The sequence below is a fragment of the Hemiscyllium ocellatum genome, chromosome 22, assembly GCF_020745735.1.
Source record: "Hemiscyllium ocellatum isolate sHemOce1 chromosome 22, sHemOce1.pat.X.cur, whole genome shotgun sequence".
Classification (NCBI taxonomy): Eukaryota; Metazoa; Chordata; class Chondrichthyes; order Orectolobiformes; family Hemiscylliidae; genus Hemiscyllium; species Hemiscyllium ocellatum.
The window spans coordinates 31852781-32141138 of NC_083422.1; the positions used below are offsets into that span (position 1 = coordinate 31852781).

Genomic DNA, 288358 nt, shown 5'->3' on the forward strand with positions numbered 1-288358 from the left:
GACAAAAGTGTCCGTGGATGTGATCTAGTTGGATTTCCAGAAGGCCTTTAACAAGGCACCACAAAGGAACTGCTAAATAAGATAAGGAGCAAGGTATAGGGGACTCCGAGATTATGTCTAGAAGGCAAGAGATGAGTTGAGAAATGTATCAACAATGATTAAATGCTGGAACAACCTCAATGTGTTGAATAGCCTAATTGTGCTCCTATATTTAATTTTGGCCTCTCTCAATTAATCGAGCGATCATACAGAGTAAATGGGACAGTGGAGTTAAATCGCAGGATTAGCAATGATCGTCCTGAATGGCACATCATGCCCAATATGCTGTATGGTCTACTTTATTCTTAATTCTTGACATGCTCAGTTGGTATTTTAGAGAATAAGTTGCCACGTTGAAGTAAGCATATACATGGGACTTGCCCAGGTTCAAGTCCCACCTACTTCAGAGGTGTGTCGTAGCGTGTCTGAATAGCTTGATTTAAAACAAAATCTAAAACTAATAAACCAGTTCCTGGTTACACAGAGCAACCAATTCATGCATAATCAGAAAGTGTGCATAAATAAATGAGCAGTGCTTTTGTTCCTGACATATGGACACTTGCTAATCTTTGTACTTCATGTGTAACTGGTATTATCATTTTGGCATCTACACTGCAGTGAAGAGATAACTAATTTTTTTTATATAGATATTCTTATTAGAAATTTAACATTTTAACAAATTTACAAAAATAAACAAAACTCTCAAGTACAAACATTGATATATAAATAAATCTTAAATTTTGATTATTGTATATTTAACAAAAGAAAAATACCGAGAGAGAAAAAACAAAACTCAATTAACTACTAATCTAACCTACAATTAGCCAGAGTGTATAATTGAGTCACTTACATCTTTCAAGTAAGAGAAAATGAGAGAAAAGAAAAAAAAGAAGTGGGGGAGAAAAAAAAACCCCAACGGTTAACATAGAAGTTGGATATTGAAATACTTGCTCGGAATGTGTTAACATCATATATAACAAAACCCGTATTCGTGCGGGATTCCTCTCCCAAGGGGCCCCGGACCAGCCATGTTTGTAAACTCCATTAAATAAAAGCCGTTGTTAGGATAGCCAAAATATCTATGTAAAAGGGCTGCCACATTTTATAAAATAATTCGGTCTTTTGGTGCACCATATTTATAAGGAAGTCAAGGGGAATACATTCCATGATTAATCTGTGCCAATTTGAAAATCCAGGGGAACCTTCAGCCACCCAGTTTACCAAAATATTTTTCCTTATATGGAAAGAGAGAACAGAAAATAATCTCTTCCTATTTGACATTCCAGGTGCACCACTTAACCGACTGATCAACCATAATCATCCGAGTAAATCCAAGACCCCTTGGGAGGGGAAACCCTATCTAAAACATCCTGAGCATAGAGCATATAGAATTTACAAAAATAAAGCTTCTCTAATACACTCATAACAGTATAATAAAAAGAAAACTATTTCTAAAGAATAAAAAAAATTTGAATGGAGATTATCCCCCTTGTTCCCAGGGGGTATCACTTCTTTTCCAACAGTCCATCATATCCTCTCCCAACCAGTGCCCCACCCTTGACCCAGGCGCTCCTTAATAGGATGAGGAGAATTCAGATATAATACAGAACTAGAGTTAACAGTGAGCACCCTACCCCAACCCCCCCCCCCCCCCCCCCCCACCCACACCCACACCCACACCCACACCTGAGTATATTTGGTAGTATTAATACCATGTATAAACTTATATAACTATAAAATTACAACTTCAACAAATTATAATTAAATATAATAATATAAAATAGCAAGGGAAAATAACCCCGCTCCTAGAGACAAAAGTAAAATAGAATAAGGTAACTACCTCTTCCCACCAACATTAACTAAACCCCCCGGCTTATATATATACATATATACACATACATGCATACATACATATATGTACATACACACATACATACGTATAATAATAAAAGAACCCTAAGGGGGGTGGGGGAGGAGAAAATCGTTAAATGGAGAGCAAATAAATAATTCCCTCTTTCCCCCCCCCCCCCCCAAGATGATAATAAACAGTAAGATAAGAAAAAGAAAAAGTAGGGGGGGGGATATAAATCGGAGTGGGGAAAAGGCAAGCCAACATACATTGTCTCTTATGATTTATTTAAGAGAGTCCAAAAATTCCTTAGCCTTTTCTGGAGATCTGAAATTATACCTGGATCCTTCGTGGATAAAACATAGCGTCGCTGGGTAGCGTAAGGAATATTGAACATTTAAGTCCCTTAAACACTTCTTCACCTCATCGAACGCCTTCCTCCTTCGAGCCAGAGCCGGGGAGAAGTCCTGAAATAACATGATCTTGGATCCTTTATAGATCATGGCTTTGGAATCTTTTCCAAGATTTCTAGAGGCATCTAGGAGTATCTGCCTCTCCCTATAGCTCTGCAGCCGGAACAGGACCGGGCGTGGGCGTTGGTTCGAGCCAGGCCCGCGTATTGCGACCCGGTAGGCCCATTCTACCCACACCTGGCCTGATCCAGCCTCCGGATCCAAAGGTTGTGGCAACCGCTGTTCCAGGAATGCTGTGAGCTGGCCTTTCTCTTCCCATTCGGGAAGGCCCAGCAAACGAATATTTTTTCGGTGACCTCGATTATCGAGGTCGTCAATGTAATTCTCTAAGGTCCGGACTCGCTGTTCGAGAGTCCGGACCTGATCCGCGGCCGATTGAGCTGCAGTCTCGGAGGTCGCGGCCTTTAACTCCGCCCCTCTGACTCGGCGCTCGAGTTCCTGGATGTCTCGGCCGTGCTTTTGCAGCTCGGCCGAGAGTGATTCCCAGTGATTTCGGGACTCCTCGATAAATGCGTCGATTTTCGCGTCCAGCTTGGTGATCATCTCCACAAAGCTTGTTATTGTCGGTAAGTCCCCTGGGGCGGCTATGGACGCCTCAGCTGCAGCTGGAGAGGGTGGGGGAGGGGTTCCTGCTTGCTGAGAGCTGTGGGCTCTCCTCCCTTTAGTCATTTTTCCTAAGAGATTAGATTATTTAAATTTAATACTAACACTACCAAACAACTAATTATATTAAATAAAAGCTATTTTAGATGATTTGGTGAGTGTGGTGGGGGGTGGGTGATCCACTTTGCCCAAGTCTTGGGAGGAGCACTGTAGACTCAGACTTGCTGGGTCGCCGCCATCTTGAATCCCCATTAATATTTTAAAATCATGACACAATTGAAGGAGAGCAAATATGCATCATAAGTATTTTAGAAATATATTTGAGGTAGATTTAAACATGCAAAATATATCAAGCTCATGCAATGTTAACAACATTTTAAATACATCCATAAAAGTGTTAGTTATTATTGTCTTTTTCTTTAGGCCCCACATACATTAGATTATTTCTTAGCTCACGAGTATGCAGATATCTTGTTGGAAGGTATTTCTCAATGCTCCTTTATCATGTAGATACCACTGTTAGAATATTTTCGTGGCCACTTCTGTGTTCTGATCCCATTTGAGCCAGTCGTTGATCCTCTGTTGCCAACTGAAATGGGGTGAGCACTGAGGGAGGGCAGGCAGATTCCTAAAGTGGAATGAAAGCACAACAAGAAGACTTGAGATTTGGTGCGGTGGGTGTAGCTATGGTTAATTTTGAGAAAACGAGCCTTCATATTAGATTAGATTAGACTTACAGTGTGGAAACAGGCCCTTCGGCCCAACAAGTCCACACCGACCCGCCGAAGCGCAACCCACCCATACCCCTACATTTACCCCTTACCTAACACTACGGGCAATTTAGCATGGCCAATTCACCTGACCCACACATCTTTGTGACTGTGGGAGGAAACCGGAGCACCCGGAGGAAACCCACGCAGACACGGGGAGAACGTGCAAACTCCACACAGTCAGTCGCCTGAGTCGGGAATTGAACCCAGGTCTACAGGTGCTGTGAGGCAGCAGTGCTAACCACTGTGCCACCATGCCGCCCACCAGCTTGTGCCCCTCAGCTGCATTATTATAATTTTGAAGATGCAGAGGCTTGGAACTAATAGGGCTATCTGAGTGGAAGGGGCAATCCCTCCAGAGAATGTGGCCTTTCACTTTTGGTCTTGTCATCACAGCATGAAGCCTGAAACTCCAATTATTCCCTACAATCCTGACTCTGAGGTTCACCCAGTTTGCCATGCAGAAGGAGAAATGGTCAAACTGGTGAATGGGGAATACTTGTGTTGTGTACTTCAAATCGAAGGGCCAGTCCGTTCATCTTGGAGTATCACTGTTTTTTCCCTCTGGGCAATGTGAGCAAATTCCCAGTAGTATCTACAATGGGTCTTTCCCCTATTAGACCTTTAATTGGTCTAGGTGGCTAACCACTGTTGACTAGGGAGCACCTGCTACTGTTCTTCCCTTAGTGACCAACTCTTTTATGGAAAAAAAGGGGTCACGTAGGCCGTCAAAATTGAAGGGGGTCATGCTGGTGACTAATTGAGCAGGGGTTTAAGGGGGATTTCTGATGGCTCTAAGAGTGTGGGGTTGCAGTGGGCCAAAGGAAGGTATATGGAGTTAGGTCACAGATCAGCCATGATCTCATTGAAGGGTGAAACAGGCTCGATGGGCTGATTGGCCTACTCCTATTCCTAAGTTTGTATGTTCCCATGTGAATTTTAAGCTACCATTCTATGTCATATGTCTCACAACTGGCCACCCATACAGATTTGCAGTCCTGCTCAAAACATTCGACTAAGACTCGCAGGCTATGTCGTTCACAGGCTGTTCTAGAAATAAACCAAATTTTAAAAAAAGGAAGATTAGAAAAACATATTTAAAGGGACAAAACTGTGTTGCAGAAGGTGTCTTGGTACATGAATCACATAAAGTATTGGTGTGCAGTTACAGCTGGTGATTGGGAAGACAATGGGACTGTTGTTCATTGCGAGGGAAATGGAACATAAAAGTCAAAGAGGCCTACAAGCACAGAAGATGGCCCCAGTAGCCTATTGAGTCTTCAATAGTCAAAAACAACCATCTAACTATTCTAATTCCAGCACTCGGTCTGCAACATTGCAAGTGTGCATCCATATACTACTTAAATGTTATGAACGTCTCTGCCTCTACCACCTTACAGGCAGTGAGTTCCAGATTCCCACTACCCTCTGGGTGAAAAGAAATTTCCTCTCATTCCTCTAAACATTGTTCCCTTTCTATCTATCCCTGCTAGTCATTTAACCCTACACCAAAGCTTTATCCTGTCTGTGCCTCTCATAGCTTTGTATATCTCAATCATGTCCCCACTCAATCTCCTCTGCTCCAAGGAAAACAACCCCAGTCAATCCAATCTTTCTTTATACCTTAAGCTCTGCAGCCAAGGCGATATCCTGGTAAATCACCTCTGCACCTTTTCCACTGCAAGCACTTCCCTCCGGGCGGCACGGTGGCACAGTGGTTAGCACTGCTGCCTCACAGCGCCAGGGACCTGGGTTCAATTCCCGCCTCAGGCGACTGACTGTGTGGAGTTTGCACGTTCTCCCCGTGTCTGCGTGGGTTTCCTCCGGGTGCTCCGGTTTCCTCCCACAGTCCAAAGATGTGCGGGTCAGGTGAATTGGCCATGCTAAATTGCCCGTAGTGTTAGGTAAGGGGTATATGTAGGGGTACGGGTGGGTTGCGCTTCGGCGGGTCGGTGTGGACTTGTTGGGCCGAAGGGCCTGTTTCCACACTGTAAGTAATCTAATCTAATCCTATAATGTGGATTCCAGAACTGTACACTACACTCTAACTGTGGCCTAATCAACTGCTACCAAAATCCTCTGGACTGATTCCAAAGCATTTATATCCTGTTAGACCAGAGTTGGAAAATGTGAGGACTGCAGATGCTAGAGATTAAAGTTGAGAGTGTGGTGCTGGAAAAGCACAGCAGGTTAGGCAGCATCCAATGAATAGGAGATTCCTGATGAAGTGGTTATGCCAAAACATCAGTTCTCTTGCTCCTCGGATGCTGCCTGACCTGTTGTGCTTTTTCAGCACCACAGTTGGAGTATTGTATACAGTTGTGGGTGCCAATTTAAAATAAAGATGCAAACTCATTGGAGAGAGTGCTGAAGTTATTTATTAGATTAGTTCCAGATTATCCTCAGCTATGAGGAAATCTTAAAGATGTTGAGAATGTTCTCCTTGGAGAGAAAAAGGCTAAGAGGAGATCTGGTTGTGGTTTTCAAAATAATGAATGGGCCAAGTAGAGTAGACATAGTCAATTCATTTCGGCTTGTAAAAGAAACAAAAATGTAATGCATAGATTTAAAGGATTGTGAGAAAAATCTTTTACACATGGTGATTATTAGGCCATGGATTACACTGCCTGGAAATACAGTGGAGGCAGGTTCTATTGAGGAATTCAGGAGAACATTAGATTTTTTTAAATAGAAATAGTGTGCAGGGAAATGGGGAAAAGGCAGGAGATTGGCACTACATAATAGGGCTGGGGCAGGCATGATGGGCTAAATGGCCTCCTGTTGCATCATTAGTAATTCTGGGGTCTTTCCTTAAATAAGGAGACTCAAACTGCACACAGTATTTGAGATGGGGAATAGAATATGAGAACAAAGAGGTGATTCTGAACCAACTCTTGGATGTCACTTGGGCCTTTGACCCAAAATGGCGGAGGAGGACATGGAGGAGAACGCTTCAGACAGAGCTCATTTGCTCCATCTATTTCCTTTTCATTCTTTCTCTTTTTCACTTCTCTTTTTTTAACCATCTCTTTTATTTCTTCTCCCAGCCTCTGACTCCTAGCTCCCGACTCCCAATATCGGACTCGGCGGAGACCCAGAGAGATGATCTCTTGGTCTGGTGTGGTGGTCTCTCAGTAGCTCAACATGATTGTCTCTTTGCCCCCACATGGTGGTCTTTCATTGGTACATGCAATCTTTCAGTCTGGTATGGCCATCTCTGTGTCTCAGTATGGTGGTCTCTTGGCCCCGCATGGCAGTCTTTCAGTGGTACGTGGTGGACTCTCGGCCCTGTGTGGCCTCCGTATGGAGTCCCAGCCTCGAGGCAATTCCTCAAAGTGTTGTCTCATTGTGGGTAAGCATTTAAGAAAGACTGTAATGTTTGACCATTTCAGTTTTATTCGTTTATTACTGACTTAAAACTAAGAAGATCTGCAACATGTAACTTTTAAACATTATTTTGTACATTTTATAGAACATAAGAAATAGGAGCTGGAGTTGACCATCTGGCCTGTTGACCTGCTCTGCCATTCGATAAGGTCACAGCTGATCTTTTGTGGACTCAACTCCACTTACCTGCTCGCTCACCATAACCCTTAACTCCTTTATTGTTCAAAAATCCATCTTTGTCTTAAAAACATTCAGTGAGGAAACCTCGACTGCTTCACTGGGCAGGGAATTCCACAGATTCACAACCCTTTGGTGAAGAGGTTCCTCCTCAACTCAAGCCTAATTCTGCTCCTGCTTATTTTGAGGCTACGCCCCCTAGTTCTAGTTTCACCCACCATGGAAACAACCTCCCTGCTTCTATCTTATCTCTTCCATTCATAATTTTCTACGCTTTTACAAGATCCTCCCTCATTCTTCTGAATTCGAATGAGTATATTCTGTCTGCTTGCTGTCTCCCCATTGAATCCCTACAGTGTACAGGCCACTTGGCCCAACAAGTCCACACCGACCATTCGAAGATTATCCTACACATCCCTGAACACAGTGGGCAATTTAGCGTGGCCAATTCACCTAACCTGCTGTGGGAGGAAACTGGTGCACCCGGAGAAAACCCAAGCAGACACTGGGAGGATGTACAAACTCCATACAGTTGCCAGAGACTGGAATCAAACCTGGGCCCCTGGGCCCGTGTGAGGCAGCAGCGCTAACCACTGAGCCACCGTGCTGTTCCTCATGCCAACTCGCTATTACTGCAATGTTTAACTTTTAATTTTGTTTGCTCTTTGCAACTTGTTTTTAAGATTCTGTACCTAGGCACTTGTACTTAAGATGGCACCTTGCAAGGCAAAATTGTACACTTTTCACTATATGCCTATACTTTTGTACTTGAGTACATGTGACAATATAATCAAAATTATAGGAAGGATGTGAACACATGTGGAGGAATTGCACATTGGAGGGAGTACAAAAATATTTTACAAGAACTGCGCCAAGCATGTGAAACTTTAGTTAGGGATAGATTGGAGAGATTGGCACTATTCTCCTTGAAATGAAATAGTGTAATGTTGTTGGAAGGTTTTAAACCACGGAGGGATTGGATACAATAGATAGGGAGAAGATGTTTCCAGTCATAACAGGAACGAGAATGAGACAGTACAGAACGAGACAGCATGGTGAGGCAGCACAGAGAGGCAGTACAGAGTGAGACAAAACAGCGAGGGAGCACGGAGTGAGACAGCACAAGTTTGAAATGATTTGCAAAAGAAAATCCAGTATGAGGAGGAAAGTATGAGATTTTTCGCAGTTACTCAGGAGTTAGACTACATCCTTTTAATAGTCTAACCTTACTTGAGTAAGTATTTCACTTAATTCCATAGGAACTAATTAAAGTATCCAAGTTTCATTGATTTTCAGAAAGTTCCCGGTGTGCAGGAATTGCCTACAGGAAAATTCATTTCCCAGACAATTTCTTTAGAGAAAGCTACGAAAGGGATTCTGCATGTTCTCCATGTGCATCGCTGATCTACGCTCACAAAACAACTGTGTGGCCAGTGAAAAATCTGACCCAAGATGTCCCCCATTTAAGATGGAGATAAGAATTTTTTTCTCTCCAAGTTTCTCACCTGCAGAATTTGTGTTCCCAGCCAGCAGTGGAGGCTAGGTCCTTGAATATTTTAAATAGATTCTTGATTGTCAAATGATGGGAGTAGATAGAAAATGGAATTGAGGCTACAATCAGCTTTAGTTTTATTCACTTCTGGGATGTGAGTGTTGCTGGCTAGGCCAGCATTTGTTGCCCATCCTTATTGCCCAGAAGGCAATTAAGAGTCAGCCACATTGTGGGTCTGGAGTTAGCCATGATCTTATCAAATAGTGGAGGAGCTCATTAAGCTGAATGGTCTACTCCTGCTAATTTATGTATTCATATACACAGGAAAAACTCAAAATAAGAGAAAATAGCATAAAATACAGATGGGAATGTTTGCCTCACACTCTAACTCTGCTCCTGCTATCACCTTCAATGAGGCTTCCAAGGGACAAGAACGATTCCAACCATTTTGCCTTTGAGCTGACTTATCTCCAGTTCTCTCTCAAAACCTTCATCCAAAAGAGTGTCTTTGCTCTGCTTTATGATTAGCTTGAGTAACGTGTCTGAGCTTGAGCATATGTGTTTCAGGTCTTCTGAGTGAAGCAGCAACAGAGAGTTTCAATGTCTGGAGTAGACAGCCAGTGTGATTGTAAAGTGCAAGCATCCATGTTATAAATAATTCCACTTCTATTAGGTATTTAGACAGTCACTGTTTGAGTGCTGCAGCGTTTTGTTTTGTGTCAAGTATAATGACAGGAGCCCCACACTGAAATTACAAGGTTCTTTCTTTGACAAAGATGTATTACAATCTCTGTCGACATGATGAGGAGGTGCAGTTGTTAGACTGGGGTGGTCAAAGTTAAAAATCACACAACACCAGGTTATAGTCCAACAGGTTTCAGAGTTCTGCTGATAGTACTTCCCAATAAGCTTGTTGAACTATAACTTGGTGTTGTGTGATTTTAATCTCTGTAGACACCAATAGTTCTTTAAAAGCATAAAACTTACAGTTAACATGGCTGCAATAGATACATGTTGTTGAAAATTTTCATCTTCACCGGATCTGATTCAAGAATACAAATTCCAAAAAGAGCAACAATATACACTGCATGAGTAAAGGGTGTTAATTGGTTGACAAGAGAACTCAGACCAACACAATTTGGACTTTAACCTGACAAAAGAACTCTGCTTCATGAGGTGTCGAATGCACCGGGGAAAGTCACCCCCCAAACTTTTATTAAACTTCAAAAAATGGCCAGTCGTTTAGACATTGCCATGAGGAATGCACCAGGCAGCAGGTGTCTACCATCCTTTTATTTAATTGAAAAAGGCACAATGCTGGACATGAGTTGTACTTAACTCTCCATTTACTGTAAATGGAACAACATTTCTAGTCTAGGACGTGCTTCTAGACTAACCCACATGTGAAAAGCTCTTCAGCAAACCTTCTGATAGTAATGCCACCAGACCCCTATCCTTTAAAAAAGTGTCAAATTCAGACAGGATCAAGAGAATTTTCCAGATCGTGAGGATCTCAGCAAGTTGTCAAACACACACAATGCTATTACAGAATGTGGAATAAACTAACCAATCCAGCAGGAGTTCAAGCCTGACACAATTCACATGTATAAAGGAGAAGGATAAAAATCTGTTGCGACACCCACTGAGAAATTTTGTTGTTTGTGTTAGCAGATTCTAGCAACCCTCCTACTCAACAGATTTGGTAAACCACATAGTAGAACATGTATTGCCAGAAAGTCAAATCGGGTTCAGGAAACACAAAGGCACTTGTGATGTGACTATCACCCTTTGGCAAATACAAGTGAAAATCAGCAAACAACAACTGGAACTCTTCTGTGCCCTTGTTGGCTGGTGAAGGTCTCATGGAAAGGCTTGGCTAAACTTGGATATCCTGATAAAACTGTAAATTTAATATTGCAGTTCATGATGGATTGATGACCAGAATCATTGACTGGTAAATACGTTGGTACCTTTAGTATAACAAGTGGTGTGAAGCCAGTGTATATCATGGCCCCTCTGCTCTCCAGTCTATTCTTTGCTGTCATATATTCATATGGAAACAATGATGCAATATATATTTCAATTCCTAAACAGGTATCAATCCGTTCAATCTGAATGACTACAATCCTTGGCTAAGATATAAGAAATGATGATAACATGAATTACAGTTGGCTGATGACTGTGCCTCTGCATCACTCTCTAATTAGAGTCTTCAATGGATTATGGACTGTATTTCAAAAGCCTCAGCTTAGGGAAGACAAAGATCCTCCACCAACTAAACCCCACTTGCTAGACCTATGAACAACACAACCCTGATGGCCGTAAATAACTTGCCCTATCAAGAAGCACAATCTTCGTGTGTTTGCCTTGAAAGTAAGGTGGTGAATAGAATCCAGAGCAAGATCTGTATTTTCTGCACCATTTCTAAATCCATGTTCCTAAAAGTTTGATGCATTTACTGCTCTGTAAATAAAGTTCAAAGGGAGCTGAAAATGATAAATTCTATTCATGGAAATTGAACATAAAACAAAACTACCTGCAATATGCTATAAAAAGTCCAAAGTCAAATTATAGCAATTCCTCATTTTCCTTCTAAATTGATATTTTCTTTCTTATTAATTATTTTCTTTTCATTGTTTCTACTTTCATTTCTACTGTTTCAGTATTAGTTTCTTCCTCTTTTTATTATCCTGTTTTGCTTCCTCTTTCAGTCAATAATATTTACTCTGACCTCACTGTTTATGGTTTTTTTTCTCTAATACCTGACATTTTAGGAACAAAATCTATTTTATATCTGTATTCTCTACCTAATAGTAACTTCCCCCTATTGTTCTCCCTCCCTTTCTACTCACTCTGCTGACCGAGTACAACATGTGGAAAAGATGGTTTTCAACATGTAATCCATGTAACATGTAGCACAAGGAGTTGAGTTCTTATTGAGTCATGTATCTGAAGGTTTATCCACAACTAACTGAACACACAAATATGCATACATTTACATATATGGTCTGGGCTATATGCTTACTTAGAGTATGATTACATTATATATGTGGTTGTCAGGCTGATAAACGCATTGATTAATTGGCTGCCTAGCTGTCTGTCTTAAATGATGCTGCTTGTTTAAGTGTACAGAGAGTAGGATGGAGACCTTTTTTATGCTAGAGCATCACATCATGATTTCACTGTCTTAAAGGTGTAGTGCCTTTCTGAGATAGGTTTTTAAAAAATGGAAAAAAATAACCTTTTGCTTGATCTTATTCTTCTGTATACATCCTTTTTCAATGCTGCCTGAAATAAATAATAAGGTCATTCATTCGGGATGCATCAGTATACATACTAAGTTCATTGTTGGTAAGATGAAGAAGGAAGTTAAAGCTTTGCACATTTTGAACACTGGCAGTCCAGTAACATGTGGGAATGACAGGGCCTGTGCTCCTTGTCACCTTCCCTTCCTAATACTAAGCCACACCTTGCCTCTGCCTTGACTCTGGACAGGCAAATGAGCCTCAGAATACTGCAGAAGACTAGAACTGCATAAAGAGGACAAAGACCTTGTGTAACTAGTCCCTATTCTCTTCTTCCTCAGCTTTTCACCCAGTGGATTAATGGCCACTGAGGATAAAGACCATGGAAACAGGCCCCACAGATTTATGCATCTGAAATGGACATCTATATGATGGCACATTGTGGCCACTATTCCAAATCTCTGAATCTGGAGTGTCAGTCGTTAGATTGAAGATTGTGATTTATGAGATGAAGGAATGGAAGGTGCCTTTGTAGTCCAAAATATTCAGAGGCCCAGCTGGAAGCACTGTACCCTATGTAAATGAAGAGGAAGTATTGGTTTCAAATGTACGGTTAAGTTGATGATTTCTTCATGAATATTTTTCAGACCTATTTAAGATCAGTTTGAACTGACATATACTGATAAATTTAGTTACCCAAAAAATCCAATAAGTTATTAAAAGTAATTCGCAACTGAATATCAGGTTCAGTAATTGTTTTCAATTTTCTGCTTTTTTGGGGCTGTAATTTCTTCTACTTTCCTTCAGTTTTTTAATGCACAAACAAGTCTTGAAAAACATCTGAAAAAGGCTGTGATGTTAACATGGTTTAAAGCTGACTTTAAAGGTCCCTAAATATGCTTTTCTTTGTGGCAAATATTTTGGGCAGCTCGGTGACACAGTGGTTAGCACTGCTGCCTCACAGCACCAGAATCCAGGGTTCAATTCCCGTCTCAGGCGACTGAATGTATGGAGTTTGCACATTCTCCCTGTGTCTGCGTGGGTTTCCTCCCACAGTCCAAAAAATGTGCAGGTTAGGTGAATTGGCTATGCTAAATTGCCCGTAGTGTTAGGTGAAGGGGTAAATGTAGGGGAATGGGTCTGGGTTGTACTTTGGAGGGTCGGTGTGGACTTGTTAGGCCGAAGGGCCTGTTTCCACACTGTAAACAATCTAAAAAAAATTTACTTTGAGGGTAACATAATAGAATAAGTGACACAACTGTTTTTGTTTGGAAATTCATCAATGTTGTCACAAAAGCCAATGACAAATGTAGTTAAGTGAATTATTCTGAGTTCTGATTTGTTGAAACAATAGTGGTATTTGGGGTTAGTAAGACACAGTTTCTGATTTAAGCGAGTGGCCTATGGTCCTGCAAAGGGTCAGCTTGATATCAGCAGTTGCACACAAACAGAAAAAAATGCCTTCTAATTACATAAATTATTCCCAATAATTTTAGTTACTTTTTCTCTCTGATCAGGTTGCTCTTCCCCTGAAATTATGTCTGATTTTGTGCGAGAATGAGCAGGGCACCTTCTTCCAGCTTTCAGTTTCTGCTCTGTGACCAGGTGGAAATGTTTTGGCTCCATTCAACACTTGGCCAGCAGGCCAGGTGAGCAATAAACTAACTCTGTGGGGAATTATAAGTGCACTTCTATTTTGCCATTTAACAGTACAGCATATAGTAACATACAGAGATACAGCACCTTGAGACTACTGATGAACCTAAACTGCCATGTTTACAAATATTGAGATTTATTTCGAAAGAAGCAAAAAAGATCCCTGATCATTTTTTATTTTTAAAATTGCCACTGATGCTAAGTAAAGGTCAGATTACTTCTGTAAGGCAGACTGGACAATGATTGATGTGCTTTGGTAAAAGTCTGCTTTTTCTCAATGTGCATTATCCTGTTTCAGACCAATGGGGGCACTTTCTGAGATGTGTGAGCTAATTAGTTACCTGATTATGATATCATTAGTTTGAAAGAAACTGCCTTATTACTTCAGATTGCCATGGGGATGAACAACCATGAAGCAATGGGTAAATACAAAGTTAGTTACAGTGAGAGGATCTATGTTTCTGTTTGACAGTTGAGAGCACACTGAGAATTTGTAAGGGAGGTAACAAGCAAGATTCTTTAATCATGGGACAGTCTTTTGTATGGTAGTTCAGACTGGATCCTTGTGTTGCAGGAGGTGCTGAAAGTTGGCCATAGACTGTGTTTGTGTGTCTGATAAATAATTGGAAAAGATAAAGAATTAACAACAGGAAAGGCAAGGAACTATAATTGGACATGACACGTTATTGCCATTTCAATGTTGCTAGAGTTCACCATACTATTTAAAGGGATCAGAGAAGGATGACTTTAGGGATTATGTGCCATCTAGACTATTGTGACCTAAGTGAAAGAGGGTTCATAGATTTGCATCTTGTTGCAGTTAACCATGTTTGGAGACTTTGTATGGAAACACATTCTAATTAAAGTGATTCAGGGTTGAAACAATTCAGTGGGAAGTGAGATACAGATTGTTGTATTGACAATATAAAGTTACATTTAGCTCTTTATTCAAAATATTATGTTACTTAATGATTGATGTTGATTCATTTGTTACAATAAAAATTCTTAAAAGTGAAATCTTGTCCAGTGGTTTTCTTTCTTTCGATGTCATAGGATTTCATCCTATTAAAGAAGTTTGCAATCTCTGAGCATCATAACAATTGTTAATATGAGCTAAAAGTATTAGAAGAAAAGTTTTAAGTCATATACTGGTTAGGTGGTCTTTGATACAAATAGGTTTCATTTAATTGTATTCAACAGTACAGTTTCTAAATGTCAGCTAATACTTAACTTTTAAGTTGACTTGAGAGCAACCTCTGTCCTTCCATGCAAAGAAAGCAGTTAGAGATAAAATATTTATTTCACACTAACTGCAGGATTTAATCTTGATCTTTCCATCATTAAATGGATATCATAGATAGAGAACATGGTATTACACATTTTTCAGTTAACCAAAGGAAAACTCTAGTTTGCAGTATCACCCTCAATTATCCAAAAAAATAGACAAACAGATAACTTTGGAATATATTGTAGGCATAACTTTTTTTTGTTTCTAGTGTCTGGTTCAGAGGTCTGCAGCTTTAAGTCTTTTCTGTATGAATTCATTAGACAAAATCTTACCTGATGCATCATCATTCTTTAACCTCAGTTAATCATTTCGCAATTGTGTAACCCCATAAGTTAATGAAATGTCATTGTATATTGCTTCTTCTGGAAATACGCTGTAATCTAGATCAATTTTTGGAGGAAAATGGAAAGGGAAAGTTGGAATTTTTATCCAAAGTCCAGCAATCAAATACTGCATGCTTAAAAAATTTCAGTCTTTCTGAGGTTTGTAATCTTTTTGCTAACTATGCCTCAAAAATCCTTATTTATAGGGATCACACAATGAGTGGTTGAGGTGCACAGAATAGAAGGATAACATATTTGACTCCTGGTTTGTGCTGAGTTAGCTGATCTTAGCCAGCATGTGGCTGCAGGCCTCAGCACCCCAAGTTGAACTAGTCAGAGTTTCTGTTCATGATAGTATGCAGTGATTCCATTTGTAGGTGAATCTTGATTGGACAAAGAGGTTGATGTGCGATACCTTTTGCAGTTGCTCAGCTTGCCAATGCTCCCCAGTCACAGAATCAGGATCTTCAGCAGCAGAAAGACAGGCAGTATAGAAAACTTGTGAGCAGAACTGAAAAGCAAACAGCTGTTCATTTGTGAAAACAACAGATGACGTTTTAACACTGGATGCTGTCTAAAGATAGAAGTTGCTCACTGTACCCAGCTTAGATTGCGATCACTTGACATTTCCAACCCAACACATGGTTCTGTGGTTACAACTAACCCACAACCTCTCACTTACATAGGAAAATAAGCTTCTGTTATAACACAGAGTTTCCGCTCGTTTACATCAGGATTATTGGTTCAAATGGGACAGAAACTGTTAAACCAGAGCACAACCTCATGAATTTGAAACATAAGTGACATAGCTTAAAAATGTTGCTGGAAAAGTGCAGCAGATGAGGCAGCATCAAAGGAACAGGAGAATTGACGTTTCGGGCATAAGCCCTTCCTCAGGAATGAGGAAGGTGTGCCAAGCAGGCTAAGATAAAAGGTAGGGAGGAGGGACTTGGGGGAGGGGCATTTGGAATATGATAGGTGGAAGGAGGTTAAGGTGAGGGTGATAGGCCGGAGAGAGGGTGGGGCGGAGAGGTCGGGAAGAAGATTGCAGCTCAAGAAGGCAGTGCTGAGTCTGAGGGTTGGGACTGAGAAAAGTTGGGGGGAGGGGAAATGGAGAAATCTGCACTCATCCCTTGTGGTTGGAGGGTTCCTAGGCGGAAGGTGAGGCGCTCTTCCTCCAGGCGTCGTGTTGCCATGGTCTGGCGATGGAGGAGGCCAAGGTCCTTGGCGGAGTGGGAGGGGGAGTTAAAGTGTTCAGCCACAGGGCGGTTGGGTTGGTTGGTGCGGGTATCCCAAAAGTGTTCTCTGAAACGTTCGCAAGTAGGCAGCCTGTCTCCCCAATGTGTAGGAGGCCACATCGGGTGCAGCGGATGCAGTAAATGATGTGGGTGGAGGCGCAGGTGAATATCTGACGGATATGGAAGGATCTCTTGGGGCCTTGGAGGGAAGTGAGGGGGGAGGTGTGGGCGCAAGTTTTGCATTTCTTGCGGTTGCAGAGGAAGGTGCTGGGAGTGGAGGTTGGGTGGGGGGGGGGGTGAATTTGATGATGGAGTCGCAGAGGGAGTGGTCTTTCCTGAACGCTGACAAGGGTGCAGAGGGAAATATATCCTTGGTGGTGGGGTCTGTTCGGAGGTGGTGGAAATGACGAAGGATGAGTTTGGAGGTGGTGGCCCCCTCTCCAGCCATCACTCTCACCTTAACCTCCTTCCACCTATTGTATTCCCAACGCCCCTCCCCCAAGTCCCTCCTCCCTACCTTTTATCTTAGCCTGCTTGGTACACCCTCCTCATTCCTGAAGAAGGGCTTATGTCCGAAACGTCGATTCTCCTGTTCCTTTGATGCTGCCTGACCTGCTGCGCATTTCCAGCAACACATTTTTCAGCTCTGATCTCCAGCATCTGCAATCCTCACTTTCTCCTACATAAGTGACGTATCCAAAATCACTTAATGTTTGTGTTTCCCATGATGTTTTATGCTGGTTAAATATTCAATTTGCCCAAATCAGGCCCCAAACAGAACTGTCCCAGTTCAAAACACCCAGTTAACAAAAGAAATGAAATATTTAATCTAATAATGAACTTATTAATGCACAAGAATGAAACTACATACATTTTTGTATAAATCAATCTATATTAGTACAACTGCATGTGGTGATCTCTCAAGCCATCAAAATACATCATTATACATAAAGAATAAAAAGGATGCCTTCTATTATTCTGTTTGACCATTCTCGGCCATTGAAGACAGTACATTTGTAGTTGTACCAATGAGTATTAAGAGAAATTTGAACTGTAACTTAACCAGCTCAATTTTCCAGGGTATTTTGAGCGCAAATTGTCAACTGCACTGTAAGCAGCAACTGCTACCTCTATTTGTTTCCCAGTCACAATGAGTGGTCTTGTTGTGTGACACAGTTTCAAAGCAGACAAAGAGAAGAAAAAATAGTTTTTGGATGGTGAGAGGCAGATTTGTTTCCGAGCTAAGCCCATATATTCATCAACACACAGAGAAATTGCTGGAAAAACTCAGCAGGTCAGGCAGCATTTCTGGAGAGAAATCAGAGTGAACGTTTCAGGTCGAGTGACCCTTCCACAGAACTGTAGATTCTTCACATTGTTTTAAGATTGAAATTAAGCTCCATCAATCTTACAATTAATTTCATCTCTTATTTATAAAACATCGATATTGTTGTGTAAATGGAAGAATTGTAGTGATCAGCCAGCTTTACACAATTGACTGGAACATTAACCTACAAAAAGTAATTGTTGAAACACAACGTGCACACCCGGGGGTTGATTTATTTCCCAAAAGGTAATGGTTTTAGAAGCCTGGGGCATCAGTGTGAATCTGGATCTGTTCTGGTGTTGAGTATCAGATGTGACCACTAGAAATCAAGTTGGACACGTGTGGTCATGCTCTATTTAAATGACTTGGAGGTGTCGGTGTTGGACTGGGGTGGATAAAGTTGAAAATCACAAAACACCAGGTTATATATAGTCCAAGAGACTTATTTGGAAGTGCTAGCGTTTGGAGCACTGCCCCTGATGAGGGAAAGCTAGTGCTTCCGAATAAACCAGTTGGACTGTAATCTGGTGTTGGGTGGTTTTTAAATTATTCCATCAAACGCCGCTGATTTTCAGATCCCTGCAGACCCAATCTTTACCAGCACAGGTAGCTGTTCAAGCTAGAGTTCCTGTCTGAGTTGAGCAGATTGTCTTCCAGAGAGATATCCCGCCAGTGCCAAATGGAAAACACTGCAGAATGTAAAAGGCGCTAAATGAAGAGGACATGTTTTGTTGTGCTTCTGGATTGGCAGCTGTTGTGAGTCATCTTGTCTCCCCCTACATACTGCCGGACCCCATAGCCAGATGTTGAAAATGAAAACAGTAAAACAGAACCCAGTTTGAGACAAAAAAAATTGAAAAACAGGAACAGAGGCAAAGAAAATAAGAGAAACAAAAATAAAATCATTCTCTAACATTCCAATGGCTGATGGAAAGCTGTCATTAAATCCTTCTTTTATAAGATAGTTTAGAACAAAAGATATAACAATTTCATCAGTACCTCACATGAATGGGGATGATTGGGTTAAATTCCACTCTAAAAAACAATTTTGCATATTTATGAACTTATTGGAGGAGTCAATAAATCTCATCATCCTGAAACTATTTTCCCAGTTTCAAGACCAAGAAGACTGCAGCAGTGTTCTGCGGTGGTGGAAATGCACTGAGAAGCCACGCAGCAGTTAATACGCCCCAGAGTTTATACATGTTCGCAGTGGTCCAGCAGCTGCTAGACCCTACCCCATTGGCGACTGAGGCACATCTCTGAATGATGATTCTTAACCAGTTAGATCCAGCTGGCCAGATGAACAACTGTTACTAGTCAAGCAGGGTTTTTAAAAAAATTACACAGTACACTGGATGTGGCCGGCCAGCTCAGAGTCAGTCCCCCGGACTAAGGAGAGTCTAAATCTTTTGGTTATATTTTCAAGCAGGCTTCTTGTCCCCAGGCTGCTGATTGGGGAATTGTTGATGAGGATGTGTTTGCAGAGAGGCACCACCAGGGAAGGCTGTACTAGTCTTCCCTTCTCGAAAATAATGGAGAAATAATTTTGAAGTGAAATTATTGCAGACCAGATGGGTTGCTAATCCTTACAATTAACTCTCTGTTAACGGAAATTTTGCAATCTCACCCTGTTATTTAAGAATGATGGGTGAGCTAAACCAGGGAAACATGTTTTTTTTTCACATTCATTCATGGGAATAAGGTGTCACTAGCCAGGCCAGCATTTATAGTTGAGAACCAACCACATTGCTGTGGGTCTGGAGTCACATGTAAGCCAGATCAGGTAGTTTCCTTCCCTAAAGGATATTAGTGAACCAGCTTCTTTTTTATAACAATTGACAATGGTCATCATTAGACTCTTAATATCAAATTTGTTTTAATAGAATTCAAATTTTATCATCTGCCATGGCAGGATTTGATCCCAGGTCTCCAGAATATTATTTGGGCCTCCAAATTAACAGTCCAGCAATAATATCACTAAAATTTACCTCCCTTGAATATGGCTCTGTTAGATTAACCCCTATTGTAGAGTAGAGTAGCTTATTGTTTGACATTTCTGACAATATGTCATTAGGAACAGAGTGACTGAGCATTTGAATATGAACTTACCATCAAGGGCTTGCATTATGGCCATTTATCCTTTTAATTTATTTTGAGGTGTTCACTAATGTTGTAGGCACTGTCTACAAACAATGTTTGAGAAGGTTCCATGGAATTGAAATCAATCTTCTGATATGACTGGTGAATTGGTTTGGAGGAAGGAGACAGACACCAAGCATGTACTCTACTTGGCTGGGTGTCATTAGTGGTGCTTCACCTAGGGATCTGTACTCAATTTTTCACTGTACTTCACTGAAGGAGTAGAATCATATACCCATATGCTGACAAAACTAAAATATTGGCACAATAGTGTCAATGTCATGAATGTAAATAAGTACATTGCTAGATTGAGTGGAGAAAACTATGGTATATAGAGTTCAATGTGTAAGGTCATCGACATTGAACCTAAGGAAGAGGGGGCAACAATTTTTGAAGTGGTGAGAAGTCAGGAATTCTGAAGCAGCACAGAGATTTATGAATCCAAGTTCAAAAATCACTACAAGGTAGCGGAGATGTACAAACAGTTATTACAATGGCTAATCAAAATTTAGCCTTAATATCAGTCTGCAAGATGTGTCCAAACTGTATAAATCCTATGCTGAAAATGTGTTGCTGGAAAAGTGCAGCAGGTCAGGCAGCATCCAAGGAGCAGGAGAATCGACGTTTCAGGCATAAGCCGTTCTTCAGGAAGGGCTTATGCCCGAAACGTCGACTCTCCTTCTCCTTGGATGCTGCCTGACCTGCTGCGCTTTTCCAGCAACACATTTTTCAGCTCTGATCTCCAGCATCTGCAGTCTTCACTTTCTCCATGTTATGCAGCAAAAGTCAGTCAGAAGTTATTGTAGCACTTGGATCATTTTTCACCATTTGTACTAGTTCAGAGACATCTTTAATAAGTGTATGGTTTTGAATGTATAAAAATAGTTTCTTTCAGCATTATGCTTGGTTTTGTTCTAAATACATTATTTCTTGCCATACACACTATGTAGATCCAATGCATATATGCATATTTCGACAGAGAACACTGAAATTTCTACTCCAGGCATAGACATCCATGCAGTTAATGAGCATTACACTCAGCAAATCATTACTGTAAGATATATAAATACCCACACATTGTTCATATGCTTTAAGTGCCTTTTGATGGCTGTATGATTTTGTCCTCTATTAGACTTTCTTGAGACCTTTGGCTAGGCTAGGTATTGTTCGAGATGCAAAGTGAGTGGTGAAAATACATATGGTACCTGGAATGAATATTCAATAGAAAAATAATGTTAATCCAATCCTCTCAACCTTAGATATGTTTAAATAGGGATTTTTAGTCATTAGGTGTTTTTAAGGGAAATGCAAATAACTGTGAATACAGGGAAACATTTTAGTAGAGCCCAAATATAATAAGAATATTAGAATTAGCTGTGGGACAGCATGCTGCCTCACCTACAAGGCAAAATAATTAAAATTCTCTCAGAAGCAGTCCACCAATTACCCTCCCTAATAAACGGATTAACCTTCTATTGATATTCAAACAATAAATTTTGAATGTTAATTTTAAAATGACCAAAACTATCCTAAAGGTTATCAGTTCCAGTTCAGCAAAGCTCACACTGCATATGATATCTAATTTATAGTTTTTTTTCCTATTTTAAGCTAACTATATATATGCAATTCAATAAGCACTACAAGTTGCACTAATACCACTTATTCTAGCCATTTAAAATGGGCTTCCTTTGAATGACAAATTTGCTTTCATGATTTAGGATTGCATGTTCTCTGGTTGTTAGATTCGAAAACAGAGTTGGAGCTTATTTTCCCCATCACATCTGAATCTTTAAAGAGACAGCACAGTTCTTCCACCTAGCTGGATACAAGTCAAACTCAGTTGGAGTGTAACAGAAATCTTAAAAAATGAAATGTATGCTTTTCATTACATTTTACTCATTGGTCTGATGGCAAACAGCAATATTCGGTTTATTAAAACACTTCTTTAGTAAAGATTGTACAGTATGATTCATAGATAACATAGGTTTATGAGAATCAATATAAGTACATCATTTAGGCAGTTATAAAACAGCTTCATAAATTCTTTAATCTGATATTTACTGTTTTGAAACAATTACCAAATCCACAACAATGCTAATTCTGTAAGGGCCTGTAACCCCCCCCCCGCCACCTCTGAACAGCCAAAGGGCAATGAATTTGTAAATTTTTAATGACTTCACATTCTTTGTTCATTGTCAGATGTTTCTTGGATACCAGTGTTCGAGTTGCTAGTGTAAATGTTCAAGAAGGATTTTGACTGCTTGTGCCAAATTGTCCACATATCCATCTGCCTTCACTGTTGGGTGCTGTTCGTCACAGGGTCTGTAAAAGTCACAGAAAAGTAATACATTTACTAGACACAGTGTCCGTTATGTGATTAATTATACATGACATTCAGCATCTAAGATGGGCTTTATTTGTTCACAATGTGGATTACATTGAAGCATGATATAATGCTATTTTTTAAGAGTCAGTTCTACACCAGATATCATTAGTTCTTTTTACGTGTACACGCAAAAATTAACTCTATCTTCAAATGAAATATTACTGGAACGAGACGTTGGTGCAAGATCTTTCTCCTGGACTAGATCAATATAGTTCATATCCAAAACCAGAAGCCTGGAAAAGGTGCTGTAAGACGGCTCTTTGAATTGTTCCCTTTTCTTTTCCCCAGTATAGGAAGTACCTGTTTCTACAACAACCATTTTCTACAGTAACTGGAAGAAACTGGGAACTCAATAATGTGACAAAATCACAAGCACAGATCAACACCATGGTGCCTTTAAATGCACACTGCTAACAACCACCATCTGTAACACAGAAAAATACAAAAGATACTGTGATAGCGATGTACTCTCAACATATGCAGAAGTGTGGAACAACCTGTCTGCCGGCTCATTTAGTCTGAGCAAGCTGTTTAATGTTGGGACGTATAAAGGTGAAGCAGAGGGTGAAGGAAATGAAAGAACACAAACAAAATGAGTCTTTAAGTTGAACAAGAGGGCAGGTGCTTGCTAATGGAAGCAACTGTTGCAACAAAAAGGCAAGTGAAATACTGATTTAACATCCCTTTGTAACTTGCCTGTTTTTAAAAAAATATTGCCATTCTCCTTACATGGTTTGAAATGACAGAAAAAAGGGGAATTGCATGGTGTACTGTGATGGGGAGGGCCAAAAAGTGAGAGAGGAAGTTTCAGTCTTTGGTGAAAGCTATGGTCTTGTGTAAGTGGCACTGCTAATAACCACCATCCTCTATAAATTCATATTTTGCACCAATAATTGAAATGTATTTACACACTTTTGGCTCCTCCACATCACTCTTTGTATACCATGCAGAGTTTCAGAAGAGAGGAAATGATCGATTATCTTGCATCTGAGATGCTAAAATTATTAAGTTTCATTCTCAATTTTGTAAAAACCAAACATATGAACTATTTAGCCTTAATTATTCAGCAGAACAATTGTTTAGGATGGTTTTTAAATTGCCATGAAATATAGTTATCCTACATGGAATGAAGTCTTGGAAGCAGAATTCAAACTACTGTCGACCTTTAGCTGAATGCTGCATTGGAAAATTTACATTCTTTTCTATATCGTAATTCATTGTGAGTGATATAGTAGAATACATATGCAAAATTTTGTGCACATTGCTGAACAGCACACTGAAATGGTACAAACATATTGAATAAAAGTGACAGTTTGGTTCAACAATGAAAAAAATAGCAGTAAGTGACAGTTTCAATAAAACTAACCAGATGGTAAAAGAAACCAGAAACTGATGCTATCTCAGAGAAAAGTAAACTCTCTTTATACTTCCTCAAAGAGTTAAATCTCAGCTGAACAGTCTTACAAGCAGAACCATCTGCACTCACCATTACCAAATATCAGCTAAGAAGCTGGAATGGCTTACCTGTCAGCAGCAGACTGGAAGAGCTGAATAGACATTGCATGTCCCAAGAATAAACACCACACCACTTTCCTATTAAGTAGTCACACAATTAGTTCTGTTTGCAATTTCTTGGCCAACAGGATGGATGTACCACCTTACTACTGCAAAAGAAGTACAGTACCTTTTTGTACAGTATCTTACTATATCTATTCTTATAGCACTTGCATTGTTAAGATACACTTGCCTTATTTGATTTTATTAAACCTAATCTTCTATTTCCCATTCGTCAACTGACTTTCCTTACACAATGTCAAATTTAATCATAACCTGTTCACTTGAAAGTCTGTAATACATTTCCCAAGGTACATATTATCAAATACCTTCTGAAATACATCCATAATAAATTCCTGCATTCCCTTTATCTACACATTCAGTCACTTTCAAACTTGCGAAATTTGACTTTAACAATGGCAGGCTGCTTGTTCTTCCCTAAATTAAATAATGCTAAATGAATTGTATCTCAAATTATGAATTCAAAGTTTTATGTACAAATAAAAAATAAACTAATAAATATATAATGACTTTCACTTCTGGAAGGTTAGTGCACTGATTACTCTTCAGTCCTCTAGCTTAATATGACTATTTAACTGGTCAGTCTGTGATTCCATGCAGCGTTTTCTTTGGCATCATGCTGGTTCAGGCCAGAGATTCCAACAGCGAGGTTAGGCCCACGGGTCTAGAGACATGAAATGGACTATGTGGACTTTGTCTTGAATTCTCCTCTTTTAAAATTCCTTATTTTCTTTATTATATTACTATGGAAGGACTATTACACTGAACTTCTTATCTCTTTATTTTTCTAATTTATTAACTATGATTTTGTACTTTTGAAGATCTGTAATACTGGGCTTCTTATTTCTTAATTCTCTAAATTTTATTTCCTAAGGATTTGTACTTAAGATTCTACACTTTGTTAGGAAATTCTGCATAGCTTTTGGAGAATAACAAAAGGAACTGGTGACATGCCTACTTGACTACAAGATTCCGCAATAACACACAGTGCACGTAAGGATGCTCGAACTGATAAAAAGCACAAATGGAAATTCTTGCCTGAAGAACTAATCAGAAAGATACAGTCATCTGGCTTGTAAGTAAAAATATGGTAATGGTTTGGAAGAGCTTTGAGAGTTATTTCTCACAATTGTTCTACACTCTGCTCTAATTTCCATCATTTGGAAAACCATTTAATTCCACCATTATACCTTAATCAGCCAGATGAGAATGCACCCTCAATTCTTTCTGTGCATATTTTATGAAAAAATGTTTTAGTATATTATATGATAGAGAAACAAATAAGAATCATTTGCCAATCTTTTTATATATTACATTTAACTTGAATTTCTGCTTCCACCTCCACAAACACATTTTTTCTATTTCTCAACTAATCTTACTTTTCCTATTTTTAATTTTTACATCTACCACTACTTAAACTTAGGTTCAAATTTAGTCTCTACTTCACTAAGAAATTCTAAACATTAATTACTCAATTTGCACAGAACATATTCATTTAATATTTAAATAATCCTCATACTGATCCAACATGCTGTTTGCTAACTTTTCTGCCAATTTTTGGGGTCAGATCACTTCTCATCTCATTGAATGCCACTGGTGTCTGGCTTAGTATCTTAATTTTTTTTAAACTTGATGTTATTCTTTCCAATTTGACATTGAACCACACAAGCTGTTTTCACTATTTCCCAGTTGTTCTCTGTGCATCAAATAATTGTCCCACTTTCTTTCCTGTTTGTCAAAGAACACACTGATCGTTGAAACATATAAATCTATCGTTACTACAATACTTCCCATTTCTGACACTACATGACATATTGAACCTTTGAAACTACTAAATTCATCAATGTAAATTGACTTGTTTACACTAATTCTCTGCTGCTGACTCCCCATTTCTTACTTTGACTACATATATTATCTTTATCCAGTTTATCCAGGGAAAGTTAAGTCAACCAGTATTATTACCACCTTCTTCCATCTCTCTAAGTTGACTATAAGTTTGCTTGATGGTTTCTAACGCACATTGAGAAGTGTACAATTTCACGCTCTGTTTCTAAATCTATCTATGTCCCATCTGCCCAGTATTTTTTTTATTGCCCAGCACTGTAGAAAAGGTCTTATTAATACCATTATCATATCCATTCTCTTTCATTTCTAATATAATAACTGGGAATAACAAGTTGTTTAAACTTACTATTAAGAACAAATTATTGTGAATGTTGGAAATTGAGTTCTGAAGAGGAATTCTACAGACTTGAAATGTTTAGTCTGTTTCTATCTCCACACGTGTTGAGTTTCCTCCAGCTTTTTATCCCTAATCCGTCTACTTTGTCAATTCTTACATTACCATAATTTTCATTTGCAATCTTACTGTATTTTCTTTTAGAAGAATCGCTTATTTTGTTTGTTCCATTCCTCCCTTACCTCATAAATTTTAATATACCATTAAAACTTTAATTTATATTATATTAAAATTTTCCCCATGACACTGGGAAAGATTCAGGGAAAACATTGATCTAGCTCTGCTTAGCTAAGTCCTGTTCATTCTGTATAGACCGCATTTGTTCCAGGTTCTTCTTTTAAGCAAAGTAGGCTAGAATAAAAGTCTGATGTGATTTTTGTAGAGTGCTATCTAAAATAATGCAGTGCATTGCATACTTGATAAACAAGGGTTCAGCAGTTCTGAATAATTAACCAGAAAATAGGAATACACTGAGATATGGCTACCCATTGTCTTGGTTCACGTAACAAATAGAAAAGAATCTAGCCTAAATGTTTTGAACGATCATATAACTAAATTAGGTGGAAGGTAATGGAGTTCAGGTCAAATGGCTGGAAAACTGATATACTGACCATAATTTCCACTTTTGGATGTAGGTTCGCTCGCTGAGCTGAAAGGTTCATTTCCAGACATTTCCAGAAGCTTCACCTGAGATCCACTGAAGATGTTACCTAGGTAACAAAATGTCTGGGAATGAACCTTTCAGCTCAGCAAGCAAACCTACATCCAAAACCTCAACCCGAGCTACAAATCTTCTCAAAACTCGATAATTTCCACTATTAAGGCATCTAATAGCATATATGCTCTTGGTTAGATTTGGCCTTGCTTGTTTAGGATTTTACATTTTTTAATGAAAAGTTGCTGATAATGTGCAAGTTGCTGAGAGGGAAACCAGGTATCTAGAATGCGAGTGAACAGGATAAGCAATTGTTCATCTTCTTAACCAGTTTGATGAGTTGTGAACTTAACAATGAGAACGTAGTGCACAAGAAGATAAAGAGATGGGAAAGAAATACAGGATGGATTGCCAGAAAGAAATAAAAAATTAAAAAGTAATATTTGATTTTTAAAAAGTCTACAAAGTTAAAACCTGATGGATTAAGAGTTCACATTTGAAATAGCTCACTTTCAGTGGTTGATTGGCAGCACTTAATATTTATTACATCCTTGAAAGGAGATATAAGAATTGAAATGATTGACTTAACTTTCTGTGGTGGAATTAGTTCATATCTACTGCACAAATACTGCAACTTCACACCGGGAGAAATATTTTGACTGGAAGTAATGGAATAAAAACATAGAATTTCCATGGATTAATAAAAAAATGGTTATGCAAAAATCAAGCTATATGTTCTAGAGGCATACAATAATAATGGGAGGGAGCAGAAGTTAAAAAAAAACTCTAAGAGATACAAATGGAAAGGAAAATTAGAAATCCTGAAAACTAAAAGAGAATATTAAAGATGGTTGACAAGTAAATATCAAGAAAACAATAAGCGATTTTTATAAGTACAAACAAAAAGCTGGACTCAAAGACAACAATGGATCATCTTGCATTTGAGCAAAAGAATGATAGAGATTTTCAAGAAATAGTTTTAATCATTTTTTACAAAGGACTGAGAGTGTGGAACTGTAAATATATCCAAGGAAAGGTATCACATGCATAAAAAGTGGATCTAAAACTAGAAAAGTAACCAAGTCTGGCTCGTCCACGTTGCAGAATATGTAAAGAATTGGGGATAATGGAGGAGCAAACCATAAACTTGCCAAAAATGGAAAATGTCACCAAGTACAGAACAGAATGCTTTGAGGAAACAAAATAGCTATGAGCATCCTTTTGGCAGCAGGCAATACACGTGTTTAAGAGTACAGAATTCCAGAATTTGAGATATCAAATTACTTCAAATGTTTAAAGCACAATTCCAGAGATGGATAATTGAGAATGGTCATGAACCAGGCCTGAACTTTAAATACTGTGGGTAATATTAATACCTTCACTGTTGTGGAATAGGGTTTTCCAATCTAGGCAATTGTAAGTATTATGTATTTACGGTTGGACAGAACAAAAGAATGGTTAAAAGCCTAACAGCAGCCTAGTAGCATGACATTTGAAGTTTCAGGAAAGTATGCGAATATCCTTTGTGTTCAGCTGAATACTATGCAGAATGTAACCATACAAAAGGATATCTCAGGTTGTGCACCAAATAATTACCTAACATTTGGTCTTGAGCAGTGAAAACAGCACAGAGTAAAACAACCTTGACTTTTGGCATCATTTGTGACATTAAACTTTTGCAACTGTAACTTGATGTGGTAATCAATTCCTATAGCTAGGCCACAGTCCCTGAATTTACTCAAAAGGAGATGGACTTTGAAGAAAAAGAATTGGCCTCAAATTGCCAGGTTTCATTGATTGTTTTTTTAGAAACCCACTGATTTCTAGTGAGGGAGGTTGAGGGGAAAAATGAGAGGAGCTAGTTAAAGCATTGGACATGATTGATCAGTCAGACTGCTCCTTTCTTTCTGCTTTGTGCTAAAAATGTTAAATGAAGGCACAGAGAAGACAAGTAGCACACAAACCCCCTGGGAATTAGAGGAGAGGCCATATTCTAATCACCCCAGGGTGAGATCTAATAATTGGGAAAGACGATTTTCAGTTGTTTATTCCAAACAATATGAATTCAGGTCTTAGAGCTAAAAGGACAAGTCACTAATATTTGCTTTAACTGCAAAAAACGGACATCAGTGGAATTACAAGCTTGCTCACTGGGATCCTGAATGTTATCATAACGTGCAGAGAAAAGTCTGCCAAGCAAGTGCACACTCCTTTATCTTGTCATCCTAAGAAAGACTGAGTTTGGGGTTGATGTGGAATTTCCATGGCTAAAACCAGAGACAAATCTGCTACCGTCTGCCCAAGGCTAAGTCACACCTACTGGCTTCTAAATCCTGAGTGCGACAGAACAAAACAGCAATCTGAAGACAAAGAGCTCATTTGTACAAAGAAATGTCACATACGAGTGAAATAAGAGGACACCACATACAGAGCTGAGATCATAGACACATTCACAGCAGTGTGCAGCTTCGTCAGCTTTAGTCACAAGCCAAAATAAGCTTTCCAACAGCTTTTATTCAGTGAAAGATGTCAACTGCATTTCAATTCATTGCACCACAGAATTTCAATTCTTTTAAAGTATAACCATCCAATCTGTCTTTTATTCGATTTACTTAATGTTCTAGGTGGTTGTGAAGAATAAATTTCAACATACAATGATGGTGTTTTCCATCCTGTCTGACACATTCCTTACAGTATATTTAGAGAATGGCACAATGCCTAACTTTGTTCTGGAGTCTAAGGTATTTGTGCCTGTGTTCAATCATGGGGTGACAGAACTGTTTAAAGACAGATCAGTCATACAATAATGCTAATCCTTACAAAGCCAAATTAAAATGAGCTGACATATAAGTTGAAAGATACTAAATTACTGGGATAAGACTAACTTCTCAAAATTACAACAAGAGTTCATCAAACTTGGCTAATAGGCTATTGCAAAGCAACCGGTTGAAAAGGTTCAACACTAAAAACTAAAACCGAATAGGAAACAGGGGACTACTGCAGAGTAAACTCAAGTCAGTTGGCATTTTCTTACTTTCACTATTAATGAAGATCAGATTTTACAAATGTTTTTGGTTTGATGTGTAGTTTGTAAACCATGAGCAAAATTCCTGCAGTTTGAAGATTAAGCTTCCTGGATTTATGAAGTGCAATGGCATGTGTTGAAGGATGAAAACAGACATTTGACAAAAATGTCTGAACATTAGTAGCCAAAGCCAAAAAGATCAGAACTTTTTGTGACAAGGAATCATATAATCTGCAGTAAGTGAAAATATTTCATAGGACACTTCAAATGTGTTGAATTATTAAACTTAAAGTGGATAGATGCATTTGCTTTTCATTAGCTTACCTTCGACTACCACTGACAATGTGGACCATTGCATTTATATAAAATCAGTTAACATTAATATTACACAGTGTATGGGGCAAAGTATTTTATGAACAACTTCAGGATAAAGGAGATTTAATGTTGTTATTGGCCATTTCGTGTCTGACCACTTTCTACATTAAATTCTGGTAGCAACCATTTAATAAATGGGGTGGCACAGTGGCTCAGAGGTTGGCACTGCTGCCTCACAGCACCAGGGTCCCAGGTTCGATTCCAGTCTGTGTGGAGTTTGCACATTCTCCCAGTGTCTGTGTGGGTTTTGCTCCGGTTTCCTCCCATGGTTCAAAGTCAGGTGAATTGGCCATGCTAAATTGCCCATAGTGTCAGGTGCATTAGTCAGAGGGGAAATGGGTCTGGGTGGGTTCCTCTTTGGAGGGTTCGTGTGGATTGGTTGGGCTGAAGGGTCTGTTTCCACTGTAGGGAATCTAATCTAATCTAAACTACTACAGGTGATAGTGAGTTAATTAGTGGATTTTTCACCTGTTAACTAATGTAAACCGGAATTGCAGACCAACAAACCTTTGAACAGCACTGAGACTTTGAAATAAACCATGAGGTCAAGAAGATGGGGCCTTCAATGATAACCTCAGCTGGGGGGGGGAACTGAACCTATGCATAGCATGATGTCTTACAGCAACATGTCACCATCAAACACATCTTGGTCTCTTGGCTAAGATCAAGAGTAAGTTCTGAGCTGCGAGTTATCAGAGGATTTTGAGATTATCTTTGGATTGTGATTGGATGTTGGAGGATTACTGACTGAGCTGAGTTGTTATTGGTGAATCTTTATGCTGGCTTCAGCCTAACACCAATTCAGTATCCAGTCAACAGAGCAGAGGAGCCTCTGTCAGGTTGCCCAGAACACAGTCAAGGTGACTGTGAAGAAACTGGAGGAAGCCATACTGGTTAGCTGGAATTCTTCATGAAGAGGATCCTCCTGGATTGCTGCAGGTTCCATGGATGATGTCACTGTTTTCTCCTTAGATCCATGTCAGTGCACTGACGCATTAGTGTCTGCAACCAAACTGAACTGGCCTCAGGAGCCAAGGTAAATTGAGGCAAGAGGGAGGCCTTCACCGTCAGAACAGATTACTTGAAGGCACTGGGAACATGGCTCAGAGGGTCTGTGGAGCACACAAAAATTTGGGCGGAGCATATTGTCAAGGGGATTCAGAAACTGGGTTTATGGGAGCATTGCTCCCTCTCCAGTGAGGGTGAAAACCTGGTCATTAGTTGTGAGATACTCTGATTGTTTTATGTAGTGCAGGTCTGGTCCATTCCCCAAGTCTGCATCACTGCAGTCACCTAAACTGTCTTCTATATCGATTGGTAGGGGAAGCGGGGGTGGGAGGGGGAGTGGAAGTGAAAGGAAGAGGAGGAGATGAAGGACCTTGTGTTCAATGATCCATTTCTTAGGACGCACACTAAAAAAAACATCAGTTTAGCCTGGAGCACAATCAACATGGTGAGAGACGCTCTTGGGTCTGTCCGCAACTTGTTGGTCTTCGAATGCAAAGAACTGACCTTGAGAGATGGGGACATTCCTAAGTCCAGGACTATTTGCTGAGGGATGCAAGAAGTTTTGGGCAGCTGCCATCAAGGTGTAGTGGGGAAAGACCAATGTCTAAGGTCTTTCTGCCAAAATGTAATGAGGGGCTGTTCATTCTCAGACCCCTTTTGTTACCTCCAAAGGAATGTACATAGTTACCTGTTTGAGTAGAAAGTAATAGGGAAGCTCTGAGGAATGTCAAATTCCAATGAGTTGCTGTCTTTCTCTCTGCAAAGACTGTACAGAACTGTTTTAGGACCTTTTGTATGTACAGTTAAAGGAACAGAGTATGAACCTAACTGAAGTATCAATGATCCCCGGGTGATGAGTAGCTCATATCTCCTTCATCTCAGAGCTAACACAAACAGATGCTCATGTCAGCCCTGCACATAGCTGGGGGCTGTGATTCTTTTCCAGTTCAGCCATTTTGTGTTCAGGGTGGACTGAAACCTTTTATTCAAAACCAGTCACTTGATTAGGGGTGAGGCAATGGGATTTGATCGATAGTTTATTGAACTTCTCCTCACGTGGATCCTCACAAGCAGAAACTTCAGCAATCAATTTAAACAATGTCACGGCACAATCTGATTATTCACCCTGGCACCCTGGTTTAGTATGAGAGAGCACAACATTGAATGGGCAACAAAGCCTGCTACTACAAACTAACAGTTCAAAAACTGAACTTCCTACCTCTCGGAACCTCTGTGCCAACAATGAATCAGCAGGGAGGAAGTTTTTTTACTCATATTTTGTGGGGCTGTGGGCACAATGTTGACACTGTGGGACTGGAGCACATCACAATTCAACTCTCCAGATAAATTATCTGGTAACGGCAACATGTAACTGAGGTGCCAAATGCCCTCAGGGGTCTCATTTTTTAAAACTGTGCCCTTGTACAGCGTTTGACCCCAGAGACTGACACGCTAAAGCTGATGGTTTTGTCTTTTATGCTAAGTGGACAGAATTAACCAAAAGTGATCACTGACCTTTCTACCCACTGCTGGAAAGGAGATATGAACCTGTGATGTTAGGATCCTGGGGGATGGCGGTGTTCTCTACTCTGTCTTCACTGTGCCACTTTCCTGTCTCGTCCATGTGATGTCTCAGTTAAACCTTCACAGCTTTTTTTTTTAAGATCGTGGTTGTGATTTCCTAAATGAGTTATTATTTAATGCAGTCAGTTTCTCTGGTAGTACCATAATTCAGAGGCAAGTGCTTTACTTTGTACACCCTGTACTCCAAGTCTGGAGGAAACAACCATTGTGCCCTCTGCCTCGAACACAATAAGACGCAGCAATAATGCCTGACCAGCAGCACACTCCTGACACGAGACAAGCGAAGCTATAGGGACTAGGGAGTCTTGCTCATCCTACTCGATCAATTATTGCTGTGGAGACAGTGAGATCTGCAGATGCTGAGGATCCAAATTGAGTGTGTTCCTAGAAAAGCTCAGCAGGTGAGGCAGCATCCGAGGAGCAGGAAAGTCGATGTTTTGGGCCGGAGCCCTTCATCAGCCCTTTCCTGGCTGACGTCGACTTTCCTACTCCTCGGATGCTGCCTGACCTGCTGCGTGTTTCTAGCAACACACGCTCAACAATGATTGCTGTAGGTCAGGTGGTGTGCAAAGCAGCCAATGGAGGCAATAGGCTGGATCATCCACAGAAGAAAGCCTGTGTTCCCATGGTGCACATGAGAATGGCCGTGGAAAGGAGGAGACAGAAGTTGGGGAAAAAAAATCAAATTGTGAAATGTCTCATCTAAAACTCAGAAATCTCTCATTTGGTGAGCATTTCTCATCCCTGATGTGTTTTGAATTGCTCCCAGTTTATTTTGCACACATAACACTAGTTGGAACTTCAAACTGTTAGATTGAAAGTCAACTCACAATAATTATGTAAAATGGCTGCTACTGCATGTAAAATAAGCGAAATAAATTGCTACCTTCTTTCTTGGAGGTTGAGTAAAAAGCTTTTATTTTAAGGCTATACTAAAGGCAATTGCAGTAACTATGCCTTCATGGATGAAGTCAATGCTACCTATTGGCCTTCAGTTTGCACTTCATTGGCAAGTCATAATAACATAAAATGCAGGAACAGAGGTTGGCTATTCAGCACATCGAGTCTGCTCTGCCTTTAACGAGATAATTCATTGTCCAAGAATGCATGTTGAAACGACTGCATCAAGCAATCATGACCACGCCATTGTGCACATAAACAAGCTAGACAAGATGTGCGATAACAAGGAAAACAAAAGCCGAATATGAAGTTCCCAACTGGCAACCACAGCAACATGAAGACAACATATCACAGTGGACAGATTCTCTTATTCTCATATTGAAATGTAAGCATGATCTAGGTTGTGATGTGGCTGGCAACCTTTTGTTTTAGGGAAGGGGATGGTTTTATGATAGGTTGTACGCCCTATGGAGTATAAAAACTCTGGTTGTCCACCATGCAGTTCAATAAAACGTCCTAGAAATTTTCTAATAAGTCATGACTATTAAATTCCTGGGAAGCCGCCATTAAACACTGTGTGAGAGCATAGTGCTATGACGGATGTGAAGGTTCAGGAGTTCCTTCAATAAATTTGCATTAAGTTTCTCACATTCCTCAGAGATCATTTGGTCATGGAGCTCATAAAGAGAATGTCATGGCTGAAGTCCATGTGGCCTGGATGATTCAGTGAAGAGTACACTGAAGGAAACAGTGATGAGAACGCCTTCAATAAAACTCAGTAAGAACAGCAATCTCCCGTGGCTGCGACACAGCCTCCAAAGGAAGAAGCAGCAGAACATCCATAAAGGGACAGCTGATGGGAGACACGGGGCATCCTTTCCAAATGTGCCTCATGACTCCTTCAAAAACCCTCAGATTGACACAGAATGTTGCTAAGTGCTGGTCACGTTTTGATGAGGCTGTAGTGCCATGGCCTTACATTCTAGCCCAGACAATGACATCATTATTGTGGCATTCTGCACCCTTCATATCCGGAGATGACAAAGGAAGTGGTGTCTTGGGTTCAGACAAAATGGGAGATCAACAGTAAATTTCAGAAAAGGAAGATGAGGTTGATGACTAGGACGTTCTAAGAAAACATGACAGAACAATGAATCACAGAGCTTGAGACACACTTATAGCTATCTGCTTCCAGACTTGAGACTCTGTTGGTAACCTGCCAAGTAACACCTGCTTAGCACAAAGGTTATGTGGACGTTGTTATTTTTGCAATCCTTGATCTTTTGTATTACAGAATAGATATGCCATTATCCATGTGATTGTCTGGAAGTGAGTGATGATCTTTTAAAGTATCTACACCAAAGCTGACCTATATGACCATGGGGATAAAGCAGCAATGAGACTGTGCACCAACACTGCACAGCACTAACATTAGGTAGTTGATACAGCATCCATCAGGATCTGACATCTGAGTGATGTGCAGCGAAGGCCCTCCTGAGGAACTTCTTTTGACTAGAGATGGGGACGGGGGGAGGGGGAGTGGTTGGGGTGAGATGGAATCCTCAACAGCAGGAAGCAAGTGCAAGGAAATACAGTAATCAGAAATAGTAAGTTGAAGAGACAGGTCTGATTGGAACATGACAGGGAGCAAGGAATGCCTGTTGGATTGAACTGCATGTATTTTCATAGAAGAGGGTTGACAGGGGTAAAGCTGATGAACTCAGGGTGTGGAAAGGTATGTGGGACTGGGATATTACAGAATGGCCGGGGAGAGACAGGACTGGCAGCATAATATGCTTTAGGCAGGACAGAGGTAGTGAAAGGAGGGAAGGGGGAGTTGTATTTTTGATTAAGGCAAGTATCACAGCAGTAATCAGAGATTAAATAACTGAAAGAACATCCAGTGAGGCTTTGTGGCTGAAGCTAAGAAATAAGAAGGGACATTACTGGGGTTGTACTATAGGCCCCCAAATAGTTAGTTGGAATTAGAGGAACAAATATGTAGAAAGACTGGAGAGACTTTCAGGAGCAATAGGGTTGTCATAGTATTTAATTTTCCTAACATTGACTGGGACAGCCAAAGCATTAATGAGGTGGAATTTGTTAAGTGCATTCAGGAAAGTTTCCTCAAACAGTATATAGAGGGTCCTACTCGGGAAGGGGCAAAACTTGACCTACTCTTGGGAAATAGGGCAAGGACAGGTGTAGGAGGTGACTGGGGGAACACTTTAGGACAAGTGACCACAGTTCCATTAATTTTAAAATATTTATGGAGAGACACAAATCTGGTTCCACAGATTCAAGTTCTAAATTGGGGCAAAGTGAATTTTGATGGAGTTAGACAGGAGCTTGCAGGGGTTGATTGGAGTATTTTGTTTGCAGGCAAGGGGATCTTCAGCAAGTGGGAAGCCTTTAAAAGTGAGATAACTAGAGTTCAAGGTCTATACGTTCCTGTGAAGGTAAAGGGTAAGGTTGGCAGGAATAGGGAACCCTGGAGGAGAAGTCGGGCTTTAAACAGGAAAAAGGAGGCGTGGTTAAGGTACAGGAAGCTGAGATCCTTAGAGATATACAGGAAATACAGGAGGGTGAAAAATGGGCATGAGATAGTCTTGGCTGAGAAGGTTAGGGTGAATTGAAAGAGGTATTTTAAGCATATTAAAAGAAAAAGAATAACTAGAGACAGAATAGGGTCCCTCAAGGACCAAATTGGACATGTATGTGTAGAACTGCAGGAGATAGGCAAGGTTCTCAATGAATATTTCTCCTCTGCATTTACCATGGATAAAGACATGAAGACATGGGAACTTGAGGAAGTTAGTGGTGATATCTTGGGGACAGTCTATATCACAGTAGAGGTGGTATTGATTGTATTAGAATGTATGAGGGTGGAAACATCTCCTGGTCCTGACCAGATATATCCAAGAACACTGCAAGAGGCTAGAGAAAAAAAATTGCAGGGGTCCTGGCTGATATTTTTGCATCATTGTTAGCCACTGTTGAGGTCCCAGAATATTGGAGGGTAGTGAATGTTGTGCCATTATTCAAGAAGGGCTGCAAATAAAAGCCTGGGAACTATAGACCAGTAACCCTAACATCTGTGATAGGTAAATTACTGAAGATTACTAAGGGATAAGGTATACATGCATTTGGAAAGTCAGGGTTTGATTCAGAGTAGAAGCATGGCTTTGTGAGTGGGAAATCATGCCTCTCAAATTTGTTAGAGTTCTTTGAAATGACCAAGAAGGTTGACGAGGGTAGGGCAGTAGACGTAGTCGATTTGCATTCCAGTAAAACTTTTGATAAGACTTCACATGGTAGGCTGCTCTGGAAGGTTAGATCGCATGGAATCCAGGGAAAGCTGGCAAACTGGATACAAAATTTGCTTGATAGTAGGAAGCAAAGGGTAATAGTGAAAGGATGTTTGTCAGACTGGAGGCCTGTGACTAGTGGAGTGCCTCAGGGGTCGGTGCTGGGCCCATGGCTGTTTGTTATTTATGTCAATGATTTGGATGAGAATGTACACGGCATGATTAGTAAGTTTGCCGATGAGGCAGTATTATAGACAGTAAAGAAGGTTATCAGAAATTGCAGCACATTCTTGATCAGCTGGGGAAGTGGGCAGAGATATGGGAAATGGAGTTTAATGGTGAATGTTAAAGCCTTAAGGAGTGGGGTGGAACAGATGGATCTTGGAGTTTAGGTTCACAGTTCTCTGAAAGTGGAGTCACATATAGACAGAACAGTGAAGGAGGCTTTTGACACACCGGCCTTCATCAGTCAGGGCATTGAGTAAAGAAGTTGGGAAGTTGTGTTGCAGTTATACAGGATGTTGGTGAAGGCGCACTTGGAGTACTGTGTTCAGTTTTGGTCACTTTGTAATAGGAAGGATGTGATTAAACCTCAAAGAGTGCAGAAGAAATTTACAAGGATATTGCCTGGACTCGCTGGTCTAAGTTATAGGAAGAGGTTGGACAAGCCAGGACTTTTTTCTCTAAAGCATAGGAGACTGAGAGGTGTATAAGATCATGAGAGGCATGGATAGGGTGATTTCACTCAGTCTTTTTCCCAGGTACGGGGCATTGAGGACCAGAGGGCATCAGTTTAAAGTTAAAGAGGAAAGAATAAAAGGGAACCTGAGGGGCAGCTTTTTTTTTAAAACATGAGTGGTACACATATGGAATGAGCTGCCAGCAGAAGAGGTTGAGGTGGGTAGGTTAAAAACATTTAAAAGGCATTTGGACAAATATGTGGGTAGGAAAAGTTTAGAAGAAGATGGGCCAAGTGCAGGGAAATGGGGTTTGTGTTGATGGACATATTGGTCAGCATGGATCAGTTTGGGTCAAAAGGCCTGTCGCCGTGCTGTAGGACTCTATGACTGTATGACCATGAGGGACAGTGACAAGTGAACTATCTTCTGTACATCTCCCAACTTTGAATGGCACTATGTTCCCTTGAAAAGCTGAGGACTAGAATGATCCTTTACCCACAGAGATGGACTGATTCCATACTCTCACTCACGAGGTAGGTAGCCATGTGGAAGGATAAGTGTAAACCAGGCCCCAGTACAATTTCTCCACTTTACAGTTAACCTCAATCTTGGTACATTAATGGGTGATGTATTGGCTACAGTCCTCTATGTCCAGTTTCAAAGACACCCTGCTGTCTGAGGCTATCTGCCCTCAAATAGTTGGTTGCTTGTGAGAGATGAGCAATACTTTGTGATTTCAACTTCTTACATTCTCAAGATGACTGAAGACACTGCTCATCTCTCATGTGGATGAGACTTAACCATGTCTGATAACGAATGTTATACTATAGTAGGACGTTGTAACAGTGAAGTGAAAATATATTGACAAAAGTGATATGTTATTGACAATGATAAATAGCAGCCAGGTCAGCTATATGCCCTCAGTATGTTTTCTCCTTCCTCTCCCTCCTATTACATCTTGGTGTAGGCGCTGCTTGTTGGATGCTGCCTGAACTGCTGTGCTCTTCCAGCACCACTGATCCAGAGCCTAATATCTGTAGCCAGGGTGCAGGGAGCCTGTTTTGTGATTGACTCTGTTGATTTGGAAGAAATGGGATATCGCTCCCTTCTGCCTTTGGGTCTGTTCAGCCTCTTTGTTTCATCTGGCTGCAGGTAAGGATGTGGTGGAGGGGTCAGGGCCAACCCTGCCAAACCACTGTTGGGTCTCTTAGTTGTGGTCCAGCCTTTCATACAATGGGGGCCAAAGAGAGGAACAGATTATGATGGAAGTGGGCATTAAAAACAGTCACTGGTCACGTGCACCATATCAACTGAAAGCTCACCCCCACCTCACTCTGCCAAACTACTAACTCTTTCTGCTCTCTTCACTTATGAATCACTCACTGGGGACTTAGTTGATATGGTGCATGTGATAGTGAGGGCTATAACTCATCAGCCTGCGTAAGATGCAAGTGCAATGGCAGGGTTGGAATGAGTGCTGGCCCTGTGGGGTGGCACAGAGAGATGGTGGCCCCTTACTTTGTGGAGTACAGTAGATCATTGACCTTCTCCCTGCATTGCTGGGGTGGTCTCATTTCACTTGGGCACTGCACTAAACTCTGATGCAAGGCCTGTCCAAGCTGGCATGCAGCCTCTTTTGGCCATCCCCAGGGAAGAGGTCTTTTAACAATCCAGAGAGCTGGAACTAATCCCTGTTAATCTCAGAACAAGGTTATATCAATTAGTTATCAGTTGATATAAACCATAGAACGGGTAATATCAGAATTGTACATGGTTAATGCCAATACATTTTGAAACCTGTTTTAAACCATAATCCCTTGGACTGCAGAGTTAACAATTCTCTGATGTTGCTAATATATTTTCAGCTGTGAGTCAGTTAAGTACTCGAGACCTTAAGTCAGAAACAAATGGGTAAAAGTGGCACATGAATTTTAGATGAAGGTTTGCAGCTCTTCCTTCCACTGCTCACCTTCCTTCTCTCACAGCTGTCAATGTTTTATCCTTTTCTCCAATGATATTATCACTTTACTTTCGGCCTAGATACCTTCTACCAAAGTGACCATTCATCATACAACATTAACTGGAGTTAGATAGACACCTAATTACCAGTGAATTTCAAAGCACAATTACAAATCCTATTTTTAATAACAAAATTAAGCTATTATTGGCCTAAACCTACTGGTCAAGAATTAAAAGATTGAATAATAATGTTTGTGACATAAAATAGCAGCTTCTAAGATGGCTGTACATTTACATAACTCCAACCTCCAAGTTACAAAACCATTAAAATGGAGTTAGGCTGTGTGGCAGAGCCCACCAAAGACAATTAGTTTGGAGGAATGTGAATGTCCCAGTGCCTGATTCATTCATAAAACATCCAGACAGCACATGCCTATCAACTCTGTATGGAATAACTCTTTAGATACAATCACTTCGGATGAAGACTCTGGTAAAGAAAGGAACTTTTCTAGTCACAATCCAATAATATTTGAACTACAGACCTGGAATCATTGTGCTGTGACTATGTTTGACGAACTGGTCAATTTGTGGGAGTATGATCGTGTGATGTATTGAGCTAACCTGCTATTACATTTTAATGAAACGCCTTTTCTCCAGTCCAGGTAGAAGAGATGCTAAAGAAGAAAGGCTCTGAGTGAACACTCTCTCTTTCTCCATCAATCCATTCTGCAAAAGTAAGCCCTGCCTCTTGTTTGATCAGCTTATATGCAGTGGGGATTGTCAAAAAAAAATCAAGTGACCAGAAGACTAGACAGAAATCAACTGTGAACAACTTTGAATTATCTGGAAGAGGAATTAGGAAAGACCATTAGGCCAAGTCTGAAACCAACCAAAACACCAATCTACTGAATCCACAAACAAATAATGTCTTTGGATTTTTAAAATATTTAATCTATCTTCCCACTTTAAAATATACTTGTATGTGTACGTGTGTACCTTTACACACATATGCATGTGAGAGTTGGAGCATTTTTACAATTCTTATTTAGATCAAAGTGCGATAAATACTACTCCCTTTTCTTCAGGAAAGCTTATAAAACCTGTTGGTGCATTTCTTTGTCGGTCACAGCATTTAAACAGTTAAACAGTCACTGAATTGGCAAGTCTATACTTTAAAAAAAACACCTGTTGTGGTCAATTGAGGAGAGAAAGAGGGGAGCCATAGTGCCACTTCCCACATGATCGTAACTGCATTACATTTGAATGTTTTGAAACATATAAACAGGAAAAATGCGACTCATCATTTTCATGCATGCTGAAGGTGACTATCACTAAATTAGAGTTATGATCTTAAAAATTATTTCTTTAATCCAAGTCCCAGTTGCACTCATGGCTGTACAATTCATCTCCAATGTGGTTAGTCTCAGATTCCAGGGCTTTGGCAGACTCCTTCCTGTGTTAATGCAATAAAGCAGCACGATGCATTCATATGTCTGCCAAGTCTGACCAATCTTTTGGGGTTTTATTGCTGACAGTCAGCCAATGAGAAAATCAATTTTCTAAACCTAATTGTTAAGAGTGAGAAAAGAAAATTGTTGAAAAGTCTTGTTTTTCTTCTGAAACAATGTTTGGAAAAGAAGGATAGATCAGCAGGAAAAAAATAAAGCTAAATAGTGGAGAATAGTTGACATAGTGAATGAGACATAGCTGGATTGGTGGATCAGACTTTTTCCTTTAAGACTGTCAGAATTGTGTTTTGCGCACAGATTAGCTTCATAAGATTATTATATTAAACAAAGCTGGTTCCAATTAAAACATTTGAGTTGCTATAAGTGTTTATTCTTTTTACACAGTACATGAACTAAATAATGGGCCAAGCTGTCCAGGGACTTCCCTGGACCTGTTGGCAAACTGTTTGCTTAAAGTAGAGCAGCAAAAGAAAAATATTGCTGAACAAAACATGGAAAAAAATGCAATTTCAAAGGAATAAAGGCAGTGCTGATTAACCAGTTACAGTAAGTTCAATTGTATCAATATTTCTTTAATGGTTTCAACTGAAGCTAATACATACTGAAAATAAGATAGCACTTAAGCAGGTTCCAGCAAACTCTCAAGCTTGGCAACATCATAGATTTTCTGGTCCTTCTCTTGTCTTAACTGAAAATATTGGCACGCTTCAGGACTACACCTGGATGTCAATGTTAAGGAAATCTTTAACACTTGAAATATAAAGGAGTAAGAATTCAATCCAAATATCTATTTATCCAAATATCTATTATTCAAAACAAAAATCAAGTGACAGCAATTTATCTTTTACTGGTAGTATTGGTTGTCTGGTGAATATTGATGTGCCAGGAGCATTAATGTGATACATGTTTCCCATTTATTTTTCTTCCTTTCTCCTTCAACTGTTTGGGTTCAAGACTGGAAAACATTTTCTGAACGGTGGTTGTTTGGGCTAGTGAAGGTTTCAGAAATGGAGGATTAGGCAAAACAACAGAGGTTTAAACACCAGGACCAAAAAGATTAAATTTGATGGTCTGGAGAGCCAAAAGCCGTAATGTTCAACAGTGGGATAGGAGTGATGAGCCAAAGTCCGTAGAGTTTGAATAGGTTAAAATGTATGCAAGGTAGCAGATGGGAAGCTGACTAGGAGAGCATTGTGATAGTCATGCTAAAGACATGGATAAGAGGTCCTGTAGCAGATGAGCTCAGAATTCTTTGTGATGTAGAGAATATTACCTTGGAATCAACTTGAAAAAGGATAAGACTCTCAGATTGCAAAATATTTGATTCAATTTGGGATAGTAGGCGAGAAGGAAGGGGATGAAGGGGTGGTATTAATAAAAAGCTTTTAATGGGAACTGAAGGCAATTCCTGGAGGCATTTAAGGCTACTTCAACACTGGATATCAAAAACAAAAAGCCTAACATTTCTGCACTTGCCAGGTGGTTCATGTGCAATCTCCCAGCATGCTGCCTTAGCACTGGTGATCTCATGTGTGTACTTTTTTGGCAATTATGCAACTTCTTTTGGTAGACATTGCTGACATGATCAATTTAGTGCTTGTGACCCAGTTCCAGCCAGTCTTGATTTTCTGGTTAAATCATTTGATTTTCAAATTGCAATTATGCATTATGACCATAAAGATAGCACCAAAGTTTTGCATGACAAAATATAATGAAAAGTTTATACTCATTCTATATAGCACTATCCCACAGTCATTCAGGTGGAATTAATCATTACAAAGCAGGCCTCAATTCAGCAGTAGAACTTACAAAATATGAATGCACAACTTATCAATAATGAGGTTTCTGAAAAACAATATTATCAAATGTAAAATGAGGAAGTTTGACTGAAAAACCTATTTGAGACTTCTATTGAAACCATTCTGTGCCAACTTTCTCTCCTTTCTGTCCTCAGACACTGTAGGCTTGACAGGGTTTAAAATCAGCAATCGTGGTTTGTAGGCTGACTCGTCAATTAATCTCTCTCCCAAAAAGATAGACAATTTCGTCTTTGGGTAAGTAGTAATTGTCAGATCATGCTTGGAGAATTACAAAAAGATCCTTAAGCTACTGCCGCAGTTGGCTCAAAACCATCATTAAATTGTGCACCAAAGTGTTGGATTCTTGGTCGAAAAAAGAGCAGCTGTAGACAGCTGCAAAAGCAATGTCCCTGGGACTAAGCAGTGGAGTTGATAGCCCTGAATATCAGAGCAACTCTGCACACAAAGCATGATCTCATGTTCCTAATGCCCAATATAACTATACACAAGGAAGGATAGGGGCAGATGACATCTTTCGTACGCTAGTTCAGCCTCTTTTACATACTTTTCTTTGATTCGGTATCAATTTTTGATTGTCTTAATATACTTCTCTGATGTAGCTTGGAATGTATTCTCCAAAAGTGTTACATAAGGATGGGTAATTTTTATGGATTTAATGCCAGTGTTGCTTGTACTCTGATCACACTATGTGACTCATTGCTCTCCCAACAACCACTTCTACAACCGCCTCCAACTCCTTGGTAACAGGTTAATACAAACTCTAGTATTACTGACCATTCTGCACAAAATGGCTATTATTTTGTGCCAAATACTTTACTTGCAGCAGTATTTACTGGCTCTAGAAAACAGATTTACACTATGGATAGAGCAGGAGCCAGTTTTATCAAAATAGCAGGAGACAGCTCAGGGATGAGTAATCACAAAGGGAACACATTGGAAAGAATAACAATGGTGAGGCAGGGAACTGTAATAGAAAACAGCTGCAGCTGGCCCTGTACAAGGGCTTTGGTTCTGATAGTTTATCAGGTGTAGCATTACAAATGAAACACCAACCATTATCTTCCTTTCAGTTGCTGATGTAACTTTTTTGGATTTCTCGCACTTTCATTGTAAATTTTTTTGCCCTTTTTTAAGCAAAGTGCCTGGTAGCAAAACAAACAGTGCCTTATGGCAACTTAATCAGCAAGCCAAGTTTAGCTTGGTATTGATTTGATCAATTCTGTCACGGCTCTCAAGAGATTAAAAATCAACTTTGCTCATGGTTGAATGTGCCAGATCACTATGTTACAATAATTGTCAGTTTAGGAGGATTAAAGGAACTTGTGGAAATAATCAAACTATTTAATTCACATGCATATTATATTATTCTGTGTGATCTCTCCAAGTACATGAGCAAAATTTATCATTTAAATTTATCATTGAAATTCATGTTTGGAGGGATATGGGCCGGATGTTGGCAGGTGGTACTAGATTGGGTTGGGATATCTGGTCGGCATGGGCGGGTTGGACCAAAGGATCTGTTTCCATGCTGTACATCTCAATGACTCTATGAGGTCCAAGTAATACCTATGCTCGGAGGATATGACAAATTAGTGAGTCTGTCTTTAGATTTTTAAGAAACTGCAAATTATCCACTGTTGCATTAAGTTTGTGAGTAAGAGCAAAGACAGAAAATCTTAAATTAAAAATTTTAAAAATGCATCTAAAAATAATTTTCTACCAGAGGAGTAATTAGCTAAGCTCACTAATTACTGTGGATAAGTGAAAATTGCATTATACATTTACTCTGTCTCCAATTAAACAATACATTGACAGAGTTTACGTTTGTGTTAATTTCATTTGAATGGCTTTTAAAATAAAAGGATGCACAGGATCAAACTAGTACCTCGGATAATATGAAAATTGGTTTACTTTCCAAGTGTGCCCTTGTTTTTACCCAGATGTGACATTTCTCTGTGGTGAGATGAACAGAATTCACCCAGGTGCACAATTTGAAGTCCTGACAGCAAAATTTCACAGAACAAAACAGATAAAAAGTTAAGTGTACAAAATACCTTTAAACAGTGATAAAAGTAAAATTGTTACCACTTGTTAACACATTAAAGGCAAAATACTGCAGATACTTGAAAGTCATACTGAATTCATGTATTTGCTTCTCTTTTCATAGATGCTGCCAGAGCTGATGAGTTTCTCTAGCATTCTCTGTGTTTGTCAACTCACTAAAATGATTATTTTCAAAAATGTCAACACTCCAGTTATAATAAGTGTCATTCAGATATACAGCACAGAAACAGACCCTTCCGTCCAACTCATCCAAGCCGACCAGATATCCTAAATTAATCGAGTCCCATTTGTCAGCACTTGGCCCATATCCCTCTAAAGCCCTTCTTATTCATATATCATTCAGACACCTTTTAAATGTTGTAATTGTACCAGCCTCCACCACTTTCTCTGGCAGCTCATTCCATACATGCACCATCCTCTGCGTGAAAAAGTTGCCCCTTAGGTCCCTTTTAAATCTTCCCCCTCTCACCCTAAACCTCTGCCCTCTAGTTCTGGACTCCCCAGCCCAGGGAAAAGATCTTGTCCAATTACCCTATCCATGCCCCTTATGATTTTATAAATCTCCATAAAGTCTAGACAACCAAAACCGACACTGGCTCATAGTTCAACTAGAATCAGAGAAAGTGAAATGATATAACAGGGGAAAGGCAATTTTCTTTAGGCAATACTTTAATCAACCATTGGTAGGGAGTTGAAAGAAGAACAATTTGTGAGACTCAGCATGTCAGAACTTGAACTCAGCACTATGTTAGCTCACAGACATGAAGTAATGATGCTGTAAATTCATGGTGTTAACACACCCAACCAACAGATGATATCTGTGCTGAACACAACTGTTGCCCCCTTAATCTGGTTTGTCAGTTTTAACATGCTCAGTCTAAACACTGCATTTCATTTTTAACTTTAGCCTAACAACTAATTTTGACCTCAAACTGTAATAAGCTTGAAAATGCTCAAAGTACTGAACTTAGTAAGCAAGGATATATTATCTCAAATTTAAAACGACAACTCAAATTGCAGCCCAACGTGATTAGCTGCAAGGTCACTCGACTCTCTTATGAATGGGTTTTTTTTGGGAGGGGTAATGGGAAGAGAGGAAATTACAAATCAGACATTATAGTGAGAAATAATCTAAAAAGGTCTGGGCAGGGAACAGAAATGTCCCGTGAAGCCAGCAAAATGTATTTCCATAACTTTTCTCCATAGCTGCAGAATAGGCACTGAAGCTTCACAACCAAATGGATTAAAGTTTCTTTCAGTAAAGAGGAACTGCAATTATTTGGTACAGGCTGTAGCACAGCAGCTGAAACCATCTACCAGGCCAGCTCTTCTGAGGAAGGGGAAGGGTTTGTTTTTACAGTGACTCCCAGTAAAAAAAAGATGAAGAGAGATGACACTATTTTGGGGAAGTTGAATGATCTCACCAAGGATTAGTTTGGGATGGTTAAGCTATGCTGAAGTCAACAAAGTAGAGTTTGAAAAGGAACATGTTAAAAATACTGTACGGCCAGTTTATCCAGGACCATCCTTTGTACTACTGTATATTTTAAACAGTGTAGACACCTATTTAAATGATTGAATTCCTTAGGACATGCTACTCATTAACTTTTTTTTTAAGAAAAGAACTTGTCCTTTAAAAGGAAATCATTTTTACAGTGACCGAAAAGAACAAATGCTGGAGATTACAGCGGGTCAGACAGCATCCATGGAGATTCTGTATTAGTGGTGCTGGAACAGCACAGCAGTTCAGGCAGCATCCGAGGAGCAGTAAAATCGATGTTTCAGGCAAAAGCCCTTCATCAGGAATAAAGGCAGAGAGCCTGAAGCGTGGAGAGATAAGTTAGAGGAGGGTGGGGGTGGGGAGAAAGTAGCATAGAGTACAATAGGTGAATGGAGGAGGGGATGAAGGTGATAGGTCAGGGGCAGGGGGAGGGTGGAGTGGATAGGTGGAAAAGAAGATAGGCAGGTAGGACAGGTCATGGGGACAGTGCTGAGCTGGAAGTTTGGAACTAGGGTGAGGTGGGGGAAGGGGAAATGAGGAAACTGTTGAAGTCCACATTGATGCCCTGGGGTTGAAGTGTTCCAAGGCGGAAGATGAGGCGTTCTTCCTCCAGGCGTCTGGTAGTGAGGGAGCGGCGGTGAAGGAGGCCCAGGACTCCCATGTTCTCGGCAGAGTGGGAGGGGGAGTTGAAATGTTGGGCCACAGGGCGGTGTGGTTTTGAAATGGTGGGCTCTCTGCCTTTATTCCTGATGAAGGGCTTTTGCCCGAAACGTCAATTTTACTGCTCCTCGAACGCTGCCTGAACTGCTGTGCTCTTCCAGCACCACTAATCCTGAATCTAGTTTCCAGCATGTGCAGTCATCGTTTTTACCTAGCATCCATGGAGAGACAACAGGCTAACATTTCGAGTCTAAATGACTCTTCATCAGAACCAGCTCTGATGTAGAGTCATCTTGGCTTGAAATGTTGGCTTGTGATCTGTTCATGGATACTGTTTGACCTGCTGTGATCTCCAGCATTTGTTGTTTATAGTACAGGTTCCAGCATCTGCAGTAATTTACTCCTCCATCTTTACAATGAAATTCCTTTACATTACTGAGTGGATTTTTTTACATAACAGCGGATTCTTTATTCCTTTGGTGTAATTTTAATCTGTAATGCAACCTTTCGTGAATATAAATAGCTCAAATTTGCAATTAAGTTGTTTTAGAAAGGTTTATCTCACCATCTTTGCTGAACTCCTATAAGTCAATAACCCTATTTAATTTCCAAACAACAAATGCCACAATTGTGGTTTCCGGTGACCTTTGTCCATTTATGCCAATATGTTTACAGTTGGCATGAAAACTTTGGAATAATTGAAGAGGATTTACTACACAAAGTTATTGTGAAAGTTATACTGTGTGCTAAGAGTGCGAGTAGATTGGCTAAAGAATTACCCTCACACAAATCACTAAAAATGGGCCATGAGGACAGTGGGCATTTCAAAACATCGACTTCTCTACCTCCTGAAGCTGCCTGGCTTGCTGTGTTCTTCCATCCCCTGCCTGTCTGCTCAGCAGTAACAAATTTCAACCTGTAATGAACATGAACAATTTATGGAACTTATCCAATTTGACTTCAGCTAGAGATGCTTAGTATTAGAATTTAAATTGATATTATTGGATGATTAGATTATATTACCTACAGTGCGGAAACAGGCCCTTCAGCCAAACCATTTCCCCTCTGACTAATGCACCTCGAGCTATGGGCAATTTAGCATGGCCAATTCATCTAACCTGCACATCTTTGCATTGTGGGAGAAAACCGGAGCACCAGGAGAAAACCCATGTAGACATGGGGAGAATGTGCAAACTCCACACAGACAGTCGCCCAAGGCTAGAATCGAACCTGGTACCCTGGTGCTGTGAGGCAGCAGTGCGAACCACTGAACCACCACGCTGCCCAGCGTCAAGGAGGCAGAAGAGGGTTTAACCAGAAGCTGAATCTGAAGACTTGAGTACAGAATAGCTACAGTCAGTAGTTGATCTCACAATGGAAGAAAATGGCAACTTGACAGTGGACAGGACTCTATGCACCTTTACCATAATAATTAGATCAATATGACACAAGAACAAAGGACAGGAGGCTGCCATTCAGCCCTTTACCTTTATAGTACCGTTAGATTTAGGACCAAATTATGCCATTTGGTCCATCGAGTCTGGTTTGCTAGTCAATCATGGCTATTCTGAAAAGCTTCCACTTCACTTTCCTCCTTTTCACTCAAAACCTTTGATTCCCCAATGAATTGAAAGTCTGACTATCTCAGTCTTAAATACATGAAACAACCTAACTGCTACAGTCCCCTGCAGAAAAAAATTCCACTGATTCACTATCCTCTGAGATAAGAAATTTATCCTTACATCTGTCCTGACTGGGCAACCTCTTACACAGAGATAACATCCTCTGGTCCTAGATCCTTCACAGGAAGAAACAATCTCTCAGCATTTATTCTGTCAAGCCCCAAAGACCCTTACATGTTTTTAAAAACTGCATTCTTCTAAACTCCAATGCCCAATCTTCTCAACTCTTCCTCATAAGAAAATCAGTTCTTATCGAGAATCAACCGAGAGAAATTTCCCTGAACTACAAGTATATCTTTCCTCAGTATTCCAGTTATGGTCTGACAAGTGCCTTGAATCATTTTAGCAAAATGTCCCTAATTTTCAATTCCATGCCCTTTGAAACAAAGGCTTATATTCTGAATTGCCTTATCTTTACCTGAACTTGTATGCTAGCTTTTTGTGTTTTCTGCATAAGGACCTCCAAATCCTGTGTTGCAACTTTCTACAGTCTTTCTCTTTCCATTTAAATAATATTCAGCTTCTCTTTTCTTCCCAAAAGTGCATAACCTCACATTTTCCCACATTGTATTCCATTTGCCACATTATTGCCCACTCCTAACTTGTCTATATTGCTCTGTAGACTCTTCATGTAATCATTGGAGCCTGGGGGAGTCAGCCAATTCTCTATCCACATGAGGACCTTGCTCCTAACTCCATGGGCTCTTATTTAACAGCCTTATGTGTGGCACCTTGTCAAAGGCCTTCTGGAAATCCAAATTGATCATTGGAGTCAGGCTCAGTTGGCAATTAGGAAGGCAAACACAATGTTAGCATCAATTTCAAGAGGGCTAGAATACAACAACAGAGATGTACTGCTGAGACTGTATAAGGCTCCAGTCAGCTGCAAATGTGTTGCTGGTCAAAGCACAGCAGGCCAGGCAGCATCTCAGGAATAGAGAATTCGACGTTTCGAGCATAAGCCCTTCTCGAAACGTCGAATTCTCTATTCCTGAGATGCTGCCTGGCCTGCTGTACTTTGACCAGCAACACATTTGCAGCTGTGATCTCCAGCATCTGCAGACCTCATTTTTTACTCTAAGGCTCCAGTCAGCTCACATTTGAGTCCCAGAGGACTAAAAAATGGCTAATGAAACTACTGTATAAGAAGGGAGGGAGGCAGAAGGTGGGCTGAGGGCAATTCCTATAAAACTCAATAACCTCAACACCATCCAGGATAAAGCAGTCAGCTTGACTGGCACCCCATCCACTGAATGAAACAGCCACTCCCTTCACTATTGACACACAGTGGTAGCAGTGTGTATATCTGCAGGATGCAGAGCAGTAATTCAACAAAATCTCTTTCAGCAAAATCTTCTAAATTTGTCACCTCTACAACCTGCCATTTCCACTCTAAGCCACAGATCATCCTGACCTGGAACTATATCACTATTCCTTCAGTGTTGCTGGGCCAAAAGCCTTTTTTAAAAACAGCCAGGTGGGTGAATCTTCACCAGATTGGTTACCCAGAGAACACTTAGTCTCCTCGACATCCCTAAATGAACTAAATAACAAGTTTAAAAGCAGGTTGTGACTATTTGTAGATGACGGTGTAGTTTATACATCAGGGAAAACTCAAGATGATATCAACTCACTGCATGATGATCTTTTGAAATTGCAAAAATGGCAGCACCAATGAGAGATGGAATTCAACACCAAAAATGCTATGCCATATACATTACAGACAAAAAGTATCGAAAAGCAGATAGCCTTAATTCCTATAATCGAACCCTTTAACCAGGAGGCATAAATACAACCATACTTGGGGTTCATCTTAAAAACAATTTTCAGTGGGGATTCCAGGTCATATCCAAAGTAAACAGGGTTCTTGGATTTCTGAGGAGGAATCTTTGGTACTGCAACAAAAATATCAGTGACATAGCTTACCAAACATTTGTTTGCTCAGCTTTGGAGTATGTATGTTGTGCATGGGATCCTTATATGGCAAGAAATATAAATAAGATTGAGATGATCCAAAGACATGCTGCTCAATTCTGCATGAGTCAATCTGGGAAATACATTAGTATCACATCTTTGACCAAAGATTTAGAATAAGTGTTACAACAGCAAAGGCGGGATGAAAATGGACTATGTTTTATAAAATATGAAATGAATTAGTGGGAACCTCTCTCAGCAATGACAAAACACAAAGTAGTCATCCATACAAACTGCAAAGATCAGGGTTTCCAAGACAGCATATCTGCAATCTTTCTTCCCAAGGACAATCCCACAGTGCAAGAAGCTGCCAAAGGAATTAATCCAACTCCATCACTTAAACTCCTCAACAACCATCTTTAGATTACTTCCATTTATAAGCTTTCATTACCAGGACAATCATTTCAGTTGGCCTGAATTATCTACCCAAGCAGAAGCTCTCGTATTTGCCTTGTACTAGTGAACAAAGTATTATGTAGATAACTTTTTTGTAGAAGCTTTAAAATGCTTTTGAAATGTGTCTTTTTAAAGATGTTGTTGACACTTGAGTAACAAATGTGGATTTTAAGATCATGCATTTCTTTAAATTGGTACAAAAAAACACTGACTCTGTTTGTTGTTTGAAGGTTGCCAACCCCTGCGCAAAAATTCACAGTTTCAGTGTTACCAGAGCTCCAGAACTAAAGTCCTTTATTGGCAAATGTTATCAACAGTCACAAAGCCATATGTCTGTCATGCTACAACACCCTCAAAATGTTGGAACAGAACGACTGTAATATGATCTAATTGTATATCCTGACTCCAGCTTGACATTGATTGTGTAGAGTTCCTGGATAGTGATCAAGGTGATAACTTAGTCATAGCGACTTTATTAACACATGGAACTTAATAGGAACCTTATTATTGCATTAATATTCTAATAATGTCTAATAGCATTTAATAAGAAAACCCAACCATTTAGAGGTGTTAAACTGCTCAGATGTGGACATGTAACATATTGAAAACTACTGGTCTAAAGAGGAAAGTAATTCCAAGGTTTAAATCACATTTGAGATAATTACTCCAACTGTGGATTGACTTTTCTCCTGATCATTGCTGAATTGTATATATTTCCTGCATTATTCAGATATTTTTCTGGCAGCCAAAAAGCTAAGGTATTTTGAGTTGTCACCAGCTGAGGAATCTCTTTCTCCAGCAACCCATACCATTTAAAAAAAATGTTCAGTCCTTTAGATTCCTATGAACAATAAAACAATGGATTTGCTTTCAGGCCTCTGTGCACTGTCCATGAGGTGAGGCAGAGCAGTAAGGAATAACCTGAACTCCAATGTTTCCTTGTCCCTTGCTAAATAGTTTTTTTTAACCATTTTTTAACCTTTAAAATATTTGCAAGATTAGTCACAGAATGGAAATGAGATTTTGATTAATTAATTTAGACCTTTTGTTGAAAAAGGGGTGAGGGTTAAGATAAAAATCAGAGGTAATGACCAGCGAACCTAACACTGTTCGTGGGGACAATTCTGCGCATACAATTTACCATCAACATGAACAGTTGTTTGGAAAAACATGGGCCACTAAACAAAAGAGTACAGATAACAGATTGTTTAAAGACAAACAATGTAATGGAGAGGGTTGGTGAGGGCAATGCAATTGATGTATAATGGGACTTTCAAAAGGCACTTGATTAAGTACCACATAATAGCATAATTAGTCCATGCAATTATAGGAGCAGCAGTAGTGTTGAACAAAATGAACAATGCAGCATACTGGTGAATGGCTACTTTTTAGATTAGAATGAAATATATAGTGGTGTCCCTAGGGCCCATATTAGGACTATTAATCTTCTTGATATTTATTAATGACCTTAGCCTCAAGTTATAGACAGCGTAATTTCAAAGTCTGCAGATAACTCAAAGTTTAGAAATGGAGCAAACGTCAGGATTGGTGAAATGGGCAGACACATGGCAGAACACAGAAGTGTAAAGTGTTTCAGTTTGAAAGGAAATCAAGGAAAAGCGTTGGTGTCATGTGAATGAGGGTGCAGAATCAGATCTTGGATTTTATGCAAAGCATTGGAAACGGCAGCCTAAGTTGAGAAGGCTGTTACAAACAGCACACATGAATCTTGACTTTACAGAAGTCTGGAATACAAAACCAAAGAAGTTATGATAAACCTTTGTAATGTAGTGAGCCTAACGCAGCTAAAGTACTGCGATTTTATTTGGGTAATACACTTCAGAGATAGTGTTAAGACTTTGGCAAAGAGAAGCTGGGTTGTTTTCCTTTGAGCAACAAAATTAAGAGGCGATTTAATAAAGGTGTTCAAAATGATGTACAGTAGATAGGGAGAATCTCTTTCCACTGACAGGGGTTTGATAGCCAGTGGAGAAAAAAAGCTGGTCTGTGGAGGGGCATGGAAGACACAGGAATGAGAATAAGTAAAAATATTTTTACTCAATTTGCAGTGGAAATAAATTCTGAAGTCAGTTGATAAAATGAATTGGAGACAAACTTAAAAGGAAACGTTTACAGGGTTGTGGACAGGAACAATGGGACTTAAAAGCAGCTCTTCCAGAGAAGTGGTATAGTTGCAATGGGCCAAATGCCTTCCCTCCAAATGTACTAAGTGATCCTGCAACATCTTTAATAGGTAAAATACAATTAGTGTCCATACAGAATTTAAAAATCTTCAAATTTCTTTGCCAATCTTTAAATTTGGACTGAAGTTAAACGCGTTGAAAAGGATAAAGCAATAAACATGACCAAAAGATTAATGTCCTTGATTTGTTCTGTTTTATTCTGCAAGGTCTCACTGTGTTTACAAGTGACACTTAAACAGAGCTGCAGGGATGAAAGATAAAAGTGTGGTCTGCTAACTCAGTCTATAAAAATAACGGATGAAAGAAAAAGCTCAAGATTAGTGACTCATTGGCTCTGCTATTTATTGGAAGGCAGTGAGGAAACGAGAGTGCACCGTGGTCCGGAGAAAGCTGGCAAGTCCTAGGGACATTGATGTCCTGCCAAAGAGCATTTGCAGTTTTTCCAAGGTGCAATCCTCCTTTGAAACACTTTAACGTCCATCTCTGCTGCCTATTTCATATGAGAATCTCTCTATCTCTCTGAGAGTGAGTGAGTGGCAAAGAGAAATTCTAGGGTGAAAGCGATGAGTAATATTGAGGTCACCGACTTTAGAAATATTTTGCAACAAAGTTGAAGCATGATATATATAGAAAGTTAAAAAGTTACAACACCAGGTTATAGTCCAACAAGTTTATTTGGAAGCACTAGCTTTCGGAGTGCTGCTCCTTCATCAGGTGGTTGTGGAGTACCTGATGAAGGAGCAGCGCTCTGAAAGCTAGTGCTCCCAAATAAATCTGTTGGACTATAACCTGGTGTTGTGTGATTTTTAAACTTTGTACATCCCAGCCCAACACCGACTCCTCCAAGTCATGACATACAGGAAGGTGCTTGGTCTTTAGGATATTGCAAAGCATTGCCATCCCAACTTCCCTGGTGTGGTTATCACTCATTGTAAAAACAAGACAGCTCACTTTTTTTTCTTGCTGCAGCATAGATTTTAATAATTTCGAAATAATCGCATCAATGTTTTACAAATTTTTATCTGCGCTGTCATCAATTGTTACAGTTAACCTGAGAATGTAACTATTAAAAAAATAGTTTTGTGATTTACATAAGAAAGAAGTGAAACTATCATGGTCATTCTAACAGATGAGAGACTGAAACAATCAAGGTATTTTTCAATGTATAAATTCAGTTCCACCACACTGTAAACTTTTGCTATAAATTCTGTGTCTTACAATTGGACTATAACCAGGTTATAGTCCAACAGGTTTATTTGGAAGCACTAGCTTTTGGAGTTCTACTCCTTCATCAGATGGTTGTGGAGTACCTGATGAAGGAGCAGCGCTCCGAAAGCTAGTGCTTCCAAATAAACCTGTTGGACTATAACCTGTTGTTGTGTGATGTGTAACTTTGTACACCCCAGTCCAACAGTGGCATCTCCAAATTATTGCAAATTTTTGTTTCTGCTAAATTTTAATGCACCATTTATAAAGGAATACATTTATAAACCTTCCACAGCAAGATTCAGTGAACAATGAAAATCAGTATGAAAGCCAGACAACTTTCAAATTCTGAATCAAGGACTGTTAAATTCTTGATGCCATTAAATAAAAATTAAACAAAGCTATACTGAAACCAAGGGTATGATATTTGTTATCCAAAAAGTGCATAATCCATTGGGATACAATCCAAAATAGAACTATTATTTTATTTAGACTCCCAGATGTCAGATCTCTGAACAAAGCTTCTGTTCTCTTACACTGATTTATTGATTGCAATCCATATGTCTAACACCGCATGTCTTTGCAAGAAGAGCCAGTCTCATGAATATAGAAGCACAGCCTTCAATCCTGTCCCAGTAGCACTTCAAATGCTTGTACTTCCAAATAAACCTGTTGGACTATAACCTGATGTTTGATCTTTAAAAGATTTGAATGCTCAAGTCATTCATTATTAAATTAAATGGCTCATGGCCCAAAACTAGACCTGTGGTATTGATTACATGTATTCTTACAAATATGAGTTATGGCAGGAGGGGGAGAAAAGAAAAATTGACTAAAACGAAACGGGACAGATCTTCTCATTTGTCATTGTTAAGCTTTTCACTTTTCGGTGGAAAACTTCCAAAGATTAAATACCTACAACTCTAACCAACTATAGGAAGGTTAATACTTTGCAAGACTTCTTGTTGAGTAGATAATAGATGTTCTACATTTTACACAAAATCTTAAATTGTAAGGTAGTTGAAGTGGAATCTCTGACAAAGCTTAGGTATAACTGCAGCATTGATTGGGAACAAGGGCTTTGACAGCAAACCTATCACAATTCAAAATGCTTATTAAAAAGGGTTTTAAGTAGCTAAGCAATCTCTTTGGAATAGAAGTTAACTTTGAATAATTCTCTTACTTTCTAGTAACATTTGTTCATTTTGATTTCACTCTTTCTTCTGGTATTTTCCTAGATATTTAATCTTCAGTGATTTTTTTTGCGTTCCTCATTTGTTCCATTATTTGTCTTTGTTCATTTTTTACTATTCCTGCCACGTTTTTATTATTAAATTTGAGAATTTCAGAGTTCGCGATCGTGTCCTACTAAGAAATACTTCTGAAACAACCATGGTGGAACCTGTTTAACCTTCTCCCCTGCCAAATAAAGGTACTCCACCACTCCCCACAGTAGAGGAGTGTGCTGAGGATGCAAGTTTGGTAGACTTGCCATTTGCTGTTGTTCTACCTTCTGTCACTCACCTTGGGCAGAATGGCTGCAGCTTTTTTGGTAGATTAGATTAGATTACTTACAGTGTGGAAACAGGCTCTTCGGCCCATTAAGTCCACACCGACCCACTGAAGCGCAACCCACCCAGACCCATTCCCCTACATTTACCCCTTCAGCTAACACTGCAGGCAATTTTAGCATGGCCAATTCGCCTAACCTGCACGTTTTTGGACTGTGGGAGGAAACCCACACAGACACAGGGAGAATGTGCAAACTCCACACAGACAGTTGCCTGAGGCGGGAATTGAACCCAAGTCTCAGGCACTGTGAGGCAGCAATGCTAACCACTATGCCACCGTGCCGCCCAGCTTTCGCAATATGAGTGTTGATTTCAATAAGAGGGATCAGGTTCTATCAGCGTTAACTCCATCAGAATACACTTAATACCAAGCCAAATAATGTCAGCGCCAGATCAGCCATCTTCATCACTTGGATGATGGAAGTACAAGTAAAGGTCACAGCCAATGGTCACAACTGCATGGGTGACCATACTTCCAAGGACAATTGTCAGTGGGAAATGGCATTGACACTGACAACTGGGAGGCAGTCATGACATCTGGAGGTTGACTGTTTGGCAGGGCATTGGAAGAGATATGCAAAAAACTCAGCTGCTTGAGAAGACTGAGAAGAGGACCCAAAGAAATCAAAAGGTCAATGAATTGTGCACCCCATTAGCCTCCTGTGTTTCTCTGCAGCAAATGCAGTTGAGACGACCATGCCACAGTAGGGTTCCTGAGTCACAGCTGATAATGTTTAACACAGAACTGGCCACCTTGGGTACAACCCATTGTATCAAGAGAGGGAAAGCTGCCACATTAAATGAATAATCGGATCAACATATGCACAAATCCAATTTGGGCTAGCTGCCAAGAAACAATGTGCATTTGACTGTTTCACCGTCTCATTATTCACTCACTTGGAGATTTGGTTTGTGGCTTAGTTCCTTTCCTGCAAAGGGTGACTCCTGGCCAGTACTGCTTGATCTGGTGCATGGTGTGGTATGCACTGTTGATGAATGGTGTGCCATAGTGGTGTGGTACATAGTTAATGAAGCAAGTTGCAGAGAAGAGTGTGGAAAAAAAACTCATTTGGTTTCACACTGAGACAACTCTTCCCATGAAACTTGCCAAAATTGACACTTAGCTGATTGTTGGTAAAATTTAACCCTTACAGTACCTTCCAAATAATGTTCCAACATACTGACCAAGACTAACTCTCCCTATGTTATGATAGCATCACGTTACTATCCATAACACTTGATATCTCCTCCATGGAAAAATATCAATGTATTTTGATTGAATTGCCCTTTCTTTAACACAAATCTCTCAGTGCTACACTCTCTAACCACAGAGATCACAGAAGAATAGATCAAAAGATGAAACTGGGGCTTGCAACTATGGAATAAAGAATGTAAACATGTACTCTATTAGAAATGTGTGGTGTTGATAAGCTGATCAGTGTTTTTCACATCTGGGCTTCATTCATTATTGCAAAGACCAGGTTGAGTTTGTAAGATCAGTATTCAAATGTTTGACTCTGCCTATTACACTGCATTGCTTTCATCTTTCTTCAAATCCTTCCTCAGACCTAATTGTAGCTAGGAAAAGGTTGGTCTTTTTGTTAGAGAAGGGGTGGGGTGTATGGGAAAAGATTAAACTATAGATGGTGAATAAGCCTAGAGTGAAAGAAGAAACAGTTGGGCAGACAAAGGAGTGGGTAAAAATCAGCCTGGGAGAATGACTAACTGTTAATGGAGATCATTAATGGCTTTCCATGGGCGGTTTGTGGTAGCAGGCTGTGTGGTGACAAGACCTGGTGTATGGGGGTTGGGATAAGGACATGGGAGAAAGTGCTCAGGCCCCAAAAGTATTGAACTTCATGTTGAGTCCAGCGGGCTGCGGGGTTTCCAAGTGGAAAATGAGATGCTGTTCTTCCAGCTTGAGCTGCACTTTGCAAGGGCACTGCAGCAAGCCTGAGAGAGAGGCGTTCGCCAGTGAACAAGGTGGTGTGTTAAAATGGCAGGCAACTGGAAGCTCAAGGACATTTTTTGCGGACAGAATGTGGATGTTCTGCAAAGTGGTTGCCCAGTTCCAGAAAGTATTGATTACTTCTGCTAAAAGACTAACCCCATCCCCTCCTTCAAATTCCCATTTTGGTTAGATCTATAGAAAGCAGAGTAATCTTCTCAGCCTATCATCTTCATCCATCACACAAATCCCAAAATGTAACCACTGCTTCACTTCTTCAATAATTATACTTGCAGAAGTTCTACATATTTGTACATACGGCCTATTTCATTGTGTACGGCTATTTAACTGTTGTGAATGTGGCTTCAGCTCCACTTTCCTGTCTACCCCCATAACACTGAACATCCTTGTCAAACAAGAATTCAACTCAGACTTGGACATATACTATGACACATTCTCCATTGCTCTTTGAAGCAAATTCCACAGACTAATGGCTATCCAAGAGACAAAAAATATTCTCATGATCTCCTTTAATGTGTCACCTAATTCTAATTTTACAACTCCAATATTGTTCTGCTTCTATAAGGAGAAACATTCTCTCAACATTACCCTGTCAAGCCCCATTAAGCTCGTATATGATACAATACCATCACCATTCTTCTTCCGAGCTCTGATGGGTGTAAGCCCAACAACAAAATAATTATGGTGCAGGAGGAGGCCATTCAGTCTAAGATAACCCCTTCATCCCAGGAATGAGCTGAGTGAGCTTTAACTGAACTGCTTCTAATGCAATTTGTATCCTTTCTTAATTAATAACATCAAAATTGCACTCAGTATTCCTGGTGTGGTCTCACTGAGGCATTGTACAGCTCTATGTTCTCTTTCTCTTGTTATCAATGCCAGTATCCTACATACCTTCCTCATCACTTGCTGTATCTGCTTACTAGCTTTTTCTTATTCATGTGCCAGAGTTCCATCCATACCAAAGTTTTGCAATTTTTCTCATTTTTTTGTAAATATTTTTATTGAGAAAAAAATTTTGAACTGTTTACAAAATTACTACAAAATAGTATCACAATCTTATCACAACAATAACAGTAAACAAACTACTAATCTACTCCACAAACAATTGAGAAGAAAAAAAAGAGAAGAAAAAAACTACACAAACTATAATTCAATAAATAACTAAATCAAAGGAAAAAGAAACTAAATTAAACCAAGTTCAACAAAGGCATATTAAATTAAATTAAGTTAAATTACAACACTCAGTGCAATCCCGCCAAAGCTCCCCATCACCGGAAGCATCAGTAGGATACCCGTATTTGTTCAGATTTCTTCCTTCCAGGAGCCCCTGGCTCACCAGACACAGCCCTCATGACTACACAAATGCGCTGACCAATATAGCTGCCAAGTCAGCGTCCATATAATTCAAAAAGGGCCATCACGTCCTATTTAAAAACTCTGTTTTCTGGTGCACCATGCTCATGCGGAAGTCCAAGGGACCGTGCTCTATAACTAATCTACACCACCCCAAGAGTCCCGGAGGATTCTCCAACACCCACCTCATCAGAATCCTTTTCCTCGCATAAAATGAAAAAATATTAAACAGTTTCTTCTCATGCGTGTCCAAAGAGGGGAGTTTCGGCAAACCCAAGTGGAGGGATACCGGATCTACCTTGACCTCGGTTTCCAAGACGCCTTCCAAAGTATTTGTATAGTGCCCCAATATCTATGAAACTTATGGCATGACCACAAGGAATAAGAATACCAACATTAGTTTTACATTTGTTGCATATTGGGGACACTCCTGTCTTAAAGTTTGCAAGCCGCTCCAGTGCCAAATAAACCCTATGGATTACCTTCAGTTATACAGCCTGCATCCTATTGCAAATCGGAATCTTCCTTACATTCTCCTAAATATCCTTCCATGCCTCTGACGAGATCTCACCCCCAAATCTTGAGTCCAGATTCTACACAGCTGCTCAATGTCCTTCAAGACACTACCTCCTTGCTGACCGAGAGTGTACCCATGGACTGAAGTATTCTCCTCTCCACGTCTGACTTATAGGGACTAACCATTAATGTAGTCTTTTTCTGTATAAAGTCCTTAATCTGAAAGTAATGAAAGAGGTCCCTCTTAGATAGTTCATATTTCTGGTTCAGCTGCTCAAAAGACATCATGACCTCCCTGTCAAATAAGTCTCCCAAATCCATCAATCCTGGCTGGAATCCTAACATTCCTACTATGGGAGTAAAAGGGGAAGTTTTTGTAAACTGCCCTCACCTTGTCGCATCATTTTCCATGCTTTAACCGTGTTAAGGCCAATTGGATTTCTGCAATGGTCCATAACAGTCCTCATCTTGGCGATAAACAACAAATTAATGAGGGGGCATTCTGCCTGGGAGGCCTCGATGTCCATGACCATGGGTTCTGGCAAGCCCAATCAGCCACATAGGATAATAGAGAACTTAATTGAGATTTCTTAAAATCTGCAAAGTCCACACCACCCATCCCCTGCGGAAGGTGCATTTGGCAAGCTTAATAAGAGGCTACCTATGACACCAGACGAAAGAACCAAGTCAACTGTTAAGTCTCTGTAGTGCTGGCCTAGGCAACATCAAAGAGAGCATTTGCATGGGATGTAATAAATGAGGAAGAATGCTGATTTTGACCAGAGCTATTCTACCAAAACGGGATATCAGAAGATCCTCCCAACGCCAAAGGTCCTGTCTTACATTCTCTAGCAACTACACAAAGTTAGCTTTATATAATTGTTTGAAGGCCGGGGTGATAAAAATGCCGAAATACAGGAAACCTCCCTGTGACCACCTGAAATGGAATAGGATTCCACCCCAAGATCAGGTACTCTAATAAGAACCCCCCTACAGGCATGGCCTCCAACTTCATAAAATTGATTTTATATCCTGAGAAAGAACCAAATAGATTAATCATTTGTATTAAACGGGGCACAAATATCATCAGGTCAGTTAGAAAGAGAAGAACGTCATCTGCATAAAGGGTGATCTTATGCTGTCCTGATCCTACCTCTGGGGCAATTATATTAGGTCCCTCCGGATGGCCTCTGCCAACAGCTCAATCACCAATGTAAATAGTGACATGGAAAGGGGGGGCACCCTTGTCGGCTGCCTCTACTAAAACTGAAATTGTCAGACCTTATACCATTAGTGAGAACAGCTGCTTTAGGGTCACTATATAACACTGCCACCCACCTGGCAAAAGCCCCTCCAAGGCCAAACCGTTCCAGGACATAAAAGAGGTACGACCATGCCACCTGGTCAAATGTTTTCTCTGCAGCCAGGGAGACTACCAAGTCTGGAATCGACCCTTGCTGGCATACCTGAACTATAGTTAGTACTCTTCTAATATTATGAGAAGAACTGCAGTCCCTAATAAAACCTTACAATGAAGGGCGAGATCCTCTCCAACCTCAATGCCAGCTTTTTCAACAAAATTTTAAAATCCACATTTAATAACGAGATGGGCCTGTACGAAGTACAATCCTCTGGTCCTTTCCCTCTCTTGAGGATAAGAGAAATATTTGCTTCTCTCAGAGAGGATGGGAGGCAGTCTTGACTGTATAAATAATTGTACATATCCAACATTGGCCCGGCCAGCACATTTACAAACTCCTTATAAAACTCCAAAAACATGGCTGGGCCATGCGCTTTACCACTCTGGAGCTGTCTCACTGCCTCCTGTATCTCTTGGATTTTCAGAGGGGCATTCAAAAGAGACTCCTGTTCTGAAGTTACACCTGGAAGGTCCAGGGTCTTAAAAAAGGACTCCATCTTCACCAATCTGTCCTCACAGTCCTCCGATCAGTACAGCTCAGAGTACCGTCTGAATGCTGCATTAATATTTTTGGAATCGCAAGTAAGAGTACCAGCGCACAGTCTAATGGATATGATAGATCGGGGGGCGCTCTTCATTTTAGCTATGTACATCAGATAACTACCTGGTTTATCACCATACTCGAATAACCTCTGTTTTGCAAAGGGAATTTCCCTCTTTGCTCTCTGGGTGAGTTCAATATTCAGAGTAGCCCTGGGGGCTGTAATGCGCTGCACCTTGTTTATAGATGGTCTGTCAAAGTATGCTGTCTCAGCTGCCTTCAGGCAAGCCTCGAGCATATGCTGCTGCCCTCCCCTCTGCCGCTTCCGGGTTACCGAGTAAGAAATAATCAAACCCCTTGCATAGGCCTTGGCAGTCTCCCAGAGCACTAATGGATTACTGGCCGTACCTGAATTAATGTCCCAAAAAATGTTAAATTCCCGCAAAAAATACACAATAAACTTGCTATCCTTCAGGAGGAAAGGATCCATGTGCTAATGCTGCAAGCCTGTACCATCACCACGAGCCTTAACCTCCATGTACACTGCTGCATGATCAGAAACGGCTATGTTACCAATTCTGCAGGACAGCACCGAATTCAAAAAGGCTGATGGGGCAAAAAAAAATGTCAATCCTAGTATAGCACTTATGTGCATTAGAGAAGAAGGTGAGGTCCCTACCCTCAGGGTGAAGACATCTCTACCAACCCCAGCTCTCTTCAGGTCCACTAGCTGCCTGGACTGCGGGGATACACCCGCAAGACCCAGAGGTATCCTGTCCACTTCAGGGTCCATACATCAGTTAAAATCTCCCCGTATTAATTGTATGACGTGTCCCAACGGCCACCAACCTGGAAAGTGCATTCGTTAAGAATTTGAGGGGGTGTGCCAGTGGCAATATACATTCAAGATCCAAATTCCTCTCTATGTATTAAAGCTTTAAGAATCATAAACCACCCATATTTGTTCTTAATTTGGTCTAACAGCTGAAACAGGAGATTCTTCTGGATGAGTATAGCAACTCCTCTACTTTTTGAATTTCTCTCCATTTAAATAATGTTTTGCTTTGTGGTTAAGTTCATATTTTCCCACATTGTACTCCATCTGTAAGAATTTTGCCTACTCACTTTATCTCTCTATAATTCTCCGTATACTCCATAACATCTTGACAACCTATTTTCCCATCTATCTTTGAGTCTTTAACAAATTTCATGATCATACATTTCAGTCCAGTACCAAAGTTTCATCTAACTAGTTGAGGTAGCTTGTAAACACTTGAAACCCCATATTCCCTGTGGCATTCCATTGGGCACATCCCATCAACCTGAAAATGATCCATTTACCCTGACTCTCTGCTTCCATTATCTATCCAAGCTTCTTTCCATACCAATGTTTCCTTCTACATCATGAACTCTTATTTTGTGGATGAATGTTTGGTGTGGCAAATGATTGAATTTCTTTTGGAAATCAGAGTACACAACATCTATAGTTTTCCCTTTATCAACACTGCTTGTTACTTCCTCAGAGAAGTCTAATAAATTCATCAAATACACCAACGTTTTCACAACAGCATGTTGGCTCTAACCGATCAAAGTATGATTTTCTAAATCTGACTTGTGGCATGGCTGGGACTAGAGTGAGGAGTAGAGTCCCATCCACAGTCAATGGCTATAAGGTAGCCAATTACCATTAGTGATGCATTCGGTACCAACCCTTCATGTGGTAAGAAAGGAAAGCCCACCATCCTGAAAATCATCAATTTAAATTTAATTTTAAGGGCCAGGAATGTACTAGAATAGTTGAGTATAGAGGTAATCAAAGCAGATGAGTTGAGATGGGTCTAAGTTAGGCAACGTTGCAGAAGTAGAAACAGTGGTCTTACTAACGATGAAATTCAAGGTTGGAAGTTCCTTTTGGGGACAAGTGTGACACCAATGTTATAAGCAGATAGGAGCAATTTTAGATGGATGCCAGTAAGAAGTGAGCAGATACAGAATGGATTTTGGAGTGGGAACCAAAAACAATTCAGTTTTCCCAGTACTTAAGTGGAGGATGTTTCTTCTTATCAAGGACTGGTTTGTGCATATACAGTCTGATAATTTAGCAATAGTAGAGGAGACAATTGGTGAGGATGTAGCATTGGGTATCATTAGTATATATAAGATGAACACTGTATGCTCAATGATGCCAATGCATGTAGATGAGAAATAAGAAGGGGCCCAGGTTAGATCCTTAATGAACTGTAAGAAGACAGCCATTGTAGGTAATTCTCTGGCTATGATTAGATAGATAGGATTGGAAACAGGTGTGTGCCATACATGAACCATAAAACGGAGGAGCAGAAGTAGTTCATTGAGTGCATCGAGTCCACTCTGTTATGCAATGAGATCATGACTGACCTGATAATCCTCAACTCCACTTTCTTGTTTTATCCCCGTAACCCCTGATTCCCATAATGATTTGGCTGTTGTTTATGTCAGTCTTGAATACAGAATCAGAGAATCCACAGAATCCCTACAGTGTGGAAAAAGGCCATTGGGTCCATCGAGTCCACACTGACCCTCTGAAGAACATCCCATCTAAACCCAACCTCTTACCCAATCCTTGTAACCTTGCATTTCCCGTGGCTAATCCACTTCGCCTGCACATCCACAAACATCACGGGGTAATTTAGAATGGCCATCCAATTAACCTGCACATCTGTGGTCTGTGGGAGGGAACCGGAGAACCCAGAGGAAACCCATACAGACATGGGGAGAATATGCAAACCCCACATAGCCAATCACTCAAGGGTGGAATTGAATGTGGGTCCCTGGCACTTTGAGGCAGTAGTACTACCCACTGAGCCACCGTGCCACCCTAATGGTCCAGCCACGACAGCTTCCACAGTAAAGAATTCCACAGATTCACAACTGCCTGAAAGAAAGTAAGTATCCCAAGCAGGCCTTTAGGAGAAGATAGTATGGTGAACGGCTGCAGACAGGTGGAAAAAAATGAGGAGGGTACGTTTATCTTTGTCATAGTTTCACAAGATGTCACTTTGATAAGAGTTACTTCCGTAACGTGGCAGGAGCAGAAATCTGAATTGGGGAATCAAACATGGGGTTGCATGAAGGATTAAAACAATACACATTATCAGAGATTTGGAGGACATAGGCCAGTGATTTTTGTCAAACATTTTGTCTACATATTAACAGGTCCCATATGAAGCTAATACATTGTGTTTTTTCAATTTCTGGATACAACAGGTTATGAAATAATGTACAACTTTAACTCCCCCTCCCACTCTGCCAAGGACATGCAGGTCCTTGGCCTTGTCCACCGCCAGACCACGGTAACACGACGCCTGGAGAAAGAGTGCCTCATCTTCCGCCTAGGAACCCTCCAACCACAAGGGATGAATGCAGATTTCACCACCTAACTCATTTCCCCTCCCCCCATCTTATCTCAGTCCCAACCCTCGGACTCAGCACCGCCTTCTTGACCTGCAATCTTCTTCCTGACCTCTCCGCCCCCAACCCCTCTCCGGCCTATCACCCTCACCTTAACTTCCTTCCATCTATCGCATTCCCAACGCCCCTCCCCCAAGTCCCTCCTCCCTACATTTTATCTTAGCCTGGTTGGCACACCCTCCTCATTCCTGAAGAAGGGCTTATGCCCAAAACGTCAATTCTCCGACTCCTTGGATGCTGCCTAACCTGCTGGGCTTTTCCAGCAACACATTTTTCAGCTCTGATCTCCAGCATCTGCAGTCCTCACTTTCTCCTAACTGCAGTACAAACCAGACAATAATAATAGCTTCACCATTCATTTAGCATTCTGCATGACTTTCCATCTTTTCAGCTGATATTCAGGACAAATTGAATAACACTATTGGCAATGATGCTCATCAAGAAATTTCAAGTTTTTCCCTCACTTCACAGTATATTAGAATCAAAAAAGATTCAAAATAGACAAAATAGTCAGGGAGAATATAGAAAAATTAGTTGTTTACTAATTAAGTCAGCATTATTTTATTTCGTATTAAGACTTTGATGAATGCTTCAGTGCTGAGTCAGACACCTATAACTTGAAGAAGTGTTCAGACCCTTCTGCTGATAGACTGTAACCCTGACTGAATCTCATGTTTCCTTTCTGACAGTAAGTACATTTTTCAAATGTTCTTGAGGGTAAATGCAAGTAACATATACTTCTAAACATTAGAGTAAATAAATATAGGTAAAAATTAGAGGCAGCCCTTTTGCTGAATCAACACAGAGTCATATGGCAGGACTGTATATTATGCTCAATCTTATTACTGTGGAGATTTTGGCAATGAAGCAAGGTTACATCACATCTTTCATGTTGGTCATTATTTGAAAAATTGTACCCTGCCAATGCTTAAGGCGACCAATCTAAATGATTTGCTTTGTGATGCAGTTTTAAAACTTGGAAGCACATAATTCACTTTTCACAATTTTTGCATGCAGCTTAAGTAATTAGAGTAACTGAAAGGTTTATAATTAGGAGGTATAGCATTGTTTAAATTGTTGAAAATACAATTCTATACCAGGTTATAGATCGAATGTATTGTTTAAAATAACCGTCTGACAGCCCTTTTCTAATACTTTCCAAAACAGCAGCATTAATAGTTACATTCTTAATTTGACAAATTATGCACTATAAAAAGTATAAAATATTTCAGAAAGTAAATGAGGTTTATTCAATCCTACTGATGGGTGAGTAAACACATCAGGGAAGAAAAAAATCCCTTTTGGTTCAAGGTCAAAGGGTGGTGGAGGTTTCTGCAGAACAACACTCCACTCATTCTTAAACAGAAACAAAAGGAGGTTTACTAAGTTTAGTGAGTAAATACAAATGCAAGGCCATACTCGAAAAAGGCATAACTGCTTTGTTTAATTTACAGGCAGTGAAAGTCCCAAGTCCCAGATCCTGCATGCTAACAGCGCACACACTTCAAAAGTACTTAACTGTAAAGTGCTTTGAGACATACAGTGGTCATGAAAAATGCAGTATAAATGCAACTCTTTCTTTCTTCAACCTGTTAAAAGATGCCTCAATTTAACTGATAAATCTGTGTTTACAACCTTCCAGTATTTTCTTCCCAAGGATGAAGAGTCTCAAATCAGCCTCCATGCCCATATAAATCATTAACTTGCACTAAAATTAATTGAGCTGCTCAAACAGCTCCCACATATGACATCAACAGCAGACTTAGATGAGGTCAAACTTCCAAAATTTAAATTAGATATCCCCCATTTAGTTATTTAAAGGCAAATACGAAGTATTGTATTCAGCAAAATATTGTTTCTTGTCTTGTGAGATGTTGCGATACTTCGCTACATTCAACAGTGCCACACAGACACAATACCTTTCTGTGATATCCTGAATCCAATCAATGGAAAGGAATATTGGGAGAGATGTAAAATGGTTAGCTGTCACCTATTATTAACATTGCATAAAGTCAAAATGATCCATAACCAGGCAGTGTTACTGTTATCAATACTGTAGACTCCAACCTGGCTTTGAATCCAGCCTAGATATTAAGATGAAAGTTGCCCATCTCTTAAGACTAAGGGAGGTATAGGGAGCTTAGCCTGAGCAGCATGGTAGTCTCTGTGGCCCTTTTCTGTTTGCTGGAAAACATGAGAAGTGCATGGCAGCTTTCCATACTAATTCTTGTCTATGGCTCAGTGGTGAAAGATTTATGGGTCTCACTACTCTAAACATCTTTTGCACACAGGATCAAATTTTATTTATAGGGAGTTAGAGTGTGCTCTAATGGCCTCCTGTCTTCCTGTGACAAGTGCAGCACAGACTGCCATGCCAGAGAAGGCCTTCTGCACCATACCAGGCTCTGCTTAACACAGAGATGGCCATTAAATTGACTCATTTAAAAAAAAACTTCAGATTTGGAAATCTAAAACAAAAATAGAAATGGTCAGAGAAACTCAGCAGGTCCAGCAGCGTCAGTGCAGAGAAAGCAGAGTTAGCGTTTCAGGTCCAGTGACTTGTCTTCAGAATTGATTGTAGCTTGGAAAAGTTTGGTATATATTCTTAAGATGAGGTGGGGGGGATGGGGAAGGAATAAACAATAGGTGGAAATGGAGTGCGGGAGAGAGAACAGCAGTTAGACAGGTAAAGGAATGGGTCATGGTCAGCCTGGAAGAACCAATAGGTTGTGAATGGGGACCATTAATATCTGACAATTGGATGGTTGTAGTTGCAACCCATGTGATGACAAGGAGTGGGGTGTGGCCATTGGGTAAGGACATGGGAGGTGGTGATTAGGCTCTAAAATTAATGAACTTCATATTGAGTCATTAAAGCTACAGGGTGCTCAAGAGGGAAAAAGAGATGCAAAAAGAGATGCTGTTCTTCTAACTTGTGCTGAGCTTTGTATACCCCCACAGGTATCTTCCTCTGCAATCGCAGGAGGTGCAACACACCTCCCATTTACTTCCTTCGTCATCACTATCCAAGGCCCCGACATACCTTCTAACTAAAATGACAATCTACCTGCACTTCACTCAATCAAGTCTGCTGTATTTGATACTCACAATGTGGTCTCCTCTACATTGGGGAAATGAAATGCAGAGTAGACTACAGTCTTGCAGGATAGCTATGTCTGTCTGCAAAAATGACCCTGAGCTGCAGTTGCCTGCTACTTCAACATACTCTGGCCAATATCTCTTCTGTAGAACTTCTGCAAGTAGAATTATTGAAAAAGTGAAGCAGAAATTACTTTTGGGATTGGAATGAAGATGATAGACTGAGAGGATTACTGGTTATAGAGTTATAGATGTACAACACGGAAAAAGATCCCTCAGTCCATGTTGACTAGATATCCCAACCCAATCTAGTCCCATTTCCAATTGGCCCATATCCTTCTAAACCCTTCCTATTCATATACACATTCAGATGTCTTTTACATGTTGTAATTGTACTGGAATTCACCACTTCCTCTTGCAGCTCAGTCCATACACACAGCACCCTCTGCATGAAAGGATTGCCCCAAAGGTCCCTTTTACATCTTTCCCTCTCACCCTAAATCTATACCCTCCAGTTCCAGGATTCCCCCACCCCAAGGAAAAGACCTTGTCTATTTACCCTATCCATGCCCCTCATGATCTTATAAATCTCTATAAAGTTACCCCTCAGCCTTCAAAGTTCCAGGGAAAACAGCCCTTTAACTCAAATCCTGCAACTCTGGCAACATACTTGTAAATCTTTTCTGAACCCTTTCAAATTTCACAACATCCTTCCGATAGGAGGGAGACCAGAAATGTACACAATATTCCAAAAGTGGTCTAACCAATGTACTGTACAGCCACAGTGACCTCCCAACTCCAATAGTCAATGCTCTGACCAATAAAGGAAAGCATACCAAATGCCTTCATCACTATCCAAACTACCTTTGACTCCACTTTCAAGGAACTATGAACTTTCACTCCAAGGTCTCTTTATTCAGCAACACTCCCGAGGACCTTACCATTAAGTGTATAAGTCCTGCTCTGATTTGCCTTTCCAAAATGCAGCACTTCACATTTATCTAATTTAAACTCCATCTGCCACTCCTCGGCCCATTGGTTCATCTAATCAAGACCCCATTGTACTTCTTCGCTATTCACCAAATCTCCAATTTTGATGTCATCTGCAAACTTACTAACTGTACCTCCTATGCTCACTTTCAAATCATTTATATAAATGATGAAAAGTAGTGGACCTAGTACCGACCCTTGTGGCACACCACTGTCACAGGCCTCCAGTCTGAAAAATAATCCTCCGCCACCATCCTCTGTCTTCTACCTTCAAGCCAATTATGTATCCAAATGGCTGGTTCTCCCTGTATTCCATGAGATTTAACCAGTCTATCATGAGGAACCTTGTCAAATACCTTACTGAAGTCCATATAGATCACATTCACTGTTCTGTCCTCATCAATCCTCTTCATTACTTCTTCAAAAAAACTCAATCAAGCTCATGAGACATGATTTCCCATGCACAAAGCCATGTTGATTATCCCTAATCAGTACTTGCCTTTCCAAATATATGTAAATCCTGTCCCTCAGGATTCCCTCCAACAACTTGCCCACCACCGATGTTAGGCTCATTGGTCCGTCGTTCCCTGACTTATCCTTACCACCTTTTATAAGTAGTGGCACCACATCAGCCAACCTCCAGTCTTCCGGCAGCTCACCTATGCCTATTAATGATACAAATGTCTCAGCAAGGGGTCCAGCAATCACTTCCCTAGCATACCACAGAGTTCTCAGATACACCTGATCAGGTCTGGAGATTTACCCACTTTTATGTATTTCAAGACATCTAGCACCTCCTCCTCTGTAATATGGACATTTTTCAAGATGTCACCATCTATTCTCCCACTTTCTGTAATTTCTATGTCCTTCTCCAAAGTAAATACTCGTTTAACATCTCCCCCATCTCCTGCGGTTCTACACATCGACTGCCTTAATGGTCTTTGAGAGGGCCCTATTCTCTCCCAAGTTACCAATTTGTCCTTAGTGTACTGATAGAATCACTTTGGATTCTCTTTAACTCTATTTGCCAAAGCTATCTCATGTCCCCTTTTTGCCCTCCTGATTTTTCTCTTAAGTATATTTCTACTACCGTTATACTCTAAGGATTCACTCGATCTTCCCTGTCTATACCCGACACGTGCTTCCTTCTTTCTCTTAACCGAAACCTCAGTTTCTCTTGTCATCCAGCATTCCCTATACCTACCAGCCTTACCTTTCACCCTAACTGGAATATTCTTTCTCTGGACTTTCGTTAATCTATTTTTGAAGGCTTCCCATTTTCCAATGGAGCTTTTACCTGTGTACATCTGTCCCCAGTCAACTCTTGAAAGGTCTTGCCTAATACTGTCAAAATTGGCCTTCCTCAATTTAGAACTTCAACTTTTAGATCTGGTCTATCCTTTTCCATCACTATTTAAAAACTAATAGAATTATGGTCGCTGGCCCTAAAGTACACTCTCACTGACACCTCAGTCACTTCCCCAGCCTTATTTCCCAAGAGTAGGTCAAGTTTTCCACCTTCTCTAGTAGGTACAGCCATATAAAGTACAATCTTGATTATCTGAACATCAATTATCCGAATTTCAGATTATCCGAACAAGGTCTCAAGGTCCCGTAAAAACAGCATGAGGCAATTCAGCATTCAGTTATCAGTTAAACAGCATAATGGGGTGTATTGCCGAATAACTGAGAAATGTTCGATAAATGACACTCATTAATTACCGCTTATTTTACGAACACATTGATTATCCGAATGATCAATTATCCAAACAAAATACTCACTGCCTGTCTCATTCGGATAATCAAGGTTCTACTGCGTGGAATCAAAAAATTTTCTTGTCCACACTTAAATTCCTTTCCATCTAAACCCTTAACTTTATGGCTTTCGTTGTTTGGCAAGTTAAAATCTCCTACCATAACTACACTATTATTATTACAGGTAACGGAGATTTCCTTACAAATTTGTTCCTCAATTTCCACTGACTATTGGGAAGTCTATAATACAATTCTAATAAGGTGATTATCCCTGTCTTATTTCTCAGTTTCACCCAAATAACTTCCCTGAACGTAATCCCACGAATATCTTCCCTAAGTACAGCCATAATGCTATCCCTTATCAAAAATGTCACTCCCCCTCCTTTTGTATCCTCCCAAAACATTTGTATCCTGGAACATTAAGCTGTCCATCCCTAAGCCAGGTCTCTGTAATTGCTATAATATCCCAGTCCCACATTCCCATCCATGCCCTGAGTTCATCGGCCTTCCATATTAGGCTTCTTGCAATGAAATAAATGCAGTTTAATTCATTAGTCCTATCTTGTTGTCTGCTTTACTCCTGCCTGCCCTGACTATTTTATTCACTTCTTTTCCCAACTGCACCAGTCTCAGATTGATCTCTTTTACTATTTCTCTGGGTGATACTGCACCCCCGCCCCCCGCCCCCGCCCCCGCCCCGCCCCCCGCCCACCCCCCCACGCCGCCCGCCCACCCCCCGTGGAAGCAGTGCTAACCACTGAGTTCAGTGGAGTTTGCACATTGTGCCCGTGTCTGTTTCCTACTGTAGGGATTCTAGTAAACAACTTGGCTGTTTGTGCTGCATTGCTCTGACAATCCATCACCCTCTACATTTTCTAAAACAGCAGACTTATTTGAGATGGGGACAGCAACAGGAGACTCCTGCACTACCTGCTGCCCTCTCCTACCTTTCCTGGAGTTAACCCATCTAACTGACCTTATCTGCAGTTTTTCTCCCTTCCTATAACTGCCATCTATCATATCCCCATCTCCTGTAAATTCCTCATTGCCTCTATCTGTCGCACCAACCAATCCATGCGATCTGATAGGATTTGAAACCAAAGACACTTCCTGCAGACATAATCATCAGTAACATGGAAACTCTCCCTAAAGTCCCACTTCCAACAGGAAGAGCACATCATTCTACTGAAGGCCATCTTTGTTCCTTCACAATCTACAGACCCAGAAAATTGCACTGTTATTGCTCTAAAAAAAAAACTGCTCCAGGCTAAGTTAATATTTATGGCTTATATTTTTAAAAAAATAATCAAGAGACAGATCTCAATGAAACATATAATCAAGCCTCTGCTTTCTGTAGTCCTCAACAAAATGGGAATTAGAAGGAGGGGATGGGGTTAGTCTTTTAGCCAAAGTAATCAAGGTCTTCTGGAACATATATTCTCTTGATTAACAAGAGAAACTTTCCAAGAGATTTTTTCATGCAATTGGCTGCAGGCTGTTTTCCTGTGTATTTTTTTTATTTGTTTCCCAGAGTTATTATTATGAGCTTAGTTTGTACAGTGGTCTCCTCTTCACTGGGGAGACAAAATGCAGAACCACTTTACAGCTGCTTTGTAGAACATCCATGTTCTGACCACAAAAATGACCCTGAAACTTCCAGTTGCCTGCCATTTCAACACATCACAGTGTTCATTGGTGAACATCCCTGTCTCAGACTTGTGACAGTGCTCCTGCAAAGTGCAGCGCAAACTGTAAGAACAACATCTCACTTTCCATTTGGGAACCCTGCAACCTTTTGGATTCAATATAAAGTTCAACAATTTTAGGGCATGAGCACCTTCTCCCAAGTGCTTACCCCAATCCCCACACACCAGGCCTTGTCATCACAACCATCCCATTGTCAGCCACTAATGGTCCCCATTAGCAGCTATTGATTCTTCCATAGAACATTCAACAGCACTGTACAGGCCCTTCAGCCCTCGATGTTGCGCCGACCTGTGGAACTAATCTGAAGCCCTTCTAACCTACACTATCTAACCTTATCCAATGACCATTTAAATGCCCTTAAACTTGGAGAGTCTACTACATTACAGGCAGTGTGTTCCAAGCCCCTACCAATCTCTGCATAAAGAACCTACCTCTGACATCTGTCCTATCAGCCCTCACGCTAGCCATCACCATCAGAGAAAAAAGGCTCTCACTGTCCATCCTATCTAACCCTCTGATTATTATGTGTCTCAATTCAGTCACCTCTCACAACCTTCTTCTCTCTAACAAAAACAGCCTCAAGTCCCTCAGCCTTTCCTCATAAGACCTTCCAGGCTGACCTTTACCCCATCCTTTGTCTATCCAACTGGTGTTCCTTCTTGGGCTCCATTTCCACCATTGTTTACTCCTTCCTCCTCCCTCCACCCCATCTTTAAGCTTTTTTAAGTATTTAACTTTTCCTAACTACATTTAATCCTGAAGAAGAGTCACTGGATCTGAAATGTTAACTGTGCTTTCTCTCCACAGATGTTGCTGCACCTGCTGAGTTTCTTCAGCAATTTCTGTTTTTGTTTTGGAAGGCTACCACAAATGATCATGCAAAAAGATATTGTATTTTGCAGTCAATATGAACAAAAACAGAACATATATCAGGAAATCATTGTAAGTGAAAGGAAACCTCAAGAATAAATATTCAATATTAATATTCAAACAAAAATTGCTGGAAACACTCAAAGTCACACAGCCTCTAGGGTAAGAAATCTCTGAATATTTTGCCTGACCTAGAGTATTTCTAGCATTTTCTCTTTATACTTCAGACTTCCAGCTGCATTTTGACTTTTGTATTATTAATAAAGGTGCTTGGTTCGCATAGTAGGTACCATTAATCAAATTAGTCTTGCACAGATAATCTGATAGGATAGATAGGTCTTCTGCCTGTACTATCAGCACTTTTCCAACTCCAGGTTCATAAAATGATTTACGAGTAGAACATTATCATGTTCCTCAACCACCTGTCTGAGTCGAACACTTCGTTGAGCCACGGTGAATCATTTAACTTAAAAAATATTGTGTTGTGTCACTTCTAACAAAGAAGCATTTCAGTTGATTTTGCTGGAAACATATGATCCACCAGAGACCCATAAATATTTCACAAAGGAGCACTCAAAATTAAAAACAAGCAGCATTATAGTTTCCTGATCACAAGCAAGGTTGTCACTTGACCACAGTTTTGAGGGAGCATTGCATTGTTGGAGGTGCTGTCTTTTTGTTATGATTTTAAACAAAAGCACCATTTCTCTGCTTTGATAGCTCTTACTATTCAACAGAAGGGGAAATTCTCTCGGTACCTTAACCAAAATTATTGTCTCAAACACCAAGAAAGCTAATAAATCTATTATTCATATAATTCACTAAGTATGCGACCTAACTGTGTGCAAACTTCCAGCTGCATTTATCCGCATAACAATGACTGCATTACAGAAAATAATTCATTGGACATGAAGTTGTTTGTGACACTGAGAGATGATAAAATCCAAAATGTGAATTCTTCCTTTTTCTTCAAAAGTTCAGATAAACATTAACCATTCGTACATGAGGATATTATTTTCAACAATACCAGTGTCGTCATTTGCCTGACAGGCCTTAAATCCGGTCAGCCTCTTGGCCTTAACCATTACATACATCAGTGGAATAAACACACTAAAAATAAATTCCTGGCAGTGCCCCAAATAAAATGAATAAAATTACAGTTCTGTATTAAAATCACAATACACACGCAATCTCCAAATTAAATGTTTACATTCAACACTTTGTATGTCATGGTTCTCGTGCAGTTTAACGGTATCGACATATCAAAATTCAGTCCTTATAGCTAGTACTCTTTGAAATTAATTTTTAAATCAAGTTTCAGTATTGCAATGTCTGAATTATTTTGGGTAATGGAACAGTGAAAATAAAAAAAAACAATACCACTGTTTCCTCCCATCACCACCCCCACCGTGTACATGCCTTTGCCAAAGTCAGACTGCACATTGGTAATGACGACAGAGATGCTACTAACAAAATGGATTCTGCATAATGAGTTCACCATTACAGTGCTCACATAGCACTTACTAAAAAATAAACTATAAACATACACTCTTTCGCATTTATTCAGAATTATAACATACTTCTGTCTCACGATGGTGGTATGTTACATTAACATATCCATTTAAGCAACTGACAGTGCTCCACTGTTACCATAGCTTGACAATTTCTAATACAAGCAATGTAATTATGTAAACCTGTATCAGCAGTTCTGATTGTAGAGTGTGTAGAATGTATAAATTATTCCTGTTTGTCATTTAGTGAAACTGCACCTGGTTAGTCTTACAATGGCTTTCTCAGCATTTAGCAAAGTTAACCTTATTTTCTGAGTTTTGTGGCTCTAATTTTCTACTTTCTTGACTTTATCTCAGGTTTTGATACTAAAAATTAAAACAGAAAATCATTTGAGAAAAAGCTTTTAAAATCAGCAACAAAACAGACTGTGAAGATGTCCTATTCTTAATACATAATTCTTCCTAGACCTGGGAACAGCATTGTTACTGTTCAGGATCACTAAGAATCTTGGATATCATTAACCAGGGCTACATACAAACAAGCAACTCAATCAAAATGCTGTATAGCTCCAAGATAATTTTTAAAGATTTTGACTCAACAGGTTTTGAAAATAAAGCTGCATTTCACTATTTGGATGTGTGTAAAAGACAACACCTTTACACAGTTTTCAGGTTCACAACTTTCTCCTTAGTCCCTGAGAAGATTTATTCCATTTGCAAAGCTCACAAATTTAAATATTTTACTTGCAATATTACAATGTAGTTTACTTGACCACAATCAAATTAAGTTGCCACTTATCAACTAAGGTATAAACCCTAGTCAGCACACTAAGATTTTAATTGATCTTCAAATTCCATACTTTCTCTACCTTGGCATTGGACCTGAGTTTAGGAACTTTGAACTGAGTCCAGGTTCTCATAAAGCTTGCAATCCAGGTCATTCGATCATTTAACAACAGGAAAACTGTCAAACACACCAGGTGCATCCTATAGTACTCAATATTTTTTCATCTTAATCCAAGTTCCCTCATCATTTTCTTTGGCTTTTCATTCAGTTACCATCCTCCACACTTTTCCTCAAAAAAAAAGTCAGTTTTGTGAAGGAATATTTCATGTAATGTTTCAAAATGTTTTGGAATACTAAGCACACCACTTCGGAAGACTTCTCTTCATCAATTTGGGCACAGCCTTCACAAAGAAGCTGAGTTTAAGCCAGATCTACACTTTTTAATTGCACATTGGCTGCCAGTTTTTAGATTATTTTAGCTCCTTCCATTCATATGTTCTAAAATATAACTGTTAGTCTTAGAAAAACAGGGGCAAGTGATTCAGAAACTCATAAGCAGCCCTAAATTACATGCTATTCAAACAAATTTAGAGTCATAGATAAAAGGTATTTTGAGTTTGGCTTACCAGGTCAGAGTAAATACTTAAAAATGTCAGATCCATCGCTATGCTTGTAATGGAGTCAGAAAGTCTGGGACCAGGGCAATTAAATGCATTAGAAATATAAATTATTCAAATGGATTACAGAATTCTTCAAGGTAAGAAAATCAATTCACATTTCTGGTTCAGAATACAGGGTATCCCAAAGCATACTGGCATTGTGATAGAGATTCAGAGTGGGGTCTAGGTTATCAGATTCTTTTATCTAATCAATCTGATGTGTCCACTGATAGAAGCAGCTCAAATTGGGTTTTGTAAAGGAAAGGCATTGCTAAGGTTTGCTCTAGCTTACAGTTATTGGAAGAAATCCACAGTGGTCCTCCAAGATCATTGTGGCAGAAAGACGTTAGCAAAGAATGACAACGTGGTAAGAGCTGTGCAGAAGTATGGAACAGACTGAGTCTACATATCCCTAAACACAGGAAACAGTTGAAGGGGTCTACACAATTATGAGGTGTTTAAAGAAAATTGAAGAATCACTGAACACAAAGCAAATGGAAAGATACCTCATACCTCGAGGAACAGTTTGATTATAGTGAAAAGAATCAAAATACATAATAGACCTCTCACCTGATTCTGCGACAAATCTCAACATATCACTCAGATCCCTATAAGTTTGTGCCCTGGTATTTTTTGGCAAAGATCTGTTACTTAATCACTAGGCGTCAGGGTTTCTTTTTTAAATATTAATGGTCTCTAAAAGGATCATGACAACACAAAGGTATACACTGTAAAAACACCTTTATTTTTTCTTCCCAAATATCCAAAATTAGGATACAATTCATGGTGACACCTTCATAAGCATCTCTCCTACAGATTTGAATGAATCACAGGATTATTTTAGAATCCTCTGTCATCTATACTAAAATTATACTAAAGTCTTTTATTCTCATTCCATATCTGAATTAACTAATACTTGCAGAGATTTACTATCTTAGTCTGTGAAAATTCTCCAAGTGCCCATCTGTTATGTGTGAATCTGAACATTTCTGGCAGACCTCAACAACAGAAAGCATCTCAACAAAGAATATCTAGCCCAGCCTTTGTAATTTCCCAGCAGGATATATTAACAGGACCACAGGTCCAAGTGGACTTTACATTTCTCTATTATAGATATGCAGATGCCAATTGCAAGGCCTTCAGATGAGTTTGGTTAACTCAGTTAAATCAATTTCAGTGTATTGCAGTCTCCTGGAGCTATCTATTCATGTACTGCTGAAAGCCCTGTCAAAGTGTAGCTACCTTCTCTTTCCCTCTCAATGAATGGTCTTGCACTTCTCTTTCTTAAATTTCTATTGTAATGAAGCTGCCCACTCTGCTAAGTGTATGCCTTTTTGAAATTCCATATAATTTGCCTTGTTGTTGCATTTTCTCATCACATTTTTTTTTAAAAAACAAAACCTGTTGAAAAATACTTAATTAAATAATGTTAAATAATCCTGCGTGCCTGATTTATTGTATTTTCTTTAATTAACAGTAAATTACCACTTCTCAATAAAAAACACTTCTCTTTCACATTTCTTTGCTGGCTGGCCTGACTGGTTCATGCTGACTAGTTTGATTTCATGGATGCTGTGCAATTACTTGCATCTGACATTAAATTACTCTGTTCAGTATATTCTTAATAATTCAAATATACTTTCATGTTAATAGAAGGAAAGTAGACATTTAGTGGCAAAAAAGTATATCAGATCTGAATGAATCCATTTTAAGCTGCTAGACTATGGCTCCCTGGTGTATCCTCATTGCTACATATCTGTGTATGCTTCTTATCTCCCAACATAAAACATACTTGTAGAAAGCTTCAAAAACTGTTTAGAGCTTCTTCTATTTTTTCATTGATTTCTTTGAACAGTATTAGGACTTAACATTGTGGCTGGAGATTAACCAACTTCCATTTTTTGAAAGTTTTTCAAAAGATACGTATCATCTTTAGCAATTGTTCTACATCTTCCATTATAGTTTCATATTCTCAACTGCAGCTCAAATTTCACTTTACCCTCCAGTTGTAACAAAAAAATGAAAAATATTAGGTATTACTGTCATACCTTCATCCTCCACAACTGGGTTCTCTCCTTTATTTCCAAGCAAACCTGCTCTGTAACGATGATTTTACCATAAAATGGATATAAAATGCAGCAATTAGTCCGGTTTGTTTCTGGTCAATGGTACTCCCCTGAAGGTTGAGAATCAAGAGTTCAGCAATGGCAATGCATTAAATGTTAAGGTGCAATGGTTAGGTTCTCCCTTATTGGAGATAGTCATTGCCTAGCATTTGAGTGGTGTAAATGTTACTTACACTTATCAGCTCAAGCCTAGATATTGTCCAGGTCTTGCCACATTTGGACATAAACTGCTTCAGTACCTGAGGGGTCTTGAATAGTGCTGAATGTTGTGCAGTCATGAATGAACATCCCCACTTCTGATGAGGGACAGTTACTGATGACATAGCTGAAGACAGTTGGACATGAGCACGTTCCAGTTACCACAGTTAGCTAACCATATGGACTATATTAATGCCATTTGTTCCATCATTGCTCTTTTGACCTACGCTCGGGCCCATTTCCTCATCTCCTGGTAACTAAATATCAGGCACACTGCAATGGCTCCGTGTATTGTCCACTGAGGACCTGCTTTCAGCTCAAGAAAAAGGAGACTTAATTTATAACCTTCAATAGAAGATTCTGGAAGTGGTTAATGGTCATTCCTAAACTGAGGGAAAAAAGAAGGAAAACTTTAAAATGCCTACACAGTTCAATGAAAGCTATTGGAGTAAAGAAAAAAAACACATCAGATTATACAAGTAGGATTCACAATTCAGCTGTTTGCACCTGAGTGTCATGTTGACTTAATGCACTCTTTCCTTTAAGATTGTGGATTCAAATGCTGTTCCAGGTGAATGAATGCATCTTCAAGTGTCAATCCTACCAATGCACCATTAGCTCTAGGCACTACTCAATTCATCATCAGAGACAGCAGGAATTAATTGGAGGAGTTGACAGTTCTCTATGTATTCTAATTCCCACAGAGCAGATCATGATAGCCATTGCTCAGATCATGGACAACAGTCAGACTGACGGCATCATAGATGAGAGCATAAGATAGGACCTAATCCTTTGTTCATTCTCTCCCCACCTCGGAAATGACCATCTTCCCGTATTGCAATCGTTTCTGGCCAAGCAACGTTTGTTTCTTTCATGACTATACAATGCATCAGCAATGCCAATTGGAAGCCATTTTGCTTTTCACTGATGTTGAAGTTGCAGTGTAAAGGTCACCTCAGGCCCAACTTTGAGGCAATTTCCCACTGCTTAATGTCGAAATCAGGCAAACTTGCAGCTCTGACTTACACAATTAACATTCATGTTGGTGTGAAGTGAATCCAAATGCTACCACTTCAAATGCCAGTGTAGATTTAAACCACTAAGCTATTTTTCACCAGTCCATGACAAACAATAGCATATTTAATGAAGTCCGATTAACAAGAACCATCAAATAAACTGCAAGAATAAACTTGAATTTTCTTTTTGCCTGCATCATTACTTTCATTTCTAACAGGATAATATGTTCAGAATTTAGGACCATATAAAAACACACAATATCAATATATTTTGACCCATTTGACTTCACTTGCAATTAAAATGTTCATTTATTTTGTATCAGACCACTCAAAAGAAAATGACAGTAATCTGGTACCTTGGACATTATTGTTGCTCATTACCTTATGTAGTCTGTTTGAACATCAGAGAAATTCAGGCAATTTTAAAATTGTGCTTTATAAACGGATGCCGGGGGGGGGGGGGGGGGGGGGGGGGGGGGGAGTTGCTAAGATATGTAATCTGTCATTATTTTGGGATTGTGTGTTTACAAATGGATTCTGAATAGACAGAATCTTTGTCATGGACCATTGACCAACCAGTGCACAGTAAAATCTATATACACTTGGAATGTCTAAATTAAATATGCTTGCTTGAAACAAAACAGATCAAGCTCACGGGGACTTTAGTTTCTATTCTGTGAGGTAACCTTTCCTTGGAGTAACTGTAGAATATGAATGGCTAATGGTGGCAGTCAGGAAGTGCAGCAATTAAGGGGCCTCCTTCATCGTCTTATGGTTCCGGTAAAGGTCAATATTTCAATTGAGCTCATTAAACATGTCACCGACATAATTATTTCTCATCTAAGTGCCTAGATAGATTAAATCATATGAAGAATGAATATTAGCAGCAAACTCTCTGGACCTGTAAGGCTAAACCTAGGGTTTTAAATGAGGTGGCTATCGAGATTGTAGATATAATTTAATCTGAGCTGAAAATGTGTTGCTGGAAAAGCACAGCAGGTCAGGCAGCATCCAAGGAGCAGGAGAGTCGACGTTTCGGGCATGAAACATCAACTCATGCCCGAAACATCGTCTCTCCTGCTCCTTGGATGCTGCCTGACCTACTGTGCTTTTCCAGCAACACATTTTCAGCTCTAATCTCCAGCATCTGCAGTCCTCACTTTCTCCTCCAATATAATTTAATATGCCAGGCTTCCCTTAATGTTAGAATGATGCACACAGATAGAGAGCTAGTAGATGAAACTTTGCTATTCAAGTAAAGCAGAGAAGAAACAGGGAAACTGCGGTCCAGGTAGACTGACATTCAATAGTGGGGAAAATGCTAGAGTCATTTCTAGGGATGCAATATGAAAACACTTCAGGAATCACAACCAAATTGGGTAGAATCAATATGGGTTTAGGAAAGGAAATTTGGATTTGCCCAATCTGTTAAAAGTTTTTGAGGTTTTAAGGAACAGATCACGGGAACTGGATGTGGTGCATTTGGATTTTCAAGAAATACTCAATAAGGTGCTACACAAGAGGAGATAACACAAAACTGGAGCTGGTAGGATTAGGAGAAGAATATTAGCTTGAGTTGAGGGTGGCTTAACTGACAGAAAATAACTAGAATGTGGCTGGTGAAATACAATACAGAGAAGTTTGAAGTGCTCTCTTTCGGTAGGAAAATTGAAGAGAGTGGTTTATGCAGCAAATGTAATGCATGTATCATGTAAATGTGTAACACACTGCCTAGAGAGTGATGGAGGCAGATTCAATCATAGCTTTCAGAAGAGAATTGGATAAGCAGTAAATGGAGAAAACTCAAGGCTACAGGATAGGGGCATGAGATGCACTTGCTGAACTGCTTTTGCAGAGGGTTGACATGGACGCAAGCGGCTGAATGGCTTTCTTTTGTTCTGAAACCATTGTATGATTTGAGGTTATTTTTGGGTAAGAGTTTATAACTAGTGGGGTACTGCAAGATTAGTGCTTGGGCTTCAGAAGTTTACAGAAGGTAATGAATTCCGGTTTGGGGACAATGAATACAAAGCTTAAAAGGGAAGTAAACTGTGAGGATAAAGCTAAAAGGCTGCACAGGGATATAAACAGATTGGCCAAGACTTCCCATTTTATAAGTTTGTTGGCAATTATCTTAGGCAGCATCATGTCTGCCAATGTCCAGGGCAGGACGTCTTTCATGATCATGGATTTCTGAGCTCGTTATCTATGCCAGGAAGATGTTGCATGAATTGCTTGACCCATCATACGTGGTCCCCAGGATCCCAGGAATACATCATAAGGAATCCATGCTGGCTCCCAAGATTACTGATGCTGTTGGATGGAGTCACTGACAGAAGGTCCATCCAGTTCCCAAGGGGAATAGCACAAGGAGGCTATTCCATCAGATACACCTGGCCTAGGAGCAGATCACAGTGCAGGTCAGTGTCACTGCCCAAGAAAAGGAATAGGAAGCAGTGCAGCAAGAACATCAATGAATGTCTGTGCTTCCTCAAGGGCATATGGCAGTTTCTTCTCTCTGTCAGTTCACACTCACTGGAGCACCACACAATCTAACTCTGGCACTACACAAGCATCTCACAAAGACTCAACCTGCCAGCTGGGACATCAAATGAATGTTGAGCACTCAAAAACAAATCCTTCCCATCCACTGCACTTCCTACTCACCACTGGGACAGCTTAGTATTTTATATGGTCACAAATGCTCACAAAGTGTTCCTGCACCCATTTCCATCACACCCAATCCTATTCTAATTCATTACAGGAGGAACTAGCCCATAATGTGAGGGAAGGGAGATAAGCTGACCAGGAAAGGGGCAGCTGCTCAATAATCAACATTGTGCTCTGCTCTTCTAGTATGTGCACAATGGCAAACATGTTGCTCTGTGTAAGCTATTCTGCATCTTTGCTAACTCATTCTTCCTGTTCTCTTCTGCAGGCAGTAGCACCAGCAGGTCTAACACAAGAAACCACACCCTCTGCATCAACCCCATTAACCCTTGGAGATGTTAGAGACCGGGCAAAGAGAGGCATTACATTAACCTTTGTCACAGATAAAAGGAATGAAATAAATTTAAGTTGTGATCACTTTTACCCCCTCACGCCCAAGATACTGATGCATTGTTTAATTTACACTCTTTTTCATTCTTGTCCCTTATGCAGGTATGCTCAACAGCAAAGTCCTTAAAGAATTAATGAAGATTAATGAAACATTCAAAATGCAGCAGAATTGCTTTGCCATTCCATTCATGCACACAAGAACTCATGAAATTAAAACAGGACAAGAGAAAAATTATAAGTTAAAAATGTTGGTAAACCCAGAGACAGAAAAAAAATGTTTTACATAAAGTTACAACTGCCTGGAGGTCAGTGCCCAATAACAGCTTCCTCAGTGAGCTGGGTCAAGCAAGTTTCCTTCTTGCAGCCAAAGTGTAGGCTTCTTTCCAGCTAGTAACTTGGGGACAGAAATGGAGAATCTAGTGCAATCTGGCTACTCAGTCTTGGAACATTGCCAGGAGGTCAAACAGCAACTGACTCAGAATCCTAGAATTGTATACATGTGTAATTCAAGAAGCTTAGATATGAGTTATGTGACAAAGACAGGCATTTCAAACACTGATGGACTGGACCATACTGGGGGCTAATTGGAAGGGCAAGAAACTAGCAGTGTTGCTTTATCTCCTCCAGAGTTTCCACTGTGAGTCAATGAGATAACTGGAAAGGCATTAGCATCAATTTTACCATAATGGGTTTGAAGTATTTCCTTTGTCCATGGGGCACAGTGGCTCAATGGTTAGCACTGCTGCCTCACAGTGCCAGGGACCTGGGTTCAATTCCAGCCTCAGGTGACTATCTGTGTGGAATTTGCATGTGTCTGTATAGGTTTCCTCCGAGCACTCCAGTTTCCTTCCACAACCCAAAGTGGTGCAGGTTAGGTGAATTGGCCATGCTAAATTGCTCATAATGTCTAGGGATGTGCAGGTCAGGTGGATTAGCCATGGGAAATGAAGAGTCACAGAGTTAGGGTAGGGGGCTGAGTCCAGGTGGGATACTTTTTGGTAGGTTGGTGTGGACTTGATGGGCCAAATGGCCTGTTTCCACACTTTAGGGATTCTATGAATAAGAACTGGCTGGAGGCAGACAGCTCATCTCCAAACCCTTTGTGTCAGGAATATCTATAATATTCAAGGGGTTCAAAAGCTCCTGGAAATACAATCATATAATCAGCATCGGCCATTTTATGTGCCTAGTGAAGTTGATCACTTTTAAAAGAAACAGAATTTAAACATGAAAATATAAAATAGAATACAGTTTTCTTTAGGATTTCTGTTCAAGCTACTGGACCTGGATACTTTTCACTAAAAGTCTAGTACATGACTACAAAGGATGATATTTTGTATTGTTTTCAATTGCCCACTCTGAATAAACCAATTTCCTCAGCTAGCCAATACAACCAGACCAATCCCCAGATGTGAGCTGCCTGCAACCTTGATAATGCCATGGTAGACCTAGAGACCACCCCACCAGATTACGGTCAACCCACTCCCTCAAATGACCATAGCCCATAGATGCATGGACATTTACAGCACAGAAGAAGGCCATTCAGTTCAATAAAGATCTGACTATATTAATCCTATTTCAGCTCTTGACGCATAGGCCTAGAGTCTAAATGCTACTTAAATGTGATGGGAGTTTCTGACTCAACCACCTTTTCAGGCATTAGTTCCAAACTCCCACCGCCCTCTAGATGAAAAGAATTCCCTTCAACTCACTTCTTAAGCCTTCTATCTCTTACCTTAAATAGTGGTTAGTGATCCCTCTACTAATGGAAAAAGTGCTTTCCTAATCACGCTCTTCCCTTATCTTACATTCCTCTATCTGATCCCCCTTTCAACCATCACTGTTCCAAGGAAAACAACGCCACCATCCCACCTTTTACCCATAGATCAGACCCTTCAGCCCATGCAGCATTCTGGTAAATTTCCTCGGCCTCTCTTGTGCAATAACATCTGTTCTACAATGCAATGAGCAGAATTACACACTGTGGTTGAGCTGTGACCTAACTAGTGCTTTATACAGTTGAAAAATACCATCCCTGTTCCTTTATTTTCATACCTCAACTAACAAAGGCAGAGATCCCAAATGCCAGATGGGCTATCCCATGGAAAACGTTTGCAGGACAAACCCAGCTAACCACCGCCCATTCCCTGGTCTGATGACCCTAATTGACCAACTAGGAAGGTCAAGACTGAATTTATTTGACTTCCAGGACTAATCATGGTCCAACTCCTGGCCAGAAATGACAGTGAAATGCATGACTAGCTTCAGATTAGAGGCAGTCCAGCCACTGGATTGATTGTGGCAGTACACCTGCCCTAATTTATCGTGTTCCTCAACAACTGCATTCAATTAATTGCCTTTTTGGTTTTGTATTCAGCAAAGTTAGAATGATTTTAAACATGCTGACAGTGGCAAGCTTACCAGAAAGGCTTTCCAAAACAGATCTATTTAATTGTAAGTTGTTTAAATTGAAGTGTGGATTTATCATTTCCACTAGTTCAACTTAATTTAGCTCCCCCAGCTATATGCTAATTTATCCGTTTTACCATATTAAACAACTGAAAAATAAAGTCAACCTATAGAATAAAGAGAGAATAAAACTCACACTGACTGATGTTTTAAAGAAAAAGAAACAGACTCTCTGCAGCACATCATATTTTTGTAATTATTACATGAGGGTGTCAAAAGTAATGATTCTTGCGTTTTATTTTCCACCTAACAGAACAGGGTTGGATTACACAGGACTGAATGATCATTTTCTAAATTGGGTTTCATTATGAATGTACATGTTGCCATACCAATGCACCTGAAATAACACAATAATACAATTTTTGTCACTTAAATTGGGAACTCTAATTCCTGCTCTACACTTGATTTTGTCACATTTCAGGTGAATTTCTGACCATCTAAACATAACCAGTAGCATTTTCATGAAGATTGCTGCAGTTCCAACAAAGCTTTGGTATTTCGATTTCATGTATATATCTTTACCGCTCTCACGCTCTCTCACACCTACCAATTGATTCTGTAGTCTTAGGCAGTGTTTCTGTTGTCATTACATATTCTGGTGCTGATTTGGTACTCAAATTCCCCAGCTTCATTGATTTTGCAAGAATGCAGAATTTGAGAGAACTAAGATTGCAACGTGAATCAAAACAGTTAACAAGAGAATAGAGGGTCAAAATTAGTTAGCAGAAAAGTTGAAATGATGGGACCATTACTAAAACTAAAGCAGGTGCCTCTTGCAAATAAGGCTTTTCATGTTAACATTGAATGACCATTGGCAGTTTTTGATTTGGGTGCACTTTAATTTATTTTAACACAAGTATAACTTCAGTGGTAGATGAACCACATTGTTTTAAGTTGTGCCATGATGTGTGCAGCTGCAGTTTTCTGCCATTTACCAGAAATCCAATCTACCGGTGAGTCAATCCACCCATGCTGAAAGGCACCATTCCACACATCATGGGAAGCGTAAGAAGATGCATATTGAGATAGTAAAAATAATCAACATACACATATTGATGCCAATTATGACTAGTTATTCATAGAATCTGGGATCCACCATTAACAATCTTAGGTTTCATGAGACAACCTACAATCTAATACATATCAATCTTACATAAATAGTGCTGACCCTCCAGTATACTACTGAGGTAAATGTACCAGCAAGTGTCTAGCTTTGACCTCCATCCCAATGCTGAGTTAGGCAATCTCAGCTAGAACAACCCATTGCCTCAAATGCATGTAAACACTTTCCTACATGAGTAAATGTCTTTGGAACTGTAGGATGTGTCAAATTTCAATGCTTGACTTTCTTGGAGAAGACTGTACAGAACTGCTTTAGCACCTGTGAATGTAGATAAAGGTTTTTTTGATTTTTTTAAATTATGAACAACGTATACTTTTGTAATTAAAAACATCTCAGATAGAACAACTTAAAAGCTATAAGATTAGCCTTGGTGTCCTGAAGCAAAGAGATGGGGAATACGTGAGGGAAGGGGAAAATTGCCAGAAATACAAGTATTCAGTAATATAATGTGCAGTATCTAAAATTTAATTGAATAATGATTAAGCAATTTTTTGAAATGCTAGGTTTCAAGACATCTGATTGCAAAAGTTATTAAATTATATTTTAATTATAGCCCAAAAATCTGAACTAAGTCAATCTTGTCATTAGATAACAGTAATTATCAAAATATAAAAAATGTTCTTTTCTCTCCTTATATACCATTCCTTCCTCTCTTCAATATCTTTTAGGCAAGACCGACCCCAGGGGATTCATTAATCCAATAGCTACAAACTTCAATTATATCAGAGAGTTTGATTTAAACTTAGCCTTTATATTTGGTGTTTAATGCAAGTTCACATTTTCAATTTTTCCTCAAATGACTGTGCAATGAACTACTCTGGTTTAATTTTAGAATCTAATGGGACTGGGTTATATTTTGATCAAATCCAGATATCCACATCACTGCAGACTAAACATTTTATAACTTGCATGCAAGGTTGATTTTCTTCTAGAAAGAAATATGAAATGTGCAAATGTATTTGAAAGTTTGGGAAAATGACATGTAAAAAACCACATGCCCACCAATGTCTATTATGTTCTTAGTGACCTTGCATCTTTCCAAGTTCATCAACACCCTATTTCTTTGAAAAATACTTTTGATGTTCAATTTGTCTTTTTTTTTCTCTCAGTATCAAATATTAACCTGACTTGCTGCGATACCATCCAGTCATAATGCACACTTGAACCTAACTGATTCAATATGGAAATCATCAACTAAGCCTCACTGTCGAGCCAAACTAACTGAAAAAAATGGACTGAGCTCAGGCCAAAAGAAAAATGAGGCTGATATGCCATACAAAGTTAAAATTATGTTAACTATGTTAATTAACTCAGAGCCCTGAAACATCTTAAACATGGGCATGTTCAATTAGCGCTGAATAGGTGACAAAATATTTTCCAGTGGGAGGTCCTCTTGTATTTTCTGGTAGAATACTACAATTGCAATATATCATGCATTTATTCCATCCTGAGCTCTGATTTGAATCTGGTAGAATTTAAATACTGCACAGAATGAAAAGACAGATAATGATTCAAATCCCATGCAATGCACTGGCCCAATTCCAGACCTGAAGCAGATGCCTACATTAAGGCAAAGAGTCAGACATGGTGGTGGGTCAAGAGAAATTATCTTTCTGAACAAATGACTACCACATGAGTTTACAATGAAGGAATTAAAGCAGTTTCAAGTGCACATACAGGATGAGAGATTGTGGCACCTCTATCAACAGCAAAACATTCAAACATTTCAAGGCACTTTTCAGAGGCAGAAGTAAATGATGTAAGCTAATTCACTTGGTTCAAGAGGCAGATCTTAAAAGGTGGGGAACAAATGCAATTACACATGAGATCAGAGAGAAATTTGAGAATACAGGGTCTGGAACACCAAAGGATCAGTTGCCAATTAGGGATGAAGAGGTGCAAGTACAGAAAAAGTTAGGGTCATGGTGTAGTGGGTCTGAGAAGAAAGGACTGGAGAGTTGGCAGAGTTTAGAGATAGAGGGAAGAGGCCAAGAAAGAATTCAAATTCAATTTTAAATTTAAAGTGTTAGGGAACAGTCAGTGAGGTCAGTGGTGATGATTAGGTGAAACTTGGCACAGGATAGGATATGAGGAACAGAGTTTTGGATGTTAATGTAGTCTGGAAAGTGATAGGTTAACCAGGAGAGCTGGGTCCAGAGGTGTGTGAAAAAGGCACAGATAAGGGCTGAGTAGCAGGGCTTTTGAGACTTACTATTGATATGTAGGTGAAAGTAAATAATCTTGTTAATGAGAAGGATCAAGGACTGGATAAAATGAGACTTTCAAGTTACAAGTAGCTGCTCCAGTCCACACCAATAACCAGAGATTGGAAAGTGATAGTGGTGGAGTACAAATGAAGGATTTAGTTTTTTTACTTATTTGCAGAATTTGATAGCCAGGTATTAGCGTTTCCATCACAAAGCACTGTTATTTTATGATTTTAATATTGTGCACTTACACAAATTTTAAAAGAGCTCACAATGTTTATCCTGTATCTGTGCAGAGGAGAAACTAGGTTTGTTTCCAAGTTAATGTGAATAAGATTTTAGATGCAGTACCATAATGGACATTGCTATTGGCTTCAACACTGGGTTAAGGAATAGTGCAAAACATCCAGGATTCACAATCTTATTACTGTCCTGCACCAATCTACTGCAATTGTTTGTGTGTGTAGATCATAGCTTAAAACATCAGAATATACATTAATCCAATTCACCTCATCCCTCCCCAGTCTTCCAGAATAACCACCTTATGTTCATTATAAATGTACACATAAGAATGCAAGTGCAATTAAAATTCTAATTAAGGTGAAGTTAACTTGGATGATGAGCAAGAAAGGAAAAGATTAGGAAAGATGAAGAGGATTAGCTGAAGATGTTTTCTTTCTAAAGAAATTTTACAAAAGAAAAGCTTGGTCAAAACAGACAGACAGAAGGTTGGGAGAAGGTCCAAGGAGCCGTACCTCTGTCACAATGGATAAATGTTATGCTTTCTTTGGTTATGTACAAGTCACGTCCAGTTTGGTAGAGTGACTCTCACGGCGAGGCAGAGTGAAATGTCTTGCCATATCTTACCATACTCGCTGCATTAATTATCATTCAAGTCCTCCAGCAAGAATCACATCAATTCTTGCTCCATTTTCCATGCACCATTCACAGAGGAACCAACTGCTCAGTGGGGATCCTTCATAAGACCAGCATTCTTTGGGGGTCATGCAAACTTTTAAAGCTAACCGAGTACCCACAAGGGCGCTGACATCTGTAACTTCTGCTTCTCGGCTGAGATAGACATCAGGAGAGATGGCATGGAAACTGGCAGCCACCATTCCCAGACAGGGACCTCCAGCAACCTGTGGACAGGTTGGTGGAGAGGAGCAGTCTCTTCCCAGAAGGCTGGCAGAGAAGACCACACCACCATGCCATGTCTTCCTGATCAGAGATCACAACCCAGAATGGTGCCATCTCCAGGGTGGGCAACAGTGCAGGAAGAAAGTCAATGATCTTCAATTGCTCTGTCAGCATAGGTGCAATATTGTGCGATCTCACCCCTACCCATGTCACTATACCCTCCCTAATCTGAAGGTTTTAGGCTCTGAAAACACCTGTTCTGCATATGCAATACCTTTTCTCACACACTCTCGTCAGGACCCCTCCTACCACATTCTAACCCCACGTCTTCTCTTCACTTCTTCCTCACTCCCTTGGAACACTAGCGCTATTCCTCCAAAGCACCAGCTCTAAAGGTCATGCCACCCACTTGTGTTTTATTCATTTGCCTCCTTTACATCATTACATCCCAAACCCATGCAGAGTGATGTCAGACAGGTGGGAGGGTGCCAAACATCCATGTCCTCACCCCCTCAGGGGAAAGACCAGAACTGATCCTGTGGGAATGCTGGGACATCCATGTCTCACCACCCAAGTAAGTAACAGAGGTCATCCCTCTGCAATGGTCATATTAACCAGGTATCAATTACCACTACTAACCAGTGACCACAATGTCTCCTGTTGTAATGACTTTCAGGTGGATCCATCATTGCAAGGACCAGCCTATCTCCTTTTGACAAGAGTCCCTCAAGTTCCTCGAATCATCATGGGAAAACACTGGAGGACCATCGACTGCACTGCCTCCTGGGCCCCCAGCATTACAGACAATACATGGCAGGCCTTCACGGAGTTACACACACTTGCAATTCCACACAAGGGTGAGGGCAAAATTGCCCAGGCCACATACAACTGGAGCACCTCCGGAGACCAGGGTCCTGGAGAGCTCTTGGCCAAGAGGGACTCGTGCAGATGCACAGGTAGAAGCAACAGTGACAGGTAGGCATTGGTCACTACAATTCCTGACACAGACGTATTCCCCCTCTTCTGCCTTATTAAAGGCTCCCTAAAATGGGAGGCCACGAAAAATCTGCCTAGCAAATGGGAATTCCAATTTTGTGTCAACTTAGTTTGGACTCTGACTGGCATCCTTTGGAAATCTATTTTTGTGCTTAAATGTCACACAAAGACACGATGAAATCTGTACATTTTAGCTGCTGAACCACAAGCTTGAAAGAATTGCCTTGGACTACCAATGAATGTTGTGTTTCCAAATATCTCAACTACAGATATAGTCAGAAGAGCAAAATTCACCTCCAGCAGGTTAGAACAAATATTATTTTGTTGGTTTAGTAATGGAAAATGTCACCAATTTATCTAATTATTTATGTGTGTTTCAATAAGCCATATTTGCAGCTCACAGTGCCACCCAGAGGTAGTTCAAAATCTTCCAATCGTTCAAAAGACAACACAGGAGCAATCCTGCAAAAACCTGAACACCTCAGGTTAGGTCACAAAACAAGTGGTTCAGCAAATGCCAGTATTTCAAACAGCAATGGAACATATACCCTTAACAACTGAAAATTACTTTTCGGAAAGTGTGGCCCAGAATTTCCTCAATGTGTGTATCAAAACAACAATGCAAATGCGGCAGAATGCTGACTTACTGCGCAAAAAGGTAATTGTGTTGGTTTTACATTCTACTTCCAGGTTTCCACTGTCTTTCACATTTACTCAATTTAATTTCCAGCCCTTATCAAAGTAAACTGTATTAAAAATTGTAATCTTCCATGATTTAATTTTCTTAAAATATACTCTGCATAATGGTTTAATAGCTTTAAATTTTCATTTTCAAATGTAATAACAGGCATATTGTACATTCTCACTGCTTTCCCTCAGGCCTTGGTTATTTAGACAGCTGCTTGCTTTACTTTTCTATGTACTTCACAATGGTTCCCATAAAATGTTAATTATAAGTTGTTGATGACAAGTGCAGTCACAAAGATTCTCCTAAAACACAATACATAGGCCACTTATCCCCTCAAACCTGCTTCATTATTCAATAGGTTTATGGCTGATCGAAATCCCCATTCTTAGATAACTTTTCATATCCCCTTTCCCCTACAATTATCAAGAATCTATCTACCTCTGCCTTAATAGTTTTCAAATGCTCAGCGAGCCCTGATTCTAGATTCTTCCATAAGAGGAAACATCCTCTACACATACACCTTGAGAACACCTCTCAGAATCTTAAAAACAAGCCATCTCTTACTCTTCTAGACTCGAGTGGGTAAGTGCCTAGCCTGCCCAAATTTTTCTCAGGAGACATACCATCCATTCCAGCTCAAAACTATTTCTCTAGTAATTTTTCTGATTAAACAGTTTATTACTGGGTCACTAATACACATCTGACATACCTAAACAAGGAGGAATTTTTACAGGCTTAATTCAACAGTCTTCGATTCATGAGATAATGAGAATCCAGAGAAAGTATATTCCTGTTAGGGTGAAAGGAAAGGCTGGTAGGTATAGAGAATGCTGGATGACTAAAAAATTGAGGGTTTGGTTAAGAAAAAGGAAGCATAAGGTATAGACAGGATAGATCGAGTGAATCCTTAGAAGAATATAGAGGCAGTAGGAGTATAATTAAGAGGGAAATCAGGAGGGCAAAAAGGGGACATGGGATAGCTTTGGCAAATACATTTAAGGAGAATCCAAAGGGTTTTTACAAATACGTTAAGGACAAAAGGGTAACTAGGGAGAAAATAGGGCCCCTCAAAGATCAGCAAGGCAGTCTTTGTGTGGAGCCGCAGAAAATGGTGGAGATACTAAATGAATATTTTGCATCAGTATTTACTATGGAAAAGGATATGGACGATATAGACTGTAGGGAAATAGATGGTGACATCTTGCAAAATGTCCATATTACAGAAGAGGAAGTGCTAGATGTCTTGAAATGCATGAAGGTGGATAAATCCCCAGGACCTGATCAGGTGTACCCGAGAACTCTGTGGGAAGCTAGAAAAATGATTGCTGGGCCTCTTGCTGAGATATTTGTATCATCGATAGTCACAGGTGAGATGCCTGAAGACTGGAGGTTGGCTAACGTGATGCCACTGTTTAAGAAGGGTGGTAAGGACAAGCCAGGGAACTATAGACCAGTGAGCCTGATGTCGGTGGTGGGCAAGTTGTTGGACGGAATCCTGAGGGACAGGATGTACATGTATTTGGAAAGGCAAGGACTGATTAGGGATAGACCTACGTGCATGGGAAATCATGTCTCACAAACTTGATTGAGTTTTTTGAGGAACTAACAAAGAGGATTGATGAGGGCAGAGCGGTAGATCTATATGGATTTCAGAAAGGTGTTCGACAAGGTTCCTCATGGAAGATTGATTATCAAGGTTAGATCTCACGAAATACAGGGAGAACTAGCCATTTGGATACAGAACTGGCTCAAAGGTAGAAGACAGAGGGTGGTGGTGGTGGAGGGTTGTTTTTCAGACTGGAGACCTGTGACCAGTGGAGTGCTGGGTCCTCTACTTTTTGTCATTTGCATAAATGATTTCGATGCGAGCATAAGGGTACAGTTAGTAAGTTTGCAGATGATACCATAATTGGAGGTGTAGTGGACAGCAAAGAGGTTATCTCAGGTTACAACAGGATCTGGACCAGATGGGCCAATGGACAGAGAAGTGGCAGATGGAGTTTAATTCAGATAAATGCGAGGTGCTGCATTTTGGGAAAGCAAATCTTAGCAGGACCTATATACTTAATGGTAAGGTCCTAGGGAGTGTTGCTGAACAAAGAGACCTTGGAATGCAGGTTCATAGCTCCTTGAAAGTGGAGTCGCAGGTAGATAGGATAGTGAAGAAGGCGTTTGTATGCCTTCGTTTAATGGTCAAAGTATTGAGTACAGGAGCTGGGAGGTCATGTTGCAACTGTACAGGACATTGGTTAGGCCACTGTTGGAATATTGCGTGCAATTCTGGTCTCCTTCCAATTGGAAAGATGTTGGGAAACTTGAAAGGGTTCAGAAAAAATTTACAAGTATGTTGCCAGGGTTGGAGGATTTGAGCTATGGGGAGAGGCTGAACAGGCTGGGGCTGTTTTCCCTGGAGCGTCGGAGGCTGAGGAGTGACATTATAGAAGTTTACAAAATTATGAGGGGCATGGATAGGGTAAATAGACAAAGTCTTTTCCCTGATGTTGGGGAGTCCAGAACCAGAGGGCATAAGTTTAGGGTGAGAGGGGAAAGATTTAAAAGAGACCTAAGGGGCAACGTTTTCACACAGAGGGTGGTACGTGTATGGAATGAGCTGCCAGAGGAAGTGGTGAGGTTGGTACAATTGCAACATTTAACAGGCATTTTGTAGGGCATATGAATAGGAAGGGTTTGGAGGGATATGGGCCGGATGCTGGCAGGTGGGACTAGATTGGGTTGGGATATATGGTCGGCACGGACAGGTTGGACCGAAGGGTCTGTTTCCATGCTGTACATCTCTATGACTCTATGTTGAATTTATGCAAAAGTGGGTCCTCTTTTATTTAAGCTGCTTAATTTCAATTGTTGAGTTTTTGCAGTCATCTTAATGTTTAAAAAATGACAGGGTTAAGAGATATTAGACAAATGCAAGTAGCTATTGTTTACACGTCTCCATTACATTAATAAATTCCCTCCTTTTTTCTTGGAGTATTAAAATGCAAGACTAGACATTAAACAGAATCTTTCTTGAAAGATGACCAGCAAATGAAATATGTTGTATGCTTCTTTTATAAACCAAATTCTTCTTTCATCCTTGACAGCATGTATACAGATAAATTAGAAAGAATTCAGAAATGTGACCTTTGGAGAGCAACAACCCTCAGTAATAGCAAAAAAAAATGCAAAGTATGTCAAACGCCTGCTAGGCTACAAAAAAAAACTCAATCTCAATATGATTAAAATCTCACTTTATAAATATCCCAGAAGTAGCATTATCCTGTGGTCTCATTTATATTTAAAGGTGTTCAGAGACTGTAGGTGATTATTAGTGTTCAACATGCATACTCTGGGCCTGAGACACTTTTGGCAAAAAACAGTCAATGGCCTTGTGATGGAGTACTAAAGGAAAACATCCAAGAAACTGGGAGGATGGAGACATGAGGAGAGAACTGACAAATTGGGATGCTTTAACCTCAAAAGGCAGCAAAAGAAAGGGGATATTCCAGAGGCATTTATGCAGATACTAAGTCAGATTCTGAACAATTCATTGTCACTTGCATTTTACAGTGAATGATACAGTAAAAAGCTTCAACTTCAAACTGCCAATACTATTCCAAGCCAAATCACAACCTTGATATAAAAGGATCCAAGTCTAAATTGGCAATGTAAGTTCAAGACTAATGTCAGGTAGTTCTTAATTTAAGAATAAACAATACTCATTGTCCATGACAGCCTCCTGCTGTAAAAGCAAAATCTTTAAGTTATTCAAAAGGCAGTTAGATAATTGTGGTTTGGGATTAACTGTAGGATGTACTTAAAACTGAAATTGTATCAGTTGGCCTTCCTTACATACGCTTACCTCCATAACATTTGTGATGTAAAAATACAAGTCCGAATGAAGTTTAAAAAGGCCTATGACAGCCATGGATCATTGCCAAATGCAAAAGAAAACATCTGATCTTTCCTCCGTCTGCCATTCCACAGAGTTGGAGTGCAAGAATATCATGAATCTTTAAAAATTTACAACATGATTAGATTGAAATGGATACTAAATAAATATCTCTTTGCCTACAGTTTTTTTAAAATACATCTATGATTTTTAATAGAGACTCTCCTTTACTGTAAGATGTAGTCTAAGCTTTTTGGAATACACCTATTTTCTTTCCTACCTTTCATAAAGTTCTCCACCCATTGCCTTAGCTGTGCTATGATTTTCTGTGGCATTTAAATCTACAGATGTGCAGTCATTTTCATTAAACCCTTTAAGGGTCTTCTGAAGGGTAGGATTGTAAATTCACTAACCTGTACTTCCCTGTCCTGACCTGGACAGCCTTCATACCACACTGCTGGGCTCCACCTACATCATTCACAATATCATCTCCAATCATGATGACCTGTCAAGAAAGAATGAGGTATTTGATGTCAGATTAGATTATTTTGATGCGTTTGCATTTCTCAGAATATTTGATGTAAACTGTCACCAAGATGAATTAGCTGACATTGAACACTGTCATTGAACCAGGGGATATTGGAATACACGTGGAAATGGCAGGTTGCAAAAGGTGGACAGTCAATGTACAGCCATCAAGTCACTAAGTTGTTATCATTAGTCTTTCTAAAAATAAACTAAAATCATACTATTATGAAGCTGGGTCCGCACAAGTAAAGCAAAGGCAAAAATATGAATTCTGAAAAAAAAATTTAAAAGTGAACTAATTGGAATTTTAAAATAAATCAACTATATAGTATTAGAAAATGTTAAACATATTTAGAAAAGTGCTGAACTGACTGAATATTTAGCGCACTAGAGTTCCACAGTAGACAAAGTAGAGAGAGACAGCTGGCTGGAGGGGTCTGACATCTTCTGAATCTCATATGTCCAAGGGTCTGATGCAAGTTGACAATTGTTATACTTACCTGGGGAACTTCCCCTGCTATTAGACAAAGGAAGGAATTGAGTATGATGAAAGTAGATGGAAGTCAGTGGTGATGCAGGAGTGAGAGACCACAAGAAACGGATTTGATTGGGTAAATGAATAGGAAGGATTTAGAGGTATATGGGCCACATGCTGGCAAATGGACTAGATTAGATTAGGATATCTGGTCAGCGTGGACGAGTTGGACCGAAGGGTCTGTTTCTGTACATCTCTATGATTTTATGACCAAGACCATAAAATGTAGGAGCAGGCCATTTAGCCCATCAAGTTTGCTTCCACCATTCAGTGAGATCGTGACTGACCTGACCAACCTCAACTCCACTTTTCTGCCTTTGTCCCTTAGCCCTCGATTCCCTTACTGAATAAAAATCAGTCCATCTCAACCTTGAACGTACTAATGACCCAGCCTTAACAGCCCTGGGTGGCAAAGAATTCCACAGATTCAGAAGCCTCAGAAGAAATTCCTCCTCATCTGTCTTAGAAGTGCTGACTCCTTTTTGTGAGATTATGTCTTCTGCTTCTATCCTGTCCCACAAAAGAAAACTGCTTTGCTGCATCTACCCTGTCAAATCCTCTAAGAATCTTGCGTGCTTCAATACAGAGGTGGTGAGATGTCCCTAGCGATTAAGTAGGAAATGCAGAGCTCAGGATGGGTGAATAGTTTGAGGACGATGAGAGGGAGGGCTGTTAAGTGGGTACAATGTGTGCAATAGTGAGAAACGGGGTCCATTTGCCTTGGTGAGAGACATATGCAGTGGCAGATTTAGAGAGAATAGTGGCTCTAAGAGTGTCACATAGCAGACAGATGATGGTGGCACTTATGTTTACAGAATGCAGATCATTGACCATTCTCCCAGCATTTCTGTGTGTTTTTTAATGCCAGCAATACTGTACTGATCTGAGCAGTTATCCCAATCCAGATGCCTTGAACCTGCTGCTGTGATTTTCTGCAGTGATCAGCAGGACATGGCACTGCTTTCTGCTCCATCACCTTGTCCATAGTAGCTCTATGTCTCTGCCCACACTGGGTGGTATCTGCAGAGATCATTCTGGAGCACTACAGTGTGAGGGTCAGTTTCTGACTTACAATGTCTGAAATGGTGTTTGCCCAACCTATAAATATGGCACCAGTAGCATGAGCACTGGAAGATGCAGGCAAGCACTTCTACCTTTACTGCTGTACAAACACATGAGAAAGATGCCCAACATACAGGGAATGAGATGAAGAACAGAGGACTGTGTGAGAAAAGTTGCTGTGAGCAATGATGGACTGGGCATTGTGAATCTCACTTGTAAAAGTACTAACTGCAAATGGGAAAATTCAAACCAGTTTCTTTAATTAGTGAAAACACAATTAGGAGTTTATTATGATGGCGTTCTGAGTACAGATTGAGGTGAAGAAAGAATCATCAATTTCCAATCAGAGAGGTTTGATTTCAATATCAAATATTGAAATATTAATGAAATAAAGAGATGAGAGTGTGGTGCTGGAAAAGCAATGCAGGTCAGGCAGCATCAGCCCATTCCTGATGAAGAGCTTTTGCCTGAAATATCAATTCTCCTGCTCCTCAGATGCTGCCTGACGTGCTGTGCTTTTCCAGCACCACACTCTCTAATCTCTAGCATCTGCAGTCCTCACTCTCAACACATGAAATAAAAAGGCACCTATAGTGTAACACCAAAATAAAACAGGTTGAAAGGGTGAAGGGTAACCTCTTGCAAATCTGCATCTCTCCTCCAAATAGAGGAATAAGAACATTCCAGTTTGTTCTTGCAATTCAACTCTGCCATCAGTGAGAACAACAACATAATCCTTTTGCTTTTACCAGCTGACTATCAATGGCTGGGATTTGGGAGAGAATCTGATTTGAGAGATAATCTGATTTGAGAATATAAAAAATCCTAAAGGTTTAGCTGATATCTCCATGGTGCTCTAAAGTACGTGAGAACGACTTTACCATACCCGTCTAGTTCATGCAAAACTACGTTAAGTCAGAGCGAAAGCAGTCCAACATCTGGAATTATGAATGCTAAAAAGCTTACTGACCAGATCCCTACGATGCTGTCTGAATAGAACATTGATGGTGAAATCACACAAACAGTAAATCTATACCTGAATGTAGGCAGTATTGTCCTCATGTACAATCCAAGCAAAATCAAAACAGCTCAACAATACAAGAAACTCCTCAATTAATCATAAATTCTTAATCATAAACTCCTTTGCTTAACTGAATTTAAGCCAATTTCAATTTCCATGCAATTTCACACAATAGTTTCCTGTATTTTAGGGAACTGACCAGAAATCTTCTTTCATAATTGAACTGAATACGTCAAATTATGGCGTGCCTCTCCTGCAATACATCTTTGTATAGGGATAGGATTAAAGGCATATTTATATTAAAACTTGGTGGACAAAGTTGATGCAAACAAACAGAACTGCCTGGTTTCAATGCTGGGCTCTAATACTTTGTGCATCTATATGCTTGTGAAAAAATTTATTTTTAAAACAGCACTTGTTAAGAATCTAACTCTACTTTTTCTAGCATGTAAGGGCAAAAGTACTAAGCAAGATATAATTTAAACAGGATGAATTCAAAACACAAAAGTTCTTATTCCAAAAGAAATATCACGAACATAATCATCAACAGTGCAAAAAAAAAATTGAACATGGGAGAATAAAATGATTCAGAATAATCCCTGAAAGTGAAAGGTGATATGCACATTGCACACTGAACCATTTCCTTGGTAGCTAGAAGTTTGCATTTTCAAAAGCTACAGAAGTGCCATCCTCCAGGTTTAACCAAATCGCAGCTGCACATCTCAAAAGACACATCTTTTAAATAATTGCACCGAATATTTCTGACTGTCTGATAAGGTAGACAGGGCTTTGGTTTAACGTTTTACCTGAAATGCAATATCTCTAACAATACAACATTCACTCAAGATTGCAATGAAATATAAGAGCATGTGCTGAAGTAAGGCTTGAATCCACAATTTGGAGATTTGGAGACAATGATACTGCCACTGAGCTAAAACAGATGTATGGTCATTTTTCTTATAAGTCCCCACAATTAAGTTTTCACCTCTTTTCCAACATGAAACCATCCCTAATTCAGCTCAAATTATATTCTCAGGTTATGACTGTAGTACATACATTTACAATCAACTTCACTTCATTCGGATTCAATGACCTGGACCTTTGTGGAATTGTCAAGACTTGATTCCTGTCCCATTCATGGATCTCAGAGGGGTCAAGAACCATACTCTGCATTCTGAAAGATAACTTCCAAAGTTCTTATCCATCACCCTCCTGCCCCCTCCATGCCAACTCATGCCACATACTCCACACGCCCTATACACTTTAGTTGCAACTTTTGGCACTTTGGCAGTGGCCTGTATGGAAAAGCTCATCCAAAGTTTTTTTTTTAAAAATAGTGTTTGCATAGTTATAGCAAATCATCAAATCTTTCAAGTCTCAACAATAGAAGCCATAAGCACTTGACACCTCCTTATCTTTTGTAAATAACACAATGCTGTTGATAAATGAGATCTCAGCAGGAGGGTGGGGGTGGTTGGAGAAAGCTTACGGCTACATCATAAAGTTAGAAATCCTTTCCCTATCTGTGTCAACAGAAGAAGATAACAGTTTGATGGGAGTCTGGACTCTCATTGACTGCAGACTCACAACTGGAATGGGCAACAAATTCTGGGCCAGCCGGTGACACCCTCATTCCACAAATGAATTTTTCAAAACACAAAAGAACTGCTGATGCTGGAAATCTGAACAAAAAACGCAAATTGCTGGAGAATCTCAGCAGGTCTGACTGCATCTGTGGAGAGAGAGCAGAGTTAACATTGAGTCCAGAGACCCTGCTTTTCAGAACAAATGGCAGCTAGGGAAAGGTGGTGCAACAGTTAGGATTATTGTAGATAGTGGAGACGATAACAAAATTACAAAAGGATATCGATACACCAGATGAATAGCAAAACTGCAGCATTTGGAGTTCAATGTAAGCAAGTGCAATGTTATCCATTTGGACCAAAAAGGATAAGTCAGGACATTTTCTAGACAGTATAAAGTTAAATAAAGTAGATGTCCAAAGAGATTTGGGAGTTCAGGTACATCGATCTTTAAGATACTGTGAGCAAGTGCAGATAATAATTAAGGCAGCTAATCCAATGCTGGCCTTTATATCTAGGGGACAGGAGTATAAGGATGCTGAATTTATGCCACAGCTATATAAAAGCACTGGTTAGCCCCACTTGGAGTTCTGTGAGCAGATTTGGGCACCATACCAGAGTTGATAATACTGGCCTTGGATGTAGGTTTACAAGAATGATACCAGGACTTCAGGGTTAAGTTATGAGGAGAGATTGTACAAATTAGGTCTGTTTTCTCTGGAATTAAAGTTAGAGGATGATCAGATTAAATTCTTCCAGATTATAAACAGGAAAAGACAGGGTAGATAAAGATAAACTGTTTCAACTGGTTGAAAATTCTAAATCTAGGGGACATAGTCTAACAATTAGGGCCAGACTGCCCTGGACAGATTAGGGAGAACAACACACAAAGGGTGTTCCGGGTTTTGAACTCTCTTTCACAAATGGCAGCTGATGCTAGACAAATTGTTAGTTTTAAAACGGAGATAGAAAAATTTTATTAACCAAAGGTATGAAGGATAATGGGCCAAAGGCAGATATATGGAGTTAGGCCACAAATCACCACAATGATCTCACTGAATGATGGAACAGGTTCGAGGGACTGAATGGCTTACTGCTGTTCCTAAGTCCTATAAAAGACCAGGTCTGAGAGAGGCAAATTGATACCCTGCTTTGCTGACAGTGACTAAGGTCCTGCTGGATGGAGCCATGGAGAGGACAGCTGTCCTCTTTTCCTAGGCCACAAGAGGAGATGACAGCATCAAACCTTGCCAGGTCAGTCTGAAGATGTCATCTCGGTCACTATGATAACCATGGTGCAGAACAACAACTCGGCGGCACGGTGGCACAGTGGTTAGCACTGCTGCCTCACAGCGCCAGGGACCTGGGTTCAATTCCCACCTCAGGCGACTGACTGTGTGGAGTTTGCACGTTCTCCCCGTGTCTGCGTGGGTTTCCTCCGGGTGCTCCGGTTTCCTCCCACAGTCCAAAGATGTGCGGGTCAGGTAAATTGGCCATGCTAAATTGCCCGTAGTGTTAGGTAAGGGGTATATGTAGGGGTATGGGTGGGTTGCGCTTCGGCGGGTCGGTGTGGACTTGTTGGGCCGAAGGGCCTGTTTCCACACTGTAAGTAATCTAATCTAATCTAATCTAATCTAAACTCCTAGCACTGCAGGCAAAAGGTTGATGCCCTGCTGCTCTCCACAAGGTTAAGTGCCACCATCTTCTCCCTCGCTACTGCATCCACATTCCACTAAGGTTCCTGGCCTATCACCTTCACCATTGCATGCAGCAGCTTACCATGTTGTGGCGGCTATTGCATGGAGCATCTTTCCCCAAGGCCTCTCACTTACCCCATCCCCCAAACTACTGAGCCAACCTCGCCTTTGTGCTTCCTACTCACTCCGGACAGTTTACCACTTTTCTGGCAACTGCACCAACAGTTGGGCCAGGCATCACCCCACTCAATCCTTCCCTTTGTCTTAGTGCAGGGTGAAACACTAACAATAGGGTAGAAGGGGAATGATGGCAAGATGGGCAACATCAGTCTGCTCTCCCTGTAAGAGGAGAGGATGGAGACTGCTCCTGTAATGGGTGTTAAGGCCTCCATGTCCCAACAGCCCAGTGCTGCGGTACTCCCTTATTCCCACCACTGTGAACACATTCTTCAGACTCAAGCTTCTCCCTGACTTCAGCAACTCATTTCTTCTCTTGTCTTCTGCAGCCACCAGTGACATCCACACAGTCTCTGTCAATAATGACATCTCGGTGGGTTTTTTTTTAGCTAGAGCAGAGTGTGAACCGTATGCTGGAGAGCTTCACTTCGCTGAAATCTCACTGGAGTTGTTGAGCAAGCAATGTCCCAGGTAGCTAGCACTCTGAGGGCTCCTGAAAACCAAGCATCCACCTAGCACCAAACAAGAGAAGACTCCAGTGCATCTGTTGGTAAGAACTTCATGTAAATGTGAAAAACAGGCAGCAGGCTTGTTGGAGGCACTCACTGACTGGATCCAAGGCAGAAGGTGTCCACTAACATTCTCTATAAAGTGTTGGTTTTGACATGTGAGAGTTTGGCTGTCTCCATAGACGGGTTGGCAGTTCCCATGGAGATTCAGGTCCAGCAAGATGCTCAGTGGCTGCCAGAGATGAATGCAGACCCACACCGCATCCCAGTTAGCCACTGGTGCTCAGCATCAATGGCAAGGTGATAGCGATATGAGGGACACTGAGCTCACTCCGAGAGTTCCTTCGACTCAAGGATTCAGAGGGTTGCCAGTGTGCACCTGGACAGAGGAGGAACACACACAGGCCCTCTCCTGAAGTCTCTTCTCAGTATAATCCAGAGATGTCCAGCCCCTCCAGCCAAGCCCTGCACTAATCCTGTGGGAGTACAAGACAAGGAGGGTAAACCAGCATTGAGGCTGGACACTCCCAGCATGTCCAGATCTTCGAGCCACAAATGCCCCCAGAGTTGCCCCTCCATTAGAAGACAGGCTCCTTCCACTCCAGCTTGGGGTCCCAGGACCTCACATTATTGTAGTAGGAGGGTTAAGGGAAAAGAAAAACATCCAAAGGTACATAGTTGACATGGGTGACACATCGTTGCAGACAAAATGTGCCATATGTACAAATATATTAGCACTTCAAATCATCACCAGTCTAATTCGCTTCCATTTTAGCTGCAGGTACAAGGACAAAGCCAGAGATGTTAGCACCATGCAATTTTACCACCATTTCTGAAGGAGTGTTACATTTTCCCCAGCGCCCATCTTGACATAACACATTGTAAACATCAAATGATAGAGAATCAGATATTGTGAAGCCTTCAAACAGTTGCTAATAATGACCGTTATTAAACAACTAGAAAGCGAAGAAAGAAGCAGCAAGAACGTCAGGTGAGTTGGCTATCCTAAATTGCCCATAGTGTTAGGTGCATTAGTCAGAGGGAAATGAGCCTGGGTGGGTTACTCTCCGGACAATCGGTGTGGACTTGTTGGGCTGAAGGGCCTGTTTCAACACTGTAAGGAACCTAATCAAAAAGCTCTCTTTTGGGACTAGACAGGGACAGCTTGCCCTTTGAAGATCAAAAACTTTTCAGTCAATGAATGATGTCACCCAACTCTGATCTGTTGGAAGTGGGTACCAATTAAATCCTGCCTTGCTTTTTGCATCCAATGCTGCACTCTCTTATGCTGAAGGTGATGCTTCTCCTGCTCACTGTCCTCTTCTTCCTCTTCAGGACATTGCTGCCACTCTCCCTGCTCTCTGTCATTCATCATGCTCCATCTCTGCCTGCCCCAATTGTGATGAGCAAAGTGTGCAAGGGTTTAGGTTCCAAATGAAGCAGCAAAAATTAAAAAGGGAAGGTAAGGCAAAAAGGTAAAGCAAAGAGTGTCCAAGCTGGTGCAAAGTGAGTGAGCACTAAGAAAGCAAGGTAAAGATCTGAGAGTCACCCTGTTCTGATGCACGAGATGGGTGTCTGTCCCTGTGTGCAAAGTGGCTTGACAAAAGAATTGCAATGCAAGGTGTCAGTGAGCTCCAAAATGCATTGATGAAATGCTGGCATTGTACATTTGTCATAATGATGTGGTAAGGCTGCTTTCTTGATGCCAAAATCTGAGTTGGAGGTTGCAAACAGTCCACTGCCCACGAAGCATGCCTGAGAATGCGGAGGAAAACTGGCCAATATGAATATTCAGAGAAGATGCTTGCAAGTTGCAGCCTCCTAGTAACTGCTCTGAATTCCAAGCTAAAAATTGACGCCATTTAATTTCTCTCTACTGCCTGGGTAAGTAGCAACCTGCATATAAATGAAGTGAGATTAGGTAATAATGAGATGCTAATACAGCGAGGAACATAGACCCTGCAGTCCAATTCATTCATGCTGATCAGATATCCTAAATTAATCCCGTCCCCTTTGCCAGCACTTGACCCATATCCCTCTAAGCCCTTCCTATTCATATGCCCATCCAGATGCCTTTTAAATCCTGTGATTGTACCAGCCTCCAACACCTCCCCTGGCAGCTCATTCTACCCATGCACAACCTTCTGCATAAGGTTGCCCCTCAAGCCCCTTTTAAATCTTTCCCTCTCACCTTAAACCTATGCCCCCTAGTTTTGGAGTTCCCCGTACCAGGGAAAAGACATTGCCTACTTACCCTATTCATTCCCCTCACGATTTCATAAACCTCTATAAGGTCACTCCTCAGCCTCCAAAACTCCAAGGAAAATAACCTCAGCCACTCAGCCTCTCCCAGTAGCTAAAACCCTTCAATACCACCAACATCCTTTAAATCTTTTCTGAACTCTTTCAAGTTTAACAGAACTGAATGCAATATTTCAAAAGTGGCTTTACCAATACCCTGTACAGAGTACATTGCTGGAAAAGCACAGCAGGTCAGACAGTATCCGAGGAGCAGGAAAATTGCCGAGGAGCAGGAAAATCAACGTTTCAGGCCGGAGCCTTCATCAGGAATGAGGCCTTCATCAAAAACATCGATTTTCCTGCTCCTCGGATACTGCCTGACCTGCTGTGCTTTTCCAGCAATACATTCTCAACTCTGAGCTCCAGCATGTGCAGACCTCATTGTCTCCCAATGTCCTGTACAGCTGCAACATGACCTCCCAACTCCTACACTCAATCCACTTTCAAGGGGCAGATGATCCCTCTGCACCTCTAGGTCTCTTTGTTCAGCAACTCTCCTCAGGGCCCTACCATGAACTGTATAAGTTCTGCCCTGGTTTGCCTTACCAAAACGCAACATCTCACACTTATCTAAATTAAACTTCATATGTTACTCCTTGGCCTCTTGGCCCATCTGATGAAAGTAAATAGAGCCTGTGCCACTTGGGGTTAGTTAGCTCAGTTGGCTGGATGACTGATTTACTATGCACATGATGCCAGCAGCATGGGTCCAATTCCCATGCCAGCTGAAGTTACCATGAAGTTCCTTCCTTCTCAAACTCCTCCTTCACCTGAAGCATGGGTGACCTTCAGGTTAAACCATCACCAGTCATCTCTTTCTAATGACTGATTGGGTCTGTGGTTCTTTTGGACTATGGTGGCTTAACTTCCTCATCCAGCTATTGAAACCTTCAGGAGTAAATCAGACTTTCCTTTCCAGTCATATTTTCATTCTCATTGTATTCTCCCCACTTCCTCACCATTACCCGCATCATTCAGACGCTGGAAAAATTTTGCCGTGTTTTAAATTGATGACCTATTGTCAAAGTCAGTCAGTCCAACATTAATCATCTGTCACACCTAATCAAACTAAGCAAGTGACTTGTTTACTTTTTTAAAGAAAGTGCATTATGGAATTCCTACAACAGCCTTTTTAATAATGCCTGGATGATCTTTGAATTGATGGAAATCATTAATATCTAATAATAATCCAAACATATTTATTGACTACTTCTCATACAAATTCTTAGAATCTTAAGTCCAATTAAATCATAAACACGAGGGAATCAATTTGAAGTTTTTTGTTAATATATTCTGTATACCATTATTATGGTTTAAAAGAATCGTAATCGAGCCAAACCTTTTGTTATGCAAGTGAGGACTTATTTTAAGTGTTTTAGACACAAGACGTCATGAAGAGTGTTACTATGTAATTTTCCATAAATTTGCATTTTCTTTGTCCAAAGCAAGAAAATTGCACAATTGATTAGATAGTGCTTTTTTTTTTATTTTTAGAACAGTTACTTGCTTACGAATGGTGTAAATTTAGTAATTTTCAATGAAATTTTAACCAAGGAGACACTTTGTGAAAAGAGCCCTGTACTAATTTCATTTTCAAAACCAACTTGTAGAATAATCAACAGCATTTCACTCTGAAGTGGAACAGCATCTATTTTGCATTCACTCATTATACACGATCTGCAGACAGCTTTAATAAAAGAAAGCTTGGATAAGAGGCACTTATTCATTACACTTTCAATACTTGGAAAATTTTGAAAGCTTAATTTTAAATGGAACACCTTGTTAATAGATCATGATGCTGGAGTAAATGCTATTGTGAAATGCAGTCAGAAAGGACATTAGATTGGAACATAGCCGTTCAACCAACCAATCCAATGGTTTGGGGGAATACCAATGTGTGTTTTGTCCTCAGTTTGCTGATCTAACTGTAGTGTTTTTCAGAGCTGGGGCAAGGAGGCACTGGGCCTCAGCATTTCTGAAGAATGTGAGGAACTGATCAAAGAGTCACCATTTACTACCAACTTGGTCAGGATTCCAGTCTTAAAAACATTTTTCTTTTTAATAAACACAGGGATCACTCAATTGGGATGGTTAAAAACAATTCAGTACTCAAATCTGAAGAATTCACAGAGTTACCAGAAAGTCAACACCAGGAATTAACTGAAGTATGTTTGTATAGTAGCCATTTGGGAGCTGCTGCAACCTTTTAGGAGAAAGGTTAATGATGAAAAACCAAAACAAAACAGCGAAAATGGCATTAAGTAATTGCTTTTTATTAAATTATGGGATGTGGGCTGGCTGGGCCATCATCCCTAGTTGCCCTTGGGAAGGTCATGGTAAGCTGCTCTCTTGAACTGCTGCAATCCACGTACTGTAGATGCACACACAATGCCATTCACAGCAGTTGTCCTTTCCTGTACATGTAATATAATCTATGTAGGTTATTCTTGCCTTTATAAATTCATTTTGGCAAGGTTTTTCACCAAAATCAGCTAAATGCATTATCCTGAATAAAACTTCCACTTGTTCCAAATGGTCCTCCCACATGTCACAGTATACCAATACAACAAGGCATACGGCATAATTAGGGACACTATCTAACATTTGATTCATCAGTATCTGAAAAGTTGTTGGAGCATTTTTTGGCCTGCAAGGCATCACCAGGTTTTGGAAAAGATCAGCTGGGATGACAAAGGCAAATAACTCTTTAGTTTTCAATGCTAAAACAAAATTCATCAGTGTCCATTTCACATATCTATTTTGGTAAGAAGTCTGGCAACTGCCAAAACTATCGATGCAATTTTCCAAGCGACAAACCTTTGTTGCTACTTGATTTTTCTATAGTTGATACGAAATCTGATTCACCAATCAGGCTTAAGCATTAACACTATGGGGAACTTCTGTTGCTTTGCCTTGGTTCTTGCTTTACAACATGTGTTGGATTTCTGCTTTCACTAGGCCTGTTTCTCTTCCCTAAGTGGTAAAGGAACTATTTCATAGGAGAATTCTCCTAATTCCACATAATGTATGGCTAAAACTGTGCATCCTAGTTTATCCCTACAGACTTCTTTAAATTTGATGCATAACCTTGTTAGTGTTTTCATTTTTCTGACTTTAAACATAAAAGCATGATGTCTAACCTGCCTAACAGTTCAGCGTAAAGTAACTAGATAGTCGGCAATTCAATTGGGAATGGTCTAGTTCTCCTTCTGCCTCATCTCTATTTGCCCATCTATATTCCACTGTCCTTACTATCTGAATGATCCATACCTGCTAATGCTCCTCTAGATGGGTGCAGTGTTTCAACATTTTAGTGCAGATTCTTTTTCCATCAATCTGAAGTGTCATTTAGATACCAAAGAACAACCTCGGTTATCTGAACATCGATAATCCAAATTTCGGATTAACCAAACAATTCTCAAGGTCCCAATGCTTGGGTAAACTGTGTTATCCGAACATTCAATTAACCAAACAAAATACTCCCCATCTGTGTTGTTTGGATAATCGAGATTGCCCTGAGGTTAACCATTTCTTTTGATTGTCCTGTATGTTGTCAGAGGTTCACCTTATAAAGGAGGTAATATTAACACCTCAATCCAGTTGAAATGTTTGAGACTTGACAGGTTTCACAGCCACTGTTTCACTGTTGTTTCTGATGGCTCAAGGTGTTCTTGAGCAACTTTGCATGTCTCTGTGAGCCAGTTCACAGATGTTGTATAACATGGATGACTCACCCTTCAGTCCTAAAAGCTTTACTTTCCAGGGTCTCCCTACCTCATGGCTAAAACTTAATTTAAAAGAACTAAAACCAGTCAACTCATTAGATGAATCCAGCATGGAAAACAAAAGAAATTCCAGTCCCTTGCTCCAATTTTGATGATATCCATGACGTATGTCCCTATTATCATTTTCGGGATTTCATAGTATCTTTCGTAAACTCCTGGTATATATGGGTGGAATGTTGAAAACTGTAACTGTGTCATACACAGACTACTCATAACTGCCTTAAAAATTTGAAACATAAAATTGGAATCTTGATTCAACTGGATCTCCATCAGTAACTCATATCGAATGAAGAATTTGATTAATGCCTCTACCACTATGATAGAAGTGATTGCTTTTAAGAGTATGGCCTCTGAAAATCAAGTACCCACATCCATGATAGCATGGATACACTGGTGTCCTGTTTTTGCTTTCAGTAAAAGTTCTATGTAATACATTAATATCCAGCTAAATGGTCTCTCAAAACTGATATGGCAATTAAATATGCTGGCTTGTTTGTATGTTGCACTTTTCCACTGTTGTGTATGGCATATTTTACAAAACTGAATGACATTCTATAAAGACCTGACCAAGTAAAAATATTGATCTACATGTGTTTAGATCTTCTAGATTCAAACATGGCCTTCCAAGGGAATTTCATGGGCTATCCTTAAAATTTCTTCCAGCTATTTGAGCGGTACAGTACCTAGTGAATCACTGTCGACTCTTCATCTGTGCATCTGAGAGAAGGTCTCTGTTTCCCCATCAAAATCCCATTTTTATGTAGCAATATTTCAGAACTCCCTTGACTTCAACTTCAGTTTGAGATGATTGGGCTACTTAATTTTGGATCAGCATTCTGAGCCTCACTCAGAGAAAACAAATTGAACACTTCCTTTGATTATCCAAATCAACAAAAATTGCAGGCAAACAAACATCTGGATAGTTCGTAATGTTTATATTTGGCTTCCTAGCTGTAGTCAGAGCTACAACGTGGTATTTGAAACCCATAGTCTTTTTTCTCCACTGGCTTGTATACTTCGCAAATTCCAGTAATCTGCATAAGGTGTTTTTTGTGACGTCAAAAATGCTTAGGCCATCAGATATCATTCCCACTCCCAGAACTTTCCTGTCTGACCTGAGGAAGAGATCCTGGGGCATCCCCAACTGTCCCTCTCATCACTGACTATTGCCTTCTTTCATCTTTCTACCTGGTATCTTTCTTAGGTTAGTGGCGATGGAAAATACTTATACCGCTGTAACGGGAGACAACTCAGCTGCCCTTCTTGGTGCTGCAACCTTCTGGCTTTTTATGTGAGTTCTTACCAAAGGAGTGGACTTTTATATTCATCCAAGAGAATTACTTCCCTAAGGATTTTACATATAGTCTCTACCTTTAATGCCCACACACAACAATCAAAGTTATTTGGCTTTACCCTGCCCAAGCTGAGCATTCTGAAATTTCCAGCTGTAAGCCCGAAGGTCCGATTCATATGCACTGAGAATAACCTTTTCTTTTAAAAGAAAGCACTTTATAATCTATAGAAGCCACTTCAGAAAACAAGGTATAAACTTCATAAATTAGGCCCATCAAACCTGCTTTGCCAAGGTGATGATCAGTTTCCTTTCAACCATCTTACCTGCTTAGCTTTTTTTTTACAGAAGAAATGAAAAACACAGCATCCCTTTCATCAAATTTTGGAGGTACTTGCAGAAATTTAAACACGGAGTTGTGCTTTCGATTCAGACATTCCTTGGCAGGATGTTCCCTGAAGTCAGATATTTGTTTTTTAAATTACAGCCTTTTTGGCTAATATTCTCCCCTTTCTCTCTTTTCCTCTTGTCTGAATTGCTTTCCTATTCTTTCTCTTTCATCTCAAGGCTCTCTCTCTGAGGTACACTTTTCTTTTCCTTTAACTCCCTTTGAAGTGTTCTTTAGTTCTTTTTCCCCAAATGTAAGTTTTTTTAATATCCATTTCTTTTTCTTTTTCAAACTTCTTCATTGAATTCAACTTGTCACGAACACAATTGACTCACCACCTGGTTTGTGTTGCTGTTCTTCCAACTAGAAAAAATGTGCTATTATCGTAAAAATGTCAGCTTTCCTAACTCCTCCTTTTAACTCGAATCATAACTTCCCAGCCAATTCAATTAGCCTAGCCATGGTTATTTACAACTCAAAGAAAAATCATGATAACTGCCAAATCTAACAACATACAAGAAATCTTGTATAATTCCTTTGATACATCTCTAGTTATTAGCACCACATTTCCAAGTAAATGATGTCCTCATTCAGTATCCCTCATTGTCAGCTCCCACTTTTATGTTACAATCAAAGCTGCAGTAGTGCACCATTGCTTTTGATCACTACTTCCCTGGATTGCAACACAAAATAAAAATAATGTTCCCACTTATCAAGTTTGCCAATTAAGTATCTCGTCTACATCAGGTTTTAAACAACAGGTCTCTTTATAAACACAGTTATAGGTTTATTATCCAAGGAAAACTTTCTCAGTAACCATGCAATAATTGGTTAACATACACAAATCAGTAATATATAGAAGCATAAAGCTTACTCTTTAAATATATACAAGACACACAGACACACTTCTGGGAAAGAGAAGATAAATGAATTCTCTGTACAGTTTAATTTTCTGGCATAAAAATACTAAGCCAATGGGTTATTCTTGAAGCCAAAAGGATAAACTGCAATATGTTCTGAAGTCTGTTACTCTGATGTTCTAGCACATTGTAGTTAAGTCACGAATAACGCCTGGTTGCCTCTGAAGTCTTACAGACATAGCTTGCTCAGCAAATACAATCTTGAGATGTTCTTCCAATTACTCTTTCTAGGGAATAGACCAGTTTTACCCTGAATTGATGCGGAGAGTTTTTTTTTTCTTTTTATAAATGGGAGAGATAAGCTGGACAGATTGCTCAAAGCAAACTTTCTTCTAACTCAGCTGGTTGTCAGCATGCTTTCCTCCAACCAAGTTAATTCTTAGGCTATCCTCCAAGTGAACTAAATTAAACAAGAACCCCTCCAAACCACTCAGTATGAGAAACAACCCCAAAAGTGTATAGCTGGAAGCAATAGCCTTGTGGTATTATTGTTCAACTATTCAAGCAGGGAGCCAGACAATGTTCTTGGGAATCTGTTTCGAATACTGCTGATGGTGGAAACTTCCCTTGTTAACAGCGGCCGAGCCAGTTGCACCCATATATTATGAATGAATTTTTTTTAAAAAAAAAGTTAAGTAATTTCAAGGAAATCTTGCCTAAACAAATTCCAAGGTCCACAGCAGTCAATGACTTTGCTCAAAGAAATGTCCACAAAACTTGAATTGAATTCCTTTTTACATTATTTTTGACAACGCAAGTCCCTGGTGTTATATATAAAGCACCTTTGAGTTCAGGCACTAACTACGACCCCTTCTGCTGTTGTACATTTTCCAATTCCTTCCGTCAAAGCTCACATTTCAATAAAAAAATAAAAAATATTTGTGGAACATCAATGCAAACAGCTCATAGCAAGTGCAGAAAATTCACAAGAAGGGAGGCATTCTTGTTGGGCAGGATTTCAATGGGATGCTCCTGATTTCTTACCATAACTTGGGGGGATACTACAGTGATGTAGCAGAAATAGTCATGTATGCTGTTTGCCTTGCATGCCAATTATCTGTAAATATCTGTTCTAATGATACTCGTAATTGTTCTTTGCCTTAAAGTAGTTTTCATTCAAAGGAATGAAGTGGAACTAAGGTGGTCAGTTAACTAGACATTCAGACTGGTTTTCCCCTCTTTACCAATGTTGTCATTAACTTACAAACACTGGCAGTAGTACTCAATAGATCAATAAAGTTAGGTTTTCTTTCAACCCATGCATCAAACCAAGGAAGGACAGATACATGCAGATGCTGCGCAAAATACAGTTGCACGTGAGCAGTGGTGCTTGCAGAAACAGACAGTGGCAGACGCAGACAAAAATTGGGTTCTGGCCTCAGGGGAGTTCAGTGATTTACTATCAGTGAAGGGTAATAATCACTAAAGGCACTGCAATTATTCCCAAATCATTCAGGATTTAAAAAATCATTGGTGAGAAGATGGAGGTCGAAAGGTCTTATGTCAGGGGAAATAAAAAGCTCTGGTCATCAAAAGTAAGGTATAAAATACTTTTTTAGGCTGACAAGGTAGGGAGGAATATCTAAGAGGATGAACATCCATGACAGATAGTGTGACCAGCCTACAATAAAAGTAGTAAATTGGAAAAGTAAATAGCAGCTTCTTTATTAGTAGGAACATAAAACTGTTCACTTTAGGGTTAAGAATTTCACATTCTGAGGCTGGTAGTCTGGCTGTCAGGATTAAGTTAACCATTGAGGCTAAATTTAGGCACATAGAAATGTGCAGCAAATGCATGAAGTTCAGTAAAACAGACTGATAAATCCTCTTGCCTGTTTCATGTTTTGGGAATTTACACATTTGCCAAGTGCAAAGAATCTCCCATTTAATAAATTTTAAATAAATTCCTTTGAATTAAATATTGCCAACAGATAAAAGATAACCGATACTTTGACTACAACTGGTTCATCCTACAAAGGAATAAATCTGCTGAATTAACCCATACTTTTCTTATCTAGGTTACCAGCAATGGCAAGTTATAACAGTTCATTAAGAACTCTGAAAAATTAACATCTCATGCCCAATGTAGCCATGAGCAAATTAATACAGCATTTTGTACTCATAAAAGAGCACCCCAAACTCCTCGTCACTGATTAAACATTTGGCTTATTCAATGTCTTGATGTCTCCTGAGGGATTTCCAACCACCTCAAAACATATCTCATATAATGATGGGCATTAAATAATAATCCCTACACTTGATTTGCTGTTCTGATATGCAGATAAGTATGATTACTCACAGTAAGGTTCCTGCTTCACCAGTATACTCAAACATTACATGTCAAACTGAACTCACAAGTACAAACATTACAGCATTCCTTTTAGTCTGTAAGACAAATCACTAATAGAAATACTAATGCTTGATAATGGTTGAGCCGGTAACAGACCTCCTGTTATTCATTCCATTTTTACCATTCCATTTACATTCCTGATAAACAGTTTAATACTAAGAGTAATCATTTAGAAACAAAAATACAGCCATGTAACCTAATGAACTAAAATCAAGGATTCTTTCCATTAAGCCTTCTCATAAAGAAAAATTCTTTGACTCTCCTCAGGCCTTTCCATCTAAAGAGTCTGGGTAATCAGCCAGCCTGCAATTAGATGTCAGTCAATGTCTCAGTTCACATGGGAAAAGTATGTTTGACCTCAAAATACCGACTAGCACCTGTGAATATTTTATAAACCCATCTAATTTATGCCACCAACAATTTAGTCTCAATTATCAAATTAAGAGTTGTAGAATAAGAGCACCAAATTGAAGTTAAAAATCTAGAATTTCATTTAGCAACAAAATTTGATTTCTTCAATTGCCATAGCCTACTAAAAATTATTGCATAACATTTATATTGAGAAACAAACTATTCATTGCAACAGGCACATGTCCTACTTTCTACATTCACAATATACTTGTCTAAAACATTATTTCCTTTTATGTATATCTAGGTTCTCTTTAAATATATTCATGCTGTTTGCTTCAATCATTTCTTGTGAAAGTGAATTCCATATCTTAACAATTCTTTAAGAAAATAGGTTTATTTTGATTTTCTATTTGATTTATCAATACTTTATATTTATCACCTGTAATTCTGGTACCACCTCCTCATCTATCCATCAAACTCTTTAAAAACCTCAAGTCAACTCAAAATCTTTCCTTTACCAGAGAAAAACAGGTCTATGTCTAATCAATACAGCCTGATGGGTATAACCTCTCAGTTCCACTATCGTTTTAGTCAATCTAAATCTAGTGAGCCTGTCCATCAGTAGTATAGTAATTTGGAATGACTCATGGTTTTTCTTCTATCCAGTGGGAAAATTACATGTTCTACATTGTATAAACAGCATAAGTCTGAAAACACAAGTCTACCGAGCCCACTTCTGCTCACTTTATAGTATAGTGGTGTGCCATCTTTAGAGTGGTATAATGATTAGATTCCCTACAGTATAAAAACAGGCCCTTCGGCCCAATAAGTCCACACTGACCCTCCGAAGAGTAATCCATCCAGACCCATTCCCTATCCCTACATTTAGCCCTGACTAATGCACCTAACATTATGGGCAATTTAGCATTGTCAATTAACTTAACCAGCACATCTTTGGATTGTGAGAGGAAACCAGAGCACCCGGAGGAAGCCCTTGCAGACACAGGGAGAATGTGCAAACTCCACACAGACAGTCGCCCGAGGTGGGACGCGAATCCAGGTCCCTGGCGCTGTGAGGCAGCAGTGCTAACCACTGACCACCGTGCATCCCACTAAAAACTTATTTCCTCTAATGTTTATGGCAAACTATCATTAATATAGTATAACGATGTGTCACCTTTAGCCTATTATACTCGTGTGTCACAATTGCTTGCTTGAAAATATGTGAGAATTACTGCTAAATAGGCTAAACAGTAATTTGTTATAATAGGGAGTGCTATAAGGGAGTGGTCTCACTCACGAAATGTCAAAATGAGCTACTTTCACTCAAAGCATTTAAAACTAAAAATCATACTAATAAACATGCTTTTGACTCAATTTCAAAGAGTTAGTTTAAATTATTGTAGATTTGCAGTGAATAAATTAGTCTGATACAATGGAGGCCTTTCTCACTAACCACTCACTGACAAGATCTAGCATTTCCAGGTTTAGAACATATGGCAAAGACAAAGTTTCTCCGGTAACAAAGAATAACATTTTAGGGTTGAGACCTCTCAGACCTCAGGCAAAAGTAACTTTAACTGTAATCAGTACTTTCTCAAAACCAGATGTGGTTCACGATGACCTTGTGCATTTTCATCATCCTATAGATTAAGTGCATCCACAACTTAATTTAACCAGCTCACTCCATTCAGTTAAGGTCATTCCCTGGTGTCCCTTTGTCAATATTACATTATTCACCAACAGTAATTTTCAGACTACTTACTTTGAAATGTAATCATGCAATTAAAGTGTGGCAAGTTTCTACTTTCTTAATGCTCCTATGAACAAAATAAGGCTGCAGACATACACTGAAATCAGAGAATGAGAACCTGAACAAAAGAATAGAAATCACTAAATAAAAACCACATAAAATTTATTGAAAAACAACAGGTTTAATTGAAACATACCACTAGTTTTACAGTGCACCAGTGAATTTGTACAAGAAGTACATGATCACTATCCCCATCTTATTTACAATTTACACTCAATAACAAGCATATGAATTCCTAACAAATAGGGCAGACAGAAAAGTTTTAATCCAGATTGAGAAGAAATTCCTTGTTCTTTTTTGAACATAACTGGACAGCAGAAGTTCTGGTTTGCTAAGAAATTAAAAAGCTATTATGATTTCAAATTCTTAAGAAAGAAACTAAACTTGGGCCAATAATAAATACAACTTATAGGAAAAGCAAATAAGAGCAAACTAGGTTTAGTGCAAGTTTTACTGTTTGTATTTCATTATATCATTGTATTAAGTTCATCACAAAATTATAGATGTGAGGACCATTTCCCCACAGTATTTAACAACATAATGCATGCTGTCTTCAATATCTGAGATTATCTTCTACACACTCACTCCTAGCAGTGCTTCCTTATCAATTCTAAACTCACTTTTTCCACCAATTTGTACTCATTTGTTGACCTTAAACTTTAAAGAGAACTTTTGACTAACAGTTAGTATCACGAGTGATCTGTCTTCATTTATCACTTTTATATTTTTCATCTCATAACTTAGTCCTCAGTCAACAGACTGCGTCCTTGCCCACCCCAGTGCTTGGAGTTTCCTCCAGATAAAGAAAATGCTCTTCTTTGTTCCTTTGTTCAAATGCAACTCACTAATAACAATTCTCTTCCATTTGTGATGCATAAGGACTGATGGTTTTCACCTGTTAAATTTTCTGTTCGTAAAATTGAGAAAGGTGGCACCACTCCTTGTAAAGGAAGCTGTGAAATGTTTTCAGAATATGGATTAAAAATGCAGATTTTTTTAGCACTTTGGATGCAAAATCAATGCGTCATTTCCTTCCCATCCACCCCCAACCAACTACTTGTAGTATTTCGAAGCAGGCTTGATAAAATTAGCATTAATCTGGCCAATACCAAATGGTCAGACAAAGAAGGGAACGGAAATGGAATCTAACACTAGCTGCCAATTGGTTGGGAGAAATACTCAGTTTACTTCACTTAGAACTATCAGAAGAAAGAACGATTAAAATGAGTATGAGTTATGTTCAAACTCAGATCCTAGGAATTATAAAAAGACCAATTCTACTATTAGCAAAACACTTACTACATTGTGAACTTGCACAATTATGTTGGCAGGGACTATTTTAAGATGGTCAATGTAGGATATAACATTGATGCAACAAGTGATATTACATTGACACTACAGACAGAGTCCCTCTCTTATTGAATATCTCATCATTCAAGACTATCAGAGGGGTTATGGTGGGGAGACACATGACCTGAACTCTGTGTTTCATTTTTAGGTCACAACATTAGTGGAAATCTGATAGAGGGTCAGCTACTATTCTGTCAGACACACGTGACAGATACCCCAGGTAGAAAGAATAGTAATTTATATCCTCACTTATTTAAAGGAATCACTTGATTTGCAGAATACAAAACACTTGCAAGTACACATGAAGTTTTGCAAAGAAAAATCAATTTTAAAAAGTGCTATTTAAAGTTAGTAATAGGAGGAACACAACACGCTAGTGTTGTTCTGAGCTTCAGTTCTTGGCTCATTTAAAAGGAGTGAACTGGATACAGAACTGGCTTGAAGATAGAAGTTGGTGGTGGAGGGTTGCTTTTCAGACTGGAGACCTGTGACCAGATGTGTGCCACATCAATTGGTCCACTGCTTTTCATCATTTATGTAAATGACTTTCATGTGAACAAAGGGAGGTATGGTACATTTGCAGATGACATCAAAATTGGAGGGGTAGTGGAGAGCGAAGAAGGTTACCTCAGAGTACAATGGGATCTTGATCAAATGGGCCAATTGGCCAAGGAGTGGTAGATGGAGTTTAATTAGATAAATGTGAGGTGCTGCATTCTGGAAAGGCAAATCTAGGCATGACTAATAAACTTAATGGTCAGGCCCTAGGGAGTGTTGCTGAGCAGAGATCTCGAAGTGCATGTTCATAATTCCTTGAAAGTGGAGTCGCAGGTAGACAGGCTAGTGAAGAAAGCATTTGGTACACTTGCCTTCATTGGTCAGTGTGTTGAGTATAGGAATTGGGAGGCCATGGTGTGGCTGATTAGACCACTTTTGGAATTCTGTGTGCAATTCAGGTCTCCCTGCTACAGGAAGGATGTTGTGAAACTTGAAAGAGTTCAGAAAAGATTCACAAGGATGCTTCCAGAGAAGGAGAGTTTAAGCTATAGGGAGAGGTTGAATAGGCTGGGGCTATTTTCCCTGGATTGTCAGAGGCTGAGGGGTGACCTTATTGAAGGTTACAAAATCATGAGGGGCATAGATAGGGTAAATAGTCAAAGTCTTTTTCTTGGGGTGGGGGGGGGTGGAGGAGGGGGAGGTGTCTAAATCTAGAGGGCTTCAGGTGGTGGGGGTGGGGGGTTTAAAAGGGACCTAAACTTTTTCACACCAAGGATGGTGTATGTTTGGAATGAGCTGCCAGAGAAAGTGGTGAAGGCTGGTACAATTACAACATTTAAAAGGCATCTGGATGGGTATATGAACAGGAAGGGTTTTGAGGGATATGGACCAAATCCTGGCAAATGGGACTTAATTTATTTAGGATATCTGGTCGGCATGGATGAGTAGGACAGAAGGGACTGTTTCTGTGCTGTACACCTCTCAGACTATGAGTAAAGATCAGGTTTAATGTCAAGCTCTCAGAGAAAAGACTGTGTGCAACAGGAGTGTCTTCATAACAGAATACTCAGTTAATACTTATTCAAAAACATGCAATCGCAGAAATCATCGATCACAACAGTATTGATCAAAGCAGCTTTAAGCACAAAATATTTCATATTTATGAAACTAAGAAAAAAAACCTATTTATTTTATTATTACAAGGATATTTGAAGGAAACAGAAATAGATTAAGTTTTAGGAGAATGCACTGGAATCAATGTGGTAGTTCTGATGAGCTATTACAGACCTCCATTTACAAACAGGACTTAGTGAGGGTCCATCAGCATCAGATTAGTGCTGAGATCGCAACAGCTCTACTCACAATCAAATGCTGTTGGTAAAACAAAAAGAGTATTTACTCCTTTGAATCATTTATTTATCTAGTTTCTTGTTCTGATTCTGCTGGTTTATCCACCCACCATTCCCCTCTCTGAGGATTAGGATATTCAACAACCTTTCAACTATCGCTGCGCAGGTGTAGGTTACTTCATTATACAAATGTCAGAAAAGGAAAAATGAAAATATTAAAAGTAAATGTTATGTTTTGAAATAAAGAGTTGCACCTTATGGTGTCACACCGCTGGTACAATATTTAAAATCCAATTGAACACCATTATAGACAATACAGGCCAGGACCTGGCCCTCAAACTGGATTCTTGTACCATCAGGACTGAGAAGATGGCCTAGAGGAAAGGACAGCTCACTCCCTGCTTCATGGACAGGGGCCTGGAGATGTTCCTGAATGGGGAGGGGGAGAGAAGGACAGTCCTTTATCCTGCCATCAGTCACACGATACAATGCCACCAAACTCACCAAATTGCAGCCTGGGACAGGACCCTGTCTCTGGTGAAGCAGAATGCCAAACAGTGCAGGGAGCAGGTCAATAATTTTCTTGGCTCTAAAAGGGTTAGTGCCATCATCTTCTCTATGTTGCCTCTCACTCGAATAGCAATGACTCACTCTAACACTGTCACTGCACACACCTCTCACAAAGGCTTATTGACTGCAAGACTCACTATTTCATGCATTCTGTCTACTCAATGGCTGTCACCTACCTCACCTTCCTTAACTATTTACCCTTCCTGCCCTCTGCACTTTTTACACAATCACTCACTAAGGTTTGCTCCCCTTTCACTTTAACACATGGGCCATTTGCTTCAAGCATATGCACTATGTTTATTGCACTTTATGCTGTGTGTATGAAGTCATTGATGCATAGTGCCAGACAGTGACATGTTCACTCTTTGATGGTAGTGCTCCCCACTGTGACAACTGACCTGGCTTTCTCTCTGCGCTAAATGGCATTGCAAGGCAAAGACTGGTAGCCTCAAATGGAGCACCAAAAACCCTGTGTGCAAAACAAAAACCAAAGTGGCCCACATAGAAGCTAGAGGCCTGTATGTCAAAGTCTGAGAACATTTACTGAGAAAATACTGTGAAGTAGATAGAGGCTAGCAATCTCCAAATAAGTGCAAAGTGACTGGGTGCTGAGAAACCAAGCTAAGAGCCATGAGATGCATCCTAGACATACATGTGACTGCGCAAAAAGCAACCTGGCAGAAAAAGCAAGTGTTGGGTGACCCTGAGTTCTGTAGTGACATGAAAAATGTGTTGCTGGAAAAGCACAGGTCAGGTGACCTGCAACACATTTTTCAGCTCTGATCTCCAGCATCTGCAGTCCTCACTTTCTCCTCTGTAGTGACATGTCGAAGGTCTGAAGTGGTGTGTGAGTTGATCCAAGAGCAGGCACGATGATGTGGTGAGCCACTGATTCTGATTGATGTGGACCAAATGTCAGGGAGGGTAGTGGAACAAACACAGACGCTGGGAAACTCAGCAGGTCTGGCAGCATCTGCAAAGACAGAAACAGAGTTGGCATTTTGAGTCCAATATGACACTTCTTCAGAACACTATCCTCAAAGGAGGAGTGGGGCCCTGGAGCATGCAGGGGCATTATTATGAAGAAGCAATTGGATGAAGACTCAGACAAGTGTTATCATGGCTGCAGCTAGCGGGTACCCACTCAAATTCATGTGTCAGGAAATTTGCACCATTTAGTTTCTCAGGGAAGGAGAGGAGAGTCGGAAGTGATGTTGGGGCTTTAATGAGGTATAAATGAATGAAAGTCAGACAGTTGCTGCTCAATACTGGGATTCTTATACCTCCATTTAAAGCTCGAGAGGAAAATAGCAAAAACATTTCTTGTCATTAAGATCCTGATTTTTTCATTTGCTCCATATTTTCCCATCTTTCTCACCATTACTCATACCATGGCTGGCAGGGAAATCCCCACCCATTATTATTAATAAAGCCTACAGAAATAATAATTGTTGGAATTACTGTCTTAACGTGGTATCACAGTAGGAGGTGTTTTCAGTTTGGAAGGAGGCCATTCAACCCTCTTGGGGTTGTTGGGTCTGTGGTGGATGACAAAGTCACCTGATCACACTTTACAGAGGTTCCAAATGATCTTGCTTTAAATTCACCGCTGGTCAACCAGGTTTACACCAGCATCCATTGGCAAGAACCAGTGCTCTGAGGTCACACAGCTTGCAAACCTCATTCTCACCCATAGATTAGTGAGCCCTGGGATGTTTGTATATTTTTAGCTCTGTCACATTAAAAAAAAACTTTCAACTCTCATAACCTACTGTTAAAATACACAGACACTTGCAAAACCCACACCATTGGAAAACTGAAGATAAAGCAATCAGACACCTCCACGCAATGACAGTGCATTATGTCCAGTCACTGGGGTGCTTCAGGTAGCAATTGGGATATATAACAACTAATGGTGGACTGAAGGAGCAGAAACATTTGTGTTCAAACACTGAATGCTGCAAATAGCTCAAGTAATAACATATTGTGAAATGTGGTTTCCAAAGAGTGAGGCTGGGTTTGACTTTCACTTTTAATAATAGGAGTTTATTTGCTCCCGATCTGCTATTAATTGGGAAGTAGCTTGGCATTAAGTCAGGGAACCAATGGAAAATCTAGTGTGAACCTCTGTATTTGAACTCTCTGCCAATAATTCATACTGTAACAGTCATCTTCACAAAGACGACACTGTCATGACTATAACAAGGCAGCCAAATAGACCTCAGAATATGAGTTCCCTAATTGGGGCTGTTAAACTGATCCAATCAGGGGGCCTTGGCAGACAGACATAAACAGGAGTGCCATCTTGTTCACTCAGAGCTGATTCTGAGGAAGCTGGACTCACATTAAGAACTATGCATGTGTAAACAAATAGTGTCTGAGTGATGGGATACAGGCTACTTCCAGTCATTTTCCACCAGTAATATTAATTAGACAGTTAAACTTTAAAAATATTTAAAAAAGAATAGACTTTATGTTTGGTTGAAAACTGAAGGAATCACTGATCTCTGCCCATAACTGGCATATCACCCTCAAAACACATTTCCTCTTTTACTTGCAGCATTCCCCAGAGATTGGATACCCAGTTTGACTCCTCAGTCACTCACAGCACTCTATCCCCTTCCTAAGACATCCCTCTGCGCTTTCATCTTCATTCTTCTCACTATTCAAAGCCCTCAACACTCTTACCAGGTGTAACATTGATTTACTAGTTCATCTTTCAGTTTAGATGATTGTATTCATTTCTCGTATTGTGATCTCCACTACATACAGGAGACCAAATGCAGAGTGCGTTACTGCTTTGCAGAAAATGGCTGCTCAGTTTGAAAGTGTGGACCCAAGCTTTTAATCATGTGTCATTTAAATTCTCCCTTTACTTGCACTCTACTTCCTGTTTTCCGCTTCCTGCAATATTTAAATGAATTTCAATCCATGCTAAAGGAACAACACCTCATCTTTCAACTGGAAATCCAAAGCCTTATGGACTCAACAGAGTTCAGAGTTCAACAATTTTATAGTGTAACCTCAGATCAAATCAGTTTGCTTTTGATGTTTTTTTTTCCTTTTTCTCTCTTTGTTTCCTTTTTTCACAGTTGGATGGTTAATTATTCAGGATCCTGCCATCCAGACTGCCTCTGAACAGATCTTTATCATTTCCACTGCTCTACCTTTGGCCTTGCCCCATGCTTTTTTTTGTCGTTTAATCTCTCCTGCCTTCCACCCTGTCACAGAGCTTCTTTTGCCACCCTCTTGCCCTTTCACTTTCTTAACGTATCTAATGGTTCCCAGTTCTGAAGGTAGGGTCATAATACTGAAACAGTGGCTCAAGCAGTATGGTTTCCAGATATTCGTGGATTGGTTATTTAACTTATGTCAAGACTCCAGAAGAAATGCTGACACATTAAATCCAAGGGAATTCACTGGGAAATTTGAACTTCTGATTCCCCGACACAGTCTGACTCTGAGATAGAGTTGCAAACTTCAGACTGTTCCAGCTTACTTAAACCCACTCAAAGTAAAATCCAACAGAATGGTAGGCAGTGTATCAATGACTATTGTTTACAACTTTGCCAAAATATCCAGACATCTGGTGACTCAGAATACAGATGTGAGAGGATCAAAGAGATCCATTCACAAGGCAAATGGATCCACTGAAATCAAAGGAAAGGAGATCATCAAAGACTGCAATAGTTGGAGAGTTGGGCTGAACGCTATCCTGAGTTGCACTCTAGGGAGAACATAGTCACAATGGAAGCTCATAGAAATGTGACACCTATCGGTCACAGGAGAACTGGATATTGAACCCGTCGTAAAGTACCTTAGCAAAGATATGGGCAAAGCTCCACACTGCCTGAACTCAAACACAGGAATCTGACACTCCTGTAGCATCTGCACAAACCTCCCTGTCTCTGTTGAAGGGAGGGGACTCTGTATGAGGATGTGTGAGATGTAGAGACTTTTTCCTTATATGTGAACAAGGGTAACTGCTGTAATTGTAACAACTGTCATCGCATCTCCCTGCTGAGCAGTGTGGGGAAGGTATTTGTCTGTGGTGCTCTTACCAGATTTCAGAACTCAGCTGAAATGTTTCTCCAAAGCCTGAGCAATTTTAGAAAGGATCGACAATTGGCCACAATCTTCTCAATCCAAGAGAAATGTAGGGGAAAAGAGACATTAGACACAGTCTTCACCAATCTCGCCAAGACATTTGGCCATGTGAGCAAAAATGGTCTATTTAAGCTGTTGGAGAAGACTGGCTTCCCATTGAAGAGCTCAATGTGATCTTCTTGTTCCATCACAATATAACAATTAAGGACAGCAATGACCTTGAGCAACATCAGAAGCTATTGGTTCATCGTGGGCTCAAACTGTGCTGCATCTGACAGTAACACTGTTTAGTGTATTCTTCTGTTTGCTGCTGTGAAATGTCTTCAGATCAACTACAGAGGGTGTCTACTTAAATACCAGAATTAACAGGAAGCAGTACAGCCTTACCCACAGGAGCAGAGCCCGGGAGAGGGGACTGCAGATAATCCCGATGGCCCATATCTTTAGGAGAGCTGGGCTTAGGCACTAGACCCTCTCTTAAGTGGCTACCTCATGTGCTGGGTGTGGTGAATGAATTCACTTACCGTCCACAGGCCTGGGCTCAACCTGCAGCTTTTGTCTTACTCGCAGCACTGCCCTTCTACACAAGCAATAGATACCATGAGCTTAGGCTTACTCAGAAACTCTGAGTGGTCCAGGACATTCAGCCTTGGACCTTCAGGTGACCATCCTTCAAGGTGGACTTTGGGACAGGCAGCAGAGAAAAGTGGCGAGCAGAGGCTGATAGCTAAGTTCGGTACCCATAGGGAGGGCCTCAACCAGGACCTTGGGTTCATGTCACATCACAGGTGATCACCATTGCACTACACACACACACACACACACACACACACACACACACAGACAGATATTCCTACACACACACACACACACTCTCTCACATGCACCCCCTCACAGACTTAAGACACTCTGCACTCACTACACACACACACACTTTCTCACACTCACAACCCCCACCCCAGACACACACACACAAAGACCCACATGCACACATATTTTGTGGGGTGAATTTGTACTTGCAGAGTTACATTGTACTTTGCTCAAAAACTGCATGCATTCATGTAGAACTCTGAACACAAATTCATGCAATTTTTGAAAAACTCTGTTATCTCACTTTTTGGATTAGAATCAATCTAAACATCATGGCATAGATAGAGAACACAGGGGGCCAACACCTTTAACATATTGTCTAGCTATCACCATTGTTAACAGTTAACCCGAGAACACAACTTTAAAAAAAAGGTTTTGTGATTTACACATGAAAGAAGTGAAACTATCACTGTATTCTAACAGATGAAAGGCTTAACAGACAACCAATTTTTCAATGTATAATCTCAGTTACATCACACTGTAAATTTTTGCTATAAATTCTGTGTTATGATTGAGCCCTCCACTATCACCTGATGAAGGAGTGTCGCTCCGAAAGCTAGTGTGCTTTCGATTAAACCTGTTGGACTATAATCTGATGTTGTGCGATTTTTAACTTTGTACACCCAAATCCAACACCGGCATCTCCAAATCAGAAACTCTGGCCATTGTCGCTGATTTGACAGGGGTCCTGAACAAGACACCCAAATTAACCACCTCTCAGAGCAGCAGTCCCAATATAGCTCCAATCAATGGCCGGTCACTCTACAATACACAAAGCCCACAAGCAGCTCAAATAAAGAGGATGCATCTACCCATTACTCATTTTTAAAATTCACCAGCTTATGGCTCAGTAAATTGCTTATATTTTCTTCAGGCTTAAATCTTTGAGAAAAATGTATGTTTTATGTTGTGCCAATGTCAAACTAGATCTCTGGCAGTCTCTGCTGTGTTTTGTGCTGAAGAGGAATGAGAGATTGACAAAAGTCTGATTACTTTCTGGACACCTGGCAAAAGGGGTGAATTTTGCTGACAAGTACATTTGGCGTCTACGCTAAGAGAAATTGAAGTCAGTGATTCTTTGCCTGAAATAATGCTAATCATGGTCCTAAATGACTGACTTTGTTTCTCTATCTACAGATGTTCCCCGGCCTGCTGAGTATTTCCAGCATTTTCTATTTACATTTCACATTTCTAGCACCTTCAGTATTTTGCTTTCCTACTAGATACTCAATACAGGGCATCTGTAAGTGTGGCATTTCTTAAGATGAGAAAATGTTTACCACTCAATGCAAAGTGTATGTTCTCAATTAAAGCATGGACCCCAATAGAACATTACTGCAGGTGAATTAGTTGGTGCAATTTTACTGCAGGATTTGCTATTTTTAGACTTGGAAATGAAACCACGAGTTGCAATAGAATATATCACTGAGCTCGATATATGCTGATTTTTACATGAAATTATTGATTTTGGTACTTGTGGGGTTCAGGCCTAATGGATGATATTGCATAAGGTCAGGTTCAAAGAAGCAGAGCTGGTTTTATGACATGAACATCCAAGTTATATGTAATTGTCTGACAAAGCTGTGGTTGTAACAATGTATCATATTGAAATCTGAGCTTTCAGTAGGTTTTATAAATAGAGGCACCGAAGTGTAGTTGAACCTGAGCAATGCTGTTCCACCCAACTGTGATTTATAGCTCCTAATTCAGAGCATATGAATGCTTTGGAAAGGGCTCAGTAGATATTTTCTAGAATGGCTTCAAGGATGAGAGATTACAGAGAATCTTGGGTTGCTCTTCCTACAGCCAAGAAACCTGAAGGAATTTGATGCAGGTGTATAAAGTTATGAATAGTTAGCTGGAATACATAAAAAACAGTTGCAATCAAATGATCCAGATTTAACTTAAGTTAGTTGACAACAGACCCAGAGGTTACATAAGGAAAAGTCTTTTACACCAATAATGGTTAGACTTTGGAATGCACTCCCACCCTGATATTATGATGGATATGGGTTCAAAAGAACTGATGCAGGTTTGTTGGACTGAAAGGCCTTGTGCTATTGGTTGCATTATTGCATTTTATAGGATACATAGTGTATCATGAATGCACTTGGTGGCAATCATTGAATGTTAAAATATCAAGGAGGGATAAATGTGTTGGGAGAAGAAGAGACCTGGAAACAGGAAAAGTGGCAAGATGCACAATTTCTCTCCTTGGTCTTGCATCTGAGAAAGGTGTAATGACTCATCATTAGGAAGTTGTTCTATACCAAGGATTGCACGTGGATTGTCTATTCTGAGGAACAGCTGCAGTACCAAATTGACATAATTTCTGACATCCATAAAGAATCTGGTTTGACCATCAGCATCAGGAAGACAAATGCCCAGGGTCTAGGATGTTGCCATACAGCCATGCATCAACGTGACAAAGTGATGTTAGAGGATAGTGATAGCTTCATATACCAGTTGCCACAAGCACCAAAGATATATCACTTGCTGCTGGAGAAACACCCACATTGCAAAACCTTCAGCTGTTATGCCCAAGCTGAACTCCAGGGTGTGGAACAACAGCAACCTGACAGCCTTGTGAACTTCTGTTCCTATGATTGTGAGAACCAGACACCCTATGTTAGGCAGGAGAAAAGGCTGAATAATTTTCCCCTTTGCTGTCTCAAAAGTATGCTCAGCAGCTCACAGCAGGACAGGGTCACGGTGACTCAGTGGCTAGCATTGCTGCCTCACAGCGCTAGGGATGCGGGTTCGATTCCAGCCTCAGGCGACTGTCTCTGTGGAGTTTGCACATTCTCCCTGTTCCTGCATGGGTTTCCTCCAATCCAAAAGATGTGCAGGTTAGGTGAACTGGCCATGCTAAAAATTTCCCACAGCGTTCAGGGTGGGTTAGGTGCATTGGTCAGGGGTAAATATAGGATAATAGGGTAGGGTAGGTTGCTCTTCAGAGGGTTGTGTGGACTTGTTGGGCCGAAGAGCCTGTTTTCACACTGTAGAGATTCTATGAAGGGCACCAGCTCAGAAGTTCTGAAGTATGGTGATACCATACACTCATTACTAATTTAATGTGCCTGTGCTGGCAACTCAGCTACATGTACCAGATGGGTGATAATCATATACCCAAACTCCTTCTGTACAATGAACTGAATGCTGGGTCACGTCCTTCGAGGTGTCCATATCTCTGTTAAAAGGACACCGACCCTGGCAGACAGTCAGCGGCGTCGTGACCATTGCAAGCCATACGTCTCAGAGGGCCCTGGACGATGCAAACAGGAATGAAAAGCTCAGCTGGCTGAGAAAAGTGCTCAGACAAAAACACAGGCCAGCAAATCACGCACCTTTGCAGTCTTCCTTGTAGTAAATGCAGAGTGAGCTCCTGATGTGGTTGCCAACCCAGAGTTGACCACTACAGCACAAACCATCTTTCTAGAGAGAAGGTTGCCACATAGTAGAAAATAAATTCCAATTCATTACTGCTAAGAAATAAACTCCTCTGAACAGTTAGCCACTGAGTACTGGATGGAAGGTTATTAAATATTAATATCTGATTTTTAACTCAACAGCACGATCATTCTCAATCACTATCAGCCTCTAGCTGAGGTTCTTGTCCATATGATTCTATTCATAAACTGGAAATGAGACTAAATATTTGTAGAGAGTTACTATATTTGCAAGGTGAAAAGAACAACTTTTGTGCAGAAAATAAAATGGAAGTTATGAATTTCAAGTTATAAATCAGTTAATTAAGCTTCAATTCAGGATGCCTGGTCACACGAGAATTTAAATTCAAATCACAATTGCACACCATCCTCTAGAGTCCAATGCTACGTGCGGTTAAAGCAAAGCTGCTGTACAGATCTATGATTTTGGATTCATAATTCATACTGTTTTAAAAAAAGTACTTAAAATTAATATAAAAGGATAATACAATTTTTTTCTCTGCCACAAGTTATCAGAAGGCAATGTCTGCTTACTCTATATTTATTATCTTTCATAAACACAAAACATTTAGTCATTTTGTCGCTTGCTATAAACTCTGGAATAATTCTGTTACATTGACAATTCATTCAAAATAAACTTTAACTAACAATTCCTGGAAGGAAAATTTGAAGCCATTTGAAAAATCAAATGAACCAAATGACAATAAAACAATTCAAACAAGGTATTTTTATTCATCAGATAACAGCGCAGGTGTCAGGCATGAAAGACTAGCTCTTACCTGATCTGGCTCTAAGCTCATGTCAGATACGGCAGACAGGAAAAACATTTTTGCTGGTTTTCCTACCACTTCAGCTTCGATATCACAGGCATACTGGGAGGAGGGAATGAAAATAAAGTCAAATTCATATATAAAAACCAAAAGAACTGCAGATGCTGCAAATCAGAAACAAAATTTGTTTCAAATTGTTTCAGATGCATGTGTAATTCTTGAAAGTCTCAGGTGCCTTTTTCTCTCAAGGCAGAATACAAACTTGATGTTAAAGCATTTGGATTTTTAGCAAAGCAATAAAATTTTGAATTAAACACTTCCTTTGTCAAGTGTGCTGCAGACAATGTCGGCTTCTTTGATGACTAAATGTACAATTACGTATGCTGAAAGCTACTTTGAGTCTAATTTTTGAAATAAAGGTTTTTTTTGGTGGGGGGGGGGGGGGGGGGGGGGGGGGGGGGGGGGGGGGGGGTAAGCAGAACGTTTCAATACCAATTGGGTCACTGTACACTTTTGATCAAAAACTTAATCAATAAACGTCATGCCCAAAGAATCATTTTATCCAAGTGATGATGCACCTAAATACAGCAAAGGTAGGTAATGTAATGTTTCATGACTCTCAGAAGTGCATTAATGAGAAAAGGGACATTCTAGTTTTTGCTCTTTTTAGCTTGACATTCAATCCATTTGCAGGAGTTCCTTCTCTTTTAACTGTCTCAAGTTTTAACTAGTTAAAAAACACAAATATAAATTAAAACAAAAAGGTATCAGATATTGTTCATGGCAAGACAATTCATGAAAATGTGATGCTTTGGGTGCATTGTACAAGTTCATATCCACTCAGCAGAGGGAGCCTAGTTCTGGGGTTGGCATTATTACTGACTTGGCTGGGATGATTTGGAGTAGTAAATTTGACAATGTTTTACCCAGATAGTATCCTCTATCGTTCTTGAACCATGTTTGTGTCATGATTTTATAACTGGACAGAGCAGAAAGTCCACTTCAGCTGGAACATGAATCAATCTGTCCTTTTCTATATTATGAATCACACAATCATCATCTAAGCTAAATGACTCTCAAATAATGTATTGGGGAAGGAAGAACACATATGTTGATCTTGCTGAGATTGATTTTTCATTTTTATTAAATCTTAGTTGTGCATGTTATATACATATCCCACACACATATAGTCATGTTATTGAACATATAGAATAACTGACATTTATAGTGCAGAACAAGGCTGTTCAGCTCATCATACAAGATGGTTCTTTAAAGGTGCTGTCTTGTTTGGTCCCATATTCGGATTTTTTCCATGATCCTATAGGTTCCTCAACTTCAAATGTCTTTTAAAACTATTGATGGGGGCGTGGGAACTGTGGTTAGATGGGTCTTCATACTACATGAGGAAATACCATTCATGGGATAATTAATAATTGTAGAAGACAACTAATTATAACAATTTAACAAAATACGTCATCTACTGCTGTAAATAAAGAAAGGGGCATGGTTTGACTTCCTCATCTTTGCTGCAGTATAAGGCACCATTTTGAATTCAGATAGCTCCACATTTCTGAATTTGGAAGTGCTGATGAGAAATGTGAAGTTGGATCCTAATGTCCAAAATTAGGTACCGAATAGCAATCCAACACTGATCACCACTCCTCAGAAGGTTTGAGCCATCATGTCTATACTGCTTTCAGTAATGACAGTTCAGAAGGATTATTTGTTTTGGGCTTAAAACTGCATTAATTAAAAATATTCTGTGAACTCAAAGATAGTAAAACTAACTTACATCTTCAGATCAAGGAAGATATTGTAAATGAGGGAGATTTAACTTAAAGGTCAGGCAAACATTGATCAGAGCTGGCCAAGCATTATGGAGATGGGTATAGCTTTAAAAGGTTCTCTGGTTACAATTTATCTTTGTATTTGCAAGAAGGTGTTAATTGCAGTTTGGAGTAGAGGGAATACTAATACAAAAGAAGTGACATCAGACAGTTAAGGCTCTAAAGAGGTCCAAGGGAGTAGTTGCAGAACAGTTCAGTGCAGCTGAGTGGGGTAAAGGAAGCCCACTAACAGTATTTGCTTAATGCAACTGAGAAAGATTTTTAGCTTGGAGAAATTCGGTGACAGCTCAATGAAGCCAACTATTTGATAAAAGATTAAATTATGTCAGTAATTAGATGCTTGGGAATGGTCTCAAAACTACTGAAGAACTGAGTTTTAGGAGAAGAAATTGAACTACAAAGGTGAGACCAGCTGTTGAGGGTATCGGAGTCAGAGAGTCTGTGAAGGAGTTTCCAAAGTTGGATCTTCAAAAGTGAAATAATCAAAATCCATTGCAAAAGAGAAAGCATTTTAATTAGACTTTGAGACTCGCAGTGTCATAAATGTCATAGCTTTGTGGAATCTGTCTCAACAGCATTATCCATTTAAAATCTGTGAGATGTTCAACCATAAATTGCCTGTTAACTCAGATTTATTTCATGTTAGCTTTAAAAGTTAGAGTGTAAGTTATAAATATATTGCAGATTGTTTTACTTTCCAACTTTGCACAGTAAAGTTTAGTTTCTTGGTTCTAAACAATGGAACCCTGTGGTTATATTCTTTCAGTAAGTATCTAGGATCTTCAACTTTGTTAGAGAGTCACAGAAATACACAGGATGGAAACAGACCCTTTGGTCCAATTCGTCCATGCCAACCAAATATCTTAAATTATATTTAGCCTCATTTGCCAGCATTTGGCCCACATTCCTCTAAACCCTTCCTACTCATATGTCCACCCAGATGCCTTTTAAAATGTTTTAATTGTACCAGTCCCCATCACATTCCCAGGCAGTTAATTCTGTACATGCACCACCCTCTGCATGAAAATGTTGCCTCTTAGGTCTCAACTATATCTTTTCCCCCTCACCTTAAACCTTTGCCTTCTAGTTTGGACTCCCCTATCCCTATCTATGCCCCTCATGATTTTAATAAACCGCTATAAGATCACCCCTCAGCCTCTGCCATTCCAGGAAAAATAGCCCCAGCCTGTTCAGCCTCCTCCCATAGCTTAAACCCTCCAACCCTGGTCACATCCTTGTAAATCTTTTTTGAACCATTTCAAGTTTCATAACATCCTTCGTATAGCGGGGAGATGAGAATTCCATGCAGTATTCCAATAGTGGCCTAATCAATGTCCTGTACATCTGCCACATGCCCTCCCAACTCCTATATTCAATGCACTTACCAATCAAGGCAAGCATACCAAATGCCTTCTTCACTATTCTATTTACAAACGACTCCATTTCCAAGGAACTATGAACCTGCTCTCCAAGGCTTTTTTGTTCAGCAACATTCCCCAGAACCTTACCATTAAATGTACGAGTCCTACCCGGATTCGTTTTTCAAAATTCATTTAAATTAAACCCCATCTGCTACTTCTCGGACCACTGTCCCAGCTGATCAAGATACCATTGTACTCTCAGGTAACCTTCTTCATTGGCCACTACCCCTCTAATTTTGGTGTCACCTGCAAACTTTCTCCCGTACTTCTATGTTCACATTCAAATAATTTACATAAATGACAAAAAGGCAGTTGACTCAGCTTGTTAATACAAATACCTGGTCCATTATTTTAAACAACCTTGGTCTGAAAGTCAGGTAAATTGGGATAATGTACATGTTTAAAAGAAACTTTAACATTTGGTATGTCTTTGGCAATACTGGGCTCAATTTACGGTACGCTACTGCAGTGGGTTGTAGCATCTCAACCAAACTTTCTTGTCTGCATGGAAAGAACCTTCAACTAATTTGTTCATTAAGAAGCTGTCTAACACATCCCTAAAAATGTTTAATGACTCTACCTCCATTCATCTCAGAGGTAGATAAATCCACAGATTAACAATGCTCTGACAGATTTTTTAAAATTGCAATTTTGGAGAAGATTTGTAGCTCAGATGATAAGTATGCTTGCTGAGGTGATAGATTTGCTCTCAGATGTTTCGTCACCATGTTAGATAACATCATCAGTGAGCCTTCAATGAAGCATTGGTGTTCTGTCCCGCTTGCTATTTATGTGTCTTAGTTTGTTGTGGTTCAAACCGGAACTCCATTAACAAACATATTAATATGGAGCCCATTTACCAACCTCTCAGAAACTGAACTGGAAGTGATATCACCCAACAGACCAAGACATATAAATAGCAAGTGGGACAGAACACCAATGCTTCATTGGAGGCTCACTGATGATGTTATCTAGCATGGTGACAAAATGTCGGAGAACAAATCTACCAGCTCAGCAAGCAAACTTATAACCTAAAAACAATTCTCCCATTCTCGGATTTAAAAAGAAACATTTTACTGTTAACTTGTGTCATCTGGTTCTAGTCTCTTCCATAAGGGAAATCATCCTCTCAGACTCAATCACATCCACTCAGAATTTTATATGAGTCTATTGTTCATTCAGCTGAACTCAGGTGGATACAGGCCCTGGGTGTCCTGTATACTGTGTGAGATATTGCATTATAGGTTATCTTTATTAACTCACTCGTCAGCTCGCTTTATATCCATTAATATTGGTTCCTATTCATTCATTCACAGCCCTTTACTAACCCATTATTTGCTATGTCACACTTTCATTTATTCATTCACAAAACCGCGGTTCTGTAATATATTTTACTATCCAAACTTAAAAACATCCCTTTCAAATCCAATACAGTACTGCATTTCCACACCAGTCAGCCTTTGCTACAAGCAATGTTTACCTCTGAATAAGTGTAGCACACAGAACAATACCATCCCCATCAAATCTTCATGAAATATTATAATATTAATCAGCCCTTACCAACCATCTCCTTGACCTGAATAGATTAAGTACCTATTCAATACCTTTTAACTGTGATTTGGAGATGCCGGTGTTGGACTGGGGTGTACAAAGTTAAAAATCACACAAAATGATGAAGGAGTGGCACTCCAAAAGCTCGCGTGCTTCCAATTAAACCTGTTGGACTATAACCTGGTGTTGTGTGATTTTGAACCTTTTAACTGGGCCATTATCCCTTTAAGAAACTAACTGACAAAACAGTGCTTCCATGGAATTGCATGAATGAACGAAACTCATACCAGCAAATTGTAAATAAATCTCACAAGCCAGCTGCAGTAATCAGTTTAATATCCTTTATTCTTTTATTAAGTAGGGGCACAATTTTTATCTTATTAGAGCATATATGCCTAGCATTTTTACTAATATTTACTAACTTAAAAGACAAAAGGACTAACATCTCCTAAGGATGCAAGCAGACCAGACAGACATCCCAATAGAAGTAGCAGTCAGCACTTACTGCATGTTTTAACCAATCACCTGTCCTCCTGGACAGAAGCTCTTCAAACGTTTGTGTACTAGAGATAAAAAAATGTAACACTATAGTAATGGAATTTTAATATATGTAAGAACTGTGTATAAAGGGGCTCATTGTAAGAACTGTATTTCAGGATTCTATTGCCACCCGAACTTGTGCTGTTATTGCTGATTAAAAGAGGCTATTTTAACAACTCACCGATTCCAAACTTTATTCGAACACGACCCCACAACTGTATTAAGTTTTACCTACTTTCATATTCATTTACCTTGCAATAGATGACCAAATTTCATTTGCCTTCCAAATCACTTCAGTGCCACACACCAACTTTTTGTGATTCATATACTGTACAGGCATATTCAGATGCCTTATTACCTCAGAGATATTCAATTGCTCTCCATTTAGGTTGTGTATTTCTTTTCTATTTTTCCTGCCAAATTGGACAAGTTTGCATTATTCTCCATCTGCCAATTTTTTGCCCAGTCCAAATCTGTCCAAAGCTTTGCAGACTCCTTATGCCCTCTTCAGGACTTACTTTCCTACGAAACCTAGTGACATTGGTTAGGCCACTGTTGGAATATTGCACGCAATTCTGGTCTCCTTCCTATCGGAAAGATGCTGTAAAGCTTGAAAGGGTTCAGAAAAGATTTACAAGGATGTTGCCAGGGTTGGAGGATTTGAGATATAGGGAAAGGTTGAATAGGTTTAGGGCTGTTTTCCCTGGAGCTTCAGAGACTGAGGGGTGACTTTATAGAGGTTTATAAAATTATGAGGGGCATGGATAGGATAAATAGTCAAAGTCTTTTCCCTGGGGTGGGGAGAGTCCAGAACGAGAGGGCATAGGTTTAGGGTGAGAGGGGAAAGATATAAAAGAGATCTAAGGGGCAACTTTTTCGCGCACAGGATGGTACATGTGTGGAATGAGCTGCCAGAGGAAGTAGTGGCAACTAGTACAACTGCAACATTTAAGAGGCATCTGGATGGGTATATGAATAGGAAGGGTTTGGAGGGATATGGGCCAGGTGCTGGCAGGTGGGACTAGATTGGGTTGGGATATCTGGTTGGCATGGGCAAGTTAGACCAAAGGGTCTGTTTCCATGCTGTACATCTCTATGACTCTATGACATCAGCAAATTGAGCAACGATAGCCTTGGCCCCTTCATCCAATTAATTCACATACGTTGTGAAAAGTTGAAACTTCTGACACTCCATGAGTTGCAGTTTACCAAGCAGAAAATGAAACGTTATCACTGCTTTCTGCTTCCTGTTTGCTAACCAATAGTAGCTTTTAATGTAGGAACTCAAATACATTAGGAATCCAAATACACTCCATCTACTCATTCCCCTTTATCCACAGTACTTCTTAATTCTTTAAAGCATTCTAATATATTTGTCAAACACAATTTCCCTTTCACAAAATTATGTGGACTCTGGCTGACTACCTTAACATTTTGTAACTGCTTGTTATAAAATCATCAATAACAGTTATAAGCATTTTTCCTTAAACATATATTAGCTTGGCTGGCATGTGACTCCAAAGAACTTATTTTGGACTCAAAACATTGGGGTGAATCTTACATTTTTTTAGGTTAAATGCAAGTTGCATCAGGTTTTATTTTTGGTGGGATTCTCACCTTGAGGCCAAGCAAGATTTCTCAATGTATCTGACCAAACACACCAAACTAACTTCCTTTCCTGCCCTTACAGCATTCCTCACATCATCCTGGTTGAGCCACGTCTTACTACATGCTGTTCCCAGAACCTGGTCATGGACTGTCCTTCTGGAGCTGCCGTGCAAGGTTCCTGACATTGCCCTGGACATGGCACAACAGGGGATATTGGTGAAGAAAGTGAGGACTGCAGATGCTGGAGATCAGAGCTTAAAAATGTGTTGCTGGAAAAGCGCAGCAGGTCAGGCAGCATCAAAGGAACAGGAGAATCGACGTTTCAGGCATAAGCCCTTCTTCAGGAATGAAGAGGGTGTACCAAGCAGGCGAAGATGAAAGGGAGGGAGGAGGGACTTGGGGGAGGGGTGCTGGAAATACGATAGGTGGAAGGAAGTTAAGGTGAGGGTGATAGGCCGGAGAGAAGGTGGGGGCGGAGAGGTCGGGAAGAAGATTGCAGCTCAAGAAGGCAGTGCTGAGTCTGAGGGTTGGGACAGAGAAAAGGTGGGGGGAGGGGAAATGAGAAAGTTGGAGAAATCTGCATTCATCCCTTGTGGTTGGAGGGTTCCTAGGCGGAAGATGAGGCGCTCTTCCTCCAGGCGTCGTGTTGCCATGGTCTGGCTGCATCCGATGTGGTCTCCTATACAATGGGGAGACAGGCCGCCTACTTGAGGAACGTTTCAGAGAACATCTCTGGGACACCTGCACCAACCAACCCAACCGCCCCACGGCTGAACACTTTAACTCCTCTTCCCACTCCGCCAACGACATGCAGGTCCTTGGACTCCTCCATCGCCAGACCATGGCAACAAGACGCCTGGAGGAAGAGTGCCTCATCTTCCGCCTGGGAACCCTCCCACTTGCATCAAGAGAACAGCTGTGCTGCCCACTTTCATCTCCCATAATATCAGGAGGCAAACAGCTAACGTTCGGGCAAAAAGAGTCAGGATGGGGGGTGGACTGCCTGACATTTGGCTCCTTACCCACTGATTGGCTAACATCCTGAATCTGATTGTCCTGAGTGGCTGATAAATCAAATCCAGCTCCAAGCAGGTATCAGATACAGCCCTTGACTTACTGTGCCAAGATCCCCTGAGCAAAAGCAATCCTTAATTTGACTGAGGCCTGTCTACAACTATAACAAGCTTCCTGTGTATGTGTCAGCTCTAACCAGCAAAACAAGATAGAAGTATATGAGCCTGACATCTCTGGTTGAGGGTGCAGAGCGTACAAAGACAAGGCAAGGCAGGAATGCTGTGTATGAATTGTTGAATGTGTTGGATATGCTGGGAGAAACCAGTGCAGAACAGAACCTTTGGGTGTGGGGGAAGGGTAGTGAAGGAGGAGGATGTTCACCTTCTGAAATTGTTAAATTCAATGTTGAGTCCTGAAGGCTGTAAGTACTGAGGAGGAATATAATGCGCTGTACCTCAAGGCCATCAAGGGAAGGGAGGGAAGCATGTGTCTTGGTGGTGGCATCCTGCTGATAGTGACAGAAATGGCAGCTTATGACTCTTTGGATGTGGCTGCTAATGGGATGGAAAGGGAGAACTAGGGGGACCCTCTCATTTGTGTGGCAGAGGACGGAACGTGTAAGAGTGTAAGTGTGGGAGATGGTCGGACATGGCTTGAGGCCCTGACAATCAAAGTGATTGAGGAAAAAGGGTGGCAAATTCTGAGACCCTCCCCTGCTGAATGTGGCATCAACAAAACACAAAAGGAGGCAGAGAAACCTTGAGAATGGAATAGAGTCTTTACGGAAGCAGGGTGTGAGGATGTATAGTCAATGTAACCACGAAAGTCTGTGGGTTTGTAATAGATATCAATGTCAAGAGTGTGGTGTTGGAAAAGCACAGCAGGTCAGGCAGCATCCAAGCAGCAGGAGCCTTCATCAGGAATGAGGCTTGAGAGCCGATGGGCTAGAGAGATAAATGGGAGGGGGGGAGCTGGAGACATAGCTTAGAGTGGATGGAGGTGGGAGTAATGGTGATAGGTTGGAAAGGAGGACGGAGCAGATAAGTGGGAAGGAATATGGACAGGTAGGACAGGTCAAGAAGGCAGTGCTAGGCTGGAACTGGGATAAGGTGATGGAGGAAACTAGCGAAGTCCACATTGATGCTGTGGGGTTGGAGGATCCCAAGGTGGAAGATGAGGTGTTCTTCCCCCTGGTGTCGGGTGGTTAGGATATGGTGATGGAGGCGGCCCAGAACCTGTATGTCCTTGGAGGAGTGGGAGGGGGAGTTGAACTGTTCTTCAGGGATCCAACAGCGAGAAGGTAGGAATTTTACTCGTCAGGGGTATCAGAGGAAAAGGAAAAAGGTGGCTTCAGCGGCTTCATTGGAACACTTAGTTGCCCACTTATGGGCCTGAATTGCTGGGAAGTTCCAACTGATCTTTTGCCCAGCTGTGTATTGCTGAGGCGGTGAGAAGGGATGAGCGTCTCTCAGGGGACAATCTGCCCATTTGCTGGTCCTTCTCACCACCTCCAAAGAGGGGAGAAATGTGCCCTATATGTTTATATTATGTTTTAGAGATGCTTTTCTCATCGCGTCTTTGTCTTCCATATTAATGTCTTCAATTCTCGTACTTTCCATAATTTCCTGAATTAACTGAATATTATTTCCTTCATCATCTGAGTTCCATTTAAAAATGGTACCATGCATTCTGTGTCCCTCTTTGGTTTGGAGTTCCTTTTAAGAAAGGTGGCCACCAAAACAACAGAACTGCTATCTGATGAGAAGTGAAAATTCTTTCCTGGGTGTGACTGTTTCTATGATAAGACTCTACAATTCAGGTACAGAGTAGGCCATTCAGCCCATTGAGTCTGCTCCATCATTCAGTGAGATTATGGATGATCCTCAACTCCACTTTCCTGCCTTTTCCCTATAACATGTGATTCCCTTACTGATTAAAAATCTACCTATCTCAGCCTTGAATATTATAATGACCCCATGGATTGATACCTGTCCAGCCTCAAGTTCTGCCCAATTAACTTTGGTAGCTTAATTATTAGACACATTTGCCAAAGTTTTCACTGAAGTTTTCACCTGCAATTCCTAGTAGCGCTTTCCAAGGAAGGGTACACCTTTTCTGCTTCCACCTTGTGCTTTCATATCTCAAAAAATATAATCCTTGCCAAGAACTATCACCACCCCCATACTCTTGTCTTCTCAAACCATTTTTTTCTACCTTGCATAGATTTTAACTACAATCAAGATATCTGCACACATACAGAAACACACTGCCCAACATACAATGCCCTATTTTGAATAGTCAATGGTGTTCCAATGAAGACTGTTCTTTTAGGACTTTATCTGGAAGTAGCAGAGCTGCGTTGCTAAGGAAAGTGTTGAATTAATTCCATTCTCAGTTTTCACTGAATGAGCTGACCTCCATCAGGTTGGTGACAGAGATATTGGAGTCGTGTGTGGGAGAGGGGAAGAGAGGAAAGAAGAAAGCCAAGGGTGCCTGTTTCTGATTGTTTTGCACATTTCTGAATTTCAGCCCAGGTACAATTGAGTTAATCTGTGAAGCGCTCTACAGCTGAGGGTCTTGGCAGAAGTATTTGACTGCATCTTTTAAAGCAGACCTCAAGAGTTTCAAAATGGGGAGGGAAGAGACAATGTGGAAGAAGCATAACAAGCTCAAAGAAAAAGCTTATCACAAAGGATATTAACAATTTAAACATAATGAGTGCATTAAGAACAGTTTTCATTTGAAGTGTTTTGGTAATTTACAGGGCACAAGCCATTCTTCATATTCTGTAAGAATATCTTCCAATGTTAGAGTCATAGAACTTCAAAATATGACATTTTTTCTGTTCCCAGTTGGTAATCTGGTTGCATATTTAACGTAACACCAGCATTTATTGTCCATCTCTTTTCAAGGGAATCAGGATGGGTAATGAAACCCACATCACATGAACGAGAAGAACACTAAACAAGTTGAATATTTTTGAGGTATAATATAACATTAGCCAACAGCATAACACCTTCAGAACAGAAAAGGAAGCATAAACATTCAAGTACCTCCAATGCCTTCATGTAAGCTCCAACATCAAGTTTCATTCCATCGGTTTCCTTATAATATCGCCTAGAGTATGGAAACATCAAGAAATGTGGAGGTCAATACAATGAAAAATCCATAATATAGAAGGCTCCTTTGCAAAGCAGTCTTTTGAGGGCATACAGAAAGCTTTGCTTTAGCATCCAGCATATTAGAAAGGACATCATCACCACAGTGAACAAAACAATGGATATAATTACATCATTAGCATAATAGTGAGGGCTAACACACTTCAATTTTGCAAATGTCACTGAAGACCAGATTTCTGACAGCAGAAAATAAATCTTTTCGATACAGAAAGGTGAAAAAAGCAATATATTTTGATAGGAAGAATAAGGGCAGCAATGCAAGGTAAAGGGTACAATTCTAAATAGGATGCAGCAACATGCTCTCATCTTGATGAAGGTGGCAGAGTAGATTAAAAGTGTTAAAGAGGCGTACAAGCCCCTTGGCTTTTAAACAGAACCCAGAGTATGTGAGTAAGGAAGTTATACTAAACCTTTACTGAACACTAGTTGGCCTCAACAGGAGTTGTGTGTCCAACTGCAATTTAGGGAGGAGGCGCAAAGTTTAGATAGGATGTAGAAAAGAGTCATGAAAACGATTCCATGGATTAGAGAATTCAGTGATGTGGAAACAATGGAGAGGCTGGAGTTGTTCTCCTTAGAGAACAGAAGACTGCAAGGGGATTTGACAGAGGTGTTCAAAACCTTGAAGGATTTAGATAGAGAAGACATGGAGACACTGTTCTCTTGGTGTAACAGTCATGAACCATTGAACATGAATTAAGGTAAATGGCAAATCAGTGACATGAGAAAAATCATTTTCACACAGGAAATGTTTAGGAACTGTGGTGCAACTATCTCAAAACGCAGTAGAGTCTGAGTCAACCAAAAGGAATTTGGATAATATATTAAAAGGCTATGGGGAAAGGATGGTGAAATTGGACTAGCTGAGATTGTCTTGCTGAGAGCCACACAGACTTGGTGAGTTGAATGGCCTCTTTCTGTGCTGTACTCATTCTTTAGTTCTGTTTTCAACTCCAGTAAAGAGCCATCCTCAGCTGATACAATAAGTTAAATAGCTTCTTCCTGTATGTTAGTGCATTCATGTTAAGAGAAACAAAATGATCAAATATTTCATTTTCATTCTGAGGTGCACAGTGTTCTGTGAAATTTTGCACAATAACCCTGCAGTAGAGAAAAAAAAAAAGAGGAAAATCTGTAGGCTAATGGAGAAGGTATGAAATATTAAATGTCTTTCAATCGATTACCAGCTAAATAAACTTCGAAAAAAATAATTCATATTGTTCTCTCACTTAAATGTAATTCACCTTCACTCAAGCAGATAATGTCAGCTGAGTGACAGAGTTATTGAGCAAATCATTTTTTCAGAACTATTTCTGCTCCATGCCAGATGGACTGTATTAAGGTCTCCGACAGCAGATGAGAAATGTGCAACATGGTTGGACATGGGTTTTATGGTTTATCTTTCTGCCATTTTCAATTATACATCAAAGCCTCTCTCTCAAATGACCACTTGACCTCTGCTTGAGCAACCATTAACCTTCCATAGGCTAGGGTAAGCAGCTTAATTTTCTGACACTGGCATGACCAGAGAAATTACACTGCCAATTCCACATCCCATCTAAAAGAGATGCTGAATGTAAATCAATATATTTAGAGGAGACTCCTTGAGTAATTCTGTCATGCTGGCATAACTTCTAACTTCTCATTTGCTGACTGAAGTATAGATCGATCTTGCCAATTTTGACTTCATTCTGGAGTCACATTGTATTTTTATCAACCCAGATGCATACTATATCCATCTGTGTGCAAATGTTCATTCTTTACTGACCAAGTTTTAATGAGACTGGTTATGCTTTTGTGCCCAGCATAATGGAACGTCTAATTCAGGATTTTTATTAAAGCTGCCCGATTTTGCTTTTGCTTGTAACTGTCCACCCTTTCATCTCATTGTTCTCCTTTTTTATTCCTTCATGATCTTTCCATCCTCTTTCTCTATTTATCAGTTTCTTTGATATTGTCTTCCTGCTTAGAGAAATAATATTTGAACAATGGTGACGTGAATCCTTGTCAAAGCTAAAGATTTCTTCCAAGTTTTATATGCTCACACAATTTCATCCCTAGCTTTCATGATTCAAAATGTACCTCCACTGACAGTGTTCAAATGTTTAATCAATCATTGCATTAACAATCAGCTCATGAAGAGTTAATTTGCAGAGATTACACTGCAAAAGTGTACACTTCAGTCCATCCAAAAAGGTGGGGAGCCAAATAATTCAGACTAAAAGAAGAGGGTTCTTGTGTTCTGAACCATGATTACAAAGTAATACCAAATGCAGTACAATAAGAAACATACTAGGATTTAAAGGGTTAAATCACAAATACAGGTTGGACACATTTGGTTAACATTCTCTAGTATTTTATGTTTGAGAGATAATCTTATCTCCTTACCACCTTGGGGTGGCACAGTGGTTAGCACTGCTGCCTCATAGCACCAGGACCCCAGATTTGATTCCATCCTCGGGCGATTATCTGTGTGGAGTGTGCACACTCTCCCTGTGTCTGCATGGATTTCCTCTGAGTGCTCTGGTTTCCTCCCGTAGTCCAAAGATGTTCAGGTTATATGGATTAGCCATGCTAAGTTGCCCATAGAGTCCAGTAATATGCAGGCGAGGTGCATTAGCCACAGGAAATGCAGGGTTGAAGGTAGGGGCGGGTATGGGTGGGATGGTCAATGTGGATGCCTTGGGCCAAATGGCTTGCTTCCACACTGTATGGATTCTATAATTATCTAATTCAATGAAATAGATGTAGAAGTGCCTCTTGTGGCAGAGTCGAGAGCAAAGGAGCATAAACATAATCTTAAAAACAAAGCCATTTAGGATAGAATTATTGTCCATCCAAAGGTCAGTGGAAATCTGAAATTTTCTCCACAAAAGCTGGGTCCATTGCAATTTTCAAGACTGAGAAAATACATCTTTGTTGGGGAAATATATAAGGGATTTGAAGCACAAGCTGGTGAACTCTTGGTCCTCTGTTTCAAAGGCTAGAAATGCATTAAGTATAAACTTCATCCCAAGCAGCCCATAATAGTGATGCAGGTGCACACTGTCCATCTGCTCCATTATATTTCCATTGGCACCAATGCTTTATTCCACACCATTTCTGTGGCTAGCTATCAATTTGTGACAGGCGTCACAGGCTAGATCTGGAGTAAATACTTTTTGTCACACAAGGCCAGCTTATTGAAGCAAAGGTAACGCAAAGCTCTGGCACAGAATGAATGCAGAGTATTGACTGCTGCCAGAAATCCAGGCACAGATCAATGATGCCTATTGGTTCAACAAGCTGGATCATGAACTCATTTTCTGTTAAGAAAGTTACCTCAACTGTGATGATGAGCATTCAAAGCAGTGAAGGTTCAGTCTCTGGCCCTTTTCATCCCAGCGAGAGGAAATTTGGATGAAGTCTAATCCTGTCATCCTGCTGATATAGATCCCTCTTAGAACAATTAAACTTGACGATTTCTCAAATATACTTGTGAACAGTGAATTGAGAGATATCAGCCTGAGAGGAGGTCCTATCAGTCCATTGCTTAAAATCAAAGCCTACAATGACCTTGACAACCACAGACCATGTTTTTGCTCGAGACTAACTGTAGTTGCAGTAGGCTACTTAGCTCAGTGGCAGCTTTTTTTATCGTTTGTACACAGGAAGTGGGTGTCACTGGCTCGGCTATATTTATCGCAGTTGAGTCAACCAGGTTGCTGTGGTTCTGGAATCATGTGTCGGGCCAGACCAGATAAGGAATGGCTGTTTCCTTCCCTAAGGGAGATTAGTGAGTCAGATGGGATTTTCCACATCCGTTTCATGGTGACCATTTGAGTCTTCGTTCCAGATTTTTTTATTGAATCCAAATTCCATCATCTTCCATGACAGGATTTGAATCCTGGTCCACAAATCATTAGTAGACTCCCGGGATTAATAGTGACAACACTACCAGGCCACTGCCTCTCTGATGTGATGAAATTAAGTAGGTTGGTATATCACACCAGAATGAAGGGCAGTTAGAAATAAAGTGTTTCCTGAAGACTATCTATAGACATAGCCTCCTCCAGGGTCCCCTCTTCATCCCTCAGCTGAGAGGGAGAGAGCAAGAGAGGGAGAGTGCAAGAAAGGGAGAGCGGGAGAGCGCAAGCAAGAATGGGATGAGAAAATATATAGTGAAAAAGTGGGGGCTTTTGAATTGATGGTAGGAAAAGGAAATGATAATAAAAGAATAGAAAGAAAAGTCCAGGAATGGAGGGGTGTGTGTGTGTGTGTGTGTGTGTGTGTGTAGTTTTGAAGGAAGATTTCCAGATTATAAAACTTGGTTTCAACCCCATTTGCAATTCCCTGTTCTGGCCACTGGGGGACTCTGCACTAACTTGCATTCTGTTAGACATTACAGCAGTGAATTTTTAGTATTTTTCAAAATGTTATGAATTGCGAGCACCAATTCATTTTTGTTTAATTTCTCTCCAACTGATAACCTGACTGATCAGAAGGTCAATCTTTACAGTAAAAGGATTTCAGTCAGTCATTCCAAACCTTTCCTCTTCCCCAACAGCAACCAATTACACACACACACATACATACATACACACCCTGAAAGAACCCCTAGTTCAGCTAATTCCCCAGCTAGATAATACTGATGGAACTTATTCATTCACTACTTGCCACGACTTAAGACACTGTCAATGCAACCATGAAAGCTCACCCACCTCCAGTAAATCTAACCAAATACATTTCACTGCTTCAATTAATATCTTCAAAAGTGAGCTATAGAGCTCAAATCACCAAATATGAAGGCCAAGTGGAGTTCTGTAATCTGCAGGCTTACAATTCTCACCATTCAAACTGTTCGCCAATCCTCGTCCTTCAAATTAGCCACCTTCTTTATTGCAGTCATTTTCTGATCTCCTGGGGCAAATCTCCATTACTCCACTTACCCACCACCCCTTTCCCCGCCCCCCCCCTCAAAAAAAAAGAGATATTGGTTCACACTTTCCCACTCATTCCCACCGCATGGCTGAAATGTCCACCTTGACCTATAAAATAGCACTTGATCTTGCGTCCCTAGATGAGGATTATTGGTGATTGATTAAAAAGATACAATACCCTGTTTACAAAGGCTTAGGAGCAGACATTCTAGAGGATTAATTGTATCGTATCGACAGCCCTACAGAAAATTTGATAGGTCACAGCATGTTTGTGTTGGCATCAAAAAGGACAACCAAAATATTTGAATTGAAAATACAATGCACAACTAAAGTCTTGTTTTGGGGTGTTCCATGTTGTAGTCCGGTTCTTAGCACAATGACAGAGCCAAAGTCAAGTTAAAGATCTTTGTCAGGATAACCTCTGGTAATCTCTCAGCATTGATCTTGTGAGGGGAGACCCATTGATTTTTCCTCTATTTACACAGCCTTAAACAGAATTACTCACATGGCAGTATCGTCTGTGGTTAAGGCCTTTTTATCCAACAGTAAAAAGCTTCTTACCCTCTGCCAAGAGATAGCAGCACAGGTTTTTCTAGTCCTATCAGAACTTGAAAAGCCTGATTCAGGTTCTTGTAAGAAAAATTATCTGCAGCGTCTCCAATCACAACACAGTTGGGATTTGATTGGTCAATCTGGTTAAACTCTGGTAGAAGATCTGGAATTGAATTGAAAAACAAAATCTCTATAAAATGTTACCATTTTACCATTTAGCTTTGTTAGATCAAATATTCAGAGTTAATAATTATAATATGAATTTTACCAGAGAAGACTTCAGAAACACTTCTGTATAAGCATTTTACCACCTTTAAGATTGTTACAATACCTTTTTAGTTATATACAAAACTTACATCTCTCTGGGGATAAAAAGAAATATTGTTGACTGCAAATTATCTGAAAGAGGCTGACACACTTCTACATGCAATTACTCAGTGCAAAATCTCATGGTACATATATTGAGTATGTTTTTCAAAACAGGAACTGAATTATTTGAAAATAGAGGAATATATGCCTGCCTACATGGAAAGCTGCATAAGGTGTAGGTTCAGCTGAAGCCAGCAAAAGCAATTTTCATCGCTTACAACAAAAAGTCCAACCTTTTATGATAAGGCATCACTACTCAGTTACTGACCAGCAATAGCTTAGAGTTGTCAGTGAGGAGGATGGTAACAGGACCAACCACATCAATAAACTGGCTACAAAAATGTTGATGATAAATGACTCCTTTCTTGACCCTGAAAGCCTGCGAGATAGAAGGCTCAAATCAGGAATGTAGTGGAATGCTCAAACAGGTGCAGCTACACCTGTCAAGAAATCGGACACCATCCAGAACAGTGCAATTTATTTCAATGAAATCCTTACTATTATAATAATTATGTAGGACCAATAACCACCAGGCTTATTTCAACAGTACCTTCCATTGAAATGAACCAAAAAGGCCAAGACTAATAACATTCCACTACTAGTGACAACTCCCTTTTCAGGCACACACCATTCTGTCAGGCCTAGTTTGAAATATTGAACTTCATTTTGTTCTGCTGGCAAACAATTTCCTGTGCTGCTCACAATGCAGTCTCCTCTCCAGTGGGCAGATGAAATGCAGGCTTGGTGACAGATTCCCAGAATGTTCTGTCTGTGAAAATGACCCTGACCTTCCAGTTGCCTGCCATTTCAAAACCATGCTCCCTGGCCAACATTTCGTTCTTAGGCTTACTGCAATGTCCCAGTGAACCTCGGCACAAGCTCAAAGAACAGCTTCTCATTTTCTGCTTGGGGACCCTGCAGCCTCTAGGAGGCAACATTGAGTTCCATAACTTTACAGCCTGATCAACTCCTTTCATGTTTTTAACCATCCACACACCCAGTCCAAATATGACAGGGGCTGCATTCAGCACAGCCTACTAATTCTCACCCATTCTTCTTAGGTATTATTATCACATTACACTGATTGTTTTCAGCAGTTGATCATTACGTTGACTAGAATTGAGCAATTGCCATCCAATATTGCAATGAGTTTTCAATTTTTAAACACATCATAATGCATTAGAAATGTAAAATAAAATTCTGTCCATCTTTGTTGTCATGTTTCATTTTCTGCTTTAAATATATTGATAGTGCTGACTGTTAAAGAAACATTGTTTTTCAAAGTTTAAAATAAAACCTCTGCACTTGCTTCCCTCCATTGATTGACAGGTGTTCTGCTCAGAAAAGCAAATGAGACACCTTTAAACAATGTTGGAAGCTGAACTACTTTGTTGGAGAACTGCAATGGGCATTTGAAATGGCCTGCCTCCACACCAGACCCCTCACACATGCTATTGTGGCTCCCGAAATACACTGTGTCAACAAATTTCACAATGTGCAAATGTACTCACACAAAAGTCTGAGCCATACTGCAATCTTCTGACCCATTTTCTGACCCAAAAGCATCAGGGAAGCGCCACCAGCACCCTCAGTGTCACGTCGAAAAATTGCAACCCAACAGTACCTTTTCAGGGAAAGTAGCAAATTGGTAATAAATGCAAGCTTGCCTATGTCAACCATGTCCCGAAATCAAATGATAAATGAACAATGGTCCAACATGGCATAAATAATCAAATTAAAATAAGTCTAAGAACTGTGGGAAAAGTTTACTTTAAATATCAGCAAAAAGGTTTCGAGATCTTATTCAACATAACTAACCATACCACTTAATTATGAAAGTTGAAAACTCTTAATCTGCAAATACTGCCTGACTCAGGCATATTTTCTGAGGGTACAATTGAGGCATTCTACTCCAGCATTATGCAAGCAGTTAGCATTTCAAATACTGCTTTCATTAAACAGAAAAACCTGCCAACTGAGGCAGAATTGAACTGCTGTCAATTTTTGGGCAAATGTTCTGTCATGCTTCTTAATGTTCAAACTCCAAAAGCACTTCAAAATGTTTTTAAACCACACAACAAAATTAGAGTTTGCTATTTGGTTGACCAACAGAACAAATCTAACAACTTCAAATTGCTTAGGAGGCAACAGAAGCAATAACATTAATTTACAATATTAATAATTTTACATGCGCTGGTTAGTGGGGCTGGTGGTTAAATGGTGAATATTTCATGGGAAACTCAAATCAAGTTACACAGGCAGTAAGCTGGCTTCTGGGTAGATGGATCTAATTGATCTTTTGTGGTCCTGCACATTCCTGTGCCCATGTATTTTACTCCTCAATGCATGTAGAGATTTACAGTCAGAGTGTGTACATAATATGCTTTTTGTCATTTTACAGTGGACTGATGTTTGATAGTAATCTTGCTTTCATGTGTTGAACATTTTCATTCATTAGCCAGCTTTTCCATTCTCTTCTACATACAAGGGGCAATTCTGCCAAAGAGGAAAATGGTCAGAACAACATTCTGAAAGAATTATTATTGCAACTTTGTACAAGGTGACATCTGCCTTTTAACAAAATGGACTCGTTAAGAACATCAATCTGTTTCTTCAGAAGTCCCAGAGTTATCAAGTAAGCTGACTTTGGAAAACTGGATACAAGACAATAGAAACAAGCCATTCAGCCTAATGAGTCCATGCCCATCGTTATGCTCCCAGCTCCTCCCTGCTTTTCTCTTCTAAATCCAGCACAATAACCAACATCATCCTTTTCTTCACATCCTTATCCAATTTCCCCTCAAGTGCATCAACAATATTTGCTTCAAGCACTCTGTACAGAGTTAGAGTGCCCTACAGCACTCAGTCCAAGTCATTCATGCTGACCAAGTTCCCCAAACTAAACCAATCCCAATCACCTGCACTTAGCCCACATTCCTCTAAACCTTTCCTTTTCACAAAGCTATCCTAATGTCTTTTAAATGTTGTAATTGAACCTGCACCTACCACTTCCTGTCTGGAAGTTCAGTCCACATATGAACCATCTTTTGTGTGAAAATGTTAACTCTCAGGTCCCTTTTAAATCTTTCGGCTTTCACCTTACAATTATGCCCACTAGTTTTGAACTCCCCAACCTGAGGGAAAAGATCTTTGCTATTCACCTTATCTAAGCATCTCATGATTTTATAAACCACTTCAAGATTTACCCCTCAACTTCCTATGCTCCTGTGAAAGTAGTCCCAGCCTATGTAGTCTCTCCTTATAACTCAAATCCTCCAGTTCCAGTAACACCCTGGTAAATCTTTTCTGCGTGCAGAGTTTCTAATTTTCACCACTCTTCGACTAAAGAAATTTTTTCAAACTCCCGGCTGTATTTTGTCGTGACTATTTTATACTGACAACCTCAAGTTATGCTTTTTCCCCACCAGAGGAACCGGTGTCTGAACAGAATTCCCAGCCTGGCTGCTCCTAAGTCCGTCCATGATAACCTACTGTATAGGGTTTGATTCAGCATAATGCAGGTGCAGCCACACCTTCCAGATACCAGAGAACCTGAAAACACCCCAATAAAGGCAGCAGCAAACACCAGAGGGGGAGGGCAGTCAGGAGTTGAGTTGGGTGTGAGAATAGGCAGATCAAAGAATTGGGGATGTCAGTTGTGGAGCTGTCAGGTGTCTGTGGTAGGAGCGAGAGTGTCGGGGTTGCGGCTGAATGGTATGCTGGGTCCAGGGAGGGATGTAGCTGAGGGATGAGTCAATGGTATGTCAGTTTAATGGTTAGCTGGGAATTAGAACAGGTCTGAGTTCCTCTTCCATTGCCTGAGTAACTATTAAACTAGGGGGGCAACACGGTGGCTCAGTGGTCGCACTGTTGCCTCACAGCACCAGGGTCCCAGGTTGCACATTCTCCCCGTGTCTGCATGGGTTTCCTCCCACAATCCAAAGATGTGCAGGTCAGGTGAATTGGCCATGCTAAATTGCCCATAGTGTTAGGTGCATTAGTCAGAGGGAAATGGGTCTGGGTGGGTTACTCTTCAGAGGGTTAGGTGTGGACTGGTTGGGCCAAAGGGCCTGGTTCCACACTGTCTGGAATCTAGTTTAATCTAAAGTAAGACAGAACCCCCTCCCCCCATACTGTCTTACTCTGACTGAGATTTGGGGACTTTTACAGAGGATTCCAAGCACCAGATAAGTGACCATCAGAATTTGAAAAAGTTGAAACTTTCAGGGCAATTTCTGTAGAGGCAGCTGTGTTGGGACTAAACGGTGCCAACACTTAATACCAGTCTAAACTGTTGCAATGATTATCTTCCTCTTAGAAGGTTTGGGCCATTATCTCTGCATCCACATTATCAAAACCTTTCACAATTTTTAAACCGCTGTTTGGTCATTCATCACTGTTCTAGTTTCAAGAGATAAGACCTGGTCTGTCAGTACATTCCCCATACATCCACATAACTGAAGTCGGTCAAATGTGCTAGGTTTTCTCAATTAAATCATGACAGCTTCTGCACACAACTAACATTTGCCTATTAGAAAGGAGCAGAAAAAGGGAGATCTCAAATAATTCCACAACAGTGAAATGCGTTACTCAATAACAACCATGCTTCGCAGCTATAAGTTTGGTGGTTAATTAAAAAAAGAACATTTGAGCACTAACCATCATGTACAAGGAGGTGTGGTCTAAGTCCACGTTCCTTCAAAATTTGACAAGCAGCAGGGGCAGGAGCAAAGACTTCATTCAAAGTGATATCAAATCCCAGGTTTTGCAACTTCGCCACAAACTTCTCCCGGGTGGCTTGAGTTTCGTTGGTGCAAAAACGCACCTTTAAATTGGCCTCTTTGATTCTGCACCAGAAAAAGTAAATCATTTACATTCAATCATGTTTTCAAATAAGGCAGATGTTTATCAGAATTACAACTAAGGAAAAAGAAGTCTCACAAATGACTGGCTCTGGAGCATTACGTAAGATTTCCTCATTGTATCAGCACTTTTAACAATATTAGACAGACACCAGGAACAAGTCTAACTGAGTCTTGAACTTGTGCCATATTGGCAGCACTCGAGTAACTAAGTGAAATGATAGTAAATGGAAAGATGTGATGCTACTCAAATTTCTCACAAAATGCTTTCCATAACTTACTCTAAAGATAGTTCAACTGTCTGACAAGACAGCTATGTTTCAATGCAAACATTAAATGTAACAAAGGGCATGATTAATATCATTAATGATAAGTCCTATAATTCCATAGGAACAGGAGTAGGGCATTCAGCCCTTTGAACCATTCAGCGTGATTCTGGCCAATCAATCTCTTCAATGTCTTCTATCAATACCATCCCTGTAACTCTTTATGACATTGGGAATCATAAATTTAATCACACTTCTATTTTAAATATACTCAAAGAATGAGCTTTCACAGGCCTCTTAGGTACAGTATTCCAAAGGCCCTCCAGATTAAAACAAAATTCTCTTGATTTCAGAACTAAATGCCATCCTGCTTCATTTTTGAATTGTATCTCTTGGTTTTAGAATGCCAAATGAGAGAAATAGCTTACCTCCAGTTACTATGTCTATCCTGTTAAGTATTTTGTACGTTTCAATGAGATCACCTCTTGAAAATACAGGCCCAGTTGCCCAATCTCTCTGTAGGACAATCTCACCAGCCTAGGAAAAGATCCAGTGAACCTTTGTGACACTCCCTCTAGTGTGCAGGGAATTGTAATTTCATATTAAAGACAAGGCAAAAGAAAAGCAGAATAGATCCAACATGACACCTGAAAGTAATGGAAATACTCAGCGGGTCTGGTCGCACTTTTGGCGACAGAAACAGAATTAACGTTTCAGGTTGATAATCTTTCTTCGGGAATTATTAAGAGGTGTAATTTGATTTGAGCAAGGGATAGGTGAAAGATGGGACAGATTGAATGATAGCAGATTTAGTCACAGCGCTAAAGGCAATGATGAAGGAGGAAAAAAGAAAACAAGAAAAGATGTGCCTTCAGCAGAAGTCCTCCTGCCCAAAAGTGAAAAAAAAAATCAAAGAAAAAAATTGAATTGAAAGGAATCAAAAAATTGGAGAAGCAGAGATTACAGGCCGAAAACGTTGAACTCACTGTCAAGTATGGAAGGCAATAAAATGCCTAATCCAAAAACGAGGAGCTGTTCCTCAAGGTGACATTAAACATCACCAGAACAATGCAACAGTCAAGGACAGGGTGTCAGCATGACAGGAAGCTGGAAATTTAAAATGACAGGCCACTAGAAGCTCAAGGTCACACTTGTGAGCTAAGGGGAAATTCTCTGTAAAGCAGCTACTCAATCTGTGTGGTATCACCAACACAGAGCAGCAAACACAGCGAAACAAATGAAAAGGAATATATGTAAATTGCTGCTTCACTCATAAGGGGTATTTGGGTCTTTGGACAGAAAGGGGATGAAGGACCAGATGCTGCATCTCCTGCACCTCCATGGAAAGATGACTTGGGAAGGGAAAAGTGACTATTGGCATGAGAGATGAACAAACCAGGGTATCATGGAGGGAAGATTCCATTCAGAATGTTGGAAAAGGAGAGCGAGATGTGGTTGCTAATGATATCACACTGGAGATGGTGGGAAAATTGGAAATTATACACTGGGTGCTATATACAAAGGCAGCAGTAAGTCAACAGGGATTCTATCATGGTTCTTGGAGAGAAGAAGGGGTGAGATCAGAAGCATGGGGAACAGATTCAACATGGTCAATGATCCTCTCAACATGCTGGGGGTTTCTCAAGTTGAGGAGATGAGATCAGACTACCAGAGTAACCATGTTTGTGGAACTTGGAGAGGAGGTAACAGCAAGGGCCGTTTGGGTTCGTTGAACTATATGGTAAAAAACTGTGGAGGGAAGATAACTAGAGAAGATGGTGTTATGGCAATAGCTTGAAGGTGGTTGATGGGATCATGGTCTGGGAAGCTAGGAGGAGAAATGGATAGAAAATCAGAATTCAACTTCTGCAAGGAAGAGGTCAGTTACCAGACACAATGTCCCCTCATCATCTAATTTGATAACAATGTCTGGATTAAACCCAAGAAAACAGTGTAGCAAGTTCAAAGGAAGACAGGTTCAGGTGAGCAGTGAAACCAAGACAGCAAGGCCTAGGGTTAGGGAGAACACTGGGGACAGTGAGCAGGAGGGAGTTACTCCTAGTCAAAAAAAAGAAAAAAAATGTTGATGAAGGCAATGGAAGAAAAGTTCAATGCCATGTCAAATTTGAGACTGAGTAAAATGCAGTCCTAATGGGATAAAACTGAGCCCTTTGTGAAAATTAGTTCATTCACCAGAGGTGGGAATGGTTGGAGGGTGTTGTGAATACATGGAAAGAAATGAGGTTAAAGGGAGATTGGGGAAAGGTGTTTGTACCTATGGACAAAATACACTGGTGTCATACATGTGGGACATATGACTAGATCTGTTATTTCAATGCAAATAATGAAAATATAATCAAACTCAACAGTCAGGAATTTCCCTCCTGGAGCTCTATATAGAGTTTGGGGCTTTTCTGTTTCCCAAACCCAGCCCCAGTGGGAGAAGGGGGAATACGGGAAATTTTGGGGTTTTAGTAGAGATATTTCCTTGGCTCACACAGTAGTTCCCTGTCCAATTGAAGGGAATGGGTGGGTCCGAGGAACTGAAGAACCCAAAAGATGCCAGGCTTCATAGCCTCAGAGAAGCAACAAGCCGTAATAAAGGGCAAACAATAAGACTGGTGTTTCAATATGGAAGTCCCTGGTCACAAACACTTGTAAAACTATAAACAAAAAGATGGATCTGGCAGCTGGACTATCAACAGGAGCAAGGGTATCTCCCTGCAGGATGGCCAGGTAGGGACAGACTCTGACTCAGACTCTGACTTGACCCTGCCTGCAGAGCTTGCCCAGGCCGTCACTGCTGCTAGTCTCCATGCAATTAAACTGCCTCCCGCCAATGTGGGAAACTAGACACTGTCTGGAAAATTCCCAGTTGGCTTCCTGAAATTGCAGTTAACAGGGCTCCAAACCAACCTAATATGTTTGATACATTTCTGAATATTTGTGGTTACCCACGGGGTTCAGGAGTATGGAGATGGGGTGGGTGAAAGACATTAAAAGGGTTTGACCAGTCATGTTTGTATTGATTGGTGAGGCAGGCATAATGGGCTGAATGGCCTCTGTTCCAGAGTTCACACTCCCAATCTCCTTTTAAAAGATTCACTAAAATACATGACTATAATATTTTAAAAATCAAATCTAGGTCACAGCTGAAACATGGTTGCTTTGCATTTTAGGGAGTGGCAAAATGCATCTTATTATTAAACGTAAATGGGCAAAACAGGACAGACACGTTTGTTCATTGAGAAGTTTCTAATGACTGAACTCTTCTTAAATTTTGCCAAATATTCCATTGCAGGCAAATATATGTTGTGAATAGTAATCAACCCTTGGATAACAAAGCCATTGGTTTTATCAATGTTTGTGTTGGAAAGCACGTCAGTCTGCGATCTGAGCAACAAAAAAGTGCATGACTTAACAGGTCTTTCTTAATGAGACCGATGATCAGTTTCTTTAGCACTATTTATCTTAGCTAATTACAGTGAGTGTGAATTATCAATTACAGTTAGAGGTAATTGCCCTTCATACAGAAAGCTTTTTTAGTTCATTCAGAGCCATTAATATAATGCTACAATTAACGGTCACATTTACATTACCAATATATCTCCATTGTTCTAAATTGTGAAGTAATTTCATTTTTCACAGGAGAGCTTCTCTTAATTTACTGATGCAATTGACTGAATAACTAGAGAGACTGTCATGGGGCTAATCAGTGATAATGAATTATCCTTTGACCTTGTAAGGGTAATGCACAACACATGCTCCCTCTGGATAACTACAGTTGACATCTGCTGGAACTTTCACTTTCACAAAGTTTGTGCTCACATATCGAGTCAAATACAGCTAATTATTTAGAACATACATTCGCTCTGATAGTCTAGGGCAAAATCATTTCTCAACAATCAACATCAGTGAACAGAATTTTAAAAAAGACATTGAAAAAAATTATCAGTACAAGTTAAAACATTGAGCTGGAAACTGTAGCTGGAAACTCCCATTAAGGAAAGTGAAAGAAAATTTGATATCATTTTAGGTGTCAGCAAAGGTTCTTCTCTTCCATATGTTTTTTAAAACATTTTCTAGCAAGAAGAATTTAGCTTTTTGTACAAAGACACAGACTATGTCACAAATTAGAAGAAAACATGCAACAAAGGTGATAATTATCTGTAAGTTAGAATGTAATTATCATTATCAAAATTCATGGATCTTTGGTACGAGACTTTCAGGGATTAAACACACCATTTAAACAGTCAACTTCTGTGAAATGATAAATGTTGTACCCAATTTTTAAGAGTCAAAAATGTAATTTTGAGTTTTACCTACATCACATCAGCAGAACATGACAATATTTGGTGATGTTGTTTACAGAATGGGAGAATAGATGGAAGGGTCTCAAATGATACTTCCAATGTTAGAATCCTTAGGTACAGATCATGAATTTTGGTTTGTAGGGTTGCAGAATATTACGAGTCTGGCTGCAGAACAGGGAGCACAATGTTTCATAAAACAAAATACCAAAACAGTTTGAGAGTAATTTTAAAATGGTAGTTCCTTAGTACTATTAGGTTGTAAACATAATTCCTTGAAATGACCAGCCATGCATGAGATATTGTTGTTATTCCCTTTGCCCTATAAAGGCCAATAACCAAAACACAGGGAAAGCTGGCTTCCCTAATGTGCCAATATCGCCCTCAGGCTGCCTCGCAGAAGACAATTCAAATTAGAATCGTTTAAAAAGGCAAGTTTATACTGGCAACTGTCCTTCTGTTCATTTCCTACTGTGAGACTCCAGTGCCTAGTAAATAAAGTCCAAAGCACTTTGATACGGTGACAGAAGTAAGATTAGATTCCCTAGTGTGGAAACAGGCCCTTCGGCCCAACCAGTCCACACCGACCCATTTCCCTCTGACTAATGCACCTAACCCTATGGGCAATTTACCATGGCCAATTCACCTGACCTGCACATCTTTGGAATGTGGGAGGAAACTGGAGCACCCGGAGGAAACCTACACAGACACGGGGAGAATGTGCAAACTCCACACAGACAGTCGCCCAAGGTGGGAATTGAACCCGGGTCCCTGGTGCTATGAGGCAACAGTGCTAACTACTGTGCCACCGTGCCATAAGGTCAGCGTTCAAAAAAATTGATGAATATGAAAAACCTTGCATTCTTACAGCATTGTACACAATGCGGTACTAATGGGGTCATGCAGAGATCAATTCTTACTGTTGACTCCATGTTCAATTCTACGTAAGTATGATGTATCCAAAGTTAATAGAAAGCTAGTTCTGGAAAGGGTTCGCAATTATCGTTTTCTTCACAACATAAAGGATGGGTGATATCTACGCTACAGTGTCAACTCTACTCTATCACTTCTTCCATGCCCAACACTAAGCTGTCCTTGAGGGCTCCAATTAAAACTACCTATTATAGATATTTTATCTAATCTGATCAGACATTGGAGCAAATGTGACTTGAACCCAGGCCTTCCACTCAGTGGTAGGGATACTACCACTACATCACAAGAGCCGCAACTACCATTTGTACAGCACGAGCAATTGCAGCATGTTCTGCATTTCTCGAGAATCTTTGCTTGGATTGTTCACAGGCTCATTTCAAAAGGATCCCTATTGCCTGAATCTCTTCTCAATTTAAATCCAACCAATTCTTTAGGGATTTCTTTATTTTGCTATAATGATAGGTTCTGTTATTTTTCCCTTTTTACTTGCTCTTTACAAACCCTGAAAGGCAGAAAGGAAACCAATGTTTTGCCAGACCAACAATATTTCTCTAAAACTGATAAGTGGTGTTAGACGGTGGCTTTACAAGGATTGTGCAAGGTAATTGTGTTACAGTGGGTGAAATGTTAGCATTTGGCTCTTGGTTGCAATTCAGCCTGGATTGATGGAATGGAAATTTTCCCTGTATCCTGACTAGAAGAGACCTTTGCAAGTTAATTTAAGCAATTTTGATTCCTTCCTTGCAAACACATCCTGTTCTAATCTGGAATTAATTTGGAAATTTCACTCATCCCCAGAATGAATGAGTAGAAAATGGAATATAGGTCATGCTGATACAGTAGAGGTGCGGACTGAGACAAATTGTTGAATCATAATAGTGAGAATTTTGTATCTACCTGTGCTACAACTGACCTGAGAATGGCAGTGCTTAATTCTGATAGAGTGTCTGGGTAGCAATGGTTGAGTGTTACTGACATTAGGCTCTTAATCTAGAGACTCAGATAATGGTCTTGGGACCTGGTTTCAAATCCTATCATGGCAGGTGGTGGAAATTGAATTTAATTTTTTAAAAATCTGGACTTAAGAGTCTAATGATAACCATGAAATCATTGCTGATTATCAGGTTCTGGTTCCACTGGTTTATCAATGTCCCTTAGGGAAGGAAATCTACCATCCTAACCTGGTCTGGCCTACGTGTGACTACAGACCCAAAGCAATGTGGTTTACTCTTAATAATCAAGGACGGGCTAAAAATGCTGGCCTAACCAGCAATGCTTACATTCCATGATTAAATAATGAATAATAAAAGGGAGAAATCCAGTATCCAACTCCAACATTTCTCATTTGATTAGTCTAAAAAAATTAAAAGAATTGAAGTCACTCTATTTATCCTCAGTACTATATTCTGCTCATCCATGTGTGTAGTGCATTCCCATGATGCCATTGATAACAATGATTCAGCAAAGTCTAGGGATAGGATGGAAGAGAGCAGGAGCGAGTGCCGGTAATTATGTCATTTACTGTTACTGCTATGAACTTTAAAGAACAGTACATTCTCTGACAAGTTCATTGTTAATGTCCAAATGATTTTTGAGCTGAAACAATGATAAAGAACCAAGTATAAACATATCCCTTTCCTTTAATTAGATTAGATTACTTACAGTGTGGAAACAGGCCCTTCGGCCCAACAAGTCCACACCGACCCGCCGAAGCGCAACCCACCCATACCCCTACATATACCCCTTACCTAACACTACGGGCAATTTAGCATGGCCAATTCACCTGACCCGCACATCTTTGGACTGTGGGAGGAAACCGGAGCACCCGGAGGAAACCCACGTAGACACGAGGAGAACGTGCAAACTCCACACAGTCAGTTGCCTGAGGCGGGAATCGAACCCAATGCTAACCACTGTGCCACCGTGCCGCCCCAGTTCCCTGGACTAATTTCTGAAAGGTCACTTCCCCCTTTCCCTAGATTTCTTAACCCCACAGAATCCCTTTTCCAAACTGAATATGTGACTGACCAAGTATCATGCTCCCAGGTTCTGAACAATGTTAATCTCTAAATCATCCAGATCATTCTGCAATTGGTCAGGAGAAATGGGTACGCACTGGTCTCCAGCCACCTGCATCTTCCCAAGGCTGGGAAAGAGAATCTGCTCAGCGTGTGAGGAAAACACAAAGTGATCCATTCCATCTCAAACCATGTTGTACAATGCTGGCTAATCTATGGAAATGCTGAATTAACTGCTTATACAGCCACTCATCATTTTCAGATCAAATGCAGGACAGTCAGAGGTGTTTAAAAGTTGGTTGAAGATCTGTAGCTTAGCCACTACAAGACTGCTTTGAACTGACCTTTACCTCGCCCTAACAGGTCAGTCTGATGATGCCCCACAATGCAATTACTGAGCATCAGATGTGCAATTCCTTACAAATCACCCAGAATTCTACACATCTGCTGGCTGTCAGCATCTGCCACGTTCAGTCATGTGCAAATAATGAAAAGCATTTGTTATTGCCCCAGAACAGGTAAGCATTATGACAATTACTGCACATCCCAACTGACCTTGTGTAAATCTAAATCCCATGACCCTTTAAACCATGGATATTTGGATGTTGAAAGTGATTGACATCAATGAACGAATTTTGGACAAATTCTATCTTTTTCAGTTGCCAGCTGGAAGAGACAGGGAAACGTTTACTTTTTGTACAACGTTGAAGAATGCAAATATTCCCCAATTGGAATATTTAACCGGGCAGCAGTATTTGGTTAAGACTTTGGAATAACTTTACTTTAATCCTGTGTTCAGACTCGTAACACAGGAATATGTAAAATCTGGCAACAGAATTGAGTGAATCCCGTTCAGACTGTGAAAAGCCTCTGTAAGAGATTAATGTGCAATCAGGTATGTCAGTGTGCGAAACCCAAAATCATCTCCAGTTTGATAACAAAATTTAGAGATAGCACAGAACACTTAAAGTAGAAATGGAATATAAGTGCCATATAGATACAGCAAAGAGTGCTCACAGGCTGAGACGACCGGAGTGAACTGTAGTGCTATCCCTCACCTGAAATCACTTCATTCTCAGGCAAGACACCAGTTATAGGTAAAATGTTCAATCTCTTAGCACTAACATCTCTTATTTTGTAAGGGAATGTAACATGATATGGAAAATTGTACAATAAACAGGGATGCAGAAAGGAGTAGCCATGGAAACAAATATCAGGGGGAATTTATAAGATGCTTTGGATCACATTAAACTCAAGCGTTTTTGGAACAATTCAAGGAGGAAAACTGAAGTTCCACAATCACGGCTGCAGCCGATTTCCTTGGAGTTACAAAGTCTGGACATAGCGATAGGGCCAACCTGTGTTTTGATTAGAGTGGTGCTGGAAAATCACAGCAGGTCAGAGCAGCATCCAAGGAGCAGGAAAATCGACGTTTCGGGCAAAAGTCCTTCATCAGGAGTGGAGGCAGGGAGCCCGCAGGGTGGAGAGATAAGTGGGGGGAGGGGGGTGGGGAGAAGGTAGCAAAGAGTAGCATGTCTGTTTCAGTACATGGTTGAAGAGCATCAGGGCAGAGGAGATGACCTGGGGGTTGCAGTGAGACAGAGACTCACAGATTCTTGTGGAGAAGGAGGAGAACTTCTTCAAGGTCTTGATTTGTACAGGGACATGTACGGTAAATATGGACACAAATCCAGAGTGTAACAGTCTAGATTTGGGCAATTGATTTAGTAGCAATTCATGGGATCAATTTTCAATGCACAATCAGGTTTGTGCTAAATGAGAGAAATGTGGAGGAACTACACTTCCAAACACAATAACTTCTCAAAGATTGATTCTCAAAACGTCTCTACTCCACACCTCATAACACAAGTAGGCTTCAAGTTAAAACAGTTAGAAATTCTTGTTTCCAATCCATTTAACTTCTACTACATGTTGAGTACGGAATTGAGGTGATTACTTCAAGTAATTTCCACAAGGAAATATTAATTACTGGGGTATTTCACACATTCTTCACTGAAAGGGCAGAAGAGCAGAATGGCATTCTATGCCAAAGGTTCCCAACCTTTTCAGTATTGAGATACAAACAATTCTATGGTCCACAGACTTTTTCCTGATGAATTGATTGCTCATAAATGTCACTTTTAACTAAACTTACTATAATTATGGCCAATCCAGAGAGGTTTGAAATATAGTGCATACAATAGGCTTAAAAAAAATCAAAAGCTTTGTGTTTCAAATGCACTGTTAAAAATACACCGTCTTCGACTGCAAACACCGACACTTTCAAAATCTGCTCAACTCGATTATTTCTAACTATTGACTAACAATGGGTCAGAACAAAACTCTAAGAAGAGTACATTACTAGTTTAGTGGGAAACCTGGGCATGCCTTTGGATCTGGGGAACAATTGCCAAGAGGCCACCCAAACTTTTTGCTCCATTGACAAGCTCTCGCTCCCGTTATCATCATGAATGGCACTGTTGAAAATGTTACTTTGCAGAAGTATGTTGCTGCAAACAGTTACAGTATGGTCAGATATTGTTGGATAGTCACGTGCCATAGTCAGCCAAAACACGTATAAAGACACCTTTCCAAACTTTAGCTTCATTGTGTGATCCATTTGTAGCTTTGTGTACTCCTCTTTTTCTTTTAAAATCAGCTTTTAAGATGAAATACTAGAAGCCATTGGATGAAACAGATCACATATCCAGTCATAATTTTCCACATTTGGTGAAGGGAAGTAGAATGTCAACTTCTCTTGCAGTGCTTTGAGATGTTTGAATGGGAGGCTGTGTATATCAATAGCTGTATTTGCAGCAGACGATGCTAGTGGAAACATCTCAAGTCAATCTCCTGCCACTGTCTCTTGTCAAAGCCATGGTTTTGACTCTAAAGCTTAAAGTTTATCACATCTTTATACTGTCTCTGAATATTTCTTGGCTTTCTTTTCTGAGTTCAGATGTTTCATTGACTAAATTGGCAGATGAATTGTTTATTTTGACAAGCAACCTTTCCATTTCTTCTCAGAATCTAAGACTTTGATCAGTGGCATAACCAAAAAAATTCCCAAAAATATTCATATTATCTCCAGGTCAGCTCTGGCTCATTTGTGAATCACCTCAAGTTGGTGACCTTTGGTTCATGATCTTCCCACTTTCTCTCTAAGCAGCCGCTTGGAGGTTCCTGAGATTCCATTTTTGGAATTTGATGGATGCATGGACCTCGGAGATGTGAGCACTGGAGAAAATTACAGCGTGCATTCTCCAACAATGGAATCAGTTTCTTTCTGTCTCCTCTAATCTGATGTTTCACTTTTGTCAAATCACCTCTCTATATTCTCTTCTTCGAGAAAACATTTGCAGATTCACCAGTCTACCTACATATTGTCCAATGTGTGCAGGAGGGTTTCCTGACACAATATGTAGACAGGCCAACAAGAGGTGAGGCTATACTGGATTTGGTTCTAGGTAATGAACCAGGCCAGGTGTTAGACTTGGAGGTAGGTGAGCACTTCGGGGACAGTGACCACAACTCGGTGACTTTTACTTTAGTGATGGAGAGGGATAAGTGTGCACTGCAGGGCAAGAGTTATAGCTGGGGGCAGGGAAATTATGATGCGGTGAGGCATGACTTAGGATGCGTGGATTGGAAAAATAGGCTTCAAGGGAAGAACACAAATGATATGTGGAGATTGTTCAAGGAACAGCTATTGGGTGTCCTTGATAAGTATGTACCAGTCATACAGGAAGTAAAAGGTCTTATGAGGGAGCCGTGGTTTAATAAGGAATTGGAATCCCTTGTGAAAGGGAAGAGGGCGGCCTATGTAAAGATGAGGCGTGAAGGTTCAGTTGGGGCGATTGAGAGTTATAAGGTAGCCAGGAAGGATCTAAAGAGAGAGCTAAGAGCAGCGAGAAGGGGACATGAAAAGTCCTTAGTTGGTAGGATTAGGGAAAACCCAAAGGCTTTCTATAGGTATGTCAGGAATAAAAGGATGACTCGGTCCAGTCAAGGATAGTAGTGGGAAGTTGTGCGTGGAGGCGGAGGAGGTTGGAGAGACACTAAATCAATACTTTTCGTCAGTATTCACTCAGGAACAGGACACTACTGCTGATGTGAATATTGAGTCACAAGTGATTAGAATGGATGGCCTTGAGGTATGTAGGGAAGAGATCTGGGGAATACTGGAAAGGATGAAAATAGATAAGTCCCCTGTGCCTGATGGCATTTATCCTAGGATCCTCTGGGAAGCTAGGGAGGAGATAGCAGAGCCATTGGTTTTTATGTCGTCATTGTCTATGGGAATAGTGCCAGAAGACTGGAGGATGGCGAATGTGGTCCCCTTGTTCAAGAAGGGGAGTAGGGATAGCCCGAGTAACTATAGGCCAGTGAGTCTCACTTCTGTTGTGGGCAAAGTCTTAGAGAGAATTGTAAGGGATAGGATTTATGAACATCTGGATAGGAATAATGTGATCAAGGATAGTCAGCATGGTTTTGTGAAGGGCAGGTCATGCCTCACAAACCGTATTGAGTTCTTTGAGAAGGTGACTAAGGAGGTGGATGAGGGTAAAGCAGTAGATGTGGTGTATATGGATTTTAGCAAGGCGTTCGATAAAGTACCCCATGGTAGGCTAATGCAAAAACTACGGAGGTATGGCATTGAGGGTGCATTAGAGGTTTGGATTAGGAATTGGCTGGCTGGAAGGAGACAGAGGGTAGTAGTTGATGGACTAGGTTCATCTTGGAGTGCAGTTACTAGCGGTGTTCCACAAGGATCTGTTTTGGGACCATTCTGTTTGTCATCTTTATAAATGATCTAGAGGAGGGGCTTGAAAGCTGGGTGAGCAAGTTTGCGGATGACACGAAAGTTGGTGGAGTTGTGGACAGCGAAGAAGAATGTGGCAGGTTACAGCGGGATATAGATACGCTGCAGAGCTGGGCAGAAAGGTGGCAAATGGAGTTCAATGTAGCTAAGTGTGAAGTCATTCACTTTGGTAGGAGTAACAAGAAGATGGATTACTGGGCTAATGGTAGGCTACTTGGTAGTGTGGATGAGCAGAGGGATCTTGGTGTCCATGTACACAGATCTCTGAAAGTTGCCACCCAGGTAAATAGAGCTGTGAAGAAGACATATGGTGTACTGGGCTTTATTGGTAGAGGAATTGAGTTCCAGAGTCCTGAGGTCATGTTGCAGTTGTATAAGACTCTGGTGCGGCCTCATCTGGAGTATTGTGTGCAGTTTTGGTCGCCATACTATAGGAAGGATGTGGAGGCATTGGAACGAGTGCAGAGGAGGTTTACCAGGATGTTGCCTGGCATGGTAGGAAGATCGTATGAGGAAAGGCTGAGGCACTTGGGGCTGTTCTCATTGGAGAAAAGAAGGTTTAAGGGAGATTTGATAGAAGTGTACAAGATGATTAGGGGTTTAGATAGGGTAGACACTGAGAACCTTTTTCTGTTAATGGAGTCAGCTGTTATTAGGGGACACAGCTTTAAATTAAGGGGTGGTAGGTATAGGACAGATGTTAGGGGTAGATTCTTTACTCAGCAGGTTGAGAGTTCATGGAATGCCCTGCCAGTAGCAGTGGTGAACTCTCCCTCTTTATGGTCATTTAAGCGGGCATTGGATAAGCATATGGAGGTCATGGGCTTGTGTAGGTTAGGTAGACTTTGGTCGGCGCAACATCGAGGGCCGAAGGGCCTGTACTGCGCTGTATTTTTCTATGTTCTTCTATGTTCTATTACTGAAGTCTCTCATACCTAGAACCATTCCCTTTAAATCTTTTCTGCACCTTAGAGTCAAAGAGTCTGTTTCCATGCCATACATCTCTTCGGTCCAACTCATTCATACATCCCAACCTAATCTAGTCCTACTTGCCAACACCCGGCCCAAACCCTTCCTATTCACATACCCATCCAGACGCCTTTTAAATGATGCAATTGTACCAGCCTCCAGCACTTCCTCTGGCAGCTCATTCCATACACATAATACCCTCTGCGTGAAAATGTTGCCCCTTAGGTCTCTTTTATATCTTTCCCCTCTCACCCTAAATCTATGGCCTCTAGTTCTGGATGTCCCACACCCAGGGAAAAGACTTTGTCTATTTATCCTATCCATGCCTCTCATGATTTTATAAACCTCTATAAGGTCACCCCTCAGCCTCAGATGGTCCAGGAAAAACAGCCCCAGCCTGTTCAACCTCTCCCTTTAGCGCAAACCCTCCAACACTGGCAACATTGTTATAAATCTTTTCTGAACCCTTTCAAGTTTCACAACATCCTTCCAATAGGAAGGAGACAAGAATTCGATGTGATATTCCAAGAGTGGCCTAACCAATGTCGTGTACAGTTGCAACATGACTTCTTCACTATCTACTTGTGACTCTACTTTCAAGGAGCTATGAACCTGCACTCCAAGGTCTCTTTGTTCAGCAACACTCTCTAGGACCTTACCATTAAGTGTACAGGTCCTGCTAAGATTTGCTTTCCCAAAATGCACCACCTTGCAGTTATCTAAATTAAACTCAGTCTGTCGTTCCTCAGCCCATTGACTCATCTAATCAAGATGTCAAACTTCATATTTCTTAAACTGAGGTGGCCAAAGAAAACAAAAGGATATACATGAAAAGCAGAAAGAAATAAAGCGCTTCACAAATTGTTCTCCTACAGAAGCTTACTTTCTCAGTAAATCTCTAAAACACTGCCTGACATATTTAAAGAAACAAAAATATTTGAAATACCACAATTCAGATGTGAATATTTGCACAGAGAGATTGTCCATCTTAATGAAAATGGCAACAGAGATATAAATCCTGAACTTCTGAAACCTGGAACTGGCCCCTGCCATTTTTGCAGGGTGGATGGTACAGGAGGTGGGGGTGGGGGTGGTGGAAGGGTGGGGAATTTTAATTTACACATCCATGATTCACAGAGGCACCTGTCTCAGTCCACTCTGATTTTTGTTAGGGCATGTATGGATATTGAACTGTAAGATTTGTTATAATGTATGCTGTAATCTGTATAAATCTCAAAGTGTTTTGTATTTTTCTGTAATTTGGCAGATTGTGTTTTCACCTTCTGTGTGAAGCTTCTGTCCATATGAGTGTACTAAATAAACAAATCATTTCCCATTCTCCTATCCATGATTAATTTGCAAACTTAATCCATATAATAGTTGGCATGGTAGATATAAGGTCAAAAGATGGTAATTTGGGCAGATGGGTTTCTATGAGTTGGCAAAAGGCTATAAGGAAACATGTGGGTTGAGTCGAAAGATATAGGCTGGAATGAAAGGTATGAGGCACCTTGGGGTGCAGATAGGGCATAGTTTGGAATGGAAGGAATGAGGGCAATAGAGGTGCGTATAGGGGCACAGGTTGGCCTTATTGGACATGCAGCGTGGTGGGGTGAGGGCTGTTTTAAAGCTGGGACAAAGTACTGGAGCACTGAAGTGGACCTTTCAAAAAACTCACCCCTACACCAGGCAACCACCTGATGAAGGAGCAGTGCTCTGAAAGCTAGTGCTTCCAAATAAACCTATTGAACTGTAACCTGGTATTGTGTGATTTGTAACTTTGTCCACCCCTACATTGGCATCCCTGTGGCTGCTTCCGAACACTTTTCAGGGCAGGCAGCCACAAATGCAATAGCTGCAGCCCTTCCCCCACCCAAAATTAAAATTGAAATTGTCCTCACGTAACCTCAGAACAAAGTTTCACACCTCAGAACGCACAGAGCTTGACAAACAATTAATTCATTCCCACCTGTGGGGTCCTGAATGTGGAAATGTGATATTTTATAAGACGTGATCTTTAGCATACTATTCTCTCTAAAGTTAGTTCTATAATAACAGCCTTCTGTAATTCCATGCTAATCTTTTCTCAGTGGATTACACAACTAGAATGTTAGACAATTCCAAACCTGTGTAATGTATTACAGATATTATTGTTGCAATATCCTCTCCAGCTTTAAATTAGGTGGTGTAGTTGGATTATCCATTACCCAATTACACATCAGGTGGCTTGGCCTTTCAATTTAATGCATCCATTTAGAGCACTAACCTAAAGTACAATAGTTAGAAATGTGTGTATTCTGTTACGTGATCAGTTTGATACACCAAGCTCTTTTCCCATCCAATTGTAAAAGCAGCTGAAATATATTGCTACTCAAAGCGTTTGTGGCTCAGCCTGCTCACGCTTTACCTGGAAACCACACAGCAAGCTGATTCCATAAGCTGCTAAAAGCTATCCTGCAGATGCAGCAAACAATTAGGAATGATACGTTGGCCTTCATTGTAAATGGATTTGAGCACATGATTAAAGATATCTTGCTACAATCTACACTACCTTAGTGAAGCCACAGCTGGTGTATATATGGATGGTTTTGATCTCCTTATCTCAAGGAAGATATATTTTCTGGATGTAGGTTTGCTTGCTGAGCTGGAAATTTCATCACCATACTAGGTAACATCATCAGTGTGCCTCTGGATGAAGCACTGGTTGTATGGCCCACTTTTTATTTGTGTGTTTAGGTTTCATTGGGCCAATGACATAATTTCATGTGATGATGTCATTTTCTGTTCTTTTCCTCGGGGATGGTAAATAGGATCCAAGTCAATGTGTTTGTTGATGGAGTTCTGGTTGGAATGCCAAGTTTCTAGGTTTGGCATTCTCTGTTTGGATTGTCCTAGGCTCGATATGTTGTCCCAGTCGAAATGGTGTCCTTTCTCGTCTGTATGTAAAGATACTAGTGAGAGTGGGTGGTCATGTCTTTTTGTGACTACCTGATGTTCATGTGTCCGCGTGGCTAGTTTTCTGCCTGTTTGTCCAATGTAGTGTTTGTCATAGTTCTTGCAAGGTATTTTATGATAGACATTAGGTTTGCTTGTTGTCTGTTAGGGTCCTTCAAGTTCATTAGCTGCTGTTTTAGTATGTTGGTGGGTTTGTGGGCTACCGTGATGCCAAAAGGTCTGAGTAGTCTTGCAGTCATTTCCAAGATGCCTTTGATATAGGGGAGAGTGGCTAGGGTTTCTGGACGGAAATGACTTCCAGACTACTCAGACCTCTTGGCATCATGGTAGCCCACAAACTCACCAACACACTTAAATAGCAGATAATGAGCTTGAAGGATCCTACACAGACAACAAGCAAAAATAATGTCAGTTACAAAATACCTTGCAAGAACTATTACAAACACTACATTGGACAAACAGGCAGAAAACTGGTCACCAGGATACATGAACATCAACTAGCCACAGAAAAACATGACTCTCTCACTCTGATCTTTACACACAGATGAGGAAGGACACCACTAGAACAAGCCAAACAGATACTCGCATGAGAATTCCTAGAAGCATGGCATTCTAACCAGAACTCTGTCAACAAACACATTGACTTGGATCCCATTTACCACCGCCTGAGAAAAAGAGCTGCAAATGACATCACCATATTAAATGACATCACCAACCCAAGGAAACCTAAACACAAATAAAAAGCAGGCCATATCCCCAATACTTCATTCAGAGGCTCACTGATGAAGTTACTTAGTACGGTGATGAAATGTCTGAAACCAAACCTTCCAGCTCAGCAAGCAATACTACATGAGGATCCTCAACCTGAGCTATAAATCTTCTGAAAACTCGCTAGATATATTTTGCTTAGAGGGACTGTAATAGAGATTCACCAGATTTATCCCTGGGATGATGGACTATGGAGAGATGGGGAAGTCAACTTTGGATTCCCGAGAGTTTTGAAAAATGAAATGTGTTCAATTCCAGAATTCTTTAGGGCAGCGTAAGGGTGGATGTAAAAGATTCGCCTAGCTGAGAGTCCAGAACCAGGGCCACAACCTCAGCACCATTTAAGGAGGAGGAATTTCTTCACTTAGAGAGTGGTGAATCTTTTGAATTCTCTATGCAGTGGATTGTGGAAGCCAAATCATTCAGCATCTTCAAGATGTAAATCAATAGATGTCTGGAGGCTAGTGATAGTAAGGGATATGGAGACAATGCAGGAACGTGGCATTGAAGTAGATGAGTCTGCTCAATAGCTTCTATGGCTTACTCCCGTTCCTCTGTTCCAAAACAGCAGCACAAAGGGTCAGATAAAATATTTTGGTTTGAAATCAATGTGGATCTCATTTGTTTATTTGGTTTGATCTTGGAATTTGGTTTGTGACTGTTAGCAAACTCCAAATTCTCCTACATGTTTTCATTATTGGCATTTCATAAAAAGCATAAACTAAAAAGTTTCCTGTGAAAAGCTCACACATTATTCAGTGTAGATTCTCCATCAGTTGTTTTGGGGTTTACGAATATTTTCAGGGGTGGGGGTGGAGACAGGAGTCATGCAAAACTCTCTCCAAATTTGTGAACATAAAACACTGGGAGGAGCCAAAAATAGTAGGGCAAATCTCTACTATAAAACCACAAAGAAGGTTTATAGGATCTTTGGATTTATAAATAGAGGCACAGGATATAAAAGCAAGGAAGTGATACTACATCTGTACAAATCATTGGTCAGACCACATTTGGAGTAATTTGTTCCGTTAAGGAAAGAAGTTAAAGCTGTGGAAAGAGTTCCAAGGAGATTTCCTAGAATGATATCAGGAATGAAGGATTTTAGATATAAAGGAAAGATTATGGGTAATCCAAGATGGAGGATGGGAAAACATTGTGACTGTAACAGCTGCTCCTTTTTTGATGTATTTTCAGTGTTGGAGCTGATCTCCTTGATTTCTAGGAGTAGTAATTACTGTTTTATAAGCTGTTGCAACTTTGGAAACAAAAAGAGCAAAACAATGACATTTTAAAAAGGAGGAAGACCGACAAAGGCAGTGACCACATGATAAGTGAATCAAATGGAGAAATAAACCTGCACTGTTCTGCTGTATGATTGCAAATATCTCTGGACATTGTTAATTTTTCTTCGACAATGCCAAAATTCACAGCTGACCTTGGAGAAATCTGTGTGGGAGAGCTCACAGCATGGGAGCTGCGAAGTGGCTTTTTAAAGTGTAACCTTACATTTTTTTCTGGTAAATATACAACAGTGAGTAGAGTGGGCTCATTTTTTGATAACAGGCTTTCCCTGGGTTATGAACGCCCGACTTACGAACACCCGTACTTATGAAGTGACCTCCATAATGTGTACTGTTTTTAAAAAATTTACATACAATGGTTCATAAGTACGGGTGTTTGTAAGTCGGACTAATTTGCATAACGCTCAAAATATTGCGTTGTATTGTAGTTACATTTATTACGATTACTGTATTATTATATTTAAGATGTTTTAGGTAAAAAATACACTATATACTAAGACAAACATTTGACTAATTGACACTATACGTGAACAGTATGTAACTGATTTGGAGATGCCGGTGTTGGACTGGGGTGTACAAAGTTAAAAATCACACAACACCAGGTTATAGTCCAACAGGTTTAATTGGAAGCACACTATCTTTCGGAGCGACGCTCCTTCATCAGGTGATAGCCCTGATCATCTGATGAAGGAGCGTCGCTCCGAAAGCTAGTGCTTCCAATTAAACCTGTTGGACTATAACCTGGTGTTGTGTGATTTTTGAGTATGTAACTGTTCTGACTTACATACAAATTTGACTTACAAACAAATTAAAAAACGGAACTCGTTCGTATCCCGGGACTTCCTGTATATGTTTTATTGAGATCTGTCTCTTGATTAAACTTTAAAAATATAAAACATAGGTACTAAGTTAGCCGAGAGGAATGTTTTTTACAGCAGTATGACTGTCCTATTTTCTGGGTCTATACATTGTTAAGGTGCAAAGATGGTCTTTAGTAGAGTGATGTGCTCTTTCTGTCGGATGTGGGAGAGTAAAGAGAGTTTCTATATTACTGATGATTATGTCTACAGGAATTATGCTTGCTTATGAAACCTCTGGAATGCATAGATTGCCTCTAACTGCTGATTCAACCAATGAGGAATTTACAAGAGCTAGGGAGTGTGATGGATGGCAGCTATAGGAAGGGAGATGAACTGAAGATACAGTCATGTAGATGGACTACCTCCAGGAGGTAGGAGGGGGAGGCAGGCAGTCTCCTGTGGCTATCCCCATCTTAAATAAGTATACTGCTTTGGAAAATGTAGGGAGTGATGGACTCTCAGGGGAATGTAGCATTGACAGCTAGGCTTTTGGTGCTGAGAATGGCTTAATGTAATCAGGGATATATCAGGTTTCAAGTGATCGATTATGATAGGGGATTCTCTAGTCAGAGGCACAGAAAGACATTTCTGCGCCCAACAACAAGACATCAGAATGGTGTGTTGCCTCCCTGTGCCAGGATCAAGGATATCTCGGAGAAGGTGTAGAATATTCTCAAAGGGGAGAGGGACCAACAGGAGATCATTGTACACATTGAAACTAACAACATAGGAAAGAAAAAGGATGAGATTCTGAGGAGAAAATATGGGAAGTTTAGCAGGAATTTAAAAAGGAGGTCCTTGAATGTAGTAATATCTAGATTATTCCCAGTGCTACAAGCTACTGACGGTAGGAATAGGAGGACAGAGCAGATGAATGTGTGGCTGAGGAGCTGGTGCAGGGGAGAAGGATTCACATTTTTAGATCACTGGAATCCCTTCTGGGAAGAAGTGCCCAGTTTAAGAAGGACAGATAGCACCTGAATTGGAAGGGGACTAATGCAGGAAGATTTGCAAGACCTGCTCGGGAAGATTTATACAAGGGGAGGGGGGGTTCCCAAGGAGATAACAAGGAAAGAGATCAGTCTGAAACTGGTGCAGTTGGGAACCAGAACAAATCAAATAGTCAGGTCAGGCAGGAACAAAGCAGAGAATGAGGTAGGATTGATAAATTAAGCTACATTTATTTCAATGCAAGAGTTTTAACAGGGAAGGCAAATGAACTCAGGACATGGTTGGGAACATGGGTTTGAGATATCATGTCGATTGCAGAGATGTGGCTCATAGATGGACAGCACAGGCAGCTTAATGTTCTAGGGTACAGATACCTTAGGAAGAATAGAAAGGGGAACAAGAGAGGAGAGGGAGTGGTGTTTTTGATTAGGGGTAATATTACGGCTGTACTTAGGGGGGATACTCCTGGGAGTGTGTTGGGGGAAGTTATTTGAGTGGAACCGAGAAATAAGAAAGGGAAGATCACCTTATTGGGATTGTGATAGAGACACCTCCCAACAGTCAGCAGGAAATTGAGAAACAAACTGTAAGAATACTAGGTTATTTATGGTAGGGGATTTTAACTTTCCAAACATAGACTTGGACTGTCATGGTGATAAAGGTTTAGATGGAGAGGAATTTGTTAAGTGTGTACAATAACATTTTCTGATTCAGTATGTGGATATACCTACCAGAGAAGGTGCAAAACCTTCTTTTGGGAAACAAGGCAGGGCAGATAACTGAGGTCTCAATGGGGGACCACTTTGGGACCATAGAGTCAGAGAGATGTACAGCATGGAAACAGACCCTTCATGCTGATTAGATATCCCAACCCAATCTAGTTCCACCTCCAATCCGGCCCATATCCCTCCAAACCCTTTCTATTCATATACCCAGCCAAATGCCTCTTAAATGTTGAAATTGTAGCAGCCTCCACCACATCCTCTGGCAGCTCATTCCATACACCCTGTGCGTGAAAAAGTTGCCCCTTAGGTCTCTTTTATATCTTTCTCACCCTAAACTTATGTCTTCTAGTTCTTGACTCCCCGAACCCTGGGAAAAACTTTGTTTATTTATCCTATCCATGCCCCTCATAATTTTGTAAACCTCTATAAGGTCACCCCTCAGCTTCCAATGCTCCAGGGAAAACAGCCCCAGCCTGTTCAACCTCTCCCTATAGCTCAAATCCTCCAACCCTGGCAACATACTTGTAAATTTTTTCTGAACCCTTTCAAATTTCACAACATCTTTCCAATAGGAAGGAGACCAGAACTGAATGCAATATTCCAACAGTGGCCTAACCAATGTCCTGTACAGCTGCAACATGACCTCCCAATTCTTATACTCAATACTCTGACCAATAAAGGAAAGCATACCAAATGACTTCTTCACTATCCTATCTACCTGTGACTCTACTTTCAAGGAGCTATGAACCTGCACTCCAAGGTCTCTTTGTTCAGCAACACTCCCTAGGACCTTACCATTAAGTGTAAAAGTCCTGCTAAGATTTGCTTTCCCAAAAATGTTTAATGTTTTAAAATAGTGATGGAAAAGATTAGAGCAGATCTAAAAGTTAAAGCTCTAAATTGGAGGAAGACCAATTTTGACAGGATTAGGCAATTCACAGGTAATGGGATGGCTAGAAAATGGGAAGCCTTCAAAAATGAGATAACGAGAGTCTAGAGACAGTATGCCCCTATTAGGATGAAAGGCAAGGTTGACAGGAGTAGGGAATACCAGACAACTAGAGAAATAAAGGTTTTGGTCAAGAAAAATAAGGAAGCATATGTCAAGTATAGGGATCGATTTAATCCCTAGAAGAGAATAAAGACAATAGAAGTATACTTAAGCAGGAAATCAGGAGAGCAAAAAGGAGACATGAGATAGCTTTGGCAAATAGGGTTAAGGAGAATCCCAAAGGGATTTTATAAATACATTAAGGACAAAAGGGTAACTGGGGAGAGAATAGGAACCCTCAAAGATCAGCAAGGCAGCCTATGTATGGAACCACAGGAAATGGGGAAGATACTAAACAAATATTTTGCATCAGCGTTTATTGTGGAGGAAGATATGGAAGATATAGAACATGGAGAAATGAATAGCGACATCTTGAAAAATGTTCATGTTAGAGAGGTGGTGGTACTGAACGACTGAAAATTCAATGGTGGATAAATTGTAGGACCTGATCAGGTGTACCCTTGAACACTGTGGGGAAGCTAGGGAAGTGATTGCTGCGTCCCTTGCTGAGATGTTTATACTATTGGTGGCCACATGTGCCAGAAAGCTGGAATGGCTAACATGGTTGCCACTACTTAAGAAAGGTGGTAAGAAAAAGCTAGCGAACTATAGACTGGTGAGCCTGACATCAGTGGTTGGCAAGTTGTTAGAGGAAATCGAGGAAAAAGTGAGGTCTGCAGATGCTGGAAATCAGAGCTGAAAATGTGTTGCTGGAAAAGCGCAGCAGGTCAGGCAGCATCCAAGGAACAGGAAATTTGACGTTTCGGGCATAAGCCCTTCTTCAGGAATGTTAGAGGAAATCCTCAGGGACAGGATTTACATATATTTGGAAAGGCAAAGACTGATTAGTGATAGTCAACATGGCTTTGTGCAGGGAAATTGTGTATCACTAAATTAATTGAATTGTTTGAAGAACTAATCAAGAGGGTTGATGAGGACAGAGCCGTGGACTTCAGTAAAGCGTTTGACAAGGTTCCTCATGACAGACTGGATAACAAGATTAGATCATGTGGAACACAGTGAGAACTAGCCTCGAAGATAGAAGACAGAGACTGGTGCTGGAGGGCTGCTTTTCAGACTGGAGACCTGTGACCAGTGGAATGCCACAAGGATCAAAGCTGGGTCCACTGCTTTTTTTCATTTAAATAAATGATTTCAATGTGAACATACGAGGTACAGTTGGTAAGTTTGCAAATGACGTCAAAATTAGAGGTGTAGTGAACAGTGAAGACGGTTCACTACTTCAGAGTACAACGGGATCTTGATCAAATGGGTCAATTGGCAAAGGAGTGGCAGATGGAGTTTACTTTTGATAAATGTGAGGTGTTGCACTTTGATAAGGTAAAACAGGGCAGGACTTATACACTAAATTGTAAGGTCCTGTGGAGTGTGGCTGAACAAAGAGACCTGGGAATGCAGGTTCATAGATTCTTGAAAATGGAATTGCAGGTAAATATGATGGTTAGTAAGGTGTTTGGTACACTTACCTTTAATGGTGAGGGCATCGTGTATAGGAGTTGGGAGGTCATGTTGTGGCTGTACAGGACATTGGTTATGCCACTTTTAGAAAAGTGCGTTCAATTCTGGTCTTCCTGCTGTAGGAAGGATGTTGTGAAACTTGAATGGGTTCAGAAATGATTTACAAGGATGTTGCCAGGGTTGGAGTGTTTGAGCTGTAGAAAGAGGCTGAATAGGCTGGGGTTATTTTCCCTGGATTGTCAGAGGATAAGGGGCGAATAGGGTAAATAGACAAAGACTTTTCCCTGGGGCAGGGAGTCCAAAGCTAGAGAGCACAGGTTTAAGGCGAGAGGGGAAAGATTCAAAAGGGACCTAAAGGGCAACATTTTCCTCACAAAGGGTGGTGTGTGTATGGAATGAGCTGCTAGAGGTGGTGGTGGAGGCTGGAACAAGTACAACGTTTTAAAGAAGGGTAGAAGAAGGATAAGAGTGATTTGATAGAGGTGTACAAAATGATGGGAGGCATAGATATTGTGGATAGCCAGAGAATTTACTTCAGGAAGTAGATATCACAAGGGGACATAATTTTAAGATAATTTGTGAAAGGTTTAGGGGAGATGTCAGAGGTAGATTCTTTACACACAGAGTGGTGGGCGCATGGAATGCACTGCCAGTAGTGGTAGTCAAGTCAAATACATTAGGGACATTTAAGTGACTCTTGGATAGGCACATGGAAGACAGTACAATGAAAGGCATGTAGGTTAGTCTGATCTTAGAATGTCAGCACAACATCGAGGATTGGATGGCCTGTAAAAAAAACATCTGGATGGGTATATTAACTGGAAAGGTTTAGAGGGATAGGGGCCATATGCTCACAAATGGGACTAGGTTAGGTTAGGACAACTGGTCGGCATGGACAAGTTGGACTAAAGGGTCTGTTTCCATACTGTACATTTCTATTAGATAGATTGGGCCTGTTCTGCTTGGAGCAGGGAAGATTAAGAGGTGACCTCACTGAGGTGCTCAAAATCATTAACAATTTTGACAGGGTAGGGAAGGATATTCCATTTCCACTAGTTAGTATGTCAGTAACTTGGGGTCACAACTTTAAGACTGTTAGCAAGAGAGCTAGGAGAGCGATGAGGAGAAATTTCTTTACTCAAAGCATTGTTAGCATTTGGAATGCACTGCCTGGGAGAGTGGTAGTGGTGGATTCCATTGGAGATTTTGAAAGAGAGCTGGATATATATTTGAAAGGGATGAAGTTAGAGAGTTGCAGAGTTGGGCTGGAGTGTGGGACTAGCAGGGTAGCTCTTTCCGAAGCTGATAAAGGCACAATGGGTAGAATGGCCTCCTTCTGTACAGTAAAATTCTATGATTCTAACCTGCAATGGAGATAGTTGGCAAAACTAGGGAATTGAGCTAAAAAGAGAAATGTTTAAAAGTGAAAAGTTGTAAAGCAGTGGCAAATACAGAGCAGCCATACAATATAAAGAGGAATGGAGACAAACAAGGGATCTGAGAGTTTCATTTGAAAAGCCTTTAAACCATCAGTACAATGTGCAGCTATGATGGAAAGGGCAATAAAGAGTTTGGGTATACAGCACATGTCCAATAATAGTTAGCTTATGTAAAACAATGGTCCTTCTCAACTGCAGTACTGTTCATGGCTCTGTGCCAATAACTAAGAGGAAACTTCCAGGCCCTGAAGACAGCACAAAAAGATTCACAACTGATAAATGGGATTGGGCACCTGACGTATAAGGTAATATGAAGGATATTGAAAATGATCACGTTTGGTAAAAAAGAATTGCAACTTATAAGGGGATTTCAAACATGAAAGATCTTCAAGGGGACAAAAAGTTGAATTATGTTTCTTTTTTAACGCCATGGGATATCCCAAAGTAGGTGAGTTTTGAGGGTCTGAACACTGAGGCAACAATGACCATTGTGGAGCTCTGATTCAGTTATAACAGCTGCACTCCAATTCAAGTAGGTAGACCCTCACTCTAACAGCATCAACCCCTCTACCTTCTTCACAGTAATCATTGAGGGGTCACTACGATCTCCAAGCCTCAAATTTCAGTCACAGTGGGGAAAAGTTTGGGAAATACTGGGATATTGGTTACAAGTTCTAGATTAGAAACTCTGACTACACTGTTAAGATATGATCCGTTTTGTAGAAGGAGTTAAATAAAGATCCTACTATGTGGTGATTCAAGTGGATAATGATGTAAATTTTAATTATTTGCTGGATCAATTAATGGTATCAGAAGCTGTCATAGTAACCAAGCATTACTGATAATGATATGACTCTAAATGAGAACATCTGGAGTCTGAGAGGAGGAAAGAAATTGTTCAGTTATATGCAACATGTTACTGTTTCTTTGAGCTGACTCAATTAATTTTTGGAACATTTCTCCCAAACCCAGATTTTGCCATTAACCAGCCACAGATTGCTAACTTGTCTCTCTGGTTAGCATTACTTAGGGCAATGTAGGAGATTGCACCTCCTTATGGTCAAGACACTCGAATAGACTTTTATGGTCTTCTCTCACTCCTTTTTCCATATAAATTAAACAGTACACAATTAGAGTTGGAACAAGAGCTCTACACAATACACTCCTGACTGCACAGCTTACTGGTTCTTAGGTTTATTTTCAATCTGTTAACTCTTTTCGGCAACCTGATAGCTTTCAGTTAGAGGTATGCAAGGAATTCAGAAATACAATATATGGCTATTTGCTGAGGGAGGGCCAACTCTCACAAGTACACAATTATTCTTTAAGACAGATTCAAGTAAAGAAAGTTACCACAAATATAATGGATATCCATGGTTTCATTACATATAAATTAACACATTAGATTATAGCTTAAAAGGACATTTCTAACCAAAGTACTATCTATAAACAAATGAGGAACTTTTATGACATTTTCTAGTTGTAACTGGCTAATAATGCATACAGGCAATGGGAAACTGTGCAGTTAATATAATCTCACATGAGCTCCTAATAATAAAAAAAAGTGTAAGTTTATACTTTGCCAACTGTGTGCAGTATAGTTCTCCTGGATATAAAATGTTTATACATCTTTGTAGAACTACTTCAAAAAATGGGTAGAGCAGTGATAAAATCAAAAGAATTACACCCAGGCATCAATTGCCATTACCTGTTGGGGACAATCACAGAGCCATGGAAAGACTATCCATTAATGTTCAATGGTAATATGTCTTGGATATATATACATGTAAACGTGTGTGTGTCTTTCATATATGTGTGTATGAGAGAACGAGAAGTGGCTATTATTCAGCAATCTATTAACATATTGATGCTCGCAATGGATGGTGACTAATGTCCACAAAGAAATCATTGCCTGTGCTATGCTAACTCCCTAAAAGGAAGTTTTTTTTATCAAAATGTTCTTTTTCGCATCCCTATCTAGTTTCTTTGCCAAAGCAGAAAAATATCAAATACTTCAAACAGGTTTAATGGGTCTATGTAAGTTTTAAAACATTCAAAGTTAAATTTGTTTCGTAGTAGGGATAGGGCATGTTTGGCATTGCCAGCTGAAATCATAACTAAGGAAGGAAATCACTGATGCGCACCTATGTCAAATCATTAAACATGCATTCAGTTAGTGATGTATTTATTTTACTATATGCATACACCCTTTTCATTTAGGTAGACAGTATCCGCTTGAAATTTACTCAACTCTTCTATAGCTGACCATCTGGACTTCCATTTAAAATTAGGATATCCGTTTAGGGAAAAATTAATATCCCTTTAGGATATGCAGTTTACACCCTAAACATTTAGTATTTGGTATCACAGAGCTACCTGCTTGTATAAAACCAGTGGGTTTCCCATATAAATAGATCAAAAATGCCAAGTACCTTGTTCCATCTGCCATCAGGAAGAACAAGATAAGATTTGTTGTAATCTCACTCTTGTAGCACTTCTGAATTGGAAATCAGGGATGGAATATGGTTTACCTTCTGTAGGCTGGGGTCAACTTGGGGTAAATACAACTAAGACAGATTCACTGATCTTTTCTTACCAGAAGGAATGATTCAGACTTGGCAGATAATTAACAAATGTGGGACTCCCTAGTGGTAGATTACTTTATGGGGTTTTTTGTGTAACCAACAAGCCCCTTGCTGGTTTTCCTGTGATCTTGGCATTATTACAGCTCTGCAGGGTTTTGTCTGGCCACATATTGGCCAGCTGCTCCTACTGCCTTCTTGGGGATAGTCCTTGTTGGTCTTTTGTTAATGTTCCATGTTCCTTGTTTAAAGTTCTGCTAACAGATGCACTATACCAAACCAACAACAGGATGTTGTAAAACTCCAACATTTCTTTGCTTTTCATATGGAATCACTCTCAATGGGCAGGCCATCAAGAAACAAACGTAAAGTACTGGTAAACAGAGCTATGGCTGAAAAGGGATTTCAGATAGCTCACCTTCCATAAAGCAAAGACTTACTACTGTAGTATCACGCTGTTAATGGAAAATGCATGCCTCCAAAACACACTAACCTCAAGGTGGTACTATTGTTAATCCTTCTGAGTTATGAATGTTTATCTGCAAACTATGTTATGTGTAGTGAGTGGTTGCATCTTACTGAAGTTGTGGAAAATGCAAAGTTTTGCGAAGAAAATAAGGATTAGTTCAAGATTGCAGAAATTGCATAGGGAAAAAAAATTCAGGTCTTGGAGCATCTGTGGAGACAAAGCAGAGTTAACGTTTCAGGTCCAGTGATCCTTCTTCAGACCCAAACAGTAACTTTGCTTTGTCTTCACATATGCTGCCAGACCTACTGAGTTTTTCCAGCAATTTCTGCTTTTGTTTTTGACGTCTGCATCCACAGCTTTTTTTTATTCAAGATTGCTCTCGCAAAGAGATGGCATACTGTAAGCAGAATTGTCCTTTGTGCTATTTCCTTGTAGATTTACTGTAATATTCTTCAGTTAGCTGTCAGTTCAGAGAACAAAGAAAGTATCAGTACAAAGAATTTATATACTTATCTATTGGCAGAAGAACAACACAAACAATATTTGTACAGAACACTCAAACAGCTTGATACTAGATTATAAAATAGTAAATACAGATCAAAAAAGTGTTCACACATGTAAAACAGGACGCCATCACCAATGTCAAGATTTGAAAATGAGAATGAGAATTCTAAACCCGGGTCAAAGTGCACGGGGAGCTTATCAAAAGGTGAAGATTAAAGGAGCTGCAACAGTGAGAACGAGTCCAACTTTGAATGTGCTGGAAGTTTGACTTTGAGGCAATGAAAGAACAGTCTCAGATTTTGGTGACAGGAGGTGGTCAGGAACTGAGCAATGTAAAGTTGCTGAGGTAAAAAATAGAATCAAAGTTAATGGTATTGATGAGGATGGGAACAGAGGGATGAGAATGAAGGGAAACCAAGGTAAGTTCTAACTGTATTGGTCAAGTTTCCATACAATCCAATTTGGCTCAAAGAAGCACACAGGAAGTCTCATGCAGGTAAGACAAGAGACATTGGGAAGCAATGAAAGTAAGGTTTGGTCAACATTAAGCCATAAGAAATGCTTCGAATTTTCAGGGTTTAGTTTTTCCAGTGTTCACAAAAACAGAGGGGAAACTACTTGCTCATAATGATAAACAATGGACTACTCACCGGGAATACTGTAATGAGATCGTATGGATCACAAGCCCTTCCAGTTATTGAGATGTGCTAATGTCACAGACTTCAAAGGGAGTTTCTCAGCTCACAGAATTTGATGGCTTTCTTGTACAGTGAATTCTGCCTCATATCATACTGTTCATATTCATAATACTTCAATATGCTAAAGTTTCTGTACACTTTTACGTTCAAATAAATACAGTACTAATTTCAGGTTTCATGGGTCTTATGAATTTCTTATTTCCCCAATAAGCCTAAAATTACTTGCTGTGAATTGAAGATCCATGGAATTTTACAACCTGTCCAGTGATCTACACGCAGGTTGGTTCCACAATGTTGAACACTACCAGCTATTGCCCTTTTCTGTTGATTCCAAGAACAATTGAGAGGAAAGATCCATTTCTCAATGAAATACCTCCTTAAACCTCCCTGCTCTTCACAACCTTGTTTCTAGCAGTAAACACAAAGACATCTTCTTACAGTCAGAGTTATACAGTATGAAAACAAACTCTCCAGTCCAATTTGTCCATGCCAACCAGATATCTTAAACTAATGTCGTCCCATTTGCCAGCGTTTGGACCTGACATCTGCCTCCTCCTTTTTCTTGACTAAAGCTTTAATTTCTTCAGGTATCCAGCATTCCCTACACCAACCAGCCTTGCCCTTCACACTAATAGGAACACAGTCGCTAAACTCTTAGCTCATTTTTAAAGGCCTTCCACTTTCCAACCATCCTTTTACCTGCAAATATCCTCTGCCATTCAACTTTTAAATGTTCTTACCTAATACCATCAAAATTGGTCTTAATCCAATTTAAAACTTTAAATTTGAGATCCAGTCTATCCTTTTCCATTACTATTTTAAAATTAATAGAATTATGATAATTGGCCCCAAAGTGCTCCCCCACTGACACCTCAGTCATTTGCTCTGCGTTATTTTCCAAGAGAAGGTCAAATTTTGCACCTACTCTCGTGAGTACATCTACATATCGAATAAGAACATTTTCTTGTATACCCCTCTCAAATTTTCCTCTATCCAACCTCTAACACTACTGCAGTCCCAGTCTATGTTTGGAAAGTTAAAAATCCCCTGCCATGACAACCTTATTAATCTTACAGATATTTGAGATCTCCTTAAATATTTGCTTCTCAATTTCTTGCTGACTATTGGGGGCCAATAGTATAATCCGAATAACGTCAACATCCCTTTCTTACTTCTCAGCTCCATCTATCTAACTTCACTGGATCTTCTCCCAGAAATATCCTCTCTAAGTATAGCCGTAATGTGATAAGAGGGGAGCAAGAGACCATATCCCTCCTCTCTTATCCTTCCTATAGCATTTATACTCTGGAATATTAAGTTGCCATCCTGCTCCTCCCTCAGTCATGTTTCTGTAGCAGTGACAGACTTATGTGCTCCCCCACACACTCAAATATTACAACCCTCGAGGACCTACTTTTTAAACCTCCTGCCCAATTGCCTATGGTCTCTCTGCAGAACCTCATCCCTTTCTTTTCCTATGCCATTTGTACCAATGTATACAAATACCTTCTGCTGGTCATCTCCCCTTTGAGAATATTCTGCACCCTCTCTGAGGCATTCTTAACCCTGGCATCAGGAAGGCAACACACCATTCTGATGTCTTGTTGTTGGCTGCAGAAATGTCTGCCTGTACCCTGACTGAAGAGTGCCCTATAGTAATCAAACGCTTGGAACCTGACATACTCCACATTACAGTCGAGCTAGTCTTGGCACCAGAAACCTGGCAGTCAGTGCTACATTCACCTGAGAATCCATCATCCCCAACATTATCCAAAACACTTGTTTGAGGTCAGGATAGCCACAGGCAGCAAATGTGCCATGGCGAATCATCACTAACCCATTTCAGGAAGGTAGAAAAATAATAGATACAGTCAGTTAGATAGGGTGCCTCTAGGAGAGATAGGCAAGTAGTGCAGGAGTCTCCTGTGGCTATCCTGACCTCAAACAAGTGTGCTGTTTTGGATAATGTTGGGGATGATGGACTCTCGGGGGAATGTAGCACTGACTGCCAGGTTTTGGGTTGGTGACAATTTACCATGGCACATTCACCACCGCTGATTAGCCACTGCCGGTTCGCCACCAGCATTTCTCCACTGGGGTCGTTTGACCTCTGGAGACTATTCACCACTGGAAATATATATATATGTACTGATTGTTTTCCCTCTCACCTGTTCTTTCACACTTCTCAGTCCCCTTTATTTATAGGAGTACATACTACATATTCATTTAAAAAAAAAGTAAAATAAATAACATTTTATTGGTTAATATATAAAAAAAGAGTTACAAATACTTGTGGGGCCGAATCGTCTTCAGTGGCCAATGGGCGGTGGCTAACCGTCCTCGGCGGTGAAAGGGCAGTGGCTAATCAGCGGCGGCGAATGGTCCCATCCCGCCTGAAACTGCTATCCATGACACCTCCTGGATTTTGTGAATTCCTCGTTGGCTCTAACTGCCCCTCCAACTGAGCTGATAGTATTCACGTCCAAACACATTTCCTGCAGAAATAATCTCCAGCCTCAGCACTACCTGTCCTTTCAACGTTAAAACTTCATTCATATTTATGTCAATCCTGGATTTAATTTCAAAGATCTCTCACCTACCACCCATCAAAGGCTCCAATTTAACTGGAATTAAGCTGACTATATCGTACCACGAAAGGTTCTGTGTCTCACTTTCCTAACAGATCTACAATATATTGCCCTCTACTATATTTCATTTAAAATACCTGTCACCATCTATAAACTCTTCTATGATCTCAGACTGACCTTTGCAACCTCTTTGCATCATATATCTCTTCCAACATGTACTTCTTTGACTATGCTGAATTGATGCACAAATAGCAGTAGTCCAAAAGTAACTTTTAGGTAAAAACAATGACTGCAGATGCTGGAAACCAGATTCTGGATTAGTGGTGTTGGAAGAGCACAGCAGTTCAGGCAGCATCCAAGGAGAAGTAAAATTGGCGTTTCGGGCAAAAGCCTTTCATCAGGAATAAAGGCAGAGAGCCTGAAGCATAAGAGATAAGCTAGAGGAGGGTGGGGTTGGGGAGAAAGTAGCAAAGAGTACAATAGGTGAGTGGGGGAGGGGATCACTTATGTTTCCTTGGCCCCCAGTGCCTCATCTTCACCATGGATATCCAATCCCTCTACACCTCCATCCACCATGACCAGAGCTTCCAAGCCCTCCGTTGTTTCCTCTCCCGACGTCCCCAACAGTACCTTTCCACCGACATTCTCATTCGCTTGGCCGAACTGGTCCTCACCCTTAACAATTTCTCCTTCGAATCCTCCCACTTCCTCCAGACATGTATGGGTCCCAGCTATGCCTGTCTCTTTGTTGGCGAAGTAGAACAGTCGATCTTCCATAATTACACCGGCACCACTCCCCACCTCTTCCTCCGCTACATTGATGACTGCATTGGTGCCACCTCGTGCTCCCGTGAGGAGGTTGAGCAATTCATCAACTTCACCAACACATTCCACCCGGACTTTAAATTTACGTGGACCATCTCTGACACCTCCCTCCCCTTCCTGGATCTCTCCATCTCCATTAATGACGACCGACTTGACACTGACATTTTTTACAAACCCACTGACTCCCACAGCTACCTGGATTACACCACTTCCCACCCTACCGCTTGCAAAAATGTCATCCCGTATTCCCAATTCCTCCGCCTCCGCTGTCTGTGTTCCCAGGAGGACCAGTTCCACCATTGAACACACCAGATGGCCTCCTTCTTTAGAGACCACAATTTCCCTTCCCACATGGTTCAAGGTGCCCTCCAACACATCTCGTCCACATCCCACACCTCCGCCCTCAGACCCCACCCCTCCAACCGTAACAAGGACAGAACGCCCCTGGTGCTCACCTTCCACCCTACCAACCTTCGCATAAACCAAATAATCCACCGACATTTCTGCCACCTCCAAAAAGACCCCACCACCAGGGATATATTTCCCTCCCCACCCCTTTCCGTCTTCCACAAAGACCGTTCCCTCCATGACTACCTGGTCAGGTCCACACCCCCCTATAACTCACCCTCCCATCCTGGCACCTTCCCCTGCCACTGCAGGAAATGCAAAACCTGTGGCCACACCTCCTCCCTCACCTCCATCCAAGGCCCTAAAGGAGCCTTTCACATCCATCAAAGTTTTATCTGCACATCCACTAATATCATTTATTGTATCCGTTGCTCCCGATGTGGGCTCCTGTACATTGGGGAGACTGGACGCCTCCTAGCAGAGCACTTTAGGGAACATCTCTGGGACACCCGTACCAATCAACCACACCGCCCTGTGGTCCAACATTTCAACTCCCCCTCCCACTCTGCTGAGGATATGGAGGTCCTGGGCCTCCTTCACCGCCGTTCCCGCACCACCAGACGCCTGGAGGAAGAACGCCTCATCTTCCACCTCGGAACACTTCAACCCCAGGGCATCAATGTGGACTTCAACAGTTTCCTCATTTCCCCTTCCCCCACCTCACCCTAGTTCCAAACTTCCAGCTCAGCACTGTCCCCATGACTTGTCCTACCTGCCTATCTTCTTTTCCACCTATCCACTCCATCCTCCCCCCGCCCCCGACCTATCATCTTCATCCCCTCCCCCACTCACCTATTGTACTCTATGTTACTTTCTCCCCCCACCTCCCCTAGCTTATCTCTCCATGCTTCAGGCTCTCTGCCTTTATTCCTGATGAAGGGCTTTTGCCCGAAACGTCGATTTTACTGCTCCTCAGATGCTGCCTGAACTGCTGTGCTCTTCCACCACCACTAATCCACAAAAGTAACTTTTGTACATGCTTAGAACACACTTTAATCTTTAATCTGAGTTTAACATCAAGTTTATTTAATAGGGTGATGACTCCTTTCCTAATGCTTTCTTTTTGAGTTATATTTGAGTACATCCCATTTCTTTTTTAATACATGACCCTTCATATAATCTGTCCAGCAGCTATTCCTTTCCACACCATTTCACATATTTTCAATAAATTGAATGTTATATTTGCACTCCATGAAAAGCCAACAGATACCAGCAGTCTACGGCCCAAATGCAGCAAAATGTGGATAATATCCAGCTTGGCTGACAACTGGCATTCAGCTCACACAAATGCCAGACAATGACCATCTCTAACATTCACTAGCAGTACCATCACTGAATCACCCAATATCAAAACCAAGGACTTACCATTGACCAGAAACTGAACTGGACTAGATGTATAAATACTGTTGCTGTCAGAGTAGGAAGCCTGCACGAGTGACTCAACTTCTGACTTGCCAAACCCTGCTCATAATCTACAAGGTGCTAGTCAGAAGTGGGCTGGAATAGGTTCCATTTGCTTGGATGAGTTCAGCTCCTGCAACACTCAGAAGCTTGACACCATGCAGGACAAAGCAGCCGACTTAACTCGTGTTACATACACAAACATTCAGTCCATCAGTAGTAGCAGCGTGTACCATCTACAATATGCACTGCAGAAATTCACTAAAGCTGCTGTGATAGCACCTTCTAAACACATGAACACTACCATTCAGAAAGACAGAGGCAGCAGATACATGTGAACACCACCAAATGCAAGTTCCCCACCAGCCACTCACCACCCTGACTTGGAAATATATTTCCATTCCTTCACTGTTGCTGTGTAAAAACCCTGGAAATCCTTACCTTCCCAACCAGCATTGTGGGAGCAACAATTGTACTGCAACAGTTCAAAATGTCAGCTAATCACCACCTTCTCAAGGGCATCTAGGGACGTACAATAAATGTTGGCCCAGTCACTGAAGGCCACATCCTGTGAACGAATAAAACAATCCTGACTGACCAAAATTGGAGGTGTAGAGGACAGCGAAGAGGGTTACCTCAGATTACAACAGGATCTTGACCAGATGGGCCAATGGGCTGAGAAGTGGCAGATGTAGTTTAATTCAGATAAATGCGAGGTGCTGCATTTTGGGAAAGCAAATCTTAGCAGGATTTACATACTTAATGGTAAGGTCCTAGGGAGTGTTGCTGAACAAAGAGACCTTGGAGTGCAAGTTCAAAGCTCCTTGAAAGTGGAGTCGTAGGTAGATAGGATAGTGAAGAAGGCATTTGGTATGCGTTCTTTTATTGGTCAGAGTATTGAATACAGGTGTTGGGAGGTCATGTTGCGGCTGTTCAGGACATTGGTTAGGCCACTGTTGGAATATTGCGTGCAATTCTGGTCTCCTTCCTATTGGAAAGATGTTGTGAAACTTGAAAGAGTTCAGAAAAGATTTACAAGAATGCTGCCAGGGTTGGAAGATTTGAGCCATAGGGAGAGCCTGTACAGGCTGGGGCTGTTTTCCCTGGAGTGTTGGAGGCTGAGGGGTGACCTTATAGAGGTTTACAAAATCAAGAGGGGCATGCTTGGATGAATAAACAAAGTTTTTTTCTCCCAGGGTCAGTGAGTCCAGAACTAGAGGGCATAGGTTTAGGATGAGAGGAGAAAGATATAAAAGAGACATAGGGGGCAACTTTTTCACACAGAGGGTGGTACGTGTATGGAATGAGCTGCCAGAGGAAGTGGTGGAGGCTGGCACAATTGCAACATTTAAGAGGCATTTGGATGGGTATATGAATAGGAAGGGTTTGGAGGGATATGGGCCAGGTGCTGGTAGGTGGCACTAGATTGGGTTGGGATATCTGATCGGCATGGATGGGTTGGACCGAAGGGTCTGTTTCCATGCTGTGCATCTCTATGACTCTATTTTCCCTTTGCAGATTCTGCCTTCACATTTCCAGTATTCTTGGTAATATTTATCTGAACATTCAATCTCATTATATCACATGCTCCACAACCTTTGACCAGCTTTTACTCCAGTCAGGTTCTAATTCCTGATGGAGGCCTTATGCCCGAAACATCGAATTTCCTGTTCCTTGGATGCTGCCTGATCTGCTGCGCTTTTCCAGCAACAGATTTTCAGCTTTAATTAGTTAAAGCCAGGAAGAGACATAGAAAAGTCAAGAATGTGTTCCTAAAATGAAATAAACCTCAATTGATTCTACATTATCTGTGCTCATTTTTATTAGATTTCTATTAGATTTACATTTCTATAATTAATTGTGGGATGTGGACATCATTGGCTGGCCAGCGTTTATTGCCTGTCCCTAATATGAAAGGACAACTGCTAATAGCAGATTGAATATTCATAGCACTATAGAATATTATGATATTATAACTACCTTTGGCCTGGATTTAATAAATTAGTGCAATGTTTGGATAAATCAATCTTTAACAGACTCAAGGTATTTTATAAATCTAAAATATGAAAAGGAAGCACAAATCACATCCTCCAGTAGCATTACAATTCTGGCAATTTAACAGACAAATTCCTCTAACTGATAACTATCTTTGGAGCATTATGGGAGCAATTCTACCCCGAGCCAAAAAATGAGTAAGTTTACAAGATTAAGTTTAATGAATCAATCCAAAGGCATATTTCTTCAATTTTGACCGTACAATATTAATTATAGTCCAATAGGGTAAATGACCAAGGGAACAGGTGGCAAACGACCCATGCTGAAAAAAAGCTCATCAGATCAAAAATAACATACTTCCTTTTGCTGTATAGTCATAATTCACAGGAAAATCATTTCAATTAGTAATGACAATAATGAAAATTCCAATATGCTTTGTGCTGGAATCAGGCAGAGGTTGGGGAAGTGGGGGGGAGGGGGGCACAGGGAGAGGTGATAGGAAAAGAAAGGGATGATTAAAGCTAATTAAAGCAGAAGGCTGTGATTAAATCTGCAATCAGCTCAAGCCTCCCACTGTAACATACAAACTGGAATGGTGCAACTATGCAAAAGTCAAGATTTTCCTTCATTTGACACATATACAAAAGTATGATTTTTACATATATTTGCATTTCAATAATGTATATCATGCTCCCAGGGTGACCAAAACACTATGCAGTCAATGAAATGTAGCAACTGTTGAAATCTATAAAATACCATCAGTATACCTACACAACAGTAAGGTCCATAAATGACTTTTTTTTAAAGCAGCTGAGGGATTTCTACTGACCTGGGAATCAGGAAAACTCCCTCGATCTCCTTCAAAGTACCATAGTTATTTCTAATCAACCAGTCCAGACATGTTAGTATAAAGAGGTAGTGTAACTATGCCGCAACAGCCCTTGCAGATCAAAGGCATGCACTTGTTAACTGAATAGTTGTTGTAATTTTAACTACAATATTAGAAAATATTGATGTTCAACAAATATAACAGGTGTAGAAAACATCAAAAGATTTTGTTCAAAACTACTTGTGGCATTTATGAGTAGCTGTTTCAGTGTTCAATGTGAACTTTCACCATTATGCTCAGCTTCTTATTAGATCCTGAAGCAACTTCAGAAATGATCATTTCTCTTCTAAAATGATTATTGTTGAATAAACCATTTCATTAACAGTTTTGTGCTGATTTTTAAAGCAAAAAGCAGTAACAGAATATTGCCAGAATGAGAAAATTCAGTGCAAAGAGGAAAAGAGCTTTTTGTTGAACCGGTATTTACATCAGCTTGCATCAGATATAATTATCAAATATTAAAGACTAATATTTGTAAGCAGAGCTGATTAGTTATATAGACTAATTATTTCATTAAATCAAAGTTTCATTAAATTGGCAGAGCTTTACTGCAACTGCAACATGTAATGGTTTGCAGACAGCAGTGAACCCGCACAGCCACATTGGCAGTAAGTGTCTGTTTTTCAAAGTTTTTCAACTGACAGTTGTTAAGCTTAAATACAAGGTGCAAACATTCCAGGGCAGAGTAGAAAACAGCTGCCGAAACATTTTGTTTCAGAAGGCAGTCAAGGGTTAGTAGATGGTACACGTATGGTTAATGGTAAAGAACTCAGGAGTGTGATTGAAAGTCAAGCAAGTAAGGGGATTCCACGTGCAATGCTGAAGAGGCTTTGTCCATTGCCCTTAACCAAAAGCAACAAGGCTCCTGAGGCTTGTACTGATAATGGAAAACTCTTACAAGGTGGATGAGCAAATTGACCAAGGTATAGAATGCTATTCAAGTAGGAGAAGTAAAAAAAAAATGGTAATGATAGAAGACTGTATCACCAGTGAGATACATACAACTCTCTGCAACCATGGCAGAGAATTACAAAAGTTGTATGACCTGCCAGGTGCCAAGATTAAATATATCTCCTGTGACTGGAATGAACTTGGAGTGGGCCAGGGAGGATTCAGTTGGCCTGGTCCATGTTAAAACTACTGTCATAGTTACAACAAGGTATAATATTTTGTTGAGGCTGTTTAAAGAGCTGCATTACCAACTAGTCTTAGATTACACATGAAGTCATCAAAATGTTCACTCTTAAAGGTATTTGATTTCAGTCCCTCTGCATAATGAAGGTATTGACGTTTTAAAGAATGTGGAAAGGAATGGAACCAGAATGATAGCTCACCCACGAGTTTATTAAAGGATTTTTAAAAAATCCTTAAGTACTGTTACACACAAATGAGTATTTTTCTCCCATCACCGTATCTGTGCTTTTTTTCCCCATCTATTAACCACCACTAGCAAATCACAGCAAATAATTCAAGTGCACAGCCGGTTAAGGGAATTACAAATCATCAAAGGTGAGGGAAAGGTGGGTGAAGAATATTCATGCTTTATCTTTTTTTCATATCCAGAAGTGCTCTTACAACTGAATGTTACTTTTTCCTTCACCAAATCACCCTGGTATTTTTAGTAATCACATCAATGCTGTATAAATAATGTCCAATTCTGTTCAGGCTGAGGGCATAAACTGGTGATTCACTCATGTTCCTAATTATAAGAAAAGAATAGGAAGGATGGCTGTTGTGGAGCAGCATTACAGTGAGTTTTGAGAAGATTTGTAGTTCAGGTTGAGGGTTTCGATGTAGGTTTGCATGCTGAGCTGCAAGGTTCATTTCCAGACATTTCGTTACCCTACTAGGTAACATCTTCAGTGGGCCTCAGGCAAAGCAATGCTGAAAATTCCTGCTTTCTATTTATATGTTTGGGTTGGTGATGTTATTTCCTGTGGTGAAGTCACTTCCTGTTCCTTTTCTCAGGGGGTGGTAGATGAGGTCTAACGCAATGTGTTTGTTGATGGCATTCCAACCGGAACTCTATGCTCCTAGGAATTCTCGTGCGTGACTTTGTTTGGCTTGTCTGAGGATGGATGTGTTGTCCCAGTCGAAGTGGTGTCCTTCCTTATCTGTATGTAAGGACCCCCTCTCACTAGTATCCTTACATACAGATAATACTACTTGTACAACACAGCATTACAGTCCCTTCCCCTGAACCAGGAAACCTTGATTCAGGTCCTGCCTGCTCTAGAGGTGCTTGATAACATCTCTGAACAGATTGATTAGAACCTTACAAAAACTCCTGTTCCTAAATGTAGGATAAGGGTATGACAGAGAGCTTTTGTGGTGCAGTAGTAGTGTCCCTACCTCTCAACTGGACAGTTCAGGGTTCATGTTCTACCTCTTCCAGAGGTACAGCATAATACACCTAAACAGGTTGATTAGTCTGGAGATGCAGGCTAGTGATGCCTGCCTTTCTGTACACTTCTTAGGATGAAGCTCCAGTTTTACACAGAGGGTGGTTCACATGTGGAATGAACTTCCTCAGGAAGTGATTGATATTACAACAATGCCAATGATTAAAAGACACTTGCATAGGTACATGAATAGGAAAAGTTTGGAGGGATATGGATCAGGCAGGTGGGACTAGTTTAGTTTGGGATTATGTTCGGCATGGACTGGTTGGATCAAAGGGTCTACTTACATGCTGTATGGCTTCTTCTGGGTGACTGGATAGGACAGAGGTCATCATGCCTAGCTGATATTGTTCTAACCCCAAGATACACTTAATAATACCAACTGGATAATAACTTGGAATTGGACTCTGGGCTGACTTTTCCCTCCCTATCACCGTTTAGATCTGACAATTGTTTTATAAAATCATGGAAGCTCCTTCTAATTTCTCAACACAAAACTCAATGAACGTCAGTCACCATGTTTGAATTCAAGCAGAATATCACTTTCAGATAAAGGAGTCTATTTCGACAAAGACACCAAGCACTTTGGACTCATTGCTTTAGTTTCGACCACAATAAAGTTGTGAAAGTTTATACGACGAAGTGTAAAGGAATCTGCGCTCTTCCCACATTGTGTTCAGTGGGTTTTACACAAGCACTTTCATCTGATATCACAGAGTGGGAACTTTTTAGGAAACTCGGAATGTAACGAATGGTGATTCTCAAAAAAAACGGGAGTTGAGAGAATATGCTGGGTATTTCAGCCAGAGAGAGGCAGCATCACTTGATTAAAGCAAAAAACTGCAGTTGCTAGAGAAATGTATTGAAAACCGAAAGCGCTGGAGAAACTCTGCAAGTCTATTTCTCCAGCACTTTGGTTTTGTAGGCCCAGTTTTTATGTTTCCTGAATTCACCACTAAAGGGGAGGGGGGAGAACGGCCACCGTATCCCATTCCAAACTAAGGGGCTCAGCGGTATATACAAATCGTCACAAGACTTGTGTTTGATTGCTGTTTTTCTGACAAGGAACCGACGCTGTGCCACTCCACACAGTACTAGGGGTGAGCAAACAGGCTTCCCCTGCAGCTTTGACACTCACCTTCTCACCGCTTCTGTCGAGCCGGCAATAGGAACCCCTCCTCCTTCCCCACTGTCATACAGAACCCCACTAATATCTAACAGAACTCCTCTCACTCTTCCCGCAGGTTTACACCATTCGGCCATCATGGAAATTAAAGGACGTTGCATTTCGGGAGGTGCAGTCTGTTAGATGTTACGGGTTGTTGAGCTCAATGGGAAGTGAACTACAGATGCCTGTGGCCCGTGCGACAGCGCTACCTCCCAAAGTCTCTGGCAATAATTGGTGTACAACCTTAACTCTACTCAGTGTCCAATCCGCGCTATATTTCTACAGTACCGGGCTGTGTCACACAACATAGGAATGTGCAATGCATGCAAATTGCGATAATATTTACAGAAACATTTTCCGAGTGCGATTACAGAACATGGTATGGAAACCTGAATGACACCTTATTATTCACCTATTTAACTGAATACATACTGCTGGTATATTATAATTAATCCAAGAGCAATTCATAGCAGTTTATGACATAAATATTCATGTCAATGTGAAAATGAGTCCTCCGTGTCCTTTAGCGGTTACATTGTGGCCAAAGTGCTATCTTGAAGTGATTGTGTATGAATATGCTTCAAAACATTATACGCTGAACAAATTGTTCTTATAATATTGAAATTCATGAAATAACGACGCAGTAATGTATTCCTTTGGCAAAGGGGCAGAACGCAGGGACCGGCGCCGTCAATTCTCGCGGCATTGAGCGAGGGCGTAATATTTGTACTATAAGGAAATATGTAAAATGTTTACCATAAGTTATGATAGAGAAAATAAAAGGTAAACTATAAATTATGCAAGACGTCTGTCCAGATAGAAGAGGACAGGATTTAATTAATTTATCAATGAATAAGTAATTAATCACCCTTGATGGTAATTACCTAGATAACGTTTCTTACCTATCTATACAGTAAGTAAAGATTTTCCCTTTCGATGGCCAACCCATACAGCCGATAAAGGCTATAGCTTGCTCTTGTGTATTACCGCTACATTTGCCTTGTATTTTCTCTCTCAACCATTTCTTTGAAAATCTGAATATAATTTCCAACAGTGTTTTAGATATTGCCGGTTGGCAATGGTTCTATCTTCTTGCTGATAGTATCTATACTGTAAAACTCATTAACCAGAATAAGAGATTGAGCAAGTTATTTAAAACAACATCACTAATAGTGTAATATCTCAGCTGTCTACTTTGATAGTGAACATTGTCTTGGACAGTCTTATCAGCAGAGGACACCCGCTGTGAATATTGATTCCAGCTTGTTTCAAGCCATCAACTGCCATCAGGACAGGTCAGGTCTGAATCCCACCTGGCGTCAAAGCAATTTAAAGACAGCACTCACATTGAATTCTAATCTGTTGCCCTGGCAGAGCCACTTAAAACTGCCAAAAGGCAGGACATTTCACAACAACTCTGTAGAAAATAACTTAAAATTAACCATTTGAGGTCTGTAATAGGATTGTTGCAACAGATCATAAGTATTCTGGTCAGCAACCAAAAAACACGAGCTATTCTAAAACAGGTAGTAAAGACATTATGAACGTTTGGAGTTGGTTTGGGCGGTAATCAATAACAGCATCACGAGGAAAATATACATGTCCCTATGACAAGTCGGTTCCAATGATTTTTAGTGTCCAGTCTTCAATGAATGCATTCTAATTCTCCGGAACAGAAACAATACTTCTATATTTCTGATTACTAGGCAAAATAACAAAGTTTTTTTAAAACTACAGTTCTGGTACAACAGAAACTTATATGCCGAGCAGTGAATATTCACGGCGTATTTTCCTTGAGCCAGCCTGTGATGGTAGATTATGTGTGTTAAAGTTTGATCGGACGTCCATATTTAAAAGGAAGGTGAACAGAATGGTGCAAATAAAATGGTAGCCTAAATGTACTTACAGCTGAGGGAGGAGATTTTAGCAAATTAGTTTTGGCACTGGACACGTCCAAGCCAACATTTTGGTGGTCAAGGGTTCGAATCATACTGGATTGTGAGATTTGAATTCAGTAAAACCTAGATTGAAATGTTCGTCAAATGATGTCTGTGGTATGAAAAAAAACAACCGGAAATCTGACATTCTTATCTGGTCTGACTGCACGTGACTCCAGACCCTCAAGAAATGTGGTTGACTCTTAAATGCTGACTGAAACGGCTCCAGCATCACTCCAACTCAAAGACAGTTAAAACAAATATTAGCATTGTCAATGACACCCACATCCCATGCAAGATTTTTTTTTAAAAAGTGTTAATATATACTTAAAAACTTGAAATACACTTATGAAAAGTGACAAAATTGACAACACTGCTTTCAATTGTAACATTTACCGAGTATAACAACCAGCCATGTGGGACACCTCAGGCCGTTGTGTAACAGATTCTGAGCACAAGACATGGAAACAGTATATAACGGAAGATAGGCGAGCGAGCCTTTTGCTGTTAACAGCATTTCTAAGGTAATGCGTTGTAGAAGCTACGAGCAAATTGGTTACAGTAGCAGGTGGAATTTTAAAAATCACTCGGCCACCACATCATTCTTGACTAGTATGCTATTTTTGAATCTGTACTTTGCGCAATTTAACTACCAAGAAATTACATTTAATTGATGCCTGAACGCCTTGAATATGGCTTGGTATGAGTTCACTTAATGACGTTACTTTCCTGGTGCTGCACCAAAGCAAAAGATCCCAGGTCTTTAAGACATCCCAGCGTCTGTATTAGGAGTAAAATAGAAAACTGAGGATGCTGGGAATCTGAAACAAAAACAGAAATTGCCGGAGATGATACTGCCTGACCTGCTGATTTTCTCCAGCAACTTCTGTTTTTGTATGAGTACCAACATTGGGTTCAGCTGCAAGAAGAACCACAGCCCCGATCCTTTTCCAAATCCCATGAAAAAATGCTTAAATGTCACTGCATTATTTAAACAAATAAATATCAGATAATTATCATTTTAAAAATGTCTGCCGGAACTTTGTTACTGTCCTCAGAAGGTGACGATGTAATAGCTCGGTATCAGTTTTTGAGTCAATTTAGTGCTGCTGTCTCTTCATCACAGATTTAACCACAAGAATTTTACAACACCTAGGAGCCCAAAGATCGCAGACAGTAAAGGCTAGGAATGGTCTCTTTGATATGAGTGATATGCATTCGGTTTATTGCAACATATTAAATACCAGGGAAAAGAAAAAAAATGCATACTTTTTTAAAGAGTCAGTGTAGCTAGTTAAACTTGCAAAAAAAAAATCAGGCTTATGAGAAGTTAGTCCGAAGTGGGTGTGACGATGTGTTCAAGCTTTATTTGCATTGCCAGCTGGGTGCAGGATGAGTATAACATTGACATGAGATATATCCTCCCGCTCTCTCCATTTCCACAGACTGGGAACGCCTCTAAAAGTATTAACAGATGCAAATGAATTGATCTACATAATGTTTTTAAAAGATCCATGTAATTAGAGCGGACAATGGGCTATAATTGCAGTGCCGGATGGACGGTTAAAGTGCAACAGGAATTGTTCCGCTGATTTGCAAGAAGTCCCAGATGGACTGAATCGAATGGATTTTAGAGCATTTTTCTCGATGTTCAAAACGCTATCCACAACAGGTTAATCCAAAGTAAATTCGCGTCATTTCAATAACAATGGAGGAAAAAGTGATCGAATTGAAGTAAATTAAAGTATGGTTCTGCTGGCTATTTCGAAAATGCCCTCCTTTAATGAAAGTGAGGGGAACGACATTACGTTCTGCTTTTGGGGTTTTGCCAGTGATAAAAGAACAGTTTATTGAAAAGTAGAGTCAATTTGGTGCCTTTTATATGAGAGGTTGTTTCATGTTTATCCCATTCCAACTTTAAAATGTTGAAGCACTGTGTAATTAATCCGATTTTACCTAAAGGATAGTTTCTACGGTGCACCTGGAATTCCTCGGCTGTGTCAGGAGCTGAAAACTAACTTTTCACAAAGTAGTGTTCGATGTCTAAACATGAACTTTCTGCAAAGGAAGACGAAGATATAGAATTGCATATATTGCACCTCAGTCCTCAGCACATCTTTACATCATGTAGCGCAAGATCAAATGGAATCCGAGATTGGGAAATAATTAACAGCAGGGCTGCAGTTAGTAAAATAATTGAATCCAATTATTTGATATTCATTTTAAAATTTGATTAAAAATTGCGATTGCAAATGAAAATGACCAAATGCCGATACACCAAGGATTTCATACGTGTTACTTAAACTTGAATACCTTATTTATACATAAAAAGGTAACTCGTTGAAGAATATTCTGTACTGAATATCCATTCAAATGTGTTGATACAGTAGGCAGAATTAACATTTTAAAAAGCTGTAGGAAGCATTTTCTGTTAAATGATTCTTCATTTACTGCAGCAGTTAATTGAAATTAAGTATTCTCAAACAAAAGAAACCTTTGGTTTCTATATATTGTGATGTCAGTAGAGATCCCTTTGATGTTCAGCTAAACTATTATTGCAATCACACGTGGCGAACCTGCCCATGCATATCCAAAGGCCTCTGTAGTGTTAATAGCTGATCTGCTGCTGGGCTTTATACCACGTGCACTGTTATTATTAGTCTCTGTCACTGTAGCCAGACGTTGAACAGACCAGCCTCAAACTAGAAAAGGAGCCCGGCAAAACCAGCACTGGAGCAGTCCTTACTTATATATGTAGAGACATCGCAATTTCTTTTTAAGACGGACAGAACTGACATCCATCGTTCATTGACCCTTGCTAAAGCATTCACTAAGTTTCAGTGTCAGGTGTGAAGTGGCCGGCGTTGTCTCACAAGGCAATCTTAACTCCAAAGTGAATTTTTGTGTGCATTCCCGCTCAATTTGTGACAGAATCGCCGCCTTGTCTGATCTGCGGAGCAAGGTGTAGCCCGCTGGACAGTGTCTAAAGGGCAAGAGGGCGATGTTCGAGTCCCCGGACACTGGGGAAGAGATGGCTCCTACCCACAAGATTTCCTTCTCCATCATAGACATACTCGATCCTCAAAAATTCACAGGCAGATCCCAGCCGTTTGAGCTGCAACAGAGTGGACCAAATGAAAGCAGTGAATTGCCCGTGCCCTGCAGTGGAGAACAGAATTGGAAGGGGACAGGTGCAAAACTAAGTGCTGAAAAGAACAGCAACCAAATCGGCACTGATTCTGGTGAGTAATATTACACGTTCTCATCTTAATCAGCGTTGCGATACTTTAATTACAAAACATCAATAACTCTGTACATTGACTGCACCAAAGTGACACTGATCTGTCGCGAGGCCTCCTACAGGCTTTTGACTTTAATCAAGAAATTACGCAGCTCTTTTTTCTTGCTTATTTTGTCTGGACTTCCTCACGAAAAGTGTTATTTGAATTAGTCGTCCATTTATTTTCTAACCCCATGTTTTCAAATCGAGCGGTTGTTATGAATTTGTGAAACTGACAAGGAGTTGGTTGCAGAACATCTGCAGAAGGATGGAGGAGTATTTGTTTCCTGACACTGGTCTAACTCCATGCTTTTTGTTTACTTTCCAGAGCGTGACTTTTTGTAGTAACTGAAATTGCTTAGTATTTGAATCAGATAAATTAGCTTTCGGCTCAGTTTTGCTTTCAAACCTGGAGACTTGGCTAAGACTGCGCCAAGTGAACCTGCAGTTTGATGTGCACACCATCACATCCACGTTTGGAAGACAAGTGCTGAAATGAGAAACAACTACTTTGTTTCATTGAAGATTATTTTGCTGTGATCACTTCCACGACATCCCATATTTAGTCCATTTTAATTTGCTGTTCCGCGTCTTATGTTCTTTATCGCGAAATCCACAGAAATGATAAATATGACATACACTACGTGTTATATCTTGAAAAAACAATTACAGTTGTTCAATAACAGCTCTTTGCTAGGTGTGATTGGCACTGGGAGAGAGTCTGGGTAATTGTTTAAATCGTCCCATGGAGGATGCCGCTGCTCAGATGATCGATATCCTATTACTGACTTGTGCATATCTCCTTCCAACAGCTTGCAGGTATAGCCGTGAAAACGCGAGTCTGAAGCAGATCGAAGGTCCAAATATTTTTCGATTAAAACTTACCTTTAATAGATGGCATTATCGATCTGTTAAAATCTGGAACTCTAATTGCACATCATGGCTGGTGTAGATTGGACACTTTTTTTTCGTGGATCCTGTCATAACGTTTCCACCTGCCTTTTAACCATGTCGCAGCTTCCTCCCAATCAGGACGGTCCTAACATTCCTCCCCAAACAAAAGTCAGAAACCCGTCATCTACTAGAAGCGACGCGTCGAATAAAATCCCATGCAATTGTTACAATTACGATAAAATATGTTGTACCTTAGGGAATAGGGGCTCGTGCATTCCAAGATGATGTTCAAGAAGTGCCGTGCACCTTTACTCAAGTACGGTACCTATTCTAGACTTTGCAGCACAAGATAGGGAAATTACCGGAACAACACCAGCCACAGATTTGCACGATTTCCAACCATAATTTTTTTAAAAAAAGAATGTCGCCTTGGTCATCTTTCTCTCGCACGACCCGCCAGGTCAAGAAGTATCTGGACAAATACTAACTCACATTTCCCAAAATGAACTACGGATAGAGAACACTCACAGAGTTGGGCCGATTTTAAACGGTGTATGAAGCAAGCTTGTTAAAGTTTACTGTAGTTTCTAATTGCTATTGATTTGTGAGAAATAACGTTAAAATATTACAAAAGAACTCAGGGAGAAAGCTATGGTGTCAACACAAGAAACAAGCTAGCTAGTTTATATCTCCATGTTTCATATTATTTATTGCCAGTTGGTAATAATCCAGTATTTGGTAGGATCTGTTGATTTCATCCCTCCTGTATTGCATTTCAATCGACACAAATGGGTCAACATTTTCCACTGGGCCACGGTCTCGAGGTTATTATCATTTTCAAGACCGTAAGAAAGGCAGCAAAATAGCTAAAGTAACTAAGCGCCCAATGATTGAGCGGATGATATGGGGGAGGATATCTATTTACACAACTATTAATGATTATCGGCATAAGATTAAACGACAGTGATCTAATCGAACAGAGTATAATAAAGAAATAAAGTTAGTGTGGAGAAAATATGGATAAGGATTTGACTAGAAGGGAGAAATAGAACGTTTTTTTTCCATCACGATAGACCTAGATCAAGCTTTCTGTAGATGGTTTAATCTTTGATTAGCAACTGTTAAATACTCTCGACTGTGCGTGTGCAACAATGAATGTTACAAGACGGTATTTTACAACAAGGAGTGAAAGTACAACTAATTTCATGTCTTGCTCAAGGAAACAAATGGGTTAGTGTAGTGATATGAGCTTTAAAAATATTTGTTATGGTAACTGGCTGCGGGGCTTGTGTGCAAAGAGCTAAACGTAAACAAGGCACATTGCTGCAAGACTGACAATAAAGGAATGAAAGTTACGTTTATACTGTTTGACATTTTCAACAGTCCTTCACGATTGGTCACCACTTTTTCAATTATGTAAGCACGTTTCTGTACACACTTTTATAATTATTGGTTTAAACCACGGAATCTCTGGCTAATTTTGACTTTATGTCTCAAGCTCTTACACGTTTGCTTACTTCTCATATTTATGTCTCTGTCTGGCACAATGATATCGTCCCCCATTTACACCTTTTAATTTCTACAATTATTCCTACTCCTGTTTTTGAACCCCAATTTAATCTTTCTTTCCTGTGGAATGCCTTGTTATGACAGGTATGGCTAAACGGAACTTTGTGTGACAGAATTAGAAAGCAGTTTCAAGGTGACAAAGACTGGGAACTGAATATTCCAGGCAATTAGATATTTCAGAAAGATGGGCAGAAAAGGAAAAGCAGACGGAGTAGCTCTCTTAGTCAAGGATGTGATTCATACAGTAATACAACTTGGAAGACAGCAATATAGAATGATTGGGTGGAAACAAAATACCAAGGGAACCATTTATAAGCTCTCTAAAACTTTGTGTGACCTGAATCATTCAGGAAATAATGGGCTCTGTAAGAAAGCTACAATCACGAGTGATTTCAATCTTCATGTAACTTGGGTACATCAAATCAGCAAATGTGGCTTTGAGAATGAGTCATAAAGTCTATTCATTACAATTTCTTTTAACCAAATGCCAAGGAACCAACTGAAGAACATTATTTTACAATTGGTGAAATGTAATAAGATTGAATTATTAAAAGATCTCATGGTAAAGTATCCTCAAGAAAAATTACCATACCATGATGAATATGGCATTCAATTTGGAGGTGAGAAATATGGGTCTAAAACTAGAGTCTTAAACTTAAGTATAGATAATTACAATGATGTGAAGGGATTGGTGAGAAATGCCAGGCATTTAAGGAGATATTTAACAAGATATCCTAAAAATGACATTCAATTTTAAAGAAAGGGCAAACCATTTCTTAATGCTGGAAGTTAAGGATGGCATCAAATTGAAAGGAAAGGCATACTGCAAAAATAGTGATAGGCCTGAAGATTGGGAAAATTTAAGAAAGGACGACTAAACAAAAAAAAAAGAATGAGAATAAACTACTGTTTGTAGCCACTGCTATCAAGAGATCAACTGTCTTGATATGCCATTCTCATCTCTTGTACTATACTCACTCAATCATTAAGGCTCATCTGCAAATATTCTGGGACATCCATCATCCAACTGTATCATGTCAATCCCTCTTTTGCTGCTCTCCATTTTGCCTTAGATCTCTATGGCTTTTCAGTTCTAATCAAATGGCTGAAATACTGACAATTCTTTTTCTGTATGTCACCTAACACACATCCTTTTTGGTGATGCAATTTCAAGTATATCTTTATTAGTCTAAAGCAATGTATATGGAAGTTTGCATATATGTTAGAGGAAATTATCAAGAAATAAGCACCTGATTTTTTTTAGGTGGCAGCAGATTTAATGAGTGCATTAGATGTCATCTTCCAAAAACTTCTAGATTTGAGAAAGCCTACAGCTTAGGAAACCTCAAGTGTAATGTCCCTATTCAAAAAAAGGTGGGAGACAGAAAGCAAGAAACTATAGACTAGTTAGCTTAACCATTGTCAGTGGGTAAATAGAACTAATTATTAAGGAAGTAATAGCAAGGCACATAGAAAATCATGGCACAATTAAAAAGTCAACATGGTTTTAGAAATGGGATATTGTGTTTGACAAATTTATTTGCAATCTTTAAAGATAAAACAAATTAGGTGGAAAGACTGAAACTGCACACATAGGGCAGAATTTACATTTTTTACTAAGTAGGAGTGCATTGAGTCTTACAATGAGGCCCTAAAATTTCTCGCCACATCTTACCAAGTATTAACTATCTACCAGTCTCTACGGCACCTCTCACATCCAATTCTATCCCCATTATTACCACATACTATTCTCAGAACAACTCACCACTCAGCAGATATCAACTAAACGTCCAGTAATCCTTATCCGTACCTGGATAAGCATCGGCAAACCGGTGTTTCCCCACACTCAAAAAATGTAATGGTACAAAAACTACAAAGCTATACTGATCACAGTACATAGGCGGCATGTCTGACACATCTTCCCACATCCAACTCCATTTTCTCATGCTAGTCACTGATTGACACTTGGCCATACCATTTACTTGTTCTTAGCTATATTCCATTTAAACACCCTTTCTAGGTCACCATTACTCTGCCCCAAATACCCACAGGACCCCAGCATCATGTCATTGTCCAATAGGGGAACATCACATGCAAGCACACAATTAGGCAATTTCATACATGAACTTTCATATTTGGCCAATTAAAGGGAACACAACCAAAACTGACAGGGTCTTGAGTTTGCCCTCACAATGCAACTTAAGCGGTGGCACGATGACTAATGACTAATTAGCATTCTATGATGGTCATCCGCCCCAAAGTCTCATCCACTGGAACTGATGTCAAACAAGTCCAGTTTGACCTGTAGTGTCTGATGCAGCTGAGCTCTGTGAATGGACAAACATTTAGCAGATGTAGTAGACATGGGAAGTATAAGGTTTGTCATTTTAATAGAACAATATAAAAACAAAATATTATTTAAGTGTAGAGAAACTGCAGAATGCTATGGCATAGAGAGATTAGGTATTCTTGTAATCAGAGATTAATTACAATCTTACTGAATGATAGAGCAAGCTCAAGGGCCAAATGGCCCTTCCCTGCTCCTATTTATTTTCTTAGGCTATGTTTAAACTTGAGAATAGCAATGACCAATTATTGTATATTCACACACATTTAACGCAGATATGGAAAAGGGGAGTTAAAGATTGCAATGTTAGGCATTTCAAAAAATATTTTAAATGCTTCTTTGCAGATGGAAGTGATTGGGAGCAACATACTCATTCCAATGCTAATACATCAAAAAAGTCTCCGGAAACATGTGAAAACTTTCAATCATTTAAAGACAATAAAATTTCAACGCAAGCTGAATTTGACAAAGACCATACTGCCTCTACTGAATTGGAAACCAGAGCTGAACATACCGCAACAAGACAAAAACGCCGTCGTGTTGAACCAGGCTGTGCCAAACCAAGACGAGCTAGAACTGCCTTCACTTATGAGCAACTAGTGGCTTTGGAGAATAAATTCCGTTCAACACGATACCTATCGGTTTGTGAGCGTCTCAATCTTGCCCTGGCCCTCAGCCTTACAGAAACACAGGTAAAAATTTGGTTTCAAAACAGACGCACCAAGTGGAAAAAACAGAACCCTGGGGCAGACACCACTATGCAGCCTGGATCTACTAGCCTGTCTCGAGTCAGCCCAAGCCCTCCAGGACCAAGTGTTCTCAACTTCCCAACTTTTCAGACTTATGCTGCAGGAAACGTCATTTGCCAGGCAGCAACTCCAGTCCCCTTAATATCATCTGCAGCAGGGCTGATGTCTCCTTTCCTGAGTTCTGCCTACCTAACACCCTTTTATGCTCCACATTTGTGAAAACGGTGCCATTTATTTCTTTCAAATAATAAGAACTGTTGTGCAGTAGACTGACAACCAGCTTTCTCCTTAGGCTGCCATTTTTCTATAACACCTCGTGTGCTTCTTTTTAATGATTCAATGGTATTGTAAACAGCAACATCACCACTTCTAAGGGACGAATTGGTTGTAATAGTGAATAGCTCAGAATCTGTCTTCAACAGTCAGTCTAATTCAATTGTTTTACAGTGAAAGTCTCGGAGGAGGTATTAGACAAATACTACTGTTCTCTCAAAGGGAGAATGAACAAATCCATCAGGGTCAGGTCCACACAGACCATAACGTCTGATATATTCTTGTGGAACATTATCTGTTTAAGATTCTAATTCTATAATTACAAAGCTAAGAATTCATTTGTGTTATTAGCTACTGAAAAGGGCACAAATATTCTATTACTTGAAGTAGTTAAACTCCACCTTGTAGATACATACTGTTATGCACAGTAAGTTATTTCAGTTTCTTGGGACCAGTGCTAACAGCAGAAATTGTAGGAACCTATGCTGACTGTCTTGTTCTCAAATTGAATGAGAACTCATTGCAAATTCCGTTCATTGAGTAAAGGGATGCACACATATCATCCTTAGAGGTTTAACGCAGTATATGATTTTTAAAAAGATGAATTACTGAAACATAGAGATGTTTATGAACATTCTGCAAGGTTGTTTTTGCATGGACGTTGTCTGAACCCAATAAGAAAATCATGTAAACTTTAGCTGACCAAAAAATGATGAGAAGTCACTGGGATTAGATTAAAAAGTATATTTGAATATAATGTAACAGCAATCTTCAGAGCACCATGAAAAAAAATTCTGTCTTCAATCCATTATAGATGAACAATGAGATTTGGAATTTTTGTCCAGACATTAGCAAACTTATTTGCAGAATTCTCGTAGTTATGGATATTTGGATTCCAAATTCTTGATCCCCAGTGCTTCTCATTCCCCACTCCATTATTGATCTTTCACTTAAGTTAAATATTTGTTGATTATTTAAGCTGACATTACAATCCAGATAAGCTTTGTGATAATCCACAAGATAAAATGGCTAAAACTTGGCAAACCATGAACTTTGCAGTATTATTGTTACTGAATTTTTCAGGTAGGTTTTATCATTATTTAATTTCAGTTTTCTGGTACATATACAGTCTCTCCAAACCAACTGTCTCAACCCCAAGAATTGGACTCTCTTTCTAATATGCTAATCTATTTTTCCAGCATGACTGCATTAAAAAATAACATACCTGGACAATTCAGCTAGATGCTGCACTTTAGTGTGTGCTTTGTCTCTAACAATAATGAATAACTGTATTTCAAGTGACCCTTAACCCCATCTAACCCAGAATCCACCTAAACTGCCCATGGCCCAAATCACTAACATGTAATCAGGCAAAATCCAATATCCACAATAGCTTTGGTTTCATGGCTTCTGGCTTTGAGAGAGTGTATGTGTATTAAATTTCACATGCTTTTCAAACATATGGTCCATGTTTATATGTATGCTGTAAATTATTTAAATAAAATACTTACATACAAGAATAAAGTTTAGAAAAGAACAGCAATTTTCTGACTGCACCACTGTATCCTTATTTAAATTATCCATTAAAATAAATTATGAAACTATTGGAAATGAATGCAAACTAGTGTAAGTGCTTAATTAACACATTTCAGGCACAAATTGAAAACAATATTGAGGACTAAAAAACAAATCTTTACATGATCCAAATCTTTGGGAAGAGTGCAGTTTTATACATGTTCATATTTGAACAGAAGCAATATTTAAACAGTTTCCATATACCACACTATAACGTCATAAGCTTATGATAGGCTGAAATCAGAATGCTTGTGTTACTTAAATGAGCCTTGCAGAATATAATTTTCTAAACTTAGCTACAAATACAATTACAGGACTTGCATCCATTTATAGTGCATTGGAAAATTGTCCATTGCATATTACAATGTCACACTTGCAAAACGTCCATCACAATTGCTTAAATCTTGGAACAATGGTGATAGCCTCAATATGATTAGATGTGTTAAAAGCAGGCTTAAAAGATACTACACAGAATCAAAAATTGAACTTAGCAACTTTCATATCCTCAAGCACCCTGAAACAATTATTACTTTGGAAATACTGTCACTCTTGTCTGGTAAGAAAGCCTGACAACCAAGTTGTGCAGATTAAAGTCCCAAGTGCAGTAATGGGATGAATAACCAGTTAATCTGTTACTGGTGATGTTGACTGAGGATAAATAATTACAACACTAGGATAGTTCACTTGACAAATAGTCTCCAATACTTTTCAGCCACGGGCAAAATTCTAACATCACCTTCTGGCTTAGTTGCAGGAGGTGGAAGTGTCCATAAACATTGTGTTGTCCCCCCTGTTGTCTTCCATCTGTCCCTGAATTGCCTGCACTTTCACAGTTGTGGGGGATGGAGTGGGTATTGGTGGTGGGCAAGGATGGAGGGGAGTGCATATTGTTATGTGAGATTGAAATTAGCCCATCCTCGCTGCCACAATGGAGGATCTTAAATGGCTGTTTCCTGTCCTAAATCAATACTGAAACTGGTGGACGATTTCAGCAGCATGGGTAAGTCCAGCAGGTCACCTGCTTGCAAGTGGGTGGTGTCTCCCTTCAAAGGCCTTCTCTCCATGTCTGTTGCTCTCTCCTTTGTGCATGCTCCCTCCTTTATTTCTCCATCAACACTCTTTCCACTACCACCATTCCCGATGACCCAGGCTTCACATCCCCTCTCCACCGTGAAAACCCCTGTACTTTCTTGAATCGGGGACTACTTGCATTCCCAGGCTTGGCTGCTGTTGGGCATTCCATCTCCAGACAACTGATGTACAACACAGTTGATTTCCACATTGGACAAACCAAGATTGTACTCACATTCAGAGTTCTGAATGAAAATCTAATCTAGATCATTTTTCACCATGCAGCATTTCCCCACCATTATCAAACAGAAATTTTTTAAAAAGTTTGTCTTTCATTTTATAACAAGCAATAATTAACAATGTAGGCTTTACTTGGGAAAGTCATGTATTTTTGGAGGGTTATTGCAATTTAAATGGAAACAGTTGGAACTGGAAAATATCTTCATTGGATCAATGTTTTAAAGAAGAATGTGAGTTTTGGTATTCTTTCAAATCCATATTTTAGCCTGTTTGTGTGGTTCTTATGATTCTGTTCTATTTCACATTTCCATTGCTACATTATAAGTAGCAGATCTCAATCATCTTGGTATTGCCTTCAGTGTTCTCTTGTTTACCCTCCATTTTACTACATGTTTCTCGAACTTCAAAATTCTCTTTGAATATCTTTGGCAGTGGAGCTAACTCTTTGGGTTGCACAGCAGGAAATTGTACCATCTTAAAAACCATGCACCACCTGAAGGTAAACGGATATGAGAACTACCAATAGAGAACAAGGTAAAATAAACAGATGGCTACCAATGAACAGAATTGGAACAGCAGAAAGTATCCAGGAGTGTTTAAAGCAATAAAAATTTGTATTTATATTGACCCTTTCACATCACAAAACATGTTAAGGTGATTCAAACAGCAAAAATAAACTTTGAAATTTCTTTTAACTTGCATCATTTTTCATTCAATGAACAAATATTAACATTCAATTTCTAAATTAGTACCTCACTAATATAAAAAATGAGTTCATAAATGAATAATTAAACTTATGCTTAATGGTAGCTTCACTGTGATTGAAATCTTTTAAACAATGATTCATTCTACAGATCCCAGTGAAATAATTAGATCTAATGCATGGGTTATGGTGCATTACTGAAACTTGTAATCATTTTTTTGTTCACATTGAGCTTTCAGCGGATCACAGTTGACAACTCTAAGACTGTCACTTTAGGTATTCCTGATGAAGGGCTTATGCTCGAAATGTCGAATTCTCTATTCCTGAGATGCTGCCTGGCCTGCTGTGCTTTGACCAGCAACACATTTTCAGCTGTCACTTTAGGTATGTCAGTCTTCGAGACTAGAACTCCCAGAACTCACCACTGCCACTCTCCGTATATTCCCTCCAAACATAGCTAAGTTTGAATTAAAACATCCAGAATGCACCAGGATATACCAAGCAACTTTTTTGTGGTCGAACAGTGAGGCTTGCAAATAGAATATCACAACATGCTTTGATAGTCAGGCCAGGTGTTTATCATAGAAAATCTGGTGCTTTACAACACAGTTGATTTCCGCATTGGACAAACCAAGATTGTACTCACATTCAGAGTTCTGAATGAAAATCTAATCTAGATCATTTTTCACCATGCAGCATTTCCCCACCATTATCAAACAGAAATTTTAAAAAAAGTTTGTCTTTCATTTTATAACAAGCAATAATTAACAATGTAGGCTTTACTTGGGAAAGTCATGTATTTTTGGAGGGTTATTGCAATTTAAATGGAAACAGTTGGAACTGGAAAATATCTTCATTGGATCAATGTTTTAAAGAAGAATGTGAGTTTTGGTATTCTTTCAAATCCATATTTTAGCCTGTTTGTGCAGTTCTTATGATTCTGTTCTATTTCACATTTCCATTGCTACATTATAAGTAGCAGATCTCAATCATCTTGGTATTGCCTTCAGTGTTCTCTTGTTTACCCTCCATTTTACATGTTTCTCGAGCTTCAAAATTCTCTTTGAATATCTTTGCTTCATAAGATGAGTTCTTCTCGTAGAATTTCTATCCACTTAACTGCTTTTGGAATTACAGTATTTTTGGGCCAGGATGTGGATTATGTGACATTCAGCAATGGTAATGACTGTGAATATGAAGAGGAGATAATTATATGCCTCCACATTGGTGATGACCATTGTCTGGCACTTTTGTGGCACATGGTTTTTTGACAGTTTTAGTGAACAGAGCTGAAAAATGTATTGCTGAAAAAGCGCAGCAAGTCAGGCAGCATCCATGGAGCAGGAGAATCGATGTTTCGGGCATAAGCCCTTCTTCAGGAATGAGGAAGGTGTGTCAAGCAGGCTAAGATAAAAGGTAGGGAGGAGGGACTTGGGGAATCTGATAGGTGAAAGGAGGTTAAGGTGAGGATGATAGGCCAGAGAGGGTGGGGGTCGGACATTTATTATAAACTGACTGACTCCCACAGCTACCTAGATTACACCTCCTCCCACCCTGCCCCCTGTAAAAATGCCATACCATATTCCCAATTCCTTCACCTCCAGCGCATCTGCTCCCAGGAGGACCAATTCCAATACCGAACAACCAGATGGCCTCCTTCTTCAAAGACTGCAATTTCCCCTCAGACGTGGTTGATAATGTTCTCCACCGCATCTCCTCCACTTCCTGCTCCTCCGCCCTTGAACCCTGCCCCTCCAATCGCCACCAGGACAGAACCCCACTGGTCCTCACCTATCACCCCACCAACCTCCAGATACATCGTATCATCCTCCGTCATTTCCGCCACCTCCAAAACAGACCCCACCACAAAGGATATATTTCCCTCCCCTCCCCTATCAGTATTCTGGAAAGACCACTCCCTCTGCAACTCCCTCGTCAGGTCCACACCCCCCACCAACACAATCTTCATTCCTGGCATCTTCCCCTGCAACCGCAAGAAATACAAAACTTGCGCCCACACCTCCCCCCTCACTGCCCTCCAAGGCCCCAAGGGATCCTTCCATATCTGTCACAAATTCACCTGCACCTCCACACACATCATTTACTGCATCCGCTGCACCAGATGTGGCCTCCTCTATATTGGGGAGACAGGCCGCCTACTTGCGGAACGTTTCAGAGAACACCTCTGGGACACCTGCACTAACCAACCCAACCGCTCCGTGGTGGAACACTTTAACTCCCCCTCCCACTCTGCCAAAGACATTCAGGCCTTGGCCTCCTCCATTGCCAGACCATGGCAACACGACGCCTGGAAGAAGGGTGCCTCATCTTCCGCCTAGGAGTTCTCCAACCACAAGGGATGAAGGCAGATTTCTCCAGCTTCCTCATTTCCCCTCCCCCCACCTTATCTCAGTTCCAACCCTAGGACTCAGCACCGCCTTCTTGACCTGCAATCTTCTTCCCAACCTCTCCGCCACCACCTCTCTCCTGCCTATCACCTTCACCTTAACCTCCTTCCACGTATCGCATTCCCAATGACCCTCCCCCAAGTCCCTCCTCCCTACCTTTTATCTTAGCCTGCTTGGCACACCTTCCTCATTCCTGAAGAAGGGCTTATGCCCGAAACGTCGATTCTCCTGCTCCTTGGATGCTACCTGACCTGCTGCGCTTTTCCAGCAACACACTTTTCAGCTCTGATCTCCAGCATCTGCAATCCTCACTTTCTCCTAGTTTTAGTGAACATCCTGCTTCTGACTTTATGATGGAGGGAAGATCTTGGATCAAAGCTGAAGATAGTTGGCCCAAGATCACTATGCTGATGAACCCCTGCAGAAACGTACTGGGACTAAGGTGATTTAATTCCAACAACTACAGCCATCTACATTTGCACGGTGTATGACTGCAATCTGTGGAGTCTATACTACAAGATTTCCATTGATTTCAATTTTTTTTGTGCTATACATGGTTAAATGCTGGATTGACATAGAGGATAATCACTTAGTTAATTGACTAAATCATTTAATAATTACAGTCCTAATAACAGACGGTCCATACATCAACATATTCTATCAAACAATCAGAGTGGGTAACATGTCACTTATATGCAACCATCTTGTGCTTGCAAACATCAGAAGAATATATCCACCACTAGAAGTGATTGATTCTGCTTTTTGAAATCATTTCATAAAAAGTCCAGACAGCACTGAAAGGTACACCACAAATCAATTTAAGATCATCAGCCGGGCTTGCAGAATTATCCTTTTGCATGTGCTAGAAGTTACTTACGTAATTACTCAGGATCCTGGTTTATGTAAACAAAAGGAATTTGTAAATACTGTTACCTTTTCCAAAACAGGGTCACGGAGACAGCTAAATTCTGCATGCCCTGACCAGTAAGAATCTATGACCTAGTCTAAGAATTAAGATTGATTGCTAATTATTCTTGTTGCATCTCCTTGCCAAATATGACCCAGCCAATTTACACCTCTTCTCATCTGTATAAAATGGTGTCTCTTTACTTCAAGGCTACTTCTTGGTGTTCTAGTCCTGAGGAGTGCAAGACAAAAAGCTTCAACTTCTTATCTCCTGTTACCAATATTTAAGTTCTATCTTATGAGCATATATTTACAAACTTATGACTGTTGCAAAGAGTCCAAAACATCCACATCTCTGTAGTTAAAATATATGATTTATATTGTGAAATAATGAGAAATCAAACAAAAGTGAGAGCGAAGGAGGACTTGGTGCAGAAGACATGTAGATCGGGAGGCTTTGGTTAGTTTTAATTCTTGCACAATGTACTGACATAGAAACTAGTAAGGAAGTTTAATGTCCAACATAGTTTCAACTATTTATTTTGGACCTGATAAAAATAAGCAACTAATAAATTAATGCCAGCAATGTAATTACATTAATATCATGTACAGTCATCATCATTTGGCAAATAATAGAGTGGAATATATCTAATGGCTAATACACACACTGGGATCTAATTAACACAGAGCACATACTATTTCTCTGCATGCCCAGTCTGGTTTTCTTAATGAATCTCCTTTTTCTAATTTAGTTGCAGGAAACAATCCATTCAGGAATAATTAACACACTCAGGTACTGCAATGGGAAACTAATTGGTTGTATTTTAAGAAAATCCTGCTTGATGAGAAATTAAACAGGAGACTGATCCATCACCATCAAATATACAGGTCTGTATATTGGTGTTGATTGCTACTAGGGTCACCTATCAAGTAACAGAAATATTTGGAATTCCCTCTATTTATGATACTTGTCTTTGTATGAAGTCTTGAAATAAATGAATCTAAAAAATGGAAACACAAGTAACACTAAAAATGCCAATTACATTTTTGATGACAGCAATATCAGTAACAGGAAAGTTTACAATACAAACAAATGACATTGATTTATGAAAGATGCATTTCATAAAATGGTACAGTGTAAGTAGATATTTCTTTGCCAGATGAGAAATACAATGTACATATGTAACTACTTATAATGAGCAACAATGCTACAGGATCTGCTGTTCTGGAAATCCGCAGTCAGCAAGGTTTTAAGCTTGACCGGAAGTGATAATATAATTTTACATGTTTTATTAGAACATTGAGTATAGGAGTTGGGAAGTCATTTTACGGCTGTACAGGACATTGGTTAGGCCACTTTTGGAATATTGTGTGCAATTCTTGTCTCCCTCCCATAGGAAGGAAATTGTGAAACTTGAAAAGATTCAGAAGAGAGTTTGAAGGATGTGCCAGGTTTGGAGGGTTGAGCTATAGGGAGAGGAGGAATAGGATAGTGCTGTTTTCTCTGGAGCATCAGAGGCTGAGGTGTAATGTTATAGAGGTTTATAAAATCATAAGAGGCATGGATAGGATAAATAGACAAGGTCTTTTCCTGAGGGGAAGGGAGTCCAGAGCTAGAGGACATAGGTTTAGGGAGGGAGGGGAAAGATTTATAAGGGACCTAAGGGGTAACCTTTTTCCATGCAGAGGGTGGTGCATGTATGGAATGCCAGAGGAAGTGGTGGAAGTAGTTATATTTGCAACGTATAAAAGTAGCACAGATGGATATATGAACAGGAAGGGTTTAGAGGAATATAGGCCAAATGCTGGCAAATGGGAATAGGTTAATTTAGGATTTCTGGTCGGCATGGGGAGGTTGGACCAAAGAGTCTGTTTCTGTGCTGTACATCTCTATGACTCTATGTGAGACCTATTTGAATGAACAAGTTGGAATAGTTATCACAAATTTGAAAATGGATGCAAAAGAATTTCCTAAAGTTTCCTGCCCATGTCAACAGATTTATGTATCTTTCTGATTTATTACATGCCTATAATAACGAGTTTTCTGGTAAAATGGCAATGATTTGTTCTGTTTAATTTTTTTTGAAAACTAGGAAATGGAGTCTTCAGGAGCCTGTAAATATTTGTAGTTGGGAATAAATTAGCATTTATGAAGGCTCCAACATATAGTTGATGGAAAGTAAGAAACACCAAAATAGCAACATTTATGGGTTATAAAATCAAAACTTCATGCAATTGTAAAGAACAGTTTAATGTGAATTACTGTATAACATAACTTACTACCTGTAGTTTTATTATTAAGTCATATCCAAAGTGATCGGTGCTTCTACTTTGTTGTATTAAATTAATGCACATCGTTCTAACATGTTAGGCAATGTATAATAGATGTGTGTATATAATATAAATATATATTTGTACATGTGGTGCAAGTGAGCACGTGAGATGTATAACAACAGGACTATCAGTAACAGATAGCGATTATGCAGCAGTAGCTTTTTAACTGAGTAGCTAAAAGTGAAATCAAGTAGAATTAATTAATTAATTGTAAGAATTAAACATTGCTGTGAACTGAGCCTTCATCCGCAATTCAATAAATGTTGTTTCATGTTCAATCTAACAAGTCTTCAATTTTATTGTTTTTAATTAAACTAAATCAAAGTAAACCCTTAGTTGCTGAAAAGAATGGACATCATTTTACACTTCCTGTTTGATTAAAAATAATGTTCTACTTGATTTTTGTTAACTGTTCTAACAATCTGACCTCTCTACTACCCAGCAAAGCTTTCAGATTTCTCTCAAAGTAGATGTGAGATAGCACGAAATATATGTTTTACTCTCTATTTCAAACTCCAGTCATTACATTGCAGCTTATTTCACATTCACCATCTTCAAATGAATGCAGTTCAACATGGAACATTTTTTTTGACTGATGAAGTGGCTTACCTTCAATATGATGTATTTAGCAGGTTGGTTGACATCCCATTTTTCTTCTAATTCCAACTCATATCAGGAAATTCCAATTAAGAGTAATGTTTGGTTGCCAAAGGCTTAAGAATAGATTTGTTTTGTGGACATGTCAGTGAATACTTGTTTAAAGCACTCTACTAACATTTTAATTTGATAACACAGTCAGAAGTATATCCAATGTATTGGAGTAAAGTTACATTTCACAGTTTTTTCTTAGCTTTCGTAATTCATAATGTAGTGGCCGTAACAATGTCAGCCAGGTTGACCTCATAGAATATGAATTCCTTGATTAGAACTGTTAATCGTATCCAATCAGGGACCCATGGCTGACAGATAAGGACAGGAGCATCCACCTGCACACACAGTGGGCAGTTAGGCGGTACTGTGGGGTTAAGAAAAAAAAACAAAAGACAGGAGCATCAGATGATCGGTTCACTCTGAGCTGTCTTTGAGGGAGCTAGATCAGTGACAAGTATTCTCCATGTGTAAATAAAGGGCGAACTGGTGACAGGATATCGGTCTCTGTGGAGTTATTTCACACAAATGTAAGTGTCCACTGGCAAAAAATAATAAAGGAATTAACAAGTATTTGCTGATTGTGGAATGTTAATTTTAAAATGTTGGAATGGAATCTGAGATCCTATAATGATAAGTTATTTAAATGTTATACAGCAATTTGGCGAAGTCATATTTGAACAAAGCACGATGCATTTAATTGGGTGAACAGCCAACGAGGATGTCAAAATTTTATAAAAAATAATTATTGTGGAGGAGCTCAGAGTTTAGAAATTATGGAGAATATTGAAAAAGGCTATGCATCAGGCTTGTACAAAGTTGAAATGCATTCTACAGTTAGAGTATTATATGCAGTTCTCGGCATTTCAGTGTAGAAAATATTTCCCATAAATCAGTTATGTGCCAATTTTGGAGGCTTTCATGGAGGATTTCTCTCTATGAGCTCTCATGCGTTACCTTGTGCAACTCTCTGCTGTTCACCTCATTAGGAATGCACCAGGCCTCTTTTAGGAATTGCTTTGATGCTATCTAATGCTCAGCAGCATTGGAAATGCTTGTTGTGTCCATAACTTTCTGGGTTTCCTGCTGCTGGCATTATATTTGAAGCCCAGTTGTGCAGCAGGGCAAATACTGCCGCAAGGAATAGCCCTTCACAGCATATGTAGATAGAAATAAAATGGGAAAGCTATGGGGGCATATAGATAATATTTCATCGTAAATAGAGTATTATATTTCCAAATATATTTGCTATTGAAATCATCACCTGACTGATAGCTGCAACTACAACGACAGCCAATCAGCATGAAGCCTCAGAGCTATCTATCCTTAGCTCCACTGCTCTCTCCCTAATGTACATCATATTCATTTTTCAATATGGAACCATCACACGTTGCAAAGCCCTCAAACTTGAACAACAAGAAAACCAAGAAACAACAAACAACAAAATAAAAGCTGCATCTGCCTCTTGGAATAAACAGGGCTGATTGCCTGTTAAGCAATAATTGATTTATAATTTAAAAATAATAACTTCCCCCAACTCAGGTAAATTGGAACTGTGGGTCAATTAAGTGCTGTCTGGCTTGTTATACCCAATGCTGCCACACCCTTTCACAGTGAAGGTTCTGCTTGTATGTTCTTACTGTTCAAGATGCTCAAATTCCTTCTCAGAAGACTGCAGCCAAACTCACAGTTCCTCAGAGTTCATCACATCGCATTACTGCCTGACCAACTGTGCAGAGTGCACCATGAAAGAGTCTGCTGCATAATCCTATTTTGAGAATACTGCAAGGTTTTCCACCTCAAGGTATTCACTCACACCCCGACCAGACTGATCTTGCGTCTTGAGAAGACCTGTGGTGTGGTCCATGTACTGCATTGTATTTATGGCTGATCTAAGTCAGGGATTGTGTAAGGGAGTCATGAGTCATGGTTGCAGGGGATGGCCTTTGTCTCCAAACAGCAATCCTTATAATGCATCTAGTCCTTTGAACTGCAATAGAAACCTGTGTTCTCTAGAATGAAGGCATCATGGCAACTCCTGGGTGAGGTACTATACAGATTTTGAGGATGAGGTGAAATAATCACAAATGGCTTGTACATTGACTTAAGAATTTTTTTTCTATTGATGAAGTCAGCTGCATTGTGATGTGGCGGTCTGTAATGTGTGTACAGTCTGCAGCACATTGCACCTGTGGGAAGCCAGATACATTAACAAAGCCTACAGCCTGGCTACAGGACTGAGGAAACAAGATGAAACAGTGTGAACTTGCACAAAATGCATCGGATCGGTCTTTATATAATTGTGGTTTGAGGATTGAGCGATCCACCGAGATCCCCAGTGCATCCTTGGAGACAACCAGATGCATAAAAAAATTAACCCAGCTATCACCTTGATGGCTACCTACCTTTAAGGTGACAAATCATACTCCAACAGATCATACAGTTTTTAGTGATGGTGTCTCAAAACATCCTCATTTGGCAGTGAGCTGTGCTTCACTTATCTAGAGGAAAGTACACATACAGTGCAATAGACATTGGGCCTCCTGTACCTCTTCTGCACCCTGAGTGGGCATTCTGCTGGAACCTCTTCGTCCAGAGCCTGTTTGGCAGCATCTGGAGGTTCCTGCTAATCCTAAACTGTCTGGTGCATTTTGTTCCTCCTCAATTTCCCTCTGTTATGCAGTGGCCACAGCGATGATGGCACCTGCTAAGGCTGGATCTACTGTTCACATTTCTAATGAGCCTATGTGGGGAATATCAGAAACAAAGTAGCTCCTTTGTAATATGAACAGTCAGTAGGCAGTTTGCACACAAGTTACAGCTTACCATGGTGCTTGATAAAATGGATCACGGAGAACTCCAAAGAACGTGCACATGGACTTTTACCATAGTATATCTTATTCTGATGTACACAGTTAACACAAATGCAGTCAGATATTCTAAGTAATGGAGGATTTCTGAATCATTGTCTCCCCCCACCCCCAGCCCACTAATTTTCCAAAAGGGGCAACATTATTTCAAAGCACTTTGTCGATTATATACAATTCAATGTGAAAAGAAAACAGCTCTATGCCTTTCTGTTGGTAGTGAAACTTTGGATTATCTTTATGAATTGTGACCCTCAGGTGACCATAAGACATAGGAGTGGAAGTAAGGCCATTCAGCCCATCGAGTCCAGTCCGCCATTTAATCATGGCTGATGGGCATTTCAACTCCACTTACCAGCGTTCTCCCCGTAGCCCTTAATTCCTGGAGACAACAAGAATCTATCAATCTCTGCCTTGAAGACATTTAGCATCCCGGCCTCCACTGCACCCTGTGGCAATGAATTCCACAGGCCCACCACTCTCTGGCTGAAGAAATGTCTCCGCATTTCTGTTCTGAATTTACCCCCTATAATTCTAAGGCTGTGTCCACGGGTCCTAGTCTCCTCACCTAATGGAAACAATTTCCTAGAGTCCACTCTTTCCAGGCCATGTATTATCTTGTACGTCTCTATTAAGTCTCCCCTTAATCTTCTAAACTCCAATGAATACAATCCCAGGATCCTCAGCCGTTCCTCATATGTTAGACCTGCCATTTCAGGGGTCATCTGTGTGAATCTCCGCTGGACACATTCCAGTGCCAGTATGTCCTTCCTGAGGTGTGGGGACCAAAACTGGACACAGTACTCCAAATGGGGCCTAACCAGAGCTTTATAAAGTCTCAGTAGCACAACGGTGCTTTTATATTCCAACCCTCTTGAGATAAGTGACAACATTGCATTCGCTTTCTTAATCACGGACTCAACCTGCATGTTTACCTTTAGAGAATCCTCGACTAGCACTCCCAGATCCCATTGTACTTTGGCTTTACGAATTTTCTCACCATTTAGAAAGTAGTCTATACTTTTATTCTTTTTGCCAAAGTGCAAGACCTCGCATTTGCTCACATTGAATTCCATCAGCCATTTCCTGGACCACTCTCCCAAACTGTCTAGATCCTTCTGTAGCCTCCCCACTTCCTCAGTACTACCTGCCTGTCCACCTAACTTCGTATCATCTGCAAACTTCGCTAGAATGCCCCCAGTCCCTTCATCCAAATCATTAATATATAATGCGAAAAGCTGTGGCCCCAACACTGAACCCTGTGGGACACCGATCGTCACCGGCTGCCATTCCGAAAAAGAACCTTTTATCCCAATTCTCTGCCTTCTGTCAGATAGCCAATCCTCAATCCATCCCAGTAGCTCACCTCAAACACCACGGGCCCTCACCTTGCTCAGCAGCCTCCCGTGTGGCACCTTATCAAATGCCTTTTGAAAGTCTAGATAGACCACATCCACTGGGTTTCCCTGGTCTAACCTACTTGTCACCTCTTCAAAGAATTCCAACAGGTTCTGTTCGCCGAGCTGGAAGTTTTTGTTGCAAACGTTTCGTCCCCTGGCTAGGCGACATCATCAGTGCTTTGGAGCCTCCTGCGAAGCGCTTCTTTGATGTTTCTTCCGGTATTTATAGTGGTCTGTCCTTGCCGCTTCCTGTTGTCAGTTTCAGCTGTTCACTGTAGTGGTTGGTATATTGGGTCCAGGTCGATGTGTTTGTTGATGGAGTTTGTGGATGAATTCATCCACAAACTCCATCAACAAACACATCGACCTGGACCCAATATACCAACCACTACAGCGAACAGCTGAAACTGACAATAGGAAGCGGCAAGGACAGACCACTATAAATACCGGAAGAAACATCAAAGAAGCGCTTCGCAGGAGGCTCCAAAGCACTGATGATGTCGCCTAGCCAGGGGACGAAATGTTTGCAACAAAAACTTCCAGCTTGGCGAACAGAACCATAACAACGAGCACCCGAGCTACAAATCTTCACACAAACTTTGAATTCCAACAGGTTTGTCAGGCATGACCTCCCCTTACAAAATCCATGTTGACTTGTTCTAATCAGACTCTGCTCTTCTAAGAATTTAGAAACCTAATCCTTAATGATGGATTCTAGAATTTTACCAATAACTGAGGTTAGGCTAATTGGCCTATAATTTTCCATCTTTTGTCTTGATCCTTTCTTGAACAAGGGGGTTACAACAGCGATCTTCCAATCATCCAGGACCTTCCCTGACTCCAGTGACTCTTGAAAGATCTCAACCAAGTCACCAGAGGTGACTCTAGTTACTTCTGCTTCATAGAGATGACTGCGAATATTTTGTAATGACATGGTCAAGATTGCTTATGGACAAAATTTATTTTTCATATAGTTGGTCATTGCCTGTGGCTCAAATGCAGAGATGAGATTGCAACTGTCTTTAACTTATACTGTAAAAGTGCCTGATTAATGCCATTGTCCCTTGAATAGCCTCACATCAGTAACAAGTAGAGATCATTCTCTCAGACAGAAGAAAATACTTTTACCATTCTGGATGTGTAACCCTTTTTCATATCTATTGCACACTTGCAGTTGAGATTGAGAATGCATATCTATTGAATAAGTTGCAGACTCACCTCTCAATCTAGGTGATCCTAAACTTCCATGTCTCTTCCTTCTTTACCCTTTCTACTGACCTCCTCAGGTTTGAGCTTCCATATATTCCCACCAATATACCTTTTATTTAAGTCTTCATCACCCCACTTTTCGTTGAGCCACAGGCATACAGGTTTGTTATGCAAACAGTCATTATTTACTGTTAGCCCCATTGAAGCCAGGGTCATGGGGATAGTCAATAATGCTCTTCCTGCAGTGCCCCTGCCCTCCAATATTATATTGTCTTCCATCCTTGCATGTTGAAATCCCCCACTTCAAAACTGTTGTCCTCTCCGCATATTACCTCCAATCCCCACAAGTGACTTCGCAAACAGCAGTAACCCCTGATAACCCCTTTCACTCTCAGTGAACAGGATTGATTGTGGCCCACCTTCTTGGCCAACTTGTAATGATAACACCAAGTTATACAATAACATTACTGCCCCCTTTGCTGATTATTGCTGGCAAACATGACAGGCTACCTGGCTTTCTGTCTATGCTAAAATGCAAGCTAAGTCATAAGTATAAATGAGGCTGCTAGTTCTTAATGAGGTAGCAATGTATAAAAATACAAAGCATATGTTGTGGGGATCCAAGTAGGCTTAAAGTGAGCGGGCACTAAAAAAGCATGCAAAAGTTCCTGCGATGTACTGAGATGGATGCCTGTGCTTGCACACTGTTGTCCAGTTGCCTCCCTTGACAACAATTACTGGCTCGGCACAAAGAGGTCAAGAGTCAAGCCTACATAAATTAGCCACTACCTTTATTAGTTTAGTTAAAACAGACATACATTTCACACCAATAGGTTAGAAAAAGGTTAACAACAAACATGCAATTCGCACAAGGCTAAAATTCAAATGCGGAACGTCGTGAGCTATATATTCCCAGAACAGACCAAAAAATAAGGCCCTGGGCCAGGCTTCTGTTCCGGGTCTTCTCCATACTTCATGGAGATTGCTTTCTGGAGTTTTCACTGATAGCACAATGAAATCCTTCAACTTTATCCTTTTCCCTTATCTTCCCAAACTGTGGTGTCTTGTTCTTGTTGGCTCCTCAGCTCAACTTAGTGTTGCCTTTCCATTATAGGCTCACTTCAAGGACACCCGTAGGATTACCTCATTGCACCAATTAGGATTTACCCCTTTGTCATTCTTAAAGCTGAACCAGCTCAAACCGACCGAGCCAGCAGCTAGGGCTCAGCTAACTTCAGTTCACAGCTCCTGCCTTTATGTGTGAGCAGCTTCTGGCCAATAACACAAAGCAGCATTGTATTGCAAGGTATTAGTGAGCTCTGAAGTACAGTATTGAAACGATTAACTATACTATGTGTGAGTTGGAGATGTGCCAAGAAGATGTAGCGATGCTGGTCCACGTCAGATGCCCATCTCCATGGACAAAGGATGCATGCAACATGCCTGAGGTGTTGGGGAACGCTGGTCAAAACAGAGTAAAACCTCGACAAACAGAAACAGAATGCACTGGAAAAACTCAGCTCTTTTGGGAACATCTGCAGATGGAGAAGCAGAGTTAATGCTTTGAGTCCAACATGACTCTTCATTAGAAAATTTCTACAATTGTCCCTGCTCGTGATAACCAGAATCAAATACACAGCTAACATTTATCATCTTAAATGTTTAGTTGTTTTTATTTGGTTAAAAACCACTTAAAAAGGTAGTATCAATGACTTGGAAATGTGAAACATAAGGCACAGTGAACAGGGTCAGAAGTCCATATTTGCACTGTGAACTGTCACTACAAATTAATCAGCATACTTAACACATGTAACATTTAAACAGACCATGGGTCAGCCAAGGTTGAGATTTTACATAGACTATAAACACTGAATAGTACAGCACAGAAGCATTCATCCCATTTGGTCTGCTTTAATTTTGCCATACCAGTTACCAAGAATTTACTTGTTCTTTTATATCCTGTAATATTGCTCTCATTAAGTAACTTCTTTGAATGTTATCAATGATTCAAAATGTTGCACCCCACCACTGAGTTTCACATTTCACAGTTATCAGCTTTACTTGGCAATTCGAGAACCAAAGTATCTGTGATGGGATTTCTGACTCGGTTAAGAGGACTGACAGATGCATGTGACTTCGGGTTTGATGAATAATGAGATTTCAGAGACTGTTTGGGATGTGGGATTAATGATTTAAACATGCAAAACCACTGGACTTCAAACAGGCACTACAACTGTCTTTGACATGAGAAAATGCGTAAGCTGAGCATTTGAGTTACAAGGTATGCCAGTGGAAGTGGATACCCTTGCCAGGCAGCCTGAGCTTCGGGTACATCATTTGAATAAAGGCAATTGTACTGCCTCACTCAGGACATATACTGAACAGAGGGACTCTAGGTCAGTCCACAGCAAAACTCCAAAACAAAGCCAAGCCTCAGCCAAACTGTTAATATTTTCTTCAGGATCTGGGCTGGCAAGCCACTGTAATTGCTGCTGGTATTCCAACTCAAGACAGCAAAAGCATCCCACTAGACTTAAACTGAGTAAGACAAATTATTGGCCAGTGTCTAGGACAGTGCACATCCTGGAAAGCCATCATATATCTGGCTTGGAACAATTAAATTGCTTAGCAACTTTCAAATCAGAAACAATCAAAATAAATGTCTGGTTAAATGGTTACCTGGTTCTAATAGAGGTTGATACTGGCATGGCTGTATCAGTGATTGGAGAACTAGTCTTTTACAAAATCTGGTATGGACTCCAATCCTTAAGTTTGCTCAAGACCTTGGCTAGACTGAGAAACTATACCATGAAACGTTCACAACTTGGGTACAACTTGGTTCCAGTCTCAAGAGAACACTTGTTCAGTTACCACCGATTACCGTAAAAGGTTTCGGTACATGCTTGATCGAGTGAAATTTGTTGAGTAAGATTCACATTGATTAGCTCAACATTTTTCAATTAGAAAATGGCTGCCTGAGTGAAGTCCAAATTAAATACCTGGAAGTTTTTTCAGGAAGGTCTAGGGACTATCAAAGGAGCCAAGGCCACCCTGCATGTTGACCAGGAAGCTGTTCCGTGATTCTGCGAGGCCTGCCCACTGCCTTGTAAAAGTAGAGGCAGAAATTAGGAGGCTCAAAAGCAATCATCAAACCAGTATAGTCTGCAGAATGGACAGCACCAATCGTAGTTGATTCGTCTTTGTGGGGATTTAAAACAAATGGTAAACTGCTTCTCGCAGCTGGATAAATACCCAATCCCTTGCAGAAAGGAATTGTATGCAAAGCTGGTGGGAGGGCTTTACAAAACTGGAAATGAGACATACGGATCTATAGTTGCGTTAAATGAGGATTCCCATAAGTATGCTACAATTACAGAGGAACCTCGATTATCCGAATACCAATCAGGGGAACCTCGATTATCCGAATGAGATGGGCGAGCACTATTTCGTTCGGATAATAGATTATTCAGTTAATCGATTAAATGCTTTTCCTCTGGGGCTCGGAGATTTTAAAGTCTGCTCCCATTCAGGAGACTGCTGCAGCACACAGCGCATGAGTTCCCGGCTCCCCCACCCCTGTCCAACACTGTCCCCCCGCCCGCTCCCGCCCCCACCCCAAACCCGTTCAACATCGTCCTCCAACCCCGTCCAACACTATAATTGGTAATCAGATAATCGAGGTTCCTCTATATCCGAAAATCAGATTATCTGAAGGAGATCTCAAGGTCCAGCTGGAAACATTACATCAAAGACATGTTTCCAACAGTGATTGTGTCTTTTGTTTACAGTAACTAAAGAGGCACTGTCTCCAAATGACTGTCTGCCCGCCCTCTCTCTCTGTCCCCACACTTTCCCTGGAGTTCTGCACAGGCGTGTACCCTAACACCCCCTGCACACCACCCATCCCTGGATAATCTCTCCAACATTGTCCTGCACACAGCAAAGGTGGAACCTGTCAAAACGTTGCAGTAAAATGTTGCGTACGTGTCTATGTGTGCTATTTGGAGACTTACCCCACACAGGCAACTGCAGCAGTCTTGTTGTTGGTGTCCAGTCCAGCTGCCTGGAGAGGGGGTGGGATGGACTGGGTTAGGGGGTGAGCAGAGGGCAGTGTTGGGGGCAGGGGCCAGTGTTGGATAGGGTTGGGGGTACGTGGGGGGGGGGCAGTGTTGGACAGGGTTGGGGCGGGGGACAATGTTGGAGTGGGGGGGCGCAATGTTGGATGGGTTGGGCCTGGGGGTGTGTGCTGCTGCAATCTCCTGAACTGGGAGCAGACTTTAAAAACTCTGAGCCCCAGAGGAAAGGTATTTAATCAATTAACCAAATAATCAATTATCCAAACTCAATAGTGCCTGCTCATCACGTTCGGATAATCGAGATTCCCCTGTAATACCCATAAGGGTTGTACCAATATATGAGATTGCCATTTGGAATCATCAGCCTGTGCCATTTTCCAGCAGATGATGGAGAACATTTTACAACATCTACTCAGATCACCATTTATCTGGATGATGTGCTAATAACATGGAAAATCAATAAAGAGCACTTAGAGAACCTGCTGATATTTCTACAAGATGGGTGAACATGTTAGAAGGGAAAAATGTGTGTTCCTGGCACCCCTGGTAACCTATTTGAGCCACAGACTCGACAAGCGTCTATGGGTTCCATCCATTGGAAGATAAGACTGATCAAAGGTGCCCTGGCTCACACGTCTGTACCAGAGTTTAACTCTTTCTTTGGAATAGTGAATTATAATGGAATGTTCATATGTAATCTGGTCTTCATCCCGGCACTTTTACATCTGCTATTGAAAAAGGGTCAACCTTAGAAATAGTCTTGTAGCCAAGATGTTTTCTTTAGGGAAGTGAAGAAGCAATTATCATTGTCTAAGATGTTGGCACACTATGATCCCAAGCGACATCTGGTGCTGATATGCAATGTCTCCCTGTACAATATTGGGATAGTGTTGGCTTAGAGATGGCCCAATGGAAAAGAACACCCTGTTGTATATGGTTCCTGGACCTTAGCTGATGTAGAGTGCAAATACACCCAGCCAGAGAAGGAATGTTTGGCGTTTATCCTTGATGTGAGAAAATTCCACCAATACCTTAATGGATGAAGTTTATAATAGTAACACACCACAAACCCCTGCTAGGGCTACTCAAAATGGATAAGGCCATGCCACACATAGCTTCAGGTTGAATTCAGCAATGGGCTCTTATTCTAAGTGCATACGGTTGTAAGTTGGAATAACATCCAGGAGGCCAAGTAGCAAATATGGATGCCTTGAGCCACCTCCTACTGGCTGATACACGACTGGTGGTGCCACCACTGAAAGAACCCTTTCTGGTTTTAAACTTCATGGACACCATTCTGGTCACTGCTGACAATATCAGACCATGGATGCTAAAAGATCCCGTCCTGGCAAAACTAAAACAGCTGGTGGTAATCGGGGAAACAAAAGGGCCATCACAACCAGAATTGAAACTTTCTGGCTCGAGAGCGGGGTGCTGGAAATGCACAGCAGGCCAGGCAGCATCTGAGGAGCAGGAGAATCAACATTTCAGGCATAAGCTCTTCATCAAGAATGAGGGCATTCTAATGAAGGGATTATGCCCAAAATGTTGATTCTCCTGCTCCTCCAATGCTACCTGAGCTGCTGTGCTTTTTCAGCATCACACTCTTCACTCTGAACTCCAGCATCTGCAGTCCTCACTTTCTCCTCATTGAAACTTTCTGGACCCAGTGAGACCGTGGCAGGATGACATTTTAATATAGGGAGCAAGTGATTCTCCTGAGCAAAAGTTGCTGAACTCCACCAGGGTCACCAAAGAGTGTCTAAAATGAAGATGTTGTTGAGACATTATGTCTGGTGGGCAGGATAGGATCCAGACATAGCCACGTTGGTGGGGCAGTGCCCAGAGTGACAACTAGAACAAAAATTAACATCAGCAGATCCCCCACATTTGTGGGAATGGATGGGTAAACCCTGGACTCCATTACACATTGACTATGCCAGGCCTTTCAATGGGGTCTATGTTCTTAGTCATTGTGGACACCCACTCAAAGTGGTTGGACGTGCACATTGTTCATTTGTCAAACACATGATAAAAAAAGTTGTGAGCATCTTTTGCAATACATGGCTCCTGGAAGTGTTGGTCACATACAATGGGCCATCATTTACCTGCAAGGAATGAGTAATTCCTAAAGTCAAAAGGCACTCAACATTTAAGGACAACTCTGTACTATCCATCGTCCATTGGTGTGGCAGAAAAAGCAGTCCAAAATTTGAAGTAGGCTGAAAGAAACAGCTTCATTTGATATCAAACTGTCCTGATTCCCATTTGATTACTGGAGCACCCGCCATACAACTACAAGGATAGCTCCAGCAGAATTGGTAATGGGGAGAAGACTCTGCACCAGGTTAAATCTGATCTTCCTGCACATGGAAGGATGAAGTGGCATCAGGAACATCAATGTCAGGCATAAGACTTCTCAAAGTTAGAGAGACAGTTTATTTCAGGGGACACAGTTTGATGCTAAAACCAGGGAAATGGCTATAGTTGGGTAACAGGAATAGTCAAGCAAGGTCAGGTCCCATGATGTATGAAGTTCGGGGAGGTGAGTCACTCCTGAGCAAGCTTGCAATCAGGGCAGGAGCAAACCATACCCAGTCTTTCAGAACAGCCTGAAAGGCCGTCAGAACACGATGTTCTCCCCCATGTCAAGCATTGACGAAACCTTGGATTCTCAGATGGACATGGTGAATGTCAGAGCCTTGACAACTTTAATGGTTGAAGAGGATGAATTTCTTGAGACGGCCTATGCACAAGAGTTGGACTATAGTCTGATAGACTCGAATAAAGAAGTATATGAGTTAAGAACCGGACCTGGGGTAAAAATGCTCCAGGAGAGGCTACAGGAAAAAGAACAGGCCTGTTTCTTTGGACTTAGAGGAGGACCGACATAGTGATTGTAATAAGGTCAGCCAGGTGGACCTTTAGACTGAGATCCCTGATTGGGCTGTTAACCTTATCTAATCTAGAGTGGTGCTGGAAAAGCACAGCCAGTCAGGCAACATCTGAGGAGCAGGGGCAAAAAAACAATAAATCGACGTTTTGGACAAAAGTCCTTCATCAAGACTGAAGGCAGGGAGCTTCCCGCGCGGAGAGATAAATAGGGGTGGGGGTGTGTTGGGCTGGGGAGAAGGTAGCAGTACAATAGGTGAATGGGGGTGGGATGAAGGTGATAGATCAGAGAGGGTGGGGGAGGGTAGCAAAGAGTACAATGGGTGGATGGGGGTGGGGATGAAGGTGATAGGTCAGAGAGGAGGGTGGAGGGGATAGGTGGGAAGGAAGATTAGCAGGTAGGACCGGTCATGCGGATGGTGCTGAGCTGGAAGGTTGGAACAGGGGGAGGAGAAATGAGAAAACTGGTGAATTCCACATTGATGTCCTGGGGTTGACATGTTCCGAGGCGGAAGGTGAGGTGTTCTTCCTCCAGGTGTCGGGTGGTAAGGGAATAGTGGTGGAGGAGGCCCAGGACCTGCATGTCCTTGGCAGAGTGGGAGGGGGAGTTGAAATGTTGGGCCACAGTGTGATGGGGTTGATTGGTGCGGGTGTCCCGGAGATGTTCCCTAAAACGCTCTGCTAGGAGGCGTCCAGTCTCCCCAATGCAGAGGAGACCACATCGGGAGCAATGGATACAAAATTGACATTGGTGGATGTGCAGGTGAAACTTTGATGGATGTGGAAGGCTCCTTTGGAGCCTTGGAGGGAGGTGAGGGAGGACGTGTGGGCGCAGGTTTTGCAATTCCTGCGGTGGCAGAGGAAGGTGCCAGGAGGGGAGGGTGGTTTGTTGGGGGCATGAACCTGACCAGGTAGTCACGGAGGGAACGGTCTTTGTGGAAAGCGGAAAGGTGTGGTGGGGGGGGGGGAATGTATCCCTGGTGATGGGGTCTGTTTGGAGATGGCGGAAATGTTGGCAGATGATGCGGTTTATGTGAAGGTTGGTCGGGTGGAAGATGAGGACCAAGGGGGTTCTGTCCTTGTTATGGTTGGAGAGGTTGGGTTTGAGGGCGGAGGTCCTGGGAGCAGATATGGCGGAGGTGGAGGAATTGGGAATATGGGATAGCATTTTTGCAGGAGGTAGGGGAAACTACATTGGGGAGACTGAACACCTTTTCGCAGAGTGCTTTAGGGAACATCTCCGTGACACCAGCACCAATCAACCCCATTGCCCTGTGGGCCAACACTTCAACTCTCCCTCCCACCCTGCCAAAAACATGCAGATCCTGGGCCTCCTCCATCGCCATTCCCTCACCACCCGAGACCTGAAAGAAAAATGCCTCATCTTTGCCTCAGAACACTTCAACCCAGAGCATCAATGTGGACTTCACCAATTTCCTCATTTCCCCTCCCCACCTTACCCCAGTTCCAAACTTCCAGCTCAGCACCATCCTCACGCCAATCTTCCTTCCCACCTATCCGCTCCACTCTCCTCTCTGACCTATCACCTTCATCCACACCCCCATCCACCTATTGTTCTGTTTGCTACCTTCGCCCCAGCCCCCCCCCCTCCCATTTATCTCTCCACCCTGGAGGCTCCCTGCCTTCAGTCCTGAAGGGCTTTTGCCTGAAACGTCAATTTTCCTGCTCCTCAGATGCTGTCTGACCGGCTGTGCTTTTCCAGCACCACTCAAATCTAGACTCTGATTTCCAGCAGCTGCAGTCCTCATTTTTGCTTTATCTAATCTGTTGAACCCAGACGAACAGATCTAAACAGCAGTGTCAGAGGTTCTGTTCAGAGTTGGCTCTGAAAAAGTTGAAACAGTGTTTGAAGTACTATACACGTGTAAATGATGATTAAGTTGGTGACGAGATACCGGCTTTTACGGAGTTATTTCAATTATCTTTAATCTTTGTCCTCTAATCACATTTCCACCATTGAGTAAGAACACTCCATATTCTCATCATATCTCTTTTGTAATTCTCAGGACCTTTAGAAATTAATGGCCAGTTACTGACGAAGCTGTTTTCCAAATGTTTAAAAGTGCAATCCTGTGTTAAAGATAACTAATTTACCAATAACTGAAGACCAACAGGTCTATAATTTCCTGGTTTATTCTGGTATCTTTGAAAATGGAAACAATATTTGCCCTGGCACAATCTTCCTTTCCACAAGTCTTGGAGGATTATTGTGAGAACCTCTGTCTTCTACTGTAGTTCTTTTAAGTGTCAGAAAAACTGTTGGATTGATATCTGTTTTGCTTCCTCAAATGAGACAGATCATTGGAACAGGAAGAGAACAGTCTTAGTAAAGTGATGCTTCACACTTGACATACTGAAGCATTAAGTTCTAGGTTTTGCCCACACAGAGCATAGTGTTGCGTCTGGCCAAGGCCCCAACCCACATGTGCACTATTTAATTCTGCACTGCTGCTTTGAGTTGAGTTGAAAGCACCTTGCCATGTCCAAATGAAACTTGGAGGCATGCATGATTGTAATATTACCCTCAAGCCTGACAACATCTCTTCCTGTTGTTATTTCTGAATGTATGTAAAGTGGCCCAAAAAAAAAGTTGACCTTTGAATGAATCAACAACTGGGAGGCAACACTGCCATCTCAAACCTACCACAACAGCACAATCCTAGCAGCCTTAATTTCGCATGCAAGGACATGGAAGCTGTGATGTCATGCAAGCAAGCAGTTCAATAGAGTGTGAGTACTTTCACCAACGGGGAAGAGGTATTAAGCAAATGTACCTTGCTCCATTGCCACTTGTTGACCTCAAAGATCACAAGATGCCCATTAAGGCACATTGTACTCTTACCATCTAATCTTGTGAAGAAATGGCTATGAGGAAAGAAATATATTTGCAGTCAGCCTACTTGACACATTATGGCACAACTGGAACTTAAACTGGACCTTCTAATCCATAGGTAAGATCACTGTCAATGCATCCTAGGACAGGAAACTATTTTTAAATCAACCTATTTGGACATGTTATGACACACGTCTGGGGCAGGTCCTTGCTGTTAACAATCTAGGTTCTTTCTCTCCGTTGCTCCACAAAGGAGCTGCTTGAATGTCGTCCAGTGTGTAATTCTAATTTCATCACCTTCTAAAAGTAGCTAACTGGTAGATGAACCTTTCATCTCCCACTATGTGAAATCATACAAATGTAATTTAAAACAGGAATAGAGAATTTCACGATACTAATCCAATTGTCTCATTTCTACATCTTTAGTTAAAAATAGCAATTTAATTGCAGTCAATTTTGTTTATTCCACATGGGTCACAATCTGTGATTAAATAACAACTATGCTCTTTTCATGCTTCTTCCTTAAAAAAGCATTTTCATCCATAAAAGGTCTTGGGTATGACAGCCAGATGATGGAAGCTAGTTAGTCTTGTGTATTAAATTATTACCATTTGGTAACAATGTGCACACATGCAGTTGAACCAGAGCAAAATTGAGATTGATACGTGGCAAACAGAATTTGTGCAATGCAAGTGTCATACAATGACTACTTCCAACAAGACTCTCATTGCCTTAACTTGACAATAGTAACATTATCATAAAATCTCCTAACATCAAATTCATGGACATAACAATTGATCACAAATTGAAATGGTCTTTTTACTAAAATAATGAGGCCAGACTTGTTCAGAGGCATGAACTTTTATAGCAAGCGACTCATGTCCTGACTCTCCAAAGCCTTTCCACCTTTTGCAATGAACAAATCAAGGGTGTGATGGAGAATATTCTCCACGTGCCTGCATTTCATCAATTAAGTCAGTGTAGTGGGCTATTGTCTATTATTACAAAATGCAACACATTGCTGCAACGTCTGATGTTCCATGTACAGTACAGGCCCTTCAGCCGAGGATGGTGCACTCACCTGTGAAATTATTCTGGTGTCCATCTAACCTACACCATTCTATTATTATCCATTTGTACATCCAACGACCATTTAAATGCCCATAACTTCGGTGAGTCTACTACTGTTGCAGGCAGGCTGTTCCATGCCCCTACACTCTGAGTAAAGAAACTATCCCTGATATTTGTCGTAAATCTATTACTCCTCAATTTAAATCTATGCCCCCTCGTCATTTTCCTTAGATGCCTTCACCATCCAAAGAAAATGGCGCTCACTGTCCACTCTATCTAACCCTCTGATTATCTTACATGTCTCAATTAAGTCACTTGCTGAAAATGTGTTGCTGGAAAAGCGCAGCAGGTCAGGCAGCATCCAAGGAGCAGGAGATTCGACATTTCGGGCATAAGCCCTTCTTCATGAAACGATTAAGTCACTTATCAACCTACTTCTCTTCAAGGAAAACAGCTTCAGTTCCCTCAGCCTTTCCTTGTACGACCTTCCTTTCACATCATTAATTATGAAGGTTCTTTGAATAACAACTCCCAAATGAATAATAAATAGTAAGAGCAAAATTTCACACCACCACCCAAAAGTTACCCACTAAATCACAGACCAACACTGCTTCTGAATACCATTAATGTTTGTTCATGATATTTTGGCACCAATTGGTGGGTTAACAGAGGGTTTAAGGTGATTGAGAAAATAAGTAATGACAACACTAGGCAGCAGTTTCTTCCACAGCCAGCGATCAGACTCGGGTATGCACAATCTAAGAACGTGGTGGAAGCAGAAGGCGGCTTTCTGAGGTAATTCAACCAGCACCTAAACGCCAAAGGGTTGGGGGGGGGAAAAAAAACCACCTGACCATGGGTAAAGAAAACATCACGCTAACGAACCGATTTCATCATTTGCAGGGAACCAGCACCAGCACACAACGGACCGAATGGCCTCCCCCGCTCACGGGGGCGGTTTGTGACGCAGTTCCCAACTCGCAGCGCACCCATCCGGCTCGCGCTAACGTACGGCGACACGTGGTCCTCTCGCGAGCGCGCCCATTTAAACGGTCGTCGGGCGTGCGCGCGTAGCTACTCTCATCAAACCGACGGCAGCAGAGGAGGTGAGGATCGAGACCATCGAGCGTGTACGTATCGAGCTCGGCACCTTCTTCCCTGACCGCCTGAGAATCGGGCAGCCGGGGCTCGTGGCAGGCGGTGGTAATTATCGGTTATGCAACCCTCCCCTGCCCGGGCCAGCCAGCCAGGCGTGGGCGTGTTAATCCTTTATGGTGGAGAACACTGGCAAATCCGCCCCGCGCTGCGACTGGCCGAGGTATCAGTTCCTGGGGCAATAGAACTGCCCCAGGCCTGCTATTCGGAGAGAGTGGGTGGGTTGTCTGCCATCTGGGGAGGGTAGGGGAATGGGGCTGTGCAGGATGTGGAGACAGCCGCAGTCTCCGATTGCAGAATACACAGTTCGTGCAGACTCGGATGATAGCAGAAGTGGACTGTGACTGCGTGTATTTTGATGCGCTCAGGTTGCGTTAGGATGGAAGGAAGATCGAGAAGCTTCTTGGCGGGGGCGTTGAGGTGCAACCGGGAACGTAGGCTGGGGAGGAAGGTGTTTGCTTTGTCTTCAGTTTGCAACATATTCGAAGCAAAGCTCCCCGGTTTCTGGTCACCAGCTCCTCCACCAAAAGGGACCCTGGTGATTGGCCCGCACAGGACCTGCCCACAAGCTGCAGATCTGCTAAAATTATTTCTCAACAAATGTCTGTCTCACTTAGTTGTGCAGCGCACTTTGGAGAATATATAAGTGCCACATTGCTTACGTTGGAATATAACCTTGCGCAAATCAGAAATGCCTTTGTTTTATTGGTTGGATATAGTCGAACTGCAATGTTTATTTATTTCTTCATGTGCTACTGGACAGAACCGAACTCTTTTGATATGTAGAGACATTTTTCTGAAAAATATATTTTTGAAATTTAAAGGAAGCCATGAGCTGCATTTTAATGCTCTTGAGATTTAGTCTTTTAATTGACTGCTGATTTTATTTTATTTATGTTTATTTTGGTTTTAAAGTGCGATTTGTATGAATATCTATTATAAATGCAGAATTAGTTTGTATGTTATAAGTGAAAACAAACCTGACCAGGCTGTGAATGGGCAATGATTTTTGATTTGGGTTGATCTTTAATCAAACTTTTCATCAGTTTCTCCTAAGCTGGTTTCAAAAGGAAGTATATTGTTTATTTTAGACTCAACAGTGTATGTACATGATTTATAATTTACATTTTGTGCTAGGAGGGTGAAGCTGGACCAAGCTGTTTTAATTTAGCCTTAGTGCATTTGAATTTCAGTTAAAGTTTTTGACATTTTGAAAAAAAAACTAATTGGGATTTGTTGAAAAAATAAAATTTCATGGATAACTTTGTAACATGTCAAATAATAGGATTGGATGCTGCCTGAACTGCTGTGCTCTTCCAGCACCACTAATCCAGTAATAGGAGAAAGTGAGGACTGCAGATCAGAGTCAGAAAGTGAGGTGCTGAAAAGAACAGCCAGTCAGGCAGCATCAGGGAGCAGGAGAGTTGACGTTTCATCAGGAATGTGGGAGGGGGGTGTGGGGGTCAAGGGTGCTAAGAGATAAATGAGAGTGGGGTGGGGGCTGGGGGGAAGATAGCTAGAAATATGATAGGTAGATGAGGGGGGGTGATGATGGGTTGGAGTGAAGGGTGGAGCGGGTAGGTGGGAAGGAAGATGGACAGGTAGGACAGTTTGAGTGGTGCCAAGTTGAAGGGTCATATGTCAAATAATACCCATGTTTAGGTTTATGTGTAGTTTAACAAACTTTATTGGGTTTGATCGCAAAGTAAAACTTTGTGTGGAATAAATTCTTTTTGAGAACCTTAAGTCAGCAAGAAGAACAGTTTATAATTTCAGATTTAAACCTAAGCGCTTGAAATTGTAGTAAAGCAATAAGTTGAGAAAAAGTTGGAGATGAGACAGCATTTGTAGCATGAAACATTTCACCTAAACTGTTTCTGTCCCAGATGCTGTTTGCGATTTAGTATTTACAGCATTGTGGAAAATCTGAAACAAAGACGATGTAATATTTTGATTTGCACGGCTGCAATATAATGGTTTAATTCACAAAAGGAGTAAAAAAAATGCAAACTGAAGCTGCTCAAGACTGTCTTTTTGGGGTTGGACTCTGGGCCGAGAGTAGAATGAAGGAGGAAATAAATTGCCTTCCTTATACCTTAATCTGTTTGCAAAATACAATATAATCAACTTCTGTAAATATTTGTATATTGGTGCTTGCGTCAGAGGTGTTCATCCAAGGCTGTATAAACTAATCCTTTTGTTAAATAGAGCAATGATTCCTGAATATTGCATCATCTGAAAATCAGATTACTATGTTCCAAGTTTCCATTGGCACTGAAATGAGCAGTTGTGCAGACTTTATTACATGAACTCTGCATACGCAAAAACATTCAAATTCAAATATGTTGTTCAATCTTTTATTACTGTTTTAGTTTTGATTTCATGAAGAGTTATCCTAAAAATGCATACTTATGAACTATATTGTGGTGATTTCAGATGAATATACTTTGTTGAGTTGGTTGTACAATTATGTAGGGAGCGGTACTTTTTTGGGTGTGATGCAATTTGATGATGCCCTTGGCATCAGACGTCAGATTGCATCATGGATATGTAAAGGATTGATAAGATTTTGCCTTCTGTGGAATATTAGGAAAGAATTAGGCTTATTTTGTGAGTTGTCTGGATTGTTCAGGAATTCTGGAAATGTGCCTCATGCATACCAATCAGGAGATGAGTCTCTCAATCATTCTTTCCTTTTTAAATGCTGATCATTTGTCATATCTTCTAGCTCTGGTCCTTCAGCAGTGTTATTGTGTAATAAATATTCTAGTGTAGACCAGAAATTTTAAATTGACTGGTGTTACCATTGCTGTTTGGGAATCAGGAAGTAATTCATATTTTCATCCACACATACTTCACTGTTAGTTTAAAGCCATTTGAATGTTTCAATATCATAGCTGAAGCATTGAGATGAAATAAGAGTTGAGCCCAAGACTATATTGCTACTTAAATTGCATAACATTTAATATATAACTAACTCTGTTTCTTTTATTTGTATAGAAAAGCTTGAACATTTTTAAAAATGCTGTCCCGATTCTCATGGTGCATAAATTCCTGCACTTCAACTTTAAGACAAAGATTCAAGACTGTAGCTTACTCTGCCACAGAAACATCATTAAAAATTGAGAAATCACTCACTTCAGAAGAAGTCTTTGCACGTGAAGAAAAATATGGGGCACATAATTACAGTCCACTGCCTGTAGCATTGGCCAAAGGGGAAGGTAAGCATTGCTGAATACTTGACACAGTAATCAATTCTACAACCAACAGTGCCCAAGGCAAATGTTTCCACAGTATGTTTTTGTGCTTTTGAGTGAAATAGTGGATGTTGTTTTTGTATTGCAAGTATATATAGAATTATGAGCTGAAGTAGATCATTTGGCCTCTTGCGCCTGCTCTGCTGTACAATATGTTCATGATTGATTTATTCATGTTTTGAGTTTCCAAGTTCCCAGTAACTTTTAAACTTTAAAAGCAGAAATAAATTCAATGACCAGTGTTCCAAAGTCTCTCAAACATTTGGGAGATAAAAAAAAATCTGATATGCCTTGAAAGGGGGGGGCCTTAACTTTAAAACTGTGCCCTGCAATTCTGGATTCCTCCAGAAACATCCTTTCTCGGCCCACTTTGTCAAAGTTATTCAGGATCTTATATACTTCGGTCAAGTCATCCCTCACTCTTAAGTGCAAATTAAAATGACCAGAGTCGGTCTAACCTATCCTCGCAATTAAACTTACTCACTTCATGTATCTGGGCGAAAGTGAGGAGTGCAGATATTGGAGATTAGAGTCTATAGAGTGTGGTACTGGAAAAGCACAGGTCAGGCACTATCCGAGAAGCAGGAAAATTGATGTTTTCGGGTAAAAACCCTTTATCAGGAGTCTTCATCAGATTCCTGATGAAGGGCTTTTGCCTGAATAGTGTATTCTCCTGCTCCTCTGGTGCTACCTGACTTGTGCATTTCTAGCACCACACTCTCTACTCATTTCATGTGTCTATCTAGCAAACCTCCCCTGAATTACTCTAACGCGTTTCCTTTCTTTATATAAGGAGATGAAAATTGCATTTAGATTTTTTTGATATTATCTCACTTAATGCCCTGCATCACTAAAACGTAACACTCTTTTGTGTTTAATTCGTCTTGCAATAAAGCAAAGCATCTTAATTGTTTATTCAATTAAATGCAAACCAGCACTGACATCTTGTGGCTCATGCACTATAACTAAATCTGTCTGCATCTTGGAATTCTTCAGCTGTTTCCACACTAAGTAATGCTCTGCTTTTTCATTTTAGCTGTTGAAGTAAACTTCACATTTTCCTACATTATACTCCTGCCAGATTTTTCTTATTTGCTCAACTTATTTTTGTCTGCAACCTCCTTATATTTTCACAACATACTTTTCTACTTACCTTTGTTGTTTATGAATTTTACTAGTTGTTTTGTCCTTTTTTGTTTTTAGATCATTTATACAAATTGTCAAATGTTGACGCACCAGCACAGGGTCCACTTATTATATTTTGTTTTCTGCCAGCTAGCCAATATTGTATCCATGCTAGTATGTTGCCACCTGCACCTTTTATACATGGCTTAATCTACCAAAATGAGCTTTGACGTGGCATCAAATCCTATGTGGAAATGAAGTACAGATTCCCCTTTACCCACAGTGCACATTATTCGATCAATGAACTCCAATATATTTTAAACCATGCTGACCCTTCTCAATTTTACGTTTAACTTTTTGAAGTGTGAAGCTCTAAGAGCTTTGCTCGATTCTAGCATCTTCCCTTGAACATATGTCAAGTTAACTTGCCTGTGGCTGCCTGTTTTCTGAATGGATATATTTGTTACTTTCCAGCCTGCTGGAATCTTAGCTGAATATAGGGAATTTGGGAAAATCAACTCCAACTCCTCTGCTGCCTCATTACCAGAGGTTTTTAAGACCCTCTGGTTTTGGAGAGGTTATGGCATAGTGTAAATATTACTAGGCTGGTTGTCCATTCCTGACGAAGGGCTCATGCTCAAAATGTCAATTCTCCTGCTCCTCGGATGCTGCTTGACTGGCTGTGCTTTTCCAGCATCACATTCTTGACTCTGATCTGTAGCATCTGCAGTCCTCACTTTCTCCCTGGTTGTCCAGAACCTCAAGGTAATGTTCTGTACTAGAAGTTTGAATCCCAAAGTGGCAGTTAATGAAAATTCTGTTTTTAAAAAAAAAATTGGAATTATTAGAAAAAAATCTTGTCCAATAATGACCATGCGATCATTATTGACTGACATAAAACCCATTTGGTTCACTAATGTCCTTTTAAGGAAGAAAATCTGCCATAATTGGTTTGGTCTGTCTTGCATGTGACTTCACAAAAATCCATAGGAGTATGATTCCCTTAGTTGGGGATGGGCAGTAATGCTGGCCTGGCCAACAATGCCTGCATCCCATGAATTCTCACAATCCTACTGAGAAAAATCAATCTGGGCCCTTAGATGTGTCATCCATTGCTTAGTACTGTTTTCTCGTGATTACAATTTCATTATGTTCCTCTCTCCCTTCCTCCTAATTCACAGCTGTTACTACACTGTTTGTTTATTCTTTATATCCTGCCTCATGAGGAAAGCAAAATTTGAATCATGCGTTCTGCCATTTTCTTCTTGTCTGCTATTAACTTCCCGTTACTTATTCAGATAGATTCCTTTAGTGTTTTCCATCGATATTAGACAAGGGACAAATGAATAGAGTGTCAGTTCACTTTACTTGTGTTGGCTGAGGTTTCATTACCCTTAATGAAATTTAAAATACTGGCTTTAGAGCCATTCTTCTTCCTTTCAAATTAGCTGTAAAACTGTCATATTATGGTTATTGGTACCTAAAAATGCCTTTAGGGTCACTAATTCTGTCTCATTGCACAATAACAAATCTTTGGTTCCAGAATGTGTTGCTCTCATAAACTACCTCAAACGTTCTTTGAACTCCTCTTTCAGGCCACTTCTACCAATTTGATTTTTGTCCCCCTATTTATATATATATGTCAAAATTACCCATGGTCATTGCTGTCCCCTTTTCACAACTGTCAGATATTTCTTACATACTTTGTCATACATTGTATTTACTGTGAGGGATTGCATGGATCACTCTCCTAGTTTGTAAAACAATTTACGTTACCATTTTCTGTCTTAACTATAAAGCACAGGCCATCCTTAATTAAGTGTTCCACTTTTAATCCTAGTTTCTATTCTTGAATATCATACTCCTCAATATTCAGGACACAATCAGCTGTATCCCGGAGCCATGTCTGTCGTGGCTCTCAGATTATATTTATTTACTTCAATGTTTGCTGTCAATTAGTTTACTTTATGAATGCAGTACATCTAATAGGCAGAGCCTTTAATGCATTTTTGTTATCTTTGTAACACCTTGATTGGTATGTTTCTAGGCTTTTTTCTGTTCCTTTCTGCCATTCTGACCTTCATTTCCCATGTTAATATTTTCTTTTCTTACCTTGTCTCTATTCTTTGATATACTTGTCTTACTACATTTGCTCACTTTCCCCACTTAGTTTAAAATGCTATCTACTTTTCTAATTATGCAGGTTCCAAGAAAACTGACATCAGCATGCCTTAGATGTAGATGTCCCAACAGTACCATTCCTACTTTCCTCATTACTTGTGGCAGTGCTCCACAAACTGGAGCCCACTTCTCTCTCCAGTCTTTGAGCCCACCTATTCATTTTTCTAGCTTGTATGCTGTCGATTTGCATATTGCTCAAGTAAAAATTCAGTGACCATAATTTTTGAACTTCTGCTTTTTAGTATAGTGCTTAGTTACTGTCTTTGTGCGGAACCTCTTTCCTATTCAAAGATGACCACGGCCATTGGGATTCTCCCCCTTCCAATACCATGTCAGCCCTGAGCAGATGTCCCACATACGGCACTAGTAGGCAACACAATGGCTAGACTCTTGCTCTTGGCTGCAGACAATGGTGTCCGTTAGGCTGAAAAGTTCAAATTTATCTGGAGCTTTACTGAAATCGAAGTCCTTTTTCTATCGCTGTCTTTTTGTTGTGCTTCAGAGATCTGAACTAGACACCATTCACCAGTATAATCTAGCTAGAGCATTATGCAGTTTTATCAAAACTCCCTTGAACTTGTCTCAAACTGTTTTAACAATTGTTGAAGATTATTGGTTTTGCTTGGGCATATTGAGTGCGCACAAGTTGATGCGTTTAGGTACACTAATCTTATTCCTAGCTATTTTCATATATTTGGAATAAATCATCTATTGCATCTGACTGAAAATGTTTATGCTGCCAGCTTCAACTCTACAGCATCTCCCGCTTTGGAATCTTCCTCAAATTGATCTTGTTTGCATCATTTCACAGGTTTCACAACAAAGCAAAGTAAGAGAGAATTTGGCATTTTCACTCTGCTCGTGAATTCATTTTTGCTAAAGTGGACTTGTTTAATTTACAAGAATACCTATTTAACTGTAGTCACAGCTTTGATCATACTCATCTTTTTAGGAATTTATGTATGGGATTTGGAAGGCAGACGGTACTTTGACTTCCTGAGTGCTTACAGTGCTATGAATCAAGGCCATTGTCACCCAAAGATTATCGGAGCACTTAAATCTCAAGCTGATCAATTGACTCTCACTTCACGAGCTTTCTATAATAATGTACTGGGAGAGTATGAAGAGTATGTCACAAAGCTGTTCAACTACAACAAGGTGTTGCCAATGAATACAGGTTAGTAGATGATGTTTATTTAATAGTCCTTCACAGTGCTGATTTTTTTAAAAAAGGACATTTTCTTATGGTATGCTAAAATTCTATTCCATTTCAGTTTCTATAAGGCACGAGTTTGTATTGTCCAATATCTGAAGTTCATCTTTTAAGTATACATTGGGGATATTTGTAGATGACTGCAAGAATGTAATTGTCCTCTGTTCAATATCTCATTGTGTAGAAAATTGAAGATCTGACACTATTTGACATGTGCAATCTTGATCTGACTAATTTTACAAAATTTCTGCTTATTTGCTAATGTTAAGGATAACTTATTTATTAATTGCTAAAAGGCTTAATTTCCCCTGTTTATTTTGGTCTGCAATTCTACCAATTTTGTTGTTTTCTTTTCTTCTTTAACTTGAATTTTTTGAAGTTAATCTGCCTTTCAGATAAATGCTTCTAGTTGCCGATTATTTTCGGAGACTGGTTGCTTAAAATTAAATTTAACCTGCAGATCATTGTCATTTACACATGGTTGGGTTATTTCTTGTGTTTGCAAATAGAACATTTCAACAATGTAAAAAAAAAAGTGCTCTTCTGAGTAAACTAATTTGGACTTAGAACCAGATAGCAACTGAATGACTGACTAAATCCCTGCTGTCAAAGCAAATTATACTGTGCATAAGTTATCAGGGTACAAGTATTTGTCAATGTCTTACTGATTAGTATCCCACCAGGGCTTATTAATAGATATGCCCCATCATGCATCTTTACATGGTAGATTTCTTTCACTGATTTCCTCTAGAGTTAATTGTCTGTTTGTTTCCTTCTTATGAGCCCAGTTATCCCTGTCTTTTGGAAAATTTGGTAACAGTATGATTTCCTTTTTCTTGCAGGACGTTAACATGTTACCTGTTCACAATGAGATAATGATTGACCAATAGACTGAAGATTTTAAGTCTTCTCCTTTTTTATTTCTAATATTTTGATTAGTTATACTTAAATTAATTAAGATGTGGAGGTGCTGGTGTTGGACCAGGGTGGACAAAGTTAAAATCACACAACATTAGGTTATAATCCAACAGGTTTATTTGGAAATACCAGCTTTTGGAGTGCTGTTCCTTCAGCTAGCTGTGGAGCAAGATCATTAGACACAGACTTTATAGCAAAAGGTTAGTGTCATGCAACTAAAATGATATATTGAACAAACCTAGACTGCTGTTAAGTCTTTCATCTTTTAGAATGGGTTGCAGTCAATTCATCGATCGCCAGTTCCAACATGCTACAGTGAGAAACTGTAATTACCTCCTCAGGATACAGACACTGGATGCAACCAATAGGGTATTCTTCATTGTCCAGTACTTCCTGGGAGCAGAGCAATCATGCCATGTTCTTCGTAGCCTGCAATACTTTATCAATGAGGATGAGCACCTCACCAATACACTACACTTCCCCACACCTCCACCTCTCGCTTTTAAACAACTGCCAAACCTTAAACAGACCATTGTTTGTAGCAAACTGCCCAGCCTTCAGGACAACATCAACCATCACACTGTACAACCTTGTCATGGCAATCAGACGTGTCAGTGTTGACATGGATACCACCATTACATGTGGGGATACCACCCACCATGTACGTGGCAGTACTTGTGATTCTGCCAACATTGTCGATCTCATATGCTGCAGGCAAAGATGCCCCGAGGCATGGCAAATTGGCGAGACCAAACAGACGTTGACAACAAATGAGTGGACACAGTGCAACCATCGCCAGACAGGGATGTTCCCTCCCAGTTGGGGAATGCATCAGGGACATTCTGCCTTGCATTTTAAGGTGACCATCCTCCAAGCCGGACTTCAGGATACGCAACAACACGGAGTGGCTGAGCAGATGCTGATAGCCAAGTTCGGGTACCTATGAGGATGGTCTCAACGGGGGTCTTGGGTTCATGTCACACTACAGGTGACCCCACTACACTATGCTGCGTGTCTCTCTGCTCCACGCTCTGAACACGTAGGTCTATGGGGTGAATTTGTATTTGCCGACATTCTATTTTGTTCAAAAAGCATACAATATGCAGGCAGTCAATCCATGTATCATTTTATAAATTCCTACATTGGAAATAGAACCAGTCTGACTAAAGACTGGGATCCAGACAGACTCTAACTTCATACCTTCAATACATTCTGTGTGTCTTAATAAAACCTTGTGTTATCTCGAATGTGACTGGAAAGAAGTTCTGGGATTTGCATATTAATGAACCAAAACCATTCTAAAAGATGAAAGACTTAACAGCAATCTAAGTTTGTTCAATGCATTCTTTTCAGTTACATGATACTGTAATCTTTTGCTATAAATTCTACATCTTATGATCCTGCTGCACAGCTACCTGATGAGGGAGCAGCTTCCAATAGCTTGTACTTCCAAATAAACTTGTTGGACTATAACCTGGTGTGTGATTTTCAAATTAATTGCAGTCTGGCTGCTTTGGTCCTGTTCACTTGTCCAGTATTCTAGTTTGGTGATCAAGTAGCAATTTCGTATTGCTTACTGCTGAATTCTTTACTTGTTACTATTCTTTTCCAGACATAATTTTAAATGAGACATTTTCAACATAAACATAATCATTTCACTTTGAATGCAGTGAGCAACATTTGAAAGTTTTAGTCTTGTGACTTTCTATTCATGATTTCTGATGGCTAAGTACTCCAATCCCTGGAAGGACATGAAATTCCATCCAACATAATAGAATGGATGTCATGAACTATCCCTGTTGTGAAGAGTGCACTTTATAATGCATAGAATATGACTTGAAGTTTGGCAGTATGGACTTTACATTCTTGCTATGTCAAAATTTTCTAACATTCCTAATGTTAACAAAATAATGTAGGAATTTGAGTTTGGAACTTTACTCTTGCTTTGCAAACCAAATTCTGTTTGACTTTTGGTAATTGTTTCGGATCTTGTTTTTGTATTCTTAAATTTGATTTTAGGTGTGGAAGCAGGAGAAAGTGCTTGCAAGTTGGCTCGTAAATGGGCATATGAAGTTAAAGGAGTTCCCAAATATAAAGCAAAGATCCTTTTTGCAGGTAAGATATTATAAAAAGGGGGACATAGCTTGATACAAGATTCCATTATTATTGAAACACCTTTTACAGACTGCCCACGATTGAGTAAAGTATGAAATTTAACATTGGTCCCTTAACCTGGATGTTTACAGCTCAAATGGAGGCCATTTTACCCACTGTCTGCCATTCACCAAAATCCGACTACATTAATTCCATTTTCCAGCTTAGTCCCCGGGGCTGTGGGGCATATGGCAATGTAAGTGAATATCTGAAAACTGCTTAAATGTCGAGCTTATAACTCGATCGCTCTTTTAGGCAGTGACTTTCAGAATGTCATCACCTTCTAAATAAAACAAAAATTCTTCTCCACCGTTCTTTTTTCTTCCATCACTTGACTTAAATCACTGCTCCTTGATTATTGACCCAACTGCTAATGGAAAAAAGTGCCTTCCTTTTCACCCTGTTCAACCCCATAATTTTAAAAATCTATATTGGGTCATCTGCTGACCACCTGCTTCAAGAAAACCAACCCCAGCCTATCCATTTGTCATATCTCTGAACCTCCTGCCCAGGCAGCATCCTAGCAAATCTCCTTTGTACTCTCTCGTGTAACCATATCCTTACCATAATGTGGTGACCAGAGCTGTGTGGTACACCAGCTATTGTGTAACTAGCTTTTTGTGTTGCTCCAATGTAAGCATTTTGCTCTTGCATTTATTAGCCAAGGCAAAGAACACAAATGTTCCATATGTCTTGGCTAATCACCTCATCTACCTACCTAGTACCTTCAGGGAATCGTGGATGTACATATCTAGATCCCTCTGATGGAAGTATTTTCCAGAGTCTTATCCTTGTGCAATCTCTTGCCTCGTTGGCACTCTGCAAGTGCATTATTTTACACTTCAGGTTGCTCTAGGACTGAACCATAAATTATTATTTTAGTTGGCAATGAATATGATAGTTCATAAAATAAAAAAACTATCATTTGATTATTACATAATTTTAATTCTAGTAAATCATCAGATTAGAAAAACATAAATTTTGGGTAGCCAACATATTTTCATGAAATACCACAAATTTGTGACCTGCATCTTGAACTCATGTCGGAAATACTTGTGTAAATGGAGTTAGAGTTTCAAGTGCCTAATGTTCAAGACATGTTAACCAATTTTATCCTTTTTTAAACTCTCTTCCATCAGCTGGTAATTTTTGGGGTAGAACCATGTCTGCTATTTCCAGTTCAACAGATTCGAGTAGTTATGAAGGGTTTGGACCATTTATGCCTGGGTTCGAAATTATTCCATACAATGATCTGCCGGCAATAGAGGTATTAACAGTTGCAAACTGCAAAACAATGCTTTCGATTACATTTTTGTAGCATTGCTATGATATAATTGCAAATGTCTCTTTAGCGTGCATTCCAGGATCCTAACATGGCAGCGTTTATGGTGGAACCAATTCAGGGAGAAGCTGGAGTACTTGTTCCTGACAAAGGATATCTTCAAGGAGTGAGAGAATTATGTACAAAGCATAATGTGAGTTGCAAAGACATTACAGTTACAAGCATTACTAGTTTAAATTTAACTGGAGTATCTTTAGTTATGATTGTTTCATTACACAGGTTCTGTTCATCGCAGATGAAGTGCAGACTGGTCTGGCTAGGACTGGGCGGCGTTTGGCTTGTGATCATGAAGATGTCAGACCAGATATTGTTATGCTTGGAAAAGCCCTCTCTGGAGGAGTGTATCCTGTGAGTGATGTGGTTTGAGGTACCAAGTTGCTGTCGAAGTTCAACTAAGATCCACACTTCATGAAATTGAACCTGTCACGCTGGAACTGATGTGTGACTTAACCACAATGTTTTAATTAATCCTTAATCCAGTCAGTTTGCATGAACTTGCAACACACTTTGTTAGGGTTAGTTGAAATACACCATTTCTGGTGTCATTAAAGCCCTCTAGAGAAAAAAGTCTTGGCTAAGTAAAATGTCCTGTGTTTTAAAGAAAATATTTAACAATTCAACACTACGCCTATAAATGAGTACAAGGAAAATGTGGGCTGATGAATTGAAAATCTAGATGAAAAGTGATTACTGGAGTTTAATATTTGGAACAAATATTATTGCTGTAAGTTATTAGTTGGCTGAAGAAATTGTTTGACAAATTTTCTGCCAAGTAATTATCCTGGGAAGTGACTAGTACATCAAATTCAGTATTATCTAAACCAGTGTTGTCAGACACTCCATAACACACACTGGGTGGGGGATGTGTTACAGTAGTACAGCACTGTAGTGGGAATGTATTTTGACCATGTATAGAAGTTGTATAGGGCAGCGCACTGCAAATTAAATTAATTATTCTCCATAGCAAAGCTGCATGTTTCTCACATGCAGCATAAATTGTTGCTCCTCTTGAAATTGATATTTTTGCATTTGTCCTGATGAGTGAAAGATGAAAAACCTTTGTTGTGCCTAGTCTTCAGTAATGATCAAGTTATGTAATAGCAAGCAACAGTTTATTATAAAGAAACTTTGAAACAAAAATTCCTTTTTTAGGATGACTATAGGATTTGAATAATGATTAGATTAGATTCCCTCCAGCCCGGAAACGGGCCAGACTAATGTACCTAACACTATGGGCAATTTTAACATGGCCGCTTCACCTGATCTGCATAGCTTTTGGATTGTGGGAGGAAACCGGAGCACCCGGAAGAGACCCACGACGATTTTGAGAATGTGCAAACTCCACATAGACAGTCGCCTGAGGCTGGAATTGAACCCATGTCCCTGTGAGGCAGCAGTGCTAATCACTGAGCCACCGTGCCACCCTAATGAAACCAAGTGTGCCTTCCTTTCCACACCTTGGCTTAATATGAACAATGCAGTTGGTCATCCCTCTTTACAATAACATCAACAATCTCCAGCATCACACCTTGTTTCTTGACAGATGCTGTTTGTTTTGCTGAGTATTTTCCAACCATTTTTGTTTAGATTCCTAACCTCTTTGTTGTCAGCCATGTATACTTTTTACTATGGTCTGCAATATGGTGCTGCAAGAACCACAAGGGAAAAATAGTAAAGAAAAGATGATGACAATGTCATAAAGAAAAGGCATCTCAAGCAGTCTCTGCTGTCTTGTAGGAAGAAGTGACATGTGCCCTCTCCCAACTTTAATTCCTAAAGCTAGGATTTAGTAACATTAAAAAGTGCTATTGAATGAATGAATCTGATTTTTTTCATATCTTCTGTTAAAGAGGTTGTTTTACAATTTCTTCGAATACGAAACTCTAACATGAAACATGCGTTTTTCACTTTCTCTTGCATTGTTCTTCTTATCCTTCCAAAAATCTAAACTTTAGCTATCTCTGGCAGGAAAAGTGTTTTTTCAGTTCTAATTTTTGGAAGTGCATCAACAAATCCCTAACATACCCACTTTAAAATTTTAAAGCAGATTGCAGATTGAAATCTTCATGGGTGTATATCTCGGCACTTCTACTTCAATATTTAAAGCTCATGGTCTTTGGCAGGATAATCCAAATTTTCTATGACTCGGAGGGCTGGGGTGAACAAGGTCAGAGTCAGATGACACCAGAAGTCAACTGACAAAGGAGCAATGCTCCGAAAGCTTGTGATTCCAAATAAACTTGTTGGACTAAACCTGGTGTTGTCTGACTTCTGACCAAATTTTGTGTTTTGTTCATTTTGTCTGCCATTAGCTTAAATTTGTCCCCGGACTGACTTTCTCTCCTAAGAATAGTTTTTTTCTTATTTATGAAATCAGTATCCTTCCTGAATTTGAGCACCTCTATTTAAGTCTATATAAATTCTGAAGGAGATTTAACTGCCTGCACCAGTTGGCAGTCAGAATCATACCTTTGCTGATGGATTGAGAAAAATAGGAAACACAACTAAATGAGTTGACTTGACTCTTTATAGAGTATTAAACTGTAGTGAAAAATAAGTTGATAAGTTTTGAAATTGGAGTATGAGCTTGCCAAATAAAAATGTACATCAGTGCTGCAGTAATATAATCAATATTAAACAAATACTTGCCCCTCTCATTTCTCCTATGTGATTGTCTCACAACATGCTGGCCTCATATAAATCTGTCTTCTTGGCCAACTCCAACTTAGTTTCACTTCTGTTATTCTTTTGGCCCATCAAGTATTTGGGGAAATTCTGGTTCAGGCATAGACCAAATTAAAACTCCTCTGGACCATACTTCTCCCAGTTCTGCTCCAGAAAGCTTAAAATTACTTTGCGCAATAATTCTCCAAAAGCTCAATGGTTGGACGCAAAATAAATTTAATCAAGTGAATGAGACTTGTTTAGAAATATTAGCAGGAATGTCATTAGTTGTGCATCGCACTGCTGACAATTGTCTGTTTTTCTTGGAATACAGTTGGTAATTTTTCTTTACAGGTCTCGGCGGTTTTGTGCGATGATGGAGTTATGCTAACTATTAAACCAGGTCAGCATGGATCAACATATGGTGGCAATCCATTGGCATGTCGTATTTCTATTGCTGCACTTGAGGTATGTTTGATTAGAAATATGTGCAATTAGTTTGATTTTTCACTGCCAATAAGTTCCATCTTAGATTATCATGGTTATAGTGAATAAGCATTAAAAAAAAAGCTGCCATTTAGATACAAATAATTTGTTCCTGGCAAGTGGGAGAGAATACTAAACAGGCATATGAAAAAAATTATTGGGGTAATGGGTGTTGGAAGTGGTTTGGGAAAGGGAGGAGTTAAATTGACGTGAGCCCCATCTTTCTTCAAAGCTTTAGCTGGAAGAAATGGAACAGCAAGTTCTGATGTACCTTGATTTAGTACTCAACATTGGTCTCTTGAACATTGGATAAGTAGGAGTGTATAACTTAAGGAACCTAGTATTTAGATAATACATTTAGCTGAAGTAGATTTAAGAAAGATAATCAGTGATTGGTAGAGTTTTGAAAAATAAGATCAGCTTTTTGGGTGAGCTGATGGAATATTAACTTGTGAAACCAAGTAAATATTTGGTACATTGAGCAGACAAAATAACTTGGGATTAATGCGTAAAAATTGAAGGAAGGAAAACCTGAGCCATTTATAAAACCAGTCCTTAGGATGATTTAAAGGCATTCTTTCATCAACAGAGGAAAATTTGGCAAAGTTATGAAGGGGAAGTTTAAAGCTAGATAGCTGATCTGAGAATCTGATATATACAGCAAGGAAACTGACCCTTCAGTCCAACTTGTCCATGCTGACCAGATATCCTATGTTAATCTTGTCCCATTTGCCAGCATTTGGCCCATATTGTTTTAAACCTTCTCCTTCATATACCCATCCAGATGGCCTTTAAATGTTGTAAATTGTACCAGCCTTCACTTCCTCTGGTAGTTCATTCCATATGCTCACCACCCTCTATGAAAAGGTTGTCCCTCAGATCCATTTTAAATCTGTACCCTCACCTTAAAGCTATACCCACCAGTTTTGGAACCATTCTCCCCCCCCCCCCCCTTCCCCCTCCACGCAAAAAAATTGGAAAAGACCTTGTATATTTACCCTATCCATGCTCTTAATGACGTGGTAAGCCTCTGAGGTCACCCCTTAGCCTCTGATGCTCAGGGAAAATAGTCCCAGTGTATTCAACCACTCCTATAGCTCAAACCCTCCAACCTGGAAACATCCCTGTGAATCTTTTCTGAACCCTTTCAAGTTTCAATGTCCTAAACAGGGACACCAGAATTGCATGCAGTATTCTAAAAGTCACCTAAGCAATGTACTGTACAGCTACAACATGACATTCTAACTCCTATATTTAATGCACTGACAAATAAAAGCAAACCTAGCAAAGGCCTTTGTCACTATGCTATCTACCTGTGACTCCATTTCAAGGAACTGTCAGCCTGCATTCAAAGGTCTCTTTGTTCTGCAACACTCCCCGGGACCTTACCATTAAGTGTACAAGTCTTGCTCTGATTTGTCTTTCTAAAATGCAGCACCTCACATTAATCTAAATTAAACTCCCTCTGCTACTCATTGGCCCATCTGATCAAGATCCTGTTGTAGAGGTGTAATCTTTGTCCACTATACCTTCAATTTTGGCATTATCTGCAAATTTATTAGTCATATCTCCTATGTTCCATATAAATGACGAAAAGCAGTGGACCCAGCACCAATTCTTATGGCACACCACTGGTCATAGGCCTCCAGTCTGGAAAAACAACCTTCCACCCTCTGTGTTCTACCTTTTTTGAGCCAGTTCTGAATCCAAATGGCTAGTTCTCTCAATTTGTGTGATCTACCCTTGCTAACCAGTTTACCATGTGGAACCTTGAAGACCTTACTGAAGTAAGAGGTTAAAAGGGTCTGTATAATTTCAGAATTCCACTTAACCCTATCTGATTAATGTTCTGCCAAATTGACAAAGCAAGTGACAGTTGAAGCTACAAACTTACAATTTTGTGGTAAAATATGGTGAGCAGTGTGGATAGACTGAATCTTTTTTGGAGTGCAAATACACATTTCCAAGTTCCTGTCTACCCACACTGCCCATGAAGGCTGCACAAGATCAGAGTTCATGGAGATTGGGTCATCTCTTAGTGTGCAGAGAGAAATTGCTAATTAACAAACTAAGCTGGGATCAATCATAGGCCCATCAAGTCCACACTGCCTCTGAAAATCCAACCCCCTGCATTTCTCATAGCTAATCCACCTAGCCTGCACAACCCTGGATGCCACGAACAATTTAATATTGTAGTAATTTAGCATGGCCAATCCACCTAATCTGCACAACTTTGGACTGTTAGAAAACTGGAGCTGCTGGAGGAAACTCTAAAAGACAGTAAAAGAATGTGAAAACTCTACACAGAAAGATAGTGTCTGAGAATGGAATTAAACCCAGGTCCTTGGTACTGTGAGCCAGCAGTCCTAACCACTGAGCCATTGTGCTACCCAAAACCTCACTGGTTAGTTTGTTAATGTTGGGACATCAGCTGTTCATGACCCATGTAAATAACTTTGATCGAAGGAGTGACTGTATTGTCACCACGTTTTCTGAAGATAAGTGGAAAGCAAGTTTTGGGAAAGGATCAGCCTCTGCTAAGGAATCTAGATTAAGCAAATAAGTAAAAAAAAAATTGACCGATTTAAAAGATATGGGCAATACAACACTGGCTGGGGAAATTGGGAAAAGTGTACACAGGAACCTCGATTATCCGAACGAGATGGGCAGACACTATTTTGTTCGGATAATTGAATTTGTTTAATTGATTTCCTCTGGGGCTTGGAGTTTTCTGTGAAGTCTGCTCTCCGTTCAGGAGATGAGGCAAAAGCACATTGCATGAGAGACCCCTGCTCATCCCGGACCCTGTCCAACACTGCCCCTGCCCCCAATCCTGCTCCCTCAACCCTGCACCCTTGTCCACCCCTACCGTCTCCGGGGCAGCCGGACTGCATACCAAGAGTAAGAATGGTGCTGCCTTTGTGGGTTAAGTCTCCAAATACCACACAGACACATACACAACTGTTTGACAGGTTCTACCTCTGTCCTGTACAGGACAATGTTGGAGCGATTATCTGGGGAAGAGGGGTTGAGGATACACTCCTGTGTAGATCTCCAGTGAAAGTGTGGGTCGGGGTGGGGGGATGCGGGGAAGAGGGCAGAAGGTCACTAATTTGGAGACAATGCCTCGGCTGTCTACAACTGTTCTTGGCAGCATTTCAGTGAGCCCAGTTTATTTTTAATCATTATACCTGTAAACAAAAGACATAATCGGGGTTGAAACCGCTCTTTGACGTAATGTTTCTGTTGTGACCTTGAGATCCCCTTTGGATAATCAGGTATTCAGATAATAGAGATATTATTAGAATGGGGGAGACTGAAATTGTTGTATTACATAATCCAGGTGTCATTATAGATCAGCAATTAGCATGCAGATAGAACAAGTATTTAAGGTAAATGGAATAATGCAAAAATAAGGAATTTCTGGTGCTCATTCATAGATGTCATTGCTAGCTAGGTCAGCGTTGCTCATTTTTAATTGTCCTTGATGGTGTACCTTCTTGAACTGAGGTAGTTCTTATGGTGTAGGTTCATTGACAATACTGATAGGAAAGGAGTCAGTGTATTGACTGAGCAACAGATAAGGATTGGTGATATTGTTCCAAGTGGACATGGTGTGTGATTGAAAGCATACTTGTGGTTAAGTGTTCCCATACATCTGTCACATTTGTCCTTCTTGCTTGTAGAGGCCATAGATTTGGTCAGGTCTGTCAGGTGAGTCTGGCAAATTACTGTGTGCAGCTTGTGGATGGAGCACAAGTCACTGCTGACACACTGAATGTTGAAGGTGATGGATGCGGTGCCAATCAAATTGGCTGCATTGTACTCCATGGAGTCGGGCTGTTTTGAATGTTGTTGGAGCTATACTCATATGTGGTATAATACTGCTGATTTCTTTAGGAGATGGTGAACAGGCATTTGGAAGTTGGGAGGTGACTTATTTGCAGTGATATTCCTGACCTTCGCTCTGTTCTTGAGCCATGTGTTTGGCTGGTCCAGTTCAGTTTCTGATCAATTGTAACCTTCAGGGTGTTAAGTTTTGTTGCCACTCTTGAGGCTTGATGAGATCATATGTTGAGTAACTGTTTTAAGGAAGGATATACTTTACTGCATATAGTTTGGGGTGGAGGATCATTTGCTGGTTTGTGGTGTGAAAGGGGTACCAGGCTTGATGAGCTTAAGAACCCATTCCTCTTGAATTCCAAATGATTACTTTGATTTTGCTCCCATGGATTGAAAGGAAACTGAACGCACCCAGGACTCTGAAATTAAAAAGGCATCTCAGTGTAACCATGTCCTTCACAGCCATGGTGGAAATCATTGGCACAGACACAATTGCTCTGTTTTCCATAACATGAATGGTGAAAGAAAGCAAAGGATGCAATCTTGCTAATGCTATAGAATGTTGACAAGAAATTTAGTTTACACATTGGAATTGAAAACACTGAAGGTGGGCTATGCTTGAGATTATTGGAGAATGTTCCTTTTTAAGGAACTCTAAAAGCATATACGTTGACAACTTTGACAATTGTGGTCATGTGGGCAGACCAGAAATTGGCTTTGAGGCTATTTAGGGAAAGCAGAGGGCTACAAATTTGGATGGTATTCGAAAAGGTAGTTTGGAAATATGACAGAAATTCTAATGATTTGTTTTGGCTGCTTTCCTTTTTGAATATGATTTCATGCTGCAGTTTTCAGAAATGTGAAGTAACTAAGTAATGTTGTTCAGTTTCAAGGTTTCACATATGAACTGCAGGAAGTTTTTAAAAGTGAAGAAACTTGAAGTTAGGAGGCACATCTAATGGAATGTTTTTCATCTAAAAGCTTGTGGAATCTGGAACTGTCATCAGAAAACATCTCCATGTAGATATATTGAGGCAAACTGTTTCTGTTGAGGAATCGTGAATAGTTGGATGGTAGTTAATGTATGTTTTAAAAAAAGGGAAGCTGGTTTAAGTCTGTGCTTTTGTTTCTGGGCTAAATTATTTATCCTCCATGTCCTTTAACTGAAATATACAGGTTCTTGAAGAAGAAAATTTGGCTGAAAATTCTGAGGAAATGGGAAAGCTTCTCCGAAGTGAGCTGATGAAATTGCCATCCGATGTTGTGACTGCTGTAAGAGGAAAAGGATTACTGAATGCCATTGTTATTAGAGAAACAAAAGGTATGGGCTAGCAGTTTTTCAATACCTCTTGCTCATTTGCATTCCATACACTAGCTCAACTTCTCCAATTATTAGAGAATACTCTTTGGACACCGAACAGAGAGCTTAGATTTCAGCACATAGAGCAGTTGTAAAGTATTATCTGTAAAATAATTGTCGTACTACAAGGGAGACCAACTGTATCTAGAAGTGCAAAGCCAAATGTATGAAGTTGAGCCCACAGTCTTACATTCTACAACTAGAAGTTTGATAGGTATTCTTTGACATCTTTTACAATTAAACCTGTGTTTGAATTCTTCATCAGTTTCATTACCTTAGACCTCCTTTCATGCAGCTCATTAAATGGTCTAACCTTCTACTGTACATAAAAATTTATAGCCAGACCATACAACGTGGAGCCAAACCCTTCCATCCAGCTTGACTATACTGACCAAGTTTCCCAAACTAAACTAGTCCCACTTGCCTGTGTTTAGCCTTGTCCCTCTAAGCCTTTACTATTCATGTACCTATTTAAATGTCTTTTGATTGTGCAACTGTACCTCCATCTATTACTACTACTACTACTGCTAGAAGTTTATTCTCTCTATGAACTGCCCTCTGGAGAAAGTTGCCCTTCAGGTCCTTTTTTTTAAAAAAAATCTTTCAACTCTCACCTTAAAAATATGCCCCCTTGTTTGAACTCACCCACCCTAGGGAAAACATTTGCTGTTCACCTTATCTATGCTGCTCATGATTTTATAAAACCCTGTAAGGTCACCTTTCAACCTCCTTTGCTCCAGTGAAAAAAGTCCCATCCTATCCTTAAATCCTCCTTGAAACATTCTGGTAAATCTTTTTTGAAACCCCTCCAATTTAATAATACACTTCCTGCAGCAGGGAAACCAGAACTGTACATACACTCCAAAAGTGGCCTTACCACTACCCTGTACAACCTCAACATGACATTGCAACTCCTATACTCAGTGGTCTGTACAGTGAAGACAGCATTTAGCATGCTTTCCTTAACCACCCTGTCTACCTGTGATGCAACTTCCAAAGAACTATGTACCTGCACCCCTAGGTCTTTGTTTGACAAGAGTACCCAGGACCCTTCCATTAATTGTATAAATCGTGTCCTTGTTTGTTTTACCAAAATTTATCCAGGATCCAACACTGATCCCTGCTGAACACTGATTATAGGCCTCTTGAAGATTAACTAGGCCATCTGTGTGAACCCCAGGAAATGGGTGAGATACAAAATGAGTATTTTGTGTTGGTATTCACTGTGGGGAAAAATGCAAAAGCTAGAGAACCTGGAGCTAAGGATGGAGATTTGGCATCTCTCAGATGGAGATTTTTTTTGGGGGGGTAAATGTGAACTGTTGCATTTTGGTAAGGCAGATGAGGAGCAGGACTTGTATACTTAATAGTAGGGTCCCTAGAATATGTTGTTGAACAAAGGCCTTGGGATCAGGTTCATAGTTCCTTGACGTTGGAATCACAGACAGAATAGTGAAGAATGCTTTTGGTACATTTGCCTTTATTGGTCAGTGAATTGAGTACTGGAGTTTGGGATGTTATGTGGTGGCGAAACAGAACATTGCTTAGGCCACTTTTAGAATATTGCATTCAGTTTTGGTCTCCGATGTTAAACTTGAAAGGCTTCATCTAAAGGATGGTGCTGGGATTGGAGGTTTTCAGCTACAAAGAGGCTGAGTAGGCAGGGGTGTTTTTACCTGGAGCGTCAGAGACTGAGGGGTGATTTTATAGGGGTGTATAAAATCGAGGGGCATGGGTAGGGTGAAAAACCAAGGTCTTTTTCCGAGGGAGAAGAGAAAAAAAACTAAAGGGCATAGGTTTAATGTGAGGGGACAAGATTTATAATGACCTGAAGGGCAATCTTTTCTCACACCAGGTGGTGAGTGTATGGAATGTGTTGCCAGAGGAAGTGGTCCAGTTACAACATTCAGTAGGCATCTGGATGGGTACATGAACAGGAAGGGTTTAGAGGGATATGGACCGAATGCTGACAATTGGGACTATATCAGTCTGACATGGATGAGTTGGACTGAAGGGTCATGCTGTACAACTGAGTCTATAAACTTAACCACCACTGATGTCAGACTCTCAGGTTTATAGTTCCCAGGCTTTTCCTTACAGCCTTTCTTCAATAAAGGCATAACATTAGCCACCCTTCATTAGCCACCCTCACCTGTTAGATGATACAAATATTTCTGCTAGGGGCCCTGCAATATCTGCCCTAACTTTCCATAATGTCCTAGTATACACTTGATCAAGTCCTTGAGACTTATCCACCTTTGTTTAAAACCTCTAGCACTTCCTCTTCTGAAATGTAGACTGTTTTGAAGGTATCCATATTTATTTCTCCTAGTTCCGTAGCCTCCATTTGCTTTTTACGTAGCAAAAATTGATGAGAAATATTCATTTTAGTTTCTCTCCCATCCTCTGTAGTTCCATGGACAGGACCCCATTGATCCTCAAAGGGCCTTGTTTTCTCCCTACTGTTTTTTTGCTCTTAATGTACTTTGGATTATCCTCAAACCTTGTTTGCCAATTCTATTTCGTATCTCCTTTTTTGCCCTCTTGATTTCCCTAAGACTGCCCCTAGTCCCTTGTATTCTTCGAGAGTCACTTGATCTCGCTTATCTATGCCTAGCTATATAGTTATGTACTGTAGTTGCCCAAAGAACAATGTCAAGAGCCTCCATGCACCAAGTCCGATGTTGTGTGATTTGGAAGTGGAGTTTTGAGGTGATGGTATTTCATGCATCTCATACCACCCTGCTGGGTGATAGAGCTAATGAGTTTGTGATGTACTGCTTTTAAAAACAAAACTGCCTTGAGTTGGTTGGTGCATGCTGTAGCTGCAATCTCTGATTGTGGATGAAGTGTGTATTCAAATTAATTGTTAGTGCCCATCAGACTGACTATTTTACCTTGGATGACAAACATCTTGTGTTATTGAAGCTGCAGTCATGTAAGCAGTTGGAGAGCCTGTCATCTCACTACTGATTCATCCTGGAACTGAGGGTAGCAGGTTCATATATGGTGTCAGGGTCATTGCTGCCCTTTAACCGTTGTTTCAAGTGAGGGCCTGATGCTTTGGATTATGAGCAATGGCCAACAACAAAGTGTCAAACCTTTGATAGAAGAGCTGAATGTGGTTGCATTTCCTTCAGGAAATGGTTTTGTGCTCCCTTTAGCACAGTTGAGGAAGAGCATAGAAAATCACTTGCTGTCCTATTTTTTTTAATCTGTACATGTTACTCATTAAAGTTTACATTGATGCTGATATGAACAACTGAGATAAATATCAGTTGTCCTTGCAATGGGTACTGGAATTCTATTCTGTTAGGCATGTATGAGAAGAACTAATTTGTAGGGTTATTGTGGAGGGTGGGAAATCTGAGTTGTTAGACTACATGAAGCTTTGTTTTCAAAAACTGATGCATCTTTCTATGCCATGAGAGTTTTAATTTCATATTGTTTCATTCTTTGTCTCTAAGTTGGTGCTACTCCTAACGTGCTTTTCTGCTCCCATTGAGCCAGGTTTGGCTTGCCTGAATGGTAGTGCTACAGTGAGAAATGATAAGCCAAAGGATCAGAGATTGTGGAACGCAATTCAAGATAGTCTATATTGGCATAGTGAATATCTGTCTGATCCTGATTGTTAGGTCAGCAGCACAGTGGTAATACCTGTCAGTGGAAGTTGTTGTCATGTGAGTGGTCTAGATGATGGTCATTCCTGCCAGAAGTTAAACTGCAATATAATAAACATTCTGGTATGCAGACTGAACATTTTAAATGTTGGAAATACAGCCAGAAGTAGGTAACATTCTGAGTTTTAAATATTGAGCGAATGTTTCTATTTATGGACGTGTAACTTTCTCGTTCCTACTAATCCCCACTAAGATCAGCTAATTTGTGACCTGTTTAAACTTTGGACCCTTCCAATCTAAGGAGTTCTGTATCAGGTAAGTGTATTTTTCAATTTTTAATCCTTTAGGAGTCATAAAGTGCATGAACAAAGTTGACCCAAAATAGTGGATAAAGTATTAACCATGACTTGTTTGCTTTCAACTCAGTTCTACTGAGTTCTTGCTTCACCTAAAAGATTTAATTTTCCTTCGCCCTTCCACATAGCCACTACCTTTAGGAGGAAGTGAACATGAGCTGTACTTTTTAGTTGTTGGCTATTTAGCTAAAGCATTCTATTTGGATCCAAGCTAGTCCGAGCCTATACATAAAGCCATTGGGTAGCAACCTTACTAGTTATCTTGCATTTCCAGCTCAACAGTGCAGGGTGAAAGCAAGGTGATATTTAAAATTGTACTTACTGTTGAAAGATATTTTAATGACAACTTTCCACTACATAAACAATGAACAAGCTATGAAGATTTGTTTTGAATGATTTTAGAACACTTCATCTCAATAGCTTCTTTAACTTTTATTCCTCTTTATAGCTTTTGATGCACTGAAAGTTTGTATTCGTCTACGTGATAACGGTCTGCTAGCTAAGCCAACCCATGGGGATATCATTAGACTGGCGCCACCCCTCGTCATCAAGGAAGATGAATTAAGAGAATGTGTGGACATCATTCAGAAGACTATTTTGTCTTTTTGAAGTATATAGAAAGTGTTAAAATGCATTTTCGAAAACATTTGGGTCATGGATTCTTCATCATGTCATTTTGATTTCTATAGCTATATGGTATTTTCAAAATATTTGGTACCTGCCAAGCATTTCTAAAAGCTTTATCTTTAATTAAGCTACATTTAACTTCAGAATTGAAGTTGGTCTTTGGTTGACTGTTAACCTAGTGACAATTTGTATTGTGTTGCAAGCCTGATTTTAAAACTGACAATGAAATCTGAGGTGCAATTCAAGTTCACTTGAGCTGTTCAATATATACATCCGCCACTAAAAATTCTCTTCTCCTGATAACTTACTGTGTCGTATTATATTTGGATAGTCCATTATCTTGTATGGACATAGAAGCTCTTTGATTTCATTTTAAATTTTTGTGGTAAGCATCATAAGAATCAAACTTGCCACCTTGCTGTCATCCATAAAACACATTTTTGTAGTAATCTAGGAGAGTTCTGTTACATTTTTTGGTTGAAATAGTCAACGATACTTTGCTGCATATAATTGTGCTGAATTATAGCTCCTGTTTTATCACACTTAGTTAGAAAATTTGAAGAGTTTGGAATAGATTTTTTTTTTTTCAACCATGCACAAACAATCTGTTCTAATACAATTCCCATGTGAATGTTTGGCTTAATGCAGTAATAAAGATTACAGTCAGCTCTGGGAGATTAATTACTACTATTGCATCACTGAAGCATGGAATGTAGAGTTAACTTCAAGACCATTTTGGTTAACATGCTGTACACTTGCATAATTCTTTGGTAATATAAAAGATCTTCAGGAAAAAGATTAAAATTTCTATGACACGTCTGATTTACTGAAATTGTGCTGTTTTAATAAGTAAATTTATAGTTTGTCCACAGAGGATTGTTATCAGAACTGTTGAGTGAGTGTTTGAATTTAGTATTTCGTGAAACGATACAGAATGGTTAGATTTTGTCAGAGGTCTTAAATCCAGTGTAACATAGTAATCAATTTGTGGCTTTTGAGTTTACCTTTCATTTCAAGATACTGACCTTTAGATATGTGCTGTTCTGTTAATTGTTAGTGTCGATTGTTGATATATTTCTGCAGCGTTAAAAAGATCAAATGAAGGCTGTCAAGTTGCATACTGGTGGTGTGGCTGATGTACTCTTTTCTCTACTGTGTTAACGAAGTTGTACACTTACTACAAAATTTGGCTTTTAAGTATCTGTTGTGAAACTATTAAGTTTTACACTTTAGAGGGAACATTGGTAGGGAGTATTCCATGTTGTGCAGAACCATAGTAGATACAAATGAATTTGTAGATATTGCTGTATGCTTATGATTCTAGTGATTGGCTTTGAGCACTTTACTTTGAAGCAAATTGTGATTATCTTTAAAGCGTAACATTGGATAGTGTCATGCTGAACTATATCTTAAAGATTGTAATTGGTGAATGCTTTGACACCTGGATGGTAATGCCATTGTCCAGGGCAAATTTATTTGCAAATAAATGCATAGATGTAAGGAGACTGTAGGATCAAAATGTAACTTCATTTGCTGGGGAAGGAAGGGCAGAAAATTATTGCCCATGTTGTAATATTTAATATTACAGTCAGAAGTCAAGTTGCTAATCCCTTGAGACTTGAGTGTATTGACATTTTAATAATATCATTCAAAGATCTTTCTGGCCAATAGTTAGAAATCCCAAATTGAGATTTGAGTAAACTTTCTCAGCATTGGTTTAAAAATCTGCTTAGCATGTTTCTAGTCCAACTGGGTTATGAAAAGAATACTAGAACAATGAGTAATGATTTTCTGGCTAATTTCAGTGGAGAGGTTGCAAGCATCTCAAATGTTTGGGGCCAGCCATTTCTGGCAATGGGTGTATGCCTGCAAATTGTAACTGGCAGTTTGAAGGATCCAAGCATAAGTGACATTTGTGTTCTTGCTATTCTTAATGCAACTAAAGGGGGTGTGCTCTGTGTACATTATCTTAACCAGTTTGGTGGCAGTGCCTTATTAATACCAACATGTTCAACTCTTTAGATGCCTTCCTGCACAGGGCAATAATCTTGCTGTGGATGATTTAGAAATAGCTTACTTTTGCTGTGTTTCTGTTGAAATATTAACTTTTATATACCTTATGAAATACTGATTCATTTCAAAGATTTATAAATAGTCTCAATCTTCAATTTCCTTTCAGTAAAATGTTGTTTAACATGCATTGTGTTTTTTGTTACTTGTTGATACACTCATTGTTTTCACATTTTTACATTTTGATATTGACCATTCCAGACAGCTAAACTATTGAAATCCTCAACTTGGCTTCATTTAACTATCATTACTTGCAGAATTATTTCAGATGGTAATATTCACTCATACATTCTGGTTAAAAGGTAGATCTCATTAAGATATGGCTGTTAAAATATATTCTATAATGCACATAATTGCAAACCCTATTTTTCAGCTAGCTACTTTCTTGCACATTGTGTAACAATAGACAATGCTAAGAAAACAGTTTGCTTAAAGTGCCCTTACGGTGATGAGGTTTCAGTTATAAGCCCAGGTAATGGTAATACTTGACAAGTCAGATCAAAACAAAACCTATACTGTGGTTGAATGTATTCCTCGGTGGTTGCCAGTGTATCTTTAACAAAACATCAAAGCTTATTACGCACCAGAGGGTGGGGAGGGGTTGGTGGAGGATGACCTTTTTCCACGCAAAAACTGTTGAAATTGTCATTCAGGAGAATCAGCATCGAAGGTTCAACCATTTTTTCTTTGAGTGACAGTGTTACAAATCTACCAACCTCCTTGAAAGTTTGCCATTTCCATCTCAATATTTCTTCAGTTGGTATGGCTGTACTTAGTTTCTTTCTAGCAAACTTCTGCCTTTACTTGATGTTGGCTTTAATTAATATCTCTTCATGAGACTAAACTGCTAACCCATGCCTGTTGTCATTTAGCCTCCTGTTTAAGGAATCTATATTATGGATTAGAATTGCTAGAGCAATCTCCTCCTATTAAATCATTCAGGACTTTTCAACCTAAACTGTTTGGAAGACTGTGTAGCTTAACAGACTTGATGCCAGAGACCTGTTTACTCCCAATGTAAATTTGCACGTTGCTTTGTCTTCTGGCTAATTCGTTAATGAGATACTGTTTACCTATCTCCCTGCCTTGTTCCTTTTTCTAAAGTGCTGAGCTGTTCACCTCAAAAAGGGATTTTTCTAAAAGCCTCATTTAAATGCATGTAACCCTGATGTTATTACTCAGACTCCAATAAAACCAAGCCCTTAAGATACACAGTATAAAAATAAAATCATACTTAAGGCTATGCATGCTTCTATCCACTTTACAGTCCAAATTTAGTAAATCGTAATGCATCGTGAACAATCATACCTCACTGGGGAAAGAAATATTTTTGAGGGACTTTCACTTCTTCTGTTACAATTTCCCCTGCATTATGCTACTTCTAGAGATTTTAACAGTACCATTTACATTAAGTGCTCGAAGACTTACTAAAAATCACCTATATGGCCATTTTGATCATTTCTATTCTATGTTCATGATGAAGCATCCACTATCTTAGTTTTTCCTAAGACCTGAATGATTGCTACAACCAGGCAGCATGGCATTCGGTTTCAAAGACAGTCTCAATTTATTATAGAATCTTGTCAGTGAAGTGAGGATTATGATCTGTATAAACAACTGTCACTGCAGAGTTGTGATAAATAACTTTAACATGTATAACCAGTATAAACTCAAGGTTTCCTTCTCCAAAGTTGAATATTTCTGCTGGCATACACTTTAGTTCATGTGAAAAATAACTTGTTCGATCCACATCTTGTCAAGCAATAACACTAGACCTAATATCAATTTTGCTAGTTTTAAAGTCAATAGATGTGAAGCTGGAAAAGCACAACGGGTCAACACATCTAAGGAACCAGAAAATGAATGTTTCAGGCAGAAACCCTTCTTCAGGACTAGGGAGGGGGAGAGAGCCCAGAAATAGAGGGAATGGATAGGGCTGGGGGAGGTGGGGGGGGGGGTGGTGGGATAGATTGGATAGTGATAGGTGGATGCAAGTAGGGGGATATTGTGATTGGCCAGTGGGAGAGGTGGAGTGGTTAGGTGAGTCGGAAGATGGGCAAATCAGGGAGGTGAGGAAGGGTGGGGCTAGACCTTGGGGAAGGTGGGACCTCCAAGCTGGTGCAGTTGATGTTGAGGCCTTTGGGCTGTAAGCTTCCCAGATGAAATAAGGTGTTCCTCCAGTTTCCGTTCAGCCTTGTGACAGTGGAAGAGGCCAAGGTGGACATGTTGCTGTGGGAGGGGGAATTAAAGTGGATGGAAACTGGAAGATCTGGTTGGTTAATGTATACAGAACATGGATGCTCTGCAAACCAGCTCCCAAGTCTACATTTGATTTCTTCTCCACCCCCTAGCATACAGAAGAGACAATGTTGGGTGCAAAGTATGCATAAGATAAGGTTGAATGATGTTGCAGGTAATTTTGTTGATTTACAAGGATTGTTGGGACCTTAGAGGTGAGAGGAGAGGTGTGTTGCACCTCTTGCGCTTGCAGCATAAGGTCCCAGTTATGCTGGAGACATTGACGGGGAATGTAGAGTTGATGAGGGAGTCGTAGAGTGAACAGTTTCTGTGGAAGGCAGATAGTTGGGGAAGGAAATATATCTTTTTGGTGAGGGCTGATTGTAGGTGGTGGACGTGTTGGAAGGTGATGCATTGGATATGAAGGTTGGTGGGGGTGATATGAGGACTAAAAGGACTCTATCCTTGGGGGGAGTGGGTTTGAGGGCAGAGGTGTGGGAGATGGAGGAGATGCAGTTGAGGGAGTCCTTAATTACTGAGGGGAAACTATATGGTCCTTTAAAGTAGGAGAATATTTGGGATATCCTGCTTTGGAACACCTTATCCTCTGAGCAGATGTGGCAGAGGCGGAGTATAGAATAGCACTTTTGTAGAAGGGGGTGGGTAAGACTAGATGTAGGAGAGAGGACCGCAGGTGCTGGAGGTCAATGGAGAGAGTGGTGCTGGAAATGCACAGCAGGTCAGGCAGCATCTGAGGAGTGGGAGAATTGACGCTTTGGGCATAAGCCAAGACGTAGTCAAGGTAGTTATGGGAGTCAAGAGTCCTACAGCACAGGGACAGGCCCTTTGGCCCAAACTGGTCCATGCCGACCAAAATGTCCACGCTAGCCCTATTTCCCTGCACTTGGCCCATATCCTTTTTAATCCTTTCATGTCCATGTATTTGTCCAAATGCCTTTTAAATGTACCTGCATCAATCACTTTTGCTGGCGGCTTATTCCAACTTCTGTGTAAAACAGTTGCCCCATAGGTTTAGCTTTATTTTTTTTCCCCCCACTAACCTTAAATTGATGCCCTTAGTCCTCAATTCTCCAACCCTAGGAAAAAAGACTAAGTGCATTCACCCTATCTATGCCTGTTATGATCTATAAGGTTTTCCCTCAGTCTCCTACACTCCAAAGAGAAGCCCTGGCTTGTCCAACCTCTCCCTAAACTCAGACCATTGAGTCCAGGCAACATCCTTTTAAATTTCTTGTGCACTGTTTCTCTCCAGGTTAATAACATCCTTCCTGTAACAAAGTGACCAAAACTGAACACTATACTCCAAGTGCATCCTGTATAACTGCAACACAACTCCCCAACTTCTATACTCAGTGCGCTGACTGAAGACCAGTGTGCCAAAAGCTACCTTCACTGCCCTGTCTACCTGTGACTCCGCTTTCAGGGAACCATGAACCTGAATTCAAATCCCTCTATTCTACTACATTCCTCAAGGCCCTACCATTCTCGATGAAACTCCTACCTTGATTTGACTTTGCAAAATGCGAGATCTCACATTTATCTATATCAAACTTCATTTGCCAATTCTTGCCTCACTTCTCCAGATGATCGTGTGAAAGTAATTTTTGTTTAGTACTGTGAACTGGGAACCATGTGACCATTTCTCCTCCTGTAATTGTCAGTGTGGTGAGGTATCTGCCAGACCTCCTGCCACTTAGAGGACGGTCCAAGCTCCAAAAAGATCTAAGTCTTAAGGGTTACTGGAATGTTAATGGAAGAATTCTGAAATATGTCTCATTCTCAATTTTTTCTAACTTTTGTGGATCAACATTTTAATTTTATATGGCAAATTCTACAAATGCCTGATTGGGTTTCTTAAGTTCAACTGCTTTTTACAATTGGTAAGCTTCAGGGGCAAACCTTGAGTAATAGCTCTGTAGTCTGCAGTTTGATATTCTGATAAACATAAGTGTATTTACCAGAACACCCTGAATTTCCTCTTTAGAATTGAAGCTTTTAAATTCCATTTCCATTCAAATTACTACTTTCTCGTCTCTTGCTAATTTAAGCATTTTTTTATTTCCACCTTCATTTTTCCCTTCACTTCTCTCTTTCTGCTATTGCAATCTTTAACGGGATATTGGCTAATTCATAGTAATAGCACATTTTCCTCCTTTTTGAATTCTGTCACGAGTTAAAGCTTCTTGCTTTTTTTGCCTGTAGGTTAAATGCTAACTTTTGGGCTTTTATTTGAACAGTTTGACGATCAGCTATCATGTTTCACTCCAAGAAAAATCTTAGCAACAGTCAAAACCTAGATAGATGTGCACATAGTTGCAAGAGCGTGGTGACAAGTCTGGCAGCATCTGTGGCCTTCAGAGCTTTGTCATATTATAACATATCCTCAGCAAGTGAGGCAACATATCCTCCATGGTGCAGTCTGAGAGACCATGGATTGACATAATCACACTGCAGTGCCAATACACAAGCTCATTTTGGTTTCCCAAATCATCTTGGGTACACATGTTCTATCAAAAGAATCAAAATTCATGAGATTCAAACTACAGTCTAACAAATTAGACATAATGCAATTAATTAATTGAAGTTAAATTCAAAGTAAATCTGTTACGCTTTGCCCAAAGCTTGTGGAGACAGTTGCAATAGGTAACTGCTGAAGATAAACAACTGCAAAGTTTGCAAAAGACTATTAAGGAAGTTAACTAAAATATTCATTTATTTCTGACTTAGGCATGTAAGCTTCACCACACACTTGTGATCCATGATTAGTAGCATAATATCGTGTCACCATTACTGATTTGGTGATGACTGTATTCAGTTTGTGTAGCTTAACAAATAATGTTTGACAAGGGACTGTAGTTCATCTTCAGACTGTTTTAACAATTTGTGCATTAAGTTGGAGTGCATATTCTCACTTTGATGTCCTATCATCCTTACTCAAACGGTCTTGTGGAATGTTTGTTTGTTGTGTACTATCATCAATGATCCTCAGCTGTTGAACTTAGCGTAGCAAGATTCTCACATTAGTGTTGCATGAAAATACAGCAATATAATATAGAAGGAGCCAATAAAATGAAAGGCAAATGCAAATGATCTGTCTAATAACCAATTGTCTAGTTAATTCTGAAAAGCAGGGCATTTTTCAAGCATTAAAAAAAAAAGAGATGGATGAGCAGGTAGAAACCTAGGTGGAGATTGCCATTTAGAAATCCAATTACAAATAAATGTTCTAAAATGTGCAACTAGCTCAGGTTATACAAAGTCATCACTGAACATGATGCTACATTGGTCTGAGCTGCCTCTACTGATTTGCAATTTCCAACACACAGACTGAGAAAGGAAATTAATGATGGTTATACGGTGATGTTGAATGGCAGCAGCTTGCAGCCAGCCATCTAAGACCAAGGATTCACCATCTCCAGATCACAATGAGTTGTCAAAGCTCCAACATATTACATTAAGTTGAACTTTGACTTGATGATCTTGTTAATTCTATTTGTACCTGTTTGTATAATTTTTGATTAATTACAACTAACATGTCCCTATTTAAAATCATGTATATCTGGAATTTTTTACAATTGGTAAGCTTCAGGGGCAAACCTTGCATAATAGCTCCATAGTCTGCAGTTTGATATTCACAGAGTCCTCTTAAGTGAATGCTGAATACTATACCAACTCTTACCACTTGTACAGAAAGGAGAATGTCATAATCTGCATCTTAACCAATATCAAATTGGAGCTAGAGTCAACATTTGTTGAAAATTTCAGTAATAGGTTATCCATTTCTAGTTCTGTTGTTAAGTACAAATATTTTGCTAAAAGCAAAAGCCCACTTCATGGTGGGAAGATCAGGAACAAATCCATATTATATGCACATCTTGCCATTTAAGAGTAAAGAAAAGTGGACTGAACTTTCAAAAGCTGGTTCATGGTTATAATAGCATCCCACATTCATCCATCGGCTATGAGATCAAATCCTTCCAGAAATCATTTCCTTAGGCTTACCACACCTGTTGATAACCAAGTCAGAGTGATTAACCAAACATCAGGTGGAGGCTAAATAAAACCTGAGAACTGCAGATGCTGAAAATCAGAAACAAAAAAAGAAGTTACTGGAAAAGTTCAGCAGGTCTGTCAGCATTTGTGAAGAGAAATCAAAGTTAACGATCTGCGTCCGGTTAATATAAACCAACATTTTCCTAGCTACCATCTGTTTTGAGGAAGAGTCACTGGACCAAAAATGTTAACTTTGATTTCTGCTTTGGATGCTGCCAGATTAGATGAGGCTAAGCCAGAATTCAAGGTGACATGCACGAAGACTGAGACACAAATGTCTGGTAGGAAATGGATGAGTGATTGCAAGGCTGACTGGACTGACCTTCCCAATTGTGAGAGGTTATTTCTCAAGACGTTACCAGGTGTCAGAATGCAATAAAGGATATCCGGAATTCCAGAGCTCCAGTAAATTGTCAAGTGATTGGATACAATAAGCCACAGCCAAGTTGTAGATTTGATAGCTGGACAGCAGCCTTGAAATTCGGTTCACACAGGGGAGTTGCTTTGAGGTCAAAAGTCTGGTGGATGATGTGGAGTCAAGCACATTCAGTAGCGATGCAGAACCTGAAATGCGATGACTGGAGGGGAGTTGGGTAGTGATGAAGAATCGTGGAGGTTATACCTAGTGAGGGGAAATAATTCTTGACCTGAAAGGTGGCAAAGGAATGATCTGCTGGGAAGTAGCAACTGAAGCAAAATATCTGATTATTCCTGAAGACCTGACTGACCTGTACTCCCATGTGGATAATCCATCACAGCACCTGGATCCCACGGAAAGTGCCAATACAAAAATAGGCTGAGAAGGTCTACTCAAGTGAATGCTGGATACTACACCACCTCTTACCATTTGCACAGAAAGGTGATGGAAGAAGCGAATGCTGCCCATAATGTGCTCTATCATGGCTCAATTGAATTTGCTGATCTTGTAAATGGTCACTGTACACTATGCCTAGTCGCCACAATGGCGAAAGTTGAGCAGGCATTGTATAATGGAGGTGAGCATAGAGACTGAGCAAGGTTGCTCAAGCAGTTGATCTAACTGTGGAGAGAAAAAAAATGCTTTTGTCAGAAAGTGAGAGAGAGACAAATGAAAGATTTCTTTGACCAGATGTGAGCTGCAGATTTAATTCCAAATGTTTTGATTTCTTACTTTAACCTTTAAATTTCCCTTCATGTTGTCAGTGAAACAAATAATCCTTGTTTCATGATCTTTGGGCTATCTGTATGCCTAAGTTTCATGTTATAGCCAGATGGAAAAAAGATGTTGACCAAAGAAGACCTGACAAATTGCATTTAAGGAGAGTTTCCCAAAAGTGGGTCACTACTGGTATGGAACAAAACAGATTGCAATGAAGTTGGGCTTGTAACTCAGCCACGTTGCCCATTATCCCATTGTCCATGGGACCAGAGGAGCTAAAAAATGAGGTCTGCAGATGCTGGAGATCACAGCTGCAAATGTGTTGCTGGTCAAAGCACAGCAGGTTAGGCAGCATCTCAGGAATAGAGAATTCGACGTTTCGAGCATAAGCCCTTCATCAGGAATAAGAGAGAGTTATTCCTGATGAAGGGCTTATGCTCGAAACGTCGAATTCTCTATTCCTGAGATGCTGCCTAACCTGCTGTGCTTTGACCAGCAACACATTTGCACCAGAGGAGCTAAGTTTGTCTCACCTGTAAAGAACCAACACATACTTTAGCAACTGTTTTATATTATACAGATATATGTATTTCTATAAAATTAATAATCTTTTTCACATTGTTTGATTGTTTACTTTCATACTCCAATATTTCCCACTTAGCATGAAAGAACTAAGTCTAACCTTAAAAATTATAAATATTTTAACTGTCTAACAAATCTATTTTTCACAACTAGTACTTTTATTAAAAAAAACTTTAAACTCCTCAACTTTTTCATCTACCTTACTTAATACAAAAAGCCTCATTTTATAAGTTAATGCTAAGTTGAGACTCTTAAATTGGATATTGATCTATGGGTTTCTACCCTCTACCACAGGGAAATGAAATCTGGAAAATTTAATAACTCGGAAGAAATTGAAGTTTACCAATATAACATTTGCGCTATAGAATTTAAATCTTGTATTTATATTATGAAATTTAATTCTTTTTGGTTTGCAAAGCTGTACTTTTGAGAATAAGTATGGAATGGAAAATCTGGCCATTTAATGACTTGCTCACTGGAGGGCACTCTTGTGATACACTGGAACTCTGTTGTCCGATTAAAACGTCCAGAACAATAGCTTAATTATATATCTCTTGGCAATGAAGCTGAAAAATGACTGATAATAGTGGGCAAATATTTAACACATTGAAATGATGATGGTTTTTTTTACTTATTATATTACCTGAATAATTGATCAACTTAAAATAAATAAGGTAATATTAGTAAATACTGGAAAAATAAATATCAGAACAGGTTATTATGTGGAAACTGATGATTCGGCTTTCCCAGTCTGTCTTGATATTTCCCCTTCTTGCAAGCAAATAGTCATCACATTGTCCCCTATGTTCCCCTCTCTTTAGATCTTATGATGATTACATATCAACTGTTGAGATCACCTACAAATCCTGGAAGTGAATTCCTCAGCCTCAGAACTTTAGTATTTTTTATTCTAAATTTTACATTTGATTTATCCATGTGTGGGTCCATGTTTTAGACATCTCAATTACTGAAAACTGCTCACTGCTGCACTTTAAAGTGCAGCCTGTTACCCTTTAACATTCCATTTGATATGTTTCCTACTCTCAATCTGTTTAAGCATTACATCACCTTACACTTTGTTCAGTTTGACCTTTTTTTAGTTTTTTTCCAATTCTGGCAATTTTTGCTGTTGTGAAGTTTTGAATGTACCTAGTTTCATTGCACCTTGAGATTCGTCTGCAAGTCCTCAAGTAATATCAGGTTTCACTCCCCTCTGCTGAAACTGGTTACTACTCCAAAATTGCACACAGGAGGAAGGGGAAAATTCCAGTTCTTTCTCTGATAACAAATGCTTCCTTAACCCCCTCATCGGGTCCTTTCACATCACTGGTAGCAATTATGAGGGAGTTTTATAAACTCCAATGCCATTAAATTGAGGCCATTCAGTCAGCTCCCTCTTCTGCCTCCCTCTCTTCCATTTATCAGTAAGCCTGACCACTAATCTCATACCTTTTATCATTTATGCCCTGAACACCTGAGCTCCCCTTTGTCCATGGGACTTATCTCTATTCTTGACTCCATTACCTACAAAATTTGTTAAGTAACTCATTTTCCAAGTTTGATTTGCAAGTCAATCTCATACCTCTACCTCAAAGAATCCACACTCAACCCCACTGTCCTCATCCACTGCCATCTTGTATTCAACACACCCTCCTCTTGATTCCTTCAAGGTGTTGTCATTTCCCAAAATTTTTCTTGCTGTCTTCTGTTTGAATCTCTTCAGTTAGACTTCCATTGTCACTACAGCATTTAAACAAACCTGAGCAAATCCCTTCCAGTACCTTCTATAACTGATTGAGATGCACTTTTGTTCCTCATTTCCACAACCTCCTCCAGCTATTCCTGTTTGTGCTGACTTCCACTTTTGTCTATTAAGTTATAGTTCGAGCTCCTTCGGCAATTATTTATTTTCCTCCCTGCATCATTAACTGTGGCATACCCCAAGGATAAATCCTTATTGCTCCTCCTTTTCCTTACACACATTTTTAGACTTAACTATTCCAATGCTCTCCTTACAAGCTTCCCATTGGCCCTGATCTGAAAACTCCAGTTCATTCAAAACTGCACTATCCAAAATTTGTTTTGCACTGGTTTGGTCACTCGTCGTCATCATCAATCGTCGTCTTCGTCAGTAATTCCTTACATCAAGGATGACCCTTCCTGGCTTAAGTGAGATGTTAATGTTGGTTTGGAGTTGAGAAACGACTCTTGAAACTTAGTCTTCTACACTGTCACATAGTGAAGCCATTGATTGTCAGCTGGTAGAAATGGTGATGGATGCTGATTCTCTGCAGCTTCTATTTTTATTTCTCTCGCTGTTCTTTCTTAGTGACTGCACATATCAATTGAAATTTTTAATCCATCAGCATTTTGATTGTAATTGGGCATTAATTCCCTTTTTTAAAAAAAAAACCCAGCAGGCCTTCATTGAGTTTTTGAGATTATCTGTCAAAGATCTCCTTTGTGTCCCATCTAAACAGTTTCTCTGAAAAAATATGATTAGATTAGATTCCCTACAGTGTAGAAACAGGCCCTTTGGCCCAACAAGTCCACATCGACTCTCTGGAATTGAACCTCGGACCCAGGCAGCAGTGCAAGCCACTGTGCCACCCCAATGGAAGAGCAGTGTCATGACTCACAGTTGGATAAAGACTTTAAGTATTGAAAAGCCAATAATAATTTTGTCTCCTTTTCTACTGTACAATACTTCCTCTGCTACTGGTTTAATTTCTTAAAATTGATTCTTTATTCCGGACTCATCCGTCTTACGTAAGATTGCACTTACTCATAAGGCACCAGCAACAATTATCATTTTAAAAGCTTTATATAAAGTCAGGGATAGTAAACACTGATTCATTTATTAGGATTGCCTTTGCCTTTGGCTCCTCAAAGGCTGTTTAATATTTTTCTATTTTCCTGAACATAAATATGTCAAAGGTTATATTTTTCTGAAGTAAGGCACAACTTTCTACTAAAATCCACATGTTCTTTAAAAAACTCATTATTTCCAGTTAGTTTTTCTGAATCCACTGTGTACCAGAGCCTTCACTTTTGCTGTTGTTGGCAGCACCTATATTTCATCTATGAAATATCCTATGTAAGCTACTAATGCTTTATCAAATTTACTTTTTTTTTCCCAGATTTATAACTTATCCAGCTATGAAAAGTTGGTTAAACAGCACATTGTTACTAGGTGTTATTATATATTGCAGCACCATTTAAATAAGTTGCACAGTTAGATACTTCAGGTATGATTTAATTTATGTCTGTTGAATGTAGCAGGGATGTTTTTAAATCCAAATGGCATTATTCAATATTGATATGGCCCATTTGTTATAACAAAGGACACCTCTTTAGCTGTTGATGTTAATGACCCTTGCTAGAACCTCTTCAACAGATAAATCTCAAAGAAATGAAGCAGTGCCAATCCTGTCATTAGAATCTTCTGAGGAATTGGGTTGAATCTGTTTTCCTTCCTTCATTTACTTTTCTGCAGTCCATGCAGAATCTAATTGATCCATCGGGCTTAAGAATTAACATCACCAGGGAACATCAGCTACTTTGGCTCGGCTCAATCAAATGATCTTCCATCATGTGTTGAATCTTGCATTTTTAACCTGAGCTTGTTTTTTCTGAGCTCAATTGTTCAGTGCTGTTTTTATCAGCATTGAGTCTCCTACGTCACTTCATGCCTAGCTATGCCATTTCATCCTTCCTGGTATATCTCTACTGATTTCATTCTACAATCCAAAAAGCCGTATTTGACTGTAACATTATCCTTCCTCTAAATAAAAGAAGGCAGTGTCTGTCCCAATATTTCTGTTTTGGCTAGTTGAACTGTAGGAGTTTGCTTTGTGTCTACTGCACTATTACTGCCCCAGTTCATTCTCCACCACTCTTGCCACCTGACAAATTTGGCCTATCTTATTTTTTTCCCCTGTGATGATATCGCTTTAACATATTCATGTGACATACCTGATAAATACTCGTGATTGTCATGAGAAAAATCAGTTAAGTCACTTCACTAACCCTCTTAACTACCTGTAGGGACCACTCAATTTTGCTTTCCGAGGTTCACCTTATAATGGCAATAATACCAATACTTGGTCTCCTGCTTGCAAAATACTGCTTATAGAAGGTTTGTTCACCCATTCTTTCATTTTTGTTTATAAAATTTTCAAGCATTAACTGTGTGTTTAGGGTTTTCCCTACAATGGAAGCAGTGACCCTGGAAATGAATCATATGGGCATCCCTCCAATATTCTGAAAGAAAAATTAACCTTAATTTCTACTGTTTATAATAATGTTCATTATTCCATGCCCTTTGCTGTATGCTAATAATGTCTCATTAGCAATTGTTGAGAGGAAAAACATTTCTGAAAGGCTTCTGCCCAAAACATTAACTCTCCTCCTTAGATGTTGCCTGATCTGCTGTGCTTTTCCAGCACTGCACTTTTTGACTCTCATTAGCAATTGTCAAATGAGTTCCAAAAGTTCATTTACAGGATACTTTTAATTTTCCTTCAACAATATCACAATATGATGTTTTAAAACAAGAACTCCAATTTCATGAAATATGAAACTGACTATTATTCTCTTGATCATTTAGTTCATCAAATTTCATAAATAGTCTTCCTCAACTATATCTGTCTTGTAAAGTTACAAGTTAGATCATATAAATTTGCAATTACTTTAGCCTGTTATGGATTGTTACCTAGAATCAATAAAAAGAATCAATGGGCTGTTTGTAGTTTTGAGTAAGAAACAAAATACAATTTTAAAACCATTCTGCTCTGCAGAGACCATTCATCTTATCTAAATGTCATTAATTTAGGCAGTTTTGTAAACTAGGTTTTTCATAAAACCTCTGCTTTCGAAGATTGAGCTTTCAATGTTGTTGATGAAAATGATTGATAACCAATCCCTGGTATATGGAACCTGCTATGTTTGCAATTTTGGAAAGGCTGTATTCTTAATAAATGCCAAACCTATATAAGGATTTTCTTTTTAAGGTATTTTTATTGAAAAAAGAAAATAAGATTTTTTTTACAAAATTACAAAAATAATAGTGTATTCCACTTTACAACATGATAACAGCACCAATATAAAATTAAATAAAAAAAAAGAAAAAAACCCAACTAATACTAATCTATTCTACAAACAACCAAAACATAAAATAGGATTTCATTCAGTACAAACAGCAAAGTAATTAAATAACTAGATAAATGCTCAAAATAGATTTACATCAAGTCACAATAGAACCTATATTTATAGAGGATCCCTCCTCCCAGGGGGGCCCCCGAACCAGCCAGAACCATTACCACAACCAAACAAAAGCCCTGGACAATATGGCCGAAATATCTGTGTCGATACAGTTCAAAAAGGACTGCCATGTTTTATAAAATAATTCTGTTTTTGGTGCACCATATTAGTGAGGAAGTCAAAGGGGATATATTCCATGACTATCTTGTGCCAATTTGAAAGTCCTGGGGGGCCTTCGGATACCCAATTTGCTAAAATACTTTTCCTTGCACAAAAGGAGAGGATAGTAAATAATTTCCTCCTGTGTACAACCAGAGAGGGAAAATTTTGGAGAGCCCAAAAGTAGGGACATTGGATCTGATCTAATCTCCGCATCCAAAATGTCTGTCAAGGCATTCGTTACTCTATCCCAATACTTGTGGATCTTATGGCATGTCCATTGACAATGCGTGAGAGTGCCAACTTCTATTTTACATTTAGGACACATTGGAGATGTTCCAGCCTTGAATTTTGAGAGTCGTTCAGGTGCCATGTGAGCCCTGTGGAGTATTTTTAATTGAATAGCTTGAGTTCTGTTACAAATATAGATCTTTCTGGCATTTTCCCAGATGTTGTCCCACATTTCTAAAGGGATTTCCAACCCTAATTCTTGATTCCAGGTTTTATATAATCATTCCATGTCCTCAGAGACCTTATTGTATAGTGAATGATAAAGAGTACTGACCGAGGGCGGCCCCATCAGTCATAGCACTCTCCTTTCCCTATCCGATTTGTAAGGATTGACCAGCAGAGTGGTCTTTTGTATAAAGTCTCTTTTTTGAAAATACTGAAAGAAGTCCTTGTTAGGCAGTCCAACCTTCTGGTGCAGCTGCTCAAAGGACATCGTAACCTCCCCATCAAACAGGTCTCCCAACCAGGCGATACCTCTGGACTCCCAAGTTTTAAATGTCGTGTCTGTCAGCCCTGGCTGAAATCCCGATGCTCCCGCTATGGGGTATAAGGGCAGGTTTTTGCAAGTTATCCTCATCTTTGTTGCATTGTCCTCCAGGCTTTAATTGTATTTAGTACAATAGGGTTTTTAGAATAGTCCGTAATAACTCTCATCTTGTCCATCAGTAATAGATTGAGGGGACATTTTGCTTGGGAGGTCTCAATATTTAACCCGATTGAGTCTCTTGAGACCCACAATCAATCAGCTACGTAAGATAATGAGGAGCTCAATTGATACCTCTTGAAATCTGGAAAGTCCAGTCCTCCCTTGCTTGTGGGAGCTGTAGCTTTTCTAATTTGATAAGGGGCGGTCTATGATTCTAAGTAAAGGAGCCGAGCCAGCCGTAAAGCTTACACCATGCTTGTCTCGGCATCATCGGGGGAGCATTCTCATAGGATATAGAAGACCAGGTAGGATATTCGTCTTAACTAAGGCTACTCTGCCTAGCTAGGATATTGGGAGATCTCCCCAATGTTGAAGGTCTGCCTCATTTTCTCTAATAAGTGTACGTAATTGGCTGTTACAGCTGACCAAATACTGGAGTGATAAACATACCGAAAGCACAGGAAACCTAGTGACCACCAAAAAGGAAAGCATGATCCGTACAGTAAATTGGATATACTGGCAAGGCCTCCCACCAGCATAGCCTCTGATTTCATAAAATTGATTTTGTAACCTGAGCACACACTAAATAGATGGACACTTGAATTAAGTGGGGCATGGATGTCAAAGGATCACTTAAGAAAAGGAGGATATCATCCGCATAGAGAGTAATTTTGTGCTTGCCCGATTCAACCCTCGGAGCCGTTATATTAGGGTCAGTTTGTATAGCTTCCTCTAGTGCTTCAATCACTAGCGTAAATAGTAATGGTGAACAAGGACATCCCTGCCAACGTTAAAGTTATCTGAACTTAAACCATTGGTGATCACCGCTGCTTTGGGATCATTATATAATACTAAAACCCATTTTGTAAAGACCTCTCCAACACCGAACCTTTCCAGCGCTTAAAAATGATATGGCCATTCTATCCAATTAAATGCCTTCTCTGCATCTAGGGGGACAACTAAACCCGGTATTGTTCCCTGGTGACAGGCTTGTATCACATGTAGGACCCGTCTAATGTTAGTAGTTGACCTGCAACCCTTTATAAACCCCATCTGGTTCTCTTTTATAATGGATGGTAAAACTCTCTCCGGTCTTAATGCTAACATTTTTGAAAGAATTTTAAAATCCACATTTAACAAGGTCTATATGAAGAACAATCTTCTGGGGTCTTTCCCTTCTTAAGAATGAGAGAAATATTTGCTTCTCTCAACGAAGGTGGGAGGCAGCCCCGACTGTGTGAGTAATTGTACATATTTATGAGAGACATGGCCAGTTCCCCTATAAATTCTTTATAGAACCCAGCCTGGAATCCGTCTGGTCCAGGCACTTTGTCACTGTAAAGCTGCCCTAACCGCATCCTGTACTTCCTGGGTTGTCAAGGGGGCATTCAAGATCGACACCTGCTCTGAGGTTAGGCCTGGAAGGGCCAAATTTTTAAAGAAGGACTCCACCTTCCCAGTTCTATCTCCACAGTCCTGCGACTTTTGAAATTCAAAAAAACAACTTTCTAAAGGCTGTATTGATCTTTTTACGATCACAAGTCAGGGTACCAGCACTTTCTCTAATGGATGTAATAGCTTGGGGAGCCTTTTTCTTTCTGGCAAGGTACGCTGGATATCTGTACGTTGCAGTTGTATAAGACTCTGGTGCGGCCTCATCTGGAGTATTGTGTGCAGTTTTGGTCGCCATACTATAGGAAGGATGTGGAGGCATTGGAACGAGTGCAGAGGAGGTTTACCAGGATGTTGCCTGGAATGGTAGGAAAATCTTATGAGGAAAGGCTGAGGCACTTGGGGCTGTTCTCATTGGAGAAGAGAAGGTTTAGGGGAGATTTGATAGAGGTGTATAAGATGATTAGGGGTTTAGATAGGGTCGACACTGAGAACCTTTTACCGCTAATGGAGTCAGGTGTTACTAGGGGACACAGCTTTAAATTAAGGGGTGGTAGGTATAGGACAGATGTTAGGGGTAGATTCTTTACACAGCGGGTTGTGAGTTCATGGAATGCCCTGCCAGTAGCAGTGGTGAACTCTCCTTTATGGTCATTTAAGCGGGCATTGGATAGGCATTTGGAAGTTATTGGGCTAGTGTAGGTTAGGTAGGATTCGGTCGGCGCAACATCGAGGGCCGAAGGGCCTGTACTGCGCTGTATCTTTCTATGTTCTATGTTCTATGTTCTAATCAGACAGGTGAAATGGTTTTGAGAAAGCAGAAATGTCAAACCAATCTATTAAAGTTCTTTTGAAGAAGTAACATTCTATAGGTAAAGGGGAACTGATAGATTTATTGTACTCAGATCACCAGAGAGCTTTTAATAGGATGCCACATAGGCTTTTGCAGAAAGTAAAAGCTCATGGTGTAGCAAGTAAAATATTGGTGTAGTTAGAAGATTGGCTGACTAATATGTAATCGAAGGCATAAATAGATATTTTGCTAGTTGTTAGGATTTAACAAGTGGTGTCTCCGCATTTTACAATTTATCTAAATACTTGGATGAAGTGGCGATTGTATGTTGCTAAGTTTGCTGATGACACTGAGATTGGTCAGGTGATAAATTGTGAAGACGACACAAGGATTCTGCCAAAGGATATAAATAGATTAAGTGAGTGGACAAAGAAACCTATCAAATAGATTATAATCTGTGGAAAATGTGAAATTGTCCATCTTGGCAGGAAGAATTAAGTATATTGTATAAATATTGAAAAACTGTTGCATTCTGAGATGCAGAGGTACTTCATTTCTAGTACGTGAATTGCAAAAGGTTAGTATGTAAGTACAGCAAATAATTAGGAAAGCAAATAGAATGTTATCATTTATTGCAAAGAGAATTGAGTACAAAGTAGGGAGTTTGGTTCAGCTGTACAGGGAACTGGTGAACATCTGGAGCATTGTAAATGGTATAAGTCTACGCATTTAATAAAAAATGTAATTATGTTGGAAGCAGTTCAGAGATGGTTTATCACCTGATACCTCGATTAAGTTGGTGCTCTAAGAGGACAGACGAGGCTTGGATCTGCTGGAGTTCAGAGAATTCAAGTTGCCTTCATTGAAACATATTAGATCCTGAGGGGTTTGACAGTAGAGGTGTAAAAAAATTTCCTTTTGTGGAAGACTTGTGCTCCAGAACTTGCTGCTCCCCCAGCCAAGTTGTTCCAGTACCGTTACAACACTGGCATCTACCCAACAGTGTGGAAAATTGCCCAGGTATGTCTTGTACATAAAAAGCAGGACAAATCTAACCTGGCTAATTACTGCCCCAATCAGTCTACTCTGGATTATCAGTACAATGAGGGAAGGAGTCATTAACGGTGCTATCAAGCAGCACCTGCTCAGTAATAACCTGCTCATTGATGCCCAGTTTGGGTTCTGCCAGGGCCATTCAGCTCCTGACCTCATAACAGCATTGGCTCAAGCATGGACAAAAGAGCCGAATTCGAGAGATAAGGTGAGAGTGACAACCCTTGACATCAAGGCTGCATTCGACGGAGTGTGGCATTAGAGAACCCTAGCAAAACTGGAATCAATGGGAATGCAGGGATAAACACTCCAGTGGTTACAGTCATACCTAACACATAAGAAGATGGTTGTGGTTGTTGGAAGTCAGTCATCTCAGCTCCAGGACATCACTGCAGGGGTTCCCCAGGGTAGTGGCTGCTTCATCAATGACCTTCCCTCCATCATAAGGTCAGAGGTGGGGATGTTCACCAATGATTGAAGTGTTCAACATCATTCATGACTTTTCAGACACTGAAACAGTCTGTGTCCAAATGCAACAAGATCTGGAAAATATCTGGGCTTCGGCTGACAAGTGGCAAATAACATTCATGCTGCACAAATACCAGGCTATGACCATCATCAATAAGAGACAATCTAACCACCAACCTTTGACATTCATCACAGAAGCTCCCACTGTTTACATCCTGGGGGTTATCATTGACTAGACACTCTCCTGGACTCACAGCATGAACACAGTGGCTAAAAGAGCAGGTCAGAGGCAAGGAATGCTGTGGCAAATTACATACTCCTGACTCCCTAAAGCCTGTCTATAAAGCACAAGCCAGGATTGTGATGGAATACTGGATAAGTGCAGCCCCACAACACAAGAAACTTGACACCATCCAAGACAAAGTAGCCACCTTGATTACATCCACAAGCATCCACTCCCTCCATCACCAACACTCAGTAGCAGCAGCATGTACCATCTACAAGAGCTACTACAGAAATTCTTCAAAGATCCTCAGACTGTACCTTCTAAACCGATTTCAATCTAGAAGGACCAGGGCAGCAGATGCACGGGAACATCACCACCTTCAAGCTCCCCTCCATCCTGACTTGGAAATATATTGCCATTCCTTCACTGTCACTAGGTCAAAATTCTGGAATTCCATCTCTAATGACATTGTGGGTCAACCCACAGCAGGTGAACTGCAGGAGTTCAAGAAGGCAGCTCATTACCACCTTCTCAATGGCAACCAGGGACGAACAATAAATGCTGGCCTAACCAGTAATATCCACATCTCAGTAATTAATAAATAAAAAAGGGACTACAATCAAGGGCCATTGTTTATAAAGGAAGAGTTACCCTTATGGGCGAGGAAGAGAGAGTTTTTATCTCAGTGGATCATACATGATTGAAACTTTCTTCTTTAAAAAGTGGTGGAAGCAGATGTAGATAGATACTTGATAAACCATGGGATGAAAGTTTAGTGGAAGTACTCACATAATCAGATCAGCCATAATGGCGGAGAAGCCGAGTGACTACTCCCGCTCTATACGTTCTGGTGTTTCATCTGGTCTATATGATAAAGACTGGAAGAATGGTGACAAGCCACCACAATATCTATATCTTAAGATTTGACTGAGGCGCTCAGTACTATTCAAATGTTGCTGTTTCAATTCACTTTGTTAAAACCCATCAATCCAATTATTTCCTTACCATATTTTCTGTCCTGGAGGCAATCTTACCAATTTGTGATTAGTTTCAGTGTATCTTCTCTATGTTGAGTGGTTGTATCAGGAATTTTCACTTTAATGGAGAATTCCAGAATTGCGAAGCAGTCTGAAGAACTAGGGAATAGTTTCTTAACCTATTTCACCCAACTATCATGCATTATTGATGAGATTAAACATTCTTTTTAGATGGTCAAAAATCCAAACCAATCAGAAAATCCAGCAAGAAAAGTTGGACAGCTACACAATGTGGAGATAAAATCAATTATCTGACCGCTACACAAGCAGTGTATTATTAATAAATAACAAATCTAATCAAGTGTAGTTCATCTAAATGTGATTTGATTCAGCACTTTTAATGTAATCATTTAAACTGCAAACTTTTGTATTTCTTAAATGCTTATGCTACTGAAGAATTGTCCTTTCACTTCGTTTACTCTAACTCCTGTTCTCCATTGTATCTTCAGTGTCATCTCCGAGCTCATCTACAATGCTGGGCATAAGAAGGATTAATTGGTCTGGTGCTAGTTTTAGACCCTTTGAGAAACTGAAGTTTCTCTGGAGGGCCAGCTGTAGAGTCTGATGCCTTTAAGGAGGATTGGGAGTGTTTCCCTTCATTCAAGGCCTCCTGAAGACTGAAATGTATGCAAAGTCAGTGAAGGTAGAACAGGTTAGTTACCAGCTTGCCCGGATAATAGGCTTGGTTTCTGCTGGGGCAAACATCCCACTTAGGCTATGTCCCCCATAATGAAAATGGTAGATTTTAGTTTGATAGATTTCCCCGAGGGCTATTTTGTGCTTTTAATTTACCTGGGATGTAAGAAGCTGATCTAGTTTTTATGGCACTTGTCTGATCTCCTACATAACTGTAAACTCTGGAATAAAATTATCTAAACGGCAAATCAACCAGGAGGAAATATAGCTACTGGGCAATGCAAAGCTCAAACTATTGTCAGTCCCAGCAATCACACTAGGGGGTGCTAATGAACTATAGTTGAATTGCAACTTGTTTCAGCCACATGTTGATGAAGCTACTAATAAAAAAAGACCTTTCAAGATGCATGCTTGAGAAATGCATTGGGAATACATTCATTCTTGCTCAATATAACAATTAGTTATCATTGTCATCGGCTGTCCTTTGGTTTGAGGAGGATGCCAATTTAGGGTTGTCAGCTTTTGATGTGTTTCTTACGTGGTTGAACAGGTTGACTTGTGACTGGGAGATCTTTGGGTTACTGCTGGATTTCCACATTTTAATATCATTGAATGCTTTATCATAATTAGTGAGGACATTAAAAAATAATCAAACTAAGCACAGACTTTATTTCTAGAGAAACAGAATTACAATGTAGAGAGTTTGTTCTACCTGTATTGAACCTTCATTACACCACACTTCAGTGACGATGTGCAGTTCTAGTCTGCATATTATAGAAAGGACTGAAGCAGGCACAGAGAAGATTTACAATGATTGTTTGGATATGAAATACTTGGATAAAAAAAAAAGAGTTGACCAGCTTGGTCTTTTCTCATGGAAGTATTGCATTGTAGCATAATCATGAAGATATCTAATAGAAAATTCAGAAGCGCCTTCTTCACATAAACAATGGTGAGAATCTGAAACTTGCCACTTCTAGGAATGGTTGAAGTGAATATTATAGGCGGATTTAAGAGAAAGTTAGACAAACATATGTGATAGAAGGGATTAATGTTTTGTGATGGCAGAGCATTGTAAGAAGAAAAAGTGAGAGGAATCTCATGTGGCATCTAATCATTTGCATAGACTGGTTCTGCCAAATGATCTGTTTCAATAACAATTATGCAATGGAAGACTTGTATCTAAGGTTTATAGTAGTCAACACTAATCATGGGTGCTGTGATGAAATAATTTAGCTGTGTCCATTTTAATTTTTACTGAGCAAAACAGTATTCTCTGTGCAAATAATGTTCAAAAAACGGACAGATCCAAAAGTTGCCGGATGGCAATGTTCAAATCTGCTCTGAGAGAGGGGCAAAGGATATTGCAAAGTTTTTAATACATCCTTTATCAAATATGATGAGATTTGATTATCCACTGAGTCATTACTGAGTCGGGGGCGGGGGGGGGGGGGGGGGGGGGGGGAGGAGGAGGAGAAGGGAGGGAGGGAGAGTTGCTAAAAAAAATCCATTGGAATTGTCTTGAAAGCATTTACTACCAGGTGTGCACTGTGCACCAGTCAACCACAGTCTATTGCTCATGTTTACCTGTTAATTCTGGATGTTAAAAATAAGTTGTACACATATTGTACATTGTATTACTGTTGTGTCTTGTTTAGGAGAATATTATTGTTTTGTTTGAAGCCTTGGATTTTTGGGGTATAATTCTCCTAGCGAGACTCCTGGTTTTCACCTTTTGTATCATAAAAATAAAGTTTTACATCTGACATTAATTATGCTTGTAGTGAAGTTTAAAAGCAAACTCCCAGACCTTTCCATTCTGGAGTTAAAAATGGCACTGAGCCTGTTAGAAATGCGAGTTTGTAATATGGCATCAAAGTAGAGCTGAGATTGAACGTTGAAGAGTTGTATAGTAGCATAGTTACTAAATGAAGAAGACAGAAACTGCAGAAAAAGGCTAAAGGTATTATGAAATCACAGAAAATGAACAATAAGCAGGCTGCAGTGGAAAGAGCTGAATAAGATGCAGTGGCTGTAAACTTTCCTCTCCCCACTGAATCAAAGTGAAAGGTGACATTAAACAAAAATAGAAGTTTCCCCACTTGCAATGGCTCGTGTTAGAAGTGATAATGTGAATTATGTTGATTTGCTGATTTTGTGGGAATTCAAAGCACCATGGTCTACATCCGCTAGACTCATAATTAATGGGGTGTCCCTTCAGTTATCCACAAAGTTTAAGCCACAACTCCATCATGCTGATACAGGAATATGAACTTGCTGACATCTGCAATTAAGAGGTTCATTCATCTTTTGGAGAACTTACTGACTAAAGTCCATCTTGACAATGAGAATTAGATTTTATTTTCTTCTCATCTTATTAAGTCAACTCACTTATCATTCTTCTCGCCTCATCTAGGTCTGTAAAATCCCACCCCATCTAGTCAGCCATTCACCTAACCATATTTGTCAGTGCAAGTGTGTCATATCAGTACATTATGGGGTTGGTTAGCTAAGTTGGCTGGTTTGTGATGCCAACAGCATGGGTTCAGTTCCCACACTGTCTAGGCTACCATGAAAGACTTTCCTTCACAACTTCTGCCCCTGTCTGAGGTGCAGAGACTCTCATGTTAAATCGCTGCCAATGATCTCTCCTTATATACATTACTTTTTCATTCACTGATATTGAGTATTATAAAATAAGCAGAGAGTAAAAAGACTGAGAACAGACCAAGACTGTGCTGGTTGGGAGGTCACATGAAAGGATGAGCAATTTTGGTATTTTGAATTGGACGATGGAACAAGCACAGGATTCAAATCCCATCAGGAAAGTTGTGTAATTAATTTGAACAAACACAGTGAAGTGCCAGTAGGCAAGAAAAGTCATGTGGATGCAGTCACTGTGCAATGAGGCAGCAGAACTGTTTAACTGGCAGAATGAACAGCAGTGGTGGATACTTCCAAACATGTATTATGGGGAGATGAAAAGGGGAAGGATCAGAGACTGAAATATTGGCCTCCAGACCAGGATTGCCCAAAGCGTGACAGTACAGTTAGTATGGAGACAGATAAATCACACAAACAGTCAGTGTCACATGGACCAACTCTTGCACATGGCTGTGAGATCATTCTTTATAATTGAAGAGGATCATCCGATCAGCTGGAATTAATTGAAAATTTCAAAATAAATGCAATTTGAGCATGGAAAGATCTGTGCATGTGCATCATTGTGAGAAAGAAGTGCTCGTAGCTCTGGGCTTGCAAAGCTCCCATTTTTCAGGTGACCATTGTGATACTGTTCTGATAATTGGAAGTCACACCTTTGCTGATGATATGGTGTCTTAGACAGCACTCCTGTATGAGGATCTCTCATGCTTCAGAGGTGATGTTGACACTTTCAGGGTAGCCTTGAAGCACTTTTTCTAGACACCATATGAACATTTCGGTTCAAACAATCTACCGTTGAACACTTGTTTCATTTCCTCAGCTGTTCTGGCTACATGGCCTGCCTATGCTAAGCTGATGCCCACAGAGTGCAGATGCCAAGTGGGGAGAGAATTGGAGTATTGGGAACCCGTTAACTGATCTTGAGTGACCTCCACAAACAGATCAATCTTTAGTCAGGCCCTCTCAATCAAGGATAACATTTTTTCACTCCAGAGTTCTGTGTCCTGAGGTGTTTAAGTAGTCTACTATTTGCTCTGCAAACCTGCCAAAGGTGGTGCTACTAAAGCAGCTTGAACACTCGGGGGTCTTCACATATCCCCTCATTGTTTGCAGTTGGCCTCCATCCAGTTCTGTTGGAGATGCATTCAATAATTAGCATCATTGCAGATGCTTCCTCCTCAGCTTGGGTGGTCATGGGCCAGAAGTTCCCACAACCTGGTCATGGTATTGCATTTTTCAGGGAAGCTTTGTGGGCACCATTGGAGCATTTTTGTGCCCTCCAAGAAACTGTTTGCAATGATGAAACTCAGAGTAAAGAGCTTTCTTTGTGAGCATTGTGCCTGGCATGTGGAGGATGTGGTTTGACCAAGCTAATTGACTGTAACCAATGTTTTGATTTGAGAATGTTGACATAAAAAAGAACACAGATATTGGAACAGCCATCCCGCTAGTGGGTTGCAGGATCTTGCAGAAGCATAGTTGGTGATATTTCTCAAATAGGTTGAAGTATCTGCGATACATTGTCCATGTGTTCACCATGTACAGGATGGGAGGTTATGCCGCTGCCCTGAAGGCCATGGGATTGCTGTTTACTTTGAGATTTTTGTTATCAAACAGTCTGCTCCTCAGGTGCCCATGGTTGGAGGCAATATTGAATTTCATCAGCCACGCCTCATCTTGCAAAAAGGAAGCTCTCACAATTTGGACGTTGATCTAAACCTCCAAGAAAAGGAGAAAAGGTCGGGCCTAGTGATCACCATGGAATATACCTGCTGTCTGTCATAGGGAAAACAATGCAAAAATCCTTCTCAATCATTCCAGACTGTAAAGGAATGGAGTTTCTGTCCTGTAAGATGCTGTATTTATGCTGCACAAGTAAATTTCTTTCACCCAAATAGTGAAGTAAATGCTATATTTCAGAAAAACATCTTCAGAAGGTTTTTAAAGATATTTTCAAAGAGAGGAAACTGTCTACAACTGTTCAGCTGCTGGCTAGCCATCCAACCACATCCACAAAGCATTCCCAGACTGCTAATGCCAAATTTAGACTTTTGGATTCCAAATATAAAAGTGACAATGCAAACAAAGTCACTGTAGTCCCAGAGAACTGCTCTGTCAGTTGAGAGAGGTGAGATCAATCTGATGGTCACTACAACTCAGGCAAGATTGAGAAGATCCACTGACTGAGGTTACATTGAAAGCCTAAGACTTAAACTCATACTGTTGACTTCAGTCTGCATTACAAACCAGCTAACTGAGCTAACCAACCTGACAGAGATTAAGGTTACCAGCAGGCATCTTTATCTAATGAGAGATCAGCCATATGGTCCTCTGGAACAATGGTGACTTTAAAACAAGGGTCCAGGCAATAGTTGCGTCCCTGTGAGACCCCAAGCTATACAAAAATTGAACAATACAAATAACATATAAAGTGTTGACGATGTCATCGCGTTATAGCCAACACACATTTTAAAAGTTTGCGTTTTAGAAACCGCCTTCCCTATACACCCAACCACGTTACAGCCAATTCATATTAACAAAAGATGCGTTATAGCAAAACTGATGATATAACGAGATTAGTATCTCTCTGTTCTATTGTTTCGCACACAAGTCATTGCATTTTTTTTTATCTTCTCCAATCCTATTTTCCATGGATCTTTGTAGGTGTGTCTGTTCTGTGAGTCCCCCCTCTCCCTTTCCCTCTTACCCCACAAACACACATCACATTGAGGCATGTAGGAGATAAACCTTACTTCTGCCTTTCTACAGTGTTATTGTGGTCCAGTTGAAACAAAGAGCCACAGCAACTTTTATACATGACATTAGATCTTCAACTTCACAAAAGGTCTTTAACTCTGAAGACCAGGAACAGCCATAGACAGTTCTCCTTAAATTTAGCTTCCTGTAGAAATTAATCACCTGTTGCAGGATGGCATGCAAGCTGAGGTCCTCACCAAAGATTTCACCACAAAACAAATGCATGTGCAAATTGGGATCAAGCACCAACACTCTGCTCCATCTTCACTGCCGCAACACTTTTTCAAATCCATGAAACTTCCCTGGTGTGGAACTAATCAACAGGTTGATTGGGAAACTCTTCAACCTCAGTCACCTCCAGTCTAGAACCAAGACCACCCCAACCTCTGTCATTGAGATGACACTTGAAGATTTTCACATTCAGAATTCAGCTCCAAAATATTGATGATGCAGTTCCAGAGGTGTATGAGAGAATGGACCTTAGACTAAACATTTGGAAGGCAAGGATCCTCCACCAGCCTGCTCTTACTGTCAATGCTGTCCCTGGCTGTCTTAATCTCAATGAGCCATTGGACAATATGGATCAATTCCTGTACCTTTGGAATCTGGAGTGAACTGCCTATGTCTCATGAGCATATGAGAGAGAGGGCAAGCAATGAGGTTCTATCCTATAATTTCTGCTGAAACAGAAATTCCTTCACACAGTAAGATGATGTTAGCAAAGTGCAATAGTCGCACAAGGCTACATGACCTGGATACAGTAATGGGCAGCCAAAAGGATAATGAAAGCAGAAGAAATGTGCATTTCCTACCCCCCCCGCTAACTCTTCATGCCGTCACAGATTTTGAACGCCTTAAGAAAATCCCTGTCATGTTGGAGGCTTGGTGACCCTTGGGCAGAAACCTGCTGAGCAGTCAGGAATGTCTTAACAAATAAGTGTTAAAAGTTTTAGCAACTCTAAATATCCCAATTAGCTACTGAATTACAATGTGGATGGGTTTACATTGCAGTGGTTCATTCCAGCCATTTACCCTGTAAAGTTATGTTAATCATAAAATGGTTTAAAAATTGAGATGGCTGAGAGTACTTTTACCATTTGGATAAAATACTGTTAAGCATTCAAAACGGAAGAAGCTGAAGATCCAGTCAACGTTTAGGACCATCAGGGCAACTCCCTCCCAACTGTGTACCACTGTGCTGCCACCTCTGCTGGGCCTGCGTGCTAATGAGACAGGACATATCCAGGGATGGTGGTGGTAGTGTCCAGAACATTTTCTCTAAGGTATGAGTTCATGAGTATGACGACGTCAGGCTGTTGCTTGACTAGTGTGAGAGACAGCTATCCCAATTTTGGCATTAACCCCTGGATGTTAGTAAGGAGAACTTTGTAGGGTCAATAGGACTGTTTCTACCATTGCCTTTTCTGGTGCCTAGGCCAATGCCGAGACTTTGTAGCGATTGCTACAACTGAAAGATTTCCTAGGCCATTCCAGAGGGCAATTGAGAGTCAACCACATTGATGTGGATCTGGAGTCACATGTAGACCAGACAGGTGAGGATGGCAGATTTCCTTCCCTGAAAGACATCAGTGAACCACATGGATTTTTCTGACAATCAACAATGATTTCACAGTCATCAGTAGATTCTTAGTTCCAAACTCTTATTTTATTGAATTCAAATTCCATCTGCCATGGTGGGATTCAAACCTGGGTCCCCAAAACATTACCTGTCTCTCGGGATTAATAGTCTAGCAGTAATATCACTCGACATCCCCTTTCCCATTCCGAATGATTTCAGCTATAGTAACCAATGCTGGAAATACAAAGATAATTTATTGAGAAAGAAGATTTTTTTTCTTTCAGCTACACCATATTGCCTTCAATCAAAGCACTCTAGAAGCAAATGGCTCTTTATCTTTAAGTGAAAAGTGCTGAACATTTTGAGTCAAATTAAAAGGATTCTGAGGTTTTTAAATCACTTTTGATTATAAACCAACATCAGGCATACCTGAAGTTGAAGTTTCAAACTGGTGAATCCACCTGACAGGGCTACTAGCATGCAAACAGCATAAGCAGCAAGATAGATAGAGATAAACAATCCCACAGCCAATGGATCAGAGCTAAGCTCTGCAGTCCTGCCACATCCAGTCGTGAATGGTAATGGATGATTGAACAACTCACTGGAGGAGGAGGAGGCTCCACAAATATTCTCATCCTCAATGATGGAAGAGCGCAGCACGTCAGTGCAAAAGATCAGGCTGAAGCATTTGCTGCAATCTTCAGTCAGAAGTGCCGAGCGAATGATCCATCTCAGCCTCTTCGAGTGGTCCCCAGCATTATGGATATCAGTCTTCAGCCAATTTGATTCACTCCATGTGCAAGAAATGGTTGCGAAATACAGTCCTTGACTACATTCCAGCAATAGTACTAAAGACTTGTGTTCCGGAACTTGCTAGTCCCCTAACCAAACTGTTCCAGTACAGTGGGGAGAAAGTGAGGTCTGCAGATGCTGGAGTATCACAGCTGAAAATGTGTTGCTGGAAAAGTGCAGCAGGTCAGGCAGCATCCAAGGAACAGGAATTTTCTGTTTCTTGGATGCTGCCTGACCTGCTGCGCTTTTCCAGCAACACATTTTCAGCTCTGTTCCAGTACAGCTACAACAATCATATCTACTTGACAATGTGGGAAATTACCCAAGTATATCCTGTACATAAAATGCAGCTCAAATCCAATCCAGCCAATTACTGTCCCATCAGTATACTAAAGTGATGGAAGGTATCATCAACAGTGCTGTCAAACAACACTTGCTCAGCAATAACCTGCTCACGGATGCTCAGCTTGAGTTCTGCCAAGACCACACACCTCCTGACCTTGTTTCAAAAATGGACAAAAGAGCTGAATTTCAAAGATGGGTGAGAATGCCAACCCTTGACATCAAGGCTGCACTGTGTGTAGCATCAAGGAGCCCTAGCAAAACTGGAATCATGGGATATCGGGGAAAATTCTCCAGTGGTTTGTGTCAGAGCGGATACACAGAAAGATGATCATAGTTGTTGGATCTAAGTCATCTTGGCTCTAGGACATCTCTGCAGGAGTTCCTCAGGCTAGTGTCCTAGACTCAACCATCTGCAGCTATATCATCAACGACCTTCCCTCCATTGTAAGGTCAGAAGTGGCGATGTTTACCGATGCTTGCACAATGTTCAGCACTATTCATAATTCCTTAGACAATGAAGCAGTCTGTGTCCAAATGCAACAAAATCTGGACAATATCTAGGCTGACAAGTGGCAAGTAACATGAATGCCACACAAATGACAGGCTATGACCATCACCAATAAGAGACAATCTAACCACTGCCCCTTGACATTCAGTGGTGCTACCATGACTGAATCCCACACTATCTACATCAACTGGACTCACTACAAAAATGCAATGTCTACAAGAGGAGGTCAGAGACTACGAATACTGGTGATGAGTAACTCACCTCCTGACTCCTGTCAGCCTTTCCATCATCTACAAGACAAGTCAGGAATGTGATGGGATACTTCCCACTTGCCTGGATGAGTGCAGCCCCAACAACACTCAAAATGTTTGACACAATCCAAGACAAACCAGCCCGGTTGATTGGCACTGCATCCACAAGCATCCAATACCTCCACCACCAACATTCAGTAGCAGCAGTGTGTATTATCTTTAATATGCACTGCAGAAATTCAACAAAGATCCTCAGACAGCACCTTTCAAACCCACAACCATTTCCATCTAGAAGGCCAATGGCAGCAGATATATGGGACCACCACCACCTGAGAGATCCCCCCCAAGTTACTCAAAATCCTGACTTGGGATTATATCGGCGATCTTTCACTGTTGTTGGGTCAAAATCCTGGTATTCCCTCCCTAAAGGCATTGTGGGTGAACCCACAGCAGGTGGACTGCAACAGTTCAAGAAAGCAGCTCATCAGCATCTTCTCAAGGGCAACCAAGGGCAGGGAATAAATACTGGCCAGCCAGCAATGCCCTCATCCACCCAAAAATGAAAGTTTGTGTGATTATCAAAATCATCAGAAGTGCTTATCTCAGTAGGAACCTGTGTTTACAGTCTGACAGTTTTAAGAGTTCATTAAAGGATTAATAGTCTTTGAAATGGTAAGTGAATAAGTGTTTGTTTGCTTTTACAACAAATTGATCCTTAAATGGAATTCCATGCTTTGAATGCTGTTCTTTGTGAATGAGAGCTTTTCAGTATGAGATTTGATTCAATGACAGCTTTATTGGTTTATTTATAAGATTCATTTCAAAAACATCCTGCAGTATGCTATTGATGGATATTGGGTGAGTGGCCCTAGTTGCTTTGGTGGAGTGGAGTAATGGAGGTGTGAGGCTTGAATTTTGGAAGTATGGGAAAACTGGAAAGAGCTGAACTGTTATTCCTGCGAATGAAGGGAATTGTTCTAACCTGCTGATCTCTGCTCCCACACTGCTGTAGCATTGGACTACGCTCAGCAAAAGCCAATATCATTCCCCACTTGTTTCTTAAGTTGGGAATGGGGCCAATTCATGTTTCCTGAAGCCAAGGCAACAATCTAGATTCTACTGGTTGCAAAATATTGGCATTTTCCATTAAACTACTCAGCAGTATCCACACTACACAATGTTAGTTTACTGGACAACAACGAAGGAAAAAGTTGCACCTCCATCCCCCACCATGAAGGCCTTAAAGCCCTCCACTTCTTCCTTTCCTGCCAAACCAACCAGTGCCCTTCCACGGACACCCTCCTTCGACTGGCTGAACTGGTCCTCATCTGAGCAACTTCTCTTTACAATCCTCCCATTTCCTCCAAACCAAAGGAGTAGCCATGGGCACTCGCATGGGCCCCAGCAATGCCTGCCTCTTCGTTGGATATGTGGAACAGTTCATCTTCCGCAACTACACTGGCACCACCCCCCACCTTTTCCTCCGCTACATCGATGATTGTATCGGCGCTGCCTCATGCTCCCACGAGGAGGTTGAACAGTTCATCCACTTTACTAACACTTTCCACCCCGACCTCAAAATTTACCTGGACCATCTCAGACTCCTCCCTCCCCTTCCTAGACCTTTCCATTTCTATCAGGAATGATCGACTCTACACGGACGTTTACTATAAACCGACCGACTCCCACGGCAACTAGATTACACCTCCTCCCACCCTGCCCCTTATAAAAATGCCATCTTATATTCCCAATTCCTTCACCTTCACCACATCTGCTCCCAGGAGGACCAATTCCAATACCGGACAACCCAGATGGCCTCATTCTTCAAAGACTGCAATTTCCCCTCAGACATGGTTGACGATGCTCTTCACCACATCTCCTCCACGTCCCGCTCCTCCGTCCTTGAATCCCGCCCCTCCAATCACCACCAGGACAGAACCCCACTGGTCCTCACCTATCACCTCACCAACCTCCAGATACATCGTTTCATCCTTCGTAATTTCCGCCACCTCCAAACAGACCCCACCACCAAAGATATATTTCCCTCCCCACCCCTATCAACGTTCCAGAAAGACTATTCTCTCTGTGACTC

General features: G+C 40.2%; 3 protein-coding genes across 6 annotated transcripts; 2 read left to right on the forward strand and 1 right to left on the reverse strand.

Annotated features, from left to right (window-relative positions):
* Nucleotides 1-21918: 21918 nt before the first annotated feature.
* On the reverse strand, nt 21919-191871 carry lhpp (phospholysine phosphohistidine inorganic pyrophosphate phosphatase). The gene is made up of 7 exons (XM_060842424.1): nt 191672-191871; nt 150723-150910; nt 145704-145857; nt 140098-140161; nt 129073-129165; nt 96203-96294; nt 21919-22331 (listed from the first exon to the last, which is right to left on the reverse strand). Exons 1-7 carry the CDS (start codon nt 191818-191820, stop codon nt 22238-22240), a joined length of 834 nt encoding a protein of 277 aa, XP_060698407.1. The 5' UTR covers nt 191821-191871; the 3' UTR covers nt 21919-22237.
* Nucleotides 191872-196639: 4768 nt separating this feature from the next.
* nkx1.2la (NK1 transcription factor related 2-like,a) lies at nt 196640-202696 on the forward strand. The gene is made up of 2 exons (XM_060841789.1): nt 196640-196880; nt 202074-202696. Exons 1-2 carry the CDS (start codon nt 196640-196642, stop codon nt 202694-202696), a joined length of 864 nt encoding a protein of 287 aa, XP_060697772.1.
* A 27323-nt stretch (nt 202697-230019) lies between these two features.
* oat (ornithine aminotransferase) lies at nt 230020-257505 on the forward strand. Of its 4 annotated transcripts, none has more exons than XM_060842024.1 (10): nt 230020-230134; nt 233160-233380; nt 237675-237899; nt 240873-240968; nt 242147-242274; nt 242360-242482; nt 242569-242697; nt 245368-245481; nt 250519-250663; nt 255127-257505. In XM_060842024.1, the coding sequence occupies exons 2-10, from the start codon at nt 233182-233184 to the stop codon at nt 255285-255287; spliced, it is 1320 nt and encodes a 439-aa protein (XP_060698007.1). In that variant the 5' UTR covers nt 230020-230134; nt 233160-233181; the 3' UTR covers nt 255288-257505. The 4 variants fall into 4 exon arrangements, with proteins under 4 accessions (XP_060698007.1, XP_060698008.1, XP_060698010.1 ...); XM_060842025.1 differs by having other exon boundaries at nt 230020-230110; XM_060842027.1 differs by lacking the exon at nt 230020-230134 and adding an exon at nt 230138-230207.
* The last annotated feature ends 30853 nt before the right edge of the window (nt 257506-288358 follow it).

Excerpts from the sequence above, each read along its gene's own strand:
- oat (XM_060842024.1), top strand. The coding sequence starts at position 233,182 with ATGCTGTCCCGATTCTCATGGTGCATAAATTCCTGCACTTCAACTTTA. Across the intron at positions 237,900-240,872 it reads GGTGTTGCCAATGAATACAG|GTGTGGAAGCAGGAGAAAGT; the intron begins GTTAGTAGATGA and ends ATTTGATTTTAG. Across the intron at positions 242,275-242,359 it reads ATGATCTGCCGGCAATAGAG|CGTGCATTCCAGGATCCTAA; the intron begins GTATTAACAGTT and ends ATGTCTCTTTAG.
- nkx1.2la (XM_060841789.1), top strand. The coding sequence starts at position 196,640 with ATGTTCGAGTCCCCGGACACTGGGGAAGAGATGGCTCCTACCCACAAG. Across the intron at positions 196,881-202,073 it reads CCAAATCGGCACTGATTCTG|ATGGAAGTGATTGGGAGCAA; the intron begins GTGAGTAATATT and ends GCTTCTTTGCAG.
- lhpp (XM_060842424.1), bottom strand. The coding sequence starts at position 191,820 with ATGCAACGTCCTTTAATTTCCATGATGGCCGAATGGTGTAAACCTGCG. Across the intron at positions 96,295-129,072 it reads TGAGCTTAGAGCCAGATCAG|GTCATCATGATTGGAGATGA; the intron begins GTAAGAGCTAGT and ends CTTTCTTGACAG. Across the intron at positions 22,332-96,202 it reads GTCAGGACAGGGAAGTACAG|ACCCTGTGACGAACAGCACC; the intron begins GTTAGTGAATTT and ends TGACTTTTACAG.